General features: G+C 40.7%; 4 protein-coding genes and 1 pseudogene across 10 annotated transcripts; 3 read left to right on the forward strand and 2 right to left on the reverse strand.

Annotated features, from left to right (window-relative positions):
* Positions 1 to 16,845: 16,845 nt before the first annotated feature.
* Positions 16,846 to 43,834, forward strand: PDCD4 (programmed cell death 4). Of its 3 annotated transcripts, none has more exons than XM_069461036.1 (12): positions 16,846 to 16,936; positions 20,864 to 20,968; positions 26,659 to 26,961; positions 28,843 to 28,937; positions 31,025 to 31,138; positions 33,532 to 33,753; positions 34,811 to 34,908; positions 35,829 to 35,943; positions 39,490 to 39,597; positions 39,854 to 39,964; positions 40,593 to 40,732; positions 43,135 to 43,834. In XM_069461036.1, the coding sequence occupies exons 2-12, from the start codon at positions 20,926 to 20,928 to the stop codon at positions 43,193 to 43,195; spliced, it is 1,410 nt and encodes a 469-aa protein (XP_069317137.1). In that variant the 5' UTR covers positions 16,846 to 16,936; positions 20,864 to 20,925; the 3' UTR covers positions 43,196 to 43,834. The 3 variants fall into 3 exon arrangements, with proteins under 3 accessions (XP_069317137.1, XP_069317138.1, XP_069317136.1); XM_069461037.1 differs by having other exon boundaries at positions 26,701 to 26,961; XM_069461035.1 differs by lacking the exon at positions 16,846 to 16,936 and adding an exon at positions 18,939 to 19,032.
* A 997-nt stretch (positions 43,835 to 44,831) lies between these two features.
* BBIP1 (BBSome interacting protein 1) lies at positions 44,832 to 62,424 on the reverse strand. 4 transcript variants are annotated; one of them, XM_069461039.1, is made up of 4 exons: positions 62,365 to 62,424; positions 61,342 to 61,433; positions 46,056 to 46,132; positions 44,832 to 45,314 (listed from the first exon to the last, which is right to left on the reverse strand). In XM_069461039.1, exons 3-4 carry the CDS (start codon positions 46,099 to 46,101, stop codon positions 45,151 to 45,153), a joined length of 210 nt encoding a protein of 69 aa, XP_069317140.1. In that variant the 5' UTR covers positions 46,102 to 46,132; positions 61,342 to 61,433; positions 62,365 to 62,424; the 3' UTR covers positions 44,832 to 45,150. The 4 variants fall into 4 exon arrangements, with proteins under 4 accessions (XP_069317140.1, XP_069317139.1, XP_069317141.1 ...); XM_069461038.1 differs by lacking the exon at positions 62,365 to 62,424 and adding an exon at positions 62,085 to 62,149; XM_069461040.1 differs by lacking the exon at positions 62,365 to 62,424 and adding an exon at positions 62,085 to 62,132 and having other exon boundaries at positions 61,342 to 61,421.
* Positions 62,177 to 130,163, forward strand: SHOC2 (SHOC2 leucine rich repeat scaffold protein). Of its 2 annotated transcripts, none has more exons than XM_069461034.1 (9): positions 62,177 to 62,237; positions 85,319 to 86,261; positions 106,434 to 106,571; positions 119,266 to 119,396; positions 123,746 to 123,934; positions 125,245 to 125,367; positions 127,338 to 127,475; positions 127,824 to 127,941; positions 129,553 to 130,163. In XM_069461034.1, exons 2-9 carry the CDS (start codon positions 85,559 to 85,561, stop codon positions 129,759 to 129,761), a joined length of 1,749 nt encoding a protein of 582 aa, XP_069317135.1. In that variant the 5' UTR covers positions 62,177 to 62,237; positions 85,319 to 85,558; the 3' UTR covers positions 129,762 to 130,163. The 2 variants fall into 2 exon arrangements, with proteins under 2 accessions (XP_069317135.1, XP_069317134.1); XM_069461033.1 differs by lacking the exon at positions 62,177 to 62,237 and adding an exon at positions 62,833 to 62,885.
* Positions 88,331 to 88,431, reverse strand: LOC138376723 (U6 spliceosomal RNA; annotated as a pseudogene).
* Positions 130,164 to 153,404: 23,241 nt separating the features above from the next.
* On the forward strand, positions 153,405 to 155,026 carry ADRA2A (adrenoceptor alpha 2A). The gene has a single exon (XM_069460649.1). The coding sequence runs from the start codon at positions 153,409 to 153,411 to the stop codon at positions 154,804 to 154,806; it is 1,398 nt and encodes a 465-aa protein (XP_069316750.1). The 5' UTR covers positions 153,405 to 153,408; the 3' UTR covers positions 154,807 to 155,026.
* Positions 155,027 to 288,358: the final 133,332 nt, after the last annotated feature.

Genomic DNA, 288,358 nt, shown 5'->3' on the forward strand with positions numbered 1-288,358 from the left:
GGAGACCTGTAATACTAAAAAGCTGTATTCAGTTTTATTATATTTTGAACTTCATCAATACAAATCTCATAGAAATTTGTTTTCTCTTTTGCTTTTTAAGTACCTATATATTATAATAACCTCGATTTTGCTTCTTGTCTGCAAAGCCTAAAATATTTACTAGCTGATTGTTTACAGAAAAAGTTTGCCAACTCCTGCCCATGTGGATTATCTACAATGACATGAGCTGTCATCTGTGGCAGAGGAGAAGGGAATCTAAGTAGATTCATCCAACATTCACTTAGTCACCAGGTTCTTGCGGGAGTCCTCTGTGTACTGGGCCCTGAGTGTACAGTGAGTGGATAAAGCAGACTCCTGGTGACGGTCAATGCCCTCAGGGAGCTTCCCATCCAGAGGCAGGTCAGTGGAGATTGACCGGCCTGCGTGTGCACGTCCATAGGATGATGATGCAAAGTGAACCCTGACAGCTTTGGAATTTTAAATGTATCCGTTTGTCAGTGAGCCACTTTGGCCAGGGCACGGCTACCTCGAAGTGCTCTGTACGAGAAGTTCCAGAAGGGTGTATAAGGAAGTCTGGATCAGGTGAGCACCATGAGACCATCAGGGAGAAGCCAAGTCCGGGAATGTCAACCAGAATGGGGTCACTCTGTCATATTGGTTCAGGCAGCAAGCCAGAGAGTTAGCCAAAAGCAGCAATAGCACATGAAAAACAAGAAGGTGAGTGGCATCCCGAGCAAAGCTGCCTGTGCTAAGGCCGCTTTTACTTTTTCTGTACAGGGTGACTAAGGAGGCGGCTTAGCCTCTAGGAGCTCAAGGGCTCCTGAGTACAGCACGGTGCAGGGATGGTCCTCTCAGGAAGCTAAGTGGTTCACAGACTGCCTCATTCCTCTGGATTAGGAATTTCTCTTTTCTGATGGCTGCAGCCTTCAGAGGAGTCCACAGTAACCTTCTTTGGTTGTCTCAGAAAATCTGTGGATAAGGCCACAAGCATGTCATCTTTTTCACAACCCACAGTTGAGCAAACGGTACAAAGGGGAAACTGACACGTCCCAGTCTGCCGAAGCCATGACACCTTTGGTCCAAGATAGCATCGGTCGATTATCTGGTCCACCATCTATCTCCAGGTAGGCAAGTGCCAAACCTTGTCTAGACTGTGTAAACTTTTCTCAAAGAGAAAAGCATCCCAGAGAGATAAGCTGGGTGCCTAAGTGACCACCCCCAGCACCTCCAGGAATAGACATAAAGGCTGGGAGCAGGGTCCCTCCCCAGGATACCCCTGCAGCTCACCCCTGCCCCTCTGCTGCCAGAAACCACCCAAGAAATAGCTCCAGGGCCAGTCACAGACTTAATCCTGTCTGCCTGGGTCCTTAAGAGCCCAGTTAGAATCCTGTAAGCTATTCTCGCTAACCCTACTCCTTGGGGGCAGCCTGGCAATGTGAAACAAATGTGGGCTTTGGGGCCAGGTGAACCTCACCTGGAGTCTTGGTTTTGCCACTCAATAGCAGCCCGAGCACTTCACCTTGTCAAGTGACAACATCTATAAGCCTCTGTAAACTTATGTGTAAAGCACAGATAATAATTTCACCTATTAAAAATATATGTAAAGAGAGAAGTAAAAATTCTCTTCTTTACCAATTCCCTTCCTGGATATACATTATTAATACTTTGGTTCAAAGGCTTCTAGACTTTTTCCCAGGTTTATACCGACACAAATATGTATAGATACACATGCATATTTTTACAAACCAAATATTACTATACATATTTGTCCAACACTTGCTTTATTCCTATTCAACAATATATTACAAATATAATTTCAAGTCAACACAGATAAAATATCATTCTACTTAGTGACTGTATAGTATTCCCTAATATGGGTATATGGTAATTAACCTACTGATGTATATTTATCTTGATTCAAATGTTTTTCTATGACAAATCTTGCAGCAATGGACGTGTACGTTTATGAATCTGCATTATTTTTGTAAGAGTATGTTCTGAAAGTGGGATTGCTGGGTCGAAAAGTATACACATTGAGAATTTCAGTAAGTTCTACAAAATCACTTTCCTCCCAAAGTTGGGAATTTTTACTTACATTAGCAGTGTACAAGAGTATTCATTTCCACATATCCTTGCAAGCACTAGGTTCTTTTAATTTTTTTTTTTTTTTTTTTTTTTTTTGAGACAGAGTCTTGCTCTGTCACCCCGGGTAGAGTGCAGCGGTGTGATCATAGCTCACTGCAACCTGAGACTCCTGGGATCCAGTGACCCTCCTGCCTCAGCCTCCTGAGTAGCTGGGACTACAGATGCGCACCACCATGCCTGGCTAATTTTTCTATATTTTGTAGAGATGGGGTCTTGCTCAGGCTGGTCTCAAATTCCTGACTTCAAGTGATTCTCCTGCCTCGGCCTCCCAGCATGCTAGGATTATAGGCTTGAGCCGCTACACCCGGCCTAATTTTTTAATTTTTGTATATCCCTGACAACAGTGAAGTGGAACATCTTTCTGTGTTTATTGGACATCTGCCTTTCTTCTGTGAATTCTTTGTTTATATTCCTTGCCTATTTTTCTATTTGGATGTTTGAGTTGTTCTTACTCGTAGGCACTTTTTGTACATTAAGCAAGGACATCTGTTGGCAGAGAGAAAGGATACTGTTTTATGAAGCACCCAGGTGTGGGAATCAGGGTCTAAAGCCCGTACTGGGATGTCAGAGGTCTGTGTTTGACATTAGGAGTATTAATCTTCTGTCTGTTAAATGTCGCAAATGTTTTACCCAAGTCTACCATTTGCTTTTTTTTTTTTTTTTTTAACTCTGTGTGCTTTCATCATGTAGGAGTTTAAAATGTTTCCGTATTCAAATCTATAATTATTTTCTTTCTAGCTTCTCGATTTCCTGTCTTGTTTAAGCAGTCTCCCCATCTTGATGTTACATAATTAGTCTCATCTGTTTTCTTATAATACTTTTATGGTTGTATTTCTCCATACTTACATCATTAATACTTCAGAAATTTATGTTTAGAATACATGAGGAATTCATATTCTCAGCATAGATGATGTGTTTCTGAGGTTTTCTTCTTTCAGCTCTCCAAATGCAGTAGGGGGCTCATAATTTTTTTAAGTAAAAAAGGTCAGTGTGCAGTGTGATCCTATTAATATACTCATTTATCTGAACAGTTCTATAACGTGTTAATATTGATTATTTCTATGTGATAGAATTGTAGATGTTTTAAATTTTTCTCTCTTCTCATCTGTATTTTCATGGTTTTCTACATAGACAACTACTATTTGTGCTTTGAAATATATTTAAAGAAAAAAGTGTCAGCCGGGGTGCTATTTACCCAACACTTCATAGTGAGCTAGGCTTTGACAAGCAACTAGACTGTAAGCTTCTTGGGGCAGCTGCATGCTTCACGGGTGCCTCTACTTCTCAAACACCTGTCACAGGCCCCGATAAGCAACAGAGAGGTGTGTAGCTCAGTTGGTTACATTTCTCTACAAGCCCACAGTGTTCACACAGCTCTGCTGGTTGAACAAGGACATTTCTTCTGGTCACAAATCTTATTCCCTGATGCCCCTCTCCCTCCTCCCACAGTGGGAGCACCACACATGTTGGGAAAAGTTCACACTCTAAACACTAGTAAAGGCAAAACATATTTGCATTCCAGACCAACTCGTCAACAAACCTGTTTGTTAGGATCATTTATAAGTAGTCTTCAACAACAATTCAAGACCACGGTGATTACTCCTTACCGTCCCAGTGGTTAATTTGGATAGTGTTTTATACCTCTGCAGTAGCTTCTGCATCTGTGTTATTGATTTGATCCCTGAGCCAAACGCTAATGTGCAGAGAACAGGTATAACTGTGCCTTCCAGAGCACTGTTGGAAGAAGTATGTCTTTTCTGAAGGTTCAGGATATTTTGGACAGTTTCCCTGTTAAGCACCAAAACTTTATTTATTTGAAACATTTGGAAGATAATTTTTCAAGAATAATATTCTGTAAAGCCTTGCCTTGCTAAACAGTAGTTACAGAGTGCAGCCATTGGAAATTTCCTTGGAAAGCCCTTGTAATTATTAATTGTCATACTAAGCTCCTAGGCATAATGGCCTGCAGAGATATTGACATGTGTAAACCTGTTTGCCCTAGTACTAAATGGCCTCCATTGCTTTGAAAGATCTTGTTCTGCCCTACAGCTTTTCTTTCTCTTTCCTGGATCTCTTGTGTGCTTTTATGTTTCTATCAGTAATCAGCATGCCTGTATCTCGCAGCTGAACTTCCTGTTAATCAATTGTTTATCATCTACTTAGGCCAGAAGGCCAGAACACCAAGTATATTCTCAATATGTAAGTCAAGAAGGCACAAGTCTCCAGGAGAAGCTCCCAGGGGCTTTTCTCTGGGTAAAGGAGATAGATCGATAGGTGGAATCATTTCTTTTGGTCATTCTCAGGTCCTTTGGGATTTTAGTCCAAGTTTTCACACTTCATAGATGAGGAAATGGATGCCAATGAGACAAGATGGCTTGGTCAAGGCCACATGGCCTACGAGTGGCAGAACAAGCAGAAGAATTAGGTGTTTTCCTCCACTCCACGTCCCTGTTGGGTACAGCCACGAGGTGGGTCTGCCTCTCTGGGAGGTTTAACCAGATCCACAGTCTGCCTGGATCCCTTCTGCTAATGCAGCGGGCCCCTTCATCCTCAGAAATTAGAGCTTGGCAAACAGCTGTGTTTATATCCAGAGTGCTAGTTTATCGGCTGCTAGTCTTGGGGGGATTGTTCGAGCTTATCTTCTCCAGATAGTGATGTGCTGAGGGTTGCACAATTCTGACCCAGATTGAAATCAGCTGCAAAACACCTAGTCCTGCACGCATGTGCTCACGCGCTGCACACACACACACTCCTCAAGTGATTCAAGCCAACTCCAACTCACTGACATATCCTTTGCTCAATAGGCTGACTCCTTCCCAGAATACTGAGATCTGGGCCAAGGCAAGTTGGTGGGTGGCAAAGGTCCCAGGGGACTCTGTCTGTTGAGACAGGGCTGTTTCCCCGAGCTGGGTGCCTGCCTCCTGCCCCACACGCTGCATTCTCATGTCTTTCCTGCAGGGAGACAGCTGTGAGAGGACACAGAGGAGAGAGAGGGCATCAGGCTGCACTAGACTCAGGGCCAGGAACACTGGGCAGCCTTTGACAGCTGCACATTTTATGCAAATCCTGAACTATTTCATCCAAGGAACAAAGCCCTTGTGAAAATGGTGGAAAATAGTCTTTCTCTTTTAGAAATTCTACAGTCTGGTTGCTCTAGATGGTAGAGGACTAAGCAAAGGCTCCAGCCTCTATGGCACTGATCTGCCCACTGCCTGTCAGAAACCTTTGATGGCTTCCAACAGTTGGCCCTATAAAGTCCAAACTGTCATTCAAGACCCTTCATAGACTGGCCACATCTTTAACTCCCTTCCAGCCCAGAGCCACCCCCTCTCTGCTCTCAACCTTCCTAGTCCTTTATCTGTACCCTCCTAAAGTCCTTATCACTTTCCAATGCTTGTTTTTATGAGTCTTAGCATTCCTGCTGGCCTAGTCTTGAGTTCCTTAAGGGCAGGGCCTGTGCTTGTTTGTCTCTGTATCTTGAGGTTTTAATATGATATGCGTTGTGGGGTGCTCAATAAAATTCATTGAATTAAAGTAGGAACTCTCCCACAGGGCTGAGTTCACCCTGAGAGAGACAAGTCATCTAAATTCCCCACTGTACCCATGAGCAGGAAGGACACCGTCCCCCCAGCCTGCATAGAGAGCATTTCAGATAGAAACCTCAAGGTCATGTGGCCCAATTCTTCCATTTCAGAAACAAGGAGGCTAGACCCAAGCAGGGAGGCGGGGACAGTAGGTGTAACTAGCTTCATTTATAGCTGCAGGAGCTGAGGTCCTGGCAGCATAAGCTATTTTCCTAAAATCAGACAGGTAGAAGGTGCTAGAGCTGGGACTTAAAGCTGGGTCTCCCTGACTCAGAAGCCCATTTTCTGCTGTGAAGCAACCTACATCCTCAGCCACTGAAAATTCAGCTGCCCTGCTGATTTCCCAGAAAAGGGCTCTGGCTGGCCAAGGCCTGGGAGGGTTTAGGCACTGAGGCAGGCAGCACCTGGCTCCAGTCCATTCAGAGTGCTGTGGCTGGAGAAGCTGTTTATGAACTCTGCATGTCCAAGGCCTGGCAGCCCAGCTAACCCAGCTGGGTCTTTTCACAGAAGACCAGTCAGGCAGGTCCTAGGACATCACACAGAGCCTTTGTCCAGAGGGCATGGTGTTTTCCAGTGAGAAGTTTGCCTTGGCTATACTGGTGGGAGGCAAGGGAAGTGGAGGCCTCCAGCCTTCTGCCAGGAGGGATCTGCTCCAAGAGGGGGAAGGGGAGGAGAGGGGGCTTGGGCCAAGAGGAGCCCAGGTGGAAACTTGGGAGAGAAATGGCCTGGGTGGTATTCAGGGTAGCAGATTAGGAACTCTTTAAGAGCTTGAGTTAGGTTTTGTGTTGAAACAGCTCAGGCTAATAGATTGCTTAGGTTCAAATCCCAGCCTTGCCCTTTACTTCTGGTGAGGTCTTGGGCAATTTTTTTTTTTTTTTACGTTTCTGAGCCTTAATTTCCTCTTTTTTTTTTTTTTTTTTTTTTTGTTAGGGAATAATAGCAGTACTTGCTGGGTGCAATGAGGATCAGAGACCAAGGAGTGTGCCGGGCACATAGTAGTCACTCAACAAAGGGTGGAGTCCCTGTGAATTTTTGTAAGCATTCCCTTTCTTCCCAGATTTATAAACCCATAAAAGGCTAGGGCTGCAGAGGACATTCAGGCAATGACTGTTGACTAAGAAAAGGAAACAAAATCACCAGGAGTAGACCCACATTTAGAGGAACTCTGGCCCAGAAACAGCTGGGGGGAAGGTAATCTGTTTCTAGCCAGGGAGTGCCAATGGAAGAACTGTAAGATTCTTGTGTTGTTACTAGAGTTAGTTGTTGCTTCATGAGTGTTCTAAACTTAGCATGTGCATGGGTGTGTGTGTGTGTGTGTGTGTGTGTATGTGTGTGGTGTGTATTGTGTGGTGCAATATGTATATGTGGTATATGTGTGTGTGTATATACACGTGTCTGTGGGGTGTGTATATGTGTGTGGTATGTGTTGTCTGTAAAGTAAGATTGTGGAGCTCTTGTGTTTCTCACCTTCAGTAGTGCTCAATAGTGAAGGAAGGAAAGAAACATATTTATTACATAAATGCTTGATCCTTTAGTATATCTTTTTTTTTTCTTTAATTCTCCTAGTGGTTCCCAGGTAAGGAAAGTGAGGCTCAGAGAGGTCACTTGTTTAAGCTCAACCTGCTGGTTAGTGGCAGAGGTTGACCCTGGACTTGGATCTGGCTGAAAACAGTAGGCATTGTTGACTTGCCTTCTGAAAGAAGGAACCCCCAAATGCACATAGAGTCACGGTTTTGTTCTATGGTCTGATTTTTAGGCAGCTTTTCTTGTGGTGTGTCACCTGAATACCGGCACTCTGCTCTGGTTCCAGACCTGCCACTTCCTGTGCACGTTGCCACTCTGCTTTTATTTTTGTCTGTTCTTCCTCTGAACCAGGCCTCACCCCAGAAAAGCAGACTCAGTGGGGGCAGAAACAGCTCTAGGGCCATTGGGGCATCAGTCCTGCGTCAGCCCGGGACAGCCAGAGTGTTAGCCTGCACGTTCCGCCTGGGAGCCAGCGTGGCTGCTGTCTCTGGCGAGCTCCAGCTTCCTGCCATTCCTGAGAGGCCCCTAACAAATTGCCACACTTCTCCTTCTGGCACGTTTGCTGCAAAGTCAGGCTTCAGCTGCAAGTGCTGAAGGTGACTTGTTGCAGTTTATTCTCCAGAGCAACTCCCGCAGACCCAGCAAACGGCAGGCACATGCTGGGCTGTACCAGGAAGTAAAACTTCCACGGACAGCCTCAGACAGGCTCTTAAACAGAAAAGAGAAATTTTATTAGTTCCTTTATTTTTTCACCAAACATTTATTAGCAAACACCTACAATGTGCTTGATGCAGGGGCAGGGTTTTGTCTTTCAGGAGCCCACAGTCCAGTGAGGAGTAAATGTGAAAACCAAGATCTGAGCTGGGAGACCAGCATGAAAACAGACAGGCGTATCACAGGGGCGTTGGAGGAAGAAACTCTTTCCCGTGGCCTGGGAAAAACTTCTCACAGAAGGTATCATTTATTCCAAGTCTGAAGGATCAGTCAGAATGCAATATGTAAAAATAATATCAATGGCAATCAAAGTATTATTATTATTTATTAGGTACTTACAGTATGTTGGGCATCCTGCTAAGTACATTACAAACATTATTTCATTTGATTTGAATAACACCCCTAATGCAACAGGTACTGTAATTATCCCCATTTTACAGGCGAGGAAACTGAGGGTTGGAGAATGTGAAGTAACTTGCTCAAAACTAGGAAACAGAAGAGCCAGTATTCAAATGCAGTTCTGCTGATTCCAGAGCTCAGGCTTTTTTGCTTTTTAATATGTTCAAAAATTACAATAATATAAATAGTTATATGCTGAGAAATCTTGCTGACCTGCTGGGGTCCCCTCCTGGTCTCTGTACATCCCATATACACTATCTCCCCACTGCCCTTAGAGATGTAAACAGTTATATTAGTTTCTTATGTATTCTTCACTGTTTCTTTATGCAAATATAAACAAATATGAACAAATATTATGATTTTTCCCTCTTTCTTCTCCAAAAGTGGCATTTTAAACATTGATTTGTACTTAACAATGCAGTCTTGGAGAGCTTTCCATTGGAGCATATAGCAATCTTCCTCATTCTTTTATACAGCTGGATAGAACTCCATTTCTCTACTTGGTGAGCCCAGGATTTCAAGTACAAGGTAAAGTTCGGCTGGAAGATATAAGTATGCTTTGCTAAACTGTTTAAATTTCATGGGGCAACAAGGAGCAAAAGGGTGATGAGATGGTTTATTTTTGGTAGATTCCTTATATTAGGTAGGAATCTGCACACAGCACAGCCTGTCTAAACATGTGGCCTCACCCGAATACAAGGACATGTATATTGCCCCAATAGTAGCTGGGGAAAAGCCCTTCCATGGAACAAGTTCCAACTTATCTCTGGCCCTGTTGCTTGCAGCCCCGGGGCCTCAGCTTTTTAAGACATCTTCCCCATGGTCTGCCTGCAGAAATTTTATAGAGCTTCCTGTGCCTAGGTACAGAAAGCACATGTAGTCTTAATGCATCACCCCAGGCTACTTCTCTAGGGTGACGCATTAAGACTATATGTCTTAATTGTGCAAGAGCTCAAGACGCTTTACAGGTGGTACTTAAAGTATTCCCAGGCTTCTAGTATTCCCTGGGAAAGCTTGCTGTCAGGGCTGTTACTGACTCAAATACCTTTGAAAGTAAGCTGGAGTCAGCACTCCTTTTCTCTGAGATGGGGGTTCTCCCAGAGGGTAATAATACCTGTGGGAATAGATTTGGTCCTTTGAAAAGAGACATTTGCTCTTTAAGGTCATGTGCTCATGCTTGGTAAAACCTTGCTGGCTTCAAAGAGGTTGTGTAGTCTCCAAAACACCAGTTCCATCAAATGCACATGGCCACTGATCAACTGCCTTTGTTGCTAGGATCTATGGGTTTGTGCCTACCACATGTATTCATTACAGTGAATAAGCTGACCCACTTCACAGGGTTGGTTCCACTCTGTTGTAGTGTCTTAGCATTTGCCTTATCTCTCCAAATAGTTCTTAGGAGAAGGTAGCTTACAAGTAGAATCATTGTACCACACAGTCTCCTGGATGGAAATATTCATAATCATCAAAACTGGCTATATGCAGACTATAGACCACCAGCCAACTCGGAAATCATATTGGATAGATTGTAGCCCTGGAAAGAACCTGGGAGACCTTTTAAGTTCTATATCCTCACAGCGAGAAGTTACCTAAGGTCACATATCCAATTAGCAGTGGAACTAGGATTGGAATCCAAGCCTCTTGCCTTCTAGTCCAGATCCCAGTCTATTGAACCAGTGTTTCCCAATGTGTATTCCGTAAGATGTTAACAGACACCACATATTAATACAAAGGAGTGTTATGGTAATGTAAGTTCAGAGAACGTTGGGTTAAAGAAACTTAAACAGGTTTACTTATGACAGGACTTCTCAGAGTCTTTAAGATACTGTTGTTTATTGTGATTTTCCAAGAGGGGAGACCATTAGCAGTTTTCCTAAACTTATTCCATCCATCCTAGAACCCTTTTGTGGTGGAATATCTGTGGAGCATATTGTGAAAGACACCATGTAATGCTTCCTTTCTTAAATAAGTTCAAGAGTTTTTAAAAGATACATTCATGGGTGATAGGTGTGCCTTTTGTTTAAGTAACCCTGAGAGATTCAGCTGACATTTCTGGCCCATTGAGGTCAACTTAAGGGAAGGCAGCTGCCATATCTGGCTGGAACGACTGCTGGGGTGTTTCAAGAAGGCAAGCCATCTCTTTTTAGGACTACTGCTGTCTTAAAAACCAATTTTGCTTTGTTGTCCTGTTGTGGTTACTTTGAAGGCCCCTTGATTCTGCACCTGGTTTGACACATAGAGGAAAAGAAAGTCTGGTGGCATCTCTTGGTGGAACACTCACTCTGAAAATGGGCACAAATGTAATAACGTAATAACATATGCTAGAAGTTCTTGATCTTTCTTGGGACATGACTCTTTTGGGGGTCTTACAGAAAAAAGTTATGAACCCATTGTGACATCATATGCATATTCATAATAAAACCTGCATGAAATTTTAGGGTATTCTTGTACCCTTTCAAGCCAATCAATAAATCAACGAGCAAGATTCATTGCTCTCAAAGAGGACTTTCTAAAACAAAATACACACACATATACCTATGCAACACAAAAAATAGTGGTAAGACTTTTAGTTGTCCCTGATCAGCAGTTATTTTTATTTATTTTTTTTCTTTTTTGGATTCTTGGTTCTTAGAGAGTGGCCTGTTGTCTGCTAGTTCCTGTTTCGATGCTGGCTCTGTCAATTGTACTGAAGGGCTGTCAATCATGTTGCTTCAATTGCAACACTTGGGGATTTCCTAGAGCTGTTGTTTAAAAATGCCAGCCCTAGTTTTTCTTTCTGGAAGCTGCTCTTCTAGCTTTTTGGAAAGAAAAAAAAGCAGGGAGAAGGACGAAGACACCTGCAGAGAACCATATGCAAAAAGGAAGGCAGCTACAAGTAGTGGGAGGAGGTACTATGGCTCTGTCTGTAACTTGCCTGAAGCCAGGCTGCTTCTCCTCTTTGGGCCTCAGTTTCTTGGTATCAGCAAGGTGGCCCACTAGGCCATCTTCCAGGACCTTCCTCTGTCTCTGATCTGCCATGGGACTAGCTTCATTTTTATTATAAACATTTAATAACAAGCAGCAACATCTCTCTTGGGTTTCCTTTGTTCTCCTCTTATTTGCCACTATCTTTCTTTTTGCTCAAAATATGGAGAGGTTTGATTAGTACTGTTAATTAACTTTTTTCTTTGTGTGTCTCCCTCTATCTGACGTTTACTGCTTGAGCCCACCCTCCACCCTTCTCTAGCCTTCTCTGTTTGTGTTTCCTTGTAGACATGGCTCTCTTAATCACAGCCCAAGAGCATTCATTTCACTTATTTTCCAGCATGAAAAGTCCCTCATTTCTCCCCCAGGCTCCCTGGGCTCCCCATCCTTTTTCGGAAGGCGAGCAGACACCGTGCAGATACAGGGGAGGAGGGCACGGCAGCTATGTGCACTCACGCTGACTGGAGCAAAGAGGATTAATTCTGGTAGTGTGAAGCCTGAGGACCCAGTGTTCCAGAAGAATGCAAATAAAGCCCCCAGAGATATAACTGGAGGAGCACTCTCTACCCTGACTCAACACAATTAAATGCAGGGTGTGGCAGTTATAATAAGCACTGAAAAGTATCAGGTTGAATGGGTTGTGATTGCAAAAGACTGTAGTGTTCACAGGCTTAGAACTTAGGCCAGGAGTAGGAGATGTGGTAAAATGTACGGGCTTTTTGGGAAAAGATGTCCTGCTGGAGTTCCTCAACCCTAATTGAGCTTGTTTCTAAATCCTTAAGGTAGCAGGTGTGATTTGGTTGGGGGGAAAACCCACAAAAGACAAATGCACCAAGAAAACCCCTCAAAACCTGAATTGGGGAAGTAAAACCTTATTAGTCTTTTAAACTTTCTTGGTACATACTATATTAAAATATTGCATCTTCTTTGTACTAGGCTTCACATTACTGTTTGCTCTTTACCCCAGGAAAGGGACTCTTGAAAATGCCCCATGAACAGTTTCTAAGAATCATACAAGTCCCTCTCCCTCATCCCTTTTCCTCACTTCCAGGACCTTAAAATGGATTCATCTGATACCAGGAGGCTCTGGGGCCCAGAAATAGGCTCTGACACCTGAATTTCAGTCAAGAGACTCAAGGCTGAGTAACAGAAAGAACCCAGCCCAGCCTGGGTCCCAGAAGGTCTGGGTTTTCCCATCTGCATGGCCCCTATAAGGTTGGGCCACTGAGACATCATTTGCACTTCTAGCTCTGCTTCTGACTAGTTGTACAGACTTGGGCAACTCACTTAACTTCTCTGGGTCTGTTTCTCCATTCATAAAATGAAGGGTTTGGACTAAGGGAGCTCCAAGTTTCCTTTCGGCATAAAAATCCCCGTGATTGCCAGTGCCTTGCTCAAGGCTCATTTCCCTCTTGTTTAAAGCAATGAATCTGTTCCACTTCACAGGGAGGTGGTGAAAGTGTATGCAAATGTGCTCAGTAAACCTTAAAACAACACAAATGCCAAGCTTTCGTCATTATGATTAGAATTCTTTATGCAGCTCTCTCTTCAAAGCATGTTTCATGTCTTATACCATTTGTGCTAAAGAGCAATTCCTGCCTTACAGGAATTCCTGAACTTCGGGCCTTGGTTTGACAAAAGGAGGCAGGATGTCAGTTCAGGTAGACGAAGCTGTTGCAATTGACAGTAGCATCTGAAAGTTCTTAGGAAGGAAGTGGGCTAAGACCTACCTTCGGTCCCCAGAAAGACTACCTTCTCACATTCTCATTTAAGGGCAAGAATAGCACTTACTAAGAAACATTGAGTTCTCAAATGAGGCTTTGTCCAAAGAATGAAAAGGCCTTGGAAAGTTCCAAGGGCAATAATAGTAATTCTAGGTGCTTATCTTTTGCCTTTCATCTTCATTTCCAAGTAATTTACCCACATTAGCTCATTAGAACTCCTAACCCTACATCACCCATCACTCTTGCCTTTGGGCTGGAGGGAGGTGATGTTATCTAAGCTTTGCATTTGGAGAAAAGTCCCTGGACTGAAAGCAATAGTTCTTCTGTCCACATCTGGTAGAATCCTCTCCTGCCACAAGTGGCAAACTCTCTCATCTCTTGTCCCCCATTCCCAGGACTCCTGTGGTGCCACCTCAGTACCTTGCCCAGCATCCCAGGGTGTCAGAACTGGAATGGCTCCTTAAAAACCCCCTGAAGTGGGAAACTCCTTCTTTTACAGTGCAGGAAATTGAAGGAGAGGAAGTGAAACGCCCAAAGCAACACAGCTAGTTAGGGACACAGTCAATAACACAGACAATAACTTGTCTTAAGAGGCAAAAAATAGAACTATCTACCAGCCTCTCCACCACATGCCCTAACAAAACCAAACCCTCTTTGTGCCCCACTGGGCATCTCAATGCTGCTTAACCCTGAGGAGTATGGGGAAGACAGGTAACATAATGTCTATATGATCAAGCAGTACAAAGTCTCTGTTGCTACCTCTTAATAGCTGTCTTGTCCTGGGCAACTGTGGTGGTCCTTCCTCTCCTAAGCTCCCGGAATGAGTCATTCTTAAGCGAAATGGAAGTTGCAATTCCATCATTTTGGATAGAATGAGTTACTGGAAAGGGCTCTCTCCTTTTCTCTCATTTAACAGCTATATTAACATAAGTCTATAGGCACAGGGCTTTAGGCAACAGAAAGTCAGTTTGCGAATAATTATAATGTGAAATGAAAAGTACACTGTGGCCCAGAAGCCTAGGCAGCTCTAGGTTTAAAGTAGAATAAACTCTTTTGCCGAGAACACAGCTGAATCAACTCTATGCTTTTCACAGAATAGGCACACAATAAATATTTGTTGATTGATTTGGTAGGCAAACATTCTTGACACTTGGATACTTTTCCATGTTGAACTTATTATTTTTCCTTTTTAAAAAATGTTTAGCTACAAAGGCACAGGTGACTAGTGTTCAATACAGCTAGAAGGAATGTTGGTGACAGTGGCTGTCAGCTGTATTTCCCAAGCCGGTTTCTAAGTAGCACTGATTCTGGAGTATCTTGAGAAAAAAAGGTTCAGTATTCAAATAAGTTGGGAAACATTACTAATCTTCCTACCCTGGTTCCTCAGGATGCTAAAGGCATATACCTTATTAAGGATGCTGAAAAGAGCTGGGGTGAAAAAACAGTTTTAACTTTGTTGAAACTAGTTATTTCCAAGACCACCTGATCATGTAACAATTCCATCCCCATTTTTTGCATGGTATCCATGAAAGTTCCACAAAATTTGTGTTCTTTGGAAAATACCTTGGGAATTACTAATTGAGCCCAACTTTCTGAATTTTACTGATGAAAGAGGTCCTGAGAGAGGCTGAAATTTTTATATGAAGTTATTGGGGGAGATAACTAGAACCCCATATCTTGAATGTCTGGCCCACACTGGTCAATCAAACACAACTACAGTGGCATTCCTAATGGATCCTGAGATGCCAGGCATCATGAGCAGTGCTTGAGATGGTATAGAAAAAGGATGTGAACATTTTACTCCCTAATGAGTCCTTTTGGGGTAATTTGCTGAAACATAGAGGTTGTTTTAGATGCTCTTTAAAAATGGTAGCCATACCCCATTCTTTCCTTATCTCATAGATCTTGAGATGCCTGCCCAACATAGCCTGATTATGCCATAGGTGCTTAACGAATGTATTAAATGAGTAAATAAAAGAATCTAGAAGGAGTCAGAGGAGGTTGGTGACAGGGAGGAAGGAGGAAAGGGCCAAGAACTGAAAAAGAGTGAGAAAAGGAAAAATGTAGAGAAAGGGAGGGATGGGAAAAAAAAAGGAGCCAGCAGTCACTGATCAGGAAAGAGGGCAGTTGAGAGAAGGAAAGGAGACAGCTGCAGATGATGGAAAAAACAACAAAGGAAAACAGAGTGCCTGGGAAGCTTTGATTTTAAAAAGTGAACATGACTTATGAGGGGAATTCAGATACTGGCCATGCCAGGAGGCCCCTGCCCAGGAGATGGAGATGATCACCAACTGCTGAGAATCTTTTTGAACTCGTATCAAGGTGTATTATCCTCTTGAGTACTATAACAATAACAGATAAGACACAGGTCTTGCTCTCAACAAAGTTACAGTCTAATGGGGAGAAGAGCTAGGACAGGGACTCAGATAAAATGATGCTAGGTAGAATGTGATCAGTGCCTCTGGAGGTATAATGAGCCAGTACTGTGAAGAATCAGGGGCCGGAAGATCCTATCAAGTCAAGAGGTTAAAGAAGGACTATGGAGGGAGAGCCATGAGGATAATGGATAGGACTGCATCAGGCATTTTAAGGTGACAGGATGAAGAACTACAGGAGGTCAGGAAGCATATGGCACAGTGAGTGGTCCAAGTGGGTTCCAGCAAAAGGCGTGTGTGGACTGGGAGGGCTGTGGAGACATGAACAGAAAGTCCTGAAGTCACACTGTGGAACAACCTTGAATGCCCAGCTCAGGTGCTGACACTCCAGGGAGGCAATGGGAAGTGAGTGAAGGATTTTTTTTGTGTAGAGAAATAATAGCATCAGAGACGATTTCCAGGCAGGGCGACTGGGCAGGTAAGGAGCTGTCTCGTGCTGGCTGAGGCGGTTTGGTTCTGGAGAGACCAAGCGACCATTCAGGTGTTGCCCATCAGACAATAGGAAAATCTGGCCAGAGACAGCGGCTGAGTGAGAGCACAGAGATAGCATAAGGTTCTGGTCATCCATTCCTTCTGGGGATAGTGACCTAGGAAGAATGAGAGGAAAAGACCAGCCAAAGAGAAGGCAACCAAGAGGAAAAGTCACAGAGAACAGCCAAGGGAGGTGGAAGTTTCAGTACAGAAGTTATAGCCAGTGCTGAGAACTCCAGCTTTGGACTCTGGAATGTGAGTGTTTGAACCCCAGTGGCCCAGCTAATCATGGTTAGCAAAGGGATTTCAAAGAGTTTTTGAGTCTGTTTCTTATCTGTGAAATGGGAATGATTTCTATCTCAAAGGGTTGAGGGCATTCACTGAGAGAAATTCTCAGCATGGAGTGAGCAGGGGCCAGAGCAACAGGAGAGGTTGGGAGTCTTCCCCTCAGGAGTGTCCAGAAAAGGAGGCAGGGACCCTCGGAAAGCTTAAAGCCTTTGCTTTAGCCGAGTTTGCAGAACGTTCTGCGAGGGCAGTGGGTGAGCTGGGTCTAGGCAACGTCACTTTAGTCCCCCCTCCCCCGACACTGCCACTGCCTCTTCGCCCAAGCGTCCATTGCGCCGAACCTCCTGATCCCCCCCATTTTCCCCCTCCGGCTTCCCGCTCCGCTCCCACTCCAGCTCGTCCCAGGGGCCAGAAGCGCATGCGCCCTCCTGCGCCCCTCCCCAACTTTCCACGTTTCACTTCTCTCTCTTTTCCCCCTCAGCACCAGCTCCGCCGCCACGATTGGCCAGCCGGCCTCCTCGTCTCGGCCAATAAACGCCGTCCTCTCGCCCCCGTGTTACTGGGTAGAACAAAACAAAAACAAACAGAGCGAGAGGGGCCAGAGACGCTCCGAGGCGGCGGCAGAGGCAGAGCAACGGGGTCGGGGCCGGCAGACCGGGGACCTGGGCGAGCGGCGGCGGTGGCCCGAGGGGTCAGTACGGGTGGACGCGGCTCGCACGCTCGGGAAGACTGCGCCCTTTCCCCTATCCCCCGTCTCTCCTCGAAGGCAGCCGCACGTTGGGAGGGGGAGGGGGCGTGAGGCCGCGGCCGGGTCAGGTCCGGGCCTGTGGGGCGGGGGTCTGGCCTCCGCCTCACAGCCCCGCAGGTCCAGCCGCACCCGCCCCAACGCCCGGGACTGCGGGGAGCCCGCCTGGGTTCCCTCGTGCTGGGCCCGGTCCAGAGCGCGGAGGCGCGGGCCCGCCCCCTCCCGGCGCCCCGACCCCACTTCGCGGGGCACGCGAGGCGCTCGCCGGCGAGGGGCTCTTCCTCGCCCCATCCCCCCAGGCAGAGGTTTAATTTGGGGGGCGAGAGTTGTGAGGTGTGTTTCCGGCGGGACTGAAATCCTGTGGAAACGTTTGCGCTCTCCCCGCTCCCCTGGCCCCCTGGAGTCTCCTGAGGAGGCGGTCCCCGGCCCGGCATTTGCAGACCCAGGCCCTGGTCGCCCGGGGGTCCCGGCCTGCGCGGGCTGCGGGAGAGCAGGCCCGGCCGCTGTGGGTTGGGCCCACGCGCGCGCCGCGGGCGCTGGGAGGCGGACGCCGGCCCGCCACCCCGCCACCCCGCCACCCCGGCCCTGCGCGAACTTCGCCGCGCCCCTCCCCCGGGGAAGGGTCTCTTTCTCACTTTACGTAAAATACAATCTCCCGGAGAAAACAAAGACAGGAAGGGAGCCCCCTTTCTGTGAAACGCGTGCTGTGTCCGCTGCGTTTGTCAGTTTGGTGCTGTTGCGTACGTGGAAGGTTTTCTGCAAGAGCTTCAAAACTGTCTGCAGACGTCAATATCGCCCATGTCCCCCATGCCCTTGTGAGAACTGGCTACGTAGCCAGCAACTGCGGAGTGTCGACAGATGATTAAAACTATTAAAAATGCAGCTAGGGGTGTGTGTGTTGGGGGTGGGGGGAGGCTACTGCCTGTTTTTTAACTTGTATTTTTACTGTTAATTTTTATAATTTTGGCATTCTTAATGTAAGCCTTTTTGGGAAACCATATGCTTTTTTTTAAAAAAAGATACCACTGATGATATGTTGTAAATTTACTTATTGGTGTTTATGCCCTTTAATACCCTTCATTATCGGTTTCTCGAATTCCTTAATATCTCCGCAGACATCTGAATTATAATTGGTTTTTCTATAGTGCTAACGTGAAAGGAAAAATAATTGTTGGGACTGCAAAAACAAATGCCTCTTGGATATTTTTTGTAGTGCTCACTTTTACATTATTGTGGTAGAATGCTTTTAGCTGATTTTAAGTTGCTAATTAGCAGTGATTGTAGCCCAGGAATGAATCCAGGGAATTTTCTAGTTAACCAGTGGTCTAAACTTGGCTCCCCAAAATGTCGGAGTAATTTATGAGGTATTTCTCAGGAAATAGATTTTGGCCAGGGTGGGAGACTCGCTCTTTTAGGGAACATCTTGGCAATTGAATACTTCTGATTGTATGTTTCTGTGTAACATACTGGAGGAAACAATATTTAATTTCAGCCATCATTTTTTTCTAACATGTATATGTATTTTTCTTATTGGAAATTAATGTTTTATAAAGCTTAGTATGAAGGAACTGGGGTTTAGATTTTTTTTTGCGCTTTACATTTTCTTGTTTGAGGCAAGAATCTTAAGGATTCTTAAATGGGGGGGAGAACCTACTACTATGAAGAGAGTGAGAACATGGAACATATCTTTATCCTTCTCTAAACTCTTTTAAAACATCTTTGTTACTATCAAGTGTGACTTGAGTTCTTGATGGGGTTATCATTGCCTAAAGAGATATGAGACCATTTTTTTGTTATGATTACTTAATAAATTAACTAAGTTAAGTTATAGATGATAGTCATTACCTGATAATTTTCTTTGCCTGACTGAATGTCTTCTGTTTAATAGTTTAAAATAATTACTGCTTTTAGTGTTTGGAAAGTACTGGGTTCTAGTCCTGGTTTTTCTACTGAGCAGCTGTCTCTCCTTGGACAGATCACCTACCGTTTCTGAATTTAATTGTGTGCAAAGTGGAATACCTACCTCAAGATTGTCCTGTAAGGTACATGAAATAATACATGTGAAAGTCTTTGTGAATTATAAAGGGCATTATAAACATCAGTTGTAATAATTTCATTCCTTTTATTAGCTAGGTTCTGCAGAAAATATTCTCTCAAAGATTATACTTTCATCAAGAATGAAAAAGACTTTTTAATGTAACTCTAGTTTAAAATACACACACATCATGTGACATAATCCCTTTCCTGTAACAAGTGATTCATACACTGAACTGAGACAGAATGTAGCATTTTCAGCCTTGAAATACACTAAATGTTTAGATTCTTAAACTATTTTTGTTCATATATCTGTGTGAATCTCTATATACATATTTTTAAGATTTTTTTCCTAAATCCAGAGTTGGTGGGAATTATGATATTGACAAGTGATTATATAGACTCACATGTCAGTTTACTCTGAATAGAATTAGAGACTGAGCTCACCATTTTCTTAACTTCTGATGCAATATGATAGCATCTTCTTAGTCTTAAGGACTATGCCATATTAAGCTCATAATTTTACCATAAGGTGTATTTGTTTTTGTTTCACAAAATAATACCGTTTTTTGGAGAAAAGGGCCATAAACTTATGTTAACAAAAAATAGTGTATGTTGAGGAATTTAGAAGTCACTTTCACCTTTGAGTCCCAGGTATGTCGTTGTTATCCTAAAATGACATTTAACAGTAGGTTATATTATATGAAAAAAAGTGCTTTTCTGTAATTTATTAGGCATTTTCACTAATCTGTGTATTTTATTTTTATTTTTTTGTGGTGGAGTCTTGCTGTGTTGCCCAGGCTGGTCTTGAACTCCAGCCTCTTGGGTAGTTGGGACTACCACTGGGCCCAGCTTAATTTGTGAGTTTTGTATTTCAGAGGAAGAGCACAGTATTAGCAACATGATTGTAAATGACTAGAAGAGTTACGTCCAACCTATATGACTTACACAGATATGCACTTAAGTACTCTAAACCACTATCTAAAAAATATTTCCAGAGAGATTTGGAAATTTTAGTTGGTTATGCCTTCCAGGTAATATATTTTTTGAAAATGATTTTGATAGTCTTTCTTTCAAATTACATTGGATCTGTGTCACCAATTGTCCAAAAGGTAACTGATTTCATCAAAGCCTTCCAGCACTAATAATTTTTAAGGCAATTTGAGACTGAGATCTAAAATACTGAGATGCTGTGTCATTGTACTTAATTCCTTTCTAAAATAGGTCAGAATTTTTTAAAAAGTGAATTTTTCAGATTATGAAAATAATACACTCATTATAGAACACACTGATTAAAATTTTCCCCATATATCTTAGTAGAATAATTATAGAGACCTAGGAAATGAAGTGGCAGGTATGGCTGTCTTCAGATATGCTGTAGTGTGAAAATAGCGCAATCTTGTGATATTCTTGATTAACCAAAACTATGTTTGTATTTTGGAGTAGTTCTCATAATTCATTGGTAGAGAACTATACACCAGTATTAATGTTCCTATATATGTATATCAGATTAATTTTGAGGCTTAGTGTTCCTAAAAGATGGGGGTGTGTGTGTGGGTATTTCTTTAATATGAAATAAAAATATATAGCAAATTTTTAATTCCAGTTAAAGGAGTGCTTTGGCACATACTGGAATTTGGGTTTTTTGGACTCATATAAATTTGTCAAAAAGATTGTAACCAAATGTTAATTAGGGTAAGTTGTCTTTGAAAAGTAAAGTGAACTTTTTAAAAATGGAATTAAGTGGTTTTTTTTAATAATGTGCTTAAGTAAATTGAGTTTAGCTTAATCATATCAGTTTAGAAGATGCTGAAGCTTTTTTTCTTTTTAAAAAAATAGGTTCTAAAGGAAGACTTTCATTTGGTTATTTGTTTAATCAGTGCAAGTGAAATTAAGGAACAATGGATGTAGAAAATGAGCAGATACTGAATGTAAACCCTACAGGTAAGTAATAATATCTTGGACCTTGACTGTCTTGTCAGCAAGCTTCAGGGCATTCCTTAGTTTATGAAAGCATGATTGTAAAACTATCTTTACTTTAAATACTATCTTATTGATGCCATAAAACAACTGGTTATATTATTTTTAAAATCAAGTTTGTGATTCTTATTTTCATGGAAATTCATCACACCTTTTATTTTTCTGCCTATCCTTTCACATTCTATACATCCTTATTCACTATTTATAATAAAGTATATAGTGCAGAATGAAGAATAATAGTGAACTTATTAATATTCTCACATGGGCTAGTGGTTTCTACAATATAAATTATTATTGGCATCTTTGCTATCTTTCCTAATAATTTATGTATTTTAAATTACCTATGGTATTTTCTCTAATTTCCCACGGTGCTTCAGTAGTACAATATCATCATAAAAATGAACATGGTTTTGTGGAATAGATGATCAACAATGTTGAGTAACTTAGGACAGCTTAAAATGTATTTATAGCTTTAGAATAGTCTCCCCAAAGAGTTAATTAGGATTGTACAATATTTGAATATTGAGAACATGTCATAGTGGTATATTTTTAGGTAATTCTTTTCTTTATAATTTTATTAATATTGAAAACTCTATTTTCTGTAATTTTAAATTTGTTTCATAAATACTACAGTTTTATTTCTTCAATGATTTTAATTCATTATTGTGTACAACGTACAGTTTTCTTTGAACACTTTGAGGTTGAAACTTTGCCATTTTCTATTTACAGACCTGATTTAAAGTATGCTAGAAAATTATATATTTTTCAACTATTATAATAATTGCTACATAATTAATAATTATTTCTGTGTTGCTATACACAGTAGCTGTATGAACACTTGTGTTTTTAGGGTTATAAGTGGATAATTTGTCCCATCTTAATTGAGATGGGGATGGTAATAATACACCTTAAGAATATGGCTGGGCACAGTGGCTCACACCTGCAGTCTTAGCACTTCGGGAGGCCTGGATTTCGAGACCAGCCTGAGCAACATAGGGAGACTCAGTCTCTATAAAAAAAATATAAAACTTAGCTGGGCATGGTGGCATGCACCTGTATGCCCAGCTACTCAGGAAGCTGAGGCAAGAGATCACTTGAGCCCAGGTGTCTGAGGCTGCGGTGAGCTATCATGATGCCCCTGCACTCAAGCCTTGACACCAGAGTGAGACTTTACCTCCAAAAACAACGAAAAGAATGCATTTTACATGTAGGTAATTGCTGCTTTTGTGTGCTGTCCAGTATAACAGTAACCACTAGCCATGTGTAGTTGTTGAATAAGTGAAATGTGGCTAGTTTGAATTGAGATGAAGGTGAAAGACCTCAACTTTTTATATGGATTGTATGTTCAAATGATATTATGGTTATATTAGATTAAATATATTAAAATTAATTTTACTGTTTCTTTTTACTTTTTAACGTAGCTACTGGAAAATTTAAAATGTCACCACATTGTATTTTTGTTAGATAGCACAGCTCTAAGATTTATGCTTTTGTTTTTTGACTACAGTTAAGACCTAGTTCTAACCCTGTTCTTGATGCCTCTACCCTGTACTGTCTTAAAATAAAAGACTGTTCTTCAATACTTGGATAGGCCTTAAACAAGACCCTCTTTGCAGTGAATTCTTCCATAGCAAATAGTTTAAGTCAGGCAGACTAGTGTACTAATTCTAGCTTCTCCGTTTACCAGCTTTGCTACTTTGAGGAAGTAGGTTATTTACTCTGACCTTCATTCAGTTTCCTCATGTATAAAATTAGGGTATAAATACCCTCTGTATAGATTTTTTATAAAATATTATAATGTGTATGTGTCAAGCCTGTGAAGCACATATTAGGTATATAATACATGAAAATGTGCTAATATTGTTATTCTAATTATACCACTTATTGGACATCAGTAATTGAAAATGTGATTGTTTGGTACTGCGGTCATATAAATTGGAGTGGATACTATTGAGATGTCAGAGAATTCAGAGAGGGAATTTATTACACAGTAGAAAACAATTTTGAAGTCACTATATTCTGTGTTCAGGTTTTTTTTATCCTTTTAATTTTGGGTTTTCTCAAAGTCAGATCAATAGTGGTTATGGTATTCTAAAACTTAGGTGAATATGAATAGCAAAATATAAAAAAGCAATTGATATAAACAGGTTAAACATGCTAAGGTCAGATATATAAATTACGCTATGAGAGAATGAATGCTTGCTGCAGACACACAAACATATTTGAAAGGATATTAAAATAGCTGAAAGAAAAGAAAATTATGGGAAATAATTTTGATATGTTTAGATAGAATAATACTCCAAGGGACAGTTTAAAACATTTTATTATACTTTTGAGTCTTTTATCTTCTGGATCAGTTTTGTGGTTTACATTAATGATAAAATGAAAGCACTGTATTACAGGTAGATGTTTAATGTTTTTCTCAACTACTTACTCTTACATGAAAACAACATCTAATTTGCCTGATCTCTGGTCTGTCTCCTTCCCTTAATCTTTTCCTTATTTCTCTTTACATTCATTCCCTTGTTCATTTTATCTGCCTTTAGCTGTCAACACGCTGTTGTATTCTAGTTTTGTGTTTTCTGTAATTACAGTCATATGAAATTGAAAATGTGGGGTTTGAATCCTGGTCACAATCATTTCTAGCAATGTAACTTTTCTATGAAATACCTTCCTTCTGTAAAATGAGGATAAACAACTTCTTTATAGAGCTTTGTGAGGCTTATAGACTGTGTATGTAAAGTGCCTAGCATAGAACCTGTTATCTCATGGGTACCAGGTAGTATAGAACCTAGTATCTAATAGGTAACAATAGTACTACTGGTAATGACAAAAGAAGCAGTAGTAATACTACTACTGCTAAGACTACAATTTACTAGCACTACTAGTTTAGCTATAGTGGTGTTCCCAAAGACACCCTCCTGACGCTGGCTTCTCACCGGTCCAAAAACTTTTAACTTTTTTCACTCTTTTTTTTTTTTTTTGAGACAGAGTCTCACTCTGTTGCCCAGGCTAGAGTGAGTGCCGTGGCGTCAGCCTAGCTCACAGCAACCTCAAACTCCTGAGCTCAAGGGATCCTCCTGTCTCAGCCTCCCGAGTAGCTGGGACTACAGGCATGGGCCACCATGCCCGGCTAATTTTTTCTATATATATTTTTAGCTGTCTATATAATTTCTTTCTATTTTTAGTAGAGATGGGGTCTCGCTCTTGCTCAGGCTGGTCTCGAACTCCTGAGCTCAAACGATCCGCCCACCTCGGCCTCCCAGAGTGCTAGGATTACAGGTGTGAGCCACCGCGCCCGGCCTTCACTCTTTTTTAATCCCAAATCTATTCTGCTTAAAAGCCCCTTGTCTTTAAAAGTGTCACATCATTATTTACTCCATGTTTACTATCCTTGCCTTTTTCCAGTTAGCTTGTGACTGAATTACTGCAGCATTTTCTTAGCTGGTCTCCCACTTTATACTTTTTCTTTTGTCTGATACATTCTGTATTCCTCTGCCAAACTAATCCCCCATCTCCTATTTGTGATATCAAATATGACTATTTGAGTGTGGGAGTACAGTGATTCTGGTTAAGTATACAGGCACAAGATCATAAAGGACCCTAAGTTACAAGGTAAAGAGTTTACACTTTATTTTGGCATAATGAGAATATCTTTAAAGGGTTTTCAGTGAGGACATGTTTTAGAAAATCAGTCTCCATTTGATTTGAAGAATAGATTGAAGACTGAAGGCAGAGGAGACTACTTTTGAGACTAATGTGATAATTTGGCTCTACTTAGTGTTTTTGTTTGTTTAAAACAAAACATTCCTAACTTCCTAAGTATATAACATTCCTAAGTATAAAACTTTTAAGTATAAAATTTCCTAACTTTTATACTTTTTGTCAGAATTATAAAGGTTTTAACACATCTGTGCTTTTTTAGGTTGATTAAAATTTTTGGTTTCAGCATGTCTTAAAACATGTTAAAACCCATGTACATATACCTGACATGTGATAATTATATTATTTAAAGTCATTTGAGTGATTCATTTCTGACTTTAGTTAATGAACAAAACTCTGCCCCAGTAGTAACTAATTTAGTAGCCTTTCTGACTTAAAAAGTTTTCAGAGCAAAGCCAAGTGTCTCCACGTGATCTCTGTGGACATTTGAATTGACAGTGTGAAGGGTACTTTGTTAGGTGCTAGGGATACAAAGAAGTACAGTCTGGTCAGGGTTTCTTCTTTGAGGCTTATGACTTAGTTCAAAAAGAAAGACTATATAGAAAGAAATAAAAGAGATTTCTATGATGAGTTAAATGAACGGTATGTGAGCATTAGTGTTACTGTGGTGAGAGTTGTTAGGGAAGTTTTCATGGAGGGATTAAGACTTGGGCTGTATCCTAAAGGATTTTGATAACCACACGAGAAACAAGGATGACATTCTAAATAGGGGGACCATTGGGAACTCTAGCTATGTTGATCTCTTTTAGGGTACGATGTACCAATCAATGCTAAATAGGCTGGAAAAGATTTTCAGAAAGTGATAAGTAATATGAGTCAAGTTTGGGGAGATGAATTAGGATTTTGAGATGATAGGTTTTCTTGAAAGTAAGCTTTATTTTGAAGGCAGTGAAGCATCAGCAGTTCAGCTCAAGAAACATGTGAGATCACCTATTTGCCACATACCTTTCAGGCTCTTTTGGATTACTAATATTTCCTAAGTATTTATAATTGATCATGGGATGTTTGGCAAGTCATTTAAATACCTTGGCCTTTTTCCTTATCTGTATACAAGTTTCCTTATCTTTTTTATTTATTTATTTATTTATTTATTTTTTTTTTTTGAGACAGAGTCTCACTCTGTTGCCCAGGCTAGAGTGAGTGCCGTGGCGTCAGCCTAGCTCACAGCAACCTCAAACTCCTGAGCTCAAGCGATCCTCCTGTCTCAGCCTCCCGAGTAGCTGGGACTACAGGCATGCACCACCATGCCCGGCTAATTTTTTTTTTTTTTTTCCTATAGTTTTAGCTGTCCATATAATTTCTTTCTATTTTTAGTAGAGATGGGGTCTCGCTCTTGCTCAGGCTGGTCTCGAACTCCTGAGCTCAAACGATCCGCCCACCTCGGCCTCCCAGAGTGCTAGGATTACAGGCGTGAGCCACCGCGCCCGGCCACAAGTTTCCTTATCTGTATACATGTTATTAAATATAATAATTAATTGCCTTACTTGTAGGTAAAGGATAAAATGTCCAGCACAGTGCTTGATAAATAATAGTAGGCAGTCTGTAAATACTAGTTTATCTCCTCAAGATCTTTTATCTTTTCTTCAGATCCCCAATTGCTTAACTCTCTTAGCTCACAAAAATCTAAAGGTTTTATATTTGGTCTTGATATTAACGTAGACTTTATGATCTAAACAATAGGATAACATGGTTCTTTCAGTAAACTTTGTTCATTAATACTCATTCCTTAGTTTACTTTCCTTGATAATGTAAGAAGTAATCCTATTTAATTATCATTTATTAGATTGAACTCTATGAAATTGCCAATATGTGACTGTTATTGACCTACAAAAATGGTAAATTCATATGTGATTCAGCATAATCTAGCTTATGACTATACCTATGTAACGGTAGATACTTAACTTAGAATTTTCTTTCATTTTCTCTTTAAGATCCTGATAATTTAAGTGACTCTCTCTTTTCTGGTGATGAAGAAAATGCTGGGACTGAGGAAATAAAGAATGAAATAAATGGAAATTGGATTTCAGCATCCTCCATTAATGAAGCTAAAATTAATGCCAAGGCAAAAAGGCGACTACGGAAAAACTCATCCCGAGATTCTGGCAGAGGCGATTCGGTCAGTGATAATGGAGGCGAAGCCCTTAGAAGTGGAGTAACTGTGCCAACCAGTCCTAAGGGAAGGTTGCTAGATAGGCGATCCAGATCTGGGAAAGGAAGGGGACTACCAAAGAAAGGTTGGTATTTACCATGTCCAAAAAGACAGAAAAAAACAAGTTGAAACAAATGGGGAAAACATTGTCTGGTTTTTGTACTATGATTTCCTTGTTCTAGGAATGAGAGAAATTTAAACAATGATAATACAAGGTTTTACAGTTTATGTTTTTACTTAGTAATAATTTGAGGACCATCCCACTTTTTCTTTAGGTTGATCCTTTCTTTTTTGTTTGAGTAGATTTAGTTTTCTTGAACAGAACTTACTTTTGGCTCCAGCAAAATATACACTGATGGTTTTCACAGTTATGAATTGTGCATGTACTCTCTACCTTTGTTTGAAAGAAATAGTCAGAAATTTATCCTACCTTTTATCTAATGAATGTAATATACCCATTGTTAAGAATAATAAATATAAATTTGATTGGTAATGTCCGGATCAGAATTTTAATTTTTTCATAGAGTTGGTCCCTTGTTTCTCCAGCTTTATTTATTTTGGGTTTTGGAATGCATTGGTCTGTTTCACAGCTTTATCTCCAGCACCTGAAGTAGTGACTGGCGCATGGTAGACACTTAAATATTTGTTGAATAAGGGGTCTGTCAGCTTCTGTTTGTAGTAGGATTTTGATACAATTTGGAGATTTCACCAGCTTCTGAATGGTGGGAACTTCAATTTATAGCCTAGGCTTCTTGCAGAATGATTTTGTGATCTATCAGAAATTATTTTTGTTGAATGGCTCTACAATCATTGTTTGTATCAAAATGGAACCTGGCTACCAGGTTTTGTTTTGTTTTGATGGCAAGGATTATACCTTGTACAAAATAAGAACTTCCAAAAAAAGAAACGTTCGTGACATTGTAAGTGTTCTTTAAAAAATAATATATTGGTCTTTATTAAAACATTTCAGTAAATTTATGTAGAAAGGCAACTTTGAAAGTTGGAATTATTAAACTTCTGTTGGTTGGTTTGTACATAGAAGTAGAATGTTCAGTGCTGTTAATGCTTAAAAAGCAATTAGTTATTTGGGACATACTACAAGTTGTAAAGTATAGTTTAACGTGTAGTTTTGTATCTAAAGACTACTGCATTTGACTTTAAAACATTTGAGGGTGGTCACTGTGTTTCTTTGTTAAATATTAATAATTTTTCCCTTGTTGAGTTTTTTCTTTTCTTTTTTTTTTTTTTTAAAGACATTGTCTCACTCTGTTGCCCAGGCTAGAGTGCAGTGGCTTAATTATAGCTCACTGCAATCTCAAACTCCTGGGCTCAAGGAATCCTCCTGCTTCAGCTTCTGTAGTAGCTAAAAGTATAGGCATGTGCAACAGTGCCTGGCTGATGTTTTAATCTTTTGTAGAGACAGTGTCTTGCTGTGTTGCCTAGGATGGTCTAGAACTCCTGGCCTTAAGTGATCCTTCTGCCTCAGCCTCCCAAGACACGTGATTACAGGTGTGAACCACCATGCCCAGCCCCCCTTGTTGAGTTTTCTATGTACATTTTACTGGCTCAACATATTTATTTTTGTTTTGGTTCCAAGAAATGTCAAGTAAAATTTCTATCTCAGCTGCAATATCATCTCTGTATAGAGGTCCTCAATATAGCTATTTTTTGGCTTTTTTATTTATTTTTACTTTTAAAGCATCTGCCTTTTTGGTTTTTAACTTTGTGAGCTATTTGAACTTAAGGTTTTGGAGATAAATTATAAAATGTACACAGTCTAATCATTATTGAAAAAGCGGTTTGAATAAAAAGGAGATTGCTGGGGGAAAAAACTAGAAAAAGCAAGCATAGAAATTAATGTACCTTTTTTAGCTGTTTAACATCTGAGCACTTAAAAGTATTTCGGATTTCAATTAAAATTTATTAACTTTATGCTTTTTCCTTTCTCAATTCTAAACTTTTTCAGGTGGTGCAGGAGGCAAAGGTGTTTGGGGTACACCTGGACAGGTGTATGATGTAGAGGAGGTGGATGTGAAAGATCCTAACTATGATGATGACCAGGTATCAGTGTTTTATTTTTTTCGTATTTATTCATATAAACTTTTTTGACTTCATGTTTGTAATTTATTCATACTTTTGTCAAATTATATGTATATATATTTATACTCTTTGGCTATCAAATTACATATATATACACAATATAGACCAAAATCATATGTATTCTTTACTTTCAGATTGTAAAGTTCATTTTGGGTTAGGAAACAAAAGTTAACTCATAGCAATGTATGCCTAATTTTCACTTGGTTTTTGAAGTGAGTCAAAAGTAGGTCTTTTAGCCGAGTATGGGGGCATGTGCATGTAGTCCCAGCTACCGAGGAGGCTGAGACAGGAGGATCCCTTAGGCTTGAGGTTGCAGTGAGCTATGGTGATGCCACTGCACTCTATCTGGGGTGACAGAGTGAGACCCTGTCTCAAAAAAAAAAAAAAAAAAGTAGGTCTTTACAAATTCACTTAGTATTATTAAGTTGACCATTTTTCAATAAATTCTGTTGAGTTAATATAGTTTATTTCTCTAGTAATGATAATTGAGAAAAATTTATCTTCTTTTCAATATCATAAGAGTTAATAGATATTAGGTTCCTTTTTAGTATACTGTCTAGAATGGCACCTATATGATAAATTCTGTTTTTGGATCATTTGTGTCTTTTTTCTAGGGACAACTAGGATGTAAATTTTTAATAGATTTTGCAGTGAATTTTTAATATTTTTTAATGTAAATTTAAAAGTAGAGAGAATAGTATAATTAACCTGCTTGTATTCATTTCCCAGGTTTACCAACTTCAATAATTATTAACTCATAGACAGTCTTGTTTCATTCTATACATCCATTTACTCTCCCTCTTGTGTTGCCTCCACACTCCCACCATGTTTTGAATTATTTTGAAGTAAATTACAGATATTATAACATGTTTTTTAAAAAATACTATCTTTGCATAAGATAGGACATGATGATGAGAATTTTAGACAGGAGAATATCAGGGTATATGTTAGGTTGTTTTCATTATGTATTGTTTGTGTGTATGTATTTACCTATTTTAACTAATAGTTGGACATGGAAATATTTCTAAGATAATATGAAAAAATTTAAAACCAGTAGGATTCAAATAGTGTAGAATCTTTACGAAAAATTTATTGGTTTTTTGGGTGTTTGTTGTTAGACTGAAGCCTGTCACAGGTTGCAAATATATAGTAGTCGCCCTTTATCCCTGGTTTCACTTTCTGAGGTTTCAGTTACCTGCAGTCAACTGCATTGCAAAAATATTAAATGGATAACTTCAGAAATAATTCATAAATTTTAAATTGTGTGCCATTCTGAATAGTGTGATGAAATCTCCCAGTGTCCAGCTCCGTACCACCTCATCCTGCCCAGGATGTGAACCATCCTTTTGTCCAGCATATCCACACTGAATATGTGGCTCACTCAATAGTCACTTAGTAGCCTTCTCGGTTATCATATTGAAAAACAGTGCATACAGGGATTGATACTATCTGTGGCTTCAGGCATCCACTGGGGGTCTTGGAACATATCCCCTAGGGATAAGGTGGTACTACATTTCACAGCTTTTTTGCAAGGGAGAGAAGGATGGTCTGGTGATGGACATTAATCTTACTTCTTTTTGAAATTTCAGTTGAGCAGCGCTTTTCCTTAGAGATTTTTCGGTCACTACAACATTGATCTTTGTTATACTTTTATTATAATAATCATGAAGGCTTTGGTTCCTGCTTTTCTTTTTTTTTTTAAAAGTAAAATTTTAATGAAAATACCATACATGATAGGAAGCCATCATAAAACTTTTTGGTCACTGAAGATTGGTTTTATGAGAGAGAGAAAAAAGTAACAATATGTGGGGGTTAGGAGCAAATTATATTTTGCTGTGGTTAGTGGTTCTACTCTGTATATTGGCTTATGGTATTCAGATTTGTGAAAGAGCAGTGACATGTATTCTATTTTTATATATGGTTTTTGTAGCATGTCTTTATCTTGCTCTAAATGAGGATTATTAACCAGTCGAATATAAAATTATACAGCGATTTCTGTTTATCTGAATTTTGTTCTTTGTAACTCTTTCTCCTTCTTCCCCTCACAGGAAAACTGTGTTTATGAAACTGTAGTTTTGCCTTTGGATGAAAGAGCATTTGAGAAGACTTTAACACCAATCATACAGGAATATTTTGAGCATGGAGATACTAATGAAGTTGCGGTAAGTTTAAAGTATAATTTAATTTATATAGGAAAGAAAGGACTGTTTAAGCAAAATATAACTAGAGTGATCTTGGATCACTGAATAAGTTTACACATTTTCTTTTGCATAAACAAATTTCTAAGTAAGAAATGAAATAAAATCTCATTACATTAAAACAGTTGTGATATATTTGGGATCTGATGAGAGCTGTGTGTCATTTCCTTCCATGAAAAATGGCACAACACAATATTTTTATAAATCAACTTTTATAATTATAATATTTGAATTTATAACATCTTTTGTAGTGCATAAAATATAATTTTAGCAATTTCAGGGTATTTATGGACTCTCTGAAACCTCTTCAGGGACCTCAGTTAAGAATATCTAACTTAGTTTCATGTTTTTGATAGTCATTCCAATGTTCAGGATTAGGATAAAATTAATCTTTGTACAAAAAAAACCGCCACCGATATAAAGCTTTGAAAAAGAATGTATACAGAAACCAAGAGAATTGTTTTTGAAGTAAATTTATATGCAAATATTTACTGTGTTAATTATGAATTGTTCATAAAGTAAATCTAGAAGGGTGAAATAAAATTATTGGTCTAGTTATGATTACTGGGTTAAAGTAAAACAATTGTAACTCTTTAGAAAACCTTTAGATTTTCAAAATTCAGACTGGGCAGTCTTGGTTTTTCTGATACTGTGAGGTTTATCTTTGGATTTGTAAGATTTGAATATAAAACAGACATTTGTACAGTGCATACCATGTGGAGGAATTTGTGATAGGTGATTCCTACCCTTCTGAAGCTCAGTCAAGTGAAGGAAATGATATGTAAACAGATTATTAAACTCTGTGAAACACTTTGTTATGAAGGATAAGTTTAAATTCTGTGAGGGCAGAGACTGTTGAAATCTGGGTATCTACTTAGCATAGGACCCATTGTATATTGTGTATCTATTAACTGAGTAGTGGTATGAGCAGAGCGTTATGGAAGCGTAAAGTGGAGAGCAATAGCAGAGGTGATATGGAGCCATCTGAAGGATGCTTAGGAGTTTGCTGGTTAAAATGGTTGAAGAGGGCTTCCCAGGAAAGAGGAATACCATGTGTGAAGGCAATGAGTTGAAGTGTGGTCGAGGAAGATGAAATGGAGTTGGAAGAGACTACTAACAAGGACACCAGTTAGGTGGCTGTGAAAATAGTTGTGGCACTCCCTTAGTGTAGTATACCATGATTTAAAGAGTCTAAGAAAACTTTCATTAAAGAGGAAGGCACTCTGAGTAACTGAGTTACAGTTTAGCCTCTAGGGTCAGATTGCCTGTACTCCACTTTCTGCCTGGCCACTCCAGCTGTATACCCTCAGCCATTACTTAATTTTCCTGTGCTTTGGGCATGATAAGTATGATAATTTAATACTCAAAGGGTTATTTAGAGTATAAAATAAGGTAATATAAATAAAGTGGCTGTTATATGATGCCTTATACATTATAACTGGTCAGTAAGCATTAGCTGCTGCTATTATATTTTTAATAGGAAATTTTAACTTTATTGCAGCATTTAAAACCAATAATGCCATTTAAAAACAGTGGTCGAAGGTCCCATTTTAAACTTTACATGAAAGTATAAAGTAAATTTTTGTTTCAGGAGAAAGCTTTGAATAAAAGCGTATAAATAGCTTAAGATCATGTAAAATGAATTTCTCTACAAATGCTCATAAAACAATATTCCTAGAAATAATAAATAGTAAGGCAGAGTTAACTGCTGACTAACTCTGGATTAGTAATAGCGTGTAGCTTAATGAACTATAGTCATGAGCTACATAACAACGTTATGGTCAAGGATGGACTGCAGATATGAGTGTGGTTCCATGAGATAATAATACCATATTTTACTGTACATTTCTATGTTTAGATATATTTAGGTACGCAGATACTTACCATTGTGTTACAGTTGCCTACAGTATTGAGTACAGTAACATGCTATACAGGTTTGTAGCCTAGGAGCAGTAGGATATGTCATATAGCCTAGGTGTGCAGTAGGCTATACCATCTAGATTTGTGTAAGTACACTCTGATATTCGCACAATGATGGAATTGCCTAAATGACAAGTTTTTCAGAGTATATCCATGTCATTAAGTGATGTATGACTGTTTTAAATGTAATTCACATTTTTGAATTTAGTGATATTCAAGTAGTTAAAGCTTGACAAAGTGGATCAATACCTAATTTATATGCAGAAAAAGGTGTATTTATCCTATATCCCAAAATATGACTACATCTCTGATTATTTCCAAAGAGGGAGAGGTAAAGATAGATGTAGATGAAAGTTTCGTTTTTCAAAAATAAAATTTTGTTAAACTACAAGTTGTCACATACTTAAATTTTTTTAAATCATTTTTTTTTTGAATAGGAAATGCTGAGAGATTTAAATCTTGGTGAAATGAAAAGTGGAGTACCAGTGTTGGCAGTGTCCTTAGCACTGGAGGGGAAGGCTAGTCATAGAGAAATGACATCAAAGCTTCTTTCTGACCTTTGTGGGACAGTAATGAGCACAAATGATGTGGAAAAATCATTTGATAAATTGTTGAAAGATCTACCTGAATTAGCATTGGATACTCCTAGAGCACCACAGGTTTGTATGAGTAGTCTTTTTGTTCATTTCCCCGTCTCCCATTCTGCATTCCCCCCAGTTACACTCCCAATTATAGAAATAATACGTGCTTCTTGGAAATTTTAGTAGATTAAAGGGAAATGCCCCACATTTCCCACTAGAGAAAAATAGCCAACATTTTGTTATATTTTTTCCTAGCTATTCTTCTTGTTTTTTAAACATAGTCTTCATCATATTATAAATTCAGTTTTATAGCCTGCTTTCTCCCCCATGCTTTGTATAGTTTTTAAGCTTTATATATATATATATATATATATATATATACACACACATTTATATATATATATATATATTTTACCATATATATGTTCACTATTGTATGTAGTTAAGCTGCTTTATTAGCTAGGATTTTAAAAAAATGTAGGTTATCATAATTGATTGAATTTGCTTAACCAATGTTTATTATAAAAATAGTCATAAATAAGACTTTCCTTGTGTAGCTTTGAAAATGTGAAATTGTTACTATTCAATTATCAAAGTTAATATCTTTCCCTATGGCCACAAAGTGTATCATCTTATGTATGTACCTCTTAAACGGACCTTATTATTGGGCACTAAAGTTGTTAGTGCTGTGAACATACTTTCAAATAAATATTTCTAAACAATGTTTTTCTCCATAATTTATTTAACTGTCCTTCCATGAACAGTTTTTTTAGAAAACCTAGTCTGTGGTCTTTTTTTTATAAAAGGGACTTCACTTGACCTTAAGTCATTCACTTAACAAATACTTTTGATCATGTACTATATATCAGGCAGTGTGCAAGGTGTTGAGGATTCAGTGGTGAGCAAAACAGATTTGGGCCCCACTCTGATGGCACATAACTTGAAAGTTAAGAGGTGGGAGTGTATGCCAGGCATAACTAACAGCTACTGATTGGTGTTTTTTGGATATTCCAACATTTTATATGTATTGACTGTGTAGTTCAACCAGTCTTCATAATTTATATATTTAGAAATTGTGTCCTATAAAAGTTTATTTTAGGTTTTTTTATATAGGTCTCTTTTTTTCTTGTTACAGTTGGTGGGCCAGTTTATTGCTAGAGCTGTTGGAGATGGAATTTTATGTAATACCTACATTGATAGTTACAAAGGAACTGTAGATTGTGTACAGGCTAGGTAAGTAAATTAATTTTCCTACTTAGAATTTCGTAATGGGGGAATTTCTAGAGGAGGCTATTGAAATGACATTTGCATTAATCAGACATTGTGGGCATCTATTTGTTACTTGTCTGTATTCTCCACTGTTAAAATGGAGAGATTGTTGGCATGATAGGACAGGAGGAGGACAGCACTATAACGCAGAAGTTCTGAGTTATAGCTAACCCATTAATTACTTTCATGTCAAGCCATTCTTGTGTGGGTCTCAGTTTCCTTATTATAAAATGAAAGCATTGAGTATAATATGTTCTTTAAAATCCCTTCAGGTTCTAAAACATTCTGCAGTTATTTAATAGTCTAATAAAGATGGGCAAGATTAACAGAGGAGCCTGATTTACACTTTTATTTTGTGTTTACTGTAGAAATCTTTTAGAAAATGTCTTTTTCACTCTTGTTCTTTGGTATAATTAATTGTAAGCTAAAAAGGTGATATTTGGGAGCTATGCTGTATGATTTTTCTTAACTTCCCAGAGACTTGGACTTAGCATGTCTTAGGTTTTCTCAGGTCTAGATATTAATTTTCTAGGGCTACTTCAGGTCATAGTGCAATGGTGGTCTCCCTGGGTGGGAAGGCATGGATGTAGGTGAAATTATATGTAACATGTTCTTTCTCATTGTAGATCAGTTATCTTTAATATATTTTGATTTTTCTTGAATGAGATATAGAAGTAATAGAGCATGAGAATATTAACATGAGAATCAACTTTTTTTTGCTCCCTACTTTTTATTTGAAAAAGGTTTTTTAGAGCTTTGAATTTTATATTGCTTTTGTTATATGAAAGATTTTAGTGCATATGGGATTTTGTCAGCTTTATCCATAATTTGATAAACTTCAGGCATGTTCAAGTATCAAAATTGAATTTTTTCTTTTTTTGTAGAGCTGCTCTGGATAAGGCTACCGTGCTCCTGAGTATGTCTAAAGGTGGAAAGCGTAAAGATAGTGTGTGGGGCTCTGGAGGTGGCCAGCGATCTGTCAATCACCTTGTTAAAGAGGTAATGATTAGGAATTGTTTTTAACTTAATTTGTATTTTTCCTCCGAGAGAAATAAACTGTGCCTACTAGCTGGTATTTTTATGGACAAAAGTAAATTCAGGCCGGGTGTGGTGGCTCACGCCTGTAATCCTAGCACTCTGGGAGGCCGAGGTGGGCGGATCGTTTGAGCTCAGGAGTTCGAGACCAGCCTGAGCAAGAGCAAGACCCCATCTCTACTAAAAATAGAAAGAAATTATATGGACAGCTAAAAATATATATAGAAAAAATTAGCCGGGCATGGTGGTGCATGCCTGTAGTCCCAGCTACTCGGGAGGCTGAGACAGGAGGATCGCTTGAGCTCAGGAGTTTGAGGTTGCTGTGAGCTCGGCTGACGCCATGGCACTCACTCTAGCCTGGGCAACAGAGTGAGACTCTGTCTCAAAAAAAAAAAAAAGTAAATTCAGTCTTTCAGCTGCAAATGGAAAATTGAATAATCCTTTTATATTTGGCTTTATACCATTTTACTCTAAGTTATATGATAATTATATAATTGTTATTAAATTTTTACTGTTTCTCCAACTTAAAAATGAGACTGTGTTAAGTTAAAAGAGCTTTCTTGAGTAATTATTAATATAAGAAGGCTATGTATGAACTTCAAAGGAATGGCTGAAATCTTTTTCTTATATTAGTATTTAAAATTTTTCAAGTGCTATAGAAATGAGATTTTCTCATTTTGTAGTTATTAAATAAATATCTGTTATATGAGCAATTTGAAACTGGACAGTCTCAGATCATAAGTTATGAATTATGAGCAGTAGAGTTGGATCAAGTGGTACATTTTTTTGAGGAAGTCCACTACCTGTATACATGCTTTAAAAGAAAAAAATGCCAGATTTATTCCCTGTGGATTTTTTTCTGGCTGTACTGTGGTTTTCTATAGCAAGAAACCAAAGAAGTATTTAATCTCCTTATCTGCAGATCTTTAAGAAACGGCATGTAATTAGAAGATTTATAGTTCTTGTGTTTCTGATTATTTATTATAATCTTTTCATGTGACTGTAATTTTTATTTTTAGTAGGTCTTTTAATGAGATGTGTGTGTGTGTGTGTGTGTGTGTGTGTATCTAGTTTAAGTGTTAAGGAGCTCAAAATATAGTTTTAGCCTTGACTATTTTTGTTTTCATATATATTAAAATAGATGAGTCAGTATTTGTAATGTCATGATTGCAATATCTGTTTTTAAAAAATTTCTAGAAAAATTGAGGCATAAAAATAGTCAAAATACGAGGGCAGTTAGACAAGAAAAAGATATAAGAGGCATCCACATTGGAAAGGAGGAGGTAATATTAGTTCTATTCCCAGATGACATGATCTTTATATAGAAATCTGAAAGAATCCACAAAATAACCCGCCAAAACCAAAACCAAACTATTAACTAGTTTGCTAAATGAATTCAGCAAGGTTGCAGGATGCAAAATCAATGTAAAAAATTTAATTCTATATCTGTATGGTAGCAGTGAATGATCTGAAATGAAATTAATTGCCATTCATGAATAGCATCAAAAATAAAATACTTAGGGATAAATTTAACAAAAGAAATGCAAGTCTTGTACACTGAAAACTGCAAAGCATTGTTGAAGGAAATTAAAGACGACTTAAACAGAAAAATATTCCCATGTTTATGGATTAGAAGACTTAATATTGTCAAGATGGTAATACTGCTCAAAATTAATATTTTGAGAAACTGCTAAACTGTTTTATGGTATGTGAATTATCCCTCAATAAAAAAAACAGACAAGATAAAAATTGAAATAAAACTACCAATATGAGTTTGAGGTAGACATTATTTGGATATTCATATACACAAAAGGAAAGATTGAGTCAAAGAAGACTTTTAGAAATGTATACATGTATTTGTAATTTATTATTCTCAAAAATGTATGGAACCCATGGGGAACATTTTAAATGCTTTTTAAAGTTACATAGCAAATCTTAAAACTAATATAATTTAAATAACAAATACCGTCATGTGCCACATTAACAATTTTTGGTTAACAGTGGACTGTATTGGACCATGGTGGTCTTTTAAGATTATCAATGGAGCTGAAAAATTGCTGTTGCCTAGTGATGATGTAGCCATCATAATGTCATAGCACAATTACTTTATTTTATTTTTTTTTAAATAAATTTAGTGTAGCCTAAGCATACATTGTTTATAAAGTCTGTAGTAGTGTACAGTCCTAGGCCTTCACATTCACTCACCACTTACTGTCTCAGCTAGAGCAACTGCTAGTCCTTCATGCTCAATTCATAGTTAAGATTCCTATATAGGTATACCATTTTTTTATATCATTTATACCATTTTTTAGTGTACTTTTTCTGTGTTTAGATATATTTAGATACACAAATACCATTGTGTTCTAATGACCTACAGTATTCAGTACAGAAACATGCTGTATAGGTTTGTAGCCTGGGAGCAGTAGGATATACCATATAGCCTAACTGTACAGTAGGCTATACCATCTAGGTTTGTGTAAGTACATTCTGTGATGTTCGCATGACAGAATCACCTAATGCATTTTTCAGAATGTATCCCCATCATTAAATGACACATGACTGTTTATTAATTTGTAATTATAAAAATACTTTATTCGAATGCTATGCTCTACATATTTACTTTCCTAAAGCATGATAATAGGAATTACTCATCAGGACATATTCTAGCTATTAAATTTTCCTTTACCTTTTATGAAAATACATTGTAGAAGTTGGAAGTAGAAGATACTTAAATAGATTATTTTAATTCAGTCAGCCAGTACTCACTGAGTGCCATCTAGATACAAAGGTGATTTTAAGAGGCAGTATACATAGGGAAGAACATTTCTAGTTGAAGCTCTTTGCTGAAAAACTTTTCCCACTTTTTCTCTAGAGCCATAGATGTTATTATATACATTTGAGCAGGGGAGTCAAGACTTGTCTTTTTAGCTGCAACTGGAAGCTAAATTAGTGATGAACATTTTAGATGATGGGTTTCAAATCCTTAGTTGTAGAGAAAAGAGAACCCATATGAAAGTCTTTGCCCTGTCTAGTAATGCCCCATTATCATCTCTCATTTTTTGGCTTCCAGTGTTCTCAATATTCAGATCATCCTGACAGAAGTGAAATATTTCATACCGTTTTTAAAATTCATATTGAGACTTTGAGTTAGGGCCCTCTAGTGGTATTTATAATCCTTTGTTTTCAAGAGGGAGCACTAAAGCATTGTGATCATAACCCAGGCCACAGACATTATAAACCTACTACTCTTAGATTTCAGTGATTATTTAGGCACACTGAAGTGTTGTACTTGCTTCATAATTATGGACCATTTAAAAATTGAGAATTTATTTTTTAATTATGAAAAAATTGTTATAGTACATGTCAAGTCTATATGTTCTTAGACAGCTGTTTGTGATCTGCTGTTTCATCCTTGTAATACATTGAAATGAGGGTAAATAATCCTTTAGGCAAACACAGTTTTTTTAAAAATCAGGAATTCTAACACATCTCAACTTTTAAATCTAATAGATTGATATGCTGCTGAAAGAATATTTACTGTCTGGAGACATATCTGAAGCTGAACATTGCCTTAAGGAACTGGAAGTACCTCATTTTCACCATGAGCTTGTATATGAAGTAAGATTACCTTGCTATACCAAAGAGAATTATTAAGTGTTCCTTTTTGTACCACAGTGACTTAATGCTTCTTTAATAACATGTATATGTTTTTCTTGTTAAAAAATATTAAGGAAGAAAGTGGTTTTTAAATTTTCATGATTATAAAATCATATAATAATTACAAATTAGAGAAAAGGCATCTGGTACATTTTAGGAGCAGTTTCCTCATGAATTAAAGACCAAAAATTCATTCATTCATTCATTCAATTTTTAGGCTATTGTAATGGTTTTAGAATCAACTGGAGAAAATACATTCAAGATGATTTTGGATTTATTAAAATCCCTTTGGAAGTCTTCTACCATTACTATAGACCAAATGAAAAGAGTAAGTTTAACATTATTTTGAACAACTTTTAGGCTAATATATGATTGAATAAAGAATGACAGTTTCTATAAGTTTAAAATTATGCCTGTAAGTTTTGTTTGTTTTTTTAGTGGTAGTATTTGAGGTTTGAACCTCTTGCAACCATTTCTTTGAAAGTAACTTCACTGGGTTTTTACCTATTTTTAAAAATGCAATTGTGTATTCTACCTGAAGGATTCAGTTTCTAATATATAATAATTTGTATTTTGTATCTAGAGAAATGTGAACCTTTAGCAAATTATACTTGAAAGTACTTTTCCTACTTAAAATTGTATGTATTGTTGAAGTGTTAGTGAGGTTCGTATTTTATTTGGCTTGCATTTTTTTAAAAGGTAGTAAATGTAGAAAACAAGATGGGGAAGGAATTTGCTCAACATCTAATGTCTGCTTGCAGCTCTTTGAGAGAACAGTTTTAAAGAAAACATTCTCTCACAAAGCTACTTTGTGTACTTTTCAAGGTTCAAATCTAACTTCAGTTTAACCACATGAACATTTGGCTTAAATATAGATTGATGACATAGTGATGGGTTGTTTTATGGCATGTATTTTATATGGGCTAACAATTGTGTATATAATTTCATTGTTTTAGGGTTATGAGAGAATTTATAATGAAATTCCGGACATTAATCTGGATGTCCCACATTCATATTCTGTGCTCGAGCGATTTGTAGAAGAATGTTTTCAGGCTGGAATAATTTCCAAACAACTCAGAGATCTTTGTCCTTCAAGGTACATTATTTAAATATTACTTTCTCGGCCGGGCGCGGTGGCTCACGCCTGTAATCCTAGCACTCTGGGAGGCCGAGGCGGGTGGATTGCTCAAGGTCAGGAGGTCGAGACCAGCCTGAGCGAGACCCCGTCTCTACTAAAAATAGAAACACATTATATGGACACCTAAAAATCTATATAGAAAAAATTAGCCGGGCATAGTGGCGCATGCCTGTAGTCCCAGCTACTCGGGAGGCTGAGGCAGTAGGATCGCTTGAGCCCAGGAGTTTGAGGTTGCTGTGAGCTAAGCTGACGCCACGGCACTCACTCTAGCCTGGGCAACAAAGTGAGACTCTGTCTCAACAAAAAAAAAAAAAAAAAAAAAAAAAAAAAAAAAAAAAAAAAAAAATAAATATTACTTTCTCAATATAAAATACTGGATGAGTTGCTGGTGAAGGCTAAAATGGTTTTCTGTTCTAGCTTTGTCAGAAAAATAATAGTATCTTTGTCACTGAAGAGTAAGAATCATCTGTTTTGCCCCTTTGTAAATCTATGCAAGACTACTTCATGAAGTCCCAGTTCATTTGAAGGAAACTAATTTTGTGGAGCAGTTGTTTACCAGGCTTTGTTAATAAGTAGTTTAATTGTTATTTTAAAGTAGGTATTATCACTAATAAGATGAGTGAACTGAGACTTAGGGGAGTGTGATATACCTTTTCTAAGGTCACACGGCTAGAACCTGGTGAGGCCAGGTATGAATCCAGACCTTTTCTGGCTTCAATAATCTAGCCTCTTTTCTGTACTCTGTGGCTTTCTTTGCTTCTTCATAGGAGGGGGAATTGGGGCTAATTGGATCGTATCTCACTAGAAAGTGTGTTTGTGGGTGGGTGGGTGTTTCTTTGGAGGTTTTGTATTTGCACTACTAGGATGTAACTCCAGTAGTTAAGTTTGTTGTTGTTAAAATAAATCTAATGATGAAGCTTATAATGTGTGTAAACATTTGTTAATAGCTAAACTTATTGTGTGGGTCAGTTTTATATATGTATTTTGTAATTTTGTACCTGAAAAGATTTCTAAGGTTTGAGTATTAAGTGCCTTGTGAGAATTAAATCTCAGGAAAGTATTTCTTGGTAGGATCCTTTGCTATTTAAAGTTTAGAAGCCATTAAGAGAGAAGAAAAAAAAAATGAGAGATTCAGTTTATGACTTTACTAGAAATGTTTGGAAATGTAGACCTCAGCTTGGTGATGGCACCATTTGTGTACTGATGTGCCAAGTGGTATACAACAGTAAAAAATCAACTTTAGCAGGGCTTCTTGCTATTGACTGCTTCATTCTGTATCTTGGTCTCAAAATATATAATCTGAAGCCTTTATGTTCAAGAAAATGTAGCTGTTTTTCACCTAGCCTTAGTAAGACAAGGGGTCAACACCCTGGCACTGGCTCTTTAAAAATTTTTCAGCCTCTGTTTGAAAGTCTAATTATTTCTATTGTGGCTTTACTCTTAAGGGTCATTTGAGGAACTTTCCATGTATACCATACAGCTTTGACTTTTGTCCTCTACCTTTGTGTTTATTTGGGTGAAGTGCACATTGTGTGGTTTTGCATGCTTGTGCGTGTTGGTCTGGGGGCAGAGAGTAAGGGCTAGTCCTGCCCAAGCTCCATTTCCCACTTACTGCTTTAGGGTACTGGCCAGCTGTTCCACCTGGGCTATTGCCACTATATGTAGCTAGAATGTGGTTACATTACAGAACAGGGCTTCTTGAGTTTGAAATAATAGGAATCCCAAAATAGGGCATAGGCCGGAATTAATTGGATTCTGATTTGTTTTCTCACATTCAAGTTGTGGCTTTTCTATAGCTGATAATAATTTTTAAAAAGTAGTTAAACATGGATATTTTGATAGGTTCCATAGGTCCAGTTTGCATGATTCTAAATTGTGTTAGTGTTTCCTATTTGTCTCACTGTTTAACTTTCAAATAATAATGTGGTAGAAATAAATACTAAATTTCTCCCATCCAAGTACTAACCAGGCCTGACCCTGCTTAGCTTCCAAGATCAGATGAGATCGGGCACATTCAGGGGGTTATGGCATAGGCAAATTTCTAAATAAGATGTTTGCCTTAGTTTTATATTTTAAATTTTTTTACATGACTCCATTTGGATAATGAACTTACTTCAACAGTTAAGCTTTTATTTAAACAAAAACTCAGATTTGCTGTTGATTTAATGTTTTATGCTAAGATGTATAGCAGGAAAATCTTTTTCAAAGGAATCAGAGGCATTCTTTAAAAACAAACAAACAAAAAACCCCCAAAACCCTTCAAAACTTATGTGTAACCAGAAAACACCAAGGTTTTTTTTCAGTGACTGTAGTCAGAATTTGTATCTGTTTTCATACTTTTTTTGTTCTTTTTATTACAGGGGCAGAAAGCGTTTTGTAAGCGAAGGAGATGGAGGTCGTCTTAAACCAGAGAGCTACTGAATATAAGAACTCTTGCAGTCTTAGGTGTTATAAAAATATATATCTGAATTGTAAGAGTTGTTAGCACAGGTTTTTTTTTTTTTTTTTTAGCACTTGTTTTGGGTACAAGGCATTTCTGAAATTTTATAAACTTACATTTAAGGGGAATTTTTAAAGGAAATGTTTTCTTTTATTTGAGGGGGAAAGGAGGAACAGAAAAGTAACCTCTTCTTAAGTGGAATATTCTAATAAGCTACCTTTTGTAAGTGCCATGTTTATGACCTAATCATTCCAAGTTTTGCATTGATGTCTGACTGCCACTCCTTTCTTTCAAGGACAGTGTTTTTTGTAGTAAAATCACTGGTTTATACAAAGCTTTATTTAGGGGGTAAAGTTAAGCTGCTAAAACCCCATGTTGGCTGCTGCTGTTGAAATACTGTGCTTTGGGAGTAAAAAAAAAAAAGTTATTTCTTTGTCTTAAAGAATTTTAAAAAAATGAGTTAGTCATGAGACTTATTCATCTTTCCAGGGAACATATTGATTGGTCTTAAAGACTAGACAGTTAAGTAAATGGTGGCTGGAACATCTATTTTTCTACAAAACTGGAAAAATGAACCTGGTTTGAGAAGAATGTACAACAAAATAAAACATGTGAAGCAGTGTTGATTCTTTATTGGGAGTACTTTCATTTTAGGTCCTCTATAAAACATTTATTTTAGGTCTTCTATAAAACTTGAATTTCACACAGCAAATTTTAAATCATATAAGGACACATTTTTGAACCTAGTGAATTCAAGCTGTGTTCCTCAAAGTTTTTTTCCTTGGAAACTGTTACATCGAAATACAACAGTAAGTTACTTTAAGATTACACTGGGGAAAAATGCATGCACACTTTATTCCCTTGTTTACTGATCTAGAGCTTAATGAAATTTCTAAAATATATATAATACCTTTCATCATTCTTAAAATTCTGTTACCAAATAATGGTTAGTGTTATAAAGAGTTATTCTCCAAAGGCCCAAAGCTTTGCATTTATCCAATATCTGAGAAAATACAATAAATAACAATTATCTAAGGAATGATCACATTTTTAACCTCTTTTACAGAGCCTAATTACTCAGCAAAGCCTCAAGGTCTGTGCTAACTTAAATTGCCTATTATTGACTACAGCAAACCAGCCAAGAATTATATTCTGAATTAACAAAGGTATTCTCAGGAATATACCTATTATAGGTTTAGGTATAGTGTTTTAGAATTAAAACTCCAAGTTTAATGTTCATGTTAATATTTACTGATGGGCTCTTTCCAGCCTGTATTACTTAGGCTTATATAGATAATTATGGTAACCATTTTTAGGTATTTAGTTTGATACCTGGGTGATAAAGGTAGTCATGCAATTTATAAGTCCTTAATATGAGTGTAATTAAAAGCTTAGCTGAATACAGAATAGGTGAAGATTTCTTAAAAATCAAATTTAAGAAAACAGTTTTGTCATTACTAGTAGGATCAGTTGGTTAGGCAAGATAGCATTAAACATGACATGCCACACAAAATTGGATAAAAAATTTTGTTTTAACTTGGGTAATGTAAAAGCCCAACATAAACACTTTATGCAAGATTGGAGATTCTCTCTATATAAAAGCTGCGTTTAGTCACTTGAGCCTAAGAATCTTATCCACAAAATTGATAGCAATAGGAATGGTGAATGATAATTTAATTTGCAATTCTAAAAACATGACTTGAGTTAAAAAAAATCCTATAAAATTTTGTTCAAAGTTTAACTCCTTATGTTCAATTCAAACCAGAGTGTTTAAATTCACAATATGTTTCATCATCCTTGGGTATTTTTGTATTATTTATATGAATACTATCAGTTTTATTTACAAATACTACTTTCAGCGTACACATGGAGGTTTTCTAGTTACTGTTAAATAGCAGATCCAGGTATGTTGTTCCCTACAGTGCTGAGTTATCAGTCAGTGGGTTATTTGTTGTTCCTTTTCTGCCATTTCTTGTTGGCGAATTGTATCCTGTGCTGCTTGCTGCATTTTCTCCAGTTTTTCCAGAGTCAGAGATTTTAAGGGTAAAAGTTTAGGTTTACACAGCACCATTGTGGTTACATCTTCCACAGACAATTGCCCTAAGTTTAAAAAGAAATAAGAATTAATTCAAGGGACATAACACAGTTGTTTGGTATTTTGGATGTGCAGCTAGAATGAAGGTGTAAGAACTTACTCCATTGTCAACGAAAAACTCTTATACCTAGACGTGAGTTTTGCTTTGGGACCAGAAGGGTAGTTACCCCAAAAGCAACATTTCTTAATACCAGGGTATTCTTGAGGAAGACAAGTTTTGAGTTTTGTACCCAAGACTCTAAGCTACCATAAGATGACTTTTTCTGTGAAATGTTTAATTTTAAATAAGATTTGGGAGAATATATACATAGTGTATAAAAATAAAGTATGGTATTAAGTTAACCTGAATATTCTAATTACTGAATTAAACCTTCAACTTTTCTTAATATTGCTTGATTTAGGTTTTGTTTTCTCCACTTTCAGACCATATTTAGTTGTTATGATAAATTCCATTATGTTACTTAATTGAAAATTTCATATAGTAATATGCAATCTTGGGTATACAAGGATTTCTAATGATAAGAAAAGATGCTTCATTTGTTGTCCTTTTACTGAAAAAAAGAAGTGAGGATCCCTCCTTTACGACCTACTGGTGAAAAAAAGTATATGGTAAAAGTGGACAGTAAATGAGACAGAGAACAAAATAGCTACAGATGTTTAGCTGTTAGGCCTGCTGTGTGACACTTCCTATCACTTTGTTGGTCCCTATAATACTCAATGACCTAAGTATTTGTGATGTACATTACCTTGTTTTGGAAGAACTTCCCGGAACATTGACTTCACTTCCGCCATATCTTAATTACTGGATACAGTTAAGATTTTCCTTCAATGAGAAATCAATTATTAATATTGTTCAAGAATAAATCCACAAAGGATATTGCCTGAGACATTTCCATTACAGTTTAAGAAGTAAAATCAATTCCTATAGAAAGTGAACTACCATGTCTTTGCATAATATTCCCATCAATTTCCTGTGATTCTTTTCATTGAAACAAGGTTGAGATAGTTTGTATAAGCATCTAGATCTTCTCAACTTTAATTAGTGGAGGTGTTAATTGTAAGGCTGGGTGTTCTAAATTTTTTCTCCTCCTAGTGAAAAAGTGGTAGAGCTTTAGTTTTTTAGGCAAAGATGATTAATAAGTATCAGCTAAGGAAAAGGCATTTATGTGCAGCCATTGTGGTTTACTGGTAGCATCTCCCCTAAATGGCGAGTGACATTAAAAAAACAAAATAAAAAGAAAACACCACTTGAGAGGTGGGATGAGGCAGGTAATTAGGAAAAGGAGGTAGTAGGCAAATGTTTCCTAAAATTCCCCCTTCTCTCAATAGCTAACACTAACAGTTGGCTTCTACTTTTAATCCCTTTGCCATAACAACAAACAGCATCCTAAGGATCAGTTACTGGCTACAGCTGTAATTTGTAAGGAAGCAACGCAACTGGCCCTTGAAGAACAGAAAAAAGGTATGCATGCTTTCATTTTACTATTTTCCTCTTAATACAAAGATACTATATGCTAGAGGACCCGCATATACCTTCATATGAGTATTTTTCTTTTTTATGAACATCCCAGCATACATGCCATCTTTGGCCAGTGACATTTGCTCCAAGTGTCAAATATCCCAGATAAATGCTATGCTATATGTTCCAGGTGTTCTCAACTAAGCTGTAGAATAATCCCTTTTCCAAACACAGATGCCTCTCCAGACAGTCCCACCCATTTAGTGATTCACCATACTGATGCAATCTTACCATGCATCTTTCACAACATCACCACCGCAGAAGAAAGATTTATTATTTATAAAGTGGTAATGCTGGCTTGGTGCCTGCATTTACTGCCAACTGCAAATTAATTATAATCAAGTGAAGCTGCTTCTGGTCTTTGCTATTCCCGCTCCACTACTTTTTGACATTCCTAATAAAAGCTTCCTACTCTCCATCCACCAAGCTTCTTCCCCTTTCTTGTCCAAATTTTTTATTCTGGAATGTCTAAATTCCTGAGAAACCTCTACCTGCTTTCCAGAATTCTGTCATCAAGCTTTACCCCTATACTGCTCTATCAAAGAAGATGTGAAATAGGGACTGGACCAGGAACAAAGCAACTTACCACTAAATGGAATGTAAGGTAAATAGAATATGCAATTTTCTTAGAATGCACACCCTACCACATTCTTTCCTTCTTGGGTCTGCTAGTGGTACCCAGTGATCATTGCTGTTTTTTTTTCCAGGTCAGGTTGAAGGCTAGTAACATTGCAGTCCCCTGATTAGCCTTGAATAGAGCTATCAAAAACAACACCCTAGACATAATGAAAATATTCATTATGCCCTTATTTGATGCAAATCTGACATGATATGCCAATGAAAGGGAGGATAGACACTACGGATGTTGGTAAATGTGAAGGAAATACATAGCAGCTAAGAATTTTTATATGTGTCACCAAAGTGCAAAAGTGGTGGGTGAACAAATACTTAAATCTTACCTGTTTTATATAGTAAGCAAGTCCAGCTACTCAGAAATCAATCATTATCCTTTGTTTTCTCTTAGTCTATACCTCTTTTACATCCAAAATCTAGCCTGAGGAAAACAATGAAACTTGGTGCTCTACCAAACCTCAGTTCTCTGTTTGACTAAGCTGCCAATGTTACTGGGGCAAGGGTGTGGGGCCAAGGACTGGTAGGGAGTGGGTTGGGCCTGGCATGGGGAAGATCAGTGTCAGTCCCTTGACTGGGTGGAATATCTGCTTTACTAGGGTTGGTTCTTGTTCCTAGGCCCCCTTAGGCATTGGCAGGAGAGAAACAGGAAGGGAAGGGCCAAAGTAAGCAAGGTGGTGGTTGGATGGACAGCACTGGCTGGATTATATTGTCTTGATAATCAACTGTCCTGGGAGTCCAGAGTAGGAAGAAGAACAATCATGTGTCCCTTAATGATGGGACACGTTCTAAGAAATACATGATTAGGTGATTTCGTTGTGTTGTGAACATCATATAGTGTACCTAAGCAAACCTAGATGGTATAGCCTATTATTCCTATGCTACAAATTTGTACAGCATGTTACTATACTGAATACTGTAGGCAACTGTAACACAATGGTAAGTATTTGTGTATGTAAATATATAAACATAGAAAAGGTATGTGCTAGGACATCAAGACCATTACAATGGCTAAGAGGTCACTAGGTGACAGGAATTTTTTGGCTCCATTATAATCTTATAGAACCACTGTTGTGTATGCAGGTTGTTGTTGACTGAAATGTTATGCAATGCATGACTGTATTTATTTCCTTCTCCATGTGGCTTAATAGCCAAACATGGGTGTTTGGCAACATGGTATAATGAATGCACTCTTAAGCAGTTTGTAACAGTAATTTCTTAATGGTTAGGTAGATGTAAATAAAACCAGGGACAGATGGGCCAAAGAAGAAACATAATATCTATGGCTGAAATTCATGTTTCATACAATTGCCATGGCCATTTAATTCAATAAATATGTGAGTGCCTACTGTAGGCACTGTTCATCAGTGAACAAAACAGACAAAAACAAAACCTTTGCTCCTTTGGAGTTTACTGTCTAGACTAAGGGGAGAAAAACAAATTGAATGCTAGCAGGTAGTTAAGTGCTATAGAAAATAATATTAAGGGGATTTAGGAATGCTGGGGGGGGTGGTATTTCAATTTCAATATGGAAATTATGATGGCCTCATTAAGAAGTGACACTTGAGGAAAGACTGCTTTTGTGTGTGTGAATGTATGTGATGTGTCTTGAGATTGCAAAAAGTCAAAAGCCTGACAGTATCCACAGTTAGGGAAGGTATAGGGAAATTAGCATTCTGTTGTTACAGCTTTTTAAGAGAGGTATAGTTTCTTGTTTATAATTCTCCCAGAGATAATAGTTTTTATGGATAATGCATTTCAAAATCATGACATGGTATGCAAATCTCTTGTAGCTAAATTAATGCAAAAGAACTCAGAGGAAAACCAAATCTTTGTCATGAAATATTTTGCTTTGCTTTAGGAGAGTTAAAAAACAGGTAGGAAGGATTACTGCTTTAAAATAAATCATACACATTTGGACAAGTTAAAAATATCTGGGGTTATTTAGTTTGATAACCACACTAAATTATGTGTGTAGGACCAGACTAGATTGCTGAAGTGCCCTTCTGAACTTTGAGAATATACCAGTGGTCCTCAAATTTTCTACTTGCATATTCCCAAAGAGATTTTGAAAAACTAGGTAACATTTTATACATTTCTGAATTGACACATACATTTTTTCATAAGTTTAGTTATAAAGGATATAATTTCCAGCGTACTTAAAAATAACTGTTACATCAGTCTTTTAAAAATATATCCAATAAAATCCAAACATCATAGCAATTTGATAGTCACCATTATCCATTAATTAAAAAATGAAGAGCTTTTTTAAGTCAGAAACTTTATGTCATCTTTTTTCTCCCCACATCTCTATTTCCAGCTCACTCACTTTTATTCTAATATAACACATTTTCATGCCTGATATTTTATTGATCATTCTATCATACTTCTTTCCTACAAAAATGTTTATAAATTTAAATTAAAACTACTCTGGATTCAGTTATTACAATTAATATGAAATTGGTCAAAACTACACATTAATAAAATAATTACTGAACATAAAAGTTATAAGAACAGAACTTTGTTTTCTCAGTTAGTTCATGTATATACATGGTTTACTTGTTACAATTTGTTTTTCATTTTTACCAATGTAAGCACTGAGATGGGAATGGGAAAATTTTTTTCAATCTCTGAAGTTATATGTTAAAAATCATATACTGATCTATCATTGAAAATTAATTTTAAAAGATGGACAGACTACTAAATTAGGTGTTGCTTCTGTATTGCTGAAAGCTAGAACTAAACAGCCTCCTGACTTACAAAAGCACTACTTACCTAATAATCAGTGAAGCCCTTGTCTTTTTCATAGTTTCCTTTTGTCTGTTTGTTTAGCACCTAGGAAATTTTTACTCTCTGGAGCATTTCATCATAATAAGATTCTACATGGGCCAGAGAGATGCGTTTCCTTGGTGAAGTCTTAGAGAGATGATTGTGAAAGAGGAGATGGGAAATGAGATTAAGCAAGATGGTTTATCTGTAGGACCATTTTCTCAAGGAATTCTTTATCAGCAGATACTATATACGGAAGTTTAGGTTCTGGAAATTGATTACTTTTAACCTAGCTTGCTTGCATACCCCTCTGGGTTGTCTTCAGGCATCTCGAAGGACATGTGAACTCTGGTATAAAGACTGATCATCTACACAATAAATTACATCATGTTGTTCTCTGACATGTTAATGGACTTTCTAAGAAGATTCCGTAATTATTAAATTTGAGAAGCCCAGTACTTTTTAGAAACTTTATTATGTAAAGTATGTGATGAATCTCAAACAGGACAATCGAGTACGTATTGTTTCTTAAACTTATTTGATCCTGGAATCCTTTAAAAGTGCTTCTATGGGACCAGCGTTCCATAGAATACACTTTGTACTCCTAAGACAACAACACTTTCAATATCGTGTGTGTAATAAGATGCTATAAATTAAGCAAATATTAAGGAAAATACCAATATTTGCAAATAACAAATTTCAAAATTGGTAAAGGCTACATTTCTTCTGAATGTAACATTAAGATCAATTGAAGAACAGCTTATCTTCTTCCCCTAATAAGTGGAAAGTTTAGACCAACTTGGACAAAAATGTCTTTTTATAAAGAAATTATTTAAATATGAAGAGAAAAAAATCTTCTTGCAGAGTATTTGGGGATTTGGCAAAAATGACAGCTATTCTTTTTTCTTATCACAAGGAAATTCTGATTGGGGGAGGCCTTCTAGTGAAACAAGTAGAATACTTTGTGCCAAAATGTTAACTAATAGTTATTATATTTATGGGCCTCATTTCTACATTCTAATTTTATTACATGAACATCCATTATTAATAAAAGGTTAAGAACAAAATTGAAGTATTCAAATGACAAGTTATCTTATATTGAAATTAAGTCAAGGTCGGATTGACCTAGACATAGTTTCTAGGTTTGAGGATGCTGGAGGAGAGAGATAAATAACCATTTATGCAATGTAAGTTTTGTACTTAGAGGCAAATGTAAAAATGCCATGGGAACACAAATGAGGAGGAATTGTGTCATGCACAGATGATGTGGGGGAGAATATCAGGTACAGGTAACAACAATTTGTGCAGAGACATGAAGTTGGGCAATACACAGCACAGAGTGCATTATGGGGTAGAGGGGCAGTGATGATAAAAACGTTACTAGCAACAAGCCTGGAAACAAACCCAAACTAAACTATAACCAAATTAGTTTTGAAGGAAGCATTGAAATATTTAAAAAATGAGAATGACCTGAACAGATCTAAATGTGTTTAGAAGGACAAATAAAAGGCTCTTCAGATAGTCTAGGTGCAGGTGAAAAATGGATGTTTTCACAATGACAACTAGCTGCACTTTATAGGGAAAGCACAAGAAGGCGCGAAGGACAAGAATTCAATTTTTGGAGTCTAATGACTAAAGATATACTTGTGAGACTTTTCAGAAGAAATATCAAATAGGCAAAGGGAATATGAGTATGAAGCAGTTACTTAAGTAGAAGCTGTGATAGAGTGGTGGTAATTCAGACCAGCAAAAACAATGATACCCTCAATATATTCTCCATTAATGAGGCAATCATCTTCATACAAACAAAAGCAATCAGCAACAGGGCCTTTCAAACTGTGAAGAATAAGATTTATATAATTTTGTTATGAAAAAGTTGGCTCTTATGCTATCTCTTGGACTTGAATGTTATGGACCTGTAGAAGACCTCTAAACAGAATCTTTTACTGAGATTGTACCTGCGGACCTATCACCTATTTGGGAAAAAATAGTCTAGCTCATAGTCCTTTGTTCAAGAAAGTATGAATCTCTAAAGTGGCCAGAAATTATGAGTTTGTACACCAAAATTAATGCTGTACCTTGTATTCTATTTGGAAATAAACCCTAGATATCCTTATCACCTAGAGTGATAAAGGATGCTGCTGTAGGTGACAAGCAAAGGAATTATTCTTCTAGAGTAGAAAACTAATAAATGCTAACATAAGAGAAGGAATTTGGAATCACAGAGTGCCTATCCGAACAGATTTTTTTGTTTCAACAAATACACTAATGTCTATAATGTACCAGCCACAAGCAACAAGCACCACATGTACTATCAAATTGGTACTAATTGATCAACACTTATGTATACATATGGAAGTAACATTCATTGGGTGTTGGGCAGGTAGGGGGAGGAGGGGATGGGTAAATGCACACCTAATGGGTGTGGTGCACACTGTTTGGGATGGGCATGCTTATAGCTCTGAATTGGGCAGTGCAAAGGCAATATATGTAACCTAAACATTTGTACCCCTGTAAAATTTTGAAATAAAACAAAACCAAAAAAAAAAAAAAAAAAAAAGTACCAGCCACAGCTAAATGAGGGAGACGGAGTAGGGAAGAACCAGTTCCTTTCCTTGAGGAATCTGGGGGAGGTGAGGTGGGTAAAGAGACTCTTGTAAATAAATAATCATAATTGAATACAATGGACTTTAATAAAAGCATGCCTGCTATATCTTAAGACATGAAAACCATGAACTACTTGGCCCAGGATAAGGGACAGTGGGTGGTCTCTGAAGAATTACTAAACTTCACCTTGGAGCTAGTCCCAGAAAGATGAATGAGGGTTTACTAGGAAGAGAAGGGGATGTGTAGTAAGGGGTGGATGTTCTAGACAAAGTGAACAAATATGTTCAGAGGAGAAGCATAAAAAATAAGTGGTCTGAGGGAAAGGCTAGAGTACAATATGTGTGCAGTATGCACTTGCAGTATGCACTAGGTACTATGGTGCGACTGATTAGGTGGAGGCCAGTTCATGCTTAGCCTTTAATGCCATGCCTCAGAATTTGGACTTCATATGCCATAAACTGGAGGGAGCTAATTGGATAGGTCTAAGTGGTTATGTGACATAAGATTTGTTTTTTGGAAACATATATTGTAGACAAAACAAAGAAAAAACCACAAGAGATACTAGAGGCAAGGAGATCAGTAAGGAAGGAAGCTATAATTGTTTAGGTAAAATGATGAAAGTGTGAACTAAAACAGTGATAACAGACATAAAGAGGAGAAGATATAAGAGTATTCAAGGGTGTAAGAAGTTGAGATTCAAACCTCCTCCACCTTCCTACTCCCTACCCACTTTGGGTGGTAAGGAAATGATCAAAGATGGCTGACATGAGCTAACATGATTAAGTGGACAGTGCAGGTGTTAATTCAAGTTGGGAACACAGAGGAGACAGTTGGGAAGGACCTGCGAGTTAGGTATGGACCCAAACAGGGGAAGTCCAACAGGAAGGTAAAAAGGACTGGAGGTCCAGAGAGTCAATGGTACAGTAGCATAACTATAGAGGTAGATATAATTACCCAAGAAGGATGTGGAAAGATGGTTGGTGGTGGGGTGGTGGTAAAAAGAGTCAAGAGTATAGTGTGGTACTTGAAAGAAGCACCTGAAGTCACATTATAAACGTAAATAAATTCTCTAAGCCTTAGGTTTTATCTGTAAAATAAAGTTTATAAAGGCATCAACTTGAGATGGCTTGTGTATTAAAGATATAATTCATATAAAGCCATCAGATCAGTCCCTGGCACATGATGAGAGCTCAATGAATGTCCACAATTCTTACCATATTGTATCATTACATTGTTGTAATAAATCAGATTTTCAGAAAAATACATCTACTAATAAGCATTAGAGTTATAGAAGCTTATTACTAAAGCAGAACGAAGAAAAACATATAGGCAAGCAGGAACACTTAAGAATTCTCCACCCATTCTCTCTACACCCTTACTGTCTTAAAAGTTATATAAAAGGTAGAATAGTTTAAATGCCCAGGCATCTACCTTAGCTTCTTTCCTTTAGTCTAGCTTAGTGGCTATTAAATTTTAATCTGCTTAAGAATAACAATAACAGCCCAATGTTTTAGTACAAACTCATATATGTATTTTAACTATGACATTTTAAGGAATTTTCTACAGTAAAGTTGAAAATAACTTTTACTACCCTAAAAGGTGACTGTAGAATTGAATTGCCCATGTACCCACCCACTTCCCACTAGGTGTCTCTCCCAATGTCTAGGAAGAGTTATTTTGTCCAGCATTACATAGTGTCCAACATTACATAAGTGGAGAAATAGGATTTGAACTTGTGTCTGCCTCACTCCAAAGCCTGGTCCCTCTTCAGTTTTCTCTATTCTGAATCTGCATGAATGGCCTGGACGCCCCAAGTAGATTTAGTATGGATATCCACCAAAGGAACAACAAAATTTAAGATGATTTTAGAGAAATGTTAGACAGTAGACTATACTGTGTAGAAGCCAATGAAGGGTGAAGTAACATACAATCTTCAATTTCTACTGAAATGGGCAATTTTGAAGCCACTAATAACTATTGCAAAGGAGGATGAAAATAAAACATTAGTCAAACAGTAAGTATCAGGAATGAGGTAGATGAAAAAATAAGTGTAGCATACTGACTTAAGCATTACATTTTGTTTTTCCTCTTTAGTTTGGGAACTATGTCACAATCAGACCAATGTATGACTCTAACCAACGTGTGGATTTTCTTTCTCTTTTTAATTTTAGGATTTGCCATTCCAATTGTCATGTTTGATACCACCCTGCAAGAAATATCTTAGGAATAAAAACTGCTTTTTGACTGTGGATTTTGTTTACATCATTAAGTATATTTTTAAAAACATGACACTGGGAACTTTCAAATCTCAAGCTTAATTAGAAATATACAACACTTTAAAAGCTTACAAGTTTTGCATTTTTAAATTCTCTTCATCATGATATATCACAGATTATATGAAAGCTTACATTACAGCTCATATGAGAAGATATTGATTAGACCAAGATCCCAGGTTAAACAGCTGAATAGGACTATTGGCCTTAGATTACACCTATTTTCATCTAGCCATCTGGAAAATGTAAGCTGTGGTAACAGAGGAGTGCACAGAGAAGGGGACTAGATTACTAAAATCTAAACTCCATTTCTGGTAACTCAAAGCATATACATATGTGTCAGAAACATCAAAATGAAAACATATTGTGGATGCCAAAGTCGAGTCTTGGTTTCAAAACTGTTCAGGACAGGATTCAGATCTGTTTTTAAAGGTGCCCTCTTAGGTCACACTAAGTTTCCCTAGTAAAATAGTTGATCTTTGGTAGGAGCCCCAAGGAGCCATTCCATGGGTCAACGTGGTTATCCATAACGTGCCTACTACTCCTAACCTGTCATTAGGTCTTCATTGTGTTTCTTTTTTCCCCTCCATTAATTTATCTAAACTTATCAGCTTATCCTAATTGTACAAAAGCCCATTCTTAAAGTTTGAAATGGAATGCGTCAGCATATTCTGGAGTTTGAAGTGTTTTAAACAAGGTATGGCAGCAAAATCCAATGTATGACTTAAATAAAACTGAGGTACCAGAGTTGTTTTCATTTTTTTTCTGATCAGTCTATCTCATGTTTACATATTAAATGCAGACCAGGGTTGCACTTTGGTGCTAACTAGCTAACTAGTTGTACTCTATTTCAAGTTCATACTTTAAATGGAGTACAGGGTTGTATTCTGGCCAAACCAGAGGTTTGGTTTTCTTATTAAAAAACATGTTTATTATCTATCTGGGTTCTATGTTTCAAGTAAAAAGTAGATGTAAAAGGGCTTAGAAATACAGTATGACATTCATTATTCCGGGTCTAATTTTCATATTGCTATAATAAAGGACTTGTTCTGGATTACCATTAAAGTAACTTCGAACTCTAAAAATCTTTGAATCCTCTAAACACCATGATACTTATAAGACAGCATGATCTATTTAAAGGTGTTTTTCTTTAAAAACTTGTTTTACTTATTTTAAAGTAGCATGTGCTGCCAAATTATATTCTTAAATATTTTTAAAAATATGATAATAAAGCAAACTGATCATAATATAACTCAAGGTGAGAAAATGTGAGCAAACTTCTAAGAAGGCAGCAAAGAGTAAAAATCTTTAAAATTGTAATCAAAGGAATAGAAGCTTGTTGTACCTAAGAATCTATCTTGAATTTCTGATACAGATGACAAAGGACTTGTTGCCTAACCTAAGGGGTAAATGCACATGACAAATGGCAGAAGGTAAACATCTCTAAAGCACTTTGAGATTCTCAACCAAAAATGCCAATCATGTTTTCATGTAAGAAACACACAGGTCATACACTGGTGGCTCTTGGTCCTATGCAGTTAAATGTTTTGTTGGCTTCCTAGATATTCGAAAGTATTTGAGCCAATGTTTAAAAATCAAATTTCGCATAAAATCCAAATTTTAGCTCCACTTGACATAACTGGCAACATGAAGCCTGCATTCCCACAGGGCAAAATGTGGCTAGGACTGGGAGTGAAGCCTCATTTAGGTAAGCGTGTGCTCTGAATTCTCCAGCCCTTAGTAAGTACTGCCTATTGTTTTCCTTACCTTACTTGACCAACCGCTACAGGCACTTGACTTTGCAACAAGAGTGAATGCAATATTATATGCCAAACTGTCTGATTTTATCATTAACAGGTGTTGAGAAGCAAATACACAATCTTTGGGAGATGAAGGAGAAACCAGAAGCAATCATAGTAAAGAACAGTAAAGGGTATTTTTCTCTTGTGAATATTTATTAAGTGAGCTCCTTTAAAGTAAATTCAATCTGCCTAGTGCAGGTTGTGAGTGGGGGTGGTGGGAATGGTAGGAATAATGGCAAAAATTTTTATCTTTTGTCTTATCCAAGACTTGGGGTTGACTGATAGATGAATTTTCAAAGCATAGTAGATTTCTAAAGGTAAACTAACATAAGAAGGTGAAAGGGGGAGCCCAGAAAGAGTTTTTCAGCAGACACAAAGTAGTAATGCTCACTCACTCAAGCAACTACCCACATGCTAGCAGAGTGCTTAATTTGGATTGATAATGTTCATCTGGAGATGCCAAGTAACATAATATGTCATAGTTGGAGACTATAGTAGATTCTATTCTGCTTTGTTATCTGGCATCTTCTGGTAGAAAAATGTTGCAACATGTTCAGTTTGGCTAATTAATTCAGACTCATGTGAATAAAATGTGCGTTGTCTAGCTTCTGAAATGTGCCGAGGCCTAAGACTGGGAATGCTCTTGGATGATGCCATTGGTTCTGGTATACTCCAGTAGCAGACACTACTATTAAGTTAGTAATGATACATCCTACTTATGCAAAATGCCTTTGCCTAATTACCTTTCCTATTTCAAAATTCAGTACTAGACAGTGGTACTAAAAATGTTGGCTGTTAAGCTTTAAAAAAGTATTTGCTCAGCACCAGATATACTTAGCTATTTCAACATTACGAAGGAAAGAAAAATAAAAAATTGTTTGATACTTTACACAGTGTTTCTCAAAGCTGGATCCTTAAATCATCTGCATCAAAATCCCCTGGACTATTTAAAATACAGATTTTTCTGGAGCCCTCCAGAAATCGGAATCACTGAATCAGAATATCTGACTTTTAAGTTCCCACATTAAACTTGGAGAACTACTGTCTTAGATTCATTCTTTCACTCACTAAATACTTAATTTTTTTGTCTTTTTTCTGAGACAAAGTCTCACTCTGTTGCCTGGGCTAGAGTGCCGTAGCATCACAATAGGTCACTGCAACCTCAAACTCCTGGACTCAAGTGATCCTCCTGCCTCAGCCTCCGGAACAGCTGGGACTACAGGTATGCACCACCATGCTGGCTATCACTCACTAAATATTTAATGCTAACTGTGTGCCCAAATAGGACTGCTTTAGAAGTTATTAATAACTATCATATACCGACCACATTCCATGTGCAATACACCAAGCAAAAGCACTTTAGGCCAGGTGTGGTGGCTCATGCCTGTAATCCTAGCACTTTGGGAGGCTGAGGCCAGAGGATTACTTGAGGCCAGGGGTTTGAGACCAGTCTGAGCAAGACTGAGACCCTGTCTCTACAAAAAACAGAAAAATTAGCCAGGCGTGGTGGTTCACACTTATAGTTCCAGCTACCTGGGAGGCTGAGGCAGGAAAATCACTGGAACTCAGGAGTTTGAGGTTGCTGTGAACTATGATGAGGCCACTGTACTCTAGCCCAGGTGACAGGGCGAAACCCTGTCTTAAAAACAAAAAAAAAGAATAAAAAACCAACAAAAGCGCTTTACATATATTTGAATTAATTCTGTTCAACAATTCCTAGAGATTTAAAGGCTCCATTTACTAGATAATAAAGAAAATGAGTAGACTGTCCAAGGTCATCCAGCCAGCGAATGGTCCTTTTCCTGAAATCCAGGTCTGATTCTAAAACCTGTGATCTTAACTGGCATATTAATTTTGCCTTACTTGAATCAGGAGTCAACTTAAAATTGTTTCATAGTCCCACATCAGCAAATTTTTACACAAAGGAAGTAACTGATGGAGTATATTACTTAACTTTTAATATGATGGCTAAAAACATTCTATACCAATCTAAGAGATTCTGCCCTCCAGAGCATTTTCTTCCTTTCACTTATCTTTTGTGATCAAATATTAAGTCTAGGTGAGATAGTATAGGAGGTGGACTCTGGCTACCCTGCCTGAGCCTTGAGCCAAAGCTTAAGTCTGCTTACAATACTGAGCAAAAGCTCTGAAAATGATTAACATCCAGCTTCAATAGAAGGTAGGTGCTTTCTTTAACAGGACATGGCAACCATTGGAGCAGGAGTCCGCTGGACCCAGTCAAAGCCAGCACAAACTGGTTACTGCCAAGATGAAGCCCAAAGTTGACAGTTCATAGAGCTTTTGCCTCATTTTCATGCTAAAAATCATGTGCAAGGGTGGAGATTTAACATGCTAATGAGACATGTGATATATGAAGAAGCACGATCATGGGGTGGGCAGCTCCCAACAAAACTCCAACTCTACATGCTATGAGTTCAATGCTAGTGTCAAACTTTCTCTTTAAAAAGTTCCCCAGCCCTTTGTTCAAAGAGCCAGTCTGGTTGCTCCTTCCCCACAAAGCCTTGCCTGTATAAGTTCCTTTTTAGGTTTTGTGCCAATTTCTATTGATTCGGGGACCAAGAACTGTGAGGTCAGTAATGTAGGCTAGGAGGAGCACATGAGTTTGGCAGTCTTGAGAGTTTTCCTCTTGCGATTATAAAGTAAATTCCATACACACTTCTTTATCCATGTTTCTAATGTACTAAGTGTTAAGTATCATCTTGATTTTGCAATTTTTAATAGGCTCTGCTTAATGCCACCAAAAAGCTATCACAAAAACACCAGGACCAATTAGGACTTATAAGAGAATTTCAGGGAGAAAAATAACATTGCCTAAATTGGAATTCGGCCAGATGGCCAACAGTTGCCTAGGTATCTGCTTTGATAACATCAAGATTCATCAGTATTTGAACTGCAGGGCCCACACATCTTTCAACAACAGTCTGCAAGGTGCCAGGAGTTGAAACTCATGAAACTATGCTGACATCAGTACACTTTGCTGCAGATTACATTGCATCAGCTCTAAGAATAGGCAAAGTAGCTGCAACACTTTATTAATGGTAGGCAGTCTATGCTGCCAGCCCAGGGCACTAACACAAACTTTATACACACAAGAGGATTAAATGCTAAACAATTCTTTGTAGGACACCATAGAGCGGTGAGAATGCTGAAAATGGGATGGATTTAACTAGCAACTCAAGGCAAAGGTACATGTAGTTGTATTTGAGAAGGCTCAATCGTGAATGGGAAAGTATGAATACTGTGAAGTATTCCTGCAAAAAATGTTAAAGTTAATCTGATCAAGCCTCTAGACTAACTTCTGGCTTATAATAAACAACAAAAAAGGGGGACCCATTTTCCAAAAACACTCCTAGCTTGAACTCTTCAAAATGCCAATGTCACAGGGGGAAAAAAGAAGATGGGGGAATTGTTCTAGATTAAGGCTGAAAAGTTACAATACCCAAATACAATACATAAATCTTGACTGGATCCTGATTTTTGGGGGAAGAGGGGTGGAGGAGAGGTATAAAAGATATTCTTGAGTCCAGAAAATTTGCACATGGACTGGATTTCAAATATTTCAGAATTATTAATTTCCTTGGCTGTAATAATATTATGTTTTGAAGGAGAACTTCAAAATTCTTAGGAAGTTCATATTAGAAGTTTTAGGGGTATCTGACTAACAGTAGGTGTCTGTGATTTCTTTCCAAATGGTTCAATGACAATGAAAAAGTACATGGGGAGAGATGAAATGAATATGGCAAAATGTTCAAAATGTTAACAACTTGGATATAGGTGAAGGGTATATGAATGTTTATTATATTCTTTCAGGTTTTTAACGTATGAACAATTTTATAGTAAAACATTTGGGGAAAAAATCATGTTAGAAAGACTTCAGAGGGGAAACCTAAGAAAAGGTTGAGTAGCAGGGACTATGCTGAATTTCTAATAAACTGAAGGTCCATAACATTTGGCTGGCAGTGTCTTGGGCATCCAAGAGACATCCAATATATTCAATCTTTCAGTAAGTATTTATCAAAATAATATCATGTGCAGAGTGAAATAATAGGCAAATGAATCTGATAGAAAGCATTCTATTTAGGTGTAAATATGATAGTGCAGCTAAAAACACAAGCAGCTGTCATATAGACTAGTGATTGCATAAAAGAGGTACTAAAAATGCTAAACTCATAGGAAATTACTTTCTGCTGGGGAGAATCTGGAAACACAGCCCTAAGGATAACAGAATCATAGATTCAGAATCACAAACTGTTGGTGCTACAACAGACTTCAGTGATTAACCCCCGAAGAAACAAGAGTAGTTCATTTTGGCTGGAGCATGAGTACTAAGGAAGTAGAAAGAACTTAAGTAAAGAACGTAGGCTTGCACCCTTATTGTTGACTGGCTGCGTATAAACAATATTTAATTTACCTGAAAGTTCTGGTCTTTTTCCCGCAGCTTTAGCATCCAACCCGGTATTACCAAGATGACTGAGAGTTCTTGACTCAAGCCTACAGAAGGAACTATGAGATAATGTGTGATAACCTAGTAAAGAGCCATATAAAAATAATATGGTATTTTTAAAAAAATATTCACAAGTTGTTTAATAAACCGTAGACACGAAGGATTAGGACAGTATTCCCTCAACAAGAACTGCAGTCAAAGCTTACAAAGACTGAGGAAAGGAGATAAAAGGAAAGGGGAGAAAAATCAGAATAGGAAAACAAGCGGCAGGGAAATAAGACTTAGAGGTCTTGCCGCGGTGGTAAGGGATCATCTTTTTCTTTTGTAGCTGAAGGTGGGAAATTATTTCCTCCAGCTCCCTAATTCTCCATCCTCCAAAGGTCAGGTAGTGAAAGTACTTAATAGGAACTTGCAGAGGCATGGTCAGGAGCTCCACTTTGCTGGAATTGGGAGCTCCGCCCGCAGGTCCGCGCCCATTCCCCGCTGGGGCACCCATTCCCCCCAGGTTGGCTCTGGCGGGGCTAGGGCGGCCAGTCGAGCGGCCTCGCCCCACCGGGAGCCTCAGAGGGGCGGGCCGACGCCTGGCCAGCCCGGAAAGAAAACCTTCTTCCAGCGGAAACGGCCCTGAGCCCAGCTCGCCTCAGCGCTCCGTTCCCCAGGGACCATCCGGCCCGGGCCTGCCCCACGGCTGGGGGCCGAGGGACACTCACCTCACTTGGCAACTCCGGTCAAGAATGGGCACCCCTGGGGCGCGGGCGGCGGAGGCTATTCCAACCCTTCCTCCGTGACCCCATTCGGAAGTGCCAAATGCAACTTCCGGGCAGGAGAGGGATTTTCGGAGCCCTAAACTGTTGTCCTCCTAGGTAAGTGACCAGACGTCTCAGCAAAATAAGGGTCAGGAAGCCGGACCGCTAATCTGGAGTATGAATTAACTTAGTAATTGGCCATGGGATGTCTGGTCACCTATGATACCTCTTTGGGCCTACTTACAGAAGCATCCCTTCTGAGACGTTGCCCGGGGTAACGGTGAGATTGGGCGAAGGAAAAACCTACGTCACTCTGGAAACAGGAAGCCAGGAAACTCCCTGCCATTTTCAGTTATGGCTGCCTTAGCTTCAACAGTAACTTCCGATTGGGAGTTGTCACTCTATCCTGCCGGAAGCTTACTCTGTGGCCCGGCTAGCCAGCGGCGCCCAGTGGGCGGGAGACGGCGTAGAGGAGCGGAGGAAAGGAAAAGGGCGGAGAGAGGGAAGCTGGCTCCAGTGTCTCGCTCTGATTGGCCAGCTTCGCTTGCTCTGTCTCCGCCTATTTTTCCTTCCCTGGCGAGTGACGGGCCCACGCCGGAGGGGTGGGGCGGGGCGTCGGAGCGAGAGTGTGTGGAGGGGCGGGCAGGGCGGGGCGGGGCGAGTGGGGGAGGGGCGGGCGGGGGGCGGCGGTTGGGCAGCGTCGCTTCTTAGAAGGAGGAGGAAGGAGGGCGAGCGAGGAGGATGGCGGAGTCGGGGCTCCTGACGGTAACCAGGGGCCGATGAGGCGGAGGGTGTCTGTTGGTCGGTGCTTCCTGCCTTCCTTCCTGTCCGTCGGGCAGTCGAGCTGGCTGTCGGCTGGGGGAGGCCCCGCGCGCCCTGACAGGCGCGAGTCGGCGGGGCCGGGGCGAGGCCCGAGGGGCCGGGGCCCTGGGAGGCGCCGCGGCCGCCGCTTTCCTGGGTGCTGTCGCGGGAGTGCCGGGCCCTCGGAGCCGGCTGGCGTGGGAGCCCGCCGCTGGGCACCGGGAGGCAGTCGGCCGGCTCTGACAGCGGCCGGGTGGGCCTGCGGCGGCGGCGGGCGGCCGGGACAGCGCCTGGGCGAGGGCGAGCCGGCGCGAGGGCGCGGGCTGGGGGCGCCCGGCGGACTGTCCTGCCTCGCTCGGCTCCCGGGGGCGGCGGGCCCAGGCTCCGGGCGCCCGGGGTCGACGAAATGGTTGGCGAGGGCCCAGGTGCAGAGGTGGTGATACAGGGTGGGGTCTCTCCTCGCCCCCGCCCCAAAGCCCACCGCGCTCTCCCGTACTCCTCTCCCTAAAGACCTTCGGTGAGGAGTGGTGAATCGGCTTTGGGTGTGTTGCTTGGTAAAGCGAGTTGTAGCCATTTAAGACCGCTTTGTTGAACATGCCTAATGGCAACCTCTCTCCGTGATAGCATACCTTTGAGGGCTAGAGGAGAAGTATTCTAACTCTCCCCCGCTCCCCTGCCAAGCTCAAAACGCAAGAGGCTTCGGGGCAAAACGCTTTTTCCCCCAGCCCCTCAGCATCCATTGTTTTGTACCATCCCCCTCCCCCCCATGCCTAGGTAGAAGAATAATGACTCCAGAGTATTAATTTGCTTTTCTTTCTCTTCTTTCTTTCCTTTCCTTTTCTTTCATCAGCAGAGGGTTTGAGTTATTGTGGAACTATGGATTTACAAACAGGTGGAATGAATACCGTTTTGGGGAGTTGCAAAGAAGATGCTTTGTGTGTGTGTGTGTTTAAGCTTTGAGTCCTTACAGTTGGCGATTTGATTTTCTTGTCTGTCTGTTGCTTTGTATCGTAATGGGGATGATGAGAATAAAAGAGGAAGCACTGTTTTGCAACCTCCCCAAAGAAACATTTTCGAAGTCTCTAGGGATGCTGAAGCAAAATTAGTTTGCAGATGTGGACTGTATAGTATTTGCCTCCAGCGGGATAACTAACAGTCTCTAGGTTTACACCTGTGTAATTTTTGTATACTCTTCATAGATGTCAGGAGCATCTACATCTACTCAGAGATTACTGTATCAAAAACTTATTTTTTGTTAGATTTTTCAAAATCCTACCATAGGCTTTTGTAGCCAAGTGTTTTTGAATATAAATTGTAGCATCAATATTGAAAGTAGTTTTAAAGGCCACAGTTTATTAGTGTACTAATCTCTACCCTCACTCCTGCATGCGGTGCCCTTGCCCTTGTAACTGTTTGTTACTATATATTTGAAGAGACTTAGCTATTGTATGCAATTTGTAACATTCAGTAAGCTTATGTTTATAGTTTGAATTTATCAAATGCTGATGTTTTTCTATGTGACAGTGACAAGAATTTTTAGAAATAAAGTATGTAAATGACCATTCTCCACATATGGAACTTAAGATGGGATATGATAAACCTTTTATCCTTATCTGGCCATAAAATACACTAAAATTTTATATAATTATGAATATGCATTTGAAAAATAGATTGCAGACAAAAACAAAGGCTTTGTCTAAGGTTTGTAACTTTCAGATGGCTTACATGTCATATAAAGCTAACATATAAAAAACTATATTCTTGAAATTTTGGTTTCAAGTTATTTATATGGCCTGTCTCTAAGGGTACTACATTTTCCCAAGAGGTTTGCTCAGTTTTTGAGGGAACAACTACATTTATTTCAAGTTGGTATTTGTTTTCTGATCTCTCATTATTAATGTAATTTTCAAGTTTTTAAATTTTTCTCTTGTTATAAATTGTTATGGATTAAAGAGTAATGTTAAGATACACCTTAATAGCTTGCAGCTGGATTATTTTTTAGTTTTTTTTTTTTTTTTTTTTTCCTACTGAATACTACCATATTCAGAAAGTTGATCAGAGCTGGGTTTTTTTTGGTAATTGTTGCAAGTGTCATACATGAACTTATGAACTACAAGCCAGTCAGAAATTTGATACATTTCATGTTTAAATAGGAACACAAAAATTATAAATTCCTTTGTTAAACTTGGTGGAATTATGCTTTTAAAATATTACTGTTTCTTTTGTCACTTGGGACAGGGCAGAATGACTTTTTCCCCCCACCTTGGAGAGACATAAACTGGAATTTTATATGGAATACTTCCAAATATGTCTTCTGAATGGCCGCTGGTATATTTTTTACCTTGGCTTACCCATGTGGATTGTGGGAGAAGGGTGAATAAAATTAGAATTATTATACAGGTAGCTAAGTTACAATCATATTTGTTTTGAAAATATGCTAGATTGTCAATATTATTGTATAATTTAATATTTCTAGGAGACTTTATTCTTTAAACAATTTAAGTAAATTTTCAATTTTTTAGTAAGAAGATATTTAAATATGAAAATAATCTGTTTTGGACTAAAAATATACTCTAAACTATGTGTAGATATGAGGATGTATATTTTTGAAGACTGAAGATTAAATGAAAGAATATCTTTAGAATTCAGTTTACTATGTCATTCATGTATCCTTCATGTATGAAAAAGCATAAAATTTATGTTTAAAACAAGACAAAACCCAAAACAATAAAAAAAAAGTTAACTGTCATATCCTTCATTGAGTTCTGAGGTTTATAAACTTGGACTTGGAAGAATTCTTGAACTTGTTTATTAAATACAAATTAAGGGAATTTAGATATAAAATGACATTTCCTAATAAGAATAGTAGAGAATTGGTAAATTTTCTTAATAGGTGAATTAGATAGAAATTGTCTGTAATTTAACAGTGGAGTGATACATTTTAAGTACTCTTCTGTGATGCTTGAGAAATGAGTACTGCAAATATTAAGTTGGTTATATTTTTGCTTATTGGTAGACTTGTATTTCATGCATTATAAATTATACGTTAGACGTAATTTAAGGCTAAATCTTTCATAGACTAAATTATGGACACATAGCATCTGCTATCCTTTATTCCCTATTTTAACTGCTTAGTCTGTCTTCTAAATTGTTTCATTTACTTGTTATACTGCATCAAAGTTGAGCCCTGTAGATTTTTTTGAAATATTTTCTCTGTTGATATAGTAGTTAAATTTTTATTTTTCTACCTTCCTGTCCAAACTGACTTTTAAATTCTGAACAATTTCTAAATTACAAGTGACCTGTGGTATGCTTGAATTTGATATAGAGTGTTCTGAAAAGTGCTTGTTAAGCAGTACAGGTTGAAAGGAACATGCATAAGTCTGAGAAACTATTTTACATTCTAAAATATGTAGTTGTATTATTTTAAGATAAACTAATGTTCATTATGATTTTGTTTGGTGTTTACCCCTGGTTCCTAACTTTTTAATACAGCATCTTTAATTCAGCAAAGCAAAGTTCAAACACATAAAAGCATACTCTCTGATTACCAAGGACCGTTAAGCTTTTGAGATGTTGGTAACATACGTGCTTCTTGAGAAAGTATACAGTTTCCATTATCAACATTTAAAAGAAAACTAATTAGATTTCACACTACATATCTCATTCCAACTTCTCTAAAGATCAGAACTGATTGCAAAAAGTGGTACATGCTGTAAAAGATAAGGATTCTTTTATGGGAAAGAATGAACATATTGCTTGTAGCTAAACCATTATAGGAGACCTTAAAAGGGGGTATAATATTGGTCTCTATGGGAGATAAACCTGAAAGACGTTTATAAATTATTTTGGCATGTCTATCTTCTGTTCATAACACTGTGAAGACTTCCAATGTTGAAATACTTTGCCCTCAATTACTATTTAAAAATCATACAATTTTCATTTAAGTAAATTCATGGCTGCCAGAGGTAAATCTTTTTTTCTTTTAGTTTTTCTAATGTCTTGGAGGTAAAGTGGAAATGCCCTATTGTGACACACAATTTCTAGTACTTGGGCTTAATTTTATTAGTTAAATTTGGTTTTTCTCAGTTTCTGGTTTAGTGTTGTATAATACTTCTTCCTGCTTTCAAGACTTTCTCAATCTTGCAAGAAGTCTTTAACTTTTCAATTTTGTTCTATAAATATTTCTTAAGTAGCTACAGTTTCATATTCACTACTATCAGAAAACTTCTACTGAATGGCGTCTGTGTTCCAAGGTCTGAGGATACAGTGATAAATATGCTATGTTTCCTACTTTCAATAAGTTTAGAGTTTGTTACATGCACTGGACAATTCAATAGTTCATTGTTAAATGATGTGACAAGTGCTTTAACAAGAGTGTACACTGACACACTTAGATGAGTTAAAACTCAGACTGGCAATGCTTACTGGAAGATAGGACCTGAACTAACTTTTGAGGAAGAAGTAGGCTAGGTGGAAAGTAGAAAAAGCATAAAGTTTAGACATGGTGAGATCCATTTGGAGAATTTCAGGGGAAAAACAGTTTGGATTCCTGTAATAATAATATTAGGTCATACAGTAGACTTTCATTAAAGCTTGTATTTTTAGAGATTATTTCTTGTGTTCTTAATTTGGGCCTTGAACTGTGGACCTTTATTAATATTGAGGGGATGCTCCAAATTATTATTTAAAACTTTTACCTAAGTGTATTTTTCATTAATATTTTAATTAGATATAAGGAGAACACATCAGCCTAATGTGGGGCATAATTCCCAGGCTTAGAACTTGGATAATGATAATATGTTTCAGAATCATATTTAAATATCTTTTTCACAGCATTTATGCATCATGTTAAGAGTAACATATATGAACTTTCTTAGAACTCATGGGAAGTTTTTATTATATAATCATTTAAAATTTACTCTTCTGAGTATGTATATATACATTTTTTCTCACTTGACAGTGCCACTCTTCTTTAGGTAAGTCAGACTGTGTTATCAGTAATTGCCAGCAGTTATATCCTTGAAGGTTTTGTATGGTTTTATGATTTAAAAGTTTTCTGAACATGAGGATTGAGTAATTTTTTCAAACAGTATGACTGAATAATTTCTTCAAGGGTATGATGAGGCCAATTTTGATCCCAAACTCCATTTTCCCCAAAATGCCATAGTTTTCCTTTTTAAAACATTCTCTTATATTGCATCTTTTAGTTTTGCTCCTTCTTGTAGTTATTTTTTTTATAGAAATTTGAGAAATTTCTTTTTATAATTTTTATACTTTGGAAATTACTTTAAAGATGTTACAACACTTCATTTATCTCAGTTATTTATTAGGAAACTGAAACTTTCTGGTGTTATCTGTGTGGATGCTACCCCATGCACCCTTTACCTGGCTGAACTCTTATCACCCTTCAGGCCTCCATTTTATATCCCATCCTTTGGGAGACCTTCTTTGATCTCTAGTTTGGTTCTCTTGTTTTAAGTTCCCGTAGCACCTGTACTTCCTCTTTTATAACACTCATCACTTTTGTGATACGTTTGATGTCTGTCTTTTTTGCTAAACTGTAAGCCTCAAGATGAACATTGAGTAATGTCTGTCTTATTTACTACTGTTTCTCCAGTATATAATGTCTAGACTTTGTAGGGTCCAAGTAGAAAATTAGTTTTAAATTGATAGTCTAGAGCCCAAAGCAAACTGAATAGGCCAGTAAAAAGGGCAAAGAGATGTCATAATATTCTGTCCTTAGAGCCCCTCCAGCCTTAATTCAGGCATTTTTATTGTCACATAATGTACATTTTTAAAAAGTTTGATAACCATGTATAAAAAGTACTGGAATTATTCCTAAGAGAATTGAAAATAAGAGCAGGGGGAAGACGCTTAAAAAGCAGATGCAAGACATTTTTTAAAAATAGCAGTTTACAGCAACTTAATGTTGTGATAAACATACATAGAATCTTTCAAGACACCTTTTGTTTTATACCTAAATAGTATGGCAATAATGATGATCTGGGATCATGAAGAAGAGGTTAATTGATGGTAGTAAATTTTGTTAAAGATAACACAAGACTATATTTTAGAAAAAAATTTCATCCAAAATAAAACAATTTAAGCTTTTCTCATTGGAAAGCTTTGCTTAATGAGGTGGAACATAGTAGGTACCAGTATTTATTGAACAAAAATAAATTGTACAAGTAGGTACCAGTATTTATTGAACAAAAATAAATTGTATAAATAATTATCTGAAAGTACTGAATCAGTGCAGTATATTACTGCCTTATAATTTGCAGAGGTAAATTTTATATTAATACTTGCCATGTGTTTCTTTGTTTACTTAGCTATGACATAGGTAAAATTGAGTAACTGAACATGTTTTTCTTGATCAGTTTGAGTGAAAACAACATGTTGCAATGATGTGACAAAATGACCTAAGTATTTCTGCAACTTTTATTCAGTTAAAGAGAATAGGCTTTATTCTCTTGGCATTTCATGGTCACCTGGACTGGGAAAATTAGATTGGAGGTCATAATTACTTATTTGCTAAAAGTATGTGGTGTCTAACAGATTTGGTGACCCAAAATAGATTATATTTAATTTAGTTTTGGTTTGCATATATCTGGGATATATAATTCAGAATTTCACTGGAGAGCTTTAGTTCGGGTTCAGATGAATTACATTTTATTTTAATATTGTGATCTCTTGAATTCTGTGACTATATAAGGATAGATACAAGAGCTAGTTTATTTTGTTGCTAAAACAAATATTGGTTTATCTACCATGTGTTAATTACAGATACTAATATAAAGTCATAGAAATGGGATGCGTATACACTAGGCAGCTTAAAATAGTAAGGTTTTATGATTTAATCTTGAAGACATTTCTGTGCTTTGGATGTAGTGATTTGAAATTCTTAATACTAGAAATATGGCCTAGTTTCAGAACACCCACTAAGCGACTGTGGGAACTCAGCATGCTAAATGGCTGGTAGTGCTGCAGTATTTTTTAAATTTTTCCCACCTCGTGTTATATAATAGCTTATAGTAGTACACATAGAACATGAGTATTTGGGACAAGAACAAAGCATATTGAAGCCCCCAAAATATGTAAGATTGTGTTAGGCTTTGTGTTGGGCACTAAGCGCCTAAAGACGATCTGCTATATAATGATGGTTAGTGAATGTTTGATGTAAATCAGGTAGTAATGTTTTAGGTTGCAAATAAAGCAAGCAAGAATTACTTGGGAGCTTGAGAAAAATGACTTTTTAAAAATGTCACTATTTAAAAAACACAACTTAAACTTTTATTAAGTAAAGTTTGAGAACTCTGTTATAAACATTCCCATGATGCTTGTGGACAATTTTAAAATTGTACTTAATAATTTTAGTGAAAATATTTTTTATTTAAACTTTTCCCCCACAGTGTTATACAACCCAAACATTGTAGTGTTGTTTCAGCCAATGAGAACCAGGTACTGAAATTGATTAGAAACTAACTATAGAGAATGAATTTCACTAGTTTATTTTTATGTTCAGGAAAGTATGGTTGTAAAGGATTTTGATAAAATAGATTTTTACAAATTTATTTGATTAATTAAAAAAGGGACCCAGTAATTGCACACAGATAGTAGAGTTAAATGTTTCAGTTAAAAGAGTTTGTTGTGAAAAAAAGAGTTAATAAATTTGCTTTAAAAGTCAGCTGTATAACTCATGTAGAGTTAGCTCTGTGAGTAATGCCTTAATGCATGACTAATTATCTGCATACAAAAATATAAAAAACTTATCTGGCCTTTTCTCAATTGGAACTCAATTATCCCTGACATTTACATGATAGTTGATATAACAATAATGATCCTGTGGTAAGATCTTGAGGATTTTTGTTTTATCAAATAAAGTTGAAATTAAGTTTAATATAATTGAAGTTTTGCTATATTCAAATTCTCTGAAAATTGGTAATCCATAATTAGTAGATTCATGTGGTAAAAATAAAAATTGTTCATTAGCACATCTTATTCCTATGACCACTATCCAGCTTTTATAATTATGCAAATTGATAATATTTGAGTTGCTTCCAAGAGCAACTAAAAATCACTTGTCAAATAATGTTTTTTCTTTCTGGCATGATTTAAATAATATATCACTTGCCACCTGCAAATTACTAAGTGATTTGCATATTTGTGGCATGGAATTTTTTATATCAAAGCTTCTGTAACGTATGTAGGAATCATATTTTGGAATTTGTCTTAGTCTGCTTGGACTACTGTAACAAAATACCATAGACTGTGTGGCTTAAACAACAGTAATATATTTCTCATAGTTCTGGAAGCTAGAAAGTCCAAAATCAAGATGCCAGCTGATTCTGTTCTTGGTGAGGGCGCTCTTGCAGATGGCTGCCTTTTTGCTATATCCTCACTTGGTCTCCTATTATGTTATGAAATTCTATTTTAAAAAATCAACTGTCAGGATAGTAGATAAATAAAATAATTAGTTGAGCATAGAGATCTTTCTCTAAATAAAGTCTCAAAAATGGACTGTATAAATGTGAGAAAGGCCATTTGTTTTATATCAGTGGCAACTTAATACTGATAATTGAATGTAAGATACCTGCCTTGAGACCACACACTCCTCTAATCTTGCTATTTATAATACATTTATTTTTGTTTATACTTTTTCTGACAGTTTCTGATAGTTTATAGAGTAATGGAAAGGATTTGTAATCAGACTTAATAAAGGAATGTGTGCATTTATATATACAAAAATGAATTAGTTAAATTTAGTTAACTTATTTTTTTAGCTTAAAAGTACTAAAAGTTTTTTTAGTTGAAAATACTTTATTAAATATTGTAGTCATCTTAGTGTATATAACCATTACATTTTCTCTCTTTTGCTTTACACTGATAATTAGGTAACCAACTTTTTTTTATTGCCAGTTGGCATGGGAAATGAAGATTAAGTATATCTTGGGAAGACTTCAGTTGTGTATGACATGTTTGGAGTTCCTTGGCAAGAAAGGCAGTTTAAGCAAATATTCACAAGTTTTTTTTTACTGGACGTGTTTTTGTGGCATAAAAACTTTTCAAATAATGTTTGGTCAAGCTATTTGATGTTTTATATGTCAGTTATTTTGAGACATTTAAATTCCCTCTATCCTACCCTGCCTTTTACTTTGAGACTTTGCTGTAGAATTTTGCAATTTATGGATATGGTGAGTTGAATTGTTGTACAAGAGAGCTGTAATGGTTTATATTGTGGGTTGGGTGAACAGGAATTTTTAATTCTTTGCTCCAAACTCTTATTTTCCTGAAATCTAAAGTATGTATAGAGTCTTTGCATTCTCTTAAGAAATAATGAAGATTTCCTGGAAAACTCCCATTTATTTGTTACTCTGTAAAATAAATCTATCCTGTTTCTCTCCATGTCTGTCTGAAGCAGTTCATTTTCTTTATCAAGGTGGAAAAAAGTTGAATGAATGAATTTAAAGGCGCTAAGAATTGTGGACTCTTGACATAATTCTAACTAACATGGACTAATGTAAAATTTTTTTTTTAATGGACAGCTATTCCTTTAGTCTCTATGAAAACTACTCCCACCACAGGTTCACTCGTGCTGCTTAAAGATGTGTTTCTCCTTTTCACTCTAATAGCATTCCTTTGAGCTATTAATTTTGGGTACTTTCTTGGTCTTTGGACTAATCTTTTGGTCTTCCAATTTTGAAGGTTCCTTTTTAAACTCTAAAGCTACAAAACTATGTAGCTTTATATGATTTGGAAGGGAAAGCTGTTTTTGTCCTTTAAGTTGTTTAAAAGCATAAGCTGCCTTTCAGACTTTATAAACAAGGGAAATTACAATTGCATCTTGCCATTTTTAGGTATTCATATAAAAATTTGAGTGATCAGAGTTAATTTATATTAAGTAGAATAGAGAGAAACTCCATGCATGAGATAAGGCTTTACCTTTGTTTATTATTCAGCTACCTTCATTTAACAAATGTTTATTGAGACTTATTGTATGTTTAATAAAAGGTCCACTTTTATGTTGTAGAGCTCTTTATAAAGTAAAAATTGCTTCTTTATATAAGGAGCATGCTGTCTAGTATGGTAGATAAACCCAAGTGAACACATATTTATCATTTGTTCAATAAATGTAACTGGTATGTGTGCTGAGTATTGTTCTGAGTACTAGGATACAACTGCAAAAAAGAAGAGTCTCCATTTTCCCAGTACCTTTAAATGAGGGAATCATACAACTAACCTGGCAAGTATACTACAGCATGATAAATGTTGTGATGGGGGAAGTTTTAAGTGGGAACACAGAGGTGGTGATATGCAGAAAGGCTTTTGAATAATTAGGAAAGGCTCCCCAGACCTCTAAGCTGAGATCTGAAGAATATGTAGGAGTTAGCTCAGTGAAGAACTATAAATCTATGTTTCTGGCGGAAGAAGATAGCTTGTACAAAGTCGTGGACACAAGAGTTTGTAAAAGAAGTGCATGTGACCAGAGTGCAAGGTGGGAAATATGAGAGTGGTGGCAAAAGTAAGCAGGGGCCAGATCTTGAAAGGTCTGGTAATTACTGTTAAGAATTGAGGGTTTTGTCCTGAGGGTTCCCTCCAAGCATTTTAATTGGATAGGAACCTGATTAGATTTGAATGTTCGAAAGAACACTCTAATTACAGTGTGGTGATTAGGAGAAGGATAGGAGGTAAGGGTGAATATGGTGAGACCAGTGAGAAAGCTATTAAAAGAGAGAATTTGGTTTACCCTGTAACAGGGTAGTGGCAATGAGAACAAGAAGTTGATGGAGTTGAGAAATTTTGGGAGAAGAATTGATAGGATTTGATGATTGTTCACATGTGAAAATTGAAGGGGAGAGAGAAGGAATCAGACTAACTCTTGGATTCCTGGCCCTCTTTCACCTTTTTTGGTTGATTCCTGCTTATATATTATTATTTTAAGAAGGCTTTCTTGATTCCCCTAACTTTAAAGTTTAAGTGCCTTCCCTTTGTGCTTCAGCAGCACTTACAACACTTGTTTTCCTTTTACTAACTTCTCTGTAAGCTCACAGGCAAGGGTTGTGCTTTAAATGTTGACTGAATGAAAGTAAACTTTTTATATTTATAAAAATTTAGATGTTTATAATTGGAGAAAATTGGTTTTCTAAACTACTAATATTCAAAAAGTTGTTTTACAACTTCAAAGTGAATCTGTTCACTCCATATACTTTCTTAGACTACTTGTAAAAACAGTTTATATTGTAATTCTGACCTGAAGTACTAATGTTAAGTTCCTTATGGGCGATTATAGACTAAATTAAATGAACTTTGTATATTATATTAACCCCCTTTTATATTATGCATTCAGCTTTTCTTCATAAATGTTCTAATTGGCTTTATCCTTTGTCAGTTTAAAAGTCAGTGTAACCAAATTACCAGTGTTTTGTATTTTTTGTTTCAAAATTAAAATAAATTTTTTCCTTTCTAATTATGAAAGGAGTGATTGCTTGTTACATACGTCTGAAAGATATACTGATAGAGATAAAGGAAAGTGAAAATCACCCATAGTTGAAGGATAATGTTGCTAACATTCGTCTAGACTTTTAAAATTTTGTATTTATGAATGATATATTTAAGTTAAAAGAAAAACTATCAACAGAGGAAATATGTACAACATATGTAGAAGACAAGGCATTATTAATAATGACATTCATACAAAAAAATAGTGATAACCAGTATGTAACAAAATAAACCAATAGAAATAGGGTCCTAAACGTCAGTGCCTTCAGGGGACCAGGCAGGTAACATAAATGAATGAACACAGTAGGGGAAATGTATGAGGTGGTTGAGTTGGAGCACTCTCTGAAGGGACAGCTTTTTCTTCAATGCCGGTTGATTTTTATCTTTTAAGTTGTTAAAGAAATAAGAAATTGAGAAATATGGAGCCACGTACTGTCATGTGTGCCTGTAGTCCCAGCTATTTGGGAGGTTGGGCATGAGCATGCTTGAGTTGGAGACTGTAGGGCGCATGACCGTGCCTGTGAATAGCCACTGTACTCCAGTCTGGGCAATGTAGTGAGACTCTGTCTCTTAAAAAAAAAAAAAAAAAAAAAAAAAAGTAAAGAAAGAAATATGGACCTAGTGATGTCCAAATCTTTTGACTTTTTTTTTTTTTTATGAGAAGTTTGGATTTTTATGTGAAGCTCCGAATTAGTAAATTTTGGCAAATTAATAAAAATTGAAACCATAGTATATGTTAAGCATAATGTAGCTATGGGCCATATTTTGTCAGAATACCACAACTACTGGAGGAATGGAAAGATTTGTTCACTCTTACTAATAATTATGTAGATTAATATATCATTTTTCATGTATCAGATCGACGAAAATGATTAATCATTTGCAAGGTTGGGAAAGTATATTTGATGCAGGCTCTTTGAAAGAAGGCAGTTTGAACAACATATAAAACTGTAAAATGCATGTTAATTTGACTTAAAAGTTCCGGTTTCAGGAATCTGCTTTACAGAAATATTAGTTCTTGTGGGTGAAGATTTATACTCAATGAAGCATTATTTATCCTGGCCAGAAAAAATTTTTTTTTTTAATGTAAATGAAAAGAGGGAAATAGAAAGAACCTAAATATCAGTTGATGTAGGAATGATTAAATTATGATGTAGCCATATCACAAATCATAGTCATAACAATGAAAAGTGATGATGAATATCAGTATTCCTGTGTGGAAACAGTCTAGAATTTACTATTTATCATTTGTATGCAACCATTTATATACATGAATTTATATATGAATGCTATCATTTTTAATGTCTGTGTAATATTCAATTGTATGGCACCATAGTTTAGTCTATTGATGTATGTGTAGGTTATTTTCAGTGTTTTGCTATTTTTGTGCACATTGTGGTAAACACTCCTTTACATATGCCTTTGTAGTGTTGTCTCCTAAGATATGTTTCTTTTATATTTTATATGGTGACACATTAAATCTCTGAACTCTCATAGGTAGTTTGGGTACATACATTTGTTTCTGAGAGTTTACTATTTGTATGACCCTTGAATTGAGCAAATGTGCCATAGGCATGGTAGTCAGAGAACTAACCAGAAAAGTGGCACTGTGTTGAGTCATCCTAGATTCCTTAAGGTTTTTAAAGGTAATTTAGGTAGTAGTTTTTTGTCTAGTCCATACATGCTTATAGTACAAAATTCAAAAGATACAGAAGGATAAAGTAAATCTCTTTCCCACTCTGAAACCTCTTCTACCTAGTTTCTCTTCCTGGGAAAACACTTCTGGTTTATGTATTCTTCTAGAGATATTTTGTATATATTTACATATATGTGTATAATTTTTTTCATAAATGGTACCATACTATGCTGTTCTATAGCTCAGTTTTTTTCACTTAAGTGTAATAATATCTATCACTTATTAACACTTAGTGCTTTGTCTGTTCTAGGCCCTGTTCTAATAAGCGTTTTGGTATTTGATTATTATCTTCATCACAACCCTGAGAAGTAGGTAATATTATTCCCTCACTACAGAGGAGGAAACTGAGGCACAGAAACTTTGAGTAACATACTAGTAAGTTGTGGAGCTGGAAATTGAACTCCACCATCCAGCAAGTCCTTACTATTAGCCAGTATATGTTAGCTGTTAGCTATACTATTGAATTGTTCCTACCAGTGTATAGTTGCTGCCCCATTCTTTTTAATAACTGCATAGTATTCCCCTGATAAACAATAATTTAACTAGGTCCTTGTTGGTGGACATTTAGGTATTTCCATATGTTGCTGTTATAAATAATACTACTGTGAATATCCCTGTGCCTATATAATGCCTATGTCATTTTGAATATGTAGAGTCTTTGTATTTCATTTTCATCCTTTCAAATTTGGGAAGTAGGGGAGTCTTACATACTTACATTTTGTTTTGAGATCTAATCTGAGACTTTAATGAGAGTATTTAGGTCATCTATATTTATTTTAGCATTATGGTTATTTCCTCATTTTTTATACCTAATGGATTAAGAGATAAATTGAAGTACGTATAACAATTAAAGTCTGCTTAAAGGTGTAAGGCAATGCAGTGTAAAGATGTAAGCATGCCTTAATCCATTTACTCTCTCAATTTTTGTTATATAACATTGTCAGGGATTGTAATATTTACATTATATTCTATAGCTATAACTATATCTTTTCTTTTTTATAGTGTTAGATCAGTAGGACAAATGGATTCAATGCTCAAACTTGCCCTTTTGTCATAGCTTTTTAAATCTTTTGGATGGCTAAACTTTATCATCTGTATTTTCTTTAAGAGTAGTTCATAGGAACAACATTCCTTGCATTTTTGCATATTCAATAATATTTAACTGTTGCTTTTGTACTGAACTATAGGCTGGGAATAAATTCTTGAGTACTCTATAGGTATTGCTCTACTAATTTTTAGCAGATTCCCTCTTCCTCATTTTTAGTTAGCAATATTTTTGCCTAGATTTTCAATGGATTCTCTTTTTAAATTATTGAAGTACAGTAATTTTACTACTATAGTATTTATTTTGACTAGTTTGCATCAGCTTTTCTTAGGAAAAGGTATGCTCTTTCAAACTGTATGATTTCTTGTCCAATTCTGGCTGTCCTGTGTCTCAGTGATGCCAGATGAGTTCTGTGAAAGCTTCAAATGTTCCAAACAAGGGATTGTTCGGTTTGCCCTTCTGACCACGTCATGGTATTTTAGAGAACTGAGCTGTGATAGTTTTGAGATTTGAAGCTGCAAGCCATTTCTCTGGTTTGAGATATTCTAGCACCTCTCTTTACCGTCGCTGCATTTGGCAGCCCTTCTCATCTAGTGTGGTTAAGGATGTTTCCTAGTTTGTTGACGATATAGTTCATGTTTCTGTTTCTCACTCTCCTCTCCTAATTGTTCTGCAATTTTTTTTTTTAAGAGGAAAAAGGAGGTCATAGCATCTTTCTTCTACCATTTTCAAACCAGAAATCCAAAGAACTGTAGGATCAGTTTTATCAGAATTAAGATTATTTTACTACAAGGAATAAAATACATGCTAAATAAAATAAAATGTGTTTATGAAAGCCAAAAATAATTCATTTATAGAGGCTCCTTTAGATCAATTTATTTTAAATTAAAAATCACAATTTAACATTTGAGTTTGATTATTGATTTTGTATTTAGGAAGCCTTGTGCATTCGAAAGAATTAAGAATCAGACTAATGCCTCTAGTTAGACATGAGTTTTAGAGTGCTCATTTTTTTTTTTTTTTTTTAATGCAAAGACTCAGGGTTATTGTTGAAGGGGAAGTTGAGGGAGAAGGTCAAGTACTAGGAAAATAAATTCTAGACGAGAGGCAGTTCTCTCTAGTTGCTTTAGATGTTGATTCCTTTTTCAACTGAATTTGAAAATTGAACTTCCATGTACTAGATTCTGCCACTAGAATATTTTTAAGCCCTTTGACATAATGAATGTTAGTTCTGGAATAATCTGTTACTCTGAATGATATCTTGTTTTTCAAGGGAAATGTCAATTTATTCTTCTCACTTAATGGCCCTTTATGTTGAAAGAAATATTCATGAGAAATCTTGGTTGCTGGTGGGTAAGCCTCATTTTATTCTCTGATTTTAACATATTCTTATATTCATTTGACTCAGTTCCATTTTACCTATCCTTTGTCCCTTAGCAAGATCAAGATGGCAGCTGAGACTAGCTCAGTGTTTTTTCCACCCCATTTCATTTATGTGATTGACTATGTTACTTTCTTACTCCCAAATATAAAAGCATGTCTAACAGCCTCACAGAAAATTTTAATGCTTGGTAGATTATTAGAGCTTTCAGTTTTAAGTCATTGTCACTCCAGTTATTGATCACTCCAATGTTCTTAAAATGTCAATTAAATTTTCAATAATTTTGTAAAATTCTCAGTGTTCTGATTTGTCTGATAACAGTGACCTATGTTTACTGCTAAATAATTGTTCTTTGAGCACTTGAAACACTTTGGATATTAATATTCTTCAGAAAAGGTTTTGTGATCCAAATTTGGAAAATCTTGCACAAAATATAATGAATGTACTTTGTGAAGAATATGAAGAGCACTATTATTATATTTTTTAGTTCTAAAATTTTCAGATATCTTTATTATTTCTTTGCTGAGACTTTCTACTTATCCGTTTGTTTCAAGAGTGTACATAATTGTTGGAGCTCTGATTTTTCTTTTTTGTTTGTTTGTTTTGAGAACTGCTTTAAAATCCTTACCAGGTAATTCCAACATCTTTGTCATTTCATTGTTGGTGTCTGTTGATTGTCTTTTCTCATTAGAGTTGGCATTTTCTTAGTTCTTAGTATGATGAGTAATTTTGGATTGTATCATGGACATTTTGGGACTCTTATGAAACTCTGATTTCTATTTAAATATTCTATTTTAGCAGACAGTCAACCTGTTTGGCTCAGAACACATGTCTTGACCCATTTTTGTGTAGTCTTTCGTTCCAGTTTAGCTTTCAAAACCTTTTCAGTGGTATTCTGGTCTGCCCTGCTTGTGTGTTACCCCAAGGCCAATCTGAGACATGGGTTGTATTCCATGCTATAGTTCAGTTCTCAAAGCATTTGTTGATTTGATTCTGGTTGCTTTCATGCATAAGCTACTAGGGGTTGTTCCTCAGAATACACAGATAGAAAGAATTCCTTTCTCCAGCTTCTTCCTCTCCCCCCTTCCCTTTAGTTGGGAGGAGGTAGTATGTCACTTTTTTGCTAACATTTGCTTAGTACAGGGTAGGAGATGATTCACAGTGCTTGTGTGAAGGGAGATGTGTGCTGCTTCTGTTCAAGTTGCTTCAAAGCTGGGATGGTTGGCAGGGTTTTACACCACAGTCTTTGTGGCCTCAGTGCCAGTGGAAGGTGGAGGGGAATGACTTCTTTTGTGGTGTTCAAGTAGAGTAAGGAGGGTATAATCAAAAGGGTGCCATCCTGCAGTGCCGGCCTCTTCACAGTTGTTTGACTAGAGAGACTTTTCTTGGAGCTTGTATTTGTTGGTGCTTACTGGTGTTTTTTGGTTGTGGACTTCTCTACTGCCCAAGCTGGGATGTATAGGAGATAAAAACAAAAACAAACAAACAGAAAAACCCCAGGGAACTCAGTACCAGGTCATTTTTTGAATAAGGTCCCTAGACAGTATACCTTCTTTTCTCTGCTTTTCAGATCTTCTGCTAGTTGCTTTATGAATTTTTTCCATTGTTTTAGGTTGTAATTAGTGGGAAGAACAGAATATAATGGGCTTATTCCATCTTGTCTAGACCCAGAAGTCCTCTCCATTTTGATTCACAATCTAATATTCTAAAGCTTTCACATCTACATTTAAGTGAAGACCAAAGAATATATTTAGTGTATGTGGCCTACTGATGTGTTTTTTAAAGTAAATAGTTATTGCATGTGATGATTATCATTATGGTCTCCTACCAAGAATAGATTTTAATAGTCTAGTTCTTTCTCCCTTCCATCTTCCCTCCAGTTTGGAAAGAGCTAAATGTAATGTGAGTATCTTACAAGAGCAAGGAAAAAAGTATTTTTACTTCTTGTGTCCAGTTTTCATAAAAATACAGTTTCTGAAAGGAATGATTTAAAACCTAACACAGTGACTTAGGATGGTGGTTGGCAAACTATGATCTGATTTTGGTCAAATCCAGTTCGAGGCCTGTTTTGGTAAATAAAGTTTTATTGAAACACAGCCACTCCTGATCATCTACATATTGTCTACTTTTATGTTAAAATTATGCAGTTGAGTACCTGCAACAGAGAACAGTCTGGCACACAAAGCATAGAAGTATTTAGTATCTGGGCCTTTATAGGAAAAGTTTGCTGATCTCTGACTTAGAAGGTATTGGAGGCCTAAAGTAATTGTAATCAGCATCCTCATATGATTTGGATGCTTATCTCTAAAATCCAGCATGGAGTAGGGGAAAGAATATATATGGGCTTTAGAGTCAGGCAGACTTGGTTTTGAGTTTTTCCTCACTTATTAGGTAGTTGACTTTGGTGCCTCAATTTTCTCCTTTGTAAATTGAGGGTAGAGGAACTCTTCCACTTAGGAATTTGAAATTAAGAGATTTCATAATTTGAAACATAGCTATGTGCCAGAGGAAAATTGCATCAACTCAGACCTCTGCCAACAAATTTGTAGTTTCTTGTGTGGTGTCATTTTATATTAATGGAAAAATGGATTCAAAGGAGCTAACTTGATTGTAAGCAGAGAATTTATTTAATATCTTCCTTGAGATGTGGTTGTGAGAATGTGAAATAAGACAGACAAAAAGCCTGTATCATGTGCTCCATGTGATAGTTACTAAGTGGTGGGGAATAAGAGTCATCTGTGGTAGTACAGATCCCAGTATAAAAACACCATTGCCAGCCTCAGCTTAATTACTGATGTACTATTATGCCTTTTTCACTGAATTTTAAGCATTTTGAGGTTGGGTGCTATATATTCTGTTCATAGGTGGGTGCAAGATTCAAATTGTATGCAAATGTAGCTGTTAACCCAAAACATTGTAGAGTTAAAATGACTTTAAAATAGCTACTGAATAAATGGCTTATTTCCAAGAAACATGAAAGATTATTCTCAGTATGTTTTCTTATCTGAAAAGTTTGTCATTGTCGTCTGATTCAAATATGGACTAGACCTACAACTTAATTTTGGGTTCTTAGGTCTCTTGTTCTGTTGGCCAAGATATATTTTTACTGGATGCAAAAAATATTTAGTTAATAGTCAAGCCTGGCTAGTTAATTACTTTAAGTAAAGTAATACTTATGGTGATAATGTCAAGGTCAAAAATTCTATTCTCTGACTAGTTATATTTTTATGAACTATGACTGAACTATGTACCAGCTAATCTCATTGGGTACAAGAGCTGCAGGATGAGTATGTGGGTAACTTAGTTCAAATCCATCGCTAACACAGTAAAACCATCAAACAGCTCAAGTATCAGTAGTTTGAACTTCAGATATAGTGGAAGGCATTTATAGATTATGGGAAAGTCCCTTTAGAATTAAACAGGAACTTTAAATTATCAGTAACTTGTTTTTTCGTTAGTATAATTCCTTTCCTGACCTACCTTTGCCTTCAACCTTAATTATTTTAGAACTGTATTTGAGAAATATACTAACATACTGTTGTTCAGATCTTAAATTTGATCAGCTCAGGTATTTCCCAACCTTGATAAGCATTTACTGAGGCATTTGTTTTTTGTTTTTTGTTTTCTCCCTGTTTCCTGGACCCCCTCTCTCTAAAAATTCTGATTCAGTGGTTTGGAATGGAACCTGGGAATTTGTATTTTTAAGTACATGTCCCAGGTTGTGAGGTTTTTTTTTGTTTTGTTTTTATCATTAGGGAAATTTAGGAAACAGAATAGGAAATCAAGGAGAATTCCCTTTTTAAAAATGCCAATTTTGTTTTGAAAATATTATTTTCAACTCTCAAATATTTAAAATCTAATTTAAAATATTTAATTATTTGAAATTTAATTTTAAAATCTAATTTGAAACCTAAGTTTAAGTAAGCTGAAACTTTCAAGATTTCCTATTTTTCTTTCTCAGTTTTACTTTTTTATGGGATGGACTTATTCTATCCCCTATGCTTAATATCTGTGTTTTTTAATAGCTTATATATCTCATTTGATTCTTTCGTAAGAGATTTCCTTCTAAATTTAATATGTACATATCTTGCTAAGTAGAAATTTGATTTTCAGGAACTTGGTATAATGACCTTTCTTTTTTTTTCTTTTTTGGGAGAGAATCTTGCTCTGTTGCCCAGGCTAGAGTGCCTAGCTCACAGCAACCTCAAATTCCTGGGCTCAAGCGATCCTCCTACTTCAGCCTCCAGAGTAGCTGGGACTATAGGCGCGTGCCACCATGCCCTGCTACTTTTTTCTATTTTTAGTAGAGATGGGGTCTCACTCTTGCTCAGGGTGGTCTCAAACTCCTGACTTCAAGCAATCTTCCCGCCTTGGCCTCCCAGAGTGTTAGGATTACAGGCGTGAGCTACCGTGCCCAGCCCATGACATTTCTTAAATACAAATTGACAAACAGCGTTTATATCTCTTTGGCTGTGCATATTTCCCATTATTCACTGTTGTATCCTTTTAGTAAGTGTGCTTTCATGTTAGCCCACAGCATTACTTTCTGAATTAGTACCTCTGAAGTTTTTCTTAGTCTCTTTCCATTGTAGCTGAAAATAATTCTTTTCTTTTTTTGAAGAGGTGGTGAGTAGTGGGGAGTTAGAGCTTTCCTGGTGTGCTAGCAAATAATGGCATATTTATTTAATTGTAGAACCTTATATACCAATAAAGTTTATACTGTGCAGTTTCAGATTTACAGATTATCTGTTCTCTACCCAGCTCCTGCTATACCTATACACCTGACCCTTTGATTCAGCAAAGTCCCGTGTTTTCACTCTCCTGTGCAAACCAAGCCCATTTCCTATTCTAGGCCAAACTTTCTCTTTCATGACGCTCATCTATAATTCTTTGCCACTTCTCCACTTGTTTGAACTCTACCCACTAATCAAGGGCCAATAAGTTTAAGTCCTTCCTGTACTCAACTCTTCTCAGCTATTCTCACTGATGTTGATTTTCTCAAAAGTACTATAGCATATGTCACTCATCTGAGGATTTAATAGTATACTATCTTACCAGTTACTTAGTTGTCATAAGAGAGTGTTTTGGCTATCTAAACTGTAAGCTTGTGTATGGGGTGGGACTCATAAAAGAAATTCTTAGCACCATCCTTAGCACTTAGACTATCAAGTCCTTTTGGTGGTTTGACAAAATTTTAATGATTTTTTAAAATGTCTTAAGCTAATCAGGTAAGATGTTATTTTATCTTTAATCTTTAAGGTCTAGTACCAAGTAATGATCAGTTAATTATATAGAATTAGTAATAGTCACAAATAAGCATTATTAATTTTAAATTTCAAAATGTTTAGGGAGGGCCGGGCGCGGTGGCTCACGCCTATAATCCTAGCACTCTAGGAGGCCGAGGCGGGTGGATCGCTCGAGGTCAGGAGTTCGAGACCAGCCTGAGCAAGAGCGAGACCCCATCTCTACTAAAAATAGAAAGAAATTATCTGGCCAACTAAAATATATATAGAAAAAATTTGCCGGGCATGGTGGTGCATGCCTGTAGTCCCAGCTACCCAGGAGGCTGAGGCAGTAGGATCGCTTAAGCCCGGGAGTTTGAGGTTGCTGTGAGCTAGGCTGATGCCATGGCACTCACTCTAGCCCGGGCAACAGAGTGAGACTCTGTCTCAAAAAAAAAAAAAAAAAAAAAAAAGTTTAGGGAGGACTGACTCTTTCCATAAAGATTTTACTAATCTTTTTAGCCTTTGTGGATCCTTTTGATCAGTTCTACTTTTAAGAACCCTGTGCCATTGATCTGTCTCACTTTTCTAGTACCTAGAATATAGACATCATGGAAAATTACTCTTTGTCACTGTATTTCAAAGGTGGTCACCAGATCTACCTGCATCAGAATTACCTAGAGTGCTTATTTATTTATTTATTTATTTAGTTTTTCTTTTTTATTCTATGGAGATGGGGTCTCACTGTGCTCAGGCTGGTGTCGAACCCCTGAGCTCCAGCTATCCTCTCTCTTCGGCCTCCCAGAGAGCTAGGATTACAGTCGTGAGCCACTGCGCCTGGCGTACCTAGAGTGCTTATTAAAGTACAGATTCTTAATTCCTTTTTCCCTGAACTATTTGCTGTTTTTCATACGTTTCACTTTGTTTATTTTGTTCTTTTGCCAAACATTTCTCCTTTCTATCATCACTTTTGAAATCCTTTCTATTATCTAAAGCTATCTGGCAATTATTTATAGAGCAGTTTTAGTGTAGTGGTTAAGGAACATAGGCTGTTGGGTACACACTGTCTGATTTGGAATCTTGGCTTTGTCACATTTCCAAGATCACAAAGCTAGTTACTTACAGATATTTCTGTGCCTCAGTATCCCTTTGTATAAAGTGGGGGTAACAATTTATCTCATAGGTCTGTTATATATGGTAATTGATTAATATTTATAAGTTTCTTAGAATAGTGCTAGTACATAAAAAATTTATTGCTGTGATTTCTCCCACTTGTTAGCTCTTTAAAAAGTTTTGTACTGTAGTGACTTGTTTTCTTTTCTTACCTCTTCCTATTAGTTTGATTGCCAGTTTCTTGAAGGTAGGGCCTGCCTCATTAATTTTTGTAGTTTTCAATGGATTTTGTATAACAAAGGGTGTTCAAGAAATATTTACTGTATCAAATCGTAGGAAAATGGCAAACTCTGCAATAAGATTGTTTTTCAGAGCCTTTTTACTTAATATAAATTATAATCTAAAGTAATTTAATACTCTCTCTCTATTGTATTTCAGGAATTCTAATGAATCATTGATTGACCAGCATTATTTTACCAGTTGGAATGAGTTATCAGAAATGGGCATAGTGCCTTTAGATCCAACATGTAACAGATGGATGTTACTCCATGCTGATTACTTCTTCCAGCCAACACATTTTTGATTGTGTAGGATCTTTGTCTCTTCATCTTTGAATTCCAATTACTGGCAAATAAAATAAAAGGAGTTCATGTAGTTTTTGTCCAAGCTTGAGTCACCATGAGTAGTAGTTTAGGAAAAGAAAAAGACTCTAAAGAGAAAGATCCCAAAGTACCATCAGCCAAGGAAAGAGAAAAGGAGGCAAAAGCCTCTGGAGGTTTTGGGAAAGAAAGCAAAGAAAAAGAACCTAAGACCAAAGGGAAAGAAGCCAAAGATGGAAAGAAAGACCCCAGTGCTGCCCAGCCAGGGGTGGCATTTTCAGTTGACAATACGATCAAACGGCCAAATCCAGCACCGGGGACTAGAAAAAAATCCAGCAATGCAGAGGTGATTAAAGAGCTCAACAAATGCCGGGAAGAGAATTCAATGCGTTTGGACTTATCCAAGAGGTCTATACATGTATTGCCATCATCAATCAAAGAGTTGATTCAATTAACAGAACTTTATTTATACAGTAACAAATTGCAGTCCCTCCCAGCAGAGGTAGGCTGTCTAGTAAATCTCATGACACTGGCTCTAAGTGAAAATTCACTTACCAGTTTGCCTGACTCTCTTGATAACTTGAAGAAGCTGCGAATGCTTGATTTACGGCATAATAAACTGAGAGAAATTCCTTCAGTGGTGTATAGGCTAGATTCTCTCACCACTCTATACCTTCGCTTTAATCGTATAACTACTGTGGAAAAGGACATCAAAAACCTGTCAAAACTCAGCATGCTTAGCATTCGAGAGAACAAAATCAAACAACTACCTGCTGAAATTGGTAAGAGGCCTTAGAATATTATTATTATCTGTAGTATTTGTTATGCTAAATAATTTTGTTGAATGCTTTTTCACAAAAAAAAACCCAAAAACCCTGATACTTGCTTAAAAACGGCTTTTTAAAATAAATCCCTTTGTATGCTTTACTTTATTCTATTTTCAGCAATATTAATAGTAAATGGCTTGAGACTGTTTTATAAACTTAAGAAAGCAGAAAATAGATGTAATCAGACCTTTATCACATAAACCTAATCATCCTTAATTTTCCTTGGTGAAGTAGTGAATTTGAAGGAGAGAAGTTTAAGAAGTTTGGCTAATTTTTAAGTTATTAGCACCTATTTTTAAAGTATCTCCCCTTATGGTTGGATATGTTAAAGCTACATTTTCTCGTTCTCTGACTTTCCCATGTTTATCTGAAAAATGTTTGTTTAAATGCACATCACTTTCTACCTCATTTACCACAAAAGATTGACAAATCAGAGCCTTATGAAAGAGCGGTGTCATAAGAAAATAGAAAAAATTTTTTCATCTTGAAAGTACTTACGTTTATTAAAAATAATCTTAAGTGGTACAGAAAGGTAGAAGAAAAGTCACCTATAGTAAATGCAACACTTTAGCATTTTGATAGATTTCATTCTAGTCTTGTATAAAAAGCTAAATTGTATCGAAACAAAAGAAATGTTTTTTAAAGGATGATAGTGGGGGGGGGGAAATAGGGAATTATAGATATGTGAAAAAGTCAGTAGAAAGAAATTACTTGTCTTGATATTTTTAATTATGGAAAAAATTCTGAAACATTTAAAATATGGTAATCCATTTACATCAATTTTAAGTAATAAAGGTATTGTGTTTGTGTGGGCCTTTTTTATAAGATTTTTAAAAATCATAAAAAGTTGATTATGAAACCTTTTAAGATAAGTTTTCTTTTTGTATTAAAGACATTCTGAATAAAACAAAGATGAATTAAATATATTGTTTTGAGCATTGGTCTTATAGTGGATGATAAAGAAAACTTCCTGATTTTAGGCTCTGCAGGTTTTCAGGGATATGATATTGTGTGGGTGTTCTTAAATTTTATTTAGCTTTGAAAAAGATGTGCTTTAAATTTTAGGTATAATCTATTACATTTAACTCTAACTAGACATTTAAAATCTTAATTTAATTTTAGTTTAATTAAATGTATTTAGAAAGTCCATGATAGGTTTTCTCAAGTAATATGCTATACTTACAAAGTATGACTCACTCATGAGATATTAAAATATTCCCAGGAATTTCTGTGTGAAAATGCTTCATTCAGTGTCTTCAGATAGGAATGTGGTTGTTGCATGACTTTAGTACCAGATTCAGTCAAAATTTGACCTGCATGTTATGACTCACTATGGTATAGAATTATAGGCTGTTGGAAAAAGAAATGCTAAATTTCTATATAGAAATATAAAAGTTATTTCCTGTCTTTGTTCTTATTGTTTTGTATTTGTGTTACACTCAGTCCTGAAAGTTTGGCTTTAATTCATAAGTCTCTTTTTAAGGACTTGTTTCCATAGCAGTGTTATCAAATTACCTGAGAATTAAGAACATGCATTTCTTAAGTGAGGAATTATTTCATAAAATTTTAAACTTAATTTCAGTTTTTTGTTGAGCATACAGATATAGCATTTTTACTAAAATGTGAATGTATTTTTAAAAATTGGTTATTTTATGTAATTGGCTTATATTTGTGGCTACCTAATCTTTTGACCTTTATTTCTAAATTTTTCATTTTATAATTACATCGAATTTGTTAGCTCCCTCCCACGATTAGTGACATTACTAAAGTTTGTGTCCATGTAATTTCTGAAAATGGTGACATCATAAATGTTTATTTTATTCCAAGCAGGGCATCAGCTAGAAAGTAAACTGCTTTTAAGAAATATAATTTAGGTTTTTTGTAGGGAATTATGATTTATAAGATTTAACTTCGATGCATGAATTTGGGGCAAACATGAAGAAGTCTGCATTATTTCTTTCTTTGTAGGAAACAAGAAAATAAAGGTCCAGTAATAAATAGCACAATCTTTTTTTTTTTTTTTTTTTAATGTGGAACACTTGACAAATTTGTGGGTCATCCTTGCGCAGGGGCCATGTTAATCTTCTCTGTATCATTCCAAAAAATAGCACAATCTTAAGGATAGCTGTTATTCGAGCACAATATATTATATGCCATGCTCTGTTCTGTATGTGTCTACTTTAAACATAGTATCTCATTAAATCCTTATAGTAACCTGATGAAATAGGTATTTTCCACATTGCACTGAAGAAGGAGCTGAAAATATAGGGAGATTAGGTAATTTACTGAAGGTCATGCATCTAGGAAGTTGGCAGAGTCAGAATTTGAACCTTGGTTTCAGTTGTTTGGCTGCCCACACTGGTCTAGGAAAGTGGCATACCACTTTATAGATTCTGATTTAGTGGTCTCTATCAGGTCCAGGGGATCTGTACTTTTAAGGAGCACGCTGTGTTGTATTATGTGCAGCTGCAGTTGAAAACCGTTGCACTAGATTGCACTCTGCTTCCCTACCAGAGTTAAGCAAACCTGTAAACAAATGAACATCTAGCTGCTTTCTTTCAGTAAATGGAAGTGTTTTCACATGAAACATCTTTATATTCTCACCTAACCCGCTTGCTGTGAGAATGCCTTTCTTCTCTTAGAAGCTTATAAGGCCTGACAGTATTTGGTTCTAAAACACAAATGCATGTACACTTCTTAAAAGATGCATCTCTGTGTGACTTCTTTTAGTAAATGGAGCATGTGAGAAGAAACTGAATATACTGCTTCCCTACGCAGAGTAGGGGGTGTTAACAGCTTAATTGAAATACCATTCACATAATATATAATTCCCATGTTTAAAGTGTGCAATTGAGTGGTTTTTAATATATTCACGAAGTTGTATAACCATCACAAATAATTTTGGAACATCTTCATCACCCCAAAAAGAAACTTTATATCCTTCAGTAGTTACTCTTACTTTCTCCTAACTCAGCCCTCGGTAAACATTAATTTACTTTCTGTCTCCATAGATTTGCATATTCTGGACATTTCATATAAATGGAATTAGGTAATATATAGTCTTTTGTGACTGGTTTCTTTGAATTAGCGCAGTATTTTCAAGGTTCATCAAGGTTGTAGTATGTATCAGTACTTCGTTCCTTTTTATTGCTGAATATTCCATTATATAAATATACCACATTTTATTTATCTTTTCATTAGTTGTTGGACATTTGAGTTGTTTCTGCTTTTGACTGTTGTGAATACATTTACTATAAACATTTGTAAGTTTTCCTGTGGACATTTGTTTTCATTTCTCTTGGATATATACCTAGTAGTCGAGTTGTTGAGTCATATAGTAACTCTATGTTTAACCTTTTGAGGAACTACTAGCCTGTTTCCCAAAGTGGCTGCAACATTTTACATTCCTACCGTCAGTGTTTGAAGGTTGTTCTGTTGCCCAAGCTAGAATGCAGTGGGTATGATCATAGCTCACTATAGCCCTGAACTCCTGGCCTCAAGTGATCCTCCTTCATCAGCCTCCCAAGTACTAGGACTACAGGTGTGTGCCACCATGCCTAGCTAATTATGTTTTGTAGAGACAGGGTCTTGCTGTGTTAACCAAGGCTGGTCTGCAACTCCTGGCCTCAAGCAGTCCTCCTGTTTTGGACTCCCAAAGTGCTGGGATTACAGGAGTGAGCCACTATGCCTAGCCGAGAATTCCAATTTCTCTACATCTCAACATTCTTGTTATTATGTCTTTTTTAATTATAGCAATTCTATGGGTATGAGTTGGTATCTCATTGTGTTTTTTAAAATTTACAATTCCCTGTTTTTAATTCTTAAAATCTGTCTTTTATTATAAAGGAAAGATAGCAATAGTTATTTTCTGTGATGTAAATCTTAGTTTATTGGTTTTTAATTTAAAACAAATTCTGAGCACCTTTGAGAATGTTTATAAAATAAGACCCACACACAATGATCTAGTAAAATGGAAATTTGATATTTCTTAAAGTGTTAAACACCTTTATTGTAATTTGACTTTACTGCTGAAACTCATAACAAGGGAATTTTCAATTCAAAATATATGCTGATTATAATTTTGTTGAACTTCCATTTATGCATATTAGAGGTACATTATTTATAGATATATATTAGATTATATATCTATAATCTAGGTATAGATTCCTGAACTAAACAGATTCATTATTCAAATTGTCTACCTGATGGCCCCCACTCTAATCCACCCAGGAAAAATAATTCACAGAATAACGAGTAACTTATTATCATTTATTGTTTGAATGAGTACATCACTTTCAATCATACGATCCAGTTTGTATTCAGCAGTATATTTGAGGAATGTAGAAAATTAGAAGTTTTTGAAATATAACCTACTATTTAGTTTAAATAATATAATTGGAATTTAGCCATTACACAAGGTTGTTCTGTGCTGTGCCTTAATAGAGAAATATATTAAAATTAGAACATTTATCCACTTAAGCATTAATGGCATCTTTATTAATGTAATGTGATTTGTTACCAGTGACATATGGTCACATGGGTAAAGAGTGGTAGAAAACAGTAAAAAGAGACTGAACAGATAGTTCATAGGCAGAGATAATATATCAGAAACTATCCAAGAAAACTCTTCATTTTGTAATGTTCATTTACTTTTATTCTTTTGTATGATAAGGCTTGGACAAATAAAATAAATGTCTTATCTTTTGTGTTACGTAGACAGATTGAAACCTCGGTCATTGTTTTCTTTTATAGATCAGTGTTCCATTGTTCCTGCCATTCCTCCTTTCCCCATTTCTAATCTTGAAACAAACTCTTCAGTCTGCACCAAGACAGTCAAGAAATCATCTTTTTGGAGGGAAAATAGGAAATAACCACTTTTTCCCCCCTTTCCTCACTGATTGGTTTTTTTGAGTTTTTTGCTACAGATATGCTTCTGTGAATTATTTTTTCCTGGGTGGATTAGAGTGGGGGCCATCAGGTAGACAGTTTGAATAATGAATCTGTTTAGTTCAGGAGACTCTGGACAATGAAGTTCTAAAGGATTTTATTTTTCTGGGAAGGAGGTGGTTGCTATTTAACACTGGAGATAAACTCCATCTTTGTCTCTTGCTAATATTCCTATGATTTCTTTTCCCTCATTGAATTATGTCTGTAGGATTCCTTTTCTTTTTTTAAAGTTTTCCCTTTATTTATTATTCTTTCTTAAAAACAGCTAAGTTAGACTATTTTAAAAAATCTATTCTTCCTACGTTGTCTGTTCAATGAAATGCTACATATTTATATAGTGTATAATTTTATGTGGGTCTAATCAAAATAATGCTTTTACTTAGGAGAATGATCTAATGTGTTAAAGTATATGCTTTTTGAGAACCCAGATCATTTTTCCCCATTTCAAAAACAACGCTCACAGCATTCAGATATGTAATAAATAATAATTGGACACATTTGTGGGGTACAGTATGATATTTCCATACATGTATACAATGTGTAATGATCAAATCAGGGTAATTAGCTTATCCATCACCCCAAACATTTATCATTTCTTTGTGTTGGGAACATTCAAAATCTTCTTTCCTGGCTATTTGAAAATATATAATGAATTATTGTCAACTATAGTCACCCGACAATGCTATAGAACACTAGAACTTCTATCTCCCATCTAGCTATAATTTTGTGTATATTAACCAACCTCTCCCTGTCTCCCCTGCTTCTTAGCCTCTAGTAATCAGTATTCTACTCTATACTTTTGTGGGATCAACTTTTTAAGTTTCCACATATAAGTGAGAATATGTGCTATTTATCTTTCTGTGCCTGGCTTATTTCACTTAACATAATTTTCTCCAGGCTCGTTCATGTTGCCATGAATGACAGAATTTTGTCTTTTTTTATTACTGAATAGCATTCATTATATATGTATATACACCACATTTTCAGTCTCCATTCATCTGTTGTTGGACTCTTAGGTTGATTCCATATCTTGGCTATTGGGAATAGTGTAATAAACATGGGAGTGCAGATATCTCTTCGATATAATGATTTCCTTTCCTTTGGATAGATATGCAGTAGTGGGATTGCTGGGTCATATGGTGGGCAGGGGTATTTTATTTATTTATTTTTGTTTGTTTTTTAGTTTTTTGAGGAACCTAACTGCTATACTGTTTTCCATAGTGGCTGTATTAATTTACATTCCCACCAGCAGTGTATAAGAGTTCCCCTTTCTCTGCATTCTCACCAGCACTTGTTAGTGTTATTTTATTTTTATTTTTATTTTTATTTATTTATTTATTTATTTATTTATTTTGAGACAGTCTCACTTTGTTGTCCGGGCTAGAGTGAGTGCCGTGGTGTCAGCCTAGCTCACAGCAACCTCAAACCCCTGGGCTTAAGCGATCCTACCGCCTCAGCCTCCCGAGTAGCTGGGACTACAGGCATGCGCCACCATGCCCAGCTAATTTTTTTTATATATATAGTTTTAGTTGTCCAGCTAATTTCTGTCTATTTTTAGTAGAGACAGGGGTCTCGCTCTTGCTCAGGCTGGTCTCGAACTCCTGACCTCGAGCGATCCACCCGCCTCGGCCTCCCAGAGTGCTAGGATTACAGGCGTGAGCCACCACGCCCGGCCTAGTGTTATTTTTTGTCTTTTTTTTTTTCTTCTTCCCCAGAGACAGGGTCTTGTTCTGTTGCTTAGGCTGGAGGAGTGCAGTGGATGATGATTATGGCTCATTGTAACTTCAAACTCCTAAGCTCAAGCTATCCGCCTGTCTCAGCCTCCTGAGTAGCTGGAACTATATGTGTGCACCACCACACCCAGCTATTGTTTTTTATTTTTATTTTATTTTTTTTTTAGAGAGGAGGTCTCCTTATATTACCCAGTCTGGTCCCAAACCCCTGGTCTCACACAATCCTCCCATCTTTGCCTCTGAAAGCACGGAGATTACAGTTGTGAGGTACCATGCCTGGTTTATTTTTTGTCTTTTTGATAGTAGCCATTCTAATTGTGGTGAGATATTATCTCATTGTGGTTTTGATTTGCATTTTCCTGATGGTTAGTGATGTTAAGCACTTTTTCATATACTTGGCCATTTATAAAACTTCTTTTGAAAAATGTCTATTCAGATTATTTCCTTTTTTTTTTTGACAGGACCTCACTCTGTTGCCCAGGCTAAAGTGCAGTGGTGTCATCATAGCTGTTTTGATGACTATAGCTTTGTTGCATTTTCTGAAGTCAGGTGATGTGATGCCTCCAGCTTTGTCCTTTTTGCTCAGGATTGCTTTGCCTATTCAGGATCTTCTGTGGTTCCACACAAATGTTAGGGTTTTTCTTTTTGTGTGTATGTGTGTGTGAAGAAAGTCTTTGATATTTTGATGGAGATTGCATTGAATATGTATGTGGATCACTTTGGGTAGTACGGTCATTTTAATAATATTCTTTCAACCCATGAACATGAGATGTTTTTCTATTTTTGTGTGTTTTCTTATTTTTGTGTGTTCTCTTCAATGTCTTCCAACAGTGTTTTATAATTTTCATTGTAGACTCTTTTGCCTCTTTGGTTGAATTTAAGAATCAGCAGGGTTTTTTTTATACCCATTTGACTCAGTAACATTTCTTAAAGACAAGATCAATTTCCTACTATTCTGTAATACTGCAGTGTTATATTTTATCATAAGTCAAGTGATGAATATATAACTAATATTATATAAATGTATATATAATTAATATTTGTTTATAAAAACATGATAAACAGAATCAGCAACTTTATTTAAAAGCTGAATGACTTTACAGATTTAGTTTAACTCCTTCCTTTTATGTAATTTTTGTATGAATTTTTTAGACATTAAATGGTAGGCTTTCTTGAGGTGAATTTAATTAGCTCAATACTATGACCTATTTTCATTATTTTAGTATTTTAGATTTTAATATTACTATATAATGCATACATTTTATGATATAATTATGTAATAATTATAACTGATACAGTTATAGTATTTTAGTATTGTATATTATATTTTAGTACTTATAATCTCATTTGAGTATTTTGTACAAATACTGAGTAACTTAACTTTAGCAGAAAAGAGAAATCAGTAAAGGGAATTCATAGTTGTTTAAAAATAACTCCTTTTGACTGAGAATCAGCAAGTTACAAATGAACTGTTAGCTTATTATCCAACTGGCATGTCTTTAGCTAAACAACAAAAACCTAGAGAACTTATCATTCTTGCTAAAAGAAGCAATAAGAGAACACAGAAAACCAACACTTGAACCATTTTAGAAAGACGCGATGGGATACAAGGGAACAATTGACTTCTCATGTGATTGAGGTATGGGGAAGAGGGAGAAGAGGATTGTACCTTAAAGACAGCATGTTACCAAATCAAAGGAATATAGTCACTTGTCCATGTCCCTTAGTTGCAGAAGTATTGGCTTAGAAGAGCCCCTGAAGTCATCTTTGCAATGAAAGGGAAAATTAAACCTTTAAGACAAATTTAAATAATGTAATGGCATAAATTCTAACCTCTCTGAATCTGTTCAAATTTGTTTGACAAATATTCCCAGCCCTTTTTAATTATATGGTTTTACAAATGTATTTTAGTAAGATCTGATGTGATTTTTATAGAACTAAATTCTGAATATTTGAAAAAATCCCCGTAAGTTCAAGGATAAGAGTTATTTTTAAGATATAAACATCCTGAATGTGAGTCATATAATAGTATAGGGAAATTCACAGCCTATTAAACAAACCTAAATTACTCATTTATCAATCTTTGAGTGCCTACTAGGTACATTTTAATAGAGCCTCTTTATATATTGCTGTATTTACTAAAATTTGTTAAGAGTTTGTGCAGCCATATTCATCCTGGATATTGATCTGTAATTTTCTTTTTTCTTTTGATAATGGTTTGGTATCAGGGTAGTGCTGGCTTCATATCATGGAATGAGTTGGGAAGTGTTCCTTCCTCTTTTATATTCTAGAAGAGTTTGTATAGAATTAATATTATTTCCTTCCTTAAATGTGTAGTAGAATTTATTTATTATGTAATCTGGGACTAGGGTTTTCTTTGTGGGCAAGTTTTAAATTACTAATTCAATTTATTTAATAGATACATAGTTATGCAGGTTTTCTATTCTCAATTGAATTTTTATAGTTTGAATCTGTTTTGCATAATTTGTTGGCTTTATTGACTTAAATTCACAATATTTTTTCTTGTGCTTTCACTTAATTTTTAAAAATTTTTTAATATTTTTTATTTTTATTTTTGGAGACAGGGTCTCACTCTGTTACCCAGGCTCGCTCGAGCGCAGTGGTGTGGTCATAGATCACTGCAGCCTCAAACTCCTGGGCTCCAGCGAGCATCCTGCCTCAGTTTCCTGAGTAGCTAGAACTGTGGGCATATGCCACCATGCCTGGCTAATTTTTTTATTTTTTATAGAGATGGGATCTCCTTACATTGCCCAGGCAGGTCTCTGACTGCTAACCTGAGGCAATCCTTCTTCCTCCCTCCATCTCAGCCTCCCAAAGCAACTGGGATTACAGGTGTGAGCCACTGCGCCTTGCCTTGTTATGCTTTTAATGTTTTTAAAATACATAGTGATGTCCCTCTTTCATTCCTAATATTGGTAATTTGGATCTTCTCTCTTTGCTTGATCAGTCTGGTTAGAGGTGTATCAGTTTTACTGATCTTTAAAAAAATAATCTGCCTTTGGTTTTACTGCTTTTTTCTATTTTTATGTTTTCTATTTTTATTGTTTTCTTTGTTCTTGAATTATTACTTTTGGTTTAATATGCTCTTCTTTGTATATTTTCTTATGTTGGTAGTTTGGATTGATTTTAAGCCTTTATTCTTTTCATTATATAAGTATTTGTAGCTATAAATTTCCCTGAAAGTACTCTGTTAGCAGCAGCACACCAATTTTTTTATGTCGTGTTTTCATAAATTGTTCAAAATATTTTCTAAATATCTCTTATTTCTTCTCTGACCCATGGATTTTTAAGAAGGGAGTTGTTTAATTTCCAAGTATTTGACAGATGTTTTAGATGTTTTTTGCTTTTCATTTATAAAATATAGCCTGTCTTGATAAATAAATGTTCTAACTGCTGTTGAAAAGACTATTCTTTCATTTTTTTGAGCATTGTATAAATATCAGCAAAGTCAAGTTGGTTGATAATGTTATACAATCAAAAATGTTATATAATGCTAACATTGTATTAATATATCTTTTTTTCATCCTTTTGGTTTTACCTCTGTGTCTTTATATTTAGAATGCTTCCTTGTAGACAACATATAGTTAGGTCTTGTGTTTTTATCATGCCTCACAGTTACTTATTTCTTTTTTCCCTCCTTTCATACCTTCTTTTAGATTTTTTTTTATAAATTCAATTTATCTCAACTGTTGGCTTATTAGACATCTTTGTCATTTTTCCTAGTGTTTCCTCTCATATTTACAATATGTATCATAACTTGACATATTTTACATTCATATAATATTATACTACTTCACATACAGCCTAAGAACTTCGTAACAGAGCACATCTATTTTCCTTCTTCATTCTTTGTGCCATTATTGTCATTCATTTTACTTCTTTATGTATTATAAATCCCATAATAACACATTCCTATTATTTTGCTTTAAACTTGTCTTTTTTAAATCTCTTTACAATTATTTATTTTTTTATTTTGAACAAATTTTAGACTTACGGAAAAGTTTTGAAACCAGTGCAGAGTGTTCCCATGTGCCCTTAACCCAGCTTTCCTTCATATTAACATCCTACATAACCATTGTATAATGATCAGAACCAAGAAATTAACATTGGTACAATACTATTAACGATAAATTTTATTCAGCTTCACCAATTTTTCCACTAATGTCCATTTTCTTTTCCAGAATCCATGTTACATTTAATGGTCATGTGTCCTTAGTTTCCCCCTATCTGTAACAGTCTGAAAGACCGAAAGGCTTTGCTTTTCCTTTATGACATTAATAATTTTGAAGAGTACTACTCAGATATTTTGTAGCATGCCACTCATTTTGGATTTCTTTCATATGTTTTTCATGACTGCTTTGAGTTCATGTGTTTTTGCCATGAATACCAAAGTGGTGATTGTGTTGCCCTTCTCAGTGAATTATAATATTGATAAGTCTCATCACTGGTGATTTTGACTTTGACCACTTGGTTACTGTAATTTCTGCTGCTTCTCCACTTTAATATATTTTTTTTATTAGTAATTATCTTGGGGGAGGTACTGGTTTCAGACTATGCAGATATCACATTTTTCCTTAATATTTTGCCCTGTCATTTTAGGGTCATTGGTGGTTCTTCCCTGTGTAACAGTTATTACTGTATCTTGATGGTGATTTTTTTATTTCCCTCATTCCATTCCTTTTTGAATTTATTAATTAGAATTCTATAAGAAAGAGCCATCCCTTCTCTCCATTTATTTGTTTATTTGCTTTTTTATATTAGTCTGGACTCAGTTTTTCCCATTCTATGGGTTATAAACCAATATTATTTTTATACGTTTTCTTGCTCAGATTGTTCCAGATTTGGATACTGTGAACTCTTTTGGGTTGGTTTGTGTGCTTTTTTATATTCCATCATCCTTTTCAATTGTCTTTTAAAGAAATTAAAAATGAGAAAAAATGTTTTTATTTACCACTTGTTACTTTTCATTTATGTAGATCTGAATTTGTGTCTCAAATCATTTTCCCTTTGCCCAAAGAACTTCCTTTAATACATACCATATTATAGGTTTGCTCATAATGAATTCTCTCAGCTTTTTTTGGGCTGAAAAACCTTTATTTTCCTTCATTTTTGGCAGCCGTTTTTCATGGGATAGAATTCTAGTTTTCCTTTTCCCTTTTTTCTCCCCAGTATTTTAAAGGTATCTCTACATTTTCTTCTGACTTGTCTAGTTTCTGACAAGTCTGCCATTATTCTTAATTCTGCCTTCTCCAGTCCATCCATTCATATCTATGAGAAAACAGACATTTTAGAACAGCATTCTTATTATTATGATTTGCTCAAATACTTTTAAGTTGTTCTTTATTGCCTGGTCAAAATGGTCCAGATCCTTAGTTTGATATTTAAGACCTCAGATTTCTCTCCTCTCTCCACTCCTTCCCTGTCCCTCCTCCCCTCTTTTTCCATACAGCTACTTTATATCCTGTAAACTGGACTTTCAAAATACAACCGCTGCCACTACATACCTATAAGTATGGCTAAAATGCAAAACTTTGACAATGCCAAATGCTGGTAAGAACTCTAATTCATTGTTGGTAAGAATGCAAAATGGTACAGCCACTTTAGAAGTTAGTTGGCAGCTTCTTACACAGTTAAACATAGTATTATCACATGATCCAATAATCATGCTCCTAGGTGTTTACCCAAATGAATTAGAAAACTATGTCCACATAAAAACCTGCACACAAACGGTTTTTAGCAACTTTATTTATAATTGACAAAAATTGGAAGCAACCAGGACGACTTTCAGTAATTGAATGATGAACAAACTGTGATAATATATATACAATGGAGTATTGTTCAGTGATAAAAAATAAATAAATGAACTGTCAACCACAGAAAGACATGAAGGAGGCTTAAATGTATGTGGCTAAATGAAAGCTAATCTGCCATATCCTATGTGATTTCCCACTACATGACAGAAACTAAAGATTGGTGGTTGCAGAAGCTCTGAGAAAGGAAGGGAAGGATAAACCAATAGGTGAAGCACAAAGGATTTTTAGGGCAATGAAACTATTCTATATGATACCGTAAATGATGGATACATGTCATTATGCACTTAACAAAGCCCATAGAACTGAACAACACAAACAGTGAATACTACTCTAAGTGATAGACTTTAGTTAATTTTGTTTCAATGTTGTTTCATCAGTTGAGTGTACCATGCTAATGCAAGATGTTGATAATAAGGGAAACTGGGGGAAAGGGAGTATATGGAAACTCTCTGTACTTTTGGTGTAATTTTTATGTAAAGCTAAAATTGCTCTAAAATTTTATCAATTAAAAAACAAAAAGAAAAACACTCATTATCCTCACCACTACCTCCCTAGGCAAAGCTAAAGTCCTTACTTTAACATACAAAACTCTAAATGAATCTGACTCCTTGCCATTCCATCTCTTACCACTTTTTCCCTTACTCCTTACTTCCTCATTCCAGCCACATTGACCTGTTTTGTTTATACCCTGCCTCAGAGTCTTTGAACTTGCTGTTCTCTCAGCCTGGAACACCCTTCCCCAACTATTCCCATTGCTGCTTCTCCCCTATTATTCGGGTCTCTTCTCAAATGCTACTTCATCTGGGTTACTTTCCCTGTCTACTACTGTCAAAACCTCTAATCTCTTTCACTCTATCATACTTTTACACTCTTACCTTGCTTCATTTTCTTTTATAGCTCTTAGTGCTTCCTGACACTGATTATATGTTATTTTCTTTTTTTCCTTATTAAAACATAAGTTCTGTGGAGATAGGAATTTTTGTCTTTTTTTTTTTTTTTCTATTGCGTCCCCAGCACCTACAACAGTATCTAGAATGCTGCATTAGTACTTAATAAACATTTGTAGAATGGATGAATGAAGTTTTTGTTCTCTCTGTAGGCAAGTCTATGTGGGAAGCCAAATTTAAAATCAAAATATTGCTTAGTAAGCATGGAATATGAGTCATAAGTGCATAATATTAATGGATAATAGCATGATGCATTCATTTTTGCTATCAAATATATCTGTTTCACAGACCGAAAACTTCTATTTGTGGGTCAGAAAACACTCTTCCATGAATGATTTGGGAGAGACTACTAGTGTTTACCTCTTACATCTTCCTTTTTCCCTCTTTGTTTTTAAAAAGATACAAAAGCAATTAAAGAAAAATCACAAAATATAAATTTATAATGATGAGAATAAAATCCACTCTTATACCCAGCTAGATATAAATCACTGTAAATACCTGAGTTAGTCTTCAAAACCATCTGAGGTGGACTTCTATTGTGTGTTGTTTTTTACAATATCTGGATCATATGTGGTGAAACAAATGTTTTAAAGAACTATATAACTGAACAGAGTATAGAGATAGTAAATGGTATAAAAATATTAACTGCTTAAATGTTTACCCTTGTAAACTGTAACATAGGCTCTTATCCCAGTATAGTATTGTTTGGTGCAGAATTTATCATATATTTTAAAATTTCAGATATTTCTGATTATTTGAACATGAACAAGAAGATGTTGGGCAGTTATAAGTTACTCTGAAGAAGAGAGATCTTAAAATTCTTTTTCCACAGTAAAAGTATTTTATTAATTACATTAAATAGGAAATTTTGAATTAGTTTGAAAATATTTTAAACTTTTAGGGTAACTGTTTTTATGACTGATAAATTTCTGAAGTTATTAGATCTCTTATTAGACTGAAGAAAATTTAAAATTTTAAAGAGACAATGTTCTTCATGAGTCTTAAAATTTATACATGGGTTTGAGGAAAATCTTTAAAAATTTCAAATTTAACTTAAAAATAGTATATAATTTAATTATAAGTTGTATCTCATGGACTAACAGACCCAAATTTTTAAATCATGTTACTTTTGTGTGCTAATGCTGTTAAAAAGATCAAATCACATTTCCTGAGTTTTAAGCATTTTAAAAAACCTTTAGGAATTCGTAGACTGTGAGAATGAGAAGTTAGTGTTCTTAGTGACATTCGTCTTAGTAAGTCAATATTAACATGATTTCCTGAATCAGTAGAGAGTTGTATTGTTGGAGAATAACTTTCTAGGAAAATATATTCTCAAAATAATTCAGTTATGTGGTTATTTATACAAATAAAAAGATTTAACTTATTAATCAACATTATTTGAGCCTGGGTGATTATATTCTGCTTTTAAAAAACACTTATTTTTTAGTTTTAATATTGGATAGTAATAGGCAATTCCTGTCCTAAGATGTTGATAATTAATCTGTTTGTATGTGCAGAGATATCAAACTGATGTCCTGAGTACTGAAAAAAATTGACAGATGTTTGGTAACAGTGTCTCATTCTGTTTTAACCTATATGAATATTAGTTATTAGTGTTTAAGAATTAAAAGATTTTATATGAAAGTGTAGATTTCCAGCTTCTCTTGAAAAATGAGGATTGGACAATATTGAACTTTCATTCCAACATATTAAATAATAGTGATTTTTCAACTGGGGACGATTTTGGCAGTGTTTCAACAGAGGACATTTGGCAATGTCTAGAAAGAGTTTTGATTGTCAATACTTGGTGGGGATGTGCTATTGGCATCAACGGGGAAAGGCCAGGGATGCTGCTAGGCATAGGACTGCCTCTCACAATAAAGAATTACCTAGTCGAAAGTGTCATAGTGCCAAGATTGAGAAGTCGTGCAATGTCTTAGTAATTGATCTGAATTGAATCACAGCTGTTCCTCATGGGCTAAAGTTAGCCAGTCTCCATCCAACTTGTTTTATTTACTTGCCTGGTCCCTATACACTTTTGGATTTGTGTAACTTCCTTTAGGTTAGTGGAAGTTACTATATTTCAAACTGGAACAAGTTCAAGTATTATTTATTTTAAAAGATGATGGCAAATTAAAATTTCATTCTAGCATGAAGAATATTAGAATCCAAATTTTATTTTCCTCTGCTATCTTCATTTATTCTTTTAATTAACATGGTGCTATGTACTAAGCACTAATACATAAACATGGATGAGATAAGCAGGTGCATATGCTTTAAGGATTGTATATCTTAGAGAACTGTCCTGTTTATCATTATGTAGTGCCTTTTATATCCTTGATAATTTTTCTTGCTTTGAAGTCTGCTTTGTCTGAAATTATTATAGCCACTCTAGTTTTCTTTTGATTAATGTTGGCATTGCATTTGTTTCTCCATCCCTTTACTTTTAATCTGTATTTATATTAATATTTGAAGTGGGTTTCTTGAAGACAGCATGTAGTGGTTGGGTCTTGGTTTTTTGTTAACTTTGACAATCTGTCTTTATTAGTGCATTTAGAACCTTCACATTTAAATGTGATTTAGATTATTATTATATTTGCAACTATTTTTTGTTGAACTTGTTTCTTTTTTTGTCTCCTTTTTTCCTGTCTTCTCTAGTTTTAATTGAACATTTTATATTATTTCATTTTCTCTTTAGCATATCAGTTATACTTTTAATTTGTTGGTGTTTGCCATGGAGTTTACAGTATACATTTACAACTAATACAAGTTTACTTTCAGATAATACTATACCACTTCATGAGTAGTACAGGTATCTTCTAACAGAACATTCCCATTTCTTCTGTCTTGTTTTTTATAACATTGCTGTCATTCGTCTCACTTATCCTTAAGCTACAATCACCCAATGTCTTGTTGCTATAATACTTTGTACAAACTGTTATCTGTTAGACCAATTAAGACAATAAAAGATTTTTATCTTTATTCCTTTTCTCTAATATTCTTCCCTTTTTTGTGTAGATCCAAGTTTCTGACATAAATCATTTTTCTTCTTTATGAAAAACTTTTTTTTAACATTTCTTACAAGGCTAGAAATGTCACTACTGGTGACAAGTTCTCATATTCTTGTTAATCTGAGAAAGTATATCTCTTTTACTTTTGAAGGATAATTTCATTGGAAACAAACTTTTAGGTTGTTGGGTTTTTTTCCTCTTAACACTTTAAATATTTCACTCTACTCTCTTCTTATTTGCATGATTTCTGAAGAAAAGTCTATTGTAATTCTTATCCTTTTCCTCTAGCTTCCTTCAAAAATTTCTTTTGTCTGTGACATTCTACAGCTTGAATGTGACATGCCAAGGTTAAACAGGAGTGGATTTTTCTCTTATCTTCACCCTAAGAACTTGGGGCAGGGATCTTGGAGATAAATGTAGGAAACCTCCTAAAGATGGGCCCCTCAGCCATTTTTATCTCTAATGTATTCCACACTCAGTCTCCTGCAACTAGTTAATTGCCTTTTACAAGTTTCAACTTAAAACACTTAAGCTTCCAGCTATGACCTCTAACCCTGGTAAGCTCTGAATCTCTTTATTTGCATTTCTCTCCAGTTTTGGGGACAGGGATTTGTCCTTAGGTCTCTGAAGGGTGTAGGAAGAGTTGATGGTCTTCAGTTTGTTGAACCTTTTTTTGTTGTGAGGATGAGAATGAGGACTTCCAAGTTTAAGTCAGATCGAAAACCAGAAGTCAGCTATAAGTTTTTATAGAAGTTCTCTACCAAGTTGAGGTAATTCCCCTCTATTCCTAAATTGGAGAGAGTTTTTAACATAAATGCATTTTGAATTTTGTCCAGTGTTTTCCTGACATGAATCATCAAATGATTTTACTTCCTTAGACTTTTGATATGGTGAATTACATTGATTGATTTTCAAATATTGAACTTGCCTTTTATATCTGGAATTAATCTTACTTGGTCATGGTCTATAATTCTTTTTATGTTATTGAATTCAATTTTCTAATGTTTTGTTGAGAATTTTTGTATCTAAGTTCCTGATATACATATCTCCTAAGAGACATTGATCTGTACAGTTTTCTTTTTGTACTATCTTTGCCTGGTTTTAATATCAAGGTAATGCTGGCCTCATGAAGTGAGTTTAGAAGTGTTCCCTCCTTTATGTTTTGAAAGAGATTGCATAAAATGTTGTTAATTCTTTTCTGAGTACTTGGTAAAAATCTCCAGTGATGCCATCTGGGCCTGGGATTTCTTTTTTGAGAAGCTTTTTAATTACAAATCAAGTTTATTTAATGGTTATAGTACTATTCAGATTTTCTATTTCATTTTGGTTGAGTTTTTGTAGTTTGTGGTTTTTGAAGAATTGCTCTGTATCTTCTAACTTGGAGTATTTATGATTTATAATTATGAAATTGTTTCTAGTATTTCCTTTTTAGCTTTTTAAAGACTGTAGGATTTATAGTCCCTTGTTACATTGCCAATATTTATATATGTCTTCTCTCTTTTTTGTCTTTGTAAACTTCCCATAGGGTAATCAGTATTATTGACTTTTTAAAAAAATATCAACTTTTATTTACATTAATTTTTTCTTCCCAGTTTTCAATTTTATTGATTTATACTCTTATTTTTTATTACCTTCCTTCTGCTTGCTTGGGCTTATTTTTATCTTCTTTTTCTATTTTCTTGAGATGAGGACTTAGATTATTGACTTGATATCCTACTTCTTTTATAATGTAGAAATTTAGTACTATACACTTCCCACTGAGCACTGGCTTATTTATGTCCCACAAATTTTTCTTATTGTTATAAAATATACATAACATAAAATATATCTTTAGGCATTTTTGTAGAGTTTGGTGGCATTAATTATATTCACTTTGTTGTGCAGCCATCACCATTATTCATCTCCAGAACTTTATCATCATCTTTTACTGAAACTTTGTGCCTATTAAACAATAAATCTTCATTCCCCACTCTCCTCAGCACCTGGTACTACTATACTACTTTCTGTCTCAATGAATTTGACTCATATAAGTGGGACCATGTAATTGTCCTTTTGTGTGTGGTATATTTTACTTGGCAGAATCTCGTCAAGGTTTATACATGTTTAGCATGTATCAGAATTTCATTCCTTTTTAAGGCTGTATAATATTCCATTACATATACAGACCACATTTTGGTTATTCATTCATTAATGAACATTTGGCTTATTTTGACTATTGTGAATGATGCTGCTGTGAACATTGGTATACAAATATCTTTTTGAGTCCTTGCTTTCAGTTCTTTTGGGTAGATATCCAGAAGTGGAATTGCTGATTTATATGGTAATTTTCTGTTTAATTTTTTGAGGAACCACATTACTGTTTTCCATAGCAGCTGCACCATTTTACATTTCCACCAGCAATGCCCAAATGTTCCAATTTCTCTATACCCTCACCAATACTTGTTATTTTCTGTTTTTTTATAGTAGCCATCCTAATGGGTGTAAAGTGGTATCTCATTGTTTTAATTTGCATTTCCCTAATGATTACTGATGTTGAGCATCTTTTCATGTGTGTATTGGCCATTTGTAATATCTTTTGAGAAATGTCTATTGAAGTCTTTTGCCTATTTTTGAATTAGCTTCTTTGAGTTTTTTTGTGGTGTTCTTTATATATTCTGGATATTAATCCTTTAGCAGATACGTGATTTGAAAATATTTTCTCCTGTCATATGGGTTTTTTCACTCTTGACAGTATCCTTTGATGCACAAAAGTTTAATTTTGATGAAAACAGATTTATCTATTTTTTTCATTGCCTGTATTAATATGTAGCTTAATAATGTGCCCGACACTCATTTTTCAGAATAGAAGTGCTGGATTATCTGGGTTTAATTTTTCGGGGAACCACTGTACTGTATAGAGTTCTATACAGTTTGTTTATGTTACTTTTTTGGTATCTCCAACCTCTGCCTTTAAAATAGAAAAATCATGAGAGGACCAATACATCTGTTACAAATAAAAAGGTTTTTAAAGGCTAAGTAACACTATGAATAATCTAAATTTCCAATACAGCCCTTTCAACTAGAATGGAAAGGAGAAATATACCTTATTTTCTGTCCTTTTAGAGTGCTATTAAGTTGAGAAACAGTTTTTATTTATAAATCTCAAATTATGTATTTATATAACATAAGAATGTATGTATATTTGAAAGCACATATGTTTTGAGGTGGACGATGACCCTTAAATTGAACTGAAGATGTATCTGATATTGTCTTGAATTTGGTTAAAAAAAACTAGCCCTTTAAATTTTGGAATATATAAACATTTGTGGTTGAATTGGTTACTTAAATTAAAAAGAGTATATAATACAGGTTGGTAATCATTTACAAACAACATTTTAATTTTATCAGATGTCATTTTGAAATGGTTTCAGATTTTGTGATTGACTTTTTCAGAAACAAAATGTAATTATGATATAGAAATATGAAGCTTTTTCTTCTCACAATGCAAGTGTGTTCCCTAAGTAATTTACCATTTCAAATAAAAGTTGCTTATCTAATAAGATTGTTTCCAGTTATTTGTGCTTAGAAATTATAGAATTTACTCTCTTGCTTAGAAGTATTATCTAACATATTCTTTAATAATACTTATTAAATTTTTATGTTGGTTAATTTACAGGTGAATTATGTAACCTCATTACGCTGGATGTAGCTCACAATCAACTTGAACACCTTCCAAAGGAGATTGGAAACTGCACACAGATAACCAACCTTGACTTGCAGCACAATGAACTGCTAGACCTCCCAGATACTATAGGTATGAGAGGAGAAAGAAGATATTGATACTTATTTATAGCTACCTGGCTATCAAAGGAATATTTTTGATCCATTTTGGTAGTAAAAATCAGAGATTAAAATTCAAAATTATCAAAGTAGTAAAACTTCATTAAAAGAGATAGTATTTAAAATCACTTTCATTTTCTTTTCTCAGCAAAAAAAAATAAGTTTTAGGAAATGAGACCAGTTGGATTATGAAGAAGATAGAATATTGAGTTACGTATATATGTTCTATTATAGCTTAATTTGCAGAATGGGTGGATTTTTCTGTTTTTGCTTATTTCAGAATGTTGTATGCTTTTATATTGGATGTATTCCCTTCTTTATTAAAGTAGTTCACACTGAAAAGTAAAACCATTGATGTTTAGTTTTGAAAACATGGTGAAAATAATTTGAAGTTTGTTAATCTGTAATATTGAGAGATAAGAGAGATGTCTTTAAGTTCAAAATGTGTTTCAAAGACTTAGCCTAATTGCAAAAAGTTGAATTGAGCTGTGAGGCATTCTATATTTATATAGTCGTCTTTATTTTTCTAGTTGCCCATACATTCATATGAATAGTAAAGGAAATTTTTAAAAATTCTGATGCCTTTTCAGTTATTGGTATAGTATAAGGATACTGTAATGTTTATTTAGAAAAATCACATCTGTACTTAATTTCAGTAATGAATACATCTTCCCTCCCCTCCCCTCCCCTCCTTCCCTCCCTCCCTCCCCCCCCTCCTTCCCTCCCTCCCTCCCTCCCCTCCTCCCTCCCCTCCTTCCCTCCCTCCCCTCCTTCCCTCCCCTTCCCTTCTTCTCTCCCCTCCCCTCTTCTTTCTTTTTGTAGAGACAGGTTCTCTCTACATTGCCCCAGGCTGGTGTCAAACTCCTAGGCTCAAGCAAAGTAATGCATATTTCATAGGTGCTATTACTAAATCATTTGAGGCCTATGATGATGTTTTCTTTTTATAGAAGGATTTTTTGTTTGTTTGTTTCTCTCATGTATGTAGGGGGACCACTTTAATCCATATTCAAGGCTTCAGATTTTTCTGGTCCCCCAAGTGATTCAAAGGTTTTCTGCAGATTTACTGGATGACTGTTGTACTTCCAGTTTACCCTTTTAAGTAGGATGCAGCTCTGTAGGGTCCCAGCTGATGTTAATTACTAGAGTCCCCATCCTTGGAAGGCCCTAAATTTTGATTCTTGCCAGAAATATGCTTTACCTTTCAGCTGCATCTTCTGATTAGAGAAGCACTCTCAGGATCTCCAGTGTTTTGCTTGTTTCTGGGTTTCCAGCTTGTTTCTCGCCTGGTACTTAGTCATCATCTTGTTAGTGCTCTGATTTTGGTTTTAGAAGATGTTTTTAGTTTTTTTAAATGGGAGGGTTTGTTTGAATTACTTACTATTACTTGAAACCAAAGCAATTGTTAGGAAATTTTTTTAAGAGTTGAATAAACTGTCTTAGGTTATATGGGACAACTATTTATCTACACAAAAGCAAGCTGAGACTTGGATATAGTAGCTAGCCATTATAATCTACGTCTCCCTGATTCTTGGCCCATTGCTCTTTCTATCATACTATTTGTGGTGTCAACAGAGTATATATTCTAGTTAATTGGTTTATTACAATTTAGATGCCCCTCTGAAAGGCAAGATTGTCTATAACACATAAAAGATCATTTTATTAATATCCATGATGAATAACAAATTTCCTATATAAATAAGAGAGTGGTTCACAGACTGAGCACAATTTTTTTCTTGCTTTTTCTTTTTAAAATCTATTAAAATGGCCAAGATAAACAAAGAAAAGTGATCTTAGACGAAAAAAAGCATAGAAAGGGTATATACTACATCTATAAAATATGATCAGGCTGATACAAAAAGGAAACCAAGAATAGAATACAGTTTTAGAAATATGTTTGCCAAATCAAATTTACTGGAAAATGCTATATAATGTAATAAACACAGCCAAAGGCCAAAATAGTGATCTATAGGATAAAACAGAAGTCCCCTAGAATCTAGAACAAAAAAAATATGCTAAATAAATGAAAAGTTAAAAAGTCATGGGAGACAGGACTAGAAGTTCTAGAAAGAGAATAGAGGTAATACAATGAAGAAACTAATAAAATATAATTTTGTGTTTTCCTGAACTTGATTAAAAACTCAGATAATAAGACTGAAATTGCTTACCAAGTAGAAATAATGAAAAAAGATACATTTTGGTAGAAAGTTTAAAAATTAGATTTGTTTTGAGTAAATAATATATTCACAAATAATAGTATAAAACCTGTCTTTGTCTAGTTTTTGGTTTTAGGGTAACACTGGCCACATACAATTTGGGAATATTCCTTTTTCTTCAGATTTTGAACAGTTTGTATGAAATTGGCATTATTTCTTCCTTTAATATTTAGTAAAATTCACCAGTGAAACCTTCTGGATCAGGATTTTTCTTTATAGGAATGTTTTTTAAAACAATTTTAATTTCTTTAATGGATGTAGGGCTATTGAGGTTATCACTTTCTTCTTGAGCAAACTTGGTCATATGTGTCTTTCAAGGAATATATTCATTTTATTTGAGTTATCAGATTTGAAGACATAAAATTGTTCATAACATTCCCTTATTATTTGAGTAGCTATAGAGTCTATATAGAAATTCCACCTTTTCATTCCTGGTATCGATAACATGTATGTTCTTTTTATTCCTAATCATTCGGGTTAGAGACTCATCAATTTTACTGATCCTCTCAAAGTTTTATTGATTTTCCCTATTGTTTTTCTGGTTTTCATTTCATCATTTTTTACTTTAAACATTATTTCCTTGCATCTGTTTACTTTGAGTTTTATTTGTTCTTCTTATATTTTCTTACGGTGGAAGCTTGAGGTTATAGATTTGAGGCCTTTCTTCTCATAAAGACATTTGGTGCTATAAATTTGCCCTTAAGTTCTGCTTTGGCAGTATCCCACAAATTCTGACATGTTGTGATTTCCTATTTCTTCAAAAGACTTTCTAATTTGCCTTTTGGTTTTTATGATCTATGCCTTATTTAGAAGGATGTCATTTTGTTCTCAAATGTTTGACATTTTCCCACAAATCTTTTTGTTACTGATTTCTAATTTAATTCCATTGTGGTCAAGAACATAACGTGTATGGCTTGAGTCCTTTGAAATTTATTGGGACCTATTTTATGGCTCGATTTATGGTCTGTCTTGGTAAGCATTCATGTGCTATTGAATGTGTGATTTAATTTTGTTGGGTGGAGTGTTCCATAAATGTCAATCATGGCACAGATTAGGCAATCAGTGAATTTATCCTACTTCCTGCCTTTTGGGGGAGGGGTCTCTTTTTTCTTCTAATATTTTTGCGTGGTCAGGACAGGTAACATACTTTGTTATGCTAATCCTTATTTTTGTTTTAGTCTTAATGTTCATCAGCAGTCCTGTTGCGACAGTTGCCTCAGTCATTTCTTAGTTGGTTGAAGCCAATCTGGTAATAGTTTTCTCAAAAATAGTTCATGGGAACAGTAGTCTTCTATAGCTCTTACATGTTTCTAACCTTTGTACTAGAAGAACAGTTTGGATAGCTATAAAATCATCGGTCAGACTTCCTTTCCTTGAGGTTCTTAGTTCTACTGTCTTCTGGAATTGAATGTACAAAAATATGGGGCCAGTACGTTTGTTTTCCCTCATTTTAAGTGACTTAATTGTTTCTCCTGGCCAGCCAAAGGATCATTTCTTCATTTCTGAAGTTCAATAACTATGTTTTATTTCTCAGTGTTGATTTTCAGGGTCATATTTTAATAGTATAAACTAGGGGAAGTGTGGGCCAATTAAGCGTATATGTTTAGTTTTTATTTCAGCATATTTTCTTGGATTAGATAGGGACATATTTAGGTTTTTTTGTATGTCCTTACCTTAAAATATGTATGTTTAAGTTTGCTTGTTTTGAACAACCAACTAATTGGTATAGTAAAGGAGGAAAGAAAGAATAATGCATAATCTTAGCATGATCACTTTTCAGTGGAATGTCATAAAAAAACACTTTCAAAATATAACTTCTTGTATAAAATCCAAAATCTTGTTCAGTCTTTATAAACACAAAATATTGCTTTACTGCTAATGAGACAGGAGTACCAAAATTCTCAATGTTATAAAGTTACATTCTTATCCTTTTTATTGGTGTTTAGTCCCTGTGTATTTCTTAGGATATACTCTACTGTTTCTTGAGCATATCAGGCAAGTTCTAGCCTTTACATCTTTGTACTTTCCATCTCTGTTTGGAACTCTTTTCTCCTAAATATCCTTCAACTGATGAAATGATTATCAGCCTTCTTCTCTCTCAGTCTAATAATATTTTATTTAATATTTTTATGTGTGTGTCTGTGTCCCTATCTTGTTAAATAAGATGCCAAGGGGGCTTGCAATTAAAAATACTAACATGAATAGTGCTGGCAAACAAAGAAAGCGTAGGTAGGTGGTGGTGTGCGACAAAATCTTCTGGTAGGTAGGACTAGGGTCTGACAAAGGATAACTTCTCCATGTAGCCGCCTTTCTCCCGGCTTTCTTAATTTTACATTTCTCTCTTCTATTAGAAGTAATGCTTCTGTGTTTTAAGTATGTTTACTAATATGAAAATATTTGACTTCATTATTAATCTCTCGGAGTTAAGATGTTACCTCAGCATAACAAATGTGCCTCACTTCTAGCATATTCTGTATGATCAGATTATAATTATGTATTAGAACTTAATGAGGACTGTAACATTAACAAGAAAGTTTTAAGTAATATTGTATTTATTTTTATATGCTTTGATAGTTGTCAGCAAATATGGTACAGCTGTTATTCTCAGTGATGGAAAATGAATAAGTAATATTTATTGAAACTTTTTATGTATTGCAGTCATTTATTATTTACCATGATTATTAAAATAATTCTTTTCCCTTTCTTAATCCCTCCCATTCCCAGTATTTTGATTGTGTAGCACAAGGTTGAAGTTTGGTGAGAAATTTTAACATTTGGGTCTTGGTCTGTTACAAATCTTAACAGTCTTAATAGACTTTTGAGATTCTCCCTCTCATTTATTGGAGAAGAGCAATTCACCCAAAACAGTCACTGGCAAACTTAGTTGGGATATGGTTCTCTTGATACTTTTTTTATCCTAGTCTAGTTCTTGGAAACTATAACTCCTGTTCTTGGAAAGCATAACTTAAAATGAAAAACAAACAAAAAGCCAACACCTATCCTGGAGAGTTTATGCTAGTCCTGAAGCAGCTGCCCACTCTTTTTTCCCTGGACTAACGAATCTTACCCTCACTCACAACTGAAAATCAAACCTTATATCGCCTTACCATCACTTTTCCAAAAATCACTTTATTTCCTTGCCTTTTCTTTCTTTCTTTTTTTCTTATAAGTAGACCAGGATGTTTTTATCCTTTTCTTTATTTAACATGAACACTCCTGGAGTAGCTATCACTCCTTGGCAGTAATTACCGCCATTTACTTCTAGTCTGAGTAGTGCCAGGATCACTGACAGCACATAGGATGTGGAGAAGAGACAGAAGGAAATGAGGAGGGATAGCTGGTTGTAGTTAAGTAAGAGAGTGCTTAAATGTGTATTTATAGTTTCTCTGATTTAACTGTTAATCTACCCTGCTGAAGAATAAAATGTATATTCTCTTCCATATAAATGTTTTCTAATTCAAGAATTAGCTATGAACAAAAGAAAATATTAAGCTTAATTATAGCAGTCATTTTGTTTCAAACTATGAACCTGATATTCTTACAGCCTTCTAGGATCTCTGGTGGTTTCATGAAATCAAGGGAGAAAAGGTCTGAATAGGAAAAAATATTTTACTTTCAATTTCTTCTCAAAGTGAGATAAAGAGAAATATGCAACAAAATGCTGCCTTCAAGGCTAGAGCACAGAACAATTCACAGAGGTCCTTTTGTTGCACTGGGCTCCAAGGAAATGTTACAGTAATTATGGTTATATTAACAAGTAGATCTGAGTAATTAGGTTTTAGGTAATTACAGTGCAGCTTATGTATAACAACTTTACTAGTTTTTTTTTTTTTTAAATGGTGGTGTTCTTTTGGGTTTTTAACATTCAAGAATTTTTGTATTGCTTTCAATTTTTCAGTTTAATGTTTCTGAAAAAAATAATGGTGCCTTTGACATTATTTCATCTTTAGAACTGTGTCTTTCTTACTAATTATTTGCTACTTTGTTAAAATAAGATTGTTTGAATTAGAGTCTTACTCAAAAGTTACACTGAATTAGCCTAAAGTTGCTGATATTTGCTGAAATTGAAAGCATCTAATTTTAAGTCATAGCCATTTGATTTCACTGTATTTTAGAAATCTGACAGCATAAGAAAGCAATCTGTCAAAGCGGAGCACAGAACAATTTGTAGACAAAGTTGAGCACTTGAAACCTAAATGCCAGTGATTGGCAGTGGTTGGCAATGATCAGCCTACACAGAAGCTCAGCAACATTGATTTTTATTTCTTAGCCAGGATGGCTCAACATTAAAGAAAGCCATGTCTTGATTGTAGTTTAGTTTGTTAAAACCCCTCATTGAAAGAGGTTAGAGTTGAAACCACTGCAGAAGGTGAATCACAATAAATGCCAGACTTCTGATGTTAAGTTTTTCTCTGGCATCAAAGAGTTTTGATATTTCATTCTTGATTTTGTTTTAACCTCTTTTATTTTGCTGAGAGTAATAGATTTTGATGAACTGTGGATGGGTCTTTGAACATGCCATGCTCTCAAGTCAGTGATATAGGGCCTTTGTAAATATGGATTTCTCCACCAGAATAGCATATTCTCATAGATTACATTTTTGAAAATCCAGCCCCTTTTATCCCACAAAAAAGAAAAAAGAAAGAAAGAAAGGAAAAAGTTTAGATCCAAGAAAATTGGAAGTACCTACCATTTTTATTTCAATTACCACTAATTTGGGTACTAGATAATGTCATGTAGCAATTTCACTATTTTGTAGTGTTTTAATTCTAGAAATCTGTTCTGGTTTTAAAAGTGAGAACTTTAAGAGTTATTTGGTTTTAGAAAAGAAGTTTCAAGAATCTGGTTCTATTTGCTGGGCTTTTGAGTTGATAAAAATTTGAATTGGTTACCATACTAATCCTTATTGCCGCAGGAAATTTTTAGATTTCAGTAAGAATAAAAAGCATTTAAAATATTGTATTCATCTACTATTCTACAATAAAGCTTGAATAAGGCATGTCAGTTGATGAAACAAAATTGTAGGGACTTTCCACTACCTTTCCTCTTCTGGGAAACTTCAAAGACCCCTTGGTGAGTGCTTTAGCCATGTTATTACAAAGGAACAACTTCTTCTGTTGGGAAAGCAGTGGTATGGAGGAGAGAAAGGGATGGTCTTTTATACTTCCAGTTCTTTTTAAAGATTGGATGCCTTTTTTTTTTTTTTTTTAATTTTGGGCTGTGTACAGCAAATTAAAATTTTATCAGAAGATTTTGAAGTTCTTTATAGTCAGACATGATCGCTACTTGTAGGAAAATTTACGTCTTTATCAGCCTTGCTATAGCAAATGGCTGTAGGTATGAAATAGGCAAGGGATAAAAAATTGATACTATCACTCCCCATTTTGCAAAGATGTAAGTAAATGGTCACTGTCCTTCACTCTTGGTGGAAATAAAATTGATATAGCCTTGTATTATTTATCAAAATCTAAAATATCTATATCCTCTGAGACATATAAGAAATATTTTCAAATGTGCACAAACATATTTATAAGGGTGTTCATTACAAAATTCCTTCTTAAAAATTAGAAACAAAATCCACCCATTGGACAATGATTAGATAGGTATTAATACATATATATCATGGAATACTTACAATCATTAGGTATATCTGTATTTACTCACAGGAAAATATTTCTATGACCTATTATGGGGGAGGAGCAAGCATGTAGAATGATCCCATTTATATAAAAACAAACACATAAACATGAAAAATCACTGTATTTGTATATGTATAAATAAATGCTTAGAGAAAGGATTCAATAGGTCCATATTAGACTACAAACTATAGTTATCTAAAGAAAAGATGAAGATGTATTCATATATTTTGTAATTAAAAAATTATTTGGTGACCATGTGCAGTGGCTCACACTTGTAATCCTAGCACTTTGAGAGGCTGAGATGGGAGGATCTCTTGAGACCAGGAGTTTGAGACCAGCCTGAGCAAAAGCGAGACCCTGTCTCTGTAAAAAGTAGAAAAATTAGCTGGGTGTGGTGGTGTGCACCTCTAGTCCCAGCTTCTTGGAAGGCTGAGGCAGAGGATTGCTTGAGCCCAGGGGTTTCAGGCTGTAGTGGGCTGGGATGAGGCCACTACACTGTATCCTGGATGACAGAGTAAGACCCTGTCTCAAAAAAAAAAAAAAAAAAAAAATTTGGTGAGGTGGGAGGAATACAGAAAGTTGGGATTGTTAGTGCTTTCTTTCTAGCTAATATCTAAGAATGGGCTGCTCAGAAGTTGGGTATCCCAGAAAAAAACTTCTGTAAATATTTGTAGAAGAATTAGCTTATATTCAGATAGACCAGGCAATTCTGATGTGTATTTTTTAATTATGTCCAGTAAAGCCTATGTTTCATAGACATGCTATTTTATATGGGACAAAGAAAAGAGATTTTTTATGGGCCTTTCATATAATTTTTTTGCATCTTGTTCTAATGGAAAGGAAGACAAATAGATGTTTTAATTTCTGTAATTAAGAAAGTATGAATGAATGCCTGCTGTGTGCTCAGCACTGAAACAAATTCTATGGAGAGAAAAATATAGCAAGGCCCCTTACTTAAGGGGTTTTCAGTCTGGTGAGGGAGATACCTAATCCATGAAACAATTAACAACAATAAAATCAAATATAATTACCAACTGATGGTGAAAACAATATCCTGCTGTGAGTTCAATTTACAGGGCGATCAATAAGATCTTGACAGAATAGCCAGGGAAAGCTTGGTGAACAAATGTGTAGGACTCAGTATGGAAGAAAAATGCATTCCATGAGCACAACAGCATGGACAGTCATACAATATGGAGAGGTACAAATGAGCATATCATGCTTCTATGTCAAGGAAACAAGCTAACCTAGAGAAAAGTTAATGAAGATCTTGAGGACAGATTTCTTGGTAGGGAGCCAGCTGAGTTTGATTCTAGTTCTGCTACTAACTAGCTAGTAACTTTAACAAGCTATTTTACATATCTTATGCCAAAGTCTGTGCTGGGTTACCCTCAGGTAGCTCTTACGGCTGCTGCTTTCTCATCTCCTTTTTATCAAGGGACACAGGATAACTGTATAAAACTTCAAACCACCATGCTCTATTTTTCCACAAGTTAGCTCATATGCTCACTTTATGGAGAAGATGAGCATCACAATGAGAAGTATCCAAACATCTCATTTCTTTATTTTCTTTTTGTTCATCTTTTGTTCATTCCTTCCTATTCCTAGAGGCAGACACGTTCCTTCTTCCTAACTCTTCTGTCTTCTTTTATCCTTCCTCTTTTATAAAACTCTTCTGTCTTCTTTTATCCTTCTTCTTTTATAAAACTCTTCTGTCTTCTTTGATCATTCCTGTTAGATCATAGCATTTTGTTCATACCTCTTTTGGAGCACTAACATAAACATAAATATAATAACTAAGTATTATAGTTATTTGTGAAAATATGTCACTATACTGTAAGCTTTTTGAGAGAATAGACAGACAGTGTCTTATGTTTGGCATCGTGCATGTATACAGCAGCTACACAAAAAGTAGCTGAATTGGTAGGGTGGGATTGTATCATAGAGAGCCTTAGAAGCTAGCAAAGATTATTTATACTTGATACAATAGGAAATAGGTTGTTTTTTAGTTTCAGTATTTTTTCTCAACTGATAAAAGGTGGAAATGTGGATTTGCCCAAATCATTGTGGTGTAGGGTTGAGAGTTAAAGAAAACCTAGAGTCTGCAAGGTCAGCTGTTGTAATGATTTTGGTTTGAGATGGTGACGATGGGATGGAGAAGGGACAGACATGAGAAATATATTTTGGAAATACAAATAGAATTTGATGACTGACTTGGAGAGGATGAAACTGATATTAGAAAACATTTTTAATTACGATAAATATATGGTTTTCGTTTTCTATAAAACATAATTGATAATTGCACAGAGTACAATCTACCTTTTAATATTTCTCAATTTTTGCTTTACTATAAACATCAAATATGTGTTATGTATCTGGCTCTACACTGGGATTCTGACAGTGGAGAACTCACTAGGATCAGAAAATGGATACAGGTATGAAAATATTTAGGGTGTGATTTTTTTTGATGACAGAGGTATTGACACCGTGCGATGGGTGCACCCATGCAGCCTGTTGAGAGGTGGATAGAGCTAAGTGAGTTAAATATCAGGAACTGTCTTTGGGAATTCTAGATAAAATTTCTTGATATTGTTATTTTGCACTTCATTAGGCAAATGGTGTGTGCTGTTTATAGGCATTTTCCCCCCTGGCCTTTGCATTGTTGAGATATCACATTTTCAGCTGGAAAAAAAATTGACTCAGAAGCCAGAATTAAGTGAAACAGCTCTAACAGTTTAATTTGAAATGTTTTTTCATGAACATTGCATCCTTTCTTGTACCCAAATAAATCAAACATATAATGACCCTCTACAGACTCATATTAAATATGTACACAAAATTAGCCTCAATTATGAGTCCAGTAGTACTTTAGGCTCACTCTACAATGAAGCTTATTTTGACATAGTGACAGACTGCTTTATACTTTTTTAAAGAATGGTCTGCTCTAGGATTAAAGGGTAGAATCAAATCGGCTTTATGGGAGAAGAGGACATTTTTAAGCATGAACCATAAAGATCAAGCATTTGTGAATCATACCCTAAATTTATTAAAATATCATAAAGTAGATATCACTTTTAAATATTTGAACCAATATATTATACTAGACTATTTCAAGAATTATTTGGCTTTGACATGATTTTTTCAGGTTTGTTTATTGTCATGTGAGATTTTGCTTATAAATGCTGCCTTTTGATTGCATTGTTGAATGACATGCTGAAAGAAAAAACCACAGCAGCATTTCTGGGCTTTCAAAGAGTGTTTGCAGATTTTAAATCCACATTTTCAATCTTTTTAATGGCATTTTAGACTATATATGTACAATATTACATGTGTAATATAGATCTATATGTAGTCTAATATGCCATTTAAAAAGTTGTTCAGGCCAGGCGTGGTGGATCACACCTGTAATCCCAGTGCTTTGGGAGGCCAAAGTGGGAGGATTGCTCTGAGTTTTAATTGGAGGAATTGAAGTGGTTGCTAAGTTTTTTTGCATTATAGTTGATTAGACTTATGGTATAGAATCATGAGGGTATTTTTCGCTATCAATGACTAATTCTTACCTTGAAAATGTAAAACATAAAAAGTAGCCGCAATTAGTCATTACTTAGAACTTTAGTCACTGATTTCTTCAGCAAGAGGGAGAGATGAAGATGAGTGATAACCAGATAAAGATCATGAGGCATAGTGACGGCCCTTTTGTAAGTTTTGCAATGTTGCATTTAAGAAGGAAAGTTGATCATACAACAGCTTTTTGAAAAATGATTAAAGCAAAAAGAAAAAGACAGACATCAGAAGGTTGCCAAAGTTGAAAGCCCTCAAAATATGTCTCCAAAAAGTGTGACACAGACATCTACTTCTGTAATTTCTAACAGTGTAAATAACTGTTTAATTTAAAAGTAAAGGCTACATTTGGCATTTTAACCTAGCTCAACAAAGAATCTCATAGCAACAGTTGTAATTTGAAGTCAAAAAAGAAATGAATTAGCCATGACAAATACATTGAACTAAATTCTCATTACTGCTTTCTTTTTGTATTAAAATTAACTTTTTTCCTAATGTATATTGTTTGGTAAATTAAATTTGAATTGAGCCTTTTATGATAGATACCATTATATTCATCCAGGTAGCTTACGTGTAGCTTGCCATGTAGTCATGCAATAAAACTAGAAAATGCCTAGAAAATAAAATGCTCTGTTTTTTATTTATTCGATAATGAATAATTTGTGCTCAAGTTGGATATGCTTAGATAAGAGAGACTATAACTTTTACTTTTGTTTGTAATTATTTTGGTTTGAGGAATTTTTTACTATCAGATCAAGTTTTCAGAGAAAGTTTGGAATGTTTATATTGAACCTTTCTGATCTCACAAAATAATTGTTCATCTTATATTTTAAATAATACCATTTTAGAAATTTGGAAATTTCTTCTCAAATTGTATGTTAATTTTTATATGTAACCACATGTTCTAAGTTGGATTGTCATTACATAGATATAAATGGGATAATTATTATAAATTAAAAATATACACTACTTTTCAATTAAAGGCTAATTTGTTAAAGTATGCCTATATTTTCTAATAGTTCATTTTAAAAATTAACTTATAGCTGTATATTATTTTTCTGAAACAAGCACAAAAGTCGTTTCAATTTCATCCTAATTGATAGAGTGTAATATGTGATTCCTTGGTACTAGAAGTTAAAGATCTTATTGAAATAGTATTTCAAGTAATTCATAAATATCTAGTAGATAACCTATGACAGTGAGAGGCTCATCAGATTATGTAAATATAATAATAATTTCTTCTTATTGCTCACAGGAAACTTGTCCAGTTTAAGTCGTCTTGGCCTGAGATATAACAGACTATCAGCAATACCCAGATCATTAGCAAAATGCAGTGCGCTTGAAGAATTAAATTTAGAGAACAATAACATTTCTACTTTACCAGAGGTAAGAAGTAGATTAGAGAAAACAAAACTTGAAACAGTCTGCAAGATAATGCAGGGAAACCTAGTAAATCTTTATAGCTGGGTAAATAACTTTATGATTGAGATTGTTCCATTTCAGTTATAAAAAGGTCCCATAGAAAGATAACTGCAAGGAATGATCTATATGGAATGCACTACTTATCATCAAAATTAATATTAGCTGCAACTCTCCTGGGACCCAAATTATTGCTTATGAAATAATATTTAAGCCTACTTAGTATATAACAATCACCAGGATCTGTTGTTTTTTAGCACATTATTATTTTTAATTTGAGTTTTATTGGTTCTATTAGAAAAATATTTTCATTTATTTAGGAATTAATTAGGTAAGATACAATACTCTTTTTAAAAAATTATCTTTATTATTCTTTCACTCTTTCATTCTTGACTTCTTTTGCTACCTACTATTTTAGCATGCTCAACAACGTATGTTTACTTATAACCATGATATCTTACTGTAATATTCTAAAAAAAGAATAGAATTGTGGATTTATGGATTGATTGAACTTTGCAAAACTCTTTTTTGTAACAATTAAAAATGTCTTATATAAGTGCCCCTACTATATTTTGACGATTGCTAGTTTTTCTGAGTGAGTGTGTATAAATGTATATTTGAATTAAGAGTAAAGGTTCTTTGGATGAATGTTTTTCAGATTTAAGCTTTGATTTATAAAGAACCATTTGGATAGATGAAGCTGTAGGTTTGTAGCAATTAATTTATAAAATTGATTTAGTTGATTTGATTCTTAGGGAGACAGAAATAAAGTAGTACATATTAATTTGGGACTCCTGTTAATTTGGATGTTTGCATTTTCAGAAAACAGGTTGGTCAGAGTATAAAGATGAATTTCCCAGACTTGTAGTTTCTAGGCTGGACCAGTTCAGTTCACTAAGACTATTATGACAGTATCTTACCTGTGGCAAAATAGTACTATTATTAATAGTGGTTTACATGAGATAAGGAGTAAAATTTACAGATTTCAGATACAGCCCTGAGAACTAGACTATCTGGATTTTTGTCCTTCTGTGATAGTAGTAATTTAGAATGATCAAAATGGGAGAGATTCTACTGATTTTTTTAAAAAATGTCATCTTATTTTCTAACCATGACTCATATCCATAACAAGGCAAACAGCACCTTAATTAGGCTTGCTATGATTCTTTTTGGGTGAGATTTGTGAGTCTAAGACTGGTGCCAATATGCCTAAATATAAGACAGGTCTAAATCAAAGTTCAAAAATTGAAAAAATTTAAATTTATATATATCTAGTCTTACTGTCAATGAAATGAAACTAGTAATTATTGGATACCTGTTATAGACATTGTGTGAGGTACTTTCTTATAAAACATTTTGTGACTGACATAAGTCAGGATTTACTTTTGTTTGTTTGTTTAAAGAGTAGTTTTAGATTGAGCAAAATTGCATGGATGGTAGGGAGATTTTTCGTATATCCCCATCCCCACATATGCATTGCTTCCCCCACTATCAGCATCCCCCACCAGGATGGCACATTTGTTACAATCAGCGAATGTACATTGGCACATTAGGATTATCCAGAGTCTGTAGTTTACATTAGGGTTCACTCTTGGTGTTGTACATTCTGTGGATTTGGACAAATTTATAACAACATGTATCTACCATTATGATATCATACAAAGGAATTTCACTGCCCTAACAATCCTGCGCTCCATCTATCCATTACTCATCCCCCCAACCCCTGGCACCACTGATCCTTTTTTGCTTTGGGTGAGAGAGATTAGAGGGCATATAAAGAGGATGACAACTCTCTTCAGTCTGAATGTAGAAAAAAAATGTATGTATGTGTATGTATACTTGTGTTTAAACTGGCCTGTTTTCAGACAGAGATGCTGTGAGGAAAACCCTTGCTTGTCTTCGTCCAAATATGAGAAAGCATTAAGTCTTGTTTAAAAGTAGTCAGTGTACTTTGGAAGCAGCATAGTCTTAACACAAATGTGTAATTATCTGCATTTATAATAAGCACAGTAAGGAAAACAATAAAATCCATTAGATAGCACTTATGAGACTTTCAGGCTGGGTTAGGCAAGAAAAAATCATGACAGTGGTTTTCAATAGGGGTTCATTATATTGCTGAAATCAGAGCTGATAAAATGACTATTTTTCCATTTGAAGACTATTTATACTAAAAATGGACTAGTTTTAATGTAAACATAGTACATAAAAGGAACTTAATAACTTTAAGCACATATACTCAAGGCATGAGGCTAGGAGCCGTACATGCAGTATCTCATTTAATCTTCAGTATAAACCTACTAGTTATTGGGATATTCTCATCGAATAAATAGGGAAATAAGACTTAAGAGAGGTTATATTTTTAGCCAAATTTGTTATCTTAAATATTTTTCTGGAAATATGGAGATATATTGATTATCTAATTAATCCACCAAAGTTGACAAAATTGTTAAGTAGAAGATCTAAGATAGATAAACAACCTCTGAGTTTCACAATATGACTTAAGAAATGAGAGGTTGGACAGCTGTTCTCTTGTTGCTCCATCTCAAATATACTCAGATATCAACATTTTATCATAGAAGAATGTTAATTTAATAAAGTCAGGTGTAAGAAGAATAATTACATTTTTGCCATGAGACTCACTAAAGCTCCATTATTTTCAATAAAGTAGACTGTAGACATTTTTCCTAAATTGATTGCTAGGTAAAGTTTTTTTACCACCACTTTTACTTATGCTCTTCCTTTTGTGTACGATAGGTAAATGTTAAAGGTAGTTTCTTAATGTTGAGTATAAAGAACAATTTTCAGTTCATTGTATAATTACACTTCCAATTATATAGTTATTTCATTCTTTTCAGCTGGCCTTGCCAATTATACTGACACCTCAGGTACTAAGTTTTCAGTTTGCTCAAGGCGGACACCTGAAGTTTGAGCAGTATTTAAAATCCACACACCCTTCACACTGTACTTGTTTCTCCCTGCTTGTGCTTTTACTTCGGTCTATAATGATTCTTCTACTTCTCTGAATATTTAAAAGTTTTTTCATCCTTCAAAATCTAGCTTTCTCAACTTCTTTCCTGCTTTCCCAGTATTTCTTCTTTTCTTTGAATTTAAAGAGAGAAGAAATTTAAATTTAAGCACTTATTATAAGCTAGGTATTATAAAACTGTTTTATCTCTCTTAGTCTTCACTATGACCTGTAAAATAAGGCATCATTTTTAAAAATGAATGAACTAAGATTCAGAAAAATAACTTTGCAAAAGTCACAAGCTATTAAAAGATAGAGCTGGGGTTCAAAAGAATTTAGAGCTTATACCAGGATTTCTCAAATGTTAATAAGCATATAAATCACCTGGGAATCTCGTTAAAATGCATATTATGGTTCATATATGAACCCAAGAGTAGGGCCCAAGAGTCTGCATTTCTAATAAGCTCCCAGGGGATGCTAATGCTGCTCTTCCTTGACCCAGACTTTGAATAGCAAGAGCCTATTCTAAATAATTTATTATTAATTATATGTAGTTATGTATTATTTTCCAATTGTTTCCCATCTGTGTACTTTATTTCCCGAATAGGGTTTAGTCTTCTTAGTAGCAGAGATACTTTTATAATACCTAAACATTTAGCACTTTGGTTACATGGTGGGAAGCTAAAGCCACCGTGGGAGAGATAGGGTTATGTGCTAAGTAAATACCTGTTTAATGAATACATATATTCCCCCAGAAGTTTTGTCATATAAAAGAGCAATGTATTATATAATATAAGGAAGTGTAATAATATTCTGAATTTAATATTCCTGAAAGGAACAGTTAAATTACGGAATAACAGGTTACTCTGTTCCAGGCATTATGTTAATCTTAATAATTTAGAGATAGGTACATAACTAAGACCTAGGTAGGACTGGTCACAGAACCAATGGCAGAGCCAGGACTCAGACGCAGGACTGTCTGACATTAAAGTTTCGGTACTGTAGAGGTGTCAAACCAGTCACCCATGAAGCATCTCTCACCCCCAGACGTGTTTTCTTTACTCCATAGAGTATTTTAAACCAGTTGAAGCCAAACAATAAAAATCAGAGAATTTCCTGTTTCTTGCAAGATCTGTGAGTCTGACTACATTGGCTCCACATTTCTGCAAGGCAGCAATTTGCTAGAGCTGTGTATTGACTGGTAGATGAGGTATCACCACTGGCCTCAGGGCCCAGCGCAACCAGTCTCTGTCATTTGTTACCTGCAAGGCCCTTTGAGGACTGCTGCTGTATAAAAAATAAGTAAGTCTTGTTACAGTTCTAATGCTTATGCTTATTTCGTTTTTTACAGAGTCTTTTATCAAGTCTCGTGAAACTGAATAGTTTGACCTTAGCTAGAAATTGCTTCCAGTTATATCCAGTGGGTGGTCCATCTCAGTTTTCTACCATCTATTCCCTCAATATGGAACACAATCGAATCAATAAAATTCCATTTGGAATCTTCTCCAGAGCAAAAGTATTAAGTAAGCTGAATATGAAGGTAAGCATATATTTGTATTGGGGGTCTGGGGGAGAGTTAATATAGCTGGTACTTCCACTAAGATTTATGTTTTCTCTATTGGTGTAGAGAATGAGTACTTGTGCCTTCCTGATGAGTCTAAATTGATAACAGGAACACTTTGGGGCGATTTGTATGAGATAACAAATATCTTAGAACTGTGCATACCCTTGTGAATTTGTCCTAAAGAAATAATCATGAATATCCATAAAAATATAGTTGTAGGTATATGTATTGGAGAGCTACCTATTTCATATGTACCAACTTACTAATACTAATAGGGACTTAATTTTTTTTAAGTAATATATCTTTAATGGAATACTATGGCACCATTAAAACTGATATTCTGATCTAGAAGAATACTAATTATTAGTTGAAATATTCTCAGTTTATTGAGTAGAAGAAAGTTAAAGCATATAAAAATCTCTTCCCACCCATAATTTTTAAAAGTTGTTTTTTTTTTTTTTTTTCGCGACAGAGTCTCGCTCTGTTGCCCGTTGCCCAGGCTAGAGTGCCATGGCATCAGCCTAGTTCATAGCAACCTCAAACTCCTAGGCTTAAGCAATCTTTCTGCCTCAGCCTCCCAAGTAGCTGGGACTACAGGCATGTGCCACGATGCCCGGCTAATTTTTTTATATATATATATATTTTTAGTTGTCCAGCTAATTTCTTTCTATCTTTTAGTAGAGACTGGGTCTTGCTCTTGCTCAGGCTGGTCTCGAACTCCTGAGCTCAAACAATCCGCCCGCCTCGGCCTCCCAGAGTGCTAGGATTACAGGCGTGAGCCACTGCGCCCGGCCTAATATGCAGTCTTAATAAGACTATTTTTTCCTCTCCTATTTTACTGCTCAGCATTCTAGAATTCCGGAACTCATCTAGCTTTCCTTATGGGCTATGATTGGATGAGTCTTCTTTTATTGTATTATATCTTTATTTGAGTATTTACATTTTATTCAGTGATTCCTATACATCATTGTAAAATGAGGAAAACATATTTATCACTAGGATCTTTGAAATCTTGTGTTTCTCTGAATCGTGTATTTTTCTATTTCCATTACAAATAATGACATAGGGAATAAACTTCCAGTTAAACCTCAAAATAAGAGCCTAATTACTGTATAAAAAGCTTTGGGGGCTTAGAGTTTTTGTTGCCTTTTTTTTTTTTTTTCTTTCTATATTTGGATATCAAAAAGAGAAATAAGGTTTTGTTTAATTAAAAATTATGTTTCTAAGACATAGGCAAATATGAAGCTTGTTGTTCTACCTTGGATGCTTCTTTTTATCTTTGCTAGGACAATCAGTTAACATCACTTCCCTTGGATTTTGGAACTTGGACCAGTATGGTAGAATTGAATTTAGCCACTAATCAGTTGACAAAGATCCCTGAGGATGTGTCTGGTCTTGTTTCTCTTGAGGTGAGTATAGATGAGCATTTAGAACTCTTCAGACCGATCTGTAAGTCTCTTCAGACTTATCTCATTTATAAAATTTCACATGGCAATAAGCAATTTCTATTTGGGTAAAGATCATAATTAGAAATGTTAGAGGTTTCTTAAACATACAACCCTATTAGGATGATGAAGTGTTGACTTAGTCTAGGCTTAGTGCTTCTGAACTACTATTACTAAAAGTTGGTAAATTTGAGTGCTATAACTTACCTTTGAAAGAAAAGGTCACTAAAACTTAGCATCTTTTAGAACATATTTTATAACTACTACACCACTGTCTACCAAAATAATTATGGGTTCCTCAGACTAGTGTTCAGAACACTTTATCGTACTTTTTCATCCTAATTACCTACCTACTATTTTATTTACTAGTTAAATTTTTTTCTTTGTTGGAAATCTAGTGTGTGTATTTCTAGCTCTGTATGTTCAGTCCTATTGTTTCTAATACCTAGAATGCTCTCTTCTCATCCCCTTAATATTTTCTTTTAAAATTCTTTTCCGTAATAAAAGATCATCTTATTGTTACCTTCTTAGTCAGGGATGATTTCCCTTATCTCTGAGTTCCTAGTTTTCACCTTTTTGATGAAAAAGCTTACTAGTAGTAAATATATTGTTTTTTTTATTTTGTTTTTTAAGAGACAAGATCTTGCTCTGTTGCCTAGGCTAGAGTGCAGTGGTACGATCATAGCTCACTGCACCCTCGAACTTCTGGGCTCAGATGATCCTCTTGCCTCAGCCTCCTGAGTAGCTGGGACTACGGATGTGTGCCACCATTCTGGCTAATTCTGAAATTTTTTGTAGAGACAGGATCTTCCTATGTTGCCCAGGCTGGTCTCAAACTCTTGGCCTCAAGAGATCCTCCTACCTCAGCCTCCCAAAGTGCTGGAATTACGGGCATGAGCCGCTGTGCCCAGCCACATATATTGTTTTGTAAAATTTCCTCCATATTCATGTTTTTTAAAAATCTAATCATTTTATTTAATATTTATCATTATTAATAAGGTGAAATAGCATTGTGTAATGGCTAAAAGCATGAATTTTGAAGTCAAACAGATCTGGATGCAATTCTGATTTTTCTCTGTCTATATTTATGGATTTAATCCACCCAAGCTTCAGTTTCCTAAGCTATGAAATGGGAACAATAATGTTATTTACCTCATAGGTTTATAATTAGGATTAGAGACAATAATATACATAATGCATTTAGTACTGTGCCTTGCAAATAGTAAACTCAAGTGGTAGCTGTTGTTATTTTCTTTGTCTCTTTGTATATATTTGCTTTGTTATGAGCAGTATAACTTTAGGGGAAATAAATGGGCATAAAAAATTAGCCAGAATGTTATGGAGATCTTTCTATTTACTGCTCTTTGATACACATTATTTTTCCCCACCCCCCCGCTAGTTGTAACTCCTTTGAGAACAAAGACTGTCTTCCTCAGCCTTCCCACCTTGCCCCATCCATATCTTGCAGGGGGCCTTTCAGTATAATAAATACACCACAAATAAAAACTGTGGCGGAATGATTGGGGCAGTTTAAAAGCCATTTGTTACCTTCCTTAAGTGATGGTTTATAAGTGATTTTAAGTAAATAATCAGTTTCCTATTAGATAGACATTTGTAACTATTGAATATCAAAATGCCACTAGCTGTATGAATCTTAGTGTAAATAGTTAATAATTTTCTTTCTTTAAAATTTAGTTAAAATTAAGTTGCTTCTGTTGCTTTCATTAGTTTTGTATAATCAAATAAAATTCCATTTCTAATAACTGTGGTTTTTTTATGACTAGTTAAATATTTTATATATGTTATATAAATGAATATTACCCTTCATATTCACTATTTGGAAAATTAACATTGTTTAATAAGTGGTAATATTACTACACAATGGTAGTATCCATTTCATGAGTTCCTAAACATTGTCAATAATTTCTCATTAGGTTCTAATATTATCAAACAATCTTCTAAAGAAGCTTCCCCATGGTCTTGGAAACCTTAGGAAGTTAAGAGAGTTGGATTTAGAGGAGAACAAATTGGAATCCTTGCCAAATGAAATTGCTTATCTTAAGGATTTACAGGTAAAACATTATCCTGACGGCTTTGTAGTTGTATGATTAAAGTTTTTGGAATCTGTTCCAAATTGCACGTTTTTCTTAAGATTTTGACCTAATTCTTGGACCAGATAGATTTTCCTATTATAGCATTAGAGCTGAGTTTTATGATCATATAATCTATCTGCTTTTGTTTTCCCAATAAATGGTAGTTTTTGAAAGAAAAACCTATAACTTATTAAGTGATTCTCATCCTATCTAATCTAATTTTCTTATTATTTTATTGTTTAGTAGATGTATTATTTTAAGATGTATTATTTGCATGAGTTGTAGGAAATTTATATATAACTATCTAATTTTGTTAATCTTTTTTAGAAATTAATCTTGACAAACAACCAGTTGACCACTCTTCCCAGAGGCATTGGTCACCTTACCAATGTCGCACATCTTGGCCTTGGAGAGAACCTACTCACTCATCTTCCTGAGGAAATTGGTATGAACCCAATGGATGCTTGATTCTGTGCTAATAATTTGCTCTTGTGCTTTCAAGCAGTGTTTCAGAGAACTATAACCAATCTACTGTTTTTGTAAATTGAGGTTACATCAGGCATAAGATTTTTTTTTTATAGAGTACCAGTGGTTCAAAATTGGTTGATTGATTTTGGTTAGATTTCTTATGGGATGTTAGGGTTAATATTGTATTTGAGAATGTTTTAGAATACTTACATTTCCAGTAGTTTTTATATATGATCTCAATTTAGAAGAGTTTTTAAAAATTACACAGGCTTGAATTAAATTAGTAATGTCTTATACCAAAAGAACATTTCTTTATGGGATTTGAGGATTAATATTAATATTTGACAGATTAATATTTGGCAGTACTTTAGCATTTTCCAAGTGTTTTCATTTCCATTATTTTATATAATCAACCTGACCACCTTGGATTTTAGGTAATGCAAGTTGTAATCCTGTCTTACAAAGAGTGAGTTACTCGATGAAGGTCACGTAGTAAACAAATAGTTCTTAAATTAGCAGTTCTGTACATTCTGTTCTCCCATCTATAGTGTGCTGTCCCATAGGCACTATAGGTTGGTAGTTCAGAATGGTTTTGGAGATAATAGACAATTCAAAATCTAGCTCTGCTGCTTATTGGGTTTGTGACTTTGGATAAGGTATGTAAACTTCCTATGCCTCAAGTTTTTTACCTGTAAAATAAGGATGATAATAGTAACTTCTCACAGGGTTATTCTGAAGATTAAATAATATCTTCTATGTAAACATATTTTTTCACCTGCTAGCTATTTTCTTTAATTAGTCTTCTCATAAATGCCATTGTCAAATACTCCAAATTTTGGAGTTTAAAAATTGGAAACACATAAGGCAAATTTATACTTCTAGTATATTTATTTCTAGAATATTTAATATTTATTCTAGCTGACCTTATTTAATTGCTTGAGACATTTTCCTAGAAAGTACAAATATCTTAAGATCGTCTAAGAAGAATTTTTAAAAGACCATATAAATTGATTTTTGGCTCACTGTCAGATATGTAATAACTCCCTTAGGGAAAGTTTATAAGAAGTAACAACTTTCCTCATGAGAAATTTATTGATATGAGAAATTGTCGCATTGTCTACAACATAAAAGTGATTATAGGCACTGAATATATAATATACTCACCTCTGGAGCTTAATATGCATATATATATATACACACACACATACACACACACACACACACACACACGTGTATGTGTGTATGTGTGTGTGCCAAACTGTCCCAAACAGAATCTCTGGAGATGGACCATGTGTATTTTAAAAAAGCTCACCAAGCTTGAAGACCATAAAGGAAGAGGTTCTGATTTAGTTGATATGGACTGTGACCTGGATATCAGGAGTTTTTTAAATCTCCCCAGTTGAGTTAAATATGCAGCAAAGTTTGAGATCCATGGTTGTAGAGGATTTTAAAACTAAGATAAGAGAATAAGAGGAAATGTGTATTAAGTATATGTAATGCCCAGAATAGCATCATGCCCAGTTGAACTTTTGAAATAGTAACTAATTTTTTTAAAAAGTAATAATTGATTTGATTTTTTTTAAAACAGGTACACTGGAGAACCTAGAAGAACTGTATTTGAATGACAACCCCAACCTGCATGGCCTTCCCTTTGAGCTGGCTCTCTGCAGCAAGCTTTCAATCATGAGTATTGAGAACTGTCCACTCAGCCACCTTCCACCTCAGATTGTTGCTGGGGGGCCTTCTTTCATCATTCAGTTCCTAAAGATGCAGGGTCCATATCGTGCCATGGTCTGATACAAATCTACTGGTCCCACACACTGTTCAAAAATAGACTGCCATTAATTTTTCATATCTATATCTGTATCTATTTATGTAGATATTGATATGTATGGCAGATTTATAAAGATTGCATTATGTGTTTCTGCTAATAGAGGAATCATAGCCATTTAGATTTTTTTTTTAATTCTGTACAAAAGGCTTATATAAGTTTTCTTTGCTGAATTTGATGGATGTTTTTCTGTTGTGTAATCTGATATGCCAGTTTGCTTAAAACATTTGCCAACAAATTATGAAGCTATTAAATTTAAGGGACAGAGGTAGTATGGTTAGATATACTTTCTCTTAGGAAAAATAATGGGCAAACAATTTTGTTGCAACTTTTCATATATATATTTTCCCCTTGCCAATTGTCATATCTTTATAGTATTGTAGGCCCTGAAGGTAGAATTTTTCTTTAACTTATTTTGAGATTTGAGATTTAAATTTTATGTATTGTTTACAGTCAGAGTAAATCACTGGATTGTTGTTATTATTATTATTTTTTGGTTTTGATTTGCTCTGTTTTAATCAGTCAAATCTAGAGTTTATATCCTCTGTTAAAGAATTTGCATCAGTTGGTTTAAATAATAAAAGGTATTTGCTTGTTAAAACAACTGGCAAAGTGAAAAGATAGAGTCAAGAATCTCGTATTTCTTTAATTGTGCTCTCTAATGAGTGGTAAAGCAAAATACCTGAAGTGAGTCTTTGGGTAGGGGGAGGGTATTGAGACCTTTTTTTAGTCTAAATATTTTTTCTTAAGTTTGGGGAACAAAAACTTATAATGAAAAGGAGCTTTTTCATTCCTGAAAGTTGCAGATTCACAAGAACTAACAGAATAATTTGGCAAATAAATAAATTACATATAAACACACATTCTATATATGTATATATAATGCTATATAGATATGTATTTATTATATCATAAACTACAATAGGTAACTTTAAGGATTTCTCCCTATCCTTGTACAATGACATGAATGTCTCTCTTTGAAAACTGCAATATATGTACGTTTCAAGGTTATTTAACAGTGTACTATGGTTTTATATCTTGACTTGCCTTGTACACCTTTCAATTCTGGAATATCTGCGTCCAAGCACAATATCTTCACACTGTGCTGTATTGCTGCTGAACTAAATGCACTTTTCCCCACATGTGGGGCACTGGCTTCAAACAGTTAAGTTCAGTATCATTACTTTTAATCTCATCTTTCCTTTCTTAGTAGTTGTTAATATAGTCATGGAAAAGAGGCACATTGCATAGAAGTCATGGATAGTTCAATGGAAGGTCTGTAAGATATGCATGTGCTCTTTGATACATTTTCTTTCACTTTACAGCTTTTAAGACTTAGCAGTATTGTTGGTGTAAGCCAATTTGATTATTGAGGAGATTCAGAAAGCAAGTGCATTTTAGATACCATCCTAAAAACACTTCCCATGTAATGAGTAACTATTACGTATAATTACATATTGCTGCTTAGTTTTTTTTTTTTCCATTTAGTTGGGCATTGTATTTTAAACAAAAACATTTTTTGATTAAGGCTATGATATTAAGATCAGGACTAGGATTGAGGTTATAACTATGTTTCCAATTGACAGTTTTATAAGGAGCAACTAAGAAATGGAAGGCAGGTGAAGATATAAAACCCTAGAATGTTTAAATGTGCTGTAAAACTATTGTAGATGTCACTGGATTTTACCAAGTAATATCCTTTCTTCTTTTTTCCATCTACTGTGGCTTTTCAGTTAAAATTTTCTTTATAAAAGGAATTTGTTTATTACAGCTCTACCTAGAGCTTGTGTGTATGTGTGGTTTTTTAAATCTCATATCCAGGTGTCTTTATATATTAAGATGATGGAACTTTAAAGGTAGTAACTGAATGGCTTTTCTTGAAAAAATATGGTTATTGTTTCTTAAATTGAAAATGGATATAGTTTTTAAAGCATTTTGGTTCTTCTACTTTTATTTACGTTAATCTCTAACAAGTATAAAATGATCATAATCTTACATGTAGAAGTGATGCTACATATAAACAGTATATAGCTGATGAGTTATAAAAAAATTTTTAAGAACCATAAAATATAGGTCCTCTGTATGGCTGCCACCTTATAAGAGCCTATGAATTCTACCAAGAAACTAGAATGGACTCTAATTAGGACATCCTTGTGAAATCAAGATACTTAATATTTAAATAGTTTGAATATAATAAGGAATATTGTTGAAGGACTACTTCTAAGCTAATACTTTTTTCTGAAACCGCAATGAGACTAATTGGCATATCCAGAATTTTTCATTTCTTTTGAAGAAATTATGTTTAGTCTCTCCATGAGGCTCAGGAAATAACACAAGAATATCAGAAGATGTTACATGTGGCCCTCTGGATCCTTGAGTGCAGCCTTTTGACTGAATCCAGATTTTACAGAACAAATCGGTGAAAGGGATGAACTTGGGGGATCTGGAGGGCCATGTGTGGCCTTGAGGCCGCAGGTTCCCCACCCGTTTGCTTTTTCTTAATATGTAGCAGCAAAATGCCAATGTAATGTCAAACAGTCCTTCTTTTATAGGAGTTTAATACTTTTAAAATTCCAGATGATTATTTCATACAGAAAGGAGGAGATGCTAAATAGTTTATGAACTTGATGGATAACAAATGGAAATAGTAGATGACACAGGAAGGGGAAATACACATAAAACCTTATATTAAAAGGTAAACAATACAATTGGAATGCGGTCCAAAAAATGTAGTTATAAATTTCTAATTTATCTCACTATACAGTCTGACTGATTTAAAATGGATAAACATCGTAATTTATCTAGTTTTTCTGTGATAATTGGTATTTTAACCTTTCGCTTTTCATCTGAGTTATTTCTAAGTTATGGATATTGAGTCCAAAGTTCAGCTTACAGAATTGAAAATGGTTTATTAATAAGAATGGGTAGTAATTAAGAGTAAGAGTGGGACCCTTTTGAAATGGAAAGGGGGCACTATCAATAATATGTTGGACCAACAGCCATACATCAGACCTGTCTCAGGCAAATCAAGGTATATGGTCACTCTTGCAAGATTCAAATTATATGAAAGCAAATGGCATAATCCAAAATAAACAGGAGAATACCTTCCTAAAATCTGTCAAATCTGACTAAAATGAATTGTGAAGAAAAATCTCCTTCTGCCTGTACCAGAGAATAAGGTAGGGTACCAAATATCTTAGCTAAAACTTTTCTCTTGCTTTATTCTTTTGGTTAGTTTATCCTTTAGGCGTTAATTGGGCAATTAAAGAAAGCATTACAATCTTTGGTTGATTATCTAGTCTCGGACAATTTGAATATGCAAGAATTGTAACATTGATTTGGTATCTAAGGAAGTATCTTTTGTAAGAAAATATTATGAGAATGTTTTGCAGAATAGATATCAGTACTTCGTTATTGAATAGAATGCCTGCTGGTAACACTAATTCTGAGAAAACATTTCTGGGTTTATTTTTAACTTTGAAAAATAAGTTTAAAAATAAGAATTTTTTATTCTTAAAAACTGGAGTTGGTTGTCATTTCCCTTAAATACTTTCTCTTGTATGTACTTGTTAACTATTTCACTGACATTATAAATGCTAAATATAAACTCAATTTAAATACCTGTTTATGACCCAAGACTTCACCTGGATAGTTTATAGTATTTCAGTAAGGTAACTTTGCAAAGTTTGGTAGAGTGGTCATCTCCACTGTTGAGAGCAGTCAGGACAGAGCTGTCATAGACAGGTTTTGCAGTTTGTGGTGTACAACAGCATTATATGCTGAGGGTGATACTCTTTCACATCATAGATTTGTTTATTTGTTATGACAGGGTTTTGTTTGTTTGTTTGTTTGTTTTTTACCAGATGTCAGTAGAGTTCCTTGTTCTAACAAAATCAATATATTCTGTCAATTTTCTGACAGACGAAAGTGAAGAGACTTGAGAAAGGAAATTTTTTTTCTCATTTGCACAGTGGTGCTAGCTTGGATAGAGGGGAGATTCAGTCTTTGTGTAAGTTATTAGAGCTCTAAGCTAACAATCCTAGTAAGGATTGTAAATGGAATAATAGTTAAATGTCATTTTATAGATTGTAGGTACTCCTAAAAATCATCTTACTTGGAAAATCTTAATTAGAGTCTATGAGGACTTTCTCAGTGACTATCATTATTTAGATTTCCTGTATTATGTAGTTTGTCTTTTATCATTACTGGTGTTATTTATGTGGAAAACTTTTAACCTTCCACTGGTCTGATCAAACTTAGTATACAAGTAGCATTTGCATCAGCCATCTATACCATTTTCTTTTAATGATTTTGAAGAAATTATTCAGTAAATCTGTCCATTTAGCTAATACTTAAAACCTGGTGTCCACTACTAAAGAGAATGTGTGGATCAAATAATATTAGTTTGAATAGAAAAGCATATTAATGTATAATTTTTCCACATTTGTTTTTCTTTTCTCTCATCTCAAAACTCTTAAGTTTTTAAGAAAACTATGTGTTTTCTGAACTCCTACTTCAGAAAGTTGTCTTGCAGTTGCTAAATAAGAATGCAACAAGTATGTATGTAACAGTTTGGATATTTCTTCTAGTAAAGAAGGTTTCCACTGATATTTAACAGGTCTTGTGCTGTGTTAAATACTTAGCTATGCTGAATTATGATTCAAGGCTAAAAGGTGTAAACAGCCTTCAAATAATGTGTTTGAACTTTAATTATATTTTTGATTATTTTGACTACATAAAAATTACCGTACCTTTTTAGTAAGTCATTCTGTGTTAAGCTATTCAATATAAATAAATTTGTAAATGTCCTACCAGTGAGTTTTTTAAAAGAGTTCCAGTGCTACACGTAGCTAAAGCTGGACCTGAAATCAGTCTGCAGTGTCATGAAACCATAAAAATGTGGAACAAGATAAATGACTTTTCACTACTATGTAATCTTGTAGAATACTTTGAAACAGCAAATGACATGCATAAGGTACGCAAAAATAGGTGCATAAAAACATGCAACAAAGTATTTTATAGGGTTAATAGTGTCTTCAGTATAGTTGTTTATATTGTTTATATTAACGATTTATAAAACCCTAAAATACTGTGTTTTGGGTTTTTTATTGCTAAATCCTATAATGAAGACTGTGCTATAATGGAGACATTGAATTTATTAGAAGTAATTCCTCCATTCTCTGAACCTTCTAGTCCTAATAGTAAACTATGTTTTCCTTGTGCTATAAAGAAAATGCTTATTTTGCAAACTTTCACAGGAAAGGAAAGTTTGTTTTGACTCGGCTGTTTTAAGATGTCATGGTAACTAAAGGTAGAAATTAAGTGCAGGATACCTGGATAAAAGATGTGATATTGCCTAATAAAGAATTATTTAAGTTTGTATTTTAAAATGTTTCACAAGAACAAAAACCATGAGAGTAAAGGATTGGCTGAAGAAAACTTACCAAGGAAAATAACAAATTTTAGTCCTGTGTGCATCCTGATTAAATGTCATCTTTCCTCATAGCATTCTTTATTATATATTTAAAAAAAAAAATCACTCTGGCTACTTTGAGAAGAATGGATTGAAGGGAATTATAACTAGAGGCCAGAGGGGAGGCTGTTGGTGTAATCCAGGTGAGGGATGACAATGGCTTTGATTGGGATTGTAGTGGTGGGGATGGAAAGAAATAACATTTAGGGGACCTTAGGAAGAAGTATTAGTAAGAATTCATGATTGACTGGATAAAGTGAGTAAGAATCAAAAATGACTCCCAGGTTTGTGGCTTAAGCATCTGTGTATATTTACTAAACTTAAGGAACTTTGGAGGAGGATCAGGTTCTTTTGGCTTGTTTAGAGGTAGGGAAAGGATGTGTTCTTCTACCTGTAGGACATCAAGTGTAGATGACAAGTATGCAATCGGATACTTAAATCTTTAAATATGATGGTTAGAAGGTTAGGCCTGGAAACAAATGATCCAACATATAGATGGTAATTGAAGCAAGGATTTCCCGCAGGAGATCATATAGAATGGGAAAAGGATGGAATCCTGATTAAGTCCAACTTTTAGATGGGGAGGAGCTGTAGTAGAGATGAGAAATTTTATTTCCCTAAAGAATTGGGGTGGAGGATGCCAGATGGAGAATGTTTAAAGGCAGCTCTTCATTGTCTTTCCAATAATCTTACATGACTGTTCGTATTCTATTTAAATTTGATTCCCTTAAATCTTCTCTCTAGAAATGTCACCTAAAAATTGAACTTATTTTTCTGCATTTTTTAAAAACAATTTTTATTACTCATTTCCAGGTTTTAATAATTTAATCAACCAATTTATAGTGATCTTTCCCGCTTCATTTTTGCTATCTCACTCTTTGTAGTTAACCTTCTGGAATAGATTAGGTTTGAGATACCTGGCTAGTTCTATGCATTTAGTTTTAAATCATCTTTAAGCCAGATAGGCTTATCTGGCCTAGCTAAAGAATTAGATTTTCATAGTCTTAGCTTTGCTAGCAAAATTTGGGCCTAGGAAGAGAATGCCTTTATTTGGGAGGGGCACAGTTCTAACATACATACAAAAAATATTCTGACTTGAAAAGAATGCCATTGTAAAATATAAAAGCATTAAATTTAAGGGATTAGATTATTGGCTCTTTAATGACGTCAGTCAATTAGATTTAAGTGCTTAAACTGTCAATTCAAGCTTTTTAAAAACTGGCTAATAACTTTTTCTTTAAATTATAAGTGCATAATATCTGAGAGCATATATTATAAATATTACCTTCAAAAGTAAGCCTTCAAAAGTATCCAAGTCAAATGTTTTTTAAAAGATTTTACTTGGTCGAATAACTATATGGTTACTTTAAATTTTTCTGTTGAAATGAAAGAATCTGAATGCCTGAATTTATTTTAGTTCAGATTTTATCACTAACTTTGAAAATTATTTAGAGAACCCAATTTTAATGTTATTTATTTTCTAGAGAGGAAAGGAAGGTTTTAATGCTCAGTGCTTAAAACTCTAAGTGGACATACTTATTATGACAGCACTCAGAGTAAACGTTTGAGATTAGTCTTTTAATTTCTGAAGTGTAAAGATGTACCATATGTATATATGTGTACATATATATGAATATATGAAAGGGAAGGAGAGATAATAAAAACACAAAAATGAAAATATAAGTGAGGTGAACTTTATGTGTTTCAACTTGGACATGTGACCAAATTGTCAAGAAGTTCTCTGGACTTCCCTAATTTGGGGTTGATTATATTTTGCTGAATTTTATTTATTACAGATTTCATGTCTTTTAACTAGCACTATTCCTTGGGGCAAAATTGAATATTTATCCTACCTCTTTTAATGTCAAACACATACTATAGACAGGAATTTTTGCCCTTCACAATCTAGTGGAATTCACATTTAAGTAATTTTTAAGAAGTAAGAATATTTTAATTTCATTCAGAGTTCAATTTTCTAACCTCCAAAGCATCTGCTATGACTGTTAAATAAAGTCCAACCTGAAGCAGCTGAGAACATTGATTGCCTTTTGAAAAGTATTGATGCACTTTTATTTATAGAGAATAAAATCTTAACATGAAGAGTTATGGATGAATCTGGATTTGAGGTAATCACTATTTTCTTCCGAAATGTTTGGAGACTTTTTTTCCTCCTGTGAGCATTGACTTAGAGGCGAGTGATGAATCTACATGTTTTGCCTTTGATGTCAACTTCCAAAGAACGCTGTACAGCCAAGAATTCTTCTAAGTAACCCTTAATTTATTTGGATTACAAATGAGAACTATAATAGCAAAATTTTTTAAATTTTCTGTTTTTGTATAATAATTTATCCCGTTACTTTTCCCAGGATATGATTAGTGTTACCACATTTGTCAGGTGGTATTGTAGATGAGATATCTAAGAATTAGGGTTTGCTGGTTTCATTTTACATACAGACAAACATATAAACATTTTCTATGTTATATATTTTTCTGGTTCAATGACTACTCGTTATGGAGATCACATTTCTAGTACACTTGAATACCATGTAGTAAATGCCCACTTTTTAAAGTATAGTACTGCAAACAGTTCTTGCAAGGGAAGCCTTAGAACAAGTTGAGTTCAACAAGAGTTTGTACCTAAGTACCTTGGCAGTTATTTTATAGCTTTTTTTCCACTAGATACTATTTGTCCAAGAGTGAATTTTTTAGCAATTTGGATTACTAGAATTCCATTTGGGCCACAGATTTTATTGAATATTATTATGGACCCAGGTTTGTTCTAAAACTTTAAAAACTTAGCATGAAAATCTTGGTAATCATTTTTTTCACCTCTTTGGTTTTGGTTATGTTTAGTTTTTAGGGTCAATTGTGTATTTTTTTTTAAGGCAACTAAGTGAATTCATTTTTCCCTTCTTGTCCCTTTGCTTTTTATGTAAATCTTACTCTGTTACCTTTATTTTCAAAACAAGAGACTATCCAGGGAAAGTGAGTGAGTTATACACTGATGTAATATTATGTCAACATTGATATTAGAACCCGGGTCTTTTGACTCCTTACTCAGTATTCTCCACTGTATTGCCTCCCCATCTAAACCACATCTGCACTGCCCTGATTGAAACTGGTCAAGTGGGGTCCTGATTAGAGTACATTAACCAGGTGAAATCCGAATCAAACACAACTCTTCTCCCACTACTAACCTACTAACTTGAAGACCATATATTGTAACATAAATAAATTTGAACAGTTTCACGCACAAAGAAGTGTGAAAGAGTTCTACAATTCTTTCCTTCTCATCCGTGTAAACCAAATGCAAGATAAAAGCCACAAACAAAGTCTAAGACTGAGATCTATAATCTCTAATTTGTATACTTAACTACCGCTATGTTTGTTTGGGTAGCTTTCATGTTGTTTACAGGGGAAATATTCACTACTAAAATTTTTGTTTTGGTCAATGACTTTAGAGTCGGTGGTTCAAAGAAATCACATGGACTAGCCCTGTCCCTCAGATAAGACATCTAATTTTACAGAGAAAGTAACCAAATCCAAAGGGTTTTTAAGTCAAATGGCTAATAAATAGAGTAGTGGAAATGGGGACTACTTCTCTGAGTACTGTGTTCTTTTGACTGTCACATTGACTTTGTGATGTTGTGACCTTGTGATATTGCTCAGCCATGGACACATCCTCCTTTCTGAAGGTTTAGCTTTGGGAGAGATTGTTTGGAATTGTGTATGCAGCAGTAATTAAGAAAGGGGGCCTCTTGGCTAGCCACCTGATCAGCTTATATGAATCCAGGGAAACAAAAGAGTGATGGGTGTTGGCAGCCCAATTGTATTTCTTCCAAGACCATAGAAGCTGAGTGTCCTACAACATATGTAAATGCAAAGTAAAATTATCATACTTGTATTTTGTAGTATGGCTGACATATAATTCTGCATTTAGGTTCATTTGTTTTTCTGTGTCCTAGACTTTCCTATATCTCTAGGATATAGATAGTTTCTATATACTGTTTCTTGAGAAGAAAATGGTATACATATTCATTCTGCAAATATTTGAGCACCCACTCATATGCCAGGCATTGATCTAGGTGAGGATATATTAGGGAACATAACAGATCATAGTTACATTCTAGTGGGGCAAGCCAATGATAAACATATTAAGTAAATTTTCTAGTTTATTAGAGGTTGATAAATGCTATTTTTAAAAGACAAAGGACTCCTGGTTTCTGGTTCAGCATATAAGGAGCTTGGAAGTTGTAACTTTGTCCTAAAAAGTAGAAAGCTAAACAAACTGAGTATCAACAACTCTCCTTAGATCCATCAGAGAATGGAGGTCACAGGGCAAACCCCTACCCCCCAAATTGGAGAAAGATAAGTGGATACAAAGAATCACAACCTACTGGAGCAGAAACTCAAAAGCAGAATCCTCCTTGGGAACTAGTGCCAGGGTAGGAAAAACCTAAGCTGTAATTGACAAATTCCTGGAGACTCAGTGTGGACTAGCCAGAGAGTTAAAAAGTCTGGGATGGGGGTGCTAAGAGGGTGGGGGTGGTAACATGTTAATTTGCTTGTGGTAATCATTGCTCAGTATATGTATATCAAATCGTCATGTACACCTTGAATACATTCAACTTTTGACAAATATTTTTAAATTAAAAACCTCCAGGGGGCCCCATCTAAAAAGAGTCCTCCTTCTTTTCTGAGTTTTACCTCTATGAACCCTACCAGGTTCTCATAGTGAAGATTGGAAAAGAATCTCATGCTTCTAGCACAGGGAGGGGAAATGGAACCATTCTGAAATATGCCAGAGCATTCTGTATTTAACAAGGCCTGGCTTCAAGAGAAATTGTTTTACCAGAGTCTAATGTACTGGTGTTTTATTTAAGCCTAACCAATCCAGGGAAAGGGAGGTACTTTAGGCTCCTCTAGCTTTCCATGTAGAAGGGATATACCCAATTTTAGCTGCCTTGTCCCATTTAAGTGTGGGGTGGGGAGGAACTAAGAAGCATTTGTGAAGGTCACAGCCCAGGAGCACAAGCTCACTAAGAGACTGCGACCTAATCATTGGACTACAGAATGCTTCCTATCCCCCACACCTCAGCACCACATCACTAAACACCTATTACCTCAGTTCCTTTAACCCAGCATATGATGGCTAGCTTTCAACAAAAAAATTACAAGGCACGCTTAAAGGATAAAACAATTTGAAGAGACAGAGCAACCATCAGAACCAGATGTGACAAGAATGCTTGAATTATCAGACCAGTAATTTAAAATAACTATAATATGCTAAGAGCTCTAATGGGAAAAATAGACAACACAAGAACAGATTGGTAATATTAGAAATATAGAAATTCTGAGAGTCATAAATGCTAGAAATCAAAAACACAATGAAGAATGCCTTTGGCTCATTAGTAGACTGGACACAGCTGAGGAAGGAATCAGTGGGCTTAAAAATATGTCAGTAGACACTCCCTGAATTAAAACAAAACAGAAAAAAACACTGAAAAAACTCAACGGAACCAAATATCCAAGAATTGTGTAATAACTACAAAAGATGTAACGTGTTTACTGTGAATACTGGAAGAATAAAAAGAGAAACAAGTAGTATTTGGTAATGACAGAAAGTTCCAAAATTAATGTCAGACACCAAACCACAGATTGATGAGCTCAGAGAATACCAAGCAGCATAAATGACCAAAAATTGACATCAACACATATTATATTCAAATGGCAGAAAATTAAAATCTTGAAAGAAGCCAGAGAAGGAAAATACCTTACCCATACTGGAGCAAGAAGAAAATTGCATAAGGCTTCTTTTCAAAAGCCATGTAAGAAAAGTGGAGAAAAACCACTAACCTAGAATTCTGTACACTGTGAAATTATCTTTCAAAAGGAGAAATAAAGACTTTCTCAGACAAACTAAAATTGATGCAATTTGTCACCAGCAGACCTGACTTGCAAGAAATGTTAAAAGTTCTTAAGACAGAACGAAAATGGTGTCATTCTAAATAACAAATAGGCTCTCTAAAAGAAAATGCCCGAGAGAAAAGAATGATCTCAAATAAACTACCTAACATCTCAAGGAACTAGAAAAAGAAGAACAAACTAAGCCTGAAGGTAGCAGAAGGAAGTAAATAATAAAGATCAGAGCAGAAATAAATGGCATAGAGATAATAAAACAATTGAAAAAAAATCAGTGAAACTAAGGTTGGTATTTTGAAAAGATAAACAGAATTGACAAATCTTTAGCTAGACTAACCAAGAAAAAGAGAAGACTCAGATGATTAAAATTATAAATGAAAGAGGAGACATTACAACTGACACCACAGAAATACAAAGGATCATAAGAGACATAATGAACAGTTATGCACCCCAAAATTGGATGACCTAGAAGAAATGGATAAACTCCTAGAAACATACAACCTAACAAGACCAAATAATGAAGAAATAAAAAATCTGAACAGACCAATAACAAGTAAGTAGATTGAAGCAGTAATCAAAAACCTCCCAACAAAGAAAAGCCCAGGAACAGAAGATATCATGGGTGAATTCTACCAAAAATTTAAAGAAGAAATAACAAAAATTCTTCTCAAACTCTTTTAAATTGAAGTGAAGAGAACACTTCCAAACTCATTTTATGAGCCCAGGATTACCCTCATATACCAAAGCCAGATAAGGATACTAGAAGGAAAAAAAACTACAGGTCAATATCCCTAACGAATATAGGTGCAAAAATCCTTGACAAAATACTAGCAAACCAACTTTCATAGCACATTAAAAGTATCATACACCATGATCAAGTGGGATTTATGTGCCTGGAATGCAAGAATGATTCAACATATGCAAATCGATAAACATAATATACATCATACTAACAGAATGAAGGATAAAAATCATATGATCACCTCAATAGATACAGAAAAACTTGACTAAATTCAACATTCTTTCATGATCTCAACAAATTAGGTATAGAAGGATGTATCTCAATACAATAAAGGCCACATGTGACAGGGCCACAGCTAACATCATGCTCAACAGTAAAAAGCTGAAAGCGGTTTTTCTTAGATCAGTAACAAGACAAGAGTGCCCACTACTGGAATTCTTAGGCAGAGAAATTAGACAAGAAAAACAAACAAAAGGCATATAATCAGAAAGGAAGAACTTAAATTGTCTCTGTTTGCAGATGACATGATTTTATATATAGAAAACCCTAAAGACTCGGCCAAGAAACTGTTAACACTAATAAATTCAGGAAAGTTGCAGAATACAAAACTAACATACAGAAATCAGTTGCATTTCTATACATGAACAATGAACTATCAGAAAAACAAATTACGAAAATAACTCTGTTTACAATAGCTTAAAAAGTAAAATACTTAGGAATAAATTTAGCCAAGGAGGTGAGAGATATGTACACTGAAAACTATAAGATGTTAGTGAAATAAATTGAAGAAGACACAAATAAATGGAAAGATAAACTATGTTTATGGATTGGAAGAATTAATATTGTTAAAATGTCCATACTACCCAAAGTTATCTATGGATTCATTGCAATCCTTATTAAAATTCCAATGGCATTTTTCACTGGAATAGAAAAAGCAATCCGAAAATTCATGTAGAACTACAAAAGATCCTGAATAGTCACAGCAATCTTCAGTAGAAAGAAAAAAGCTGGAGGGATCACATTTTTCGATTTCAAACTATATTACAAAGCTATAGTAATCAAAACAATGTGGTGTTGGCATAAAAACAGACACATAAGCCAATGGAATAGACTAGTAAATGCAGAAATCAATCCACATGAATGAGGTCACCTAATCTTTCATAAGGGTGCTAAAAATATACAGTGGGGGAAAGAATAGTCTGTTTAATAAATGTTCGGAAAACTTGATATCCACATAAAAAGAATGTAATTGTACTCTTACTTTACACCATACACAAATATCAACTCAAAATACATTAAAAGTTTAAATGTAAGACCTGAAACCATAAAACTCCTAGAAGAAAACACAGGGGAAAAGCTCCTTGACACTGGTCTTGGCAATGCTTTTTTGTATATGGTACCAAAATGTTTTTTTTGGATTTTACACCTTGACGTCTACAAGCCAAAGATTGCTACCACACCACCAGAAGAGAGGAGAGGCATGGAACAGAATCTTCCTCTGAACCCTAAGAAGGAGTCAATTCTGCTGACACCTTCATCTTGGACTTCTAGCCTCCAGAAACAGGAGACAAAGAATTTCTATTGTTTAAGCCACCCGCTGTGTAGTTTTTGTTTTGGCAGCCCTAGCAAACTAGTACAGCAAGTATTTTGCAGTTCTGTTATTCTTCCTTCATTCCTAAGGTCCCAAGTTTCCCTTTAGACTGAGCAACTGCCTTTAGTATTTCTCTTGATCTATCTTCAATTCACTGAATTTTTCCTCCATCATTTCTATTTTGCTATTGAGTCTGCAATAGTTGAATGGAGGCAGCCATTGGAGTGATGCTGCCACAGGCGAGGAATGCAAGGAGCCACCAGGAGCTGGAAGAAGCAAGGAAGAATTCTCCCCTACAGCTTTCTGAAGAAGTGTGGCCCCGCTGACACCTTGATTTCAGCCTTCTATCCCCCAAGGAGGTGGGAGAATGAATTTCTATCATTTTAAGCCACTCAGTTTGTGGTAATTTGTATGGCAGCCCTAGGAAACCAAAACAGAGCTCTTCCAGTGAGTTTGAAGTTCTTAAAATAATTTTTTTTAGTTTAAAAATTTGCATTTGGTTCATCTTTATAGTTTCTATTTCTTTGTTGAGAACTCCTATCTTTTATTTCTGGAGTATTTACCTTTACTTCTTGGATTCTCGTTATAATAGCTGCTTTAAACTCTGTCAGATACTTGATTCTAACCTCTGAGGTTAGGCGACTGTTCATTTTTTTTTTTCCCCTCTGACATTTACCTGGTTCTTTGTATGTTGAGTAATTTTGGATTATATCCTGGACACTACGAATATTACACTGGGTCTTGAGAAAATCTGATTTATTTTCACAGGAAATCAACCTAGTGGTTGGTTTCAAATCACAGGTTTCATCTCTCCTTCTGAGGCTGGCATCTCCCAAGTCCAGGGTGCCAACCTTTGCCAGGCTGCAGGGGGCCAGCCTGGGCCCTGGGCCCGCCCAGACACAGGGCTCTGAGGAGTGGCTCCGCCTGCAGTTTTCTGTTTGGGTTTCCGCAAAGCTTTCCCGGCCTCCCAGGGACGCCCTTTCCCGTTCCTCTGGCCAGAAAGACAGGTTGCTTTTGAAGTTTGGTTACCTGTGACCCCGCCGCCCGGTTCTGCATGACTAAGCCCACCCTCCGGGAGAGTGGTGAGGTAAAAGAGCAAGAAAAAGATCAGAGGGTCCTGACCACCGCCCCCAGCCGTAGAGCACAGGGTCCTCCCTCCTCTCCCTGTTCCTCCTTCCAGAAGAATGTTTTTTTTTTTTTGCCTCAAAGTTTTAGCTGCCCGCTGCAGCCACACATTTCCCGATTGGAGCCACTCTAGTAGCAGGGCCAGGACAGTGAAAAAAGAGAAAAATAAGGAAAAAAAAAAGTTTTCCCAGAGAGTCTCTTCACATTTTCCAGCTCACAGTGGGACCTTTTCCTGGTTCTCCTTCGGAAAGATGGAGTTTCTTTCTCTGTTCTGGTTGCTCACACCTGCCGCTCAGCTCCACAACGGAAGCCTTCCATGGGTCAAATTTGAGAGAGAAAAGGTGGAAAAACAAAACAACTACTACAACAAAAGGGAAACTCGCTCTTCTTCCTCAGTTTTTGTTTTCCCTTCCAAATCTGCCTGCTACTGTTTACCTTTTAGGTGGCTGCTTTTGTATGTTCCAGAGGTTTCAGTTGTGATGGTTAGTAGGAGAGGGAGGTTGTGATAAAGGCTCACTCACTCTTGTCTGGCTCTGGGAGTGGGTACATCTTTCACATTTCTCTATTTTGTATTTCATATCCACATGACTGGACAAAGGAGTGCTTCAAAGTCTGAACTTAAGCCAGGTGCTGAGGCGAGTACCTGTAGTCCCAGCTACAAGAGAGGATTGCTTAAGCCCCGGAGTTTGAGGCCAGCCTGGGCAACGGATGGAGAATGAATGAAAAAAGTCTGAGCTGAGCGAGACTGGAAATCATCATCATCACTGGAAATATTTGGTGCTTTTTAAAGAAAACTCAGTTGTTTTATTTAAATCTTTAGAAGATCTGTAAGGTTAATAGAAAAGATTCCTCTCAAAGACTTCACAGTGTACCATCTTGGAAATTATGTCTTGTGGATGATTATATTATCAATGTCTGGCATTGAATGTTTCATTGAAGATGTTAAATAGTTATTTTTGTGAAATTAAAGCTCTAGCATTCATTCTGATCAAGTATTCTGGTTGCCACAGAATAGAGAGCAACTCAAAGAGGTTGAAGTAAGTAAAAAGTAACTTTCAGTAACTGCTAAAAGAGGGAAGTAGTTGTGTGGCTGTGGAATCTCATGGAACCCAAGAATAAGAGACAAGAGGTCCAGCTCAGCTTCATAACAACAAAATCTGGAAATTGGAGTGCTGGGAGAAACCAAGCCAGCTTCTTTCCCATATATTTTTATCTGGGAGGATGACATGGTTCCTTGTATCTCTTACTCTCTGTGTATTTGCTTAATCCTCTTCTTCTCCACTAGGTGGGGGGTGGGGGGGAAGAGAGAGAGAGAAAACGCGTGCGTGCAGGAGAGGAAAGGGAGGAGACAGGGGAGAGAGAGGAGAGAGAGATATCAGCTTCTTAGTGGCAGTATTGAGCCACTGCATCAACCTTGCCCAAAGCCAAATCTGCCCCTGGCTTGAAATAAATTTCATTTACGTGAATCAGTCCATTTCTCTGTTCTATTTTAGTGAGTTTGAGTTGGCTCAGATTGCAAAAGCAAGCACCCTGAAACAGCATCTGCCTGTTTATCCTATTTAATTTAAGGTTCCATCAGCTTCGACATTCTGACTCCCTTCCACCCTTTCTACACCTCCAGTCTGGGTCTACCTCTGACTCAACATCAACAGACAGACATGAATCCTGCTTCTCAGTTGCCTGCCAAGAAGGCAATTTCCAGTTTTCATCTGCAACAAATTTTAGCACTTGACCCTCTTGGGAGGCTTCCCTATTAGGTCCAACTTCCTTGGTTCTCTGAACTTCGTTGGTGTTTGTGACTCTTCTTCGGTAGCTAATAATGTAAGTAACTGCGAGTGTATCTTCCTTACATATTATCAATAGTGCAAAACCATTGATTTCTACCCCGTCCCTTGCCTCTCACAGATGAAAGTAATAAATACTTGTAAAAACCTATTAAAGTCAAATTTCCCACTTTCATTTTGTTTGTTTTTAATTCTTATTTTTCATGCTAATTTGTTAACTAACCACCTTTAAGATGGGCAGATCTTAGGATCTGATTGCATCTGTCTGGAGAAGATTCAGATGAATAAAGGAGAAAGCATTGCCAAATAAACACATGTACCTAATGTATACTGAGCACCTATTAAACCCAACACTGTGTTATGTATTTTCCATGCATTTATACATTTAATTTTCATTTGAGGACATGCATGAGGTGTGTAAAACAATGTTTCTTATTCTGTATATGAGGAAACTGAGGTATAAAGAAGTAAATACAGTTACTAAATGGTAGAAGCAGGATCAGAACCCAGTTTATCTTATTCCAAAGGCCAAATTCTTAATGACTTCTCCGGAATGCCTCCCACCACCTGTCAGGCAGGAGTCCCTTTAGGAAGGAAGAGTATGTGTGTGGTGTCATTAATTAGGGAAAATGGAAAAAAGAGATCATTTCCAGGGAGCAGTGATAACCACACCACCTCTTAAATAGTGTATGTGTGTTTCAGACACGGTGTCTCCATAGTTTCTTTGAGCAAATGTGAAGTGTGATTCACTATCCTAATTAGATTAATGGAATGTTAGCTTAGGAGTTATCAATGCTGATGACAAATAGCTCTTTTATACCCAAGGCCATTGGCTCTAGCTCACCTGTTACACCTGAGAACAAATAGCTATTGATCGCCACAACTGATTCAAGGTGTGCCTTCCTCATGCTTCTGGACAAAGCAGGCCAGATAATTCACCTGGATGTGGTGCCAAAGGTCACTTATTTGTGAGGACTGACCTGGAAGACGGCAGTAAGTGATGTTAAGCTCTGTGTGTGCACATAAGCTCTCAAAAGTCACATTTTAGTGGAAACACAAACATGCCCTGCAGGGTGGGGCAGCAGTAAAGAGCCAGGTGAGAACCCAGCATTCCTTGGCATCTGCAGGTAGAGTTGATCCTGGCACCAACTGCTGTCTTTTTGGTTTTGGCCAGGGGACCCTGCAGAGATTACGAAAACACCTGGCTTAATTTTCCAGGTGGGGGCAGGATGGGCTAGCATTTTTAGAAAGAGATGAAGGCGGTGGCGCGATTGGTTGCTTGTTTTTGTGAGTAGAGCAAGGCTGACCTGGCAGTTAGTGGTGAGGAATGTGGCAGGTGGTGAATCAGGCAGCTCCTCCCTCTTGGACTTGATGCTTTGCTTTTGGCTTCGATAACAGTGGGATGCCAAAGGCTCCAGCACAGGTGCCACAAAGTGGAGGAATTAAATAATAGCTCAGAGGAAGCAATAGATTTTCTCCTAGTGACTCCGCCCTTCCCCCTTGTCAGCAATAGCGAGTTGACAGATGTTTGTAGCTTCCTGCAGCATTTGGTTCCAGCTGCGCGCGTGGCATGGCAGTAGTGGGAACATTGTGTTCTCCACCTGCTCCTCGTGTTCGGACTGGTGAGCGTGTGTTTAAGTACAGTCTGTGTCTGTGGGAGGGGGCACACTTCTATTTGTGAAGGTTTTGTTACAGCCTAGGAGTCCAGGCTAATGGGTCATGTTGTTTTTTTCTCAGGTGAGTCTTCAAAAGAGAAAAAAAGTAAGTAATTAATACTTCACCCAGCTACCTGCCTCCAGTTAGATGAAGTTGCCATCACAGTAAGACAGTGATGTCAAGATAAATTTTGGTGTTGCCTGACACTTTATTTCAGATATAATCCCAGGACAAACAGATTATTTAGCTTTAGAAGCTTTCATTTATTGAGAAATTGCCTAGCTGATTGTTATAAATAGAAAATCTTTCTCTATTTACATGTTCTTTTTTGGGGGGGAGGGAGAGAGAGAGAGAGAAAGAATGAGAGAATCCTACACCTGTATCCCTGAACTACTTAAGATACCTCCACTAAATCCTGATTTTGTAAGGAAATGCTAGCCATTTTAGCCACTGACTTCTGGGCCTCTTACCTCTTGGGTAGCATCATTGTAAGTATAATCCATATTTATTCACTCATTCATCCATCACACAAACATTTGTCAAGTATCCATGCTATTGTGTCTTATATTTTGGTATCTATTGAATTACTCAGGTATTTGTTAAAAATGCAAGTGCCAGGCCTCACCTTCATCCTGTTGAATCAGAATCTTCAAGAGGTAGGTTCCAGAAATATGATTTCTTAAAAGTCCATTTTAGATGTGCTCTGGGAATATAGACGTGAAAAGGACAGTTCTTTGCCCTTGCTAGACGAATGTACAAATGAATAGGTAAGCCAGACCAATAAAAGTTCACCCACGCTATGGTAAAATATGTATGGCACCCATGAGAGGGAGAGGTTGCTTCCACCAAGAGGAAGCCAGCGATTCAGGGGCTGCCTGACCATTAGTGTAGGGCTTGCTCTCCATCAGACTGGTTGTTGGGAAATGTTGTCTCATGTAGAGTGTGCTTGATGCTGTGTCAGATGTGGAAGGAAGGAATACATCTGGCCCTCAACTGTCCTGCTCTAGTAGCCACGCATGGACTGGAGGACAGGGAGAGAGGGGGGATTTGTCAACTTGTCAACACCTCTCGTTTCTGATGAACCTCTTGCATGTTCCCCTTTGGCAGTGTGCTAGATGGCAGAGATTCACAGTAAAGGAGTGAGAAAGCTTGCCAGGCTTACAGTCAGGACGCATGGGGTCTGGGTCTGACCCTACCGCTGATTAGCTGGGCAGTTTACTTAGCCTTTTGCCTTTCTTTCCCCATCTATAAAGGTAGATAATAATAATCCACATCATAGGATTATTTAGAGAATCATATAAAATGATATATAGTATATAAACTGCTTGTCATTGTGCCTGGTATGTGATCAGTGCTAATAAATAGTATTTATTTTTATTAATAATAGAAGTAACAATGGACATAGAGGTGACTCTTCCTCAGGCCATCAAAGCCACCTCCACATTTATGGTGGCTCTCTACTGTTGGCTCTGCCCCAGCTCCCTGGATCGGTATGGCACTGTCCTAGCAGTCCCGCTGGCCCGGGGCAGTGATTTTCAATCTGAGCCCCATCCTTTCTGGCTCAGGTTGGCTTCATCAAAGTCCCCAGGTAATTTGGACACTCCCTCCTGCCTCCACTGGGTCATTTGCTTACCCTTCCCCCCCACCGCTGAGATGCATTGCTTTGGTTGGCGAGTCTTCTGCAGAGTGTGCACATCAGCATCTCCCAAAGAGCTGCGTTAAAATACACATGCTGCATCCCACCTTGGACTTCATGAATCATAATTTCCCTGGCGGGGCACGGGTAAGTGTATTTTATCTTCCCAGGCAATGCTGATATACAGGCCTGGTTGAGAATTATTGTCTTTGTGGATGTCGCTCTGCTCAGCACTGTCTCACTCAGCTAGCACAGCATGAAATCTGCTAGCAAAAATTCATGGTGTCCAGGCAGCTTTTCAAGCTCAGATACCATGTGTGGCAAAATAAGGAGGCAGAACTCTTGGTGATAAGGAGGTGACAGGGGGAAGAACTCTGTATATAAAGGGGCTCTGTATATAGCTTTGCATGTGATGTACATTTCATGGTACTTAATAAGAGGCTGCAGTTGTTATTATTATTAATTGTTGTGTATTGGCCTCAGGGTCCCTCGTCCTTGAAAGACTTGTTTCCATTTTCAGAGAAAAGAACTCCACATCCGGGAATTAAACCAGCTGGCTGTTTGGGAGGCCTTTAGAAAATGTGACAAGAGGTGTCAAACACAGACTAGCAGCAGAAATTTCAAGAAAGGAAAGCACTGTAGACTTTGTCTTTATTTCACCTTTTGTTTCTGAAATAGATAGGAAGGAGAGCAGTATGTTAGAAGCTGATGTGGAGCTGGGAAGTGAGGGTCCCCCAAGACTCAGCCTCCAAGTTCTGTGAGCAACACGACAAACTCCATATTGCCATGGACTTTGATTTTTGTCTCTCTCAGCATTCATACTTGAGGTCTGGGGCTCCTGGCTGCTTTGGGAAAAGGAGTGTAGACATATTTCCAACTGAGCCTTCTGGCAACATCCCTGCCCCCTGCCAACAGACTCTGAGCAGAGACTTTTGTAGAAGGTGGGAAATGATCCACTAACAGGGAGGAGTTTCTGTCTTCTCAGCTTTCTTTAGATTCTTCAGAAAGGGGGATTAGAGAGGTTCCTGAGAGCCTGGAAGGGGAGGTCATCCCAGAGGGGCAAAGAGTAGGAGATAAAAGTACTGAAGTCAAATGAGACATCTGTGCAATACTTTGGAAAGAATAGACTTCAAGACTATCTACAAAAGAGCACAGCATCAATAATTGTATTGCTGCTGGGGGCTGTAGACATCAGCTGGAATCAAAGGTGATGCTCGAGGCCCTTAATTCAGTCCCTGGCTCCCAGCCAGACTGGAGAATGCACCTGGCTGCACTGCTCAATCCTTGCAATTCCAGCTTAGGTGACAGACATAAGGTACATTGATTGAGTGGTTCCTTAACATGACAACTTTTATTCAGGTCTTCTCTCTCTCCTCTGACATTTCGTGTCCTCCTGAACTTTATCCTTACACTGCTTGTTGCTCGTTTGAAAAGTGGAGACAGCATAGCACAAGCTGGTAGTCTAGTGACCGTTAACATCTATCATAGGACATCTAGCACACACGGAAAAACTTGACATGCACCCCACCCCCATGCTGTTCTTATTAGAGAGAACATGGAAAATATTATCTCTTCCTTGGCCAGCACCCTCCCCTTACTGAAAGATGGTGTGTGTGCATCTGAATGTGGGTGGGTGGGGAATGAGCTTAACTTTAGCGTCTCTACAAAGACGTAATGGTTCCTAGCAGACCAGAGCTGGGCAACAGAGAGGCAGGATCCAGGCCTCTCTCGGATCTGCAGGAAGGGTGGGCTGTGCAGGTCCAGGGTGGGAGGCCAGTTTTGGGCTGTAGTCCCTGCCGAGCCCTTCCTGATGTGACTTTATTAGACAAATTCCCCCTCCCGCAAAGGGTAGACATACAAGAGTATCTGCTGTAGGAAGAGTTCTGCAACATGACAAATTGAAATTTAAAATCTGGGTTTTTTTTTCCTGAGCTTAGACACAAACTTGTCCTGAGATAGGAGAAGGCGCTGTAGGCAGAGGACCGAAGAAACAGAAAGAGGCGCCGGGTCGCTTCCCAGCCGTGACGACCAGCGGCCAGCAGGTGTCAGTGCGCACTCGCTCTGCGGAGGCGCGCGGCCTCTGCCTCCGGGACCCCTCCCCACCGCGGTCTAAGGGGGCGCGGTCCAGACCCTGGGACGCGTGCGTCTCGCGGACAGCTCTGCGGCTGGGAGGACATGTGGCCGCTTCTTCCCCAAGCTGAGGTCTGAACTCTGGCCTTTCCCGATCCCTCGTGGGTGCTGCCTATTCCGCCCCAGGGGTTCGATTCGTACCCACGCCTTCCTCCCTCTCCAGACCCCTCTCGCCCCCGCCGCCAGGAGCACCTGCGGACGGAGGCGGCGGGACCCGGGGCTGAGCTGCTCCGGATGCGACCCATACCGGAGGCTGCTACTCCCAGTTAGGGTTCCCCGCCACCCTTTCCTCCCAGGACCCAGTTCGATAGGGGCACTCACGGGTGCCCGCTGCTTTCTGTTGGGCGGGTCCGGAGTTGCACGGCCAGCTCCAGCAGGGGCAACTCCCCGCTCGCTCGGCTCTCTTTAAGCCCCCCCTCGCTCAAGGTACCTGCCTTTCCAAAGGGCCTGTACAGCCAGGAGGGCAACGTTCCCGGGGGTCCAGCGCTGGGCGCGGGCGCTAGACTGGCGGAGGGGTGGTGCGAGGGGCGGGGGAGGGTCGGCTTCCCACGTGGGGGCTGACGCCGGCTGCTCAGCAACGCCGGCTTGATCCTGGGGCTATAAAACGAGTCCACCGTGAGCGCAGCGGAGCAGCAGCAGCAGCCGGCGCGCCGCCGCCCCACCACTTCAGCGCCTTCGTACCCGAAGCCCTGCGCTCCGGCCCCAACTCACGCTGTCCTCGGACCCCCGCCTGTCCGGCCGCGCTCAGCGCCCACTGGGCCAACGCCCAAGGGACCCCCTGCCTCGGCCGCCGCTCCTGGAGGGCCGATCGCTCACCTGCCCCGGCCCGCCTGAGGACGGGGGCGCCTTCATGCGGCCCCCACACCCCTTAACCCGCCGCTGCCGCCGCCCACGAGCTCCGCGCGCTGCGCCCCAGCCCCAGCAGGGCGCGCAACTTTGGAAGTCCCGCGGCGCTCCGAGAGGCGGCAGAGTCGGCGCCCTGGCCCCGGGTCCCCCTGCCCGCGCCGCGCCGCAGCGTCTGGGGGAAAGGAGTCAGTAATCGCTTCAGGGATATAAGGAGACAGACTGTAGGACCCCGAGCCTGCACCAGCACCCCTCGGCTGCCTCCCGGGGTAGGGGCGGGCCCCGCACACGGTAAGACTTCTTGTTTTCGCTCAGGCTCAAGAGTCATATATATGTTTAATTTCCTGTCACCCTTCCAAGTTATCAGGCCACCGATAATTTTTGTTCTCCCTTCTTGAAGAATAAATCGCTCTTTATCCATCGGCTCTCCCTACTCTCTCCCGCCGCTTAGAAATAAAACTTGGCTGTGCTTAGGAGCTTGGAGCGGGAAGGCGCCCACCGGGAGCGTCCGAAGCGCAGGCCCGGTGCCATTCGCTGGAGCCGGGCCCATGGGCCACTAGCGGTCCCCCAGCTTGGGCTCGGCCTCCCTGCGGCCCCCTCCCTATGTGAGCCGCGGCGGGGCAAGCGGGGCGCCGGAGGAAGAGGAGGACCCACGGGCGCCGGGCCGGAAGGCAGCTGGCAGCAGGCCGGGGCGAGCGGGCGTCCGCGTTCATGTTCCGCCAGGAGCAGCCGCTGGCCGAGGGCAGCTTTGCGCCCATGGGCTCCCTGCAGCCGGACGCGGGCAATGCGAGCTGGAATGGGACCGAGGCGCCGGGGGGCGGCGCCCAGCCCACCCCTTACTCCCTGCAGGTGACGCTGACGCTGGTGTGCTTGGCCGGCCTGCTCATGCTGTTCACTGTGTTCGGCAACGTGCTAGTCATCATTGCCGTGTTCACGAGCCGCGCGCTCAAGGCGCCCCAAAACCTTTTCCTAGTGTCTTTGGCCTCGGCCGACATTCTGGTGGCCACGCTCGTCATCCCTTTCTCGCTGGCCAACGAGGTCATGGGCTATTGGTACTTTGGCAAAGCGTGGTGCGAGATCTACCTGGCGCTCGACGTGCTCTTCTGCACGTCGTCCATCGTGCACCTGTGCGCTATCAGCCTGGACCGCTACTGGTCCATCACGCAGGCCATCGAGTACAACCTGAAGCGCACGCCGCGCCGCATCAAGGCCATCATCGTCACCGTGTGGGTCATCTCGGCCGTCATCTCCTTCCCGCCGCTCATCTCCTTCGAGAAGAAGGGCAGCGGCGGCGGCCAGCAGCCGGCCGAGCCGCGCTGCCAGATCAACGACCAGAAGTGGTACGTCATCTCGTCGTGCATCGGCTCCTTCTTTGCGCCCTGCCTCATCATGATCCTGGTCTACGTGCGCATCTACCAGATCGCCAAGCGTCGCACCCGCGTGCCGCCCAGCCGCCGGGGTCCGGACGCCGCCACCGCGCCACCTGGGAGCGCCGAGCGCAGGCCCAACGGCCTGAGCCCGGAGCGCGGCGCGGGCCTCGGGGACGCAGAGGCGGAGCCGCTGCCCACCCAGCTCAACGGCGCCCCTGGGGAGCCGGCGCCGGCCGGGACGCGCGAGGCCGACGCGCTGGACCTGGAGGAGAGCTCGTCGTCCGAGCACGCCGAGCGGACCCCGGGGCCCCGCAGACTCGAGCGCGGCCCCCGGGCCAAGGGCAAGGCCCGGGCGAGCCAGGTGAAGCCCGGGGACAGCCTGCCGCGGCGAGGGCCGGGGGCGACGGGGGCCGGGGCACCGGCGGCGGGGCCGGGAGAGGAGCGCGGCGGGGGCGCCAAGGCGTCGCGCTGGCGCGGTCGGCAGAACCGCGAGAAGCGCTTCACGTTCGTGCTGGCCGTGGTCATCGGCGTGTTCGTGGTGTGCTGGTTCCCCTTCTTCTTCACCTACACGCTCACGGCCGTCGGCTGCTCCGTGCCGCGCACGCTCTTCAAGTTCTTCTTCTGGTTCGGCTACTGCAACAGCTCGCTGAACCCGGTCATCTACACCATCTTCAACCACGACTTCCGCCGCGCCTTCAAGAAGATCCTCTGCCGCGGGGACAGGAAGCGGATCGTGTGAGCTCTCGGCTCGTGCCTCGCGTAGACTCTCGCCGACCACGGACAATTGACAACGAGGAGGGGCGCGTCTACGCAAGCCTCAGCACTCAGAAACCCAGGGCTTGCCTACTCCGCGTTTCCTGACTTGGGGGGTTGCTCTGTGGCCTCCTGCGTGCATCTGCTGGTCCTACGAGGGAAAAGTTCTGGCTGGAACCAATTGTTGCTATGGCCGCTCCCGACCTGGAGCTAGCTTCTTGGTGGGCCGTCCCTAATCAGTATTGTCTCCTAAAGGTGTTTTCACCCTCTCCTGGTCCAGCCCTCTCAGCTTTTGAGAGCCAGCCCTGGACTACAGAGGGCACGGCTTACAAAGGGTTAATGAATGGGAGTTACCTGCTCTGGCTAACTCCCCCTCCCCCTCACACTCTCAAAAAACAAAAAAACTGCTTAGGGCAGCCCTGCCCACCCTCCCCAACCCCCCACTGTAAATATACACTATTTTTGATAGTACACCCAGGGGTCCCCCATGTCGGTTGGTCCTGGTTTTGATGTTGGAATCCTGGCCTTCTGAGATACGCACTCCAGGCAGACGCTGCGTCTGGTTCAGGCCAAGCCCCTTTGCAATGCAAGCCCTCTTCTGGTGTTATGTCCTTCTGTGTCCTTTTCACCAGCAACTGGTGACTTGCTTTGAGATTTCCTGACAGGGAAAAGATTTCTGTCCATTTTTTTCCTGTGCCTAACAGCATAATTGCCTTTTCCTATGTAAATAGTGTAACGATGGATCGAGATGCATCAGCCCTGTGTATAAAGCCATTATCCTCTGAGGCACCGGTTGCCCCAGTAACTCCCTTTAAAACCCTCTCTTTCCGGTGCCCCCTCTCTCCCTCCAGGGCCACTGCTTGAAGAAGAATATGTATGTTTCTATTGTGTATCTATGTGCGCCCCTTCCTCCCCGAGAGTGCTGACTACGGGGAAATCTTTTAGCTGCTGTTTTTAGACACAGAGGAGTGGAAATTATGTGGAAGAAGCAAACCTGATACAACTTGCCCAAGGTAAACAGCGTGGAAAGACAAATGAGCCTGCCAAACTGTATGGTTCCTGCCCCCAGAGCTCTTAGGTATCAAATCGGTGTCTTTACCACCTTCCTGCTTTTCTGGTGGAGATCGTGTCATTGATGGACTGCCAGAGTCAGGGGAGGAGGTGGAGACCATGTGTTTACATCTGCGTTTCTACATGTTTTAGACAGAGACAATTCAAGGCTCTTATTTCACTAAGGAAAAACTAATGTCAGCACATGTTGCTAATGACAGTGGATTTTTTTTTAAATAAAAAAGTTTACAGATCAAATGTGAAATAAATATGAATTAAATGGTCCTCCTGTCTGTTATCTGAGTTTTCAAAAGCTTTAAGACTCTGGGAACATCTGATTTTATGTATTTTTTTAAAAATAAAAAAACACATACATTACAAAATACTTTTAAATGTGCAGTCAATAACAAAGCTGTCATTTACTAAGTGTTTCTTAGGAACTAGAGGCTGCGGTGAATCTGTTGTAGGCATTGTCTCATTTAAGCATCCCCAGAACCCTATGAGGTAAGTTCTATTGTTATCCCCATTTTGCAGGTAAAGAAACTGAGTCTCAGAGGGCAGGTGATTTGCTCAAGGTTGATAGTGAGGGGTGGAAATGCACTGTATCCAGCTTTATGTGGTCCCGGGGTCCGTACTCTTAACTCCATAGCCTTTCCGGAAACAGCATTAACACTTCTCAGAACGCTCTGAGCAGTGAAGTCTACACAAAGTATGCTAGGTATATGAGGTGAGGGATGTATCCCAAGCATGCAGATATATGCAAAGTGTGTACATGCCCCAGTGTCTATACACCCTAACGTATATATACACACCTCAAAGTGTGTATCTACCCCAAAGTGCAGGATATTCTCTAAAATGTATATCACACCTGAAGGTGTGATAATATACATGTATATACCTCATGCTGTGATATATGCACAAAGTGTGGTATAGACATCTCAATAGACCATGCAGTGGCTGGTGGCTCAAATTGTCTGTGGCCAAGGCCACACATCCTTCTTGCTTCATTGCTCTAATATCAAAGCCTGCCCTGTTGTCCAGGAGGGTGTAAGGTTCTCATACTATGGTTAGGGCACTTGGACGGGCCCCTGGAGATCCAGGAATCCAACCCCTCATCTGATGGAAGAGGAGGCGGGTCCAAGAGGAAGTGACTTGTTCAGGATCTCGCAGCTCTGGGGGCCAGTGCTCTGGAACAGCTGAGCAGGTGTGTGGTACTTCTGTGCCTACAGGCAGACGCAGCACTGAGTATGCGTGGAGGAGTGGGGTGTGAGGGGCAGACACAAGAGTCAGGCTGTGGTTTTGGGGAAGGCCGGATTGCATAAGCACAGCACCTGTAATGTGTGTGCAGACCAGCTCTGTGTGTCCCCTGGAAGCAGGTCCTCTGCCCCCTCCGGGCAGCACATGCTGCATCTCCTCATCTTCCTCACTCCTTTGACGTGGTGTGGGGGTGTGTGTATGTGAGGGTGGGAGGGTGGAGAGCCCTGAGACGTGACCTGGGCATGGAGGGGCCTGGGAGAGAGAAGACAGTGGTTCTAATGGGGTGAGGAGTTCCTGCCATCACCTGGGTCCTCCGAGCCTGCAGACAGGAGGGTGGGCAGGCGCTCAGCTCGGGTGACCCTGCTCAAGGCTTCACAGACCAGCCTCCTGGCCTTGGCGCCAAGGCTGGCTCCCTGGTCTGGCGCTGTGGCCTGCTCCCCGCCCCCACCCCAGCCTCTCATCTCCCTCCCCACTCCAGGACACCTATCACCCCAAAGGCAAACAGTGCCAGACAATAGGCCAGCCTGGCAGGCCCCCAGGCCCAGCCACGTCCCAGCCACAGGGGCAGATACAAACACTGCATGATGTTGACTCTCTCTGTTCTGCCCTGTCTGCGGGGAAGTGTTTGCCTTGCCTCCTCCCCCAGAGGCCTGCTGCCTGGGAAAGAGGGAAGCATGAGCCATGGTGCCACCGGGAGGGGCCTCTGGTGTCATGTCCCCCTGCCCTCCACACCGCAGCGGAGAAGCCTCAGAGATGGATGGAGCCTGGGGAAATTGGTGGGGGGGGGGAGAGGGCTGGAGCCCCTGCCTGGTGCTGGGTTTCTGGGTTCACAGTAGGAACCACTGTTTGTTGCAAAGGGCTTAAGCAACAGTCTGCAGAGGTGTGGGGTGGGGAGGGGAAGTGAGGAGGAGAAATGGCTCCCGCAGGGATCTCAGCCTGAAGAGCAGGAGATGAAACCATAACCCCATGGCTTCCTGTCTGCAGCATCTGGTCCTGATGATCTGAGCCAACAGGGTCTGTCTTTGTGGCTGAATCTCCTATTTTACGTAACTTTGGTTGAGGTGTCAAACCCATTTGCTTTTTGGTCTGAAGTGTGTCTTGCCAGATTCACTCCTGCAAATGTGCTGGGTTGGGGACAGGATCGTGCCCCCGTTGGAATCTGGGTACAAGCACAACCTCTTCTTTCCCCAGGCTTTGTTCCATTTCTTCTGTGCTAAAGGGCTGGAGGAGAGAGTGAGCAAAACATGGCTTAGGCTCTTTCCTCTCTACGATTCTATAATTTGATCAGTTTCAGGGACAGGAGTGACCCTCAACCCTCACCGGAAGTTACCTGAGGTTACCTGAGACCAGAAGAGCTGGCTGCTTGTGTAGCTTGCCAGGGTCCCTTGAGCCCACTCCTCCCCATGACCTTTGGCCTGATGCCTTATACACCCAACATGAATTCTTTGTTGTTGTAGGATGTGGTGAGTTGCTAATAAACCCCAGAGGACCCCTCTGGGCCTGCTCTGTGACAGGTCCCATGCCAGGCACTGTGAGGAGGTCCTCTTCCTTTCCTGCACGTACTGGGCAAAGCCCACCACTTGTCCCTGTGGGAGTTAGCAGAGATTAGGGCCTGTCCCTGCCCTCTGGAAGCTTTGGAGCTGATGGGGAGACAGGTGTGCCTGTGTAAAGCACTAAATAGCCATACACAGTGACAGTGTGGTGTGGGAGTGGGTGCCGGGGGCCCTCGGTGGGGGGCGGGGAACGGGTATCTGTACTGTGAGTGCGCAGTGAGGGAGGGGTGGCCGCGGCTGGGAGCTCAGGGGTGGGATGTGGGACTCGGGGTGCCCAGGCTTTGGCTGAGGGCGTGGGGCAGGGAAGGCAGCTCTGGTTCTAGCAGCTGAGCCCTGTGGGACGAGTGCCAGACCTGGGCAGCGGCACCTGGGCACAGGTCAGACTTCAGCTTTCGTTTCTCCAATCTGATCCTTGGGGATGGCATGGAAAGATCTTGTCCCCATTTCGGGGCACCTGTTAGGAAGCCTGCCTCCCTGACTCAGCGGGATCCAAGTACCCAGGCCCCTGCTCTTTCCAGAGCCACGGTCCCATGTCAGGCCAGCCCTTGTCTTTTGCCCTGGGCCCTGCCACCCCTGACAGCGCGCCTGGGAGGCTGGGGTGTGGGAGAGGGCACCTTCCGCAGCGGAGGGCGTGCCTGAGGGGAAGCCAGGTGAGGCCACTGAACGCACTGACAAGCACTTGTGTTTATTTGGAAATAGCACCGATCTCTTTGGCTACCAGAAATCCTGGAATTTAGAGTTACATACGAAAAAGGGACCGCGGCCCGTTGCAGAGAGCCTAGACCTAGGCGTTAGTTCTAGTCCCAGTTTTGCCTTTTACCGTCTGCGTGACCTTGAGCACGCCCCTCTCTGAGCCCCCGTTTCCTCATTTATAAAATGAAAGTGGTCGGTGTCGTGTTATAGAAAGTGTGTTCCGCGGAGTTAAACTACAAAGTCTATCCGTATGACCCGTCTACAGTGTCCACCTGTCTCTATCACCTGTCTCTCACCTGTTTATCAGCTATTACCCATCTACCACCTCTCTGGGGAAATGCTGGTCAGGCAGCCTTTGGCAGGTACCTCTCAGAGACCTGGATGTGCCAGTGTGGTTGTGACTCTCGGAGGGAGGATGCTATGGTGAGTCGCGTTCCCCAAACTCCCTGGACTGTGGGATTTCATTTTTTACAGAGCGTCTCAGTGAATCCTGTTTGCTGGAACGCTTGCTGGGTAATACTGGGTGAAGGGATCTCACAGGGCTTTTCTGTTGATCCATTTTAAGATTCTTTGAAATGCTGGCTGTTCCCTCCTTCTGTGCCTCCCACAGGGGAGGCACAGTGGGCCATTTGCTGTCCTTAGAGACAGTGGCTCCAAGGGCTGTTGACCTTGTTGAGGCTTGGGGTTGTAGTGAGGACTTGATATGTTTTTTAAAAAAATGTTGGTTAAGCCTTTGTGAGTGTGCATGTACATGTGTATGTGTATCTGTGTGTCAATGTGTGTGTGTGAGAGAGAACAGGTACATTCTGTTTTAAAGGGACACCGAGGACCAGCTTGCTCACTTGGACCTTGAGTGGGTTCACCTGGGTGAGGTGAGGGAGTTAAAGGGGCGTGTGGTGGTGTCAGCTGAATCTCATTGCAGTGTGAGCTGGAATGCCACCCCCACCAGGGCGATGGATCCCAGGGAGAAGGCGCATGGGATGATGGAACCAGGGCGCTTGGAGGGCCCAGCACTGGTTGTCTGGGTGGCATTTTCTCTAGCCCCCTTGCTGTCCTGTCCTCCACGGAAGAGGAGTTTATCCTCCTACAGAGGATTCTGGAGGGTGTGGGAGGCCAGGTTGGAGAGGCTGTTGATGTTGTTTCCAGCTTTTTCAAGGAGAAGGACTTGGGACCTCTTTAGAATCTACCTGAGAAAAACAAGGTGGCGCCCTGCAGAGGGGTGAGTGAAGGGAGGTTGGAAGGGACTATTTATAAGGTGCAGGCGGGGTTAAGAGAAATCTTCAAGGGGCATGGACGCACCTTGGGACTTGCACAGTGGGAGAGAAGCTATCACCAACTTCAGGCTGGAATCGGGGGTGAGGGGGGGGAAGCTGCTACCCCGACCATCAGAACTGGGGCTGTGGGGAAGGACGCCTGGCAGGCACTTGGTGGGACACCCCTGCAGCCACTGCCAAGCTGTCTGGGCAGGGAGGGAGCCAGGAGAATCAGCACCCTCACCGCTGTCACCCCCACCCTCCGCCAGCACTCAGAGTGCAGCAGGGAGTGAGGGGAGTGAGAGTGAGGGAGCAGCTTGGAGGGCTCAGCCTTCCAGGCCCCCGGGGGGATGGGCAGGTGGGGGAGGGGGAACAAGGGCAGGATGGTAGCCCCAAGGGCTAACAGAGCACGTCCTGCTAGGACTGAAGCCTGAGGAAGCAGAGTGATAGCCCTTTGGGCACAGGCTGGAGAGAGGCCAGCTGCCTGGTTTCTGCAGCGTGTCCACAGGCCAGCTGCTCAGGTCCCTGGGCATCTGCAGGAGAAAAACACAGGCCCTCCCTGCTCCCTGAGTGTGCAGATACGAGGGTCTGTGTTGGGGTTGTTAGGAGTGTGGCCAGACTGGGTATGCATGCGTGTGCATGCACACACACATACGTGCACAGACACCATGCCCTTCCCCCTTTTCCCTGCCACCTGGTGCGGCAGGTGAGAGAGACCCCCAGGGAACTGTGGGACTGGCTCTTGGCCACAGTGCTCTGAGCTCCCCCCATCCCAAGTCTGTGGCTCAGGCAGAGCGTAGGAGGCCAAGAAACAGACACTGAGTGCCCAGCAGTGATGGCCACTGAGGCTGGAGCCTGGGTGAGAGGAAGCGGTGACTGGGCCAGGTCAATGTCTCCCCTGTCCCCTGGCTACAGTAGAACTTCTGCTGCTCCTTTCTCAATGCACTGCCTGAACACACTTTAGGGATTGCTTTTTTATGCCCTAGCCCTAGACGAGGCACGGAGACATTTGATGAATGAATGATAGATTCCTTTCTTTGTTCATTCATTCATTCAACAACTATTTTCTGGAGCTGTCCCCAAAGTAGTGTCACTCTATTTGTGCTAGGTGCTTGGGATAGAGTGGTGGACCAGTCAGGGAGGATCTTTACCCTCCAGAGCTTCATTTGCAGGGAGACAGATATTAAATTGGCACCAGGGAGTGGTAAGCAAAGGGGTGGTGACGAGGGTGGTAGGGTGGGCAACAGGGGCTCACCGTGGCGGCAGCTGGTCTGGGCTAAGGCATCGTTGGGGCAGCACCTGGAGAAATGCACAGCTAGATGAGGGCTGAGGGCTGGGCAGGCACAGGCCCTGCACAGGGATCAGGACTCCTGGGGGCCATTGTAAGTTCAAACAACTAAATGAAGTCCACTTTGGTAGGACAGCCTGGTGTGAGAGCAGAGAGGCTGGGGTGGGGTGGTGTAGACAGGGCCAGTTCATGCAGCCACAGGTGAGTGGTTTTATCTTGAGGGCAGTGGGGAGCCACTGGAGGGCTTTTAGACAGGGAAGGGACAGGATCAGAGTTTTTTGTTTGGAACAAGCATTCTGGCCACTGGGTGGAGACTGATGGGGAGGCACGTGGGAAGCAGTGGCTCAGCTAGAGGTGACGGTGGCTGCACTAGGGTGCTGACATGACACTCAGGGGAGCCTGGGCTCCTCCCTTCCCCAGGGTCACCCAGTGGCAGTGCCAGTCTTTCTGTAGACCTAGATACTGAGATTTGGGAGCTGCCCCTGCTTGCCCAATACCTCTGCCCCACGCTCTGTGAGTCTGCATCTCTAGAGAGCAGTTCCCTGGCTTGGCATTTCCTGTTCGCGGTTAAAGGCAGCCATGCCCGGGACAGTCGGCCTTGATCTGCGTCGTGTGTAGACCGGGCAGGCTGTGGGGCCTGGTCCGGTTTGCTTCCCATTTCCACACCTCAACTGCCTCAGCCACACGGCAGGCCGGGGAGGATTTGAGGAAGCCACAGAGCACAGGCCTGTCGCGTGCTCTCCTGAGCGGCCCGAGGACTAGTTGACACACAAGCGTGAGAGAGAGTTTGCAAGGACTCGCCCCAGAAGCCCCGTGGATTCTGCTTGGGATCAGAAGATCTGATAAGCCCCAGTCTGGGACTGGCACTGGTGACTCTTCTACTAGGCTCCTTGAGGATAAAAGTCATCGGTTTCTAGGGGGTTCAGGGAACCCGTGCGTTGACACAGACTGTGTGCTTTGCCCACCACGAGGAGCTGTTGGTGGCGAACTCATTGCTCTCAGCCGGGCCTGTGACTCTCCACACTTGCTTGTTTGCCTGAAACCTCATCCATGCACTTTCAACATGTGCTTGCTTGGGAGAGAGCGCTGTCTCCCAGGAGCTCCCAGAGAGGGTGTCCAGGTCTTGGAGAGAATGACTGGGATTCCTGAGACGGGCACTTTAAAGCTCAGACTTTGGAATCAGAAAGACCTGAATCGAAATCCTGGTTCCATCACACAGCTTTGGTTCACCTTGAGCAGATGGCTGAGCCCCAGTCTTCCCATCTGTAAGTTGGAGAAGCTGCCAGTGTTTTGGTGACTTGCCCAGCCTGTGCCTGGCACCTGGATGGGGCTCAGTAGTGCCAACCTTGTCCTCTCCAGCCTGGGAGCAGGGAGCTGGGGGGCGTTTTTTGCTCTTGAAATTGCTCTGGTTTGGTCTGGGCTGGGCCGGCCAGTCTGGGCAGGGCCAGCATCGTGCTCTGACAGCCAGTGTTTTAGGGTCATCTGTGATGGAGATTTGACCTCTTAGGTCTTAGCTTTCTTTCTTTCCAGCCTGAGGAAAGACATTGTGTCTTCGATAGAGCCAGAGGGTGGAACTGAGTGACCTCCAAGACCCACGGTAACTACGAGGGTTTCCAGACCTGAGACTGAGATCTCCTGATGCAAGGTTAGTGCTCGCCGCTGTTGTGTTGCATCTCAGGTTGGTTTTCTGTCTCCTGAACATGACACTCTTGTTTCTGTCTCCACAGCTGTGCTCAAGCTATTCTCCTGCTGTGGAATGCCACATACACTCTCCCCCTGCTGCCTCAAAAACTCACACTCAAACTTTAAAGCCAAGTTACACCGGCACGCTTAGTTTAACAGCGGGAAGAACTTGGGCGTTGGCATCGGTTAGCCTGGGGCTTAACCCTTGGGTCTGTCTCGCTGTCCGCTCCTGTCCCCATGCCCAAAGGTGGCAAATGCCCAGTGGGGATGCAGGGGGCGGGGCACACCATGCAGCTGGTGATGGGGGCTGCTCATGGGCCTGTGCCCTGCCCTCCCATTCTTGAGGGCTGTGAGGGAGGGTCTTTTCATGGCTCTTTCTTCTCCCGCAAATGGATCGGGCCAGAGACTGGTGTCCTCACCGACTCTACTGTGCCCACTCTGTGGGGAGCTTTCGGTCAGAGCAGATTCAAATACAAACCAAGAGGAAAACATGAGAAATGCAGATATTTTGCTCTTGGAAGAATTTCTCCCCTTGAAGCCAATCCTAACCCACGAGCTCCCCAGCTTCTCTCCCAGGTTCTGCAGCACCTGGGTGAGAGGAGCTTGGATCTTGGCCTTAGAGGGGTGGGGTTTGCATCCTGGCTGTGTCTCGGGTGGACTATGTGACTTGGACAGTTGTGTCATTTCCCTGAAAAATGGGTAAAATGTTATCTGCCTCGTGGTGCTGTTGTGGAATTAAACAAGCCAATGACGGTGCAGTCATCACTCAGTGACGGACACGGGGGACTGTGCTTTGCTTCACTCACCTGTCAAATGTGTTTTTTTTTTTTTTTTGATAAGGAAAAAAATATGCCAATGCAAGTTAAATATTTAGTAAAAGGCAAAAGATTTATACAATCTGAAGAGAAATCAGAGTATTACAAGTTAAATATTTGGAACAATGTCTGATGCAAAGTAGTTGCTCAATAATTCTTAGCTATTGTTGAGTTATGTATTTGGCACTTGCTATGAATTTGCTACCATGCTAAGTGCAGAGGATATAAAATTGAAAATGTCTAATCCCTGTCCTCAGTCTAATGATGTAGAAGATAAAGTAAAGAACTGTAGTAACTCACTATGTATGTTATAGATGATGGGGAGAAATTAGAAACAGTAATTCTGCAACGTTTGTAGAGTTAACTCGGCAAAGTTTATACACTGGAGTATTTTACATATTTAAGAAAACAAACTTACGCAGAAAAAATGTTCATAATATAGACTTAAGAGAAAAAGGTTGTAACCTATAGAATATGATCTCACAGAGATTGAAAAACAACAAGAACAACAACAACAAAACCCTGGAAACAAAAAAAAAACCTGCTAACAGTTATGTCTGGTGGGGCGTTTGTAGGCAACATTTTTCCCTAAAATTTCCTGGTGTACAAGAAAATTTAACATTTTTCCATAATGACCATGCATAACTGTTGTAACAAAAATGAAAACTTCCTTGAAAACAAGCCGGAAACACTGTAGGGTCTCCAGTTTAGAGGGAAGCTATGTTTTTGTCTATTGAAGAAATAAAGGCTGTGATGAGAGAAGATGGACACGGCCAGTTTATAAAAATTAAAAAAAAATAGATGTTCACAACTGAAAAACAGACTCACTGGAAAGGAAATCAACACAATGGGAAAAGATATTATGTAGAAAATATAATGCAGAAAAATTTCCTATCCCGCACACTGAAGATTGCCTACTTGCAATGAGGGGAGTTTTTGTCAATGTGGATGGCTGACACCTGAGGAAATAAAAGCATCTTTATTTGGTTAATTGAGCAACTTTCTAGCAATGAAAGAAATGAGTCTGAGAGCAACTGTAAGATATCTCCCAGTGACAAGAGAGATTATTTTATGTGATCATAAAATCACATAAAATAATCAAATCATAAAAGAGAAATCATAAAATCCAATGGCAGGAAGGCTGTGGCAGTACCAGGTGTTTACAGCAGGTGTCTGTTCTGATTGCTGCATGCCCATGCTCCCCTGGTGGCTAATATTTTAAATATCACCCCTAGAAACACATGTTCATATATATCTGGTATGATATGTAAGTTGGGCCTAGTCTTCTGGAGAGAAATCTGCCAACATGTAAGAAGAGCTGGAACATCACTTATAATGTCATTTGTCTCCACTCTCACACTCTTGAAAAACATACACTAAACAAATAATATTAAGGTTGGGCGCGGTGGCTCACACCTGTAATCTTAGCACTCTGGGAGGCCGAGGCGGGAGGATAGCTCGAGGTCAGGAGTTTGAGACCAGCCTGAGCAAGAGCGAGACCCCATCTTTACTAAAAATAGAAAGAAATTAGCTGGACAACTAAAAATATATAGAAAAAAATTAGCTGGGCATGGTGGCGCATGCCTGTAGTCCCAGCTACTCAGGAGGCTGAGGCAGGAGGATGGCTTGAGCCCAGGAGTTTGAGGTTGCTGTGAGCTAGGCTGATGCCATGGCACTGTAGCCCGGGCAACAGAGCAAGACTCTATCTCAAAAAAAAAAAAAAAAAGAAGAAGTAATATTAAAAGAAAGAAAAGGGGGGATTTGTTCAAAGATGCTTGCTGTAATGCTGTTTATATTAGCAAACATTGGAAACACTGCGCCGTTTGCTCACGGGCTTGGGCATATTCTAATAATACCACGTGTGCATCGGGTTTGTTGCGAAGCCCTCTTTGCATCTGATCTCTCACGTGGGCTGCACCACTCCCACAGGGGCGTGCGTGCTACCATTCCGACTGTACAGGTGGGCTGGCCGAGGTCACTCGGAGTTCAGTCTTTGCTGTACCACTTCTTCAGCATCACAGCCCACAGCTTTTCCCACAGGGCTGTGGCTGCATGTTTGTCATGTCATACTCACGTGTGTATCGTGTTTTGTCCGTGAGAATGTGAGCTCCATGAGGGGAGGGACTTTGTTTCCTGTTGAATCTCAAGCACCTACAACCCATAGTAGGCATCCCATAAACGCTTGTTGGATGAATGAGTGAAGGATGCGCAATGTGATGAAATGCACCCGAGTGAGTAGACATGACCACTGACAACCACATTAATGCACAGAATGGTGAGTGCACAGGTGAATACATGGAGTCAGGTGTGACCAAAAAAGCCTAAAACAGCCACACATACTATGTGACTCTGCCCCACACGTGTATATGTGCAAAGACAGAAAGAATCGCTCACCCCATTGAGGCTAAGTTCTGCAAGAAAGAATGTCAGTGCTTGTGTTCCAAGAACAGGGGAGCGCCGCCCACCAGGGAAGAGCTGCCTCCCAGCTGGCAATGTCCCTGCTCCTAAACCAAATGATCAGAGGTTGATTTGGTAAAAGGGCTAAGACTGAACTCAATGAGATCTGCAGGTCTTTGGACCTCCCAAGAGGGGTGGTTCCGATGTACTTTTGTGCTTGAAACAATTGCAGAATGAAGACAGGACGTGCAAAGACGTGTGTGGACACACCTAAAGGCTGTCGAAGGCCAGAGAGGCCTGAGATGAGCACAGGCTGGAGGGTCGTGGGTCGTGGACGGATCTTCAGAGAGAACAGCTTTGTGCAGGACCCTGAGGAAACGGAGGAGTGGATGTGTGTGCACGTGGTGTGGGACACACACACAGGTATGTCACACACTCTGCATATACATATAGACATGGCATTGAGAGCTTCAGGGTGCAGGAAGGAGTCTCAGCTTTTAAACACGGAGAGATGGGTTGAAAACAGAACCCTGATCTAGGAGTTTGTCAGCGCTCATGGCAGCGGAGCTAGAGAACAGGTGTTCTTGTCCCAGCTTTTAGGCCGTAGACAAGAGGTGGCCTCAGCTCATTGCATAAGGCTGGCCCTGACTCAGTGGGGAGGAACCAGAAAGGGGTCGGAACTAATCCGCTTTTATGGCTCAATGCTTCACAGCCACTTTCTTGCTAATCTCTTGTGTGTACAGCGACAGAGGCCAGCCTTCACTCTGCTCCCGGGGTGACTCACCTCCTCCATGGAGCCTGCCAAAGGAGGGCCTCACAGTCAGGGTCACTCTGGGCATGCGCTAGTAGCCACTTCTGGGTTCTCTGTTACGTGGCCTGGGTCTGGCAGGGCCTGGGGCTTCTCTGCAAGCAGCTCTGGTGAGTCTCCACTGTTCGCAGTGCAAGTCCTGAGCCACTCACGGCAACGCATCTGCCCCGTGATGTCATAGCCCACTCTCAGTTGTCCTGGTGACCAGTGTGGTCACTTGCTCTCTCATTTTTAAATTGTTTTGTTTTGGATTTGGTATGTGCTGTTGCCTTCTGGGTCTCGTCCCCTCTTGATGATGATGATGCCTCACACTCTGTTCCAGCAACACAGCGGAGAATGTCTTATGCGCGTCTCCTCTGACCCTGCCCCAGGGCCCCTACTCTCCCAGGGCCGGGATGACTCATGCTCTGCTGGCCTCAGCCTTGCAGATGAGGTCCGCACAATTCCCGTGGCTGGGGGCAGGACCACGTGAGCAACGTGGAGGGAGGCAGTGGACACAGGATGCTCTTTGCTAGGTTCCAGCTCCAGGCTCTTCCTGGGGTCGGACACTTTGTTTTTCCTTCTCCGTGTTCCCAGAGTGTCTGCAGCACTCCCGGCAATCTCTTCTCACCGGCGCAGGAGAGCAGTGGTGACGGTGGTGAGGGGATTGATTGTTTCTATCCGTAGCTAATCAAGATCACATGGATGATGGAGACCGTGACCTTGTGTGATTTGCCTGCCCAGCCCCCATCTGGCAACAGCCCCGCCCCCATCTATGTTTGGGCACTTCCTTCTCACTACACTCAGTCCGTGTGTTTGGGGGGCTCCAAGTGACCACATGACCACATGACCCAGGCTCATGGCCTGCCAGCGTATCAATATGCTCAAAGATTGCATGATTTTGAAGTAATTTGGTTGTTCTGCTTCTATAGTTGGGTGCCACTGGGTCTTTGTGTTATGATCAACTTTCTAATTCAGACTGTGTTGACACTGCCTTAAATAGTTCTTTGAACTTATCTGGAATCCATCAATCCAAGGTCAGAAACCCATAATCTGCATGTTGTCCTGCAGAGGCCGACAGGTCAAGTATATAAGGTTACTTGGTCCAACTCCTTGGACGGGCTGGGAGTCATCCCTCAATTCTTGGAATTCTTTTCCATCGTTGGGTAGGAGGTAGAGGACTCCTGGTCATCTGGGTTTCCAGTCTTAGGGTCCCTTTGTATGTTTCTAGAGAGGACAGAACAGTTGTTCTCACAACTATTTCCTAGCTCTGCAAATATTACAACATAGTCATCATCATCAGAGGCATGGCCCAGATCCTGGCTGTCCCTGAAGAGGAGCTATTGCCACCCAGTGATTTATTTCATGGTGAAACCTTCCAGGAATGGGTTTAGAGGTTGCTGGCATGTGTATGTATTTTTGTGTTTTGAGTTTTGGGGATATTCTTTGATCTCGTTGGCAAAGGGAAATCAGATGAGCTGAGAGCATGGGTCATTTGGGCTGCCGGCTTTCTGCACTTACATTCTGCCTCTTTTCCTATTCCTACAGATGTTCAGCTTTCAAAACTGTGCAACAATAATTGGGCACAAGACTCTGTAAGTGCCAATAATCTCCGTAAATCAGCTATGTGTGTACCTGGGTCCAGTGAAAATGAAGGAGCGCTGTGGTGGAGAGTTTGAACCCTGAGGTCTGCAGATCTGTGTTCCCTGTGAAGCCGTGTGATTGAAGGCAGGGAGGAATGTCTAGGGATCACATTTCTCTTGTCTTTCCAAGACCAGCTGGAGGGTCACTGACTCCCCCAATTCCTCCATGTTTGTTCCCATTTACAATCTTTCTGGGCTGCTTAATTACCCCACACAGGCGGGCGTATTTTGGATTTTGTTTTGCCATATTATTTGATTACTTATTTGTTTATTTGGTCCGTCAACCTTTCCTCCTTCTCTAGCCTGAGATTGCCGGTGTGCCAGGACTGTGCCTTACCTTTCTGTGAACCCACCTTTCCTCCTCCCTGCCTGGGGTCTAGCATAGCACCTGCTCAGAGAGGGTTTGGTATGGCCTTGTGGACCCCGAGCCAAACCTCTGGGGCCCTGCAAAGAGGCCGAGATCCTCTCGTTTACTAGCTCTGTGATTTGAGCACATCATCTCCCCTTTTGCTGTCTCAGCTTCCCCATCTGTAAAATGGGTATCCTGTTTCCCCCGCCCCCAGGTAAGTGTGATGAGACCTTGGGTGAGGCAACACTGCAGACTATAATGCTCCTTGCCACAGTGATGATGGACATGGTGACGACAGAGCACAAGGGCCCACACTGAAGCTCCAGGGGTCTACAGAGTGACAGGAAAGCCTGCTCCCAGGAAGGCGGTTTGGTTCCCACCAGCATCTTGGATCTTTGTCCTCTTGCACCGGCCGTAAAGTGCTCAGCAGGATTTGGGCTGGGTGCAGGTGGCTGCAGGGGATGGAGAGACAGGCCAGAGACCAGGTCCCTCATGGCCTCCAGTCCCTTGTCCCTGGTCTCAGAGCTGATTCTTTCCAGATTGGCAGGAACTATGGGGATCTTGGATCTTCAGGTGTGATATTTTTATGGAGGTGGCTTCAGGGGACTCAGGAAGAAAATGGGGCCTCTGGCATGGTCTCGGTCTTGGCCGCCCCTAAAAATATGAAGTGATGTGGCTAATGAGAAAGAGCAACAGGCCTGGCTCGGCATGACCTAATATAGCCTGGCATCTGCGCTCCAACCAGGACGGAAAGGGGGATGGGCGACCGAAAATAAGAGATGTTTCTCGGCCGGGATGGCGTGGAGCCCGCTGCGATCTCGGAGGCGGGGCGTGTGGGGGGAGCTGGAAAGAGGCCTCTGGGAGCTGCCTAGGTTTTCCAGGGTGGCAGGGTTGGGGCCTGGCTGGAAGCACCCCCTCGCCCCCCGCCTCTTGCCCACTCTCTGCCCAGCAGGTCAGCATCGGGTTGACCAGCCCAAGTGGCTCTCGTGGGGAAGAACCGTGGGCCCAGTGCCACCAGAGGTCGTACATTCCATCACCCTGACCTCTTGGAGAGCAGAATAGACCGGCCGCCCCTGCCCCCCGGCCCTATGAGCACCCTGGCCAGCCTGTTTCGGCCCTACATGGAATCTTTGAGAGACTTTTGCCCAGTCCTCCCACCTCAGGCAGCGATTGGTGCCAATTCGAGTGTGGAAACGTCATGGAGGCAACACCAAAAGCTGTTCTTCCCCTTCCTCCCTCCTTGTCCTGTGTGGACACAGATCCCACGAGTCAGCCGCGGAGCTGGAGGACATTGGTGCTGCCGTGTGGTGGCAGGTGGAGGGGCAGAACATGAGAGGGGAGAAACAAGGTTGAGAGTGAGGACGGTTTCCCCCGGGCCACCTCACAGGGTGACCAACTCGTCTCTGTTTGCCTCGGACTTTCCTGGTTTCGGCACTGAAAGTCCAAAATCCCAGGAAGCCTCTCTGTCCGGGGAGAAGCAGGATGGTTGGTCGTCCCACCCCATCAAAGTCCCCAAAGCCTGCTCCTCATGGAGCCCAGTGTGCTCTCTGGGTGGGAGTCCCAGGTGACTCACAGGGCACAGAGCTGCCAGCTGGCAGAACTAGGACTTGAGTGCAAGTCCAGGGCCGTTTGTCCCCAGCCTGCATTTCTCAGGTCGTTCCATGAGGAGGGACACCCAGATCTCTCCAGTGATCTTGGCCAAGACCTCTTCCCAGGATGGACGTGGCGATGGAATGACAGAAAGAGGGAGGGCCATCAGAGACGCTGCAGCCCACCCTGGCTCAGGGCTGTGGGATCCCAAGAGGGGACACACTTAAGGAGTTGACACTCTACTTAGAAAAATGCAATAGGCTTACCTGTGGGGGCCCAGCCCGGGTGTCACCTGCATACAGGCGCTCACACACACGAGGAAAAAATAGATAAAGGGTGTGGCTTATCGAGATTGCATTACTCTCACTTCTCTTAAAGAATGTATTTGTTCAAGAAATATTTATGGACCATGTGGAACACACTCTTCTCTCCCATTCTTTATCGTCCTTCACCCCACATCCCAATTCCATCCATTCCCAGGTCTCAGCTTAAGGTATCATATTTATCAAGCACTTAGTATGAAGCAGACACCATTCTATGCACTTTGCACTGCTTTAATTAAAATCCATTTAATCCCCATGAAAAACCACATGATTCTATTACACCCATTTTACGGATGAGGAAACTGAGTGCTTAGCTGGCTTGCCCAGTGACACATGGCCCTTCAGGCTGGGGCTGGGCTGGTGCCTTCCCAGGAGGAAGGCTCTCCTGATCCCCATCGCCCTGATCCTGCAGCCCCTGTGGTTAGTCCTTGTTGCAGCACTTGTCACTGAGCTGTGTGACACCCAGTCTCCTTGTCTGGCTTTTCCACAAGACGCGGGTCTTGCAGGGCTGGGCTCCTCCCTGCTGAGCTCGGTCAGCGCCTGCTGGACGAGTAAATGAATGAATTGGTGGACGACGGGATGATTTGCGGCAATGGCCACAGGGGCTCTGCGGCCGAGGCCCCTAGTGAAGGCTTTTGTTTTGTCACCTGTGGAGCACCCCAGACTGGCAATGTTGTGCCAAGAGGCTCCTGATGTCACAGGAGAAACACAACCCTCCATTCTGAGTGACAATATAACTGTGAGATTGGGGAACAAACTGATGTTTAAATACTAAAACAAACGATTTTTTTTGTTGTTGTTTGGAGTAGAGTGAGATATTTTCGTGAATCCTTAAGATAAAACTGAGAATTGGAGGACATTTCATGATGTGGGGGTGTCTACAGGCAAATCTCAGATCTCACTCCCCCAACCCTTCACCCCCACCCTCACAAATTCTCTTTTGCTGTTGGGGGTGCTTTGGGGAAAAATTCTGAAAAATGCTTCGCAGAGGAGTGATTGGAACTCAGGACGTGGGGCGACTCCACCCAGCGTGGGGCAAAGGGAGGGAGGGCATTCTGGGAGGGCTACTGCCAGAGCAAAGGCACGGTGCTGGGGACGTGAAAGCTGTCCTCTCCTGGCTCCGGGAGCCAGGTGAGTGGTGTCACTGTGCCCGGCTCTGAGCGTGCCAATCGCTGTTGCAATAAATGCTTCGTGGCCACATCCTGAAGTACCACTCACTACCGCCGCTTGGAAAACTTCATGCTATTTTTAGTCCCTTTAGCTCAAGAAAATACCATCTCTTTCTTCCCCACAAGCCAATTCATTGTTGATCTTGCCCAGTCTTAAAGTCATTCTCCCGTTTAGCAAGAACCAATCAGTGGTGGGGTGGAGTCCATCTGCCCATTTCTATTTTTATATTTTGTGTCACTTTCTCACATGGGAAAAATCAAGACATTTCCCGCCTTGGGGCCCTGTGCAACCCGGCTTCAATTCTGTGGCGAGTAAGTGCTGTGGATCACGCCAGGGGAGATGCGAAGGGAGGACTGGCAGGACTCGGGGTTCCAGGCGCCCGGCGTTGGCGTGACGGGGGCTCCAGGGCAACCTAGTTTATTTCCGCAAGCATTTCTCAGGAGGGGACGAGGAACCCGTGCCTTGCAGGGCAGTTAGGAGCGAAGAGGGGCAATTCCGCCTTGGAGGAATCGGCTCTAATCAGAAGGAACTCCAGGGACACGCAGCCGTTTGCAAAATGCTTTTCCAAACTTTATCTTTTTTGATGCCTACACAGTTCTGGGAGGTGGGGTGGGCAGAAGGCATCATCCTCATCCTATAATTGAGAAAACAGAAAGAGGTGGAAAGGTGGCCCAGGGCCCCATGGAGCTAGGAAGTGGCCGAGCCAGGACTGGTGTCCACAGCCAGAGGGGAGCACTGGCCTCCGTGATGGGTTAGAGGTTCAGACAAACGTGGGTGTGCATCAGGCTTGAGCCTCAGTCTTCTCAGCTGTTGAGTGGGGATAATCCCCCTCACAGGTTGCGTAGAAGGCAATAATGAATGTGATATGACTTCAGGGCCTGGCATGTAGCAAGTGCTCAATAAATGGTCACAACTAGTAAGATCAATAATACCATTTCTCGCTGCTGATGTCCCATCCCTCTTTATACTTTGCCCTATCTGCCCCCCTTCCCTTACCAGAGGTTCTTATCTGTCATGTCTTTCAACTTGCTGCCAGGGAAGCTGGGCAGAAACTATTAATTCTTTAAATATTCATGGCACAGACATGCTTGCTTTGGCTGTCTCTGCTTTGTTCTGGATCTGCTGAGAGACACCCATTGTCCTTTCAGCAGTGAAGGGTGACAAGGAGAGGCGGCTGCCACGGGATGGAGTCTGACCTGGTGTCACCTGGGCGATGGCTGGCACTTGTGGGGCTGTGGATGCCTGTGAAGGTAATTATCTCGGCGCCTCAGCAAGATTAAGCGGTGGGCAGCTGTCTAGGGCCCCATCTGTAGGGGACAACAAACCCCCACGGGAAATTTAATATGATGGGGAATATTTATCCAAGTTGCTTTTGGGGAAAGTTTTATGAAGTTGAAAGATCTTTCTGGGGCAAGCTGTCTGGGATATGGCATAGTCTCCCACGGGTGAGTGCCAAGAACATAGGATGATCCCTAAATAGGGTGGAGACAACCATCTGACGAGCTTTTGGTTTACTGCGTACGTTTGGGGCCAGAGCTGAATGGTTTGGGGCAGTGGAGGACAGGTTGAGGGCGAACAGGTCCTCTCTGATCTCTGAATTCAGGGGGTGCTGTTGTTTAGGGGGAACCTCATTATTTTCCAGCCTGGGGCAACCACACCCTTTGGCCAGCCCTGCTTCGTACCTGCCAGGTAGCAGAGGGCTCGGCTTCTAGCGGCTCTGGTGTGGGCACCAGGGAGGATGCTTCCCAAGGGATATGGGTGTCTCTATCATGAGTTTGGGCTGAGGCCTGAAAACTGGAAAGAGAGGACGGTGGAGGGGGTTTCAGGCCCCCCATGTGATTCTCCTGCTTTTATGTTATTCACCAAGAGTGTCCCGCCCCAGCCTGGGCTTGCGCATGACAGGTTGTGAGTACTGGGCAGATGCTGTGGGAATTCCTGGAATGGGTGCCCAGCTCTGGGGCCGACCTGGTCACACGAAGAGGAAAACAAACCATGCCAGAAACTCAGGTGGCCCGGGAGGTGGGTGCGGGCAGGAGCATGTCTCAGGAGGGCCACTGGCCCAGAGGCAAAGGCTGGAGGGAGGCTGGCCCTGTTCCTTCCAGCCCTCATCCTACAGGATCTCCTTGTAATGTCATGGGGCGGCGGGTGACCACGGGCTGCGGGGGTGACTGCAGCACTGCTCTGCCCTGGCAGCAGCTTCCCTCTCTACTTCTCAGTGAAAACAGCAACCTCCCCACCACCCGGTAAGAATGAGCCATGGCTCCAGGCCTCTTGCCCTCCCCGTGGGCCAGGAGGACTGTCCATTTCTGCATGTGCTAAGCCCCTGCTGTATGCTGACATGGTCTTTAATCCTCCCAATAAGCCTACAAATCTGTATTAGAATCCCCATCTTGCAGAGGAGGAGACTGAGGCTGGGGTTAAGGACTCGGCCCCAAGTTGGCAGGGGAACCTGCCCCATTCTAGGAGGACCCTCCCTCCCGTGGGCGTCTTATAGCTCTAACGTCCGCACTGGATGAAGTTTCCACTCTATGGCCTGGCCCTGCCCTACCCAGCTCAGGACTCACAGGTGCTAGCTGGTTTTGGGTGTGGGGGGTGGCTGGGTTCCTGACCCCAGCCTGGTGCTGGGCTCTCAGCCTAGTAGGGACCAGTCACAGCTGCTTGGGGTGAAGAGGAAGCAAACAGGCATTTGCTGGTGGTGCCTTTCCAGGGAAGGGAGAGGCATGTTCAGGGCATGGGTGGGACCCTTCTCACAGCACCTTGTGGGCTGTTCTGAAACTGGGCATTTGCTGGTGGGGGACCCCAGACACCACTATTGCTTTCCTTCTGCATTTTGGGGTGGAGCTGGGGAGGTGTGAGAAGGAAGTGCAGGTCCTGGGCAGAGGTCAAGTACAGAGGATCAAAAGACCAACGTGGTATTTGCTTGTCTCATTTCCTTGCCAAATGCCACCCCAGAGCTGATTGGCAGCTGGAGCACAGAGCCGGATCTTGCACGGAACTTGAGCCCTGCTGTCATTCTGGGGTTCTGGCCTGGGAGCAGGTGGGACTGGGCCAGGGCCAGGTGGATTCGTACCTCTTTCCCAGCCAGGGACACAGCCGGTTCAGTGGGCTAGCCCAGGACTATGGCATCCCACCCCTTTAGGAATCCAGCTTGATTCGCTCCTTACACAGTAAACTCCCTTCTCTTTCTGCAGGTGAAAGTGGAAATTGGAAGGCAAAACCTGCGGCAGCAAGGCCTTGACAATTGCTTATAATTTCCAAGTGCAGGGTGGAGAAAGTGACAGGTTTATGATGATTACTCTGTGATTGTGCTGCATTGGGGGAAAACGAATCACGATGACTTTTTTTGAAATGGTACTTTCTCAAGGCTGTAAACTCGATTCTTCCCCACCAACTCCTGGTAGTTAGTTTGAGCACTACTTCAGGGAATGTTTACATTAAGCTTTCCTAGCTGACATGGCTTAGTTTGCACTAATGTCCATGTTAGGCTTTATTTCCCTGGCAAATATGTTTCATTTCATGTGCCACCTTGGCTAAATGGTGGTGGCGACCTGGATCTCTGTGCTGGGAAGAAATCTGTGGCAAGACTCAGCAGAAAATAGTGCTGTGATCGATTAGCAATGCCTGCCATGGGCAGGGAGGAGAGGAGTAGGCGCTCCTGTGCCACCCTGTATTCAGGGGATTAAATTAAACTTCCCCACCCCTGCCCGTCCAGTTGGTAGTCACCAGGCCTTTATCATAAAAGGCCCATCTTCTTCTACAGGGGTCCAATATGCTGTGTTCAGCATGGCGCCTTGCTCCAGAATGGTCTAGTCTCCACCCAGCTTCCAGAGCAAACTTCCATGAAATAGACACCATCAGCTCCCTACAGCAACACTTGTGGCCCTTCAGAGTCTGGACCCGACTTTCCTCCCTAGTCCCGTCAGCAATACTCCTGCACGTGCACCTAAAGGTCTAGGCAGGTGGAACTTTTTCTCACTGTGTTCTGAATTCTCAGTGCCTTTTTGTCCATCTTTGCATTTATATACGCTGTTCCCTTGGCCTGGAACATCTCTCCCTTTCTTCGTATCCTTTAAGACTAACATGTCACTTCCTCCATGAAGTCCTGCCTGGTCCTTCCAGAAAGAATCAGCCCCGCTCTCTGTCATCTGTATCCCCATGGTGTTCTGTTCATTTCTGCACCCTGGCATGTAGACATAGGAACAGACAACTAAAGACGCAGCGTGCTGGTTCTCATGAGACCGGCGGCTTCTGGAGGGCAGGGACCCCCGTGCGAGGCTGTGGTGCAGCACTGTCCCTGGCTCGCAGAAGGAGCTTGGCAAAAGTTTTTACTGAAGGAATCAATGTGAGGATGAATGAACTTCAGGATGTGTTGTAAAGTGACTTGAATTTTGATTCCCATTTGTTGGAACTGCCAAGGATGCGGCTTAAATCGAACTTATTGGAATGAGAGAAGAGGAGGAAGAGCGGTGATTAAATGTGCTTGACAAAACTTCTCTATTTCGTGTTTGGAATAGAAAAGGGAAGGTTGAGATAAAACAGTGCTTATTTCAGAGCTGAGCAGACTTCTCCAGGCAGGGCCTCACTTCTCTAATCCTCTCGGTGGGGGGGAATCCTGGGGGTGGGGAGGGAGGCACAGGGCTGGGTAGTGGGACGGAGGTTGGAGGGGCTGTTGCCAGGGGGAGAGGGCAGGACGGGTTTCACCGAGGAGCAGCCTGAGCGAGCCTTGAAGGAAGGGTGGGAGTGTGCCGGGCAGGGAACAGCATGTGCAGGGCATGAGCCATTTGCACTAACTGCCACCAGACCCGAGCGTTCCACTGCCTCGTCCTCATCCAGAGCCTCAGCTCTGCAAAGCTGAGCCCTGACAGGTAGTCAGCGTTCATTGGCCTGTCGATTGTACTAGCCACATTTGAGGGCTCAGTAGTTGCATGTCACTAGGGACTGTTGTAGTGGGTGGCAGAGCCTCAAAGGCATAAGCAAGTTAAACTGGTGCCTCAGTTTTCTCATCTGATGAATGGGGCTAATAACAATACCTAGAGACAATACACAGACGGTTTAGCCCTGCTCAAGCTCAGGAAACCTCATTCATCGTATTGTTATTGGTATGTGCCAGGCAGGTGCTGAGTCTGAAAGGGACCTGGGTAGGAACCACCCGTGGGGCACTCCAGGCCTCCCCAGTCCCCTCAGCACCTTGCCCCTGAGGTTGCTTTGCTGCTTGCAGGCCTATGCAGACAAGCGCCTCGCCCTCTTTGAGTTTGGCTTTGGGAAGCAACTTTCCTTAAACCTGGCTCCTGTGTCCACTGGGGTATCTGCTGTCAGTAACCCTTTGTCTCCTGGCCCCTGCCCTCTGGCTCTCTGGGACTCTCAACACCACCCTGGGTGACAAGCCAGCAGAGCTGGGTGCTGGGGCGGGGAGGGCAGCCAGCAGGCAGGGAGATGGGTTCCCAGGGAGAGAAGCACACCCCTGACCTGCGAGGGGACCGCTCTGTCAGTTTGGTTTGAGTCGTGGGTGTCTGGTTTATGTGAATCCAGATGACATCTCCTCACTCCTTTTTGCTACTCTAAGAGAGAGGCCAAGAGCATGGGGCAGGATAACCTGTGTGGCATTTTGCCATTTGGCCAGTTTCTGTCATGTGCACATATGGGCTTCCTGGGGGGCTCTGGAAGGGGTGGTGTCCAGAGCAGAGGGCCCCAGCCTTGCTTCTTGCCCTGGACTGTGCTTACAGCATCGCCTGCCAATCGGAAAGCCCTCGGTGACCAGAGCTGAGGGCCAGTATTTCCTCGGCCCTTGGTGGGATTGATCAGCTCCCTGGAGAAAACTTGCCTGTCACAGCCCACCAAGGGACCAGGGCCTGGTGCGGTCTGCGGCCTGGTCCTGTGCCCCTCCCTGGGGGCTGCTGGGCCTAATGGAGTCTCTCCGAAGCATTGTGTAAACACTGGTCTACACTCTCCCCCTAAACAATATGTATCTTGGGGCTCTTCCTATACCAGTGCAGAAAGAGCTTCCTCATTCTTCTCACTTTTGTTCAAACAACGGCACTGCACTTTGCTGGGCGGACGTCCCCTGACATCATGATTTATTTAGCCAGGCCCTAGCCATGCATGTCTGTTTCCCAGCTTCTTCTGCGGTCCTAAATCATGCTGCAGCGAATAACCCAGTAAATGTGTCACTCCGCAGGTTTGCAAGTCTAGCTACGGGAAGTTCTCAGCAGTGGATGACTGGGGAACAGGGTGTGTGCATCGGCATTTTGATAGATATCACCAAATCGTCCTCTGTGGTGGTTCCCCCCACAGTAATGGGCGAGGGAGCTTGTTTTTCCACAGCCTCCCAATAGCGCGTGTTGTGAAACTTTTAGCTCTTGGCCAACTTGCTAGATAAACAATATCTCAGTGTGGTTTTAATTTACATTTTTCTTATGAATAAAGTTTTTCATATAGTTAAGGGTCATTTGTAATTTTTTTCCCCATGAAATTACTCACATCCATTGTCCTATTCTTATCAATTTGTAAGATCTCTTAGATCAGCCCTCAGTCTGTGATGTGGGTTATAAATATGTTCCCCCAGATTGTTTCTGCTGATTGGTTTTTTTCCACGCAGGAGTTTTAATTTTTATTAGTCAAATTGATCAGTCTTTTCTTCTGTGATGTCTGGAATTTAAGTCTGGGTTAGAGATGTTACCCATGGCTGTCATACATATTCTGCTGTTTTCTTCCAGTCGTTTTGTGGTTTCGTATTTTTTAGTTTTAAATCTTTGATCCCTTTGGAGTTTGTCCTGGAGTATGGTGTGGGGTGTGGATCTGACTTTATTTTTCTCCAGATGGCCACCCAATGGGTCCCACACGTTTATTGATTCATCCGTATTTCCCCCACTGATATGAGATGCCACATTTATCATATTCTCAATTCCACACGTAGCTGGGTCTACTTCTCACATTTTTATTCCGTTCTGTTGGGATATTTGTCTGGGTGTGTGCTAGTGACACACTGATTTAATTACTGGGGATAGATATAGCATGCTCTTTTTCATAGCTCTTCGTTTTCAGTTACTATGGACATTTTGATTTGTTTATTTTTCTATATGAACTTCAAAATCAGCTTGTCTACCCCTACATCTTGTCCCTCCACACCCAATCCTGTTGGTATTTTATAGACCAGTGATCAGGGATACAGATTCTGGTATGAGACTGCCTACGTTCAAATCCCAATCGACATTTTCTCCGTGAGCGGGCAAACTTCTTAATTTTTTAAAGCTTCCATTTCCCCATTGAATATTTCATAAGGTATTGTGTTATGAGAACATTCGCATAAAGAACTCAGCTAACATTGATTTCATTTACTATGCACCAGGTACAATAAACTTATTATTTCTGATGTTATTATTCTGATAATCATCATTGAAATATCTCCATGACAAAGCATCTCCACATCAAAACAGCCATATCTGAATGTCATGTGCCACTGGGGGTGGCGGAGGGAAGAGGGCTCTAGCAGCTTAGCTTGTTTGTGGCCATGGGATTGGGTGGGGAGGGCTGTGAGTGGGCTCTTGTCACCAATGGGAGAGCCTTGTGTCCTCAGATTTAATACACCCCGCAGTCTCTGGGGACCGGGAGTGTTGGCTGTTCACAACGTGCCCTTCTGAATCTCAGAAGGCAACCCTCCTCTTTCTTCCTCCCCTCTCATCTCAGCACCTCTCCTCAGCATAGAGAGGGTCTTTGATTACAGAAGAGAGAGACCCGAATGATAATGAGAATGATGATAATAGCATTTTCTGCTATTGCATGTCTCTTACAAATCCACGCACAACCCAGAGGGAGAATATAGGAAGGAATCTAAATCAGTGTGGACATTCAACAGTTGTCAGGGTTGGGGGTTCATGCCCAGCTTCCAACAGTCCCTGCTGGGCTGGAGCTCCGCACCTTCTTGCTACCTGCAGATGTGTGACAAAGAGAGCGAATCTCAGACCACATCCTGCCATGTGAAGGACTGTTGGTAAGAGGCTACTAAAGCATCACCCCCATTTCTGTGAGCTCAGAGAGTCCCTGGCACCTGGGCAGTGCCGTGCGTGAGGATACTCTAGGGGAAGAAAACAGTGTTTTGGTAGCAGGATCCACCACCCTTCTAGGTACTGCAGGTGATAGGCCCCTCCATTAAGTAGGGGGTGGGACACACAAGACCAAAGGGAACTGTAGTCCCAGAGCTGTGCTGGGCAACTGGGTTTCTGGGGTCTTGAATGCTTTTTGGGTAAAGGCCAGAATGCTGGATGGTCTTTCTAACCAGCTGCATTTCTTGAACCCCTGTCATTTACCCGCGACAAGTGTGTCTGAGCTCCGTAAGGTTAGGTTACAGACCCTCTGGTGCAAATTTAGATACAGATATTTGAAATCTTCGATAGCACCTTCTAGAGCATGGATTCCTGATAGGGTAACTCAATTGTTAACTAATTGCCTTAGGATAAAGATGAAAGTAAATTTACATATGTAGACACATTTACTTCACATGGTTTATACTTAAGTATTTCAAAGTAATTAATAGATGATATAATAGTGACATGTTCAACCCTGGCTTCACATATGAAGAAACTAAGCCCCAAGAAGGGGAAGTGACTTGCCCAAGGACACATAGCCTCTTAGTGGGTGCCAGGATTGCAGCCCACTTCCCTACAAGCCCCAAACCCAGGTCTCTGCCCTGCCCAACTTTCTCTGAACGAGCCTCAGAGCTTTGGCGATCCTCAGTCTGGAATCGTCTCAACAGTGCTGACGTGAGGGCTCTGACTTAGGGTGGCTGATGTCTCAGCTCTGGGGTCCCAGAAAGCTGGTCCCCATGGAACTGCAGGAACTGGGGTCAGTTCTGCCACTTCCAGCTGTGTGACCTTGGGCAGGTTACTGCACTTCCTGAGCCTCACGTTTCCCTTCTGTTAAGTGGGAATGATAATTCCTACATGAAACAGTGTCTATAAAGAGCCTAATTGAGTGCCCATTACATACTAGATGTCCAAAAGCTGTGGCTGTCATTGTGAGGAATACACTACTCAATGCAAACATGCTGAATTATGAAAGGCGGTGACTGGGAAGCCCAGAGGTGGGCGGGGTGCAGGACTGGTTGATCCAGGGCTTTGATGATGTCACCAGAGACCCAGTTTTTTCCCTCTCTGTTCTGTCGTATGATGACTGCCAGTAGCCCCATGCTTCATGGCTGGGCTCCTGGCCCCAAGCCAGGGTCCTGGTGATCCCCCTGCATGAATGGGCTTCAGTCACATGCTCTCTTGGGACCGATGACTCTGGCCATGAGATGGAATATGCTCATTGGTTTAAGCCAATGGGGATGCCCTTGGGCTGGAGGGTTCACCTCCCCCAGAGCACACGGGCTGCAGGTGTGGCTGTTCCAGTGCCAGCCACGGTCCGTTAGGAAGGGAAGAGGGTTTGGAGATGGCTGGACAGCCAACAAATACCCCTGTGGTTTTCTTCCCCTTTCCCTCTTCCTTAGAAAGTATAAGGAAAATTTCCCCCGTGACTGCCCTGTGATGGACTTGGACACCAAGGGTTTCCTCTCTGCCCCACAGATAGCCAGGAATCACTCCTGTCTTTGGTTGTTCTCATCCCGTTGGCACCCCCAGCCTGTCCAAATGGGGAGCCTCTGTGAGGTTCCTCCAGGAAGCCCTCCGGAGGCCTCCAGCCCTCAAGGAGGACCTGGCCTCACAGGTTGGCACTTTGGGATGCTCTGTCCTGCCATGCTTTCTAACTGCCTTGTGGGGACTGACTCCCCACCAGGTTAGTGGATGCTTACTGGAGACCTGACTGCAAACCCTGACCCCACTCTTGACCCTTCACCCAGCAGGTGTCATCCTAGCCTTGGGCTGCGCGGTTCTTGCCCAGGGCAGACTTGGGAGATTGGCACTGTAGCTTCTCAGAGGACAGGGCTGGATGTAGGCCTTGCTGCCCTGAATCCTCCTGCCTGTCCCCACGTCAGGGCCTTTGCGCTTGCTGTACCTTCTGCCTGAAAGGCCCTTCCCAGAGCCGGCTCTTTCATGCCCCCTGGGTCCCAGTGCACGTTTCACCTCTTTGGTGAGGCCCCTGACCACAGCGAAAGCTGCACTCCTATATTTCCCTGTCTCTGCCCTTATATTTCCTGGAGAACTTCCCATGGTGGATAAGAAAACTGCTTCCACAGAGGCAGGGGCCATGCTGCCCTGTCCAGTCTTATATCCCAGAGCTTAGCCCAGTTCCCCGGGCAGATGAGCCAACTGGTTTTTGCTGAATGAATGAATGAATGAATGAATGAAGGTAAATGCTGGTGAGCAAGTGCGTGAATGCCTGAGCCTACAATCCAGTGTGAACACGGGGTATCCACGTAACAACCAGCTGCCGTTTTCCCTCCCTCCTTGTCTCTGCCCATTGGTCTATTGTGGCTTCTCTTCGGGTCCCCAGGATCATCCCTGCTCTGGCTGGGCCTGGAGCCACTCCCTGAGTCATAGCCTGCCTGGCGGAGGTTCCAACTTCCCAACTAGCTGTGCCAGTCTCTGCACTTGCCCGGGAGCTGGCCTCAGCACCTGCACCCCACGCTTGTCAGAACCCTGAGAGCATCCGGTTCTGTGTGTGTGATGGGGCCAGAGTGCTCCAGCCCCATGCACCCTGCACAGCATCGCTCCCACCCCAGGCTCACCTGGGAGCCAGCCTGGCCTCTCTTCACCTGATACATCTCTTCCTCCTCGCAACTGCCCGCCCCCAGCTGCCCTCCACGTTGGGGTCCCATGCTAACTCAGCTTCCCTCCTTTCCCACCTCTCTTCTCTCCTCCCTCCAGGGCCTCTTCCCTGCTTAGTCACCCCCACTTCCCCTCCTGGTCAGAGCCAGGGATGGTGACAGCCACAGCCCTGCTGAGCCCTCTGTGTGTGCCGGGCAGGTGTGCTACAGGCATGTCCATGACCAAGCCCTCCGGAGTAAGTGCTCTTCTCCCCATATCACAGACAAGGAAACTGAGGCCCAGAGAGGTTGGGAAGTGAGTCTGTTTCTCGGCCAGGACTCATTTTGAGTAGTGACTACATGGTCCGGGCCAGTCCATGGAGCGGCACTCTTGTGCGTGGCCTGCCACCAATGGGGGCCTGCCGAGAAGGGCGGGATCCAGCCATGTGGTGGGTCCTTCCACGTGGAGTCTTGTTCTTAGCCCAGTTCTCCCGATCTCTCTTCTCCCAGGGGAGTAGGTGGGACGTGGGGAGGGAAACGGGATGAACGACTGAGCCGATGGGTAATTTAGGAGAACAAACCAGCCAGGGGGACCCTCACCATTTCCACTTGCCTGCAGGGACCTGTGTCGCTGTTGTTCTTGGACATGGGGTGAGTTAGGGTGAGAGCTGCCTCCCCTGTCCTCCCTGCCCTGCACTATGGTAGGACGAGGAGGGGCCAGGGCTGCTGGCAACGGGTAGGTGATTTGTCTAGCCCTGGGGTTGGGGTTGGGGTTGGGGTTTGGCGTTAGGAGACCCTGGTGCTTGCAGCTCTTGGTCACATTCCCTAATCAGTTTTCTCAGCTGTCAAGGTCATATTTTGGTTTCTCCTCCTCCTCACTTCTCTCTCTCCATTGTTGTTAGGACCTGACAAGGAAAGTGCCATTTATTGGGCCATCTCCAGCCCTGACCCCTAGCACTGAGGGGTGCAGGGTGGTTGGGGGGCTGTCTGACACCTCCCAGGCTGCCCCAAGGGGTGCTTTGATGCCACCTTAGAGGCTCCCGAGGGCTGTGAAAATGTTTTGCAGGACAGTCTGCTGCGAGGTGGGAGAAATGAGGGGAGTAGAGTTGCCAGATAAAATACAGAATTTCAGGTAAACAATGAATAATATTTTCAGTATAAGCATGCCCCAGATACAGCATGGGATATCATATCCTAGGAAAATTACTCATTGTCTACCTGAAGTTTGAATTTAACTGGGCATCCTGTGTTTTCGTTTGCTAGCCTAGTTTCGTCTGGGAACCCTACTTTGGGTAGGCGCTGGATGTTTCTCAGCTGTGTGCAAGGGGCAGGGGCAGCTGGCTGGTGGGTCCTGGGGGCAGGTGCAGAGGTAGCATAGCCCACAGCTGGTGGATGGGTGTTGGGCAAACTCGGGCCCTGCTGTGCTAGGTGTTAACCCTTTGGCTGCTAGAATGTGGTGCAGTCCAGAGGGTTCCAGGGCAGGGGCTGGGTCCGAGAGTACGGTGGGAGCTGTATCAACTGTATACAAAGTGTTCAACCTAGGATCAAGCAGTGTGAGCATCCTGGAAACGTGGTGGCCCTTGTCTGGGGGGCTAGGGGAGGGACGGGCCAGTGTTTTCATGAGGGACAGGATGTTTGGACGCTGCTGCTTTCCTGGCCAGCAAATGTACTGATGCTTTTTCCCATTTGGCTCCCAAAGGGCCTGGTAATGGAATTGAAGGAATCTGAATGAATTGTCTGATGCGTCGTGACTAAGCTTGGAATGTGCCAAGTGTCCCCCAGGCGCGGCCCTTGGGCAGCAGGGCTGGAGTGCCAGGACTCTCCCTGCCGAGGACCATGCGCAGGGACAGCCTTGACTCGGCTGCTCTGAGTTCTGGAAGTGCCTGGAGGGTTTGGGCAGTTATCTCACGAATTTGTGGCACCAGCCTCTTGGCTCTCTGGCTATGGGGCAGTGGCGCGGTCTGTAGCATGGCTCTGGTGACAACCCCGTCCACACAGCCTGCTTCACTTTCTGTGAGCTTTGGTTCATCCCAAGTTTTGTTATCGATCCCATTTTGACTTCCCAGGAAGCTCCATATCTTGGTCCTTGTTTAACCTTAGGGAGCCTTGTAGGATAATTGTTACTTTATTTCCACGGACGCTCCATTTCAAGTGCATTGAGGAGATTTCATCCTCTCTTCTGGGCTACCACTCCCCTCCCACCTCCTTCCAACATTTGCTCTTCTCTAGGGAGGATGGTTTTAATTGTATCAGCTCTTCTTTCTGTGGCTGTGTGTCTAGGTCCTTTTACCATGCTGATCGGAGGGGATGAGATTTATTTATATCCTACCTGACATGTACTCTTTAAAATCTGGTGCCCATAATAATGGTAGCAGCTAAGAGCTTTTATTGGGTTCAAACTCTATGCTGCATACTTCATGTTCACGCTCTCTTTTAATCTCACAATGACCTATTGAAGTCAATGCTATTATTGATGAGGATACTGAGATTCAGGAAGGTTAAGTACCTCCCTTGCTCGAACTTACATGGCAAGTGCGGGATAGAGCTGGGATTGAACGCAGGAATCTAGACCTGAACCCCTTCACCCTGCTACTCCAAGTGTTGCCCAGAAACCAGCAGCACAGGCAGCCGCTGGGGCCTTGTGAGAACTGCTGACACTCAGCCCCCCACACCCCCAAACCAGGATGGCAGGCGATTCACTCACACTAGCTCCGGTCTAGTCTCCCATCACTTCCATGGGTGCTGCCTGGGAGCTCATTAGCATTTGGTCATCACAGCCCCTCTCTACCCTGGCTGGTTCTGTCCTCGGGCTCATCTGTGTCCTGCACAGACCCTTCCCACAGGGAGCACATTTTGTCAGAAAGATGGTGTGATGGTTAATTTTACGAGTCGACTTGGCTGGACCACAGTATCTAGATATTTGATCAAACATTACTCTAGATATTTCCATGAAATTTTTTTGGATGAGATTAACATTCAAGTCAGTAGACTTTGAGTAAAACAGATCACTCTCCATAGTGTGGGTGGGCCTTATCCAATCAGTTGAAGGCCTTAATAGAAAAAAGACTGACCTGCCCCGCTTAATAGAAAAAGACAAAAGAAGGGAGATTTCTGCCAGAAGACTGCCTTTGGACTTGAACTGCAACTCCTCCCTGAGTCTCTAGCCTGCTGGCCTACCCTGCAGATTTTGGACTTGCCAGCCTCCGTAATCATGAGAGCTAATTTCTTAAAGTAAATCTCTCTCTCTCTTTTTCTCTCTCCCCACACACATGCTCTGTTGTTCTGTTTCTCTGGGGGACCCTGACTGATACAGATAGCCAAGCACCAGTCAGGTAATTTTACTATTTCACTGTCTAGTTCTCCAGCTGTGTAAAGTCAGGGCCTGTTTTTCAAGCTGGATGGAATAGACAGTGTGAGTCTAAGAGTAAAAGAAAGTTCCTATCAATTCATGAGTGGATTAACTAAATGTGGTGTATATACACTGTGGAATACTACTCAGCCACGAAGGATGAATTAAGGCCTTTTGAAACAATTTGGATGGAACTGGAGACCATTATCCTAAATGAAGGATCTAAAGAATGGAAAAACGAACACCACATGTACTCGCTATGAAATTGGAACTAACCAATGAGTGCACATGTGCACAGAGGGAAGTAAAACTCAGTGGAAATTGACCAGGGGGAGCAGGGAGGAGGGGTTGGGCAAAAACCTACCTAGTGGGTACAATGAACATTGTCCGGGTGATGGGCACACTTATACCCCTGACTGAAGCATAACAAAAGCCATCTACGTAACCAAAAACATGCCCCATTATGTGCCAGACACTTTGCTGGGTGTTTCATGTATGTTACTGTGTCAAGTCTTCAGCAACCTTGTGAGGCAGCTCATGTTGCATATGAAACTTAGGCTCAGAGAGTTTAGGGCGTTGCCACTCAAAGCATGGCCTGCAGACAGCAGCACTGGTATTGCCTGAGAGCTTGTTGGAAATGAAGAATATTTCTTCTCCCTGGTCCTACTATATCAAAATAATGCATTTTGACAATATCTCCAGTTGATTTGTGTGCATATTAAAGTTTGAGACACATTGATTTGAGGAGCTCACTTGGTGCTGTCTGTCTAGTTCATGGATAGGGTACACAGGCAGCCATTGTTCAAGAGATAGGGAGGGCTCCCCCACCCTGCCTTCTCATCCCTTGCCAGGAGAGCGGGGCCCAGGATGTGCAGGACCTGGGTTAGGCACCTGATCTCCCTCCCAGCCTGTGTTCATTGGCTCCCCTGGCAGGCACATCTTCAGCCAGTTTGAGTGGTTGGTGGTAACCAAAGCTATTGACTTAGAAAGCCACCCAGACTCTGTTTCTTCCAGCTGTGGATCTGTTGAACAAACACCAGCCATGGGCTGGGGGTGAAGGCAGACATGGTGTCCACAGTGCAGAAGGCTCACTCTCGGGATACCTGAAGTGACTAGGGAGCTGGGATAATACTTTGATAATGGCAGCCACATGTCTTGGTGCCTCTGAGATGACAGAATTGGGCCCCCTTGGCATTGAGCTTGGTTTCTGCTCAGACCTTGAAGGGCCCTGATCCCTGATGGGTGCTGAATCCTCCCAAAGATCTCACACGGAGCCTGGATCTGCCAGTGGCCAAAACACAGATCTTGGTACTCTGTAGTCCCTGTCTGTATCTATGGTGCTGAGTGATGCCACTCTGTTATCATGCTATAGATGAGGAAATGCCCAGGAAACCGAGCCAAGAGAAAGATTGCCGCTGCCTGCTGACGTGGCCGGGGCTGGGCATCTGGGGGAGGGAGATTCCAGAGACCCATGGCTTCTGGCACCCTTATCGGTTGGTGGCATATTCATCTCTGTGGAGCCACAGCCGAGTTGCTGCGGGAACCAGAGTTCTTGGGCAGAGAAGCATAATGTGGCGTCTCCGCACTAGAATTACCGGACTGTTCTTAGCTCTTTCCTTTCTAGATGGTTAGATTTTCCATGAAACAGGCACAGTCCCTTCTCTCTTGGTTAAGATTGGTTATCCATTCAGCTAGTGAGAAATTTCGTACTACAGAATGATCAATTCATCCAACAAATTTATACCGAGTACCTGATGAGTGCCACGCACTGGGGCTAGAAAAAGTAATAATGTGTTTTTACATTTATTTAGGCTCTGGCTGGTTCAGATAGAAAGAATAAAACCATAGCGCCTTGCTTTCTATTGTTCTCAGGCCAGGGAGGCAGAATCTCACGTTGCTGTAATGTGGCCGATTGAGGTGTGTGCAGGGTGGTCCCCGGGCACACACGGAAGGACACAGTGCAGGGCGGTGGCGTAGCGTGCCTGCCGAGGACTCAGACCCAGATTCCTGTTCTGGCTCCGGAATTTGCTCCCCGAGAGCCACAGCTGTTAGGTAGAGATAGTCGGGTACCTGGCGGTGAGGAGGGAAGGAGGGCACTGCCATTGACCGAGCGTTCATTGCAAGCCCAACGTGTGCTAAGGCACACCTGCGGCAGGTGGCGGTGGACGCTTGAGTGGATGCTTGAGTCGGCTGGTTAGGGGAGGTTAGGCGCAAAGGGGCAGGGCCATTCCAGAACCCCATTTGTTAGCTGGGGACTGAGTCGCCCAAGGCGCCAGAGTCGGTTGGTGGCAGAGCCAGCTCCTGTCGCCAGGCCTTCGGTCTCTTTCTGTATTGACTGGGGACTTGCCCCGTTTCCCCGAGCTGGGCTCGTTTGTTGTTCTGGTATGGAAATGTGGCTGCAGAGCAGCAGAGGCTCACCCAGGACGGTCGCCAGCTCCCTTCCCCGGATAAATGGAGCCGCACTTCCAGTTGGCAATCTGCAGAAAAACAAATTAAAACAGAGACGCTCTCATCTCCTTTTTCCCCCCTCACCCCACTCTGACAGATTTATTTTGGAAAGCGACAGGAGGCTAATGGAATCACTTAATTTCCCTGATAATAAATTATCCCCAAGTGCAATAATTAAACGTTTCACAACAAACAGTTTCCTTCTGCATAACCTCCCTCGTGGGTCCCTCCCGCCCTGCCACCCTCCGTCCCCCTCCCTCCCCCTGCTGGCCCCTGCTCCGCCTGAGTTGGCCTGTCCTGTCTGGTGAGTCATTTTTCATTTCCGGGCTTAAGGATGCTGACCCAGGCAGGAGCCTGGTCCAGTGGGAGGACCCCATAGGATTGTGGGACAGAAAAGAAAATGTAATGAGAGAATCAACCAGATCAGGGTTTGAATCCCGGCTCTGCCTCTTCCCAGCTGCTAGACTTGGGAAAGTCACTTAATTGCTATTGCTTTGGGTTCTTCATTTGCAAATGGCGATAATAAGGCTGGCTCAGCCAGCAAGGAGTTGATAAGGCTTAGAACCCGTGCTTGCAAAGTCCCTGGCGCATGATAGGTCTTCAGCAAATTTTAACTGTCGATTTTAAAAAAGTTAATATTTTCACTCTAACGTTTTTCAACATACACTGCCCTGAGCTGTTAGAGACAGAGAGAGAGAGAATGAAAGGAAAAAGAGGAGGAAAAGGGGTGAGCTGAGTGGGCACCCTCAGCCTGTTGCAGAGCTGGAGAGAGCGAGCATGGCTTTGTTAAATGGTGCTTAAGCCCTTATGTAATCACGCATAGCACAGCCAATGGATAGTGCGTTTGCCAATCTTCCCAGCCAGATGTCTGAGGCTTTACAGCGAGCAGAACAGGGCCAGCTGGAATTTGGAGACCTGTCTCTGTTCCCCAGCAGCTCAGAAGCTGGGTGCCCGTCTGTGCATTAGCAGATTTGGAAGTGACGATGGCACTTTCCCCTATGACACATGATTAATGTACAATTGCCTGTGGAATGCACAGCTGTTGGATATTTTCAAGGCAAATGGCTCCATAAGACTCAGAAAATACATCAGGTTTATATGATATGAGGTCTGGCCTTGGTGTTAGTTATAGACAGTTTGCAAGCATCGTCCCTGGCGGCCCTCTGGCCTGGAGGAAGGGGACAGGGTCTGGTCATCTTCTCAATGTCAGCATCTCAGGGAAGGAACACCTTGCAAAACATCTGTGTTCTTGTGGTTCCTCTCGTGTCATCCCGTATGGCTTCATGGCTATCTGGCTCCAGCCGTGGGCTCAGCTCAGCTGGGACCCACCATGGACGGGGCACTCCAAGGTGCTCCCACGCCAGAGGGGCGTCGAGTGTGTCGCATCTGTACTAAGAAGGGCAGCGGCAGGGGCCAGTGCTTTCCTAGTTGGGAGCTGCAGAGAAATGACCACTTCTAATCGGGAAAATGAGGAACACTTCATGGCCTAGCGGGTGAAAGGCATTCCATGAATTGAGCCTCTGAAAAATATTGTTTTCAGCCTCTTATTTGGAAGCGAGAGGAGCTATACATTTATTTTCTTGCATGGTCCTTGTGTTCTCAGTTCCATCATTTATAAAGAGAAGATAATAGTTTTCTGCTTCACTTGAAAATTAAATGAAATAGTGCCCATAAAACATGCAGCACAGGCTTGACCTGTTGTGAGTGCTTAATAGTGGGCAGCTGCTCTCATACTCTTGGTGGGATTATTCGGTCAGCCTGGGGCTGGGGGTGGAGGTCCTTTCCTGATGCCAAGGGTCCCCTTCACTGCTTTCTTATATGCTTCACCAGAGAACCTGAGCCCTTGGTTCAAGAATTGCTTGTCGGGTGCCTGGCATAGCCTAAGCTACCTGAGAGGGCTGGGAAAGGAGGGACAGGTTGCTCTGGTGCCCCCCTCAAGGATGATAAGCAGGGAACCCCTCAGCCCCTTGGACCAAGACCCATTTGGGGTTGTTTATCCTTCCTGCCTGCTTTCAGCCAGCAAAAGCCAGGTGCCCCTTGGGCCCTGCCCCAGCTCATTTGAGAATGAATTTTCATTTGTTTCAAAGGTCGAGTTTTGAGTTAGGGAACTTAGCTGGGAGTGTGAGGGGCAATTCAATAATCACAAAACACCAAGGAGGAGGAAAGCTGTGGACACCTCGTCCTTGTTCAGGTAACTATGGGATAAACAGGTGGGAAAGTAGAGTTGTTTACCATTCAATCCTTCTGTTTGGAATGTGGTTCAGGTAGGTAAGCTGAGAGGCTGGTGTGGCTGGAGCTGAGCTGCTGAATTTCAATTGCTATTTAGAATTGTGAAGGCCTGGAGGGGGAGAGAGAGAAGGCAGCACTCCCCAGCAAGCGAGGGGACCAATGCTCAGAGAGCCCAAGAGACCCCTTCACAAGCAAGAGACCAAGTCTCAGAGAGGTTCCTTGATTCTCTATGGCCACCCAGCATTCTGTTCTTTCCTCTGGGGCAGGTGACTTTAGACCTAAACTGCAGCTACCTACAACATGTGACCGGCGTATGTTTGAAAGGAAAAGTATTCTGTAGCTATGTGTTCCATAAGCAACAAATATTTGTTGAGAGAGTAGATGTGTATTTGCTCCTTTGATTTAAACTATTGTCTCCAGGAGAGCACCCAGTGAAAATGCAAATATGTTTTCTGGGAGAGTCAGCCTGTTAAGCTATTAATATTAAGTCTATAACACCAGTTGGTTGACTTAGCTCTGGTTACATGCCACCATCCTGAGGAGCCCCAGCAGGTCACTTTGGGGACCAGATATGGAAGCTCAGGACAGGACAGGAGGGTGGGGTTTTTGCAGTCAATGGCCTGCCCGGGAGCCCCAGGCTCAGAAGGATGGCCTAGTTCCACGTTTTGCCAGCCCTGTTGGCAGGGTTTTCGACGGTCCCGAGGAGGAATTGAAAATTGCGTCCCTTCAAGATTCTTCCAAATGCAGGTCTCCAGAAAGGAACTGAAGTTGGCCAGCTTGGGCAGTTTTCCCAATTGCCGGCTTGCCAGCTATTATATTGGAACAATTAAGGGGAAATCGAGAACTATGCCAATCACCACGTCATCGCTGAAGTGTATTCCATTTATACATTTTTAAGTATTTTTTTATTCTGGTAAACTCCACATATTTCCATTTCAACGACTTTTAAGTGAGTCATCAGTGGTACTGTATTAAGTATCATACATTCACAGTGTCATGCAACCATCGCTTCAATCCAGAACTTTTTCATTGTTCCAAACAGAAATTCTGTACTCATTAAGCAAAAACTCCTCCAATGGCCCCTGGTTACCACTGTCCTCCTTTCTGTCTCTATGAATTTGACTATTCTAGATACCTCATATAAGTAGAATTATGCAATATTTGTCCTTTTGTGGCTGGCTTATTTCATTAGCCTAATATCTTCAAGGTTCATCCATGTCATAGCATATATTAGAATTTGTTTCCTTTTAAAGGCTGAATAATATTCCATTGTCTGTATATATCACACTTTATTTGTCCATGTATGTTTTGATAGACATTCAGGTTGTTTCCACCTTTTGGCTCTTGTGAATAATGACACTGTGAACACTGGTGTACAAGTATCCGTTTCAGTCGCCACTTCTAATACTCTTGGTAATATGTCCAGAAGTGGAATTGCTAGCTTATATGCTATTTGTATGTTTAACTTTTTGAGATGCCAGTATACTGTTTTCTACCAAAGCTGCACCATTTTACATTCCTGCCAGCAAAGCACCAGGATCCCAATTTCTCCATATCCTTGCCAACATTTGTTATTTTCCATTTTTTTTATGTTAATAGCCATCCTAATAGGTGTATCCATATATTTTTTAAAGTTGCTCTTTCCTTGGTCACGAATATCAGCAAGAACAAGAGCCGACACACCTTTTAATTTTTTAAAAATAGGAACAGTCTGACTTTAACGAATAAGCAACACATTATGAAGGTTCAGCATGCATAGTGACATACAGCCAAGCGAAGCCAACAGATATTTAATAATGTGCATGGGCATAAAACTGGGCACAAATGGTAAGTGGTTACCACAAAGGAAAGTACTTTGTCAAATTTTATATAGCCAAAATAAACTGAATCTTTCTCTTAATTTGCCCCCGGCATCATAGTCAGCACCTTGTGTATACATGAGATGGTTTTCCATGATTCTTTCCCTCGGCTCTGCCTCTAGTCCAATTGCACAAGGCACCTTTCCTGCCATAGAGTTCATCCTTCAGTCCTGCTCTCTGCTCTTCCCTCACCCTCTTCTTTAGGATGCTGGGGGGATGGATACAAACTCCTGGTCCCAAGGCTGAAGCTCAGGAAGGAAGTCTACTGAAGCCACAGATCCAGGTTCATACCTTACAGATATCCATCCACCACCATGTCAGGCCTGTGTGACATACAATAGTCCCCTCTTACCCGAAGGGGATATGTTCCAAGACCCCCAGTGGATGCCTGAAACTGAAGATAGCACCAAACCCTATATATACTATGTTTTTTCTCTATACATACATACCTATGATGAAGTTTAATTTATAAATTAAGCACAATAAGAGATTAACAATAATTAATAATAAAATAGAAAAATTATAACACTATGCTATAAAAAAAGTTACGTGAGTGTGGTCTCTCTCTCTCTCTCTCTCTCTCTGTCTCGCAATATCTTATGGTGCTGTACTTAACCTATTTCAGACCACGGTTGACCTTGGGTAAACGAAACTGCAGAAAGTGAAATTGCGGATAGTGGGAGACTGCTGTACTTTCTCCTGCATTGATCTCCTGTGCTATCCCCACAGCCAGACAGGGGAAATTACCCTCATTTTACGGATGATGAAACTGTTACCTAGAGAGGTAAGTGTCTTGCCCAAAGCCACCCAGCTGGTAAGTGTCTGAGCCAGCACTTAAACCCAGGTCATCTGACTGAAGCTTTTATTCCTTGCAACATGGCCTCTTCCTTCATAACTGAGACGGTTGAATCAGGGCATGCGGACAGTTGACTTCCGAGTTGGCACCAGGGGAGACCACCTCACACCACAAATACTCACCGCACAGCACGTATTTACAAGGAGCCCACTGTGTGCCTTTCCTCTGCACTTGGGCTTCAGTGTCCCCCAGGAGCAGAAGTCAACCTTCCAATGGCCCCTGTGCTTTTGCCATTTCTTGGTGAGCAGACTGCATGAGGAAGGTGGTGGTATCTCAGGTCTCCGAAAAGCCTCCTGGATGCCATGGACTACATAGGAGAACAGTGCAAGAAAATCCTCCCTAGAGGGTCTTGTCAGTTAGAAATAGGACCTGCATATTTGAAAATCTTATCTTGGGATACATACTGTGTTTTTCAATCTTTTTCCCTTTTATGTTTTCTCAGTTACAGGGGCTGAATTGCTGGGATTTTAATGATCTTAATGATGATGGTGATGATGACTGTAATGAAAATGTTAAAATTCTGCTTTAGCTGGGGTGATTTGTTTTTTTACTAACATTGAAATTTATTCATTAATTTATATGTATACTTAAAAATATTTACTTGGTACTTGATATGTACCAGAGATATACAGTTAAAAGTAGACCAGGACGTGATCCTGTCCCTTGACCAGCTCACTATCCATGACCAACAGTGGAGGCAGATACAGAAACCTTTAACTAGCGTGGAGTGTAAGAGGTGCTGCGATAGAGAAATGTACAAAAGTACCATGGCAACAGGGATTAGTATAACAATGACCCCTCTCTAGAGAGATGAGTGAAGGCTCTACTGAGCAGGGGACATTAGAATGGGGTATTGAAGGATAAGTAGAAGCTTGCAATATGCAGAAATGGAAGATTGGTGTGGGAAGTGGGTGGGACTTAGCTCGATAGGATTCATATGGGGCAGGCTCAAGCATTGGACTTTAACTTACTGACATTGAGCACCTGTTGAATGAAGCGTTTTAAATGAGCTACTGAGAACACAGGCCTCCTTTCAGCACCTTTGTGCTCTGAACAGCCTTTCTCATCAAGCAATGGGTGCCAGGACAGTTGGTAAACCTGTGTCTCTGAAAATGTGCTTGTCATAAGCATTCTATCAACCATAAAATGACTTCCAAATTACCTACAAGATACTTTGGATTTTTTTTTTTTTTTTTAATTTCTGGAGGAATCTTTGAAATTGCAGCAGTTTCGAAACGCTTTCCTGCCCTTCATCTCAGCAGCTGCCCTCCCTGCAAAACTGATTATGCTTTTCTCTTTGGGCTGTTCTGAGGGTTTAACGAGCTCATAGTCATGATACGCTGGGCACAAGGGACTGAAAGAGCTGGGATTTCAATGAGCCACCTTGCCGTTTCAGAGATGGGAAACTCTGCCATGAAGAAAATGAGTGCCTTGAACGAGAGCGCAAAGCTGTAAGCTGCAGAGCCAGGGTTTAACCCCAGCTGGGCTGACTTCAGAACCCCTTTCCTACCACGACACTGCTCTCCCTCCAACAGAAGCACCTCAGTACAACTCAGTCATTCACCATCTGCAGGGAGAGTCTTTAAGTTTGCCAGGAAACACTGAATAGTGCAGAGAACATGGGTACTGAGTCAGATCTGAGGTTAAATCCTGACCACGCATTTTGAGTAACTAGACTTCTGGCATGTCACTGAACTTCTCTATGCCCAGATTTCCCCGTTTCTAGTGGGGAATAAGGACTTGCTTTGTGGTATTATTGGGAAAATTACAAACGATATACTCAGAGCACATTGAAGAGGGTCTGGTTCACAGCAGCTGCATAGTAAATGAACGCAATTTATAACAATCATAGTAGTTATGATTATAATGAGTTTCTTTCAAAAATAGGGGGCTTTTGCTAACCTTAGACTTCAGAATATTAAGTAGGTAGATATTTATGTAGTAATGGTTGTCAGGAAGGATGGTAAAACCCTTGAAATCAGAACATGAAAACTCCAGCCAGTGCCCACCGCGCCCATGTGCTTGGCTTTACGCTGTGTGCAAAACATAAAAGGGCAGGAGGTGGTGGTGTTTCCTCCCTGTATGAGCTGACAGCCGCCTTTTTAAGGCCCACTGCACCCTCCCCTTGCCCCCCACACCTGAGCAACGCTACAGGGAAATAAGAGAAAGTGCCCTGTGAGCACTAGAGCGAGGTCCTAACTCTGGCTAAAAGGCTGAGAAGACTTCAAGAGAAGGTGGCCTTAGCCAGACCCTGCAGGACAGGAAGGCCCAGGAGATGCCCGGGAGCAGGAAGCAGCTAGGGGCGGCGGATGAGGGTGGGGGCAGCAGGCGGCAGCACTTTGCATCTTGGCTGAGGATCAAATTGGCTCCTAGGGATGAAGGCGGCAAGTGGCCTGGAAGAGTTCTGGAAGGTCACAGAGAGAGAAGAAAGGGCTGTGAGGAGGCCACGTGGCTGTGGGCCCTGGGACTGGCTGTGGTTCTGAGATGAGTGACAAGGACACCAGCATGGAGCCAGCTCAGGGGCTTTCAGGATAAACACACAGAGGTGCTTTGCCCAGGCCGGCAGAACCTGCCCCTGATGCATCCAGGGGACACTAACCGCTTTAGCCTATTCTCTGACGCATCATTTCTCCGACTCTAACCACATTAGGGACACACGGGGCCATGGCTCGGTGCTCTGTCTGTCAGATATCGTTGCCATTTAAGTGACTGATGCCGGGTGGGCCGGCCACAGCGCCCGGGTCTGTGCACGAGGCAGGCAGCCAGAGAGCTGGCCCCAGAGGTTTTATTTATTTGGCTGCGTAATCAGATTGGAGGCAGAATGTTTTTCTGTGTCTCCTCCGTATAATCTCTCTGTTTTGGTACGGTTTCCCCTCCTTTGCAATTCTTTCTGTTCCTTGTCGCTGCTGCATTTGACACTGCAAACTGCTCTGCCTCTCATCCTTCCAGGGCCTCTGCCCATGCAGGACTGAGACAGGGGAGCACCCACTGGGGCCCATCCTCAATTCTGTACCCATGGCGGGTAGAGGAAGGAAGAGAAGGTGTGTGATTAAATTTCCCGAAGGTGCAGAGCTGGGAAGCTAAGGCATCCAATGACGGCAACAGAAGTCAAAAGACCCCAGCAGGCTGGAACTCAGGGTCAAAATGATGGCATTCTGCAGGGATAAATGTGAAAGCTGGCATTTAGGTTCAAAACATTAACTATGAAAGACCAGGAGAAGAAAAGTCTCTGAGCTTTATTTTTTATGGAAGATTTGATATGGACTAATTGTGTAGTAAAGCTACTTAAAACACTGAATGTACTCTTAGCTTAAAAGACAAAATGCTGTTGTTAGAAAAGAAATTCATATTCATTGTAAAAAATTAAAAAATTACAAGTATGAGAGAAAGAGGGAAAGAGAGAGAATTGTATCTGTAGGGATTACTTAATCCCATCTCTGACAATTATCTATTAATCCATTCAGTTAAACTATTTTTTTCTAGGCAGATATGCAAGGTTTATATAATATAGTCCTATTTTTGAAAGAATATATTTTGCAACTTGGCTTTTTTATATACATAAATATTATAAATAACTTTCAAAGTCATTAAATATTTTGGTGCAAAACCATTTTTACGTGTTGCAAAATATTCTACTTTAGAGATTTACCATAATTTATTTATAAAATTCTATTTTGTACATTTATTTTTTTTCCCAGTTTTTCTCTAATATAATGAATCCTAGGATGAACAGCCTTAGAAATAATTTTTTGCACATATCCTCTATTATTTCCTTAATAAAAAGTTCTAGAAGTAGAAGTTATAGGATTAAAAGGATTATGAACATTTTTAGCCAGGCACAGTGGCTCACGTCTGTAGTCCTAGCACTTTGGGAGGCTGAGGTGGGAGGATCGCTTGAGACCAGGAGGTCAAGGCTGCAGTGAGCTATGATCGTGCCACTGCACTCAGCCTGGGTGACAGAGAGAGATCCTCTCTCTTCAAACAAATGAACACACGAACGGACAAAGGGTTATGAACATTTTTGTTTGTTTTTGATGTGTCTGGCAAAATTGTTCCCTACACTACACCACCAATGTGTAGAGTACCCCCATGTCCCCCAATTTTCCCCAGTACTGGGCATTATGATTAATATTTTAAATGTATTAAAATATCCTGCCAGATTTATATGTGAATATTAAGACTACTGGCTCTTCATCTGCCATCACTCTATCTCCACAGATCATTCCAGAATTGGATATGGTGGCTCCCAGGGGAGAAACAGGCAGGGGCATGGGAGGTAGCCTGGACAGATTCATCTTCTCATTTCCCAACTTCCAAATGTGCAGGGTGGGATTGCTGGGTTCATTGCTATTTCCTGGGCTCTGGGATGGGAAGGAAACAGGTAGGCGAATGGATCCCCAGCCAAAGGGCTTTACAAACGGGTTGGGGTGGTGAAGCAGCACCCCTGAGAACGGAAGGAACGGCATCGAGGCAGAAGGCTGTAGGAATGGGGGTCGCTGCTGCTGTGAGCACATAAAAACAGGCACCATGCACTATAGGAGTGGCAGAGGTTTGCTCCAAGTGGTTCTCTCCTGAAGGACTCTTCTAAGAAGTTCTCCCTTCAGGTAAACTGAAGAAATCACTACAAGGGTTAAGAGTCTCTTTTCTACTTTTTCAAATGACTTAGTGACTCAGCAGAGAAGAAAATGTACACGCTTGAATTCACAACAATAGAGATGTGAGTATATACACGTGTCTATACATGTGCAAATCCACGTGTGTGTACATGTATGTATGTATCTATCTGATTTTGATTTATTATCTTTTTCTGGTTAAAGATCACTGTACTTTCCAGATGACACCAGCCTGGGCTGAAAGTAGGGTCTTGGTGGTAGAGGACAAATAAGAATTTGTCTGGCTCGTACTCTTGCATTCTATGGAAATGCCAGCCGTCCTCAGAGGACGGGGGAACGTGTCTGCTTTCCACCGGGGAACCCAAGGCATCTGCTGTCTCTGCTGCTGCAGCTCTGGCTCTCCCGCCAGCAGCAGCTCTGCCTCCGGTTCTGCGGCTGCTCCGTCATCTGCCGTCTGTGCCCAGTTGGCCAATGCCCTTGAGGCGGAGGATGATGTCTGCCTCGGGGGCTGCCTCCTGGAGCACGTGAGTCTGCCATTTTTTACCCTGCCTTGACAAGGGTCACAGGAGTCTTTGGGGGCTGGGCTGGAAGATGGCGTGATGGGCAGCTGCTCGTACCTGACACTGGTCTGTCATGTTTGGACAGGGCTTGGGAAATTGCACTTCTTTTCTAGACTCTTCATTTCTTCAGGCAAAGCCCTTTCCTCCAGATGTGGCTGAAGTCTAGGATAAACATCGTTTATGGGACGTGCTTAGCTACTGTGGACTCACGTGGGGGACTCGAGCATGGGCTCCAGAGCCAGCTGCTTTGGTTTGTGCCATGTTCCAGCTGCCTGATCCTGGCCACACGACTCCACCTCTTTGAGCCGTGGTGCTCACATGTGAAGTGGAGATGGTAATAGTACCTACCTCGTAGCATTGCTGTGGCGATTCTCCGATTTAATTTACATGAAATGATTAGATGAGTGCCAGGCAGATAGTAAGCATGTAGGTCAAAAAATGTTAGCAATTATTATTGTGACCTCAAGGTCATTCTCCTGTTTATTAGATTTTGTTTGGTTGGAAAGTTCTCATCTGCAAAGACTCTTCATGGACTCCAAAGGTCAAAAAAAGAAAACAGAAGGAAAGCCAGCCCAGTAGCAATTATTATAATATTTATCCAGGTTAAGCTCATTTATTAGCCTTCAGGGCCCCCACGGTGCCAAGCCATGGAGGACTAAGTACCTGGACCAGTTTTCCTTCCTTTTTTCCTGTGTCCTTCCTCAAATATTGTTTTGAACAAGAGAGATCTGGTCCATATTCTCAGTGAACTCCAGTTATTATAGATAAAACCAAGAATTGGGAGGGGGGAAAGAAATGAACCATTCATTGGTGGAGAGCGGTGGAGGGCATGGAATATTGGAAAGAGCTGACAGACCTGTCCTCATCATTTCCAGTGCGACCTTAAGAAAGTTGCTTTACCATTTTGAACTCAAGATCTATAAATTGGTGTTACTATGATACTTACCTACCTTATGGGGTAGGGGTGAGGCTAAAGGAGGGTATTTATACGGTCGCTACTCAATGTTTTAATTTCTTACCTCCCTCTTGCCCTTACCCCAACAAGAGAAAACTAGTGTCATAAATTGCCTGCCCATGACATAGACCTTGGAAGAATTCAAAAGTTATCAAAAGATCATTTTTAAAAGAGTTTACCAGCAATCATTATATTGAAGAGACATCTGCACCCCTTTGTTTATTGCAACACTATTTGCAATAGCCAAGATACAGAATCAACCTAGGGGTCCAACAACAGATGAATGGATACAGAAAATGTGGTGTATATACACAATGGGACACTAATTCAGCCATAAAAAAGAAGGAAATCCTGTCATTCGTGGCAACATGGATGGAACTGGAGGACATTATGTTGAGTGAAATAAACGAGGAACAGGAAGTTAAATACTGCATGTTCTTATGCATATGAGGAAGCTAAAAAAAAATTGATCTCATTGAGGTAAAAAGTAGAATGGAGGATACTAGAAGCTGGGAAGTATACGGGGAAGGGGAGGCTAGAAAGAAGTTTGTTAAAGGATACAAAATTACAGCTAGGTAGGAGGAATAAGTTCTAGTGTTCTACAGCACTGTGGAGTGACTACAGTTAGCAATAACATAGTTTCAAATAGCTAGAAGGAGGACATTGAATGTTCCCAACACAAAGAAATGATAAATGTTTGAGATGATGGATATGCTAGTTATCCTGCTCTGATCACTGTACATATGTATTGCAACATCACTACATACCCCATAAATATTTGCAATTATTATGTGTCAATTAAAAAATTAAAAAGAAAAGGAAAGAGTTTAGCAGCAACGCCCCTCCTTTAGTGTTTTCTCTTATCAGATTTTTGTTTGTTTTTTCCTTCTTAGAAGATGGAGTTGTCTGCAGCAGGTACACGTGAAATCAGCCAATGGCAGCTGGATCCCAAGGTGGCGGTGTGATCACTTGCTGACTGACTTCTTACTTCTGACTGCTGGTGTGAAATGATGTGAGCAATTGACGCATTTTGTCACTTTCCATCTGTTCCCTCTCCCCTCTTCTCCCCAGCCCCACATTGGTATTTTTGGAAAAATGGCTAAGTACATCAACCTTTAAAGAAAAGTAATTATTAAATCTTTCTTGTCACCAAGATGTAGTGGGGTTGTGTGTCATGCATAACGCTTGGCAGCATCTAAATCTGGATTTTAGAAAAAATGATGAATTTTTTTCCTTGGCCTTTTGATTTTATTTTTTTCCTTTTGAAAAGATTCAGCTTCCACAGCAACCTAATGGTTTACTTTTCAGAGCTTGCCCCGACTTAACTAGTAACAAAAGGATTTTCCGTCATTTTCCCATTTGAATAGCTCTGCTGAGGTCCACCAAACCACCCAGAGCTGAGTGGTTCCTACAATGAGCTTTGCCACTTAAGAAACATAGATTTGGGGTTTATTAACTTCTCTTCTCTGGAGTCTAAAATGTGAGGCTTTAGCAATATGCTCATTTGAGCCTGCTGGCTGGTTGGGCTGCTGGATGAATGAATCGGTACTCAAGGTGGCGACCACTGAGGAGTAACAACCGTCATGTATCGCGTACCCACTCGCCCTGTGTGAGCAACTGGAAAAGTACTTTTCATACATTATTTCACTTAATCCCCTCAAACAACAGCTAGTATTTGTTGAGGGCTTCCTGTGGCCCGGGTCGTGCTCAGTGATTGTATGCTGTTCTCACTTGATGGTCCTATTATCTTATGAGGTGCAGTTACATGTTTAAGATGCAAATAATGGTAACTAGTTTCATTGGATGATACAACAGAAAAAAAGTCCTTGGGTTAGATCTTGATGACTTCAGGCCTGGCTGGATCCAGGTGCTCAAATGATAAGATTGACTCGCTCGCATGCGTGTTCTCTCTCTCCCCACGCTGCTTTGCCTTCCTTTATATTGACTTTGTTCTCAGCAGAAACTCTCTAAGAGGTGGCAAAGACAGCCACCTGTAGCTCTAGCTTACACTCCGTGAGTCTAGAAACCCAAGAAGAAAGCAAATGCTCTTGCCCGTAGGCTCCAGCATCCACTCTCAGTGGATATGATCGGTCACACACTCATGCCTGGACCGGGGGGGAGGTGGGCTAGGTTGCTGTCCAGAGCAAGGCCATGTGTGTACCTCAGGTGTTTGCGGGAAGGAGCAAGGGGCACTCCATGAACTGAGAGTGGGAGGAAATTTGCTTCCAAAGAAAACTGAGGCCATTTATTCCAAAGAAGACAAAATACCAGGCATCTACCACTGTCCCATTTATTTGGTCCATTTCATAGAGGCAGAGACTAAGGGTCAGAGGGTTTATATGATTTGCTCCAAGATCTCACCAGTAGGAAATGCCAGAGCTTGGATTTGAACCCTCATCTGCTGTACCCTAAAGCCCATCTTCCTTACATAATTTAGCCTATTTTTGTACTGTCCAGATATATTACAGTCCCTGCCTCGGGAGCACCTATTGCGTCTTTCCACTCACGTGGATCCCTACAGGTCTACTTGTGAGCACCTGGAGCCAGTTATCAAACAAGAACTAGCCCAGTAACCCAGGCAGGGGATGAGAAAAGGGCTCTGCAGGACGTACTGCAGATCCAGGCCCTATACATATGGAGTGGGGACCAAAGAACAGCGGCACAGCAGAGAGGCTTAGAGCCAGGGTTCCTTAGGGAGCAGGGGAGTCACCAAGGCCTCTTCGTCCTGAACGCCGCTTCCTGGGCCCTGGGACCTTCCTCTCTGGTACAGGGAGCTCCAGAAGCCACAGCCTGAGGGTTTTGAGGTGACTCCTCCTGCTGCTGGGAAGGGATGTGATGACTGTGGCTTCTGCTCTTTCCATTACTGAGGTTGGGACATGAACGTGCCACCCTGATATGCCAGCAGGGAGCCTTCTGCTGGGCTATGTTCTTGGGGTGCATAGTAAGCACGGGGCAGGTGGGTTGATCCTGCTCTGGGACTAGCAGCTCCCTGCAGTTACATCACGACAATCACTCCGGACACTGAGCGATCACTGGGAAGGAAACCCTTCCGGGAGCTCCCAGCCTACTTGCTCACATCCCTGGAGTCTTGTGTCTGCCAGTGCCAGACGGACACCTCTGGCTGCACATGGGAGGATTTCTGACGGAGCACACGGCACAGCGTTAAATAACAGGGAGCACATGGTGAGAAACACATTCCCTTCTCAATTCTCAGTCACTCCTTCTGCTCAGCATCTCCTGGAGACTCGGTCCTTGACGTGCACAAACCAACTCTCTCATTTTCTTTCTAACACTACTAGCAATATGGGCCTGGTGCTTGGAGCCTTTGGCTGGCAATAGCACCCACCTGGAGTTCTGTGGCATTGTGTCTGCTTTCAGTGTATTTCTCTTTGTAGTTTTCTTTCATTCTGGCTTTCTACTTATGGTAAGGACATAAATTTTGTGTTTAAAATATATTTATTTTAGTAGGTGAAGGGATTGAAAGAAAACATTCATGATATACATCTGTCTGAGTTCACCACCCCCCCCACCAAAAAAAAAACAGGAAGTAAGAGACATATAGGAAGAGATTTATTACAATGAATTGGCTCTTGTGGCTGTGGGGTCTGGCTAGGCAAGTCCAAAATCTGTAGTGTAGACCTTCTGGAAGGCCAGGCTGGACCGCTCAGGCACAGGCTGCAGGTGCCATTTCTTCTTCATCAGGGAAGCCTGTTCTAATCTTAGGGCTTTTTCAATGGGTTGAATCAGGCTCACCTAATCTAGGATAATCTCTCTTACTGAAAGTCAATTTAGTATGGGCTTTAATCACATCTACAAAATACCTTCACAGCAACACCTAGATTGGGGTTTGATGAAATAATTGGGGACTGTAGCTAGCCACGTGTTGACTGTAAGACAGCTCATTACAGAGCAGCAGGCGACACAGGTTGAGGTCGTGGAGGAGAGCAGTAAAGGGCGGGCAGTTGGCAAACCTGAGCCAAGCAGGCGTGGTGAATGGCCAGGATGCTCGACCCTGAGTGAAGGAGCTGGGAGTTCCAGGTCTGGGAGTGAGGCTTTCTTTGCTGGGTGATGGGTATTTTAGCAACCTGGGGGTTGGCAGCAGGGGAGGGAGGTGGGGTGAAGGGAGGGGAGGTGGGGTGGGGGGAGATGGTGTAGGGGAAGGTGGTGTGGGGGGAGGTGGAAGGAGCAGAACAAACAGCCTGCCTTTTCTGCCTCTCCTTCTTAGGCACCTTTTCCAAGGGACCAGCTTTTTCTTGCCTCTGTTGCCCTGACTTCATCTGCTCTACTTAATAGAGGTAAGTTTATTCTTAAAAGTTTCCAAAAGTGTTGGACTGTAACCATTTAACCACAAGGTGAATGCAGTACTCCTCAAACCGCCCCCTATCTCCAGTGGCACCCCTTTTACCAAAGGCTTAGCTGTCAGAGTTATTGATGGACGTCGTCTTTGCGACTCTGAGGTCACCCAGTGGTAATGGTCACTGAATTGGAAATGTAATTACACGATTATTAATCAAATGTATTTTCTCCAGATTGAGAAAAACAACTGAGAAGGTCCAGAGGGAACTTTTTCCTTTAAGGCAATTAGAAAAGGATGTGGAACTTGTGCTTAGACGAGAAGATTGACTTTGTGCGAGTCTTCTGGGGAGGGGAGGGAAGGGGGGTTGGTTTTACTTTTTAAAGACCAGAATTTTCTGTTTCCTGTAGAGGCCTTAATTAATTATTTGGATTGTGAGCTGTGTCTTTATGAAACACAGAGGGCTGATCAGATTTCCGATGCCTGACCCTCGAAGTGATGGTGGCAGGCCAGCATCTGTGCTGACATTTTGAGATTGACATGCTGACAGGTGAAGTGTGGCTTGGAAATCTCTTTTGCATTACCGCAAACTGTACAGTTGTTTGTCAGGGTAATTACCCGGTGCTAGTCCTCTTCCCAAGCTTTGGGAGCAGGATTTCCTGCTGGCAGATCATTTGAAGGGTCAGATAATTTCTGGTGTTGGGGAGGGTGAAATGGGTGGGTTTGGGTGCCTGTTTCATGCTCACTGGTATCTGGGAGACAAATAATTTTCTGGGGTTCTCAAGGGAAAAATTGTTTTAAGTCTGCTGAGGTGAGAGAACAGGTATATTTTAACTGTCTTTTTTGTGGTCTAAGATCTTCAAGATTGCAGATGACATGAAGTCGGGCAAATAGGTCTTATTTCAAGGGCGAACCTCCGCTGAGGGGTGGGGGCTGCCTGGAGGGCAGGAAGGATGCCGAGACATCCCTGGGTGGAAAGAGGAAAGAAAGATGCAACTGGTACCGAAGTCTGTCGTGGGTGGTGTGCGTGTGGGTAAGATAGTAGCACAGGAATGGAATGCCAAGCTGGTAGTGATTAAACCGTATATAAAGGTTAATATTTAGATTAATATAGAATTTCTCTGTTTCCTGAATTAGATTGCAAACTGCTTGAGGGAAAGGTTTGAGACTTGTTCATTTGTAAGACAGAGTGACTTTGTTATGCCCACTCCCCTCTCGGAGCCCTTACTGTTGGGATATTCAACAGCATTGGTGAAGAGCATTGATTTTACCTAATATCTTTTTTTTTTTTTTTTTTTTTTTGAGACAGAGTTTTGCTCTGTTGCCCGGGCTAGAGTGCCATGGCATCAGCCTAGCTCACAGCAACCTCAAACTCCTGGGCTCAAGCGATCCTACTGCCTCAGCCTCCTGAGTAGCTGGGACTACAGGCACGCCCCACCATGCCCAGCTAGTTTACCTAATATCTTGTACAAAGACGAGGGAGGTAGCCCTCCACCCGAGTTTCCTCTGGATTATTTAGGATCCGTGTCTGGCTGCATGGGATGGCGGCTTGACTCCATGGCTTAACCCCGTGCGGGTGTATCTCAGGAACAAGAATTCTGGGGCTGGGACTTCCTGCCATGGTGGCGGCAGCTCCGCCATACCGTCAGTTTCCCAGGCTTCCTCTGTCTTTGCGCTCTACCGTCCCTCGCGTGTGCTTTCCGCCCTCACTCATTCCCCTGTCGGCCTCAGGGCCATGTTCCTGGAGGGGAGGAGGAGCCGAGGGGACAACTGAGGCATGTACCAGCCTCTTTCTATCAGGAACATTCAGTAGAATTCTGCTTCCATGTTTGTTTCTCACTGGCCAGAATTGGGTCACATGGCTGCTTCTAGCTGCAAGGGAATTTAGGGAGGTTTTGTGCTCAAGTAAGAACGGCAGAGCAGATGTATTGGGTAGCAACCAGGAGGGACAGGCATGGCCTCCCGGCCACCTCTCATCTTGCCTCTGTGCCCTGAAGACATTCCCTACACCTCCAGCCACACTGGCTCCAGCCTTCAGCCTCCCAAGGATCTTCCTCTCCTTCCTCCACCTCTCCCTACCCCCACAGCCCCTGGGTGGGCTCAGATCTCCTCGCTGTGGGGAGCACAGTTGGTGGAGGCCTCAGCTGCCCACCTTTGGGTCCATAGCAATATTCATGCTGAGAGCACACTTTCCCTGGGCTGTGCTCAGCCAATGACTAAGCACAGTGAGGACGCTAGAGTGGGCTGTTCCTGCTCAGTGTGGGACTCCTCTAATGGGCAACCTCTGCTCAGAGCCTCTCCTCTCACCTGGCCGAGACTTTCCCAGAGCTGCTCTGGAGTGTGAGGGGCTCTTCCTAGTCAATCTGGCCCTTCCCTCTTTCTCCTTTCATTGGCATCAGATGTGCCGTGTAGTCCAAAGGTGCTCTGCTGCTCCTGCCCCCTCTCCTTTTATCCTTTACAGACATTTCCCTCAAAAAATCTTCTGTGTATCTAGTGCTATCTTGACATCCGCTTCTTGGAGGACTGAAACTGACATGCTTCCCTCTGCTTTCCTTCCCTTTCTCTTATCTAGAGACATTTTGGTATCTGAGACCGCCACTTTGCAGCAAGAGGGGCATAATTTTACTTGCAATCTCCTCAGCATCCCTTGACTTCTAAAGAGGGAAGGGTCCAAGATGGATTCGTTGTTTGAATTTGTATGCTATATATTTTTCCTTGCCACAAAATGAATCAATCATGTTAATTGAGCATCTGCTAGGTGCCACGCCCTGTTCTAGGTGCTGGGGGATTCCAGGATTTGTCATTCTGAGCTCCTGCACTGGGGGAGCTCGCAGGCTAGTGGGTTTAGGAAAGAGCCTTCATTTTCCACTGGTGGGTGATGCGTGTTTCCCACCTGCCGTCTCTGTGACTCGGGGGCACCTGTCTCATGTAGTATTTCTACCTTTTGAGCCTCTATGCCCCTTTCCTGGCAAATTACAGAGGAGGCAAAGCAGCTGTTGCCCCTGTGCCCAGCACATCAGAAGTCCAGGTAACAGGAGCCTGGAATAACCATGGCAACCTTAATGGGGCGCAATGAGCCAGCATAGATCCAGGCCCCAGCTCACTGGGAAACGCGAGGGAGCTCTGTCCGCTGCAGACTGGAGGGAAAGATGCCTTGCGCTCTGTGGGTGATTGATAGATGGCTTCCCAAGGCCACAGAGGAGGAGCCAGGGGATGCTGCATGCAGAGTGGGGCGGGAAAGGAAGTCTCCATGTCAGAGCAGGATGGTTTTCCATGACCTGCTGACACGGCCTGCTGAACTGGCCTGATGTTCATCTGGTCATTTATTTCCATGCTCTGTGTCTGCCAATGAGCATGCTAAATAAAGCCAGATGGCTAGCTCCAAGCGGTGGAAGGAACATGGGACATCTTCTATGCAGATACACACATATGTGTGCACGCGCTGTCAGGCACGCGGATGAGGCAGAGTATCCTTTCTCTCCTTTCACCTTGCACGGCTGGGAGCGGCTTTGTGGCTGCACGTGCTGGTGCCGACACTGCCTTTTCTGCTCCCTTTGCTGGAAGCTGCCCTCCTTGTATACTCCAGGTTTTCAACCAAGTGTCACGAGTGTCACGCCCTCCTGACTGTCATAGCAGCCCTCCTCTGGTGTCTTTCTCCATCACCCTTTCCCTTTTTTGTACTCCCACGCTCATTTCTTCGTATGCTCATTTGTGTTTTTTTTTTTTTTTCTTTTGACAGAGTCTCGCTCTGTTGCCCGTGCTAGAGTGCCGTGGCATCAGCCCAGCTCACAGCAACCTTAAACTCCTAAGCTCAAGCAATCCTTCTGCCTCAGCCTCCTGAGGAGCTGGGACTACAGGCATGCGCCACCATGCCCAGCTAATTTTCTTTATATATTTTTAGTTGTCCAGCTAATTTCTTTCTATTTTTAGTAGAGACGGGGTCAAACTCTTGCTCTTGCTCAGGCTGGTCTCGAACTTCTGATCTCAAGCGATCCTCCCATCCCGGCCTCCCAGAGTGCTAGGATTACAGGTGTGAGCCACCATGCCTGGCCATATCCTCATTTGTTATTCTCCCCTCTCATTTGCAAGTAACGTCCACATCTGTCACGTTTTGTCTCTTCCGCATCCAGCAATGGGCCTGGCACAAAGTAGGTGTTCAGTAAATATGCGATGACTGACCAACTGAATGCTTTTTCCAGGCATTTGGTGTCCAATAGTGGCAGCAGTGTGGGGAATTCACAGCCACGGCAGTACAGGGAAGACCCCAATCTTGAGGGATCTTTTTCTAGAAGTTGCCTCTCCCTGCCCCTCCAGCTGCCATGACATTTAGATAAAGTTTGGCTAAAGGCAGTCCAGTGGTCATCACCTTTTAGAGGGAGCAGCACCTCTACTCTCGGGTAGCAGGGAATCACGGATGGAGGGGAGGTGCAGGCAGTGGGAAGAGCGTGTGTGTATGTGTGTGTATGTGTGTGTGTATGTGTGTGAGCGTGCGCGTAGTGTTTGTATATCTTCATCCTGTGGCTTTACTGAAAGCAATCTGGGCTATGTGCAGCAAGCTGGGAGGTCTCAGGTAGAACCAGGCAAATGTCTCTATTTAACTCTCAAACTGAGTACCTCCTGCTGTTTCTAAAAAAAAAAAAAATAAAACGAAAAATAAAAGCTCCTCAACCTCTGCCTCTTTCAAACCTTCCGTTTTGAAGACGTTGAGTCCTGATCCTTTGGAAATAGCTGTGCAATGGAAAGGCTTGTTTCTGCTGTTACTCTCCTGGGTGCTGACCTCCGACCTCACTGTAGTCCTGGCAGGGGATACTCAAGATTATTGATTGCCTGAATAGCTATGGCCGGAAGATAATTTATAAATGGCGCTGACATGCTTCTGTCTAGCATGATGCCAGAGAAGCAGTATCTCAGGGCAGGGCTTGGATTAAAAGGCCTTTGGAGAAAGTTTTGGGGAGAAGATGATGGAGTTGTCTCACATTCCATTGACCAGTGAATGCAGCCATAGACAGACGTCTGGACATGTCCCAGTAAGGCTGAAGGTTTTTCGAGCTGATGACTGCTTTTTCCCTCATTCGAGAGGCTGGCATACACGCAATCTATCTGGGTACTGGGGGAAGCCCAGTTTTACCAGGGTAGACAGGGAAGGGCTGGCAGCTGCCTCAGCACCATCCCAGCCTGCCTGCTCTCTGCCCCTTGCTGCCACTCCTGTCTTGTTATCGTAAACTGGCAGAATGGCTGGGTCATGATGATGTGGTCCCTTGGTTAAGACTGCTCCCACCTTTGGGTTGGGCTCTCCAGCTCCAGCAATTTCCAGAGGCTTTGACTCTGCCCTCATCCCCTCTGCTTGTGGTGCCAGCATAGACAGTCTTGGCTGTCCCTTGCCAAGGCTGCTGATGGGATGAGCTCCAGTCTCTGTCCCCTTGCATGTGATTTCCTAGGTGCTTTGGAGTTAGTGAGTGGTTTTCTCTTTTTTTTTTTTTTTTTTTTGAGACAGAGTCTCACTCTGCTGCCCGGGCTAGAGTGAGTGCCGTGGCGTCAGCCTAGCTCACAGCAACCTCAAACTCCTGGGCTTAAGTGATCCTACTGCCTCAGCCTCCCGAGTAGCTGGGACTACAGGCATGCGCCACCATGCCCGGCTAATTTTTTGTATATATATATTTTAGTTGTCCATATAATTTCTTTCTATTTTTAGTAGAGACGAGTTCTCGCTCTTGCTCAGGCTGGTCTTGAACTCCTGACCTCCAGTGATCCACCGGCCTCGGCCTCCCAGAGTGCTAGGATTACAGGCGTGAGCCACCGCGCCCGGCCGCTAGTGAGTGGTTTTCTTTTCCCAGCGTACTTGTCCCTTCAGCCACAGTCATCATTTTCCTGCTCCTACGGCAGCACAAGACTTTTGATGCTGACTCTACCCTCTCAATCATGATGAATGGCTATGGAGGCCGAGCTGTCCCCCAACATGGGGGAACAGTTTACTCAAAGGCTACTTCTCTTGCTCTCCAGTGACTTTTCAGATTCCTCCAGCAAGCATTTTTAGAATCGCTTAATTCCTTAGAGCCCAGCAGAATTCTGTGCAAATGGGGCCATATTCTTGATCACAGCAAGGCATTTAAAACATACTTAGGGGGTTTGATATCCAATCCTCCACCTGCCTCCTCTCACCACCCTGTGGGGGCTCCTTTGGCTCAAGGGTGAGATTGATTTTCTTTGCAACATCTTTGAATCTCAGGGGTGGGAAAGTTGTGGTTGGATCAACCCTGGGAACCTCGCAGAAGGCTCATGGGCTTGAGGGGTGCAACGGTGAGATCAAAGAGGAAAAAGCATCAGCATGTGATTGAGAATTTACAAATTGCTTTCACGTAGAAGTCCTTAGGACCATAATGCTTACAGTTCTGGATGTTTCCTGTTGACAAAGTGGATCAGCTGTGCAGTGCCGGGTACCCCGTGCTGGGGGGGAGGGAGGCAGAGGGTATCTCTATGCAAGACGTCTCTGAGGCGCGCTTGTGCGGGGGCGTCGTTCAGATCAGCTTCAACAAGTGGTGTTTTAGGAAAACAATCATGACAACAATAACAAAGGAATACTGGCTTATACATGTTCAGGTTCCTAACAAATGTTTTGACATTTTATCTGTAATACTAGTAATCAGAAAATGGGTAGAGTCCTCGGAGCTCCTGGTATGTTTCTTGATGTGCTTTGCACGTGTTGTCTCCAGTCATCACAAAAACCATGCAGGCAGGTGGCATTATCTCCATTTTAAAGGGGACACACCACATTGAATGTGTCCAAAGGGATCCCTTGCTGCCTCCTGTTCTTCCCCAGGCTTGCCCATCAGAGCACATGGCACTGACCTCCACCCTGGGGTCATCTGGGCCTCCCCCCCAACCCCCACCTTCAACCGACGAGCTTGTGCCATTTCTGCCTTGCGCCTTGAACTCATACGTCGCTCTATTTCCATGTCTAGTCTAAACCCGAGTGGTCTTCTGATTTCTTGCCCCTCCAAGTGTCTCCTCCTGATAGCGTCAGAACATTAGTCTGTACCAAAGGTGGGTCGCCAGGGTACTGACCTCCTTAGGATCCACCAATGACGCCCACTCCCAGCCTCCCCCCCAACCAGGGACCCCACAACGCAAGACTCCTTTCTAGTCCCTGAAGGACATCTGCACTCTGTGCCCTGCTTTTGCCATGACTACTCCTTGTACCCTTTAGAGGTCCTTGGCAGAGACTCTGTCAGGCTCCCTTGGGGTTTTCCATCTATGGATCTGGTTTAATTTCCTCATAGGTTTAGGGCAGGGCTCAGAAATCTGCATTTTAATAAGCTCCCCAGCTCCGTGATTCCCACGTAGGTGACCCATAGCCTGCACTGGGGTGGGAAGCACATGGGATGAGTCAGCTGGGCACAGGTGAGTAGGGATTGAGCATTTGTGTGGATATGGCGGGGGGGGGGGGTGAGCAGCATGTGCAAAGACCCTGGGGCAGGGAAGGACAGTGCACTTGAGCAACTAGAAGACCAATGTGTTGTGGGAGGGTGAGAGATGAGATTGGAGAGATACACAGGCCCCTGGAAGCCAAGGCCAAGTCTGTGTGTTTAATTTCAGAAGCAGAGGGAGGCCATTGGAGTGTTTATGCAATGCTTTACATGCTTAAACCTCACTCTGGTGTTGAAACTGATTGAAAGGAGGTAAGAATGGGGATGAAAGGACCAGCCAGGAGGTTACAGGAATAGCCTGGTGATAAGATGATGGTGGTTTGAAGGGAGTAATGGTAGTGAAGTTAGAGAGGGTAATAAATATATTGGAGAAATATCCAGGAGGTAAAATTACTGACAAATGAGGGAGAAGGATGTGATTCCAGCATTTCTTCTTTGAACACACAGAAATGCCATTTTCTGAGATGTGGAGCCTGCAGAGGGTGGGGAAGGAGAAGATGATGAGTTCAGGTTTGCACTTGTGAAGTCGCAGCTGCCCGTGAGTCATCCAAGTGCAGTCGTCGAGAAGGCAGGTGACCTGTGGGATTGGGACTCAGAAGGCAACTCTGCCCCCAGAGAGCTACGTTTTGAAATTTCACTATGTGCCAGCACAGATTTTTCTTGACTCTGAGTGTCCCTTGCTTAAAGAACATTACTGCTTCATCTGCCATGCAGGATTCACGAAGGTGCCAGATATTTGTCCACCAACTCAGACTTGAATCATGGGTGTCTGAAATCCCTTCGAAGGGGAGGTCTTTCAGCATTGTTCTTTACACCTTCTGTCGGTTAGTCTGGAGTCTCGTGTCCGGAGAGCTAGGGCAGCAGGCACAGTGGTACGGGCGCTTGTCATCAGCCAGGGAGCAGATGGGAGCAGCCCACCTGAAGGTCTAGGCTGGAGAACAGTCCACAAGTTCCAAAAGTTATTGGAGGGTCAGGTAAGCAAGCTCCAGAGAAGGAGACAAAGACACCAGGGATCAGGGAGGAGCCCTGAGTCGGTCGAGTTTGGTGGGAAAATCTATAGACACCAGCCTGTGGAGTGCCCAGGGGATCGGGCTGGGAAGGGTGGCAGGCCTGTGCCTCCCAGCTCCCCGGGGAGGAAAAAACCCCATGAGAACTTGAATAAAATGGCAAATTCACTCCAAAATCACGAAATCACTCCAGAAATTGTGAAATGTAGCTCACAGTCCTATTTGTTTAGCAACATTGTAAAAAGCGCTGTGCTCTCGACCCCCATCAAAATAGAAAATAAGAGCAGAGAAACGCTAGGAAGAAAAGCAAAGGCTTTTGTCGGGACAGTGGAAGGACTGTCACCGGCTGATCTATCCAACAGTCCTCTTTCCTCTCATTCTCGTTCATCCCTCTCCCCTCCTGTCCCCTAACCCCACCCTTCTCCTTCACCGCTTTGTCTCATGGTTTAACGTTTCTGAAAGTATTTGGCAGGAGTCATCAGAAACATTAGAGGAATAACTGTGTCACAGAGCAAAGTGAGACTGGGTGGGGGACAGGGCGCGTGTGCGGTGGCTGGGGGGCAGCAGTGCTAGTCCTGCTACAGGACTGGTGCTGAGACACGTCCTGCCTCCGCTGTGCCTCCCCTAAGGACTTCCTAGTTGTTTATTCTGAGACTGTAGGAACCCAGGTAAAAGAAGGTGAGTTTGCTTAGACATAAACGAGAAGGGAGGAGATAGTCATATGACTCAGTGCGTCAGTTCATTTTCTTTTTCTTTTTTTGATTAGTTACGAAATCATGAGACCCAGTTAGATTTGTAAATCGGCGTTTTCCTGGCTTCACTGTGTTGGGTGGGGCGCTTAATTTTCCCGATCCTCAGTTGACTTTTCCACAACTTTGAGAAGATGGTGATAATCTGTGTTTTACCTTTCTTGGAAAAAGTAGGGATTAAATAAAATAACACATGTACATTCTCTATAAAGAAATTAGTTATGATGACCCCTCCTGTGAGTTTGAGGTAGTCTGCAGTCAGACGCATCTTCAGTAGAACTGTAGAAATACGGGTTAAAAAAGTACCAAAGCAATGCAATGCAATGCAATACTAAGAAGAGCCGCTGCATGTAGCAGACTCCTAGGCCAAAGAATGTTCCTGTGCAGCACTGGGTATTAGACTTCCTGGCAGACAAGGAGTACGGGGACATTAGCTAATAAAAGATGCTCAGTTATTTCACCGGGAAATATCAAATTTTTTTCCCCCCAGCTATTGCTGCTGGTAAGTGTGTCTCCAGTTGCTAGCTTAGGGTAGGCTCAGAAACTATTTGGTGAATTGAACAAACCCAAATAAAACATTCTTGCCCTCAGCCTAGCGGGGAAGAGTTTAAGTGACATTACGTAAGAGACCAAGTACACAACAAGGGACCAATCTCCCAAAGCTACTTTACCAAAAAATGGGAATTGTCTTTTTGGGACCCTTTTTTTAATTGAATCCCATTGTTTGGGCAGTCAACAATCATTTCTGGGGCACCATTGGTTATGGACACCGCACCAGTTCTCTGTGGGGGGAAAGGAAGGCTGGCAGGACCCAGCATTTCAAATTCTAGAGTTTATCACAGAAAACATCCCCTCATGAGCACAAAGAGATGAAGTTCATGGTGGTATTGTTTGTACAGTGGGAAAATGTATATAACCCCAAAGCCCATCAATAGGGGAAGTAGTTAAGTAAACTACTCTGCCTCCCCGCAGTGGAATACTATGCAGCTGTTAAGAAGAAGAACAGGGCAGAGCCCTGTGCTTCATCAAGGAATTGTGCTCTTACCTTATGCTGCTTAGTGACAAAAGAAAGTTCCAAAGCAGCATGTAGACAATGATTTCATCTTTGGGAAAAATTTTAATGTTAATAATTTATATATTTTTAATCCACCAATTGATAGCAGACTGTGCACCCAACTGACAGTGGTTATCTTGTGACAGTGAGATTTTGGGGAAGTTTCATAGCCTACACTTTGTATTTCCATAAAATTTGAATTTTATATTGCCTAGTATTACATGTGTTCTCAGAAAGAGCAATAAAGATATTAAGCACTGTTTGGGGTTCTGGGGAGAACATGCATAAATTATGGTCCCCACCCTTGTAAAGGTTAAAGTCTAGTAGGGGAGAAAGCTACATAAACAAATCGCACCACTGTGTGAACCCTGCAATAACAGAACTGTGTACAAGGGGCGCAGGTGCTATGGGGCAGGGCGGGGGTGGTGGCTGGAAGGGTGTTGTAGAGAAGGTGATCCGAGCATGGTCTAGAAGGACAAACAGAGTGGCCATCACAAGGCAGCGATGTCAACAGGGGCCAAGTGAAGATCCAAAACGGTCACCAGTGTGTTGGTAACTTGGGAAGTAGCTCAGTTCCTGGGACATGCTGACTCATGAAATGCCACAGGAGGGCAGACGGCACAAGGGACATTGAAAGACTGATGGTCCAAGGGAGGCACAGAGGGTCAACCCAAGTTTCCTACAGAGCAGTCACATGCTACTGCTTATTCCCCCTCTTGGAGGAACTGGGCATTAAATCAGAGCTTAATTGGTGATCTAAGGACAAACTCCAGACAATTCTAATTAACCCCCAAGCTTCCTGCATCGCATCTTTCTTAAATCTTGACTTTATGGTCCTAAGACAAGACACACATGTCATCAGAGCAAATATTTATCTAGAGGTGAAATCACTGAGATACTTTGATTGATTGCAGGGTGAAGGACAGAGCTTCAAGTTTCTTACTGACGAAAGAACTTTATGTTTTCGTAGTGTGCTTACGTTCTTGTATCCCATGAAGAGCTCTAGTGGACGTTTTCTCTGGACTTTAGAGTTGGACTCTCTGGTGCTGCATTTCCCTGGAATGTTCCTGTTAGACCTTGGCATCCTGACTTGGCGAGGTGGGTAGTGAAGGCAGATTAGGGCGGAGGAAGTCTAGTGTGAGCAGTCTGTCTCCAACCCTATTTTCATGCTAAAGAATTAGGGAAAGAGAGAAATGGTTGATTTGATGGGAATGACAGGAGAGTTGGGGTGAAAACTGCTTGTCTCAAAGGAGCTATACCTGATCAGAGATTCTCATCCACGCTGAGTGGGAGTCATCATTTCCTATGATTTGTTTCCACTGCCTGGCCCCAATATACTGCCTCTGGACTCCCTGTTAATCAGTAAAGCAGGCTCATAGCTCTTTCCTATACCATCCACCCCGCCATGCTCCTGAAAGGTCTTTTAGAGTGATGTATATGGTTTTCTTTTTTCCCCCAGTAACCTTATTCTGGCACATGCAGACTATACAAATCATAAGTGTATCATTTGATAAGTAGTCACGAACAGAACATACCTGTCTGTCCAGCACCTGGATGAAGACACAGAATATCATCAGCACCCCAGAAGCTGCGCACATGATCTTGTCCAGTCAATCCCTGCCCCCACCCCACCCCAGAGGATACTCACTATCCTGACTTCTAAGACTTCTAATGTCATAGTTCAGTTTCCCTCATTTTAAGCTATAAATATAGAATCATGCTTTTGTGTGTATCTGGTTTCCTTGGTTCAACTTAATGCTCATGAGATTCGTCTGTGTTGTCACATTTATTTTAGTTTGAACATTCTTATTGTTTTGTAGTATTTTTATGAATAATCCTACCATTTGGACATTTTGATTATTTGAATTTTGGGATATTATGAGTAATGCTGCTATGAACATTTTTGTACGTGTGTATAGGGGAACATATGTACGCATATCTGCTGGGTATATTGGTAGGATTAAAATCACTAGGTTATAGGGAGTGCATATACTCAATTTTGGTAGCTATTGCTGAACAGTTTTTCAGCCTGGTTGTATTAATACTACTTTCCCTCCAGAGGCAGTGTAGGGGAGCTTCAGTGATTTCACACCACCCCAACACTTGGCAATGTTGGCCCTTTTCATTTTGACCGTTCTGGTGGGGGCATAGTGGTATCTGATTTTGGTGTTTTTGCATTTTCATGATGACTAATGAAGTCAAGCACCTTTTGTCTACGTATTAGCCAATTTGGATATCTTGTTTTGTGAAGCACCTATTCAAGTCTTTTGCCCATTGTTTTATTGGGTTGTCTGCCTTTTACTTATTGTTCACAGGAGTTATTTATATAGTTTGGATGAGGCTGTTTTTTTTTTTTTTTTTAAATTCTCCCAACGATGTCTTTTGATGAACAGAAATTCTTGATTTTTAATGTGGTCTAATGTATCAATTTTTTCCTTTGTGGCTAGTGTATTTTGTGATTTGTTTAAGAAATCTTTCCCCACTCTAATGTACTAAAAATATCCTCCTATGTTTTCTTCTAGAAGTTGTGTGGTTTTATCTTTAGCACTTATAGGTTATCTGAAACTAATGTTTTTGTGTGTTGTGTAGTAGGGGTTAAGACTAACTTTTTCCCCATACAGATATCTAAGTGAATCAGCATCCATTATTAAAAAGGTGACCCTTTTCCCATTGCACTGCGTATCCACTTTTGTCGTAGATCAGTTGACTGCCATCTTTGTGTGTTTTTGGATAATCTTCTGTGTAATTGGTCAGTTTTTCTGTCCTTACGCCAATACCACACTGTCTTAATTACTGAAGCTTTGATATCAGGGAGTGTAAGTGTTGTTATTCTTGGACTATTTTTTTTTTTTGTTTGTGCATTTCTATATAGATTTTAGAATCACTTGTCAATTTCCAAAGGAAAACCTGCTGGAATTTAGATTGAGATTATATACAATTTGTAGATCAATTTGAAACTTGACATCTTTCCAACATTGAGTCTTCTAATTTATAAATATGGCATATTCCTCCATTTATTTGAGTCTTATTTCATTTATTTCAATAATGTGTTGTATTTTTCCATGTAGACACCTTTTGTTTTGTTAATTTATTATTAATTGCATTTTCTCTTTCATTGATCAGTTGTCCTAGGAGTTCATCAGTTTTATTAATTTTTCTATGTTCCAACTTTGAAAGCTTTGTTGATTGAAGCCATGTATATGTTTTTTCCTTCTGGGAAAATTTTTTCCTTCGGAAGTTTTATTTTGAAGTAATTTTAGATTTACAAGAAGAATTGTGAAAATAGTACAGAAAGTTCCCATATATTTTTCACTGGCTTCCTCTAACGTTAACATCTTATGTAACCGTGGTACATTTTTCAAAACTAAAAAAGCTAGCTTTGGTACAATAAATATTATTAACTAAACTGTTTTGCACTCCCCCCAGTTTTTCCACTAATGTCCTTTTTTTTCTGTTCTGGATCCAATCCAAAGTACCACATTACATTTATGTCATGTGTCCTTAGTCTCTAGTTTGTAATAGTTTCTTGGTCTTTCCTGACCTTGTCACTTTTAATGCATGCTGGTCAGGTATTTTGTAAAATGTCCCCCAGTTTGGTTTAGTCTCTACCTTCTCATAGTTAGACTGAGGTTACGAGTAGTGGGGAAGAACCCACAGGATGATGACTCCTCATCATTTCATATCAGGGGTTACATGACATTGTTATGATGTAGTCCTAGTGATACGAGCTTTGATGATTTAGTTAAGGTGGCATCTGCCAGGTTTCTCCACTGTAAAGTAACTATTTTTCCCTTTCCATCTCTGTTCATCAGAAGTGATCCACTAGGTCCAATCCTCAGAATGACGGAAAGTAAGCTCTGCCCCTGGAGGGAAGAGTGTCAAAAAACTTGTGGATACAATTAAAACCTCCATTGTATTTAATAAATACTGGAGGAAGATACTTTGAACTATGCAAACGTCCCGTTTCTCCTTAAAGTTTCACTCACTAATTTCAGCATTCATCGGTGAAGATTAACTATAGCAACGGTTATTGTAGTGTTCTAATGGTGACTTTCTACTTTTCTCATTCCTTCTACATTTTTTTAAATTGAAATTTTTCTATAAAAAGGTTTGTCTCTTCTTCCTCCCCATTCATTTAAATCAGTATGGACTCATGGATATTTATTCTTTGGGTTATAATCCCACACAATTGTTATTAATTTATGTTGTTGCTCAAATTTTTGGAGCTGTGGCCATTGGAAGCTCTTTTGGGTTGGCGCCTGTGTCCTTCTGACACACCCTCTCTTTCTCTCTCTCTCTCTATACTTTCTTACTTTCTGGCACTACCAGATGCTTCAGGCCCGAGACCAAGAATCAGCCATTTCCATTTATTGAGAAATGGTGTTTAGAAACCAAGATCTGGGTGCTGGTTGTGCTTGTTGCTGCTGGAACGTCCTCTCATTCTTCTCAGTGGACAGAACTAAGAAATTTTTATATATATTAAATATATGTAATTATATATTATGCATAACTAATTCTACATATTATATATAAAGAAAATAACTACATATATACACATTTATGTAATATTTCACACCTAAATTTATTTCCATATCCATTTGTATATGAGCTTGAATAAAACATGAGTTTCTATTGATATCTCTGACTCAAATCCGGCACCAGAGGGCTCATTTTAGACTCTCCCTTCTTTGCTTGTTTGTATCTTCTTTATCTGATAGTGAAAAACCTGATTCTCATTATGTACAATGTATTCATTTTTGTTCAGTTCTAGTGTACATGTAGTTTTAGACTTTCTAACCTGTGCCCCTCTGAGAAATAAATTTATCAACAAGAGTACTGTGCTATTGTACAGTTCTTCATGCCTTTAGCCTTACAGCATCTAGACAAAATATTGTTTTCCAGAGTGATTTAGATCAGCTCTTTTCATCCTCCTCCCCTTCAGTGAGGTTATGCCATACATTTGTAATACATTTAATTTATTTATCATGCATGTAGACTTTAATCAGGATAAATCTTATGTTCTCTGAGAGGAGCACATTATGATTCTAATAATATATTACAAATGAGGTTAGGCAAGGCTAGGAACTTCCCTCTCCTTGTCTCAAGATTCTAACCAACTGGAATAGGCACACGTTGCCAAACAGGTATCAGACCATAGCATCACATTTGTTATTGGTGAAGACAGATTGCAGAATACAGCAGGGCATCCTCCCATCCAGTGGAACTTAACAACTCTTCCGAGGCAGAGGTGGACCACAGGAAGTCTGACTCACAGTGGGGTAGGTTAAGTGGAAGGTGGAGGAGAAAGTACACTCTGTTTAGAGAATAGGGGTGATGGGATGAGAGGGACTGGGACCAGCTGTACCTTTGAAGGGCCTGTGGGTTCTGTGTACCAGGCAGATATCAGGCTCTCTAGGAGGTGGGTGGGTTTTGTGGGCAGAAACAGGAGGGCTCATTTCAGTACTGTTGCCATCTGGAGAGGAGTAGAGATCTCTTCCTGTAAATGAAAACCTGAGTGGGAGGTGTTCCTTCTCTAGTGGCTACTTTACCTGATCCATAGACTACGAAGGCAAGCCACTGCAGCCTTTCTGACACAAACACAGCAGTGGTGACTTTAAAAATACAGATTTGATTTTTTTTTATTATGATCAAAATATTTAGAAAAGATCAAATATCAATAAAAAACACATATCGTCCAACTCTCCAAACAAAAGAGCTGTCAATGTTTTTGGATATCCTCTTCTTTTTTAAAAATACTCATTTTTTAAAATCATTTCAAAGAATTAGCTTTTGGTTTTATTGATTTTTCTCTATTGTTTGTTACCTTTTATTTCATTAATTTTCATTCTTTATCTCATTTCTTTTACTTATTTGGGTTTAATTTTTCTCTTGTAAGCTTAGATCATTGATTTTAGACCTTTCTTCTTGTATACATATTTATTTATTTATTTTTTATTTGAGCATATTATGGAGGTACAAATGTTTAGGTTACATATATTGCCTTTGCCCCACCCAAGTCAGAGCTTCAAGCATGTCCATCTCCCAGAAGGTGCACACCATATCCATTAGGTGTGAATATACCCATCCACTCCTTCCCCTTCCCACCCACCTGACACCTGATGAATGTTACTACTATTTGTGCACATAAGCGTTGGTCAGTTAATACCAATTTGATGGTGGTGAGTACATGTGGTGCTTGTTTCTCCATTCTTGTGATACTTCACTTAGTAGAATGGGCTCCAGCCCAGCTCTATCCAGGATAATACAAGAGATGCTAAATCACCATTGTTTTTTGTGGCTGAGTAGTTTCGCTGGTATACATATACCACATTTTATTAATCCACTCATGTATTGATGGCCACTTGGTTGTTTCCACATCTTTGCAATTGTGAATTGTGCTGCTATAAACATTCGAGTGCAGATGTCTTTTTTATAGAATGTGTTCTGTTCCTTTGGGTTAGATCCCAGTAATGGGATTACTGGATCAAATGGTAGTTCTACTTTTAGCTCTTTGAGGTATCTCCATGTTACTTTCCACAGAGGTTGTACTAGTTTGCAGTCCCACCAACAGTGTATGAGTGTTCCTATCTCTCTGTATCCATGCCAAGATTTACTGTTTTGGGACTTTTTGATAAAGGCCAATCTCACTGGGGATAAGTGATATCTTATTGTGGTTTTGATTTGCATTTCCCTGATGATTAGAGATGTTGAACATTTTTTCATGTTTGTTGGCCATTAGTCTGTCGTCTTTTGAAAAGTTTTTGTTTATGTCCTTTGCCCACTTTTTTTTTTTTTTTTTGAGACAGTCTCACTCTGTTGCCTGGGCTAGAGTGAGTGCCGTGGCGTCAGTCTAGCTCACAGCAACCTCAAACTCCTGGGCTTAAGCGATCCTACTGCCTCAGCCTCCCGAGTAGCTGGGACTACAGGCATGTGCCACTATGCCCGGCTAATTTTTTGTATATATCTATTTTAGTTGTCCATATAATTTCTTTCTATTTTTAGTAGAGACGGGGTCTCACTCTTGCTCAGGCTGGTCTTGAACTCCTGACCTTGAGCGATCCACCCGCCTCGGCCTCCCAGAGTGCTAGGATTACAGGCGTGAGCCACCGCGCCCGGCCCTTTGCCCACTTTTTAATGGGGTTGTTTGATTTTTTTTCTTGCTGATTTTCCTGAGTTCTATGTAGATGCTAGTTATTAGCCCTTTATTGGATGTGTAGCATGAGAATATTTTCTCCCATTCTGTAGGTGGTTTGCTCTCATGATAGTTTCCTTGGCTGTGCAGAAGCTTTTTAATTTGGTCAGGTACTATTTATTTATTTTTGTTGTTGCTGTGATTGCCTTTGGGGTCTTCTTCATAAATTCTTTGCCTAGGCCAATGTCTGTAAGAGTTTTTCCAACATTTTCTTCTGGAATTCTTATAGTTTCATGCCTTAGGTTTAAGTCTGTTATCCATTGTGAGTTGATTTTTTGAGAGGTGAGAGGTGTGGATCCTGTTTCAGTCTTCTACATGTGGCTATCCAATTTTCCCAGCACCATTTATTGAATAAGGATTCTTTCTCCCAGGGTATGTTTTTGTTTGCTTTGTCAAAGATCAGATGGCTATATGAGGATGGTTTTTATATCTGGGTTCTCAGTTCTGTTCCATTGTTCTATGTCTCTGTTCTTGTGCTAGTACCACACTGTTTTAGTTACTATAGCCTTGTAGTATGGCTTGAAGGCTGGTAAATTGATCCCTCCCAGTTTGTTCTTTTTGCCTAAGATTGTGTTTGCTATATGGGGTCTTCTCTGGTTCCATATGAAATATAGAATTATTTTTCCTAAATCTGCAAAAACTGATGTTGGTATTTCCATAGGGATTGCATTGAATCTGTAGATCACTTTGGGTAGTATAGACATTTTAACCACGTTGATTTTGCTGATCCACAAGCATGGTATGGTTTTTCACCTGTTTACATCCTCTGCTAGTTCCTTCTTCAGTGTTTTGTAATTCTCCCTATAGAGGTCTTTCACCTCCTTAGTTAAATATATTCTCAGGTATTTTATTTTCTTTGTTGCTATTGTGAAGGGTTTTGACTCTGTTTTGGTTCTCAATTTGACTGTTGTTGGCATATAAGAATGCTACTGATTTGTGTACATTGATTTTGTAACCTGAGACTGGCTCAATCAGGAAGAAATAGAATTCCTGAACAGACCAATATCAAGTACCGAAATTGAAGCAGGAATAAAAAGCCTTCCTTAAAAATAAAGTCCTGGACCAGATGGTTTCACACTTGAATTTTACCAGACCTACAAAGAAGAACTGGTACCTATCCTGCAGAAATTATTCTGCAACATGAAGCAAGAAGGAATCGTCTCCAACATGTTTTATGAAGCCAACATCACCCTGATACCAAAACCAGGAAATGATGCAACAAAAAAAGAAAACTACAGACCAATATCCCTTATGAATATAGATGCAAAAAATTCTCTGCAAAATCCTAGCAAACTGAATTCAGGTGTATATCAAAAAAAATAATACATCACGACCAAGTGGGCTTCATCCCAGAGATGCAGGAATGGTTCAACATACACAAATCTGTAAATGTAATTCACCACATAAATAGAAGTAAAAACAAAGACCATATGATCCTCTCAATAGATGCAGAAAAAGCATTCGATAAAATTCAGCACCCTTTTACCATAAAACCCTTAACAAAATAGGCATAGACAGGACTTACCGAAAAATGATAAAAGCCATATATGACAAATCCACAGCTGACATTATACTGAATGGGGAAAAATTGAAAGCATTCCTGCTTAGAACTGGAACCAGACAAAGTTGCCCTCTATCATCGCTTCTATTTAACATAGTGCTGGAAGTCCTAGCAGGAGCAATAAGACAAGAGAAGGAAATAAAAGGCATCCAAATGGGGGCAGAAGAGGTCAGACTATTGCTCTTTGCTAACAATATGATCTTATATCTAGAAAACCACAAAGATTCTGCCATGAGACTACTGGAATTGATAAACATATTCAGCAAAGTCTCAGGTTATACATATTTAAAGTGATAAATTTCCCTCTAAGCACTGCTTTAGCCGTATTCTACAGACTATCATATGTTCTTTTAAATTTTCATCCAGTTCAAACTATTTTTTAGTTTCCTTGGTAATTTCTACTTTGACCTATGGGTTATTTAGAAGTATATTTGTTTAATTTGTAAATATTTGAGAATCTTTCAGATAGTTTATCTTATTTATTTCTAATCTAATTTCAGTGTGGTCAGAAAACATACTTGGTATGATTTAAATTCCTTTACATGTATTGACATTTATTTTATGGCTCAGCTTATCTATCCCAGCAAAGCTTCCATGAACACTTTAAATAATGTGTATTTTGTTGTTGTTGGGTGAAGTATCTATAAATGTCAATTAGGTCAAATTGGATCAAAATGTTGTTTAAACTTTCTATATTTTTACAAATTATTTTTGATACCTTAATAAGAGAGAAGTGTTGATATTTCTAACTATAGTTCTAGCTTTGTCTGCTTTTCCTTTGATCTGTTAGATATTGCTTCATGTATTTTGAACCTTTCATATTGGGTACACATGCATTTAAGATTACAGCTTCTTGATGAAATGCCTCTGTTATCTTTATGAAATATCCCTTTTTATTTCTGGCAATATTCCTTCTAAAATTTATTTGTCTGAGATTAAGATAGCCATTCCAGCCATTCCAAAGCTTTCCTTTGGTTAATATTTGCATACTTTATCTTTTTACATACTTTTAATCTCCCTGTGGCTGTATATTAAAATTACGTTCTTGTATATAGTATGTTGTTTGTCTTGCATTTTCCCCTGCTTGACAATTTGAGTTTAACTGAAGTTTTCTGAGTTTTAACTATAATTATCAATATAATTATGTTTAAATCTGCCATCTTGCTAGTTATTTTCTACTTGTCCCATCTATTCTATTTTTTCTCCTTTCTTGTTTTCCCTAGTGGATTATTTTTTAGCATTCTATTTTATTTTCACTATTAGTTTATTAGCTAAATATCTTTGTTTTTATGTTTTTAGTGGTTGCTCTTGGATTTACAAATTTGTGTGCAAGAAACTTACTGAGTATACTTCTATTCCCTCTCTTTTTCTATTTTGGTCATGTATTTTACTTCTACATATGTTATAAACCCCACAACACATTGTGTTGTTTCAGTTTTAAAAAGTTAAATCATTTATAAATTTTTTTAAAAATGAAAGAAATTATTTTATATTTACCCACATATTTACCATCCTAGAGCTCTTCATTCCTTTGGGTTAGGTTCAAATTCCCATATGAAAATTATATTCCCAATTTCCATATTTCATATATCTTTTTCCCAAAGCTTTATATAACTTTTCTTGCACCTCAAGTCTACTGTTGACAAAATTACCCAGCTTATGTTTGTCTGAAAGTCATTATTTTGCTTTCATTTTTGAATGGAATTCAAGTATAATTCAAGGTTGACAGATTTTTATATTTTATTTTATTTTTTATCACTTTAAAGCTGTCAGACTGGCTTGTATTGCTTCTGACTATAAGTTTACGGTCATTCTTATCTTGTTTATCTGTATGTAATGTCCCCTCCCCTGATGACTTTAATATTTTCTTATGATTGTCTTTTAGGCAATTTTATTATATATCTTGGTGTGGTTTTCTTTGTGTTTATATTGCTTGAGATTCACTGAGCTTTTGGGATCTGTAGGTTTATGGTTTTCATCAAATTTAGAAAAATTTTGGCCATTATTCTTCAAATATATTTTCTGCTCCACTCCTACTGCCTCTTTCTAAGACTCTGATTATACCCTGCTTGATATGGTCCTACAGACACTGAGATTCTAGTAAATTTTTTAAAAATCTATTTTTTGTTCCTTCTCTGTGCTTTAGGTAGTTTCTATTGCTAAATCTTCCAGTTCTTTGATCTTTTTAATGTAGTGTGTAATGCATTGTTAATAACTGATGGTTAATTTTATGGTCAACTTGGTTGAGTCATGTGCCCAGATATTTGGTCAAACATTATTCTGTATATTCTATGAGGTTTTGTTTGTTTGTTTTTTTAAAATGACATTAACATTTAAATTGGTGGACTTTGAGGAAAGCAAATTGTTGTCTAGAATGTGGGTGGGCCTTAATCAGTTGGAGGGCTCAGTAGAATAAAGACTGATCTCCCCTGAGCCAGAATTGCTGAGAAGAAATTCCACCAGCAGAGAGCTTTCAGATTTGAACTGCAACATCAGCTTTTTCCTGGGTCTCTAGCCTGTTGACCCACCTTGCAGATTTTGGACTTGCCAGCCTCCGTAATTGCATAAATCAATTCCTTAAAAATAAATCTCTCTCTATATGTACATATACATCTTCTTGGTTTTGTTTCTCTGGAGAAACTTTGCTAATAGAATTACATTCAGTAAATTTTTAATTTTTGCTGTATTTTGTACCTCTGAAAGTTCCATTTGGTTCTTTTTAAATGTCTTTTATATCTGTACGTACTACGTTCATGTTATTTTTCATTTCTAAACATGTATATAATGTTTAAAAATCTTTGTCTGCTATTGCCATCATTTCTGGATCTGTTTCATTCAGCTGATTTTTCTCCAATTACAGATTCACATTTTTCTGTTTCTTTGCATGTTTAGTAGTTTTTGATTACATGTTAGACATTTTGAATTTTATGTTTTTGAGTGATAGGTTTTTATTGTTGTTTGTATTAGTTGGCTAGGGTTGCTATAAAAAAATATTATGCACTGGGTGACTTAACCAGCAGCAATTTGTTTTTTTTTTTTTCTAGTTCTGGAGGCTGGAAGTGTGAACTCAAGGTGTTGGCAGGTTTTATTTCTCCTGAAGCCTCCCTTCTTGGCTTGCAGATAGCCACCTTCTTGCTGCGTTCTCACATGAACTTTTCTCTGTGCCTGCATTTCCCTAATGTCTTTCTTTCCTTCTAAGGATACTAGTCATAATGGACTAGAGCCCTCCCTTTATGACCTCATTTAATCTTAATTATTGCTATAAAGATCCTATCTCCAAATGCAGTCGCACTGAGTCTAGGGCTTCAACATATGAATTTTTGGGGAAAACAACTCAATCCATAATATTGCTATTGTTTTATTTTCCTTTAATGAGTGCCAGGCTTTGTTCTAGAAGGTAGTTATGTTGCTTGGGGATCAGCCTAATCTTTTTGAGGCTTAATTTTAATTTTCTTAGTGCAATTCTACAGTGGGCTTTACTCTAGATTTAAACAGTGGTTTAGACCCTCTACTACGGCATGGCCCTTCTGGCCTGTCTACTGAATGCTGTGGTGATCAATAATGAGTTTCTGCTGTGGCTGGCCCGAACTTCAATTTCTTTTAGCTTTTTTAGTTCTGGGAAGTGTTCAGCTTGTAGCTCACCAGTCATAATTTTCCTGGCTTTGTGGTGTTTCAGCCTACTAATGCACAACTTAGTATTTGGCAACAGACTAAGGGGAGACTTTTGAGAATTTCCTGAAGCTCATTCTCTGCAGAGTTCTCACCTCTCTGGAATTCTGCCCCCATAAAGTCCAGCTGTCTCAGTCTACTCAAATTCAGATCTCAGTATCTTCAGTCCAGCAAGATTGCCAAGCTCTGCTTGGGATCATCCTCCCTGTCTATGGTCTATAAAGTGCCTCCAGTCAAGGGCTTGGGCAATAACAGAGCTCACCTAATTTCCATTTTTTCAGGGATCAGAGTCCTACCTTCAATATCTGGAAACCATTGTTTGTATGTTTCCCTCATTTTCTAGTTGGTGGAGTGAAAGGCCATATCCATTCACAGTGACTCTGTCAAGGGAGGCCTATTCATTCTTGCGTATTAAGACCTATTATATCTAGATTTTTTATTGCTTTGTTTTATTAATACTTTGTTTTCCTCATTATTAAAAACTATTAAGGAACATTGTTTTAAATGGTTGCCTATTATTCTATTATATAAGTCTGTAAGTTTTGACCCAAGAGCAAGGCCAGGAGTGGGTTCAGGTACAGGGACTTGGCCTAGGTCTTCCTGGGGCATTGGCAGGTAGGGGAGAAGGAGGCACTGGACTTGGGGAAGCAGGACACTGGGGTTCCAAGAGGACAAAGGTGGCATCCTCCAGGATAAATGCGCTTACTCATTTTCTCTCATCGTGTCTCAACTTTGTATTCTGTGAAATAAATATTTCTACCTGTGGACAGGTGTCTTGCTGTCTAAGCAGCTGAATATAACGAGAAAATCATGGCTGTTGGAGGTTGGACATACTTAGCTGGAGGCCCAGCTTCCTCACTCAGTAGCCGTGTGCTCTTGGAAGTCTTGTCACTTCTCTGCAGCCTCTCTTTGCTCACCTGTAAGGCAGGGAAGGAGCGTAATTAGCTCACAGGGCTGTCTTCAGATCTTACTGAGATAATATCCTCAAGCACACTGGGTGTAATGTCTGATGCATGCATGATACGTTCTCTCTCATTGGTTACAGGATTTCTTTATACAATCAGGTACAAACTACGGGTGGGGTGTGTCCAGGCCTGAGGTGCACTGCAGGGAACCTGAATGCTCAAATGACTCTATATCATTTTCTTGCCTCTCTTTGTTCACAGACCAGAAAATGAAGCCAGGCAGGTGATCTCCACCAAGGTCATCATCAAATTCATGGTTGTGAAAGTCTGCTGAATCTGCCAGGTGAGGCTTATCCTCATCTGACAGTGTTCAGGACTGGCTGCACAGGCGGCTCCGGCAGTCATTTCTGTCCCTCACACACAGCCTGGCTGGTCGGCCATCCAGCCTTCCCACGAGGGCTGCCAGCAACTGCAACCAGGACAGGCTGTGTCCTGCCAATGGGAATCATGACAGAATAATCCGTGTTCGAGTTATAGGCAATCAGGTGCTAGATCTTTATAAAAGACTTCTCTTTCGCCCAACGTGAACAGAGTGGCCAGGCCAGTGTTTCTATTAATTAAAAAAATTTAAAAAGTCATAAGAGACTTCAAAAGCATAAATATAAAAATAAAGGGTGTTATGGCTATAATCTATCCTAATCATTTTTCTTTGGACATGTTCGCTGTCCAGGCACAACCAGGGAAGACCCGGTGGTGCCCCTGTCTGTTTAGAAGGACAGTGCTTTCAGCACCACCATGCACATTGCACACTTGTGCGCTGCACAGCCTGCACAACTGTGCGTGGCAGTTCTGGACCCCAAACCCCTTTGTCAAGGTTGGCCCTTGGGATGTTTGACAAATCGGTAAATTGGTCTTCATCAGACTTTTTTTTTTTTACCATTCCTTTTATTTTTCTTTTCCTCTCCTTTTTTCTTTCTTTCTTTTTTTTTTTAATAGCCAACACGTAAAGTGTGTATCTTGTTGTAGGCCCCGTGCTAAATACTTTGCATTCATTACTTCATTTGGTCATCACAGACATCCTCTGATGTAAGTGCTACTCTCACCAGTTTGCAGATGAGGAGTTCAGGGGCTGCTCTTGAGCTTGAAGGGTTGATGAGTGTTGAGCTTGGGGCAACGTGGTGCCCTGAGCCTCTCTGTTCTAGCCCTGTCCACGCCCTCCCAGCACGTCGTCCTCACGTGGGGCCCAGCTCCATCCTCCTTTCTGTTTACATCAATTCCTCCTGATCTCCCACACTCTGGATTTTCCATATTTTAGCTCCATCAAAATGCAAAATGTACTTGTCCGTTGTTCCATTCTTTCAGGACCCTCTTAGTAATGTGTAGCTAGTCTGGTTAACTAATTGATGCAAGCACAGTGGATAGGTGGTGGTGAGGTAAAGCCACCCCGTGGAGGCCGGCAATGCATTTCCATTTGGACAGAGAGCATGCCTTATTCTGCAAGAGTTCTGAAATGAGGGACAGTTCAGGCACTGTAGTGGTTGCTGGGAGAAAGATCTTTAGATTGAGGAGCTGTTCAGCCTCCTGTTCAAAGGAACTCAGCAGAGAGGAAAAATCACTGAACATACTCTGAAGATATGGACGCCAGTCTTGGTTTTACCATCTTACCATAGGCTGCTTGTTTGTTTGAACTACCTGCAGCAGTTAGTTCAAAATTTCTGATTCTTGGTTTCTTCATTTTTAAAAATGGAGGTGTTGAATATCTATGACCCAAGTGAGTTTTTTTTTTTTTTTTTAAAGCTAAGTCTTTTTTGTGAGAGCATGTGGAGCTGACTTTCCATGTGTCTTGACTCACGCACATCATTGTGACCATGACTTCCATTACAGAAGGTGCGAGCAGGTGCTGGTGGTGAGGGGTGAACAATGCACATTCATTTTATCTCATTTGCTTCCTGCCAGTTCAAGAAACTCAACTTTCATTTGATTTTTCCCTCTTCTTTACTTTATCTGGCCAAGTTATTTCCCGACGGGTTCATCATTTGTGCTGTTCTAATACCTCTGTGTCTTTGATTCCCTCCTTCTTGAATGCCTGTGTTTCCAACCTGATCCACCACCCTGATTCACCCTTTAAAACTCAGCCCCTGGTGGAGTCACATTTTCTTCCTTGCCACCTGCTCTCATCCTAGCTCTTATTTTATCAGCTAGTCATTTCCTGTTTGTTCCTACATGTGGCCCGGCACAGAGCAGGTATTTTATTGCATAGCTGAGGAAATCGGAAGGGAAGATGGTTAATCATTTAATTTGATAAATAAAACAATAGGAGTCAGAGAGATTGCACAACCTGCTCAGGACCCACAGCCAGCTAGGAGAGACTGGTCCAAGGAGAGCGTTCTTCCACAGAACGAGAATGTCTTGTTTGAGGTAGTCATGGATGTGTGGCCGTGTAAGAAGGTACTGAAGGTTTTCCAGAATCTACCTGAGGCATGACCAAGTATGTGTTTGCTTGCTTGTTAATTCATTCAATCATTTATTCAATATTTATTGACCTTATGTGCCAGACTATTGCAGGTACTAGAAATAGGACTAGTGAACAAAATGAAAAAAACAAAAATCTGTGTCTTTATGGAGCTTACACTTTAGCTGGGGATGATTAATAATAAATAAAGAGATCTGATAAGCCAGGTGGTGATTAGCATTACGAATAGAAATGGAAGCATTAGAAATCGGTGGGGTAGGGGGAACTACTTTAGCTAGAATGATCAGGGAAACTTTCTCTGAGAAGCTACATTTGCATAGAGACCTGGATGAAAGGAGGGGTCAGCTATTTGTTTATCTGGTAAAGAATTGTTCTAGGCAGAAGGAAGAGCAAGTGCAAAGGCCCTGGGGTGGAAGCAAGCTTGATAGTAATAACCACTGTATTTTTCTTAATAAGATGACTACAGACCTTTCATTTTGTGTTCTACTTTTTTGCATTATAGCTCTTACAAGATAAGCCAAATAACATTACAGGTCCACCTCATTATATATAGTGGGCATATTCCTGGAAACGGGAACTTGTCTATATGAATTAAATTTTGGTAACTGAATTCCATTTAAGGGCATACAAGGAGCTTGTCACTTTAAGGCAGTGGTCCCTAACCTTTTTGGCACCAGGGACTATTTTCATGGAAGACAATTTTTCCACCGACAGGGGAGTGAGGGATGTTTTTGAGATGATTCAAGTGCATTACATTTATTGTGCACTTTATTTCTATTATTATTACATTGTAATATATAATGAAAAAATTATACAACTCACCATAGGTTGGGCACCCTCCTTTAAGGGACCCCATGGCTAATCCTTTTATGGAGTGAATAATCAGCCTCAGAGGATCCCTCAGGTTCTTTAAATTCTAAAACTCTGATTTTATGTCTCTAGAGAGACTGAAGTTTCATATATTTTCATGAAGGTGGATATAACACAGCACTGAATACATATAAATGGGAGCCAGCAGTTATTCAGGCAGGTGGAATTTCACTGGAAGAAATTGAATTGTTTTTTTCCTGAAATGTGAGGCTTATCAGTCTTCTACCTTCCTTCTCGGTCTGTATCCCATAATATGCAAAGACGACCCATCGTGGAATAAAGAAAATAGAAATGAAAAGCCCGAAGACTAGGAAAGACAAGACTATTAAGTAGCTGTTTCCTAAATCTCTGTTTAAAAGAGCAAGCCCACATTTCTTCTCTGAATGGCAGTAGCTCCCTGCTTTTCAGATTCTGGTTCACATGGGCTATGCATCAACAGGAACAGGTAAGGATGGTCCTGTTCCAGCACTTCCTCCAGGTTCCCAGTATTTCCTTGATTATTGTAAACAAATGAACAAATTAAACAAGGAACAAAATGAATCATGCTGATTTTGTGTGTGCACGTGGGGATTTCACATGAGGGTGTTTTGCATGTCCTCATGCGAAAGCCTGGTTTGGGCGTGGCGAGTGTGTTGAAGACTGCAGACATGGTATTGGCAACACGGCTCCTACTTGACATGTTTCGTGAATGGATTATTTGCTTGGGTGACCAGCGAATGTGTAACATGGCAACTTCATAAGACTTTGAAACTATTCATTTGAAATGCTTTTTAGCTACTAAAGCAAAAAGAAGGAAAAATAAAGAAAGGCAGAGAACAATGAAGGATAGAGTAATTTTCTGGCTAGAACAAGGAGCCAGTCCTGAGAAAACCCAATTCAAAAGGTACCAGCCATTCGTGGATCTTCTTGGGCCACTGTCGCCAACCGGATCACTGGTGCAGCCTGAATGCCTTTGCAGCCTGCTTTGCTCAGTAGTTGATAGGCACGAAGGCCCTTTTCTTTTGGCCTCCTGTGTTAAACAGTGGTGCATCAGCATGAGTGCTGTGGCTGAAGTTTCTTACAGGTGCTGTGTGCGCTTCCCAGCTCTTTACAAAGGAAACAGTTTCATTATGAATTTGTTGTGTCTTCTGGACCTTGGGAGGCTTGGGCAGTTCCACACTCAGGCACTGAAGGTCAGCAGGGAGTTATAATCCCGAGGGTAACTCCCATCAGCAGAGCCATGAATTTGGTGTCTATAAAGTGCTGTCACCCATGAGATCATCCTCACCATAATTTTGTAGGTGTCATCTTCATCCCCACCCTCAGTCTGATGAGTGAACACACGAAGGTCTGTCTCGTACTGCCTATGAGTGAAGTGCTTCGCCTCCTCCTCCTCAAACACATCTGGGCTCTCTTTCCCTAGAGCTGATGTGGCTCTTGTCTGGCCTGCTCACTGGCTGTTCTTTATCTTCAGATTTTGGGTGGAGTTTCCATGTTTGTGAGATCTTAAACTGGATGGTAAGCTCTTCAGAAACGCCACGTGCTCATTCACCCTATGGATAGATCCTTTATGGCTACTCCAGGTCACACATTGGTCCTGGGGCTGGCTGTGTGGAGCGCATGAGGTCATGGCAGTGCTTGTTACCATTCTAGAGTCCACTGACCCCTGGTAGCTTTACAGGTGGTCACTGTATCTCCAGCAGTGCCTGAATCACTGCTAATGTGCTAGTGCTGCAGGAACTTTGACTCTCACCACTCCATCTTTGGTCCAGTCGGCCTGCAACAAATGCTGATGCTGATGATGCAGATGGTACGAATGTCAAGGATCGCGATTCCATTGTGGAATTAGAGAAAGACACAGTCACTTAATAGACTTTTACCCATTTTTTCTCATATCCTCAAGGTGAAGGTCAAGTTCATTCTTTTTCTCTCTCTCTCCTTTCCTTCTTTCCTATTGGATAGTTTGGCAAAGAGCTCCCTTATGTTTTCAACCCTGATAAAGAGCTTTTATGTCAGGGTTATTTAAAAAGCAAATTAAACAGAACACAAGAAAGATTTTAAAAAAGTGTTTTGTTTCTCATTGTTGCACTAAATATTTTGTGAGAGATTAAAAGCAAAATGATCATTGAGTAGACCTCGTTGCATGTACTTGACCTGTTCTTGGAAGGTTGCATGTAAACCAAAATTTTGTAACTCAAGTTCTATTTTAAGTTCATCCTGAAGAGTTATTTAAAGCAACCCTGTAAAGAGAATAATCACTAGACCCGCGTTGAATGTTAGGGTTGGCGGGGGCAGCAGATTTTTTTTTTTTTTTAAAGGAGGGTGGGAACATGACTCTTATGGCCACCCTGGTTTTATCCCCAGGCTAGTGGGGCCTGGGAAACATAACTGTGTTCTTGGGGAAGTTTGGGAATAATGAAAGAAAGGAAAGCAGATTGAAAGTTCTGTAGAAAATGGACAATAGCTGCATTTTTCTCCACTGGGGGAAATGGATTTCCCCCCCTGGGAAGGGATTCAGGGAAATGGCGTCAGGTCATCCTGAAATGGCTGTCTGGGGAGCGGGGACACGCTCTGCTTTCACAGTATCTGATGAGCATCATTTCCCGGGAGCCTAGGATGCGACATTACAGGAAAACGGGGGACTTCCACTCCTGGGGGGAAAAGTTCCTCGGATGTATTTGTAATACTTTGTTTGGAAAAAAAGGCAAGATCACTTGTTTGAACATCTGGATTGGCCACAGAAATCCTACGATTTGCATTGATTAGGACATTTTGTGGATTATGATCTTGAGAAGAAATACAGAAAAACTTGGTTCCAAACTCAACATTCCATGAGGAAATGGAATTTTCACTGCTCCTTTCTGACATCAAAAGGTCATCTTGTTGTTTATCTACAAAGCCAGGGGAGCCTGAGCTGTTGAGTATTTTGCATTTGGAAACACTGGCCCAAATTCAAAGAAGCCTGATGCGCTCTCTCCTTCCTGCCCTGTTTTTATTTAGAGATGTTGGCCTCATGAATCACTGGGTGAAGGCTTGAAATACAGCTCCTTCTGTTTCAGAACATGAGGGCCTTGGTCCAAAAGGAGAAACCCAAAGTCAAGGATGCCCTAGAACTCCTAAGAATATAGACACTGAGAATGTAGTACTATAAAGCTCCTTTTCTCTGGGCTACAGGATGGACTCTCTTGTGCTTGATGAAATCACTAAAACCTTTGGCAAGATGAGGATCTCAGACCCATCCTGAAGTTTCCAGAAAAGTCTCAGAATAGTTACTCTCTGAGTAGGGTGATATAATATGTGAAAAATGACAATGTGAAGCTCTTTGTACAAAGAAGGGAAAAAAAGTTCAGTTAAAGATATTAAAATATAAACCTTTAAAAATATATTTTATTACTTATAAAGTATATTGCACAATTTTTTATAATAACCGTGGTGTAATAGTGATGCATGTATTACCATTTTGTAACAATAAAAACTTATAAAATTATGACACCAAAAGTATTTTTTTATATTATATAATAAAATTAATTTATTGTGATATCTTGACTATAAGGTTTTCTGGCTCTCTTTTCTGCAAATCATTTATTAAGTTACCAAAATTTGTCAAACTTTTAGGAATTTCATTTTCAGTTGAAATAATTAAAAGGGACGTCTATTGCTCTTTGCAAATACAAGATTGTAAATAATTTTTGACAATTTTTAATTTTCAGAAGGATCTTTCTGCTGATGCAACTGTTACTGGAGTTGTATAAGAGTATCTTATTGGCTGTGGCAGTATCGGGAAAAATTTCTGGAAATTTTGAAAAAAAAGGCTTCAGTGTATCTGGAGCTGATGATTCTTGTCAAACAATTTTTCTGAAAAGATTTAACTCTTTATACAAACAAGTTTTACATAAATCTGAATTTAATTTTAAATGTAAATTTATATAATGGCATTTTAATGTTTTCTCAGATATTTTCTATACCCTGTAGAGATTCTACAAGCAACTGAAAGTGGCTCCACAATTTGTATGTACACTTGACCCTTGAACAGCACAGCTTTGAACTGTTCCACTTACGCAGGGATTTTTTTCAATAAAAGTCACACCGAGTGTGCCTGCCTCTCCTGTCTCCCCTCCGACCTCCCCCACCTCTTCTGTCTCTGCCATCCCTAAGACAGCAAGAACAACCCCGCCTCTTCCTCCTCCTCCACCGCCTACTCTATGTGAAGACTGAGGATGAAAACCTTTATGATGATCCATTTCCACTTAATGAATAGCAAATGTATTCTCTTTCTAATGATTTTCTTAATAACATTTTCTTTTCTTTAGCTTACTGGACTATAGTAGAAAATACAACGTACAAAATATGTGTTAATCGACTGTATGTTATTGGTAAGGCGCTTGGTCAACAGTAGGCTATTAGTTAAGTTGGTAGGGAATCAAAAGTTATACACAGACTTTTGATTGCATGGGAGGTTGGCCCCCCCAACCCCGACATTGTTTAAGGATCAACTGTAATTGAAAATGCCTGTTTACGTAGTCTATCGTGTTTCTTCAATATAAGGCAAAATTCAAAAATTATCTTTCCTGTTAATACTTGGTTCTTCAAGTTTTACATGAAAATGGTGTTCTTTTCTGCTGAATATGACAATATTTAAATTTAATTTCCATTTCTAAGCCTGTGAATATTTGCTTTGCAGTGTTGCCGCAGTTATCAAAACTGGAGATTCTAAACTCTTTGAAGCATTCTAATAACTCTTAAATATACTTTATTGCAATGTCTATATGTACATTTTTATTTGGTAATAATTTACTAGTACAGTTATTGCCTGAGCACCAGTAGGTGCTGCCCTGGCACGAAAGATGGAGAGGTAATGTTTATGCAGATGTCACACGGAGGGGCACCAAGGACTGATGGGTAAGCAGCTTCCCACCACTGTGGCCATTGTTGCTGCCTTGCTGCCGTTGCTGCCACTGCCACCACCCATCTGGGCTCAAGACCTGGCCTTGGCTGCCCCTCAGGGCCCTGTGGCATGCTGGACCACCCCTGGCGCACCAGGTAAATTGCTTGGCACGCACACTGCCCCTCGGCTGCAGTGCCTAAGGTCTGTGCCTGCGTGCATTGCTACCAGGTGTATTCTGCACACGTGCATGCTCCATTGTCTCATCAGACTTCACTTACAAAACTCACATTCAAAGGTGAAATGATTAATAACTTCAAGACAGTAATAGTAGATCATTAAGCCAAGGACAGGGCCCCTTTTCAGAGTGAGTCCCTGTATGACTCACACGCACGGGTCATGTGCTCATGAGATACACAATACGGCTAGTTGAAGAAATGCAGGTTAATTACCACCTGCAGCCTAGCTCAGGTTTTGGTAGAGCACTTACATTGCCAGGAAGTTTGCCCTGAGGTATAACCCTGGCCTCAAGTTTATCCTTTCTTCAAAGGCTTTACTATTCACATTTATCAGTGTGAATAGCATCTCACGTAATTTATCAAAGTTCACTTGGTGAGCACAGGTTCACCTGAGCACAGACTGGCACCTGTTTTCTTATCTGGGGACACTGATTCCTGATATTCCTGGCTTTATTTATAGACCATGAGATTTGAAAACTAGAAGGAGCTTTGTAGTTCACCTAATTTGCTGGGACACTGATCTGGTTGGTTACCTGAATGTCCTGGGGGCTTGTAAAAAAGTTATATTCTCTGTTCATACCCCTAGGGATTCAGATTCAGGAGCTCTGGAACGGGGCCCCAGAATCTGCATTTTAACATATCTAGCTGGAGATGATGATGGACAGCCTGGTTAGGGAGTATCTGATGATTTTCCTGATTACGAGTTTGTTTAAGCCTCTGCAGTTTTATTTCCTTCTCCATCCCTGCCCAGTGCCCGTCTTACTTTCCCTATTCTTTGTCTTGCTTTATCTGATTCAGTAGTCCAAGTTCTATCTGTTGTACTTCCCCATCTTCAGCAACATAGTTGTAAAATGGAAGAGCACACTCTCTCTGGATACTCCTTTTATGTTAAATCACTCCTGTAGATCTATGAAATGACTTTCAACCAATGTGACAAGAAATGTACTGGATTGCCAGGTCCTTGCTAAGCTGGTACCATCAAATGGAGAAGGATTTGTGTGCATCTGTGTGTGTGTGTGAGTGTGTGTATGTATGAATGGGCTAGGCAGTGATCATGGTGGAGGAAGTGTATCATAGTGAGCTCGAAGTGCTAGGACTCTTCAGACTGGAAGTATCAAACCTGGGAAGAGATTCAATCAAGATTTATGAATGGTTCAGAAAGGTCAGCTCATGTAATTTATGAATATAGATGAATATGCCTTTTGAGGTATAAAAGAAGTAGTGTTAGCTATTTTTACCCTTTGCAAGACTGTTTTGCTGCAATAATAAAAATCTCTCAAATTTTAGTGGCTTTAACAACTCACATGTCCATTGTGCATCCACTGGGAACTCTGTTCTGTGTTTCTTCTTTCTGAGACTCTTGGCTGATGGAGAAGCTGAGCCAAAACACTGCAGAGGGAAGGTAAGTTTGGAGCATCCTGCACAGCAATGCACTGTTCTGGCCTGGATATGAATATCGCTTCTGCTTACAACTTATTGGCCAGAACTGGTCACATGGATCATGAACCAGAGGCAATGAAATCATGCTAATATGATTTGTAAACTGTAAATCACTCCACAAGTTTGGTTGCTTTTTTGAGATCTCATAAAGATGGCATAACATAATCTAGTAGACAGTAAATATACAACCTAAGGAGTGGGAGAGTCCAGATACAGGCCCTTTTGGAAGGACTAGATATAGTCATGAATAATAGATTGCTATCATTGGAAGCTGAGATTTCCTCCTTAGCTGGATGAAGGAGCCACTTGGGAGGATCTGGCTGAGATGAAAATGTTTTAATGCAGTTCATTATATCATAGACCCAGGTGGTAAACTGGGCTTTCTTCCTGGTCCTTTTCTGAGCCTTTTCCTAATTCCTAGTCTTCTGCTGTATCTCCTTGTAAATCTTGATGTTGAGGATAGAGGTTGGTGGATGTGGTTATAGGTCTTAGAGTCTGGAGGTGGCTGCAAGGGAGTTGGATTTCTAGTTCTCCTGCAATTCTATGTTGTCCTAGATCTTCAATCACATATCCCTTAGCTACTTTGCCTCCTTGTCTCAGTATTTGATTCCCTAATATGTACTTTCTTTGGACAAAAGGTCAAATGAAACTGGAGGCCCTCATTTTTTCAGGACTTGGGACTCAGGAAGAACTTTGAAATTTTTACAAAGGGATGAGAAACTGTGGGTCCCTACATGGGATTTAGGACAGCCAAATACGGTCAAAGCATTGTGTGTCTGTGTTTTGGTAGCAGTGGAGAGTAAGGCATAGAAGTGGGGGAAAAAACCCCGATTCTGGACATCCTAGAACTTGGAAAAGACATTCAATTTTTAGGAAAACAAGTTGATTTTTTTCATTGCCATATTGTGACTTAAGAATGGGTAGCAGTGTGAAGAGTTCTTATTTTGGAGTCAGAGATGCATAGATTCAAAGCCCAGCTCTGCTACTTCCAAGCTGTGTGAACTTGAGCAAATTACCTAACATCTCTGTGTCTCATTTTCCCCCTTTATAAAGTGGGATAATTAAAGTGCTTATTCATAGGGTTGTCTTGGATTTAAATGAGAATATCTGTTTAACTCATGGCTACAATCCACTGAATACTTGGGTATACTTGGTGCTGTGCTGGTGTTGGTATTATCATTGTCATTATCTTATTCATCATCGTCATCATCATCATCCCCAACAGGAAACTTCTGCAGTCTGGTCTCTTAGCCAGGATGAGTTGGGAGAGGCAGGGGGATGGGGCCTGTGGAAGTGTCTCGTTGTCTTCTGGTCCTATTATTCTATGGTTCAGTTGCCATACAAGTTTCTTTTCAACTTTTTTCTTCTCACTTTCAAATGTCAGTCTCTCTTTCAAGGAGCATTTCAGCCCATATGCTTTGTGATTTATTTACAGTTAACACATTGCTCAGTAAATTAGTAAGTGCCATTTAAAGAAATATGGATCTTCTGAGCCTCTTCAAGAAGGCAGAGCAGAGAGGTTTCTGTGGGTAGCAAACTACTTTGCCCAGTTTAATCAATCTAGGGCCCCAGAGGTAAGTATTGGCCCAAAGACTCATAATTCAGAAGGTTCAAGAGAATTCCAAGATTAGTGTGTGTGTGTGTGTGTGGGGGGGGGGTGTTAGGGGGAGACTTCCCATCTTTGCTTCATTTGCTGTTAGATAAGGTGGTATTTATATTTAATACACCTGAAAAATTCCATCATATTTTTAAATGTCAGGTTTATTGAGGCATAATTTATATAAAATAAGGTCATCATTTTTAAGTTTACAATTTAATGAGTTTTGCAAATCTATACAGTCATGTAGTCACCACAACAATAAATATAAAGAACATTTTCATTATCCTCCAAAAAGTTCCCTGTGTGGCTTTGCAGTCATTTTCCTCCCCATGAGCTCTGCCCCCCAAACCACTGACCTTGTTTCTGTCCCTAAAGTTTTGCCTCTTATGGAATGTAATATAAATGGAACCATAGTGTATGGAGGCTTTTGTGTCTAGCTTCCATTGCTTGACATAATGCTTTTGTGGTTCACCTGTGTTGTTGCATGTATTGGTGGTTTTTTTTTTTTTTTAATTGCTAAGTAATTTTCCATTATATTGATATATTCCACATTCATGCCTTTAGTCAGATACATGTTTTTCAAACATTTTCACCCAGTATGCTGCTTTTCTTTTAATTTTCATAGTAGTCTTTTGAAGAACAGAACTTTTTAATTTTTATAAAGTCCAGTTTATCATATTTGCTCTTTTATGGTTCATGCTTTTTGTGTCTTATCTAGGAAATACTAAATAATCAAAAGTCATAAAATTTTGTCTTGTTTTCTTCAAGAATTTATGTAGTCTTAGCTCTTGCATTTAGGTCTGTGTATATGGTATGAGATAAGTGTTGGGGATCCTCCTCCCTCTCTTCCTCCCTTCCACACTGTTGCGCTAGATAGGATCTTCAGTATAATGTTCGAGAAGAGCCAGTGAAAGCGGACATCTTTGCTTGTTGTGAGTCCTAGGGGGAAAGCATTGTCTTCTACCACCATGTATAATGGAAGATGTAGGTTTTTCATAGATTCTATTTATCAGATTCAGGAAGTACCCACCCCCCCACCCCGCCCCAGTTTACTGAGTGCTTTTATTATGAATGAATGTTGAATTTGTTAAGCACTTTTTTCTTCTACTTTTGAGTTGATCTTCCTCTTTGAATCTGTTAATATAGGGAATTACATAATTGATTTTGAAAGTTTGAACCAATCTTGCATTTCTGAGATAATACTAACTTGGTCATGATTTATTATCATTTTTATATTTTACTGTATTAAATTTGCTAATATTTTAGGGATTTTGTGCCTACAATGACTGGGATATTGGTTTGTAATAATTTTTTCTTGTATCATCTTTGTCTGATTTTGATATTGGGATAATGCTGGTTTCATGCAAGGATTTGGGAAGTGCTGCCTTCCGTTATATTTTCTTGAAGTATTTGTGTAGAATTGCTTATGTTTATTTCTTAAATGGCAGAATTTACCATTAAAGCAGCCATCGAGACCTCAAGTTTTCTTTGTTGGAAAGTTTTAAACTACAAATTCAATTTCTTTTTTTTTTTTTTTTTTTTTGAGACAGAGTCTCACTCTGTTGCCCAGGCTAGAGTGAGTGCCATGGCGTCAGCCTAGCTCACAGCAACCTCAAACTCCTGAGCTCAAGCGATCCTCCTGTCTCAGCCTCCCGAGTAGCTGGGACTACAGGCATGTGCCACCATGCCCGGCTAATTTTTTCTATATATATTTTTAGCTGTCCGTATAATTTCTTTCTATTTTTAGTAGAGGTGGAGTCTCGCTCTTGCTCAGGCTGGTCTCGAACTCCTGAGTTCAAACGATCCGCCCACCTCGGCCTCCCAGAGTGCTAGGATTACAGGCGTGAGCCACCGCGCCCGGCCTCAATTTCTTGAGTGTATATTTTATTTTGAGTGAGCATTGGGAGTTCATGTCTTTTATGAATTTGCTCATTTCATCTAAGTTATTGAATTTATTGGTATAAAGTTATTATATTCCCTTATCTTTTAAAATTTATACCATCTGTGATGATCCCTCTTTAATTCTTGATGGTAATTTGTGTCTTCTCTCTTTTACCTTTGATTAGTTTAGTTAGGTGTTTATCAATCTTATTGAACTTTTCAAAGAAAAACTTTTTTTCATTGATATTCTGTAGTTCATGGATTTCTGTTCTTTATTATTTCCTTTCCTCTACTTGCTTTGAGTTTAATTTCAATTTAATTTTTTAGTTTCCTAAGGTTGATATTCTTCCTTTTGAGGTAATGCAATTAATATTATAATTTTACCTCTAAGCACTGATTTAACTTCATTTCATAAATTTTTGTATATGTGTTTTCACTTTAATTTACACCAAAATATTTTCTAATTCCAATTCATGTCATTTCTTCATGTAATGGGTTATTTAGAAGTATGTTTAATATTTGGGAACTTTTGAAGGTACATTTTTGTTACTGATTTCTAGTAACTCCATTGTGGTCAGAAACACACTTTGTGTAATCTAAATCCTTTCATTATTGTTGAGATTTGTTTTATGATCCAGGATATCTTAGTGACTATTCCATTGCACTTTAAAGAATATGAATTCTGCTGTTGGGTGTAGAGTTATGTCGATGTCAATTAGGTCAAGTTGGTTGAAACTGTTATTCAAGTCATATATATTCTTATTGATTTTCTGTTACTTGTTTTATAAATTACCAGTAGAGGAGTATTGATATCTTCAGCCATAATTGTAGGTTTGTTTATTTCCCCTTATAGTCTGTCTGTCCTTTCTTCACATAGTTTGAAGCTCTGTTATTAAAGATATATATTTAGGATTGTTATGCCTTCTTGGTAAAATGACCACTTTATTATTATGTGATAACCCTGTTTATCTCTGATAATATTCCTAATTTTGAAGTCAACTTTATTTTATACTAGTATAGCCATTCCAGTTTTCTTTTGATTGGTATTAATATTTGCATGATTTATCTTTTTTCCATCCTTCTTCTTTTAACCCATGTATGGCTTTGTTTTTAAAGTGACTGTCTCAGTGTGTAATTAGATCTTATTTTTATACAATTTGACCATCTCTGACTTTTAATTGGGCTGTTTAGACTATTTATATTTAATGTTGTTATTGATATAATTGAATTTAATCCATTATTTAATGTTTTGCTGTTCATTTTCTATTTGTCCCATTTGTTATTTACATTTTCATATTTGTGCACCTTCCATTGGATTATTTTTATGATTCTATTTTATCCATGCTGATGGATATTAGTTATACTTTTTTGTTATACTTTTTAGTGCTTGCTTTAGGATTCACAATGTACATTCTTAACTTTTAACAGTCTACTTTCAAATGGAATTATATCACTTCATATATAGTGTAAAAACCTTACAACAATGAAATTCCATTTTCTTCTCCCTATTTTTTGTTACTGTTGTCGTATGTTTTAGTCTATATTTGATATAAGCATATAATGTTGATAAAATAATCTGATTATTATACAGTTATCTTTTAAAGAAATTTAAAAGAATATGTTTTATATTTGCCCATTTGTTTTTGTTTTCTGTAGTGTTTTTCTTCTCTTACTCCTCCACTTTCTTCTTCTTCTCTTAAATTATTTAGCCACTCATCTGTCTAGTATCATTTTTCATTTGTCTAAGTCACTTAACATTTCTCATAGTGCAGTTATGTTGGTATTGAATTTTTTCAGATTTTGCTTATCTGGCAAAAATTTTTTGTCTTCGTTTTTGAAGGTCATTTTTACTGGGTATAGAATTCTGTTTTCTTCCTCCCTTCTTTTAGTACATTAAAGATGCCATCTTTTTTCTTTCTCATAGTTTTTGACAAGAAGTCAGCTGTCATTCTTATCTTTGTTCCTTTGAAATTTTTTTTTTCCTGTTTGCCTTTAAGATTTTCTCTTTATTATTGTTATTATAATTTTTTATCAGTTTGACTGTGATGTACGTGGGTGCATTTTTTTAAAAGATGTATTTTTCTGGTTGGGTTTCTCTGTGTTTGTTGGACTTATGGTTTGTTGTCTTTCATTAATATTTCAGAATTTTTGACAATTATCTCTTCAAAAACTTCTTTTGCCCTGTTTTCTTTTTCTTCTCCTTTTGGAATTCTAATGCCATGTTTGTTATCTCATTTGATGTCCTACAGCTTTTAGATGATCTATTTTGTGGTTTTAATTTTCTTCTTTTCCCTCCTTTTTATTATTTTTTATTGACCTCTCTTTAAGTTCACCAATTCTTTCTTTTATGCTTTCCAGTTTTCTGATAAGCCTACCTAAAGGATTCTTCACATTTAATGTCATATTTTCCATTTCTAGTACTGCAATTAGACTCTCTTTTATGGTTTCCATCTTTCTTTCAAAATTTCTATGTGCTTGTCCATGTTGTACACCTTTTCCACTATATCCTTTAATAATAGCTACGGTGAAGTCCCTTTCAACATCTAAGCCATCTCTGGTCTTATTCTGTTGACTGCTTTAACCCTTGACAGTAGATCATTTTGGATAGTTTTTCCTTGCTGTTTTGTGAATCTTATAAAATTTCCCAGGCATTTTGCATGAAAGAATAATAGAGTTGAAATAGATACTATTTATGCCTAGAAATGAGCATTCCTTTTCTGTTCTCAGTTAATTGATTTTGTGAGTTAATTGAATCAGGAATTGAACTGGGTCTGAATTTTGTTGTTATTGTCACCTCTAGTGCAACACATACTTTAAATTACTCCAGTCCTAGACTGTGCATAGTGTATGGCCTACAGTGCTTAGAGGTTTTTATCAGAGTTCTGCTCCACTCTCAACTTTCAGCAGGTTCAGCATACTACACCACAGAGAATTCCTCTGCTCATGCTCTTTCTTATCCCTAGGTAGATTGCTGTTGTTTATTGCTCAGTGTAAGTCTCATGGTGAGAATACAGAGGAAATCTCAGTTCTCCTGTGCTAGCCTCAGTCTTAGTTAGGTCTTGTATTTTAGAACCTCAGGGGTAGAGTTTTCTTAGCACTCCTCTCCCTCCCCCTGTGGAAACAGACCCTGCTTTGTATCAGTGCAGGATTCTGGGCTTAGGTATGTTTCTTGCCCCTTCCCTAGAAGCCAGTAGTTACTGCCTATCATCAATGTAGCATGTAGGAGGAGCTTTTCTATCTTATGCTCATTGACAGCTGACCTTTTTTTAAATTTATTTTTTTATTTCAAAAATTTTATGGGGGTACAAATGTTTAGGTTATATACCTCAATATTATAAAAGCCATATATGACAAACCAACAGATAACATCACAGTGAACAGGGAAAAATTGAAAACATTTCCACTGAGAACTGGTACCAGACAAGTTTGCCCTCTTCACACTTTTATTCAATATAGTGCTGGAAGTCCTAGCAAGAACAATCATACAAGAGAAGGAAATCAAGGGCATACAAATGGGGGCAGAAGAGGTCAAACTGTTGCTCTTTGCAGACGATATGATCTTATATCTGGAAAACCCCAAAGATTCTGCCAAGAGACTACTGGAATTGATAAATGAGTTCGGCAAAGTATCAGGTTACAAAATCAATGTACACAAATCAGTGGCATTCATATATGCCAACAACAGTCACATTGAGAACCAGATCAATGACAGCTGCTGACCTTTGTTTGGGACTGGAGGGCAGAGGAATGCCAGTATGGGAGAGCTTCTCAGGTGTTTTCTCCTTCACTCAATCTTTCTCCTGGGCACCTAGTAGAGTCCTATATAAAAGAGCTGGTTAGTGGATGTGGACTTTCCTTATGTCTTGGGCTCTGAGGGATATTAAACTGTCATGCAAGGCCACAGTTAGTCTTTAAGAATTTGTTAAACTTTCAGTTGTTTCTTTATTACCCTCTTTTGTTGCTCCTACCTTTTCTTTCATGTTCTGCAGAAGGCAAATGGTTTGTGTGGCCCATATCTCCTCTTAGAGGAGTTCATCACTATCTGAAACTCAGTTCACCTAATTGCCTTGCAATCACAGCTCTCTGCTGGGCTTAAAAAAGTTATTTTTAGATTATTTCATTGTCATTATTGTTGTTAGGATGGGAATGATGTTCCCTTGTGACTTTCTACATCTGAAGTGGAAGTGGAACATTCTATCCATATTAAACTGTGTATGGATTCTTCTCAAATCTGTCTTGATTTCTGAAAGGAAAAAATGACTTTATCCAGAAAATTTACTCATGGATTCAACTGATTATCAGTTGCTTAAAACAATTTTTTTTATTATAGATCACTTTGAACATATGAAGAAGGATATGGATATTCCACTCCAGAAAAAAATGGATATTTGTTCATACATACACAATTTTTAATATACTTTAAAGTGATTCCATTGTGAGAAGAAAGATGTCGGTAGATATGAAAACACAAGAGCCCACTGTCATGCTGGCTGATTCATTTAAATTTTACGTACTCTTCCCTTGTTTTGTCCTGGCTTATTTATTCTCTGCCATGATGCGTTGGTAACTTTGTTACGAGGGCTGGGAAAGCCTTGAAACTGTAGAAGGCCATAGAATATGCTGGAAAGTGTCCTGGAGCTTGAAAACAGGAAATTTGGGTCTAATCTTGGTCCTGTCACCAGTTAGTTGTTTGTCTTGGGGTAAAGCTTTCCATCTTGCTGTGCCTCGGCATTGCTCTCTGTAAAATGGCAACACTGCGGGAGCAGGATCTTTAAGTATGTGGGCGACAAGAACTGACTCAAGCCAAGCTCATATTATTTATTTATTTAGACTCACTATTATAATTGATACTAAGGCGACAACTATAAGATTACCCACATCATTGCTCTGCTCTGATTCTGCATGCATGTATATATTTTTTACCTTTGCTTATTATCCTCTGTGGTCTAGGGTTTTTAGAGCATCTTGAATAAAGAGAAATAGTTTTGATATCATTTAGATTAGTTTGAATCTTGGCTCTGCTAACTGTGTGAACTAAGGAAAATTACTAAGCAACTTTGTCTCAATTTTCCCATCTCTATAATGAGGGTAGTAATAGCACCCTCCCCACACATAAGGTTCTGTGAGGATGAAAAGAGATAATGCTTATGCATTGGTAGCATAGGGCTGAGCTCACAGTAAGTACTCAATATATAGAAACTACTTTTTTCCCCTAAAATTATAAGATAAACATTATTTCATATTTCTATGTAATCTTTAGAACTGTCATTTTTATGTCTGGACAGTAGTCTGTAATGCAAATACAAACCCCTATGACTCACTTTCATTTTGCTTGACAGGCTATTTCCAGTTTGGGGCCATTCTAGACAATACTATAATAAATGTCTTTTTTCATATAATATGCTTTTTGCTTCAATTTACTGATTTCCTTCAGAAAAACCTTGGAATGGTATTTCTGGGTAAAGGGCATGAACCTTGACATGGCTCTTGCTACATTTCCAAGCATGTCTCATGGAGTCACGGTAGAGGGTAGAGGAAGGTATTACCTTCCTCCTCTGATGCTCATGGAGACCAGAAGATACTCCTTGCTTGTTTTTGTGCCTTTAAAAGAGGCACCTTCATTTCGTTTGTTCCTCTGTTGAATGAACTGTCCTGGCCTTTCCTGCTTATCCTAATGGCTCATTACTCACACCCGTCACCCATTTCAGTGGTTCTGGAAAATTGCAAGTCTCATTTTCATGTTGGCTTCCATTGCTTGGGAGCCCCTTAAGAAGGAAAGCAGCCTTGTGTGGGCTGTGGGGTGCCTGTTTTGCAGCTCTCTCCTTATTTGGCTCAGCAGGAAGTATACATTACCTGAGAGAGGTTGGTTCGGAGCTGCTTAGTTTTCAAGCTAGTGACAGAAGCAGGCCCAAGTGTGCCCTCCCTACGGGATCTTATTTCTCATGCAGATGCCACTGCTTGAAGGTAAAAGGTAGGGAAGCCATGCTTTCCTTTCCCAACAGCACCGGCAACTCACTGCTGCTCCCACCTGAAGATCTTCCTGCTCCTTTCCCTTGCCTTCACCTCTCGGGATCTCACTCTCAGAGCTGTCTCCCTCAGTGGTTTACTTTGCTAGGACTGTCATAACAAAATGCAACAGATGGGGGTTGGTGGCTTTAACAACAGAAACTTACAGTTCTGGAGGCTGAGAGTCCAAGATCAAGGTGTCGACTGGTCTGCTTTCTTCCGAGACCTCTCTCCTTGGCTTGCAGACAGCAGCCTTCTTGCTGTGTCTTCACATGGCCTTTTCTCTGTGTGCCTCATCCTTGGTCTCTCTCTCCCTCTCTCTCCCTCTTCTTATAATATTCTGTGGGGTTTCATGATTTCTGTACTCCTAGGAAACTTGCTAATTTCCAGCAATTCTAGAAATGAATTCACTTTTGTCGTATTGGGAAAATGTATAGGATGTGAACTTTGAAGGCAGGAAGTCATGGGTTAAACTGTCAGCTCTGGCCCTGATCAGCTGTGTGATCTTGATAGCAACTTCATCTCTCTGAGATTTAGCCTCCTTGTCTGTAAAATGGGGCATAAAATGGCCTAGGTTGTGGAGTTGTTAGGACGCTCAAGAAATGTTCTCTACCTTCCCTCCCTCCCCACTTCCTCCCTCCCTTCTTCTCTCCTTTCTTTTTTCCCCATTCTTCTTTCAGGTTCTACTGCTTTCCCACACCAAATCTTGGTATATTTCTTTGGAAGGATCCAGAAGTTCAGTTGGAAGAGGAGCACAGATGGAACTCAGGGGTGGGACTGGCTGGGAGGATGCTTGGGAGCGTGGTGGGCCTGGCAGACAGGGCTATCCAGGTAGGAAGGGTTGCAGCAGGATCTGGGGCCCTAGAACTTATCAAGGGCAGAAGGCCAGGCTGTGCACCCCACTTCTTGTTAACAGAGAAACTGGAGCCTCCTGGAAGATATTTCCCTCCAACACAGACACACACACACACACACACACACACACACACACACGCACACATGGCCATGACCAGATGCTTCGGATGCCTTTCACCGTGGGTGATGGCTGCAGCTGTGCAGAGTGGGGAGGGCCACTCTGGGAGGCCTGGACCCGTCAGCTGATGCCTACAGAGGTCCCCCAGGGCACTTGGGAGAGTGGGATGGGGACAGGGCTGCTGCTGACCGGGAAGGATCCCCCTGCGCCTTCTCACCGCCGCTCAGTCTGGCTCCGGATCTGCGGGATGCGCCGGGAGGAATATGGGTCGCACTGAATCACTCAAGTGTCATCCCGATTCTCTGCTAATAAGGAGATTTTCCTAACGCAGGCTTGAGCGGGAATGAATGTGTGTGCTCCCTAAATTAATTTGTTGAGAAAACAAAATCACTTCATTCCCCGGATTCCTTTAAATACTTGATCTCTCCTCCAGTTTTCTGGCCCTCGTCCTTCATGACCCATCTCTTTTCTGGGAACTTTTTCCTGGCTTAGAATCCCGGCCCTGCTCTCAATGAGGAAAAGGGGAGGCTGTGCCCAGCCGGCTTTAAAGGACCCAGTGGGAAGGCCCCCGCCGGCCTCTGAGCAACAGAGGCGCACGCCAAGGTCCGCACCAGAGACTCTGTTTCTTAACGTGTCTGGCTGAAAATAGCTTCCCTCTCATAAAGTGGGCCCCCAGGGGGTTGTCAAACTGTCTAGGGAAACTATATATATATGTGCATGAAAAAAATATATTTTATCTATACAATCTTTATATGGTTTGGATTTAGGTTGATAGCTTTTGGAAATGAGTCATTCAATGTCAGCTGTGTTCCCAGATCCTCCTCAAACCTCCTTCTCCCATCCGCTCTCTACCCTGGGTGGAGCCTGAATCGAGGCTGGCACATAACAGGGTGCCTTGGAAGGAATTTGGCGCTAGAAGTAGGGTTTGCTGGTGTTGCCCTTTCACCTGGCGGCTTGGCTGATTGGGCTTTGCTTAGATTGGGGTATTGTGGGTTTTATGGATCAATCTTTCGTCTGTCCTTCTCATTCACGTTTAAATTATTTTACTTATTCTTTAAGCATCTATCCAACGCTGACTATGTCCCAGGCACCGTGCTCAGCTCTAGAGGAAGGCAGATCTGAAATTGAGTGTGGATCGTGGTCTGATCACAGGCCTTGCAAGTCAGTCAGGGGCATAAGCCGTGTTCCCAGTGATGCAGGGTAGATAGTAACAGGCAACGTTTATTGAGCTTGTACTGTACATTAGACTCTGTGTTAATTGATTTTCACACAGCATTGCTTTTAATTTTTGTAATACTCGAAGCGTATATTTCTCCATCTTACAGATGAGGAAGCTGAGGTTGGGGGAGGCGAAGATCTTGCTCCAGGTCCTAGCGCCAGAGTGCGGATCTGAACACAGATCTGTCCAACTCTAAACCTTACAAGGTGAAAAGTGATCGGTGCCATAGTCGTGATAATCCTCTTATTGCTCAGTTTCTCATGCATAAAACAGGGATGGCCACCCTAACACCGTCCTCCTCCTCGCAAGGCTGTTGAGAGGACAGAAGTACATGGGAGAGAATGCTGTGAAGTGTTTTAAGAGCCACATTGAGGTCAGGTGGTTTATGTTTACTTTTTGGTAGGTTTATGGCTAGAGAGTCCAGAGAGAAAAGAAGAAAGTTCCTCATGCCCTTCCTGTCCTGAGCCAGGGCCCCTCTCCTGTCCCCAGGGGAAGCCAGCTGCTGAGATGCCGTCTCTGCCCCTGCAGGGCCCCGAGCCTGCAGCTGTGGCTGCTATGACACATGGCATGGTTTCACTGTTACAGTGAAGCCCTGAGTTGCCATTCTCTGGGGGACAAACAGAGGAGGAGAAAGTCTCCCTGCTAAGTTCACCATGTTTCCTGGTTCCAGGGTTGGGTTGAGGGTCGGGAGGGGGACCCAGCCCCCCTCGCCAGCCCACCCCAGGGCCTTGGCGGCAGCGTCTCTGCCAAGTGCTCACCTGCTTGCCGTCCACCCTCGCCCACCCCAGCCCTTCCTTCTGCAGCTGCAGAGGATTCAGCTTCCCCGGAGACCCATGACCAACCCTGTGTCACTGTGAGGGGTGCCATGGGCCTTGCTCTTTGGCTTCAAATTTGGGAAAAATCATGAGCTCAGCAATAGTGGCACCAAGATCAATCTCATTGCCAGGCCTAGCAACAGCTATGTGTCTTCTGGGCACTTTGAGCTAACCCTTTGCCTTTCAGGATTGTCCTTGGACCCAGGCTGGTAGGGCCCCTGCCTTGGACCCTGAGGTTTGGGGGACCCTGAGGTTTGGAGGACCCTGCTCTTGTTCTCCTCCCACTGTGCCCTTCCTAAGAGGCATGGTGTCTGTGGCCCAAGGGGTTGTAGCAATAGCTTGACGCGCTTGATGGGCGCTACTGTGATCTTGGAGATGTCCGTGGCCACTCCACCTGCCAGGAAGTCTTTGACAAAGGACACAGCAGCATCTGTCATGTTGAAATGAAAGAGGAGGCAGGTGACTGGCTTTGACTCTGGGGCTCTTGGATTGTGCCCACCTTAAGCTTTCCTTCCCCTCTAGAACCGGGAACCCTGGAATTCCCTGCCCAGATGTTCCTCCCAAGGAGGCCTCTCCCCTGGGTCCATATCCTCAAGGTTATCCCAAGCTGCCAGTCTGTACTCCCAGGCTCAAAGTTGGCCGTGGGAGAGAGGCTGTTTCAGGGGGTGTGGACAAAGCTTAGAATGTGGCCAGGGATGCCCGCAGTCGACAGGGCAAGATCCTGGGCTGTAGAATGGAACTAGGAGGGGAGAGGAGAGTAAAGGAGAGGGGGCTGCAGACCCAGGGTCTTTGCTTATACTCTTGCCCCAGGCCCCCAAAACATTAGGGGTGAGCCTGTACCGGGCACTGTTACTGCATTATCCCTTCGAACCTCACGGTGAGCCCGTGTGGAGTGCACCCTATCATCTTACAGATGGAGAGCCTAAAGTTTAGAAAACTGAAGTGACTTGTTCAGGTCACAGGGCTGGGCTTCTAAGCCAGGTGGTTTCCCAAAGCTCAGTTATAAACCACAACTTTGACACTCATGAGGACTGCGACTACTTTGGGGTGTTGGTTAAAAATGCAGATTCCTGAATTTTAGCCGTTATCAGCTGCATCAGGATCTCTACAGATGGGGCCAGGAAATCTGTTTTAACAAGCTCCCATGTGACGCTATGCTCAGCAGCAGGGAGCATGCCAGCCCTGCCCTGTCCCAGCTATGTGACTGCTGGAGTTTGGATGTTTGTCCCTTCAAACCTTGTGTTGAAATTTGATCCCCTGTGTTGATGGTGGAGCTGATGGGAGGTGTTTGGGTCAGGGAGGCAGATTTGTCCTGAATCGCTTGGTGCTGTGGTGACGAGTGAGTTTTCACTCTACTAGTTCTCATGAGAGCTGGTTGTTAAAGGAGTCTGGCACCTCCGGCCCTTCTCTCTCTCTTGCTTCCTCTCTCGCCATGTGATCTCTGCACCTGTGGCTCCCTTTCACCTTCCTCATGAGTGGAAGCAGCCTGAGGCTTTCCCCAAATGCCAAATGTTCCAGCCAGCAGAATTGTGAGCCAAATAAACCTTTTTTTCTTTATAAATTACCCAACCTTGGGTATTCCTTTATAGCAACACAAATGGACTAAGACAATGACTCTGGCTAAGTAAATTCACCTTGTTGCACCTCAGATGTCGTATCTATGAATAGGGGAAATAACATCTGCTCTTACAAGGGGGGCAGTGACTGTGCATTGTGCACAGTAAGCATTTGGCGTAGGATGGGTGCTTAGTCGGGGTGAGTTGGACATCCTCCTCTCTTCTGACCTTTCCACCCACCTGGAGTCTCACTCTCCCCATCGTCCATATTGTGGTCCTGCTTTCATGAGGCCAAGTTATCAGCAGCATCTGCTAAATTAATTTATTTCTGAGATCTTGGCTACTAAGAGTTTATTGTTTTATACCCCCCTTCCCTGGTTATTGGCAGAGGAAAGGAGACTCTTAGAGATGAAAAAACATTCAGAATCCGTAGGCATTACTGCCTAAGGTGGAATTCCAGGCTCTGTCAGGGGTAGGGGGAGAGTCACAGCTTTTTACTATATGACAGTTAGCACGTAGCAAGCTGCTAACTCTGCCCCTCACTAGGGCCACCTTCTGGCCCTTTGGGGACATCCAGCATGTGAGGCCCTGCACCTTGCATTTTTCGCTCTCTGTTGTAGTTTATCCCCCCTTCTCTCAGGTCTCCTTTGACTTGATTTTTCTCCACTTAAAAGTGGAGGGGGAAAAAAAAAAAGAAAAAAGCCATCTCCCTTCAGATGGGCTGTGTTCACAGTTTCCATGGAAAGAGCCCGCCCCTTGAGGGGCAGCAGAGGAGGTGTTGGAGTCTGACAAATGTCAGGAGACATTGATCACGGGGAAAGTAAGATGCCAGGGAATCAATCGCGCTCCCTCCCGGGGAGACGCCTTGGACAGACAAGCTGTCAGGAAGGGCACGCACAGCTTGTACCTTGAGGCTGTGTTTGGGGTGGAGGAGGGAGCTGCCTCCGTCTGTCTTTGTTTATTCAACATCTTCAACGTGTGCAGCGTAGCCAGCCGTGGGTGGTGTGAAGCGTGCAGATGTGCTCCCGGGCTCACCAGGGAGGCAAGGCACAAAACTCAGGAAACCCTCAGCGACTCAGGGATAGGAGAGGGTGGGTGCCCAGCCAGGTGCAGGCGACCCAGAGGTGAGTTCATCCTGCTGGGCTCCAAGCAGCTTCCAGAGGGAGCTAGGCCTGACCAGCTATGATGGTGGGGTCGTTCCGTTTTTTTAAAGCACATTCACCATCGTCATCTCACAGAGTGAGATAAGTCAAACAAATGTTGCAATAAAACTCTGACTCTATTCATAACACTAGGGCAGGCTCATTCTGGCGCCCGGCAGGCTAAGTGCTGTACATCTGGCAGCTGTTCTTGTTAAGTATTGTTATTATTGTTGTTATTGTTCTCCTTCCTTTTGGGAGAGGCTCAGATAGCATGCTTCCGGGGGGGCAGTCATGGCACGAGGTCTTGCCAAGAGCAAACCGCTGCGGCTCACTGTGAAATCCTCTGACACCTCTGAAGCCCAAATGCCATTGTGGGTCCCTCCCTAGGAAATCCCTACTCTCCATGCGGACATAGAGAGCACCCTCTGTCCTGGGCCCCTGCTCATCACAGCAGGACCCTGCACTGGACGCTCCTGCCACACTGAGCTACGCATGTGTGTCCTGCCGGCTCAGGCCTTTGCTCACGTAGTGCCTTCTGTTCCTTAAAATGCTGCTTCCTCCTGCAGTGCCCTGGCCTGGTGGGCACCCAGTCACCCCCGGACACTTCTAGTCTCAGCTCGCACAGTCTCCCCGAAGAAGGCTGAGGTGCCCCTCCTCTGTGTCCCAGCACGCGGGGACAATTCTTCACAGCAGTTCCTTTGGGCTTCTGCTCTGGTTTATACGTCAGTTTTTCGACGAGCCTCTGAACTCCTTCGAAGGCGGGGACTGGATCTTGCGCACGGTTGTTCCTTCACCCAGCTCCTGGCCCCGGCCTGGCCCGCAGCAGGGCTCTGCACATGTTTATCGAATGACTAGGGGCTGTGAGGGGGGCAGAAGCAGCACCAAGCTGAGAATCAAGGGACATGAGCTCTAGAGCAGACCTGGGGGTGGGGTGGGCGGCACACAGCTGCGTGACTTTGGCCAATGCAGCCCCACCCAGGTGAGATTACATTCACAAAAGCACATGGGAAAGTGCAGATAAGAGGCCAGTGTTCCCAGGGGCTTGTCTTCATTTCAGGGCAGGCTCGTCACCGATATGGAGCGCAGCCAGGGGACATGCTTTTCATCGTGAATGGAAACACGCGAAGCCTGGCCTCACTCCGAACGCGAAGCCAGTCATTTAGTTTAATCATCTACATAAATTGAATACATGTTCTGGAAAAGACACTTAAGGCATGGAGTTTGGTCCCAGCTTCCGCCTTGTTGGCCGTGGGACTTTGGGAAACGCCTTTCCGACCCTCAGTTATCGCCAACGTACTGGTCTCCTACCTGTCAGGTACAATTGTCAAACATGGCTGATTTACGGGAGAGCACTTGGGAAAGCAAAGGCGCTTTGGAAACGAGGGGCAGGGGAGTGGCTGCTGCTGGACCCCCCACCCCCCTCCCCAGCTGCCTGCAGTGCTGCCCGGGAGGTGCACTCATCTCCTCAGAGAGACGGGGCATCCTCCCTGCCTGCGACAGGCCACAGGCCTGGCTGGTGGCTTTAAGGTACAAGGCAAAGGCTGGCCTCCTTGCCTCAGGAGGGGACTGGTCTGTAGCACAGTTGGGGCCCCAAGATCTTCCTCCAGAGTAGCTTGTAAATCCCTAAATAGCCTCTCTTAAGTAAGTTGCTATCACAGTCACTTTGTAAACTGTCCAGAGAAGATCACCTAATCTTAGTATATCAAAGTCACTTAAAGAACGAGAATGACTAATATATCTAGCTTTCAAACATGGCCCTTCAGAGTCCTAGGGTTCTGGAAGGACACCCCAGCGACTACTGGGGGCTGTGTGTGAAAATGAGGGAGGCCCAGAGGGTAGCATGGGCTTCCTGGACCGTTCAGCCTCCTCAGGCTGAGGACGAGGCAACCGAGGCCCAGAGAGGTGAAGTGATTTGCTCAAGGTCACACAGCAGAAGCATAGCAGCGTCAGAGCTTGGCTTCCCTTAAGCCAAGGCAAATGCCCTTTCCACTGCCCCTCTTTACCATCTGGAGCTGTCGGGAAACACAGTTCTGCTCACACAGCTTGGTGAGGGGAAGACTGACAGAGCAACGGGCAGGGTTTTGAGACTCAGCAAGGGATGTCGTGGCACCCAGCAAGAAGCAAGAGCAGGGAGCCTTTACCATCTCTAGGCTTGAGCCAAGGTGAGGGAAGAGTGTCCCTGGGTGTGGAGAGGTGTCTGCCCAGCGGGGGCTGACGTGTGGAGGGAGGCAGCAGGGAGGCCAGGAGGCCAGCCTTTTCCCTGTACCCCGAGCAGGAGGGGAGTATGATCCTCTGCCCCCCTCCCACCCTCTAATCTTCTCGGCCACAGGAAGTCAGGCAGCAAAGGAGCCCTGAAGATGCAGTTCCTGGAGGCCGCCTCCCAGGGTGGAGAGGGGCGGAGAATGGTGCCCAGGAGGTGGACAGAGAGTGACCAGCAGGACTTCACGACACAGCTGTTCCATGCACCCAGGGTGGTGGACGTGGCAGGGCAAGCCCTCCGCCTTCCTGGCCCTGCTGTGTACTTGGTAGTGAATTTAGTACTTGTGAACATGTCTTGTGTTCCCTCAGCCTAAGAGCCACCTGCTGTTCTGAGATGGGCTTGTCTTCCCCAGGACCAGGGAAGGAAACGTTCCTCTGGTGGAGGCTGAGAGAACAAGTGACAGGTCAAGGAATTCCCAGGACGACCCTACAAGAATTGCACCGGCTCCCACAGCAGATGGGCTCCGCAGAGTTGGCACGAATGATTCGTGGGAGTGTGCTTGGTGGGTTTGGGCAAACATCGAAATTGAGTTTTGGTGAGAAAGCCCTACTTCACCAGACAGGCAGGGTGCCTTCAATCCGAATTTTCAAATTCTGAGGGTCAGTGTTTGCATGCCGTCTCTGTGAAGAACTTTATTCAAAGCTCAGCTATTCGCTGTGGTCTTGCATGCCCTAAAGAAAAAGCTTGCTTCTGCAGAAATAATTTCACGATGTATGAAATGCAGTCTCCTCTTATAAATTCTTGCCCCTGAGGAGCAGACCCTCTCCTTGCCAGGAGTTCTTCAGGGAATGCCCAGGGGACCAAGCGATACTCCAGTTATTTTTAAGCTGAACATATTCACAATAATTTCAAGGACAGCATGATACTCTTGTTGACTCAATAAGCATAATCTGCATAAACAATTATTGGGAAAGAAATGAATAGAAGACCATGCTGCAAGGCGAAATAGAACCTGCCCTCGCCCCCCCAGAACCCAATATGCCAAAAGGAAGTGATGCATGGTAAACATATGCTTCTGTTCACGCAGTCATGCCCAGAGCTTCTGCCACCACAGCCCCTGGCTGCTGCCTTTCCATGCTAATCTGGGACAATTTGCTCTGGTGAGAACCTCCCTGGATGTCCTTAGCAGTGCTCCATCTTCAGATCGTGTCGGGAGCTGTGCCTCTGAACATTTTTGCCCTGTGAGTTCTTATGTGTGGGATGGAGGGAGTTGAAGTTATCCAAGCGGATCTTCTTAGGGACCCTTGGGGGATTCCTGTCTCCTATGGTCTGCATTAGGGCTGCAATAGGGCTGCAATAGGGCTTTCGGCAGCCTATTTAACTTCTAGGTTAAATAGGCTTTCTAACTTATTGCCAACTTACATGGGACATATATGCAAAAATCAGTCGGGAAGGAGCTGGTCTTTGAAATTCCTCACAAATATTAATAGAAACTGTTCAAGAAGAGGAAGCACAGGAGTGAAACTTATAAAAGTGTATGGACAAGCTGGGAATGCTCTACTTTTCAGCATTGGGTACAGGGACACGGCCTGTCAGCTGCTTCCTTTTCATTCCTTTTTTATTCGACAAGCATTTATTGAGAAACTATCAATAAATGTAAGGCAATGTGCTGGGCCTTGGGGATATGGTTAGAAAAGAAGACAAAAAAATTCTGTATAAGTGTGTAGCTGTTTAGTTGAAATTTAGTGGAGTCTTTTGGTTCCTCCATCCATCCATCCATCCATCCACGTGTTTGCTTCATATTGTATCGCATTGCCACATAGCTCTGTGTTGCTGGAAGGGCTACAGAGAAACACTAAGCCCCAGGTCATCATCTAGAATTTATCTGACAGGTCAGGCATGTCCACAGCCCATGCAGGCTGTGGGGACCCTGATACCCGAAACCTTATTGGTAGAACTGGGGGGATTGGAGTACAGGAGTTCCTATATGATGGGAAGGGTGTAGAATGTCATTTGAAAGAGGTGGCATGTCTTATGGCCCATGACTCGACTCTGGCACCTCTTCGTGTTTAAATGTATAACCTTTTATTTATTGCTACATGCATTCATTTGATAAATGTAGATTAAACACCTGCCATGTTGCTAAGTACTAGGAGTAGAGATGAAGACCATGTGATCTGTGCCTTCAAAGGGTCGCAGGCTAGAGGATTAAACTAATCCTCAGTAAATCTGAAGCTAGAAGTCAAGGTCTGACTCCTTCCTGCTCCCCAATCCCAATCTATTTGACAGTTAGAACGGGGTGCTGTTTTTGTCTTCAGGTCTCTTTTCCCAGGGTCCGGCTCTCAACTATGCCCCTAGTGGTGGATTCTAGCACATACACGTTTGGGATCCCTTGGTGACAGGTTTCTGGCAATCAAATGTTCAGACAGACCTGGGCTGAGTGTGGAAATCCAAGGGTAGCATGGAGTTTTTTAGCTGGTATCGTGGAGCCAAGAATGCCCAAGCAAAAGTCCAGCTCTTTGCTTGCTGGCTGGATGACCTCAGGGAAAGTTACTTCCCTCTTTTTCCCTGCATTTCCTCATATGTAAAATGGGGATAGTAATAGTCTCTACCTCAGAGAGATCTCTTCTGCATGGAACTGTGGTGGTGGGTACATGATTATGCATTTCTTAAAATGCATAGAAGTATGAACCACAAAGATTATAATTTAAATTAAAAAAGATAAACTAGGGTGTATGCATGTATGTTGGGGGGAGAGTTGGAATGCAGACCAGAGGGCAAGAGAATCTACCTGATTTAAATCGAATACATAATCCCACTGAAGGGAAAAAAAGGAGAAACCTTGGAGAGCAGTGTGTATGTACAGCATCTAGTAAGACACGCAAAATAATTGCATACTAACACAGTACTCGGATAAATTTGTTTCTCAGAAGGGTATGGGTTAGCAATTCTGAAGCTGCTTAAATTTATTCTGCTCATGACTAATGATTTTTGAATTTTAGGAATCTCTCTTTTATTCTGGAAAATTCCCCAGTATCCTGTCTTTGGACGTAGTCTTTCTTCCATTATATATTTTCCTTACCTCTTGCTCTTCCTTCTATGCTCCTTAACTTCTTTTTCCCTTTCCCCATCTGCTTTCTATCTATGCAACATTTTGAGTAAATTTTACATATCGAATGTCCATTCACTAATTCCCTCTTTGGTTGTCTTTTTATATAGTTTAACCAGTCATTTATGTTTCTTTTCTCTTTTTCTTTAAATTTCAATGATTACATTTTTATTTCATAAAATTCCATTTTTAAATGTCTAAAAACTACTATTTTTTTCTCCAAATTATCCTTTTCTTGACTCAGAGCTTCTATACTTACATTTATCTTTTTGAAAAAGGCTTTACAATAACTATGTTAAAAATGTTCTGCTTAATCTATTTTAACTTTTTATTTTTAGATAATTTTAGGCTTACAGAAAATGTCTAAAAATATTACAGAGGGGGCCTGTAAACCCTTCACCCAGCCTCCCCGTGTATCAACATTTTACGTAACTGTAGAAGAATAATTAATCTCATAAATTAACCTTGGTACAATATAACTAGACTACAGAATTTATTCAGACTTCACCTGTTTTTCCCCTGATGCCCTTTTTCTGTTCTAGGATCAAGTCTGAGATCCCACATGGCATTTGGTTCCATATTTCCTTAATCTCCTTCAATCTGTGACAATTCCTCTGTCTTTCCTTGTCTTTGGTGACCTGGACATTTTTGAAGAGGACTGGTCAGTTGTTTTGTAGACTGTCCCTCAGTTGGGTTTGTCTGAATTTTCTCATGACTGGACTGAGCTTACGTATCACTGGGAGGGGCGCTGCAGAGCCGATGTGCCTTTCTCAGTGCATCCTGCCAGGGAGGACACGATAATGATACGCGCTATTGATGACGTTGACCTTGATGCCTTGGTTAAAGTGGTGCCTGCCAGGATTCTTCGTAGTGAAGTTACCACGGTTCCCTTTGTAATTACTAAGCATTTTGGGAGAGATACTTTGAGACTGTGTAAATATTGGGTTTCTGCCTAGACTTTCCTCACTCATTTTAGCATCCTTTTGTGGATCTTGCCTGCTTCAATTATTATTTTGGTGTTTTAATGGTGATTTTTCTATTTCCCTCATTCCATCTGTATTTACAAATTAAAATTCTTCTATAAGGAAGAGTTTCTCTCTCCCTTCCTCCCTCCCTCCCTTCCTTCCTCCCTTCCTTCCTCCCTCCCTCCCTTCCTTCTCTTTCCCACTCTTTCCCCACTCCCTCTCCATCCTTCTCCCTTTCTCTCCCTCTTCGACGCCCCCACCCCCTTTCTATCTTAATATGGACCCATGGAGATTTATTTTATTAGTTGGGAGTATAATTCAGTTCTACTCTTACTTTTTTGCTTCAGTTATTCTAATTTGGCTACTAGGAATTCTTTCATGTTGGCTCCTGTGTTCTTTCCACAAGTACTTCTTCCTGATATCAGAAGAAGCAGACTCATCTTGCATATCCTGCATTAACCCTGGAATCAACCTGTTCTCCAAGGAGCCCTTTATTTTTTTGAGAATGGCATTTAGAACCTAAGTTCTGGGTGCCAGGTGCTAGGTGTGCTCACTGCAACTGGGGCATCTTTGTCTCAGCAGAGCTAGGCAAAATACATGTGTATACTAACACACACATGCATGTCTCTCTCCCTCACCTCCAATACTACAAAAAATGTTGAGTTCATATTGATATTTCCCACTCTAATCCAGCACCATAAGGTTCACTCTGGCCTTCCTTTCCTTTACTTATTCATAACTTCTTTCTCTTACACAGTGAGAAACTGGCTCTCATTATGTACAGCATATTAATATTTACCTACTTGCTTAACCTTAGTGTATTACCAACATACATTGCATTTCAGAGTTTCCTAACTCAGCTTCTTTCTTCCTCATGTCCTTCAGGGTTGGTATGGGGTTAATTTGAAATGCAGTTAGATTCATTTGTCATAGTGTGCTTTTCAACTCCCCTCCCCCCACATGCTGGTTGATTTTAAAAAATTCATGTACAGTAAAATTCATTATTTTTGGCGTGCAGTACTATGTATTTTAACAAATGTTCAGTCATGGATTTACCACCTAGTTCCATGCAGAACAGGTCCATCATCCCTGAAATTCCCTGCTCTGTCCTTTTATATCCAACTTTCTCTCCAGCACCCAAGCCCAAACAATCATTGATCTCTTTACCTTTCCTATAATTTTGCCTTTTCCAGAGAGTAATATAAATGGAATTGTTTAATATGGAGATTTTGGGGCATGGCTCCTTTTATGTAACAAAGTGTATTGAAGATTAATACATGTTCCACAAATTGACATGTTCCTTTATTGCTGAATAGCATTCCATTGTATGAATGTACCATGGTTTGTTGATCTATTCATCAGCTGAAGGACATCTGGGTTGTTCCAGTTTGGGGAGGTTATGAATAAACATTTGCATAGAGATTTTTCTGTGAACATAAGTTTTCATTTCTCCTGGGTAGATACCTAGGAACAGGATTGATGGGTCATATGGTAGGTGTATGCTTAAACTTATAAGGATCTACCAAACTACTTCCAAAGTGGCTATAACATTTTGTATTCCAACTAACACTTCTTTATGAGCATTTGAGTTACTCTGTATTCTCACCAGCAACTGGTATTGCTAGTTTTTTTACTGATTTTAGACATTCTAATGGATATGTAGTGATATCTCATGGTGATTTTATTTTCATTCCTCTAATTATTAATGTTGAAAATATTTTCATATACTTATTTGTCATCCATCTTTCTTTATTTTTATTTCAACATATTAAGGGGGTGTAAGTGTTTCTGTCACATGGATATCCTTTTATAATACTTAAGTCAGGGCTTTTTAGTGTGTCCATCACCAGAATAGTGTTCATTGTACCCAATAGGTAAAGTTTTACCCTCCTTCCTCCCCACTTCTTGATTTCCAATGAACCTTACATCTCTTCATGCCTGTGTGTGCCCATCAATTAGCTCCCAATTTTTAGAGAGTACACATGGTGTTTGTTTTTCCATTCCTGAGATGCTTTAGGATAATGGTCTCCACTTCCATCCAATTTGCTACAAAAGACATTATTTCATTCCTTTTTATGGCTGAATAGTACTCCATGGTGTGAGTGTGTGTGTGTGTGTGTGTATACACCACATTTTCTTAATGTACTTATGAATTGATGGACACTTAGGTTGATTCCACGTCTTTGCAATTGTGAATTGTGCTGCAATAAACATTCACATGCAGGTGTCTTTTTGGTAAAATGACTTCTTTTCCTTTGGGTAGATACCCAGTAGTGAGATTGCTGAGTTGAATGGTACATCTACATTTATTTTTTTGAGGAATCTCCATACTGTTTTCTAAGGAGGCTGCACTAATTTGCAGTCCTACCAACAGTGTATAAGCATTCCTTTCTCTCTGTGTCCACACCAGCATCTATTTTTTTTTGAGTTTTTAATAATGGCCATTCTGACAGGGGTAAGGTTGATACCACAATGTTGATACTACCACTCCATGAGGGTAGGATGTTTTCCCATTTGTGTTATTTGCAATTCCTTTCATCAATGTTTCATAGTTCTTCTTGCAGAGATCTTTCACTTCCTTGGTTAAGTATATTTCTATGTATTTTATTTTTGTAGCTATTGTGAATGGTATTGAGTCTTTGATTTGACTCTTAGCTTGACTTATTCATATATAAAAATTCTACTGATTTATGTACATTGATTTTGTAACCTGAGACTTTTATTATTTTTATCAGGGGTGGATTAGATGATGTCTGGGATTATGATTGTCTGAAGGATGGAGGCTGGTACTAAACCATGCTGTCTATTCTTATAGCTCCTTAGTAGCTGTAGGGTGAGACTTCCAGTTAGGATGATGGAGAAGTGACTAGAGGATCTAGAGTGGAGGGGAGCAAAGATGAGATGAAAAGCAGGTGTTTCTTGTACAGAAGACATTGGGCTTTCCCCAGGTGGAAGGTGAAGGCCAACAGGATGGAACCAGGGGGATCCCTCACAAGGGGCTGTAGAGGGAAATGATTGGGGCTGGCTGAAGGGGAGGGGAGCCTGCTCTGATGTGGCCAAGTGGCAGGGGAAGAGGCAGGGTCTTCTCCCAGGGGTGGGCCTCTTCTTGGGGTTCTAGTCATGATGGAGAAAGGACCAGCTGTGGTCATGCCAGAGAATCAGACCCCAGCAAGGTCCAGGTGGAGCCAGGGCTGAGGCCACAGTGGGATTGCCGCTGTGTCCCCCGCCCTATGCCACATGAGCCATCCTGGTCGTGCTGTTGGAGCTGAGGCTGTATCTGCTCTCAGAGGCTCCTGGGCTGACTCGGAAGGCAGTGCTCTGCTTCAGAGTGGCTGGAAGGCTTCCCGAGGTAGGTTCAAGTGGAAGGCCCTGCACCTGGCACCTCGTCACCTGCCTTACAGCAAAGGGCTCAGTGCCATTTGGTGTGGCTTGGAAAGGGGTTGCCTAATATTCCACAGATTGGGGCTAGGTAGCCTTCTAACCCATCACATTCTCTTCATTCTACTTCTTAAACAGGCCTTGCACCTATCCATTTGTCTCCATTCCCACAACTACCCCTTAGCATGGTCCATAGTAATCTCTCTGCTGGAGATCACAGCAGCCTCCGTGCTGGTCTGCACCATCCCTGAAACCCATCCCCCACCTGCTGCCTCGGTGATCCTTCTAAAACACAGATCTGATTGTGCTCCTCCTGCGGCTTTGTGCTTTCCCCACGATGGTGGCTGGTGAGCCTGATTTTCAGCCTCTTTCTGTCTCTGCAGCCTTCCCTCCCACCGTCCTCTTGCTTGAATTCTTTCCTTAACTCCTTCAAAGGAGCCATGGCTTCTGGCCCCAAGACCTTTGCACACGCTGTTTCCTCTGTCTGGCAAATTCCTCTTCCAGGCCACCTCCTTCAGGATGACTCCTGCTCATTCCTCATTTTCAGCTTAGAACTCTTACAGCTCTAAGACTCTGGGGGACTTGCCTCATTGCTAGATGACATTATTTTCTGTTGTGTTTGTCCTACATCCCCTGTGATTCTGCTTAGGAATACTCTCCTAACTTCATGGACATTATTTTTTTCAAATTCTTTTTTTCTGCTTGGTGGGAAATTCTTGAAGGTGAGCCCCTACATCTATCTCATATTCCCAGCACCCGGCTCAGTGGGCGGCACAGAGTAGGTTCTCAGTGTGTGCTAATATTTGCTGAGTGAAGGGGTTAGTGTTGGCAGTTTTGGTGAGCATCTGCCCAGAATGGATCCTGTCTTTTGTGAAGTTTAGACCTGCTCTCTCCTCTAGCTGCCTTTTTCCTTCTTCCCATTCTTCTCTCTTCTCTTCTTTCCTTCCCAGTTTCCTTCTGACGCATGGCAGAGTTGGAGAGCCCCGTGTGGTTGGGGAGGGTCCCTACTTCCCACTCCAAGCTCGCCTAGTTTCAACCTTCTTCTGCCCACACTTGAATGCAGCAGGAGAAGAGGGAACAGATCCAGTCTCATGGTCTGAGTCCCTGGGCCACTAGTGAAAGCTTGGTGCCTAGCTTGGTTATGTTCTCTGTTTTTCTTGTCCTGGGAGCCAAAACACTTCTGGTGAATGATCTTGCCACTGAATGCTGCTGAGTGGTCAAAGCCTCCACACACGGATGAGGCACAGTTTATTTATGATTTCCACTGGCCCCTTCAAGTTCATCTTGTCTTCAAAGGCAGATGGCATTTACTGAAATAGGACTGCAGTCAGTAAACAGAGAAAGTCCTGAGAGCCCCATGACATTCTCATCTGTCCCTGCCTTGAGCCAACGTCCTAAGCTTTGCCGCCCTGGCAGCCGGGGTGTTGTGAATGCCACCATTCATTATGGAGCCGGGTTGTGGCAGCAGCCAGGCTGATCACTTGCTCCTGCTCACCGACACCCGGCTCGCATGCCAAGCAGGGAAGCTGGCCAGTTTATTTACCTGTAAGGAGATCCAATCCACACAAATGTCTAACGTGAGCTCCGCGTTCACCGTGGTAGGTCACTGAGTGCAGTGCTAGCAGGGGCCTGTGTTGAGATCTGGCCAACTGTCCTTCTCCGGCTGACAGCTCGTTTGGTTCAAGTGTAGCTGCAGAGGACCACAAACCCCCCACAAAGATGTTATTAGAAAAACATCCAGGAAACGCCGCTAATTCACTTGCAGGAGCCGAGATTTACGGAGCAACACCAAATGGTGTTGATTAGCAGAGACCAGGAACAAACATGATTTAAAACAACCCAGGAGAGAGGCAGGAGCAAGTGTTCCAGGCTGTGCCTGGGAAAGCAGGTGTGAGGGTAGTTGTGGAACGTGTTCTCAGAGTGGCCCACAGCCCACCTGGCCATTGGTTTGGTTTGGGTTTCTCTAAAAGTGGACCCTGAGAGAGGATTTGGTGCAAGTAGTTCATTTGGGAGGTGATCTCAGGAACACCACGAAGGAGTGGAGAAGTGAACCAACGAGGGGAGGAGAACCCAGTAGAAGAGAGTGCTGGAGCAAGGCCATGTGGGCAGCTGGGCTCAGCCGGGCTGGAGACTCTCTGGGAAATGGTGTGGAACACGCCTTAGGATGTCTCTGCCCCTCACATGGAGGGGAGAAAGAACGGGGGGTATTTAACCTGAACTCCTGTCCTTCCTTGATTGAGGGCTGTTAACTGCCTGTACTTGCAGCTTCCCCAGACACGGTTGAGTGCCCTGGTAGGGACACCGGAAGCCAGCAGCCACCGGGGCCATCTGCAGGCAGCCTCGGGTGGGGACATGGCACAGCGCAGTCGGCTTCATCTCTAGCAGCAAAGGGGACACTGGCTTCTGGTTAGCTACAAACCCAAACCTCCTCATCTAAAAATAGGATCTGATGGCCCTCAGAGGGAACGTGATCATCGGAAATCTTTAGACTGTGGAAAATGCCTTTCAGGGGCAATTTCTACCCTGGCCTGGCCAGTTTCTCCCAGGAGGAGTGGCTGGACCATTGTGGGGGAATCGTGGCCGGCTTGCTGGGCCCGGCATCACACAGTGTGGAACTCAGATCCCAGCTCTGTGAAACCTTGGTGACCAGCCTGGCCAGGCTTGATGTTTCTGGTGTCCACTCCCCGCGCCCCTGGTACTTAACCTGCAACCTCACTGGGCGTTGGTCACTGTAGTTTTTTCTCCATGCAGACTGGCAAGGCTCGTGTGGGCCGGGCTCTTGACTTACACAACTCTGCTCTGGACACAGACACCTCTGAGCTGTTAGTGCGATTCCCACCGAGTTAAATGCCGTGAACTCCACCACATTCTCACAGGGAAGCCAGTGAAGTTTCCCACTGGGTTATTGGGCAATGTGTTTCCTTCCTGGGATTGGAAATAGGACTTGATTTCTGAGAGAATTAAAATATGCTTTTTACTGGCATAGATTTAAGAGTGAGTGTGCTGGGCACTGATTGGAGACTATGACATGTATTAACTCCTTTAAAGCTCACCCATCCCATTTGGTAGATGAGAAAACTGAGGCACAGACGAGATAAGAAACTTACCCAAGGCCTCTCCTGGGAAAGCCCCGATCTGGGTTCCCAGTGAGGATGGGGGAGGGAGGAAGTGAGTGTTCAGTTGGGAGAGGTGACATCAGTTGCCTTGCTCATGTGTCCATCTGGTTAAAGAGCAGAAAACCACGTAAACCACTGGGAGTTTCATGGAACCCAAGGCAGGGATGACAGGCTCGAGCAAGAGCTTGAAAGGTCCTGGAAGATGGGGTGCCTTCCTTCTCTGTGTCTCCATCCTGCCTCACATGGGTGTCTCCTCCTTCTCTCTCAGAAGCTTGATCCTCTCAGCACATGGGTCAAAATGCCTTTGCAGTTTAAATACCAACTGAGGTCGGCCGTGGGAACTGTGTTCCAGCCCTGGGAGAGAACCCGATGGGTGCACCCGCATCCCATTGACCATGACCGAGGCTGGGGGGGGGGCGTTGAGGATCAAATCCACTCTCCACTTAATGTTTCTACCTCATGATACGTACTCAGAGAGGTCCACTCAGCAGTCACTGACCTGAAGAAGGATCTGGAAGAATCGCCAACCAGCCGGGCTCCAGTTTGTTTTCTTTTCCTTGCTCCTTTTGCATATAATTTCTGAGGCCCTCAACCTTTCCTGCTTAATGTCAGTTGGGAACTTGAGCATACTGTGCAAGGAGGGAGCAGATTGAGGAAGGGGGACCCTGGTGTCATGCTCAACTCCTCCAGGCCAGTTGTACCAAGGGTGCCTTGTAAGTGACAGAAAGCAGATGGAAGGATGGTGCTCTCTTGGCTCATTTTCTCTGAAAATGCTGATTTTTTTTTTTGGTGTAGGTGGGGCTCAGGTATCAAAAAATTTAAAGACTACCCTGGTGATTGTACTGTGTAGCCAGGGATGAGAACCCCTCCCCTGGCTATAGTTTGTAGTTTTGAAAAAGAATGCAAGGTCCCAAGCTGAGCTCTAATGATCCACTCCCAGGAAACTGCCTTGTTTTCCCTCACGTAAGCTCATCTGCTGACTCAGCCACCAAGCCCCACAATCAGCATTCTGCTACTGCTTTGTATTGGCGACACCAGGGGATGAATCGCAGGCTATCTCCAGCCCTTCAAGGATTTCTGCTGGGCAATTTAGAGGGCTGGAGCAGCTTTGCATCAATGCCCAGAGAGCCTCTGCTAGGGCCAGTGTCGGCGTGAGTGCTCACCACGGGAAGACTTAGATCCCTGCGTAAGTCACCTTCAAGGTACAGATCTTTCATGGCTGATGAAAGCTTCTCTGCCCTCCAGAGAGTGGTGAATGTCTGACTGGCATTCTACCGGGCAGGTAAAAGGACAGCAGTGCATTGGGAGGCCACAAGGAAAGTGACTTGGCGACATCTCTGGCTCTGTACCCTTATTTTTGGAAGGCAGTTGCAAGAATTTTCGCACATGGTGATCAGTGTCCCAAGCAGAGATTTAGAAAAGCTGACTCAAGGAATAAGTGAGGACCTTTGAGGAGATTTTCAGGCCCAGGGCTGGAGTGCACAAAAGCTAGTGGTGGGTCCCGGACTGCACTTCCAGCCACTCTGAAGTTTGGAGTAGACATCAGGGGAAGACTGGGATAGTTCCTTTTTCAGCATTCCTTGCTGAGACTTTTTCTTATGACTCTCTCTCGTTGGTTTAAATACAGTTCAGCATAATAGGTTGCTTCTGCTATGCAGGAGGTTGAAAGTCCTACCAAGTTGCTGCTTCGGTGAAATTTGGGGGTGATCCTGTTTTACAGTTTTTTCTTGATGTTTGGCCTCTTCCCCCACTGACTATCAGCCCCCAGTCCCAATGGCTGTGTCAGTTGAGTCTGTTTCCCAGAAATAAACACCAGAAACCCAACTCTAACTAGTCTGAAAGAAAAGGTGAGGTTTCGTCTTTGGTAAGTAGTGAGTCCACAGGCTTCAGGCATGGCTAGATCCAGGGCTCAAATGATGCATTGAAGTGTCACTTTCTCTCCCCGCCTCTCAGCTCTGTTCCCCTTAGCATGTTCCTTCATTCTCAGGCAGGCTTTCTCTATCTAGAAGAAAGGATGGCCTCCAGCAGCCCCAAGCCAGCATCTCCAAGTTCAGAATCCAAAAGGAAGAGGGAGTGATTTCTCCCGGTATTTATATTCTCATTCTCAGCCAAGATTTTAATCAGCTCTGGTAGTTTCATGCACCCATCCTGGAACCAACCCCTAAGGTTGGTGGATGTCACACTCAGCTAATCCCACCTCACTTAGAGGTGAATTTTACCCCAAATGCATGGGTTAGGTTTCATTGGGAAAAAACGGTTCTATTATCGGATAAAAGGGGGGAAAGGGAAGCTGGACAGATGGAAGCAATGACTTTCCATCACAGCAGCCAGGCTTGTTTTTCTCTTAGCCTGGATGGTAGTGTTGTGGGCTCTGTTTACACTTCCTCCTACCATTGTGAGGTTATTTAATTGTTTCAGCTGTGTAATTGGCTAAATTGGCTAATGTGCCTCATTCTGTGGCTCCATAACTAGCCTGTGCGCTCTCCCTTTTCTTTCCCCATTCCTCTCCTGCCCCCACCCCCACTCCCACCCCTGAATGAGTCACCACCAATGTCTTTCCAGGACTATCCTGACTTGGGAGGGATAATTCCTTACTTGTGTAGGAAGAGGATGAGAGCAATTAGCTAAGGAGCTGGGGCCAGGTCCATCCGGGCCTCCTTGGAGGATTCTGTGTTCTGTGGGAGGAGGATAATCTGGTTAGAGGTAATTTAGGAAAACCAATGGGATGAGAATGGCTCTCAGGTTTGCTGAAAGGGCACTTTCTATCTCTACCAGCATTCTGAGTACTGCAGCATGAGAAACTTGGTTTGGGGAGATCCTGTGTCTTTGGACTCATTCCTGGGCACTGGCTTGGGAGAGGGAAGGACACAAAGCATCATTCTTGCTTGCAAGGGATGTTCAGTCTACTTGGGAATACAGGTGTGAAGCATTGGTGACCAGTGAGAGGCTGCACATAGCTATGTCTAAGCCATGCTTTGGGTTAGAAATGAAGAGAAAAGATTGGAGAGGGCTGGAGCAGTCACGGAAGTCTTCCTGGAGGTAGTCTTGAAGCATGAATAGAAATTGACAAGGTAGTGGAAGAGGCATGCCACGTGAAGGGAGTGCTACAAACCAAGCCACGGAAGAGGAGATGGATGTGTGCAGGGCCCCAGCTGGAAAGCATCCTGGTAGGAGGGGCAGGGGCATGGAGCAGGGAAGGCCAGATGATAAAGAACATAGAGTGTCCTGGCTGCAGCCCAAAGTGCAAGATTACCTTCCTGACTTATCTGCATTGGAAGCAATGTGAGTTCTGCATCCTTCCAATCTTGGCTTCCCTTCATTCCATTTGTATCAATTATTGGGAATATTTCCAGTGCTGGTTACTACATGTTATGGGAAATGTAGATCGTGCATGAGGCTAAAGACCAGGCAGTAGAATGGTTTCCCACCTAGGTTCTGGGATATCCAGGGTTTATTTCTCAGGGAGGGAAGTCAAAACACTTTGGGACTTAAGTTTGTTGAGTAGACTTTTATTTGTTGGAAGTTAGGTAAGGCACAGGACACAGCAACAGTGGCTGACAATCTGGAAAGCACCAAGCTCCCGTTATGTACTTGGGAGTTTAATTTAACAAGCAGTTACTAAGCTTCTCCTATTAGACTGGGCTGGACAGTGCAGGGTACACAAAGGTGGTATCACTCTGCCTGCAAGAGTCTTATCATCTAGTAGGGTCCCTAACGGAGAAAAAATGGAGCACAGTAGCAAACATGGGTTTGGTGGTGAGGCAGATCCAAGTTTGAATCCTGACCTACTAATTACTAGCTGTGTGATGTAAGACAATCGCAAACACTTTTTTAAACTCTTTATTCATCTGTAAAATAGGACTAACACCTGCCATGCAGGGTTTTTGTGAAGATTACAGATTAGCATATGCATTTAAGCTTCCTGGCTTGTAATGGTACTAAATAATTGTCAATTACCAATATGATTTTGGTGGAAATTGGTATATCATCCTCAGCTGAGCCGATGCACCTGCCCCTTCCCCCAGGATAATGAAGAGGAACCTGAACCTATTTCTTAGTTAATATTCACAGCCCTGAGCATTTTTTTCATGCAAAATACAAATACACTTGTGTTTCCTGGTCAGCTAATAATTATAACACTGAAAGGAGATCTTCTAAAAGGCTGGGTTTTGGGCAAATCTGAGATTGTAAATTTTAATTGAGGCTAAAGAACCAAATGCCCATTGTTTGGCATCTCCTCACGAACTGTGACTGTACTCTTAAGTTCCTGGCGCTGTTGCCCCATTGTGTATTTAATGAATATTTGAATTATTATTATGTGTTGGGCACTTTTCTGAGAATTTGATTTTTGATTTTCTACAATAAGCATAGAAATGTTAAGTAACTCACCAGTGGTCAACCCAACTGACTCTGATGGAGCTAGATTGAAACCCTGGCAGTATGACACTAGAATCCAGCTCTCAACCATGACAATGCACTGCCCATGCCCACAGAGGTCTGCACCCAGGTGTTGGCTGATGTTGTGTGAACTTGAGATCTTCCTAAGCATATTTTCATAGGGAAATCTTGAGGGCAAGCAAGGCCCCAGAAAATAAAATTTCAACAGTGAAATGACAGGATGTAGGGTTATTTATCAGGGGCCATGTTTTTTTCCAGAATACCTCGTAGGGAACTGCAAATGGCAGCTCTAGCCCTGGTGGTCCAAGAACCCCCAGGATACTTCATAGGCAAAGTGATATTTAATTCCAGAATTCCTATGGAAGAGCCCGGGGCTACCTTCAAAGTAGAAAGAGTTTAGAGTTAAAAGGGTCTTCAGACGCTATCTAGCTCAAGCTCCTTTCCAGTGCAAGATTCATCAAAATTGGCTAGGAAGGCTATGACGTGCTTTTCTCACTTGAACACTGCCTCTGAAAGCTCACTACAGATGCTGTTCTGTTGCTGGACAACTCCAGTTGTTAGAAAATTTTTCTTTCTTGAATCAAAATCTGCCTCTTCCTTACGCCCACCAATATGTTCCAGTTTTCCTGATAGAACAAATCTATTTCTTCTTTTGGATGATAAAGTGGTAGGAGAGAGTGTGTTATTGTTGGCATCTGATGCAGGGTTGGCAGACGCTCCCTAAGTTCCAGCCACTCATTTCAGCCCACTTACGGATCTGCACCCCCTCTGACCTCTGTACCCCTCTCGCCGGGGAAGAGATGCTCCTGCCCTGGGTCCCTCTCTCCCCACCTCCACTGGGATCTCTATCTACTAGTTATTTCTTTTCTCGTCTTTAACCTTTCCTTCTCAATTGGCTCAATGCATGCAGCATTTAAATATATTTAAGTATTTCCATCTTCACAACAAAAATAAAACTCTTCGTAGTGTCTTCAGCCCCCTCAGCTGGCTTTTCCTTCCCCTTCACAGCCAAATTTCTGAAAGAGTTGTACCCGTTCACTCTTCCAATCCTTCACCTTCTAGTCTGTCCTCAGCCTGCTCCAACGGGCTTCCCCATCACCCACTCGCTGCAATGAAAGGTCACCAAAGATCTCTCTGTCATTAGATCTTGTAGACACATTTCAAGTCTAACCTTAAGTGATTGCTGTGTTATGTGACACCAGGGACCGCTCTTTAGGGAAACATCCTCTTCATCTGGCTTTTCTTGATACATAGTCCTCTGTTTGTACTTCCTATCTCCTCACTACTTGCTAATCACTTTGAACGCTCATATTCCAGTGTACCAGGTATTGGGGTCATTGGGGTTTTTTCCTTGGCTGTCTTCGGACTTGGAGCACTCACTTATGTCTGACAACTCCAAAGTCTCTCTATTGAGTTCAGAAGTATCTCTTGAGTTATAGGTCTATATTCAACTGTCCACTTAGCATTTCCAGACAGATATCCCACAAATTTTCCAAAAATAAAAATAAAATAAAAAAAGATTACACTTGACATCTTTTTCCTTCAAATTTTCTTATTTTCTCAATATTTGGCAACACTATCCTGCCTATTGTCTATCCAGAAAAGTTGAGGTTATTTTTGACATTTGCTTTTGTTTTTTCTCCATATAAGCCACATCTGACTTCTTCAAGTGCTTATATATTAATATTTCTTGAAACTACCATCTTCTCTCTGCTCCCTCCGTCACTGTCCTTGTCTATTATATTTTGCCTGAGTTAATGCATCAGCCTCTAACTAGTTTCCTGTTTCCTCCTCCATTGCTTGCATTGAGGTCAGCATGATCTTTCTAAAGGCCAAACGTGTTGCCATCACTCCTCTGCTTGAAATCCCTCAGTGGTCTCACGTTCCTGTAGGGATAAAGCCCCAAAGTGCCTCACGTTGCATTCAGTGATGTGATATAATGGTGGGCTAGGTGGTGGGCAGGAATTTTCAATCAAGAGATGGAGTTCAGTCCACTGAGGTTGAAGAGTGTTGCAGCACATGCAAAGATTAAGAAAGGGTGGGGTTGTAAAGTCATAAATTGGAAGAGCAGTAATAAGGAGGACTCAGGCAGGAGCCAGGGACGGATCAATAGTCAAAACTCTGTGTGCCTGGGCTGCAGCAGCCGCTGAGGCAGCACCAGGGATAGCTCCAACACTTGGTCCAAATGCAGCAACCGCTTCCCTTGTATGTAGAAGCAGTTTCAGACTTTATTAACCTGTTTGAGATTTTTGAGGCTAAGAGGCCAGACTTGAAGGTTGGAGCTGATTTGAAGAGTAAATTCTGATCCTCCAAGAGGCTGCATCCTTATCCTTTCAGAGCTGTCCAGGATTTGAGAGATGGTGATCCCACCATCTGGGGTGGTGGTTTCGGGAATGGGGAATGGGGAATGGGATATGGGAAATGATTCCTTCTTATCCTTAGAGTTCATCTCACCAGAATCTTTTTGTTCCAGGACTCTAATATTTTTACAGTGTTGAAGGTTGAACGTTTTACTCCACCTTGGTGTGGCTTCTTTTCTTCCCCCTTGGCAGTTGGCTCTGCTCCTGACTCCAGAAATCAGCCCCACCTTGCACTGCACTGGATTTTCCTCCTGGCGCATCTGTGGCACAGTGCTGATGGGGCATTGCAAGCAAATGCTTGAAGCTCACTCCCCAGGGCTGTCTCAGGGGCTCACCTTGTCTGGGGAACCTCAGGAAGGGAAATGAGGAAGAATCCCAGTGGCGTGCTCTCCAGTGTTGCTTTTTTTTGGGAAACCACTCTAGGCTCTGTGCAATGGCCAGGCCTTCCGTACTTTCCCCCCAATCTGCTCTTCTCCTGGATAGTGTGTTTTTTCCTCTGGAAGTATTCAGGGGAAAGAGGAATGGGGCTGGGGAAAATCAAACTCTAGTTCTAGTCTGCATGAAAAATAAATGAGTTTATTGGGGAAACTGCTGACTACACAAAACTCAGGGACAGATCCCAGATATATAAAATATATTCTAAGGAAAACAAATTCAAATTTTAGCATTTCTATCTCCCAGGTTCAGTCAGAAAATGTGTTTCTGCCTCCCGGGGAAAGAAACATTTTTCTTGCTGGCATGGTAGCAGTAAAGATATTATTATCCTTTTAGGTGGGCACAAGAAACCGAGAACTGTTTTTTGGGGCTGGAGTGGGAAAGGCAAACTCACTTTCTCAAAGACAAGACTAATTCCCCTAAGTCAGCAGGCTCTGGTGGTTCGATTTCTTCAAGCCTCTTTATGTTCAAGGGAAGGAAAAGGCATTTGTTCGTCCCACTCGGATATCTGATGATGATAAACACGCAGGATGGAAAGTGGGCCAGATCGGCTTTATCGTGAAGCTGTCCTCTGAGATGGAAGCCTTGGGAATGCAGTGGTGAGAGCTGCTGGTGCTTCTCCAGCAGGCAGACGAAGCCAGCCTCGGAGGGGAGAAGAAATCCTTAGAAAACTAGCCAAGTCTCTGCAAGGCATCCGCTTGGCTTCCAAATTTGGATTCTGAGCTACCTTGTGTTATTAAGAGTGAGAACCAGAGAGAAGGGTTTCAAACCCACTGTGCATTAGGTGGTGAGGATGGGGGCTGGGGTGCGAGGGTGCACATCTGTTAGTTGCTAAGACAACTGGTACCTGATATCACAGCTTCCTGCAGGGCTCTCCTAACCCTGCTCTAAAAGTTAACAATTTTTAAGTGAAGGAGTCTAAGAAGGAACCCTGGGAAGATCTAGAGGGAGACCCAGAGTCACGTAAAAACTTCCATGTTCCATGATACTACTAGTGGGAATTTTTATAATACGAGGAACATTTATCCCCAATGTTCTCTGGAAAAATTTTAGGATGATGGTCTACATATCGAGCCCATACTGTTTGCTTGGGGTCAGCTGCCTGGTTTTCAAAATTTGGGGAGACCAAGAAATTTTTCTGGAAATTTGCAGAGAGAAGTTTCTTATGATCTATAGCATGCTCTGATAGGTCCACCCATCTCAACTTATTTATAATTTGTAAATGGAAACTCCTAATATGGTGGTAGGTAACCTGGAAGTGAAAGGTATGGGCTTTGGAGTGAGACACAGTTTGGGGTTGAGTACTGACTTTGCCATTTCCTAACAAGGTGACATGGGGCGTTTAACCTCTTTGAGTCTCAGTTTTTGCATAGAAATCTCATAGGGGATTTCTGATTTTGATAAGGATATGGCCCTTATCAAAATACTACCATAGGGATTCAGAGATGATTCATGTAGACAGACACCCAGTGCGGTGCTTGGAACAGAGCAGGCACATACTAATCACTAGCTGCATGAAAAGGGGACTCAAATTTTGATTTGGCCCCTCTAAATGCAGCAGTTCCCGGAGGCAGTTATTAGCCTATGCCTTGCTGAGTGTACTATTTGGGAGGGTAGGCTCTGGATTCAAATATATTAATATTTGAGTTCAAGTTCCAGCTTCACCACTTGGTAGCTGGGGAATCTTGGGATCTTGGGTAAGTCTCTTAACCTCTTGAAGCCTCAGCTTTTCATCTGTAAAACAGGATAAAACACCATGGACATCACTTAATTGTTGTGATAATTAAAGAAAATCATCCATATTTTATTTAATGCACAGTGCTTTGCCCAAAGAAAGTGCTCTCAAATTTAACTTTTTAATATTGTTTTTTTGTAATTATTACTTAAATGGCTGCATCCTGAGTTAGCTTGGTCTAACAGAGGGAAAATGTGGTATAGCTATACCAGTTAATTGAACGTGTTTGCTACCAGGATCTTTTCCCCCTCAGGTTGATGTATTTCCTTCTACTTCAAATCATACCAACAGCTTAACAGAGACATTTTCTAGGCTTTGGCAAACATTTTTGTTAAGTGCCTTTGCTAACCTAGTTAGTTTTATCTGAGTGGACTGGCTAGTTGTATCGGTTAGAATAGCTGCTAATTGAATGGCAATTCCCTGATCGCTACATTGTTCCTGTCCCTGAAAGGGCAAGGAAGGGGTGAATGGATTCAATTGGGATTAGAGTTGGGTAGTCCTGGCCTTCAGTTATGGTTCCTGAAGTCTTGGGCTCAGGGAGGCATGGAGTTAGAGTTTAAGTTAACCTGAGAATTGGCGCAAAGGCCAGAGGAGTCGGAGAACAGAGTAGCTGGTCTAGGAGACCCTGTCAGAAGAAGCCAAGCTCTTTACCATTTAATTCCCTAAGGGTTAGAAAGGTGTTGGGTTTCTCCCTGAGAAGGTTTCTTCCAGTGCTCACGCTGTCCTTCTAGGAATGGGCAGGAACACAGGTTTAGTGGTTCCCCTTTGCCTGCCCTGAGCCACATTTGGACAACAAAAGAAAAATTGTTAAGTTGTTACTTTCACTTGAAGCCCAGAGGTGAGTGCCTGTTGGAACCCTATTGGAGAGGGAAAACAGCTGATGGGTTTCCTGTCTTCTAAATATGTTATCTACCCTCAAGGAATCTAACACATCGTTGGACATCTACTGTTGTGTAGTAGCTAGGGAGACACAACATGAGGATGTGTTCCAGTCTCTACCTCTGGGAGACCATTTGATTCTGGAGTTACTTTCCAGAGGAGTTGAACTTTGTAGAAGAGCTTGCTTAAGCCCCATAAACGCTGCCCTGTGTTCAAAAACCTGGAGCCCATCAAGGTTGCTAAATGATAAGAGGTAAGATTACATTGAGATGGCCTCTCTTTCTCTTCATCATCCTCTAAGATAAGATATACTTGAAGCAATGGTTCCCAAACTGTGATCCACAAAATACTGCAGGCATATCTCAAACATATTGCAGGTTTGGTTTTAGACCACCCTGATAAAATAAATATTGCAATAAAGTGGGTCACACAAATGTGCTGGTTTCCCAGTGCATATAAAAGTTATATTTACAATATCCTGGAGTCTATTAAATGTGCAATAGCGTTACATCTAAAAATATGCAAATTTTAATTAAAAATAGTTTATTGCTAAAAAATATTGGTGATCATCTGAGCCTTCAGTGCCTCATATTTTTTTTTGCTGGTGGAGTCTTGCCTTGATGTTGATGGTTGCTGACTGATCAGAGTGGTGGTTTCTTAAAATAAGACAATGAAGTTTGCCACATTGATTGACTCTTCATTTCACAAAAGATTTCTCTGTAGCATGTGATACTGTTTGACAATATTTGACCTCCAGTAGAACTTCTTTCAAAATCACAGTCAATCCTCTCAAACCCTTCCATTGCTTTATCAACTAAGTTTATGTAATATTCTAAATCTTTGGATGTCATGTCAACAATGTTCGTAGCATCTTCACCAGAAATAGATTCCATCTCAAAAAGCCACTCTCCTTTGCTCATCAGTAAGGAGCAACTCATCACTTGTTCAAGTTTATCATGTGATTGCGGCAATTCAGTCATACATTCAGGCCCCACTTCTAATCTGGTTCTCCTGCTTCCACCACAACAGCAGTTACTTCCTCCATTGAAGTCTTGATCCCCTCAAAGTCATCCATGAAGGTTGGAATCCACTTCTTCCAAACTCCTCTTAATGTTGATATTTTGACCTCTTTCCATGAATCACAGATGTTCTTAATGGCATCTAGAATGGTGAATCCTTTCGAGAATATTTTCAATTTACTTTGCCCAGATCCATGAAAGGAATCAGTATTTATAACCTTATGAAATGTATTTATTCAATAATAAGACTTGAAAGTCAAAATTACTCCTTAATCCATGGGCTGCAGAATGGCTGGTATATTAGCAGGCATGAAAAAAAGAATAATCTCCTTGTGCATCTCCATCGGACCTCTTGGGTGACAAGGTACATTGTCAATGAGCAGTAATATTTTGAAAAGACTATTTTTTTCCTGAGAAGTAGGTCTCAACCTACTTCAGTATTACTTTCAATATTCAGTAAACCATACTATAAACAGATGTGCTGTCATCCAGGCTTTGTTTTTCCATTTATAGAATATGGGCAGAGTAGATTTAGCATCATTCTCAAGGGCCCAAGGATTTTCAGAATGGTAAATGAACATTGGTTTCAACTTCAAGTCACCAGCTGCATTAGCTTCTAACAGGAGAGTCAGCCTCCTTTGAAGCTTTGAAGCCAAGCACTGACTTCTTCTCGCTAGCTTTGAAAGTCCTAGATGGCATCTTTCAATATAAGGCTATTTCACCTACATTGAAAATCTGTTGTTTAGTGAAACCACCTTCATTAACAATCTTATCTAGGTCTTTTGGATAACTTGCTGCAGCTTCTACATCAGCACTTGCTACTTGACCTTGTACTTTTATATTATGGAGACGGCTTCTTTCCTTTAACCTCATCAACCAACCTCTGCTAGCTTTGAACTTTTCTTCTGCAGCTTCCTCACCTCTCTCAGACTTCATAGAATTGAAGAAAGTTAGGGCCTTGCTCTGGGTTAGGCTTTGGCTTACGGGAATGTTGTGGCTGTTTTGATCTATTCAGACCACTAAAACTCTCTCCCTATCAATGATAAAGCTGTTTCACTTCATTATCATTTGTGTGTCCACTGCAGTAGCATTCTTAATTTCTTTCAAGAACTTTTCTTTTGCATTCACAACTTGGCTGTTTGGTGCCAGAGGCCTAGTTTTAGTCTATCTCAGCTTTTGACCTGCCTTCCTCACTAAGCTTAATCATTTCTAGCTTTTAGTTTAAAGTGAGAACCCTGTGACTTGAACACTTTCTTTCACTTGAACACTTGGTGGCTAGTGTAGGGTTATTAACTGGCCTAACTTCAATATTGTTGTGTTTCAGGGAATAGGGTGGCCTGGGGAGAGGGAGGGAGATGGGGGATTGGCTGGTTGGCAGAGCAGTCAGAACACACACAACATTACTGATTGTCATCTTATACAGGCATGGATCGTGGTGCCCCGGACAATTACAATAGTAATATCAAAGATCACTAATCACAGATCACCATAACAGTATAATAATAAAAATGTCTGAAATACTGTGAGAATTACCAAATGTGACACAGAGATACAAAGTGAGCACAGGCTGTTGGAAAAATGGTAGCAATAGACTTTTTTGATTCAGAGTTGCCGCAAAACTTCAATTTGTAAAAATAAAAAAAAAGTGCAATATCTATGAAGCACAATAAAGCAAAGAGCAATAAAACAAGGTATGCCTGTAATCCTTATGAGATGATTAATCAAAGAGCTTCCTGGGATGAACATGTTAGGGAAATGCGGATGTGGCTGTTCTCCCTGTGGAAGCTAGAATTTTGGTGGGGGTCCTAGGGGCAGAATTGCATTGCCTTTGATATTTTGCTGTGTCTTCCCTGGGCCTAAGAAGGTTAGACTTAGAGGATGGTGGTACAAGTGGGACTTACCCTGCAAGGCAGCTTCCTGGGGGACTTGTTAATGTCTATGAAGCAATTGCTACATTCCCATTTCTGTGCATAGAAGCTATCACCTGGTGGTTTATCTTGGTTCCAAGCAGAGAAGAGTAGAGGTTTAAAACAGAACAGTGTGGGCAGCATGCACACACACACACACACACCCCCATATAGATGAACTTATGCACAGATGTAGATGCATCTTGTTTTGGGGATGCAAAACACTGAAATAGCCCAAAAGCTTCTTATTATGGGGGGTTGGTGGGATCTGACCCTAGAAACCTTAGCAAATTTGAGCTGCTCTTCGATTGAAATCACGTGTATATTGTATCAGACGCATATGCTTTAGCGAGACTGGAATGCATTCAGTACTTCCTCTGGAAGGCAATTATTAGCACACCTTTATAATAGGCCTTCTCCAACAGCTCCCTTTGTCACATTAATTCATCCCACAGCCCTTGATCAAGCAAAATGAAAATTCTAGTTACAAAGCAGAGTTATTATTTTCAAAGTAATGTACAGCATATATTAATGACAGGTTTGCAGATGTAGGTGATGCTGTTAAATACTCGGGTTTGAAAAATGTACCTTCTCGTGTAGTAGGAGACAAATCTAAACCAAACCTCCGCAGAGGCTCCAAGCCATGTATATAGACCCACTCATTTCTCCTAACAGACAAGGTATAGGTTGTTGCCAGAAATTTGGGCTTGTATGAAATAAGCATCTTGACTTCTTAATTTTAGCATGGGATAGTTGCACCTGCCAGGGTATAATTTTGTAAAAATCCTAAGCTTTGTAGGAATACAAATGACAATGTGAAAATGTCAACAGCTAGCCCTGGTTTCACCCTCCCCCCCACCCTTCCCAAGCAAGTGGATATTTCTGATGGATAATTGCACCGAAAAAATATGGAGAGTGCTATATATAACCAAGACAATCTAGCATTGGGGACAGAAGGGCACATCATAGGCAGTGATGGGACACATAATAGTGAGAAAAGGACCAGTTTGGGCTAGAAGGAGAGGCCCCAATATGTACTGAGCCTTTTTTAAGGGCCAGGCAGGAATTCAGGCACTTTGCATATATTGACTGCTTTAATCCTCAGGGTAATTCTGTGGGCCTGGTGTTACTATCGCTACAGGACATCCGATGCATCAGGAAGTCCAGGTGAATATGCATAATGTCGCTAAGGATGTCTTCACTGTGTAAGATGATATAAATTTTTTCTCTGTTTTCTAACTTTATGGAACCCCCCTATTTGCGGATGGATAAGGTGAGGTTCCCCTGGGAGTGCGGTTGCTGGGGTTTGGAATCCAAGCTTTTCTGATTTCAAAGATTAGGTTCTTTCAGGGACACCCCCATAGCCATAACCAGGAGTTTGAGTTGCTTGGCAGGGAGGGGAGGGCCAGAAAGAGGCTGGGGGAGGTCTGCAGGGGAAGGCTAACCCCAGCAAGAATGGCTATATGACTGCCAGGCTGTTTGGGTCATAAGCCCTCTACAGGGTCAGCAGGGCTGGCCTGCTACAGGAGGGTGGGCCACAATGTCCCCCTACCCCAAAGTGACTACTGTCCTGGGAAGAGCAGCCCAGAGTAAGTGAACGGCAAGTTAGAGTTAAGAGCACAGGTGAAAGGAAGTAGGCTGCCTACCACCCTGAAAAAGAAATGGGGACTTGCCAGCCTTACCCCAAATCCCTTCAGAGAGTGCTCTGATAGAAATAGAAAAACAAGATCCCAGGATTCCCCAAAAGCACCAGGAAAACACCATTCAGGTTTAGAACTTGCGATTCACGGGATGTTTGCCCGGTCACTCCCCAGGCGTGGGCTTTCACTATCATTTTCTCCTGGCAGTGTCTTATTTTTTATGACTCTCTTAGTTTTGTAGTTTTCAAAAATTTCACCACTACTTTTGTTTGGGAAAACATTAGTGAAGAGAACCCGAAGGCTTCCTTCTCCTGGAGGCCTGGCTAAAATTCCAAATGAGTGGCTCAGACGCAAGCCAGAGGCAGGACTCTAAGTCCAGACCAGCAGTGCCTATGAGCCGGGCCTGGGCACTTCTGGGCCATGCACTAGCTGTACCTTTGCCAAGGAAAAGAAAAATGAGGAAGGCCCGTCTGGTCTTTTCCTACCTTGTTGAAAAGGAGGATTTTGTGCTTAGAGATGGCAGCTTAGGATGTGCCAAGTAAAGTGATCCTTAGACAGAGGGGCTAGGTTCTCAGTTTTAAGCTGATGTTGAGGAGGAGGAGACTGATCAATCCCCAGAGAGTTCTTTTGCTCTTATTTTTCTTCATTGAATTTATCACAGTTATAATTGCATAGTTATTTTTCTCTAATAGCCTGTTTATTAGCATCTTCTTCGTTGGACTCTAAGTCCACGAGGACAGGTTTGCATCTGCTTTGTTCATTGCTGTACCCCAGGTTCTAGCACAAAGCACGTGATAGCTATTTGGCGAAGGAAGGCATAAGTGAGCACAGGGAACGAGTAGGGATGTGTTGGGCACAGAGCACAGGCCATGGGAGGGTCCACAATCTGTCTCCATCCATGGAAGGCTAGCCAAGGCAAGGTGGCCTTCGAATGTGTCACATGACTGGGAAAACCAGGCAGCAAGTGTGGCAGGAGTGCAGAAGAGAGGGAGGTGGCTGAGGGCCTGGGAGGTCAGGGAAGGCTTGGCAGAGGAGGCAAGTCAAGAATGCCTTTCCATTAGGGTAGGGCGCAGAGGGGCACCTGAGGGCATGAGCAAAGGCAAGGCCAAGCAGAGGAGAAAGGTGCCCGCTGGGCATGAGGGCTGACTGCAGCCCCCGGGGATTTGACACTTACCTCGCAAATGGCGGGAAGTTATTGGGGATGGCATGGAAAAAGAACTTTAAATGTATGGAATAATAATAATAATTCAATATTCATTGAGCTTGTATCATATATCAGGCCCTAGTGTAAATATTGTGTATTAACCAATTCTTCTAACTCATATCTCAGGCCTGCAGGTGAGAAACTATTATCCCCATTTTCTTAAAGAGCAAACTGAGGCACGGAGAAGTTAGGGCAGTCAGCGTAGACTGACTTTGACTCCAGACCCCTTGTCATTACTGTCACACAATCTGTCCCCTCACTCCTGTGTGGACTTCATCTTGGTTTGGGGAGGACTGTTTAACAGCACCCCTCCTGCACCCCCAACCAAGCCTTCCTGCGGCTCATGGCATTCTTTAACTTCTTCATCCTCACCACTGTCATTTTTGATATTTGTTTATTGCTACTCCCCCAGATGACCCTTAACAGGGTCACTTTGTGGTCCTAGAACCAGATGTGAGTTGGCGAGGCCGGCAGGTTTACGGAGTCTGAAAGGCCTGGCTTCCAATTGCTACCCTGCCTGTCACCAGCCGTGGGACCTCAGGGAGAGCTGCTCAGTCTGCGCGGCCGCTGTTGGGTGAGGCGGTCACCTCCAGTTCACGGAGCAGGCGAATGCATCCCAGGGAGAGCAAATGATGCAAAGCCCGGGCCCAGGGCTGGGAAAGAGGGGGAAAGATGCTTTAAAAATAAAAAAAAGGCAGCAATTTCAGTGATTAGGTTTTATTTTATTTATTTATTTATTTATTTATTTTTTTTTTTTGAGACAGAGTCTCACTCTGTTGCCCAGGCTAGAGTGAGTGCCGTGGGGTCAGCCTAGCTCACAGCAACCTCAAACTCCTGAGCTCAAGCGATCCTCCTGTCTCAGCCTCCCGAGTAGCTGGGACTACAGGCATGTGCCACCATGCCCGGCTAATTTTTTCTATATATATTTTTAGCTGTCCATATAATTTCTTTCTATTTTTAGTAGAGGTGGGGTCTCGCTCTTGCTCAGGCTGGTCTCGAACTCCTGAGCTCAAACGATCCGCCCACCTCGGCCTCCCAGAGTGCTAGGATTACAGGCGTGAGCCACCGCGCCCGGCCAGTGATTAGGTTTTAGGTAGTGAAGGAAGTTCAGTTTATCGCACTGCGCTCTCTTGTGCAAATGTCCAAACTTTAGGTGAACTGTCAAGAAAAGTAAAAACAACACAACAGGCTATTGTGCTGCTGTTTTGACAGCCAGAGAGCTAAATGGGGAGTTTGAAAAGCCAGTGAAGGGTTCTTCATGCCCACAAAAGGCAGGGAAGGGGGTGAGGTGTGTGTGGCAGGAGCGAAGGACGGATATTTAGAGAAATAACGTTGCTGTGGTTACAGCCTAGAAAATAAAAACTCTGTATGCCAAACAGAAGCCGCTTAAAATTCAGTTGGAATTTATAAGCTGATGAAACAGGTGTTCTTGGAATTTAATTAAACATTGAAACATTGTTCAAATCTGGCGAGGAGTTGCCAACAAATGTGTTTCCGCTGCTTGGGATGTCAGAGCCTTGGAATGTTCTGGGCACAAAGGCTACGGTTGTGAGCTAAGAGCATGTTGCTTGCACTTGCAAGATCGCCGTGTCCTGAGTGTGACTGGTGCTGTAGGTGTGAAAGTAGTGACCAAGGCCAGGACAGCGAGACACTCACTTCAGGAGGAAATGTAGGGGTGCACCCAAGACTCAGTAACCAAGATAAATAATATTTTAATGCAATATTTTAATTCTTAATTATTAGGGGTACATAACAGTTATATATCTTTATAGGGTACATGTGATGTTTTGATACAGGTATGCAATATGAATTAATCAAACCAGGGTAATTGGGGTATCCATCACCTCAGGCATTTAACATTTCTTTGTGTTAGGAGCATTCCAATTCCACCCTTTTTGTTATTTTAAAGTATACTCTAACTTATTGTTGACTATCATCACTTGGTTTTGCTATCAAATATTTTTCCTTCTATTTATATAACTATAGTTTTGCGCACAGTAACCATCCCCACTTTATCCCCCCCTGCTACCCTTCCCAGCCTCTGGTGACCATCATTCCACTCTCTGTCTCCATGAGATCAATTGTTTTTAATATTTAGCTCCCATGAATGAGTGAGAACATGCGAGATTTGTCGTTCTGTGCTTGGCTTGTTTCACTTAACATAATGTTCTCTAGTTCCATCCATGTTGTTGCAAGTGGCAGGATTTCATTCTTTTTTTCTGGCTATGTAATATTCCACTATGTATATTTACCACAATTTCTTTATCCATTCATCTGTTGATGGACACTTAGGCCAATTTAGAATCTTGGCTATTGTGAAAAGTGGTGCAATAAACATGATAGTGCAGGTATGTTTTTGCTGTACTGAATTCCCCTCCTGTGGATATATTATACCCAGCTGTAGGATTGCTGGGTCATGTGGTAGTTCTCTTTTTAGTTTTTTGAGGTGCCTCCATACTGTTCTCCATGGTGGTTACACTAATTTACATTTTCACCAATAGTGCACAAGGGTTCCCCTTTCTCCACATCCTTGCCAGTGTTCATTATTGCCTGTCTTTCTGATAAAAGCCATTTTAATTGGGGTGAGATGATATCTCATTATAGTTTTGATTTGCTTTCCCTGATGATTAATGATGTCGAGCATTTTTTTTCCATATAACTGTTGACGATTTGTATGTCGTCTTTGCAGAAATGTCTACTCAGATCCTTTACCCATTTTTAATCAATTATTTGATTTTTTCTTATTGAGTTGTTGGAGTTCCTTATATATTCTAGTTATTAATCCCTTGTCAGGTGGGTAGCTTAGTGCAATATTTTTTAAGAATAAAAATTAATGAAAAAACCCATGATGAACAAAAAAAAATCAAAATTTTAAATAAAAACAGGAACTGAATAGCACCAAGCCACCCCCTAAAAACTCAGCCTTTGAGTTCTGGTTTAGGAGGACACTGTCTGTGATTCTCCAACCCTGTGGAGTTCAGACAGTAGTGATGGCTTCTGGACTGTTCCATGGTCTCCTGTCAAGGGAGCCATTTCTTCCTTCTCCCTCCCTCCTTTTCTCCCCTCCCTCTCAGTCAACAAACATTTATAAAGCACCCACTCTGTGATGTTTGCTCTGTGCCCTGCTCCTCTGTGCTGAGGACTCTGAGGTAAGTAGGACAAGGTCCCTGCTTAGTGAGTAAGACAGACAAGTGAACTGATGATGACTGAGCTGCACGGTGGCAGCATGTGTGCTGAGGACCCTGGGGATTGTCCTTTTGTCTTTTTAGATCTTAATTCCTCAGCAAAGCTCCAATTCTTTGTGACTGGGGACAAACCAGATACTTAGTATGGTGGTTAACTGTATGTGTCAACTTGCCCGGGGTAAGGGATGCCCAGATAGTGGGTAAAACACTATTTCAGGGTATGTCTGTGAGGATGTTTTCAGAAGAGATCAGCATTTGAAGCAGTTGACTGAGTGAATATGGGCGCCCTCCACCACTGTGAGTGGGTGTCTCCAGTCTGTTGAGGGCTCCAAAAGAATCAAAAAGTAGAGGAAGGGCAAATTCTCTCTCTCTCTCTCTCCCCACCCTTTCCCCCTCCCTCTCTCCTTCTCTCCCCTTTAGCTGGACCATCCATCTTCTCTGGCTCTCTGGTTCTCAGGCCTTTGGGCTCCTGGACTTACATCATTGGCTCCTGTGGTTCTCAAGCCTTTGAACTTGGACTGAATTACACCACGGGCTTTCCTCGTTCTCCAGCTTGCAGATGGCAGATTGTGGGACTTCTTGGCCTCCATAGTTTTGTGAGCCAATTCCTGTAATAAATCTTATATCTATCTATTTATCCACACACACACACACACACATACACACACATGCACACACACACACACACATCCTATTGGTTCTGTTTCTCTGGAGAGTTCTGAGTAACACACTCAGGCACTATGTCATAGTATTTAAGAGGTCACTGTGTGGAGTCTGAAAGCTTAATTTTGAATTCCAGATTTGTCCCTTACTGGTGATATTAGATAGTTATACATTTTAAACCTGAGCTTTGTCACCTTTGAACGAGGGTATTATTAGCCCCTACTTTGCAGGGTTGCTGTGCACACGTAAAAGATGATCCAGACAGTGTTTAGCAGCGTTTGGCATGTGGCGAGTGTTTGCAAGTGTCAGATGGAATCACTTGCAAGCTGTGAGGGGAGCAAAGGAGACACACAGCCTGCGTGAAGCAGTACAAAGGGGCAGAACCATTGAACGGCATCTTTCCTGAGGCTCCTGCAGCCAGAGGTGCTTTGGAGTGAGTCACATGGCTCTTGGTGACAGTCACAGATGAGGCCAGGTTTCATTTTTCCAGAGTCTCCCAGGATTAACTTATTGCATATCCTGATTTAATTGTCTGCCCTTGTCATGCTGTCTCCCAGTCATAGACATATTAGCAACAGGTATAATCATATTATTTTATTATTAGACGCTGATCATGGATAATGTGCTTTGTTTATATCAGCTTTATGAACTGAGAACACCAACTGTATTGGACACTGTTGGGAACTTTGTGAGCTCCTTTCAGCTGGCAACCACTCCACGTATGTGATTAGCACAGCCTGGGCACTGCTGAGTTCTGACTGGCCAGGCTTTCTGACAGGTCGGCTGCCTGTGACGATCTGCAGGCTGTGATAATGGCTCTTGCAGTCCAGTAATGTCTCCAGTGCTTTCTATCTATAGAACACTTGTTTTGTAAAAAGCTTTTTATTGCCACATAATGTACATCCAGAAAAATGCCCAAATTATAAATGCATACTTTGATGAATTTTACTAACTGAATACACTCAGGAAACCAGTGCTCAGCTCAAGAAATGGAACCTCACCATCTCTGAAGCTCCTGCCCCCAGCCTGGCCCTTCCTGTCACTACTGCGCCCCTCCCCATCCTGACTTCTAGTGGCATAAATTAGATTTTCCTGCTTTCGTATTTTATGTAAATGAAATCACAGAGTAAGTTGTCTTTTGCGTCTGGCTTCTTTCACTTGACATATACTTCTGAGATTCATCCATGTTGTAATTATTAGTTGTAAACCTTTTATCCTCAGTGCTGTACACTATTTCACAGTGTGACTATCTCACTATGTATCCATTCTGCTATTGATTGATGTCTGGACAGATTCTGTTTTGCGGCTATTCAAGTGGGAGCTGTTGACAGACATATAGGACAATGGAATAGAATAGAGATCCCAGGAATAAACCCTCACATATATGATCACATGATTTTTGACAAGGGTGACAAGACCATTCAGTGGGTAAAGGGATGTCTTTTCAACACTTGGTGTTGGGAAAACTAGATATTCATACATAGAAGAATAAAGTTGGAGAGCTAAAACTATGAAACTCTTGTAAGAAAATGGTAGGGGAAAAACTTCATGGCATTGGGTTTGGCAATGATTTCTTGGATGACACCAAAAGTGCAGGCAGCAAAGGAAAAAATAGATCAATTGAACTACATTGGAAGTAAAAAATTTTATGCATAAAAACACATGACAAAGAGTGCAAAAACAATACATGGTATGGGAGAAAATACTTTCAAATCATATATCTGATAATGGATTATATCCAGAATATATGAAGAACTCTCACAACTCAACAACTACAACAACAAACAACCCAATTAAAAAATAGACAAAGGACTTGAATAGACATTTATCCAAAGAAGATATACAAATGAACAAAAGCATATGAAAGATGCTCAGCATCACTAATCATTAGGGAAGTGCACATCAAAGCCACAATGAAATACCTCTTCATAATTTAGGATAGCTATTATCAAAAAAACAGAAAATAACAAATGTTGGCCAGGATGTGGAGAAATTGTAACCCTGTGCTTTGCTGGTGGGAATGTAAAATGGTGCCTACTCTATGGGAAACAGTATGGAGGTTCCTCAAAATTAAAAAATGGAATCACCATATGATCCAACAGTTCCACTTCTGGATTTATACCTCAAAAGAATTGAAAGCAAGGACTTGAACAAATTTGTAAACCTATGTTCATAGCATCATTATTCAGAATAACTGAAAGGTAGAAGGAACCCAAGTGTCCATCCATGGATAAAGGGATAAACACAATGTGGTGTGTGCATACAATGGAATATTATTCAGCCTTAAAAAGGAAGAAAATTCTGACACATGCTATAACATGAATGAACCTTGAAGACACTATGCTAAATGCAATAAACCAGTCACAAAAGGACAAATATTATATGATTCCACTTATCTGAGGCACCTAGAATAGTCAAACTCATAGAGAGAAAGAGTAGAATGTTATAATAATTGCCAGAGGCTGGGGGAGGAAGGGATGGAATGTTATTGCTTAATGGGTGTGATGTTTTAGTTTGGGAAAATGACAAAAGTTCCAGAGATTAATGGTGGTGATAATTGTATAATCATGTAGCTATGCTTAATGCCACTGAACCGTATACTAAAAAATGGCTAAGAAAGTAAATTTTGTTATATATATATATATATATACACACACACACACACACATATATATTCTACTATGATTTTTAAAAAGTAAAAAAAATGATAGAACATTCTTCTAATGCATATATTTTTGATAAACATATATACCTATTTCTGTTTGAATTATTGGGTCATAGTCTATGACATGTTGGTGAGGATGTGGAGAAAAGGAAACCCCTGCACACCGTTGGTGGGAATGTAAATTAGTTTAGCCATTATAGGAAACTGTATGAAAATTCCTCAGCAAACTAGAAGTATAACTACCATATGATTCTTTTCATTTTTTTTCCAAGTCATTTTATTTATTGGCGATACCAGAACATTTGGCCTGTAGAATGTTCTACATTCTGGATTTGGTTGATTACTTTTTCATTAT

Source organism: Eulemur rufifrons, chromosome 28, assembly GCF_041146395.1.
Source record: "Eulemur rufifrons isolate Redbay chromosome 28, OSU_ERuf_1, whole genome shotgun sequence".
NCBI lineage: Eukaryota > Metazoa > Chordata > Mammalia > Primates > Lemuridae > Eulemur > Eulemur rufifrons.

What these genes read in the sequence shown, in the direction of transcription:
- BBIP1 (XM_069461039.1), bottom strand. Translation starts at nt 46,101, where the DNA reads ATGGCGGAAGTGAAGTCAATGTTCCGGGAAGTTCTTCCAAAACAAG. An exon ending in GGAAGTTCTTCCAAAACAAG is followed by an intron (nt 45,315 to 46,055) that starts GTAATGTACATC and finishes TTTTAAACTTAG; the next exon opens with GGCAATTGTCTGTGGAAGAT.
- SHOC2 (XM_069461034.1), top strand. Translation starts at nt 85,559, where the DNA reads ATGAGTAGTAGTTTAGGAAAAGAAAAAGACTCTAAAGAGAAAGATCCC. An exon ending in AGACCTCCCAGATACTATAG is followed by an intron (nt 106,572 to 119,265) that starts GTATGAGAGGAG and finishes TATTGCTCACAG; the next exon opens with GAAACTTGTCCAGTTTAAGT. An exon ending in TCATCTTCCTGAGGAAATTG is followed by an intron (nt 127,942 to 129,552) that starts GTATGAACCCAA and finishes TTTTTAAAACAG; the next exon opens with GTACACTGGAGAACCTAGAA.
- PDCD4 (XM_069461036.1), top strand. Translation starts at nt 20,926, where the DNA reads ATGGATGTAGAAAATGAGCAGATACTGAATGTAAACCCTACAG. An exon ending in GTAGATTGTGTACAGGCTAG is followed by an intron (nt 34,909 to 35,828) that starts GTAAGTAAATTA and finishes CTTTTTTTGTAG; the next exon opens with AGCTGCTCTGGATAAGGCTA. An exon ending in AGAGATCTTTGTCCTTCAAG is followed by an intron (nt 40,733 to 43,134) that starts GTACATTATTTA and finishes TTTTTATTACAG; the next exon opens with GGGCAGAAAGCGTTTTGTAA.
- ADRA2A (XM_069460649.1), top strand. Translation starts at nt 153,409, where the DNA reads ATGTTCCGCCAGGAGCAGCCGCTGGCCGAGGGCAGCTTTGCGCCCATG.